Source organism: Phoxinus phoxinus (assembly GCF_949152265.1).
Source record: "Phoxinus phoxinus genome assembly, chromosome: 2".
NCBI lineage: Eukaryota > Metazoa > Chordata > Actinopteri > Cypriniformes > Leuciscidae > Phoxinus > Phoxinus phoxinus.
This window is the reverse complement of record NC_136877.1, coordinates 16,618,961-16,899,654: the sequence shown is the minus strand read 5'-3', so window position 1 is coordinate 16,899,654 and position 280,694 is coordinate 16,618,961. Positions and strand designations below refer to the sequence as shown.

At 40.8% G+C, this 280,694-nt stretch overlaps 2 protein-coding genes and 1 long non-coding RNA gene across 7 annotated transcripts; 2 read left to right on the top strand and 1 right to left on the bottom strand.

Moving 5' to 3' along the window:
- Positions 1 to 70,133: 70,133 nt before the first annotated feature.
- On the bottom strand, positions 70,134 to 227,580 carry trmt44 (tRNA methyltransferase 44 homolog). 2 transcript variants are annotated; one of them, XM_079603545.1, is made up of 11 exons: positions 226,902 to 227,580; positions 226,706 to 226,820; positions 170,140 to 170,359; positions 165,982 to 166,050; positions 163,514 to 163,621; positions 163,151 to 163,222; positions 128,588 to 128,694; positions 110,979 to 111,162; positions 110,479 to 110,839; positions 93,358 to 93,474; positions 70,134 to 70,536 (listed from the first exon to the last, which is right to left on the bottom strand). In XM_079603545.1, exons 1-11 carry the CDS (start codon positions 227,236 to 227,238, stop codon positions 70,310 to 70,312), a joined length of 1,917 nt encoding a protein of 638 aa, XP_079459671.1. In that variant the 5' UTR covers positions 227,239 to 227,580; the 3' UTR covers positions 70,134 to 70,309. The 2 variants fall into 2 exon arrangements, with proteins under 2 accessions (XP_079459671.1, XP_079459672.1); XM_079603546.1 differs by lacking the exon at positions 93,358 to 93,474.
- On the top strand, positions 97,101 to 99,903 carry LOC306993765 (uncharacterized protein). Of its 3 annotated transcripts, none has more exons than XM_079603772.1 (4): positions 97,101 to 97,355; positions 98,361 to 98,431; positions 98,804 to 98,962; positions 99,244 to 99,903. In XM_079603772.1, the coding sequence occupies exons 1-4, from the start codon at positions 97,156 to 97,158 to the stop codon at positions 99,273 to 99,275; spliced, it is 462 nt and encodes a 153-aa protein (XP_079459898.1). In that variant the 5' UTR covers positions 97,101 to 97,155; the 3' UTR covers positions 99,276 to 99,903. The 3 variants fall into 3 exon arrangements, with proteins under 3 accessions (XP_079459898.1, XP_079459900.1, XP_079459899.1); XM_079603774.1 differs by lacking the exon at positions 97,101 to 97,355 and adding an exon at positions 97,376 to 97,724; XM_079603773.1 differs by lacking the exon at positions 97,101 to 97,355 and adding an exon at positions 97,731 to 97,914.
- LOC306993777 lies at positions 222,182 to 225,516 on the top strand. 2 transcript variants are annotated; one of them, XR_013796529.1, is made up of 4 exons: positions 222,183 to 222,442; positions 223,298 to 223,665; positions 223,765 to 223,924; positions 225,233 to 225,516. It is a non-coding gene; the product is annotated as an uncharacterized lncRNA (long non-coding RNA). The 2 variants fall into 2 exon arrangements; XR_013796528.1 differs by having other exon boundaries at positions 222,182 to 222,442; positions 223,298 to 223,924.
- Positions 227,581 to 280,694: the final 53,114 nt, after the last annotated feature.

Sequence of the window (280,694 nt, the reverse complement as noted above, 5' to 3'; positions counted from 1 at the left end):
AAATACATGCATTCTGCAAGATATACCTCTCCCTTGTCCTGGTCCTTGCCCTTTCTTTCTTTCTTTCTTTCTTTCTTTCTTTCTTTCTTTCTTTCTTTCTTTCTTTCTTTCTTTCTTTCTTTCTTTCTTTCTTTCTTTCTCTCTTTGTGTTGCTCTATATTGTTCCTTTTCCACACAAGATCAGCCCAAAGAGTCCTCTTTTATAACATATGATCATGCGATTGAAAGAAACTCAACACCTGAGAGTGCTTCCTAGATGGGAATCATAACTCCAATAAGCTGTTTATCAGTAGCAATGGAATAAAATACAGGGAATATATTTGTGTTTCAATTCACAATATGAACAGCTGTTCACTTTGACTTTAGCCTATAAGTTATGTTTCGAACATGATGTTATCTGTTCTGACATACAGTGTGAAAGCATTTGTAAATTTGGCAGTAAAATTACATAGTTTTGGTATTGGTTGAGCTTGTGTGTAAAAGAAGTTCAAGCATTTTAAATTTGTGTTAACTGTATGCATTTTGTGTCAAAGCAACAATAAATGTGTTAATTGTATAGCCTACAAAGACTGATGTTGTGCTAACCGTGTTAAGAGTTTAGGAAACTTGTTAAATGTATTGAAAAAACTGTCATAGCAATTGTAAAAAACTGTAATTGTATAGCCTACAAAGACGCATGTTGTGCTAACCGTGTTAAGAGTTTAGGAAACTTGTTAAATGTATTGAAAAAACTGTCATAGCGATTGTAAAAAAACTGTAATAGACATGAAAATGCACATTCCGAACTTAAATGATTGTAATTCAAGAATGCCTTGGAATATAGATGTAAGATTGTTTTAAAGAAGACATTTGGCCGCTTTTTGTAGAAGTGAAATAAAATATATATATATAATTCAAGCTGCAAGCAGTGATTGCGGGCCCAAGCCGGTGGCACCGCCACCCTGGTGCCTTTAGTGGAACTAAAGGCACCGGGTGGCGGTGCCACCGGCTTGGGCCCTCCATCGCTGCTTGCAGCTTTAATTATATATATATATATATATATATATATATATATATATATAAATAAAAAAATAAATAAAAATATATATATATATATATATTATGTAAATTCTTTTTTTCCCCCTATTTTTAACATATATATTATTATATATATAATAATAATATATATATTATTAACATTTTTGGATGCTAAACTATTCTTTTTATAGGCTTTGTACTTTGTACACTTTGTACACTCACGTTCCAATATAGAAAAATTAAAAAAAAATTATTATGAACGGCACAAACTGTACAAATGACTATTTAAACAGAGCAGTGTAATTTTTATATGTAAGGTTGACTATTTTATTATTATATTTTATTAAGGCTATAATGAACATTCTGCGATGTCAGGATTGCAATGCTGGAATGCTGTGTGTGTGTGTGTGTGTGTGTGTGTGTGTGTGTGTGTGTGTGTGTGTGTGTGTGTGTGTGTGTGTGTGTGTGTGTGTGTGTGTGTGTGTGTGTGTGTGTGTGTGTGTGTGTGTGTGTGTGTGTGTGTGTGTGTGTGTGTGTGTGTGAGGCTCGATCGAACAATGGAGACATAAAAACATACTCCGTCATTTTGTTCATACAGACCATCATTCAAAATGCAAAGTGTTTGCATTTTTGTGTACACTGGCAATGAAACACAACATTGTGCTTTTGTTAAACTATAAACTCTTGTCAAACTGTAACCTACAACTGTCACCCAACCAAAATCACACACACACACACACACACACACACACACACACACACACACACACACACACACATCCCCCCTCCCCTCCCCTCCCCACACAGACAGACACACACACACACAGAATGGCAGAGAGACAGAGAGAGAGAAAATACACATTCAAACCACAATATCTGACTTCCTGTTGGTCGGAGCTAATGACTGTAAATTAGAAAGTTGTCCGGATCGACAACTTTAATCATAAATTTGTTTCCTCGCCACGGCCAAACCGTTCGAGATATCAAAAATCCCCTGGCAATTTATCATCTTCCATGTCTTGACTTCATGCTGACCGAGTTTCGTGGTCATCGGATGAATTCTCTAGGAGAAGTGTTTCAAATGCGAGAGCAAGCGTTCTCCAATCAACCCGTAATAGCCGACTTCCTGTTGGGCTGGCGTAAAACTTGACCCAGGGAAAGTTGTTCGGCCCGATTAAATCTATATGTGTACCGAGTTTCATATTAATTCATGCAAGCGTGTTTGATATACGGACAAGTGTTCGAATCCCATTCCAGGGGGCGCTGTTGAGCCCCCCTGCCACGCCCGGGTACCAGCTTCAGCCCGGCCCTAATGGCCGCGGGTTCTGACCTGTGTGCAAAATTTCAAGAGTTTTCGAGCACGTTAAGGCCCTCAAAAGTGCCAGAGATTTTGCACACAGCAGAGAAATGGTTAAACTAAACTAGCCCCCCTCCTCACACACACACACACACACACACAGAGGGGCAGAGGGAAAATGCTCCAAACAGTACACATTCAAACCAAAATATCTGACTTCCTGTTGGTCGGAGCTAATGACTGTAAATTAGAAAGTTGTCCGGATCGAAGAGAAGAATATACGTACCGAGTTTGGTTACTGTAGGTAAAACTAATACCCCATTTTTGACTAAAGGTGGCGCTACTGAGCCCCTTACCACGCCCGTTTCTGAAACTTCGCACATGTCTATTACACAATAAATGTCAAATGCATGTTGAGTTTCATGCAATTTGAAGCATGTTAAGAGCTTCAAATGCATCCAAAAAGAATATAAAAGTTTAAAGCGTTGCCATGGCGACAGTATTAAAGATATCAATAATCCTTTCACAGGTCTACATCTGTCGTGTGTTTACATTATACAGATGAAGTTTGAAGCAAATCGGGTAAAAATAAGAGGGTGATTTCAAAGCATTTCGAAAGTGACACACTTCCTGCTGCCAGTTGGTGGCGCTATAACTTTGACTCACAATAGTCACATCCATGTGATCGGCCTCTTACAGCGAACACACTGCTGAAGTTTCATCAAGATCAATTAATGTATGAGGATGTTATAACACACTTCCTGTTTCCAATATTCGCCATAAATTCGTTTCCTCACCACGGCCAAACCGTTCGAGATATCAAAAATCCCCTCGCAACTTTTCATCCTCAATGTCTTGAGTTCATGCACACCGAGTTTCGTGGTGATTGGTTGAATCGTCTAGGAGGAGTATTTTAAATTCCATTGCATGTGTTTTTTAAACTACGCCAAATAGCCGACTTCCTGTTGGGCTGGGGTAAAAAGTCAGAATGCATTTCATGCAAGCGTGTTTGATTTATGGACCAAGTTTTCGGACCCCGTTCCAGGGGGCGCTGTCGAGCCCCCCTGCCACGCCCGGGTACCAGCTTCAGTCCGGCTCTAATGGCCGCGGGTTCTGACCAGTGTGCAAAGTTTCAAGAGTTTTTGAGCACGTTAAGGCCCCCAAAAGTGGCAAAAACCTTGAAAAAAAATTTATTATAAAGAAGAAGAAGAAGAAAAACAAAAAACCCTTAGAAGAACAATAGGGCTCTGCGCCCTTTCAGGGCTTGGGCCCTAATTAAGAAAGTTAAACAGAAAAAAAGTTATAGAAGTTTGAGTTTATGAAAATGTACAATATTAAAAAAATTATTATTCATATTTTATATAAAATATATATATTCAAAACCTGGTGGACTCTAAAAATGCAAAAATATCAAAGCCAAAAATCTGAACAAGTTGTGTTTCAAATTTTTAGGTTGATATCTCAACAAATAAGCTTTCAGTAAGATTTTGTTTGGGCGCAGTACCAAACTTTTTCACAAGTTGACATTACTGCCCATATAAGGGCGCCTCCATTTCCATATGTTGTTTGAGTGATCTAAACCATTATTTTTACAATTTTCATACAATTTATGAAGTAGACATCCTATTCAGAAGTAGAATTGGAAGGTTGGCAGATTTTGAAATGAATTCAACCTCTAAGAAACACAAAAAGAACACATATGAGCATTATAGCTCGCTAACACATCACAAATGGTGAATCTATTATTTTTTTTCTTTATATTTAAAACATTTTCAGACCTTTTTTTCTAAAAGAATTTAATGGATGCTATCTTTTGAACTCTTGACATGAAAACAAACTGAGGTTTCTACCATTCTTTCATGATTTTTCATGTTCATCACTATTTCAAAATAAAGGTCTGAACACGCCTTAGGAGTATGAAAGTATTCTTGTTGCAAATTGATAAATTATGGCTCAGTCACCATATATGTAAACTAGAGATTGTAAGCTTTCAAATGATATATAGTTTGTCAAGATTAGTTTAGGTTTAGTATAGGATATTACTGTTTTAAATATGTAATGGCTGTGGTTATTACTTTATAAATAATCTTCCTGATTCCTTAGACTAGATGGCGCTCCTGAGAGGGCGACGTCGCTGAGCTCTCAGAGACTAATTATTTTTTTCTCTATTTCTTGTTATTCTGCCTTATACTATGGTAACAGCATGGTCAGCAAATGGCATCTACGACCGGGCGACCCTATTATGGCTGAGAGTGTGCAGTCATTTTGGGCATTTAGACACGAGCGCGCTTAGCCCCTTTCCTGAGCTAGCAAGCGACAAGACGCTAGGCCGATACCCGGACAACAACAGGCCCAGGCAGGCGCCGAGGAGCCGAACAACGACTCCGGCGCTTGGTTAGCAGTGGAAGGTTAGCCCTCCCGGTCATACTGTTTGCTAAGGGACTAACAGGACTTCTCCATGCTGTGCTTCTGTGAAACATGGCTGGGGGAAAGGACACCCGACGAGGCGATAACACCAGATGGCTACACGGCCTTCAGGGAGGACAGTGGATAGCAGCAAGACTCGTGGCGGAGGAACGCCCGTTTTTGTGTAGCAACTGTACGCTTATTTCTACATCTTTCTCTTGAGAATGTGGAGTTTCTAACTTTGAAGCTACAGACGTTTTACTTACCCAGAGAACTGCAATACATTATTGTGAGTGTTGTGTACATTCTCCCCTCCACCAAAGAAGAGGCTGCACTCAGGGAGCTACATGACATGATCAATGAGCATGAAAACAAATAAAAGAGAAAATAAGATACTGGACCACTGCAACAGCAATATCAGAAATGCCTTTATAGCTGAACCAAAACCCCATTTCGGCAAGTCTGACCATCTGGCAATCCGGCTCAAGCCCACCTAGATCAAGAGGCTTAAGGCACAGCCAGTTAAAATAAAAAATGTTAACACCTGGACTGACAGCGCACAGGCTAGCCTGCAGGGTTGTTTAGAGGCCACAGACTGGAACATCTTTAAAGAGGCCACGGATGACATCCATGAATACACAGAGGCTGTGAGTGACTACATCAGTTGGTGCACATCTACATGTGCACCTCCCAGAACTGTGTGTGTGTTTCCAAACCAGAAACCTTGGTTTAATGGAAATATAAAACAGAAGATCAGGAAAAGGCAGGAAGCTTTTAAGTCAGGAGACCAAAGGGAGTACAATAAAGCCCGGTATGAGCTACAGAAGTCCATCAGAGCTACAAAGAGGGCGTATTCCCAAAAACTTGAAAGATTTTACCTAAGTAACAACACGTGCAGTATGTGGCAGGGAATCCAAGCAGTCATAAACTACAAGAAAATAGTACCAGCCACAGACCCCCTGGATGTCACCCTCCCAGACAGCCTTAACACCTTCTACACCAGGTTTGACAGAAAGAACACAGACACCCCTTCAAAAGCCTCCTGCAACCCCATGGACACTGTCTTTCAGGTGACACCCACACAGGTCCTGAAAGCTCTGAGGCAGGTGAACCCCCACAAGGCTGTTGGACCAGATGGCGTCCCTCCCAGAGTCCTGAAGGCCTGTGCAGAACAACTCACTGGTGTGTATGTAGACATTTTCAACCTGTCTCTAAACCAAGCAGTGGTCCCCCGTATTTTTAAATCCTCCACCATTGTACCAGTTCCAAAAAAGCCAAATCCATCCACCCTGAATGACTTCAGGCCAGTGGCACTCACGCCAGTTGTCATGAAAGTGTTTAGAAAAACTGGTTCTCACACACATCAATCCCGGGCACGATTGACCCCCTCCAGTTCGCCTACCGCCCCAACTGCTCAGTGGACGACGCTGTGGCCATTGCTCTACACCTCATCCTGCAACACCTGGACAGCAGAGGAACATATGTCAGAACGCTGGGGACGAGTCGGGCTACAGGAGTGTGGTGAATGACATTATTGCCTATGGTGCCTTAACACAGACAAGACAAAAGAAGTAATCATGGACTTCAGAAAAAAAATCCACCCCCCCTGCAGCCCATCATCATCAAGGGGACTGAGGTGGAGAGGGCTGACAGTTACAGATTCCTGGGACTACAAGTAACATCAGATCTGAACTGGACTTTGAACACTGCTGCCACAGTGAAAAAAGCCCACCAGAGAGACTGTATTTCATTAGGTTGCTCAGAAAAGCTGGTCTGCACTGTCGCCCTCTCACCCAGGTCTACAAAGGACTGATAGAGAGCATCCTCACCACAGGCATCACTGTATGGTATGGAAACACCACACAGGCAGAGAGGAAGGCTATGCAAAGAGTCATAAAGACTGCAGAGAGGAGTATTAGAACAGAACTCCCCTCCATGGACACAATCTACACACAGTGCTGTCAGAAAAGAGCAGAGACAATTATCAGAGACACACTACATCCAGCTCACTCCCTGTTCACACACAAAAACTGTACATACAATCTCAGGCACAGACGAGCAGACAGCATTATCACAAATAGAAATGACAGCTTTAGCGTAGGTTCTGCCAGGAAGACTCAATCAGCGTGCCACGTATTACTTCTGTTCTAACCAATCATGTGCTAACACTCACAGTATAAAAGATTGGTACTTAGATTCGTCTGAGTCGTCAGTCCTGCCGAGCCAGAGCCAGAGCTTCACGTCAGTCCTGCCGAGCCAGAGCCAGAGCTTCACGTCAGTCCAGCTGAGCCAGAGCCAGAGCTTCACGACAGTCCTTCCCAGCCAGAGCAAGAGCTTCACGTCAGTCCTGCTGAGCCAGAGCCAGAGCTTCATGTCAGTCCTGCCGAGCCAGAGCCAGAGCCAGAGCTTCACGTCAGTCTTGCCGAGCCAGAGCTTCACGTCAGTCCTGCCGAGCCAGAGCTTCACGTCAGTCCTGCCGAGCCAGAGCTTCACGTCAGTCCTGCCGAGCCAGAGCCAGAGCTTCACGTCAGTCCTGCTGAGCCAGAGCTTCACGTCAGTCCTGCCGAGCCAGAGCTTCACGTCAGTCCTGCCGAGCCAGAGCCAGAGCTTCACGTCAGTCCTGCCGAGCCAGAGCCAGAGCTTCACGTCAGTCCTGCCGAGCCAGAGCCAGAGCTTCACGTCAGTCCTGCCGAGCCAGGGCCAGAGCTTCACGTCAGTCCTGCCGAGCCAGAGCCAGAGCTTCACGTCAGTCCTGCCGAGCCAGAGCCAGAGCTTCACGTCAGTCCTGCCAAGCCAGAGCCAGAGCTTCACGTCAGTCCTGCCGAGCGAGAGCCAGAGCTTCACGTCAGTCCTGCCGAGCGAGAGCCAGAGCTTCACGTCAGTCCTGCCGAGCGAGAGCCAGAGCTTCACGTCAGTCCTTCCCAGCCAGAACCAGAGCTTCACGTCAGTCCTGCGAGCCAGAGCCAGAGCTTCACGTCAGTCCTGCCGAGCCAGAGCTTCACGTCAGTCCTGCCGAGCCAGAGCTTCACGTCAGTCCTACCGAGCCAGAGCCAGAGCCAGAGCTTCACGTCAGTCCTTCCCAACCAGAGCCAGAACTTCACGTCAGTCCTGCCAAGCCAGAGCCAGAGCTTCACGTCAGTCCTGCCAAGCCAGAGCCAGAGCTTCACATCAGTCCTGCCCAGTCAGAGCCAGAGCTTCACGTCAGTCCTGCCCAGCCAGAGCCAGAGCCAGAGCTTCACATCAGTCCTGCCGAGCCAGAGCCAGAGCTTCACGTCAGTCCTGCCGAGCCAGAGCCAGAGCTTCACGTCAGTCGTGCCGAGCCAGAGCCAGAGCTTCACGTCAGTCCTGCCGAGTCAGAGCCAGAGCTTCACGTCAGTCCTGCCGAGCCAGAGCCAGAGCTTCACGTCAGTCCTGCCGAGCCAGAGCCAGAGCTTCACGTCAGTCCTGCCGAGTCAGAGCCAGAGCTTCACGTCAGTCCAGCTGAGCCAGAGCCAGAGCTTCACGACAGTCCTTCCCAGCCAGAGCAAGAGCTTCACGTCAGTCCTGCTGAGCCAGAGCCAGAGCTTCATGTCAGTCCTGCCGAGCCAGAGCCAGAGCTTCACGTCAGTCTTGCCGAGCCAGAGCTTCACGTCAGTCCTGCCGAGCCAGAGCTTCACGTCAGTCCTGCCGAGCCAGAGCTTCACGTCAGTCCTGACGAGCCAGAGCTTCACGTCAGTCCTGCCGAGCCAGAGCCAGAGCTTCACGTCAGTCCTGCCGAGCCAGAGCTTCACGTCAGTCCTGCCGAGCCAGAGCTTCACGTCAGTCCTGCCGAGCCAGAGCCAGAGCTTCACGTCAGTCCTGCCGAGCCAGAGCTTCACGTCAGTCCTGCCGAGCCAGAGCCAGAGCTTCACGTCAGTCCTGCCGAGCCAGAGCCAGAGCTTCACGTTAGTCCTGCCGAGCCAGAGCCAGAGCTTCACGTCAGTCCTGCCGAGCCAGAGCCAGAGCTTCACGTCAGTCCTGCCAAGCCAGAGCCAGAGCTTCACGTCAGTCCTGCCAAGCCAGAGCCAGAGCTTCACGTCAGTCCTGCCAAGCCAGAGCCAGAGCTTCACATCAGTCCTGCCGAGCGAGAGCCAGAGCTTCACGTCAGTCCTGCCGAGCGAGAGCCAGAGCTTCACGTCAGTCCTTCCCAGCCAGAACCAGAGCTTCACGTCAGTCCTGCGAGCCAGAGCCAGAGCTTCACGTCAGTCCTGCCGAGCCAGAGCTTCACGTCAGTCCTGTCGAGCCAGAGCCAGAGCTTCACGTCAGTCCTACCGAGCCAGAGCCAGAGCCAGAGCTTCACGTCAGTCCTGCCAAGCCAGAGCCAGAGCTTCACGTCAGTCCTGCCAAGCCAGAGCCAGAGCTTCACGTCAGTCCTGCCAAGCCAGAGCCAGAGCTTCACATCAGTCCTGCCCAGTCAGAGCCAGAGCTTCACGTCAGTCCTGCCCAGCCAGAGCCAGAGGTTCACGTCAGTCCTGCCCAGCCAGAGCCAGAGCTTCACGTCAGTCCTTCCCAGCCAGAGCCAGAGCTTCACGTCAGTCCTGCCGAGCGAGAGCCAGAGCTTCACGTCAGTCCTGCCGAGCCAGAGCTTCACGTCAGTCCTGCTGAGCCAGAGCTTCACGTCAGTCCTGCCCAGCCAGAGCCAGAGCTTCACGTCAGTCCTGCCGAGCCAGAGCCAGAGCTTCACGTCAGTCCTGCCGAGCCAGAGCCAGAGCTTCACGTCAGTCCTGCCGAGCCAGAGCCAGAGCTTCACGTCAGTCCTGCCCAGTCAGAGCCAGAGCTTCACGTCAGTCCTGCCCAGCCAGAGCCAGAGCTTCACATCAGTCCTGCCCAGCCAGAGCCAGAGCTTCACGTCAGTCCTGCCCAGCCAGAGCCAGAGCTTCACGTCAGTCCTGCCCAGCCAGAGCCAGAGCTTCACATGAGTCCTGCCCAGTCAGAGCCAGAGCTTCACGTCAGTCCTGCCCAGCCAGAGCCAGAGCTTCACATCAGTCCTGCCCAGCCAGAGCCAGAGCTTCACGTCAGTCCTGCCCAGCCAGAGCCAGAGCTTCACGTCAGTCCTGCCCAGCCAGAGCCAGAGCTTCACATTAATCCTGCCGAGCCAGCCCTTCACGTCAGTCCTGCCGAGCCAGATCCAGAGCTTCACGTCAGTCCTGCCGAGCCAGAGCCAGAGCTTCACGTCAGTCCTGCCGATCCAGAGCCAGAGCTTCACGTCAGTCCTTCCCAGCCAGAGCCAGAGCTTCACGTCAGTCCTTCCCAGCCAGAGCCAGAGCTTCACGTCAGTCCTGCCGAGCCAGAGCTTCACGTCAGTCCTGCCGAGCCAGAGCTTCACGTCAGTCCTGCCGAGCCAGAGCTTCACGTCAGTCCTGCCGAGCCAGAGCTTCACGTCAGTCCTGCCGAGCCAGAGCCAGAGCTTCACGTCAGTCCTGCCGAGCCAGAGCCAGAGCTTCACGTCAGTCCTGCCGAGCCAGAGCCAGAGCCAGAGATTCACGTCAGTCCTGCCGAGCCAGAGCCAGAGCTTCACGTCAGTCCTGCCCAGCCAGAGCTTCACGTCAGTCCTGCCCAGCCAGAGCCAGAGCTTCACGTCACGTCAGCCGATCCAGAGACTGAGCTTCACGTCACGTCACGACTGAATCTGTTCCGGTGTCTGTTCCTGAGCCGGTGTCTGTTCCTGAGCCGGTGTCTGTTCCTGAGCCGGTTCCTGTTCCTGAGCCGGTGTCTGTTCCTGAGCCGGCACCTGTACCTCATTCACTGATTGCATACGTTTTTACATGATTGCAGCTAAATCACAAGTAAATAGCCTAGTATAGGCCTACTGTATAATTTAATTTGTGTTTTTTTATTGTAATGTAAACATTACAAAATGCCAGATGGCATCAATAAAGTTAAATGTGCGTTGCATTATTTCATAACATTGGCTGTTATGATGTCATTAGACATGATTATTGCAATTTATCATAACAGTTTGTGCTCGTTTACACTATTTACAACCTCTAGGCTTATTTATGTCCTGATAATTCTGTGAGATATTGACTGTTGGATTATTCTCATGATAATCGCAGGAATCAACGTCAACAGTGTCGTCTGATATAATGGATGAATGAACAGCATCGTAAAAAAATTACATACATCAAGCAAGCGCAACAACATACAACATAGAACGCAAACAAGTTTACAAATAAGAGATTTATTTACTAGTCCATCAACAAGATCGCCAGGTCAGCATCGCTGTTGCAGCCAGTTCTGCTTTTAGCTCGCACCCACGAGTGAAAGCCTGACCGAGTGACTCTTGTCCAGTTCCTCACGCGGTCAGATTCTCTTTTCCTGACCGAGTGACTCTTCTCCGGCTCCTCACGCGGTCAGATTCTCTTTTCCTAGTCTCTTGCGACCGCGTTTTCTTTGCTTTTTCCATCGTCGAGTATCACGCATAGGTATCACGTCCGAAATGCGCGCAAGTGTCTTCGTGCTTCATATGTTGTTGATGTGTGTGACGTCGTTGCCGTAAAGCAAGTCGTGATTCTCGCGAGATTTGTCGGGGGCGCTCCTCTCAAACTTGCATTGCTGGTTTTTCCAGCGTACTCATTATATCTGCAAAATGTTAATAATTATAGTAATAAGAGGGATAACAAAAAATTGTGTTCTCTTTTTATTTAGTACTGCCCTGATGAAGCAGTTTATTCATTCCCCAATCAAATGGCAATACATATTCGTCATAGTTGTCGTCATTTAAAACTGGTTTTTATTTAGTTATTGTCTCGTTTAGGTCTGTGAAAAAATGTCGTTGATGAAAATATTGATGAAAATTAATCGTCAACGAAATTAACACTGCCTTGTAGCCGAGCTGCACCAATCACATCGGTGTAGCTGATATAGGCGGGCCAGAGGCCAGCTAAACCAATGACGACAGCGCTGTGACGTCGAAGTCATTAGTAAACATTGCAAGATGGCTGTGGATGAACACCAGTTGTTTGAAACGGCTTTGGCCGCTACAATGAACGAGTTAGACTTTTATCTAAAAGAGGAACAGAAGACGGCGCTTGAATCATTTCTTTGCAAGAAGGATGTTTTTACTGTTTTGCCGGCAAGAGTCTAATCTACCAGTTAGCTCCGCTGGTCGTGATATTATCCAATTTCGTGCAGTGAGATTTTCAAATACATGCTTGGTGCCGCCCCTAGAGTTGGGTTATTTATATTACTCGATGCCAGACCCTTAATCTTTCGGATTTGGGTCTGGATTTCCAGGCTAGCAGATCCTGGATGTTAAAGTTGAATTTACTGTCCAATTCGAACCACTGAATTTGCAAAGCGGAACAAAAAAAAACAATTGCCTGTTAAATATTACAGGTTGTATTTTTAAACCGTTTTAATATTTTTGAAGTGAAATATTAAAGGTGAATATGGATTATTGGATTTTTAATAATGAAAATGTGTTTGAAATGATTGAAATATTCACAGCTTAAATTTCAACCCAAAATGCAAGCCCTAAAATTACAAGCATAGTTAATGCAATGCAATGCATTTTTTTTTTTTAAGTAGTGCAATTCAACAGGCTTTTTTGTTTCAAAAACATATGGCATTATTTTACTTCCATATCCAAGACCCATGCAAATGCTTCCTCATCTTGGCTTGTAAGTTTCAGCTTACTGCGCAAATCTTCATGAAGGATGATCCTGTATTTACCACGGTTGACACAGCAATTCTGCGGCCCTTGTCCTTTGGTTTGATACCTGTAAAATATGATGATTATATAGGGGCATCTGTAAATGCACAGGTGGGAATTTATTACTTGCAAATGGAGAAGATTCAAAGTATTTAAAAGCTATAGGGATAGTAAGTGACTTGCTAGCAGTGTTTCAGCTTGATCAGGGTGTGCTGTCTGTGCATCAATTCATGACAAATCATGTAATATCACCTCATCAATATGGGCCTGTAATTCCACACTGCTTGCACTGTCTCTCCAATCACAAATATAAACTGATCCTGCAAAATGAACGTTTAACTCCAGATAAGCACAAAAATATTACATATTCCAAAACAAATAGTAACTGAACAACTCACTCTTCAAATGCAAAAATAAAAAAATAATGCTACATTACAAGCATTATTTCTAGAGTGATATATTAAATATTTATGGTGGTTATAACATTGATTATATGTCTGTAGCGCCTCTCTAGCTTGTTTCACTATAATGAGAGGTGGCTATCCTGAGTTCTTTAAATTTCTTTTCAGTCAACTATGTGAGTTTCACTAATAAATGTATCAGTATTCAACTTGTGTGTGTGTAATTATTAACTCATTGTATGAAATACTCTTTCCCTCTGAATCACTATGTAAGCGGTAATATCTATACTTTAACAGGAAATGAAATGTCTTTAAAGTACTTTTATCTTATAAACACTTTCACATATAACAAAAAAATACCCCTTTTCCTTAATAAACTTAAAATATCAGTCAGTAACTGTCAAATAAGTCTCACTTACAACGACTTTGTTGCTAAGAACTTATTTATTTATCAGATGCAGCACAGACCCAGTCTCACTCCCTAAGTATCTGGCATGGATTTTCAAGTCCCGCCCCCTCTCACTCTCAGCTATTCTATTCCCTGGATAGGTTGTCAATCAACATATAAATTACATAATCTCTATGACACCTCCCCCTTTAACTTTTCCTAAAGAAACACATTGTTGTAACCGTAATTCTTTGTTTCTAACTAGCTATTCATTTGAACTATAATGAACATTTTAAACATTTGACAGTTTCTCTTTTATCAAATAAACATTTAACATTGCATTAGTTTCAGATGAATAACTCACATCCACTACACATTCAACGTGCATATAGTCTCAATTGACTTTTAACTATAAATTCAGTTTGACAGTTGGTTTTATTACTCTGCCGGATCTGGTCACAGTCACTCCTTGTGTTTCACTCGGTATCTGCGACACTGGCTGATCCGCGTTGCTGATGTGCAGTTTTTCAAGCGTCTGCGGGCTCTTTGCTGTTGTTTCGCAGTTATTATCAGCACTTGGATATTCTGCAGGCACTTTCTGTAGATGTCTGCGGTTCCGCCTCATTTCTCCTTCCCCTTTCGGAGCCTGCACCACGAATGAGCGCGGTGCACTCTCTTGCGTTTTGACCTGCACTGGACCTTTCCACGACTTTCCCCGTCCAGTTTCATCAGCACCGCATCGTCTGGCTTCAACTCAGGTAATTCACGCACTCCGTGTCTCCGATTGAAGTAGAAGGCTTGTTTTGTTTTAGCCAACGCGTCTCTTTCTCTCCCCATCAGTCTATTTGGCCACTTTGGCTGCAGGTTTTTCTTCAACGTAGGCAGCGTGGTACGAATTTTCCTGCCCATCAACAATTCGGCAGGACTTACCCCTGTAGATGAATGGGGTGTTGCGCGGTAACACATCAAAGCGAGGAGCGGGTCGTCCTGTCTGAGGATGCGTTTGGCTACTTGGACCACGCGCTCGGCATGCCCGTTTGCTTGCGGGTTGTGCGGGCTCAATGTGAGTATGTGACATGTTCAAAGTCATATTTTACCTTAAATGAAGTCCATGCATCACTAGTAAATTGCGGACCGTTATCACTCATGATCTGTTCCGGTATTCCAAATCTCGCAAACGTAGCTTGCAGTTTGATTATCATCTGCGCCGTTGTTGTCTTTGGCAGATGAAGAATCTCTATGAAGCGTGAGTAATAATCCGAAACAATCAGATACATCTGGCCCTTGTTCTCGTAAATGTCTATAGCCACGCGCTGCCATGGTCTGTCAGGTAGCGGGGTTGACTTCAGTGGCTCTTTCCTTTGTGTCTTCCTGTTTTCGTGACAGAACATACACAAGTCAATTTTGTTATTTATATCCGATGATATACCAGGCCACCATGCGGATGAATTTGCCCTTTCTCTGCATTTTGTCAACCCTAGATGGCCTTCGTGGATTCGCTCAAGGATGTCCTGTCTCAGTTCACTTGGAATACAAATGCGTCTGCCCAGAATTATCAGTCCTTCACTTATTGACAGCGCATCTTAAACTGAAAAAAAGTCTCTAATACCTTCCGGTACGTTCCTTACGTGCTCTGGCCATCCCTGCTTTATGAACTTCTTTACTAGTTGTAATTGTTCATCTCTTTCAGTCGCTGCTACGATCAGGCTCAACTTTGACTGTGACACGGGCAAGCTGGCTATGACTGCGTCTACGTAACAGGCTATCTCATTCGCTGTAGGCCTACTGCTCGGTGCATCATCGCCTATTGGACTTCTCGACAGTGTATCAGCTACCACCAATGTCTTCCCAGCTGCGTATTCTGCGGTCACTGCGAATCGCATCAGTCTCATTAAAAGTCTTTGACAGCGTATCGGTACCGTGTCCAAGTCTTTTTTATTGATCAATGGTACGAGGGTTTTGTGGTCTGTAATAAGGCGAAATCTATCCAGGCCTATGAGATACTTCTCAAATCTCTCACATGCCCAGACATTCTTTTTCAATCTGCGCGTACCTGGTTTCCGCCTCATTTAACCTCCTCGAACAATATGCCACCGGCTTCCAGCTGTCTCCGTGCAGCTGTGGCAAGACTCCTCCCAGCCCGTAGCTACTCGCGTCTGCTGACACCGCCGTGGGTTTTCCTGAATCGTAGTACGCGAGAACAGGTGCAGTCATTAGAGTTTCTTTAAGCTTTTGAAATGCGCTTTCTTGCGACTGGTCCCATGTCCATGCTACAGTCCCTTTTAATAAATCAAACAGCGGCCCGCCCTCTGTCGCCAAATCTGGAATGTAGTGTCCCATTTAGTTTATCATCCCCAGGACCCGTTTCAGTTCACTCACATTTCTTGGGGCTTGCAGCTCTGAAATAGCCCTTACTTTGTGGGACCGGAAGGAGAGAGTGGAGTCCAGGATGACGCCCAGGTTGCGCACCTCAGGAGATGGAGAAATGGAGCAGCCATCCACAACCAGGGCCATTTCTCCAACTTTCCTAAGCAGTGGTGCAGGGGCCACCACCATGAGTTCTGTCTTGTTGCTGTTGAGTTTGAGTAGGTTTGTGGTCATCCATGATTTGAGATCCTCCAAGCAGTTGACAAGTTGTGAGGGTGGGAGCTGTGAGGAGGGGTTTGTGCTGATGTAAAGTTGAGTGTCATCAGCATAGAAGTGGAAATTAAGACCATGTTTACGGATAATATGACCTATGGGTATTATGTAAATGGTGAAAAGCAGAGGACCAAGCACAGAGCCCTGTGGCACGCCATGGTTGGCGGGTGCTGGATCCGAGTTGGAACCATTTAGGGTGATGAATTGTTTCCGGTCTGTGAGGTAGGACTGGAACCAGGACAGGGATTGCTCGGATCGATTGCTCCTCGATTGCTCCTGTCTGCCTCGCTGTGACTGCTGCTGCTGTGAGTTTGTTTGCTGCGTCTAAGCCTCGTATTAGCTTCGTATTTCTTTCTGTTTTGAACCATCATTTATTATAAATTCTAGTTGTTTATACTACTAAATACAGCTTACTCAACATCTCAGATTAACCTGACATTGCTAGCTTCCGTTATTGTCAGCACAACACGCTAACTCGCTAGCCTTTTAACGCACCACCCGTGCGCTCAGTTATTTATTTTTCTCTCGCGCGCCCATGCCTTTGAGTTCATAAAAGCCCAGGTGAGTAAGAATCGGTCAACAAACACGGTGAGTAATGTCTTCTCCTGTTATTGTCACCTGCACTTCATGTCACATGTTTACCATAGCCTTCTCTGTCGGCAATATAGGATTTATATGTGATAAATGCAAGGAGACAGTCAGGCTGACAGAGAAGATTTCAGAACTAGAGACACGCATCCAAACTTTAATCGAGAATAGTAAGAAGAGTGCTAGAGCTTTAGATACTATTTTGGATGCGCCTAGCCTAGTTAATTCTTTACATGAGTCGGTTCCGGCTGAAGTAGAGCCCGTGCAGCAGGGCAGATGGGTGACAGTGAGGGATCGCTCTAGTCGCGGATCAAAAAACCACTTTTCCGTTCCGATAACAAATCGATTTGCCCCGCTCAGTGAAACACCCACTGAGAATTATTCTGATTGTGCCCTAGTTATTGGCGATTCTATTACACGGAACGTGAAAATAGAGACACCAGCCACCATAGTCACATGTTTGCCGGGAGCCAGAGCGCCTGACATCAAAGCAAATTTGAAAGTGCTGGCTAATGCTAAACGTAAATTCTCTAAGATTATTATTCACGTCGGCACTAATGATGTTCGACTCCGCCAGTCGGAGATCACCAAAATTAATATTAAAGAGGTGTTTGAACTTGCAAGTACGATGTCAAGCACTGTAATTTGCTCTGGCCCCCTTCCTGTTCGCCGGAGTGATGAGATAGTTAGTAGATTGTGTTCACTCAATGGCTGGCTGTCTGGGTGGTGTCCACGAAATAATATAGAATTCATAGACAATTGGAAAAGTTTTTGGGGCAAACCTGACCTGTTGAAAAGAGATGGTATTCATCCCTCCTGGGATGGTGCTGCTCTTCTCTCTAGTAATTTGGCTCATAGTCTTAGAGATAAAACATGACAATCTGGGCCTCAGGTCAGGAAGCAGACAGACTGGCTTAACCGACCGTCTGCTAGCGGCCTCACGTCACCAAGGTCAGATAAATCCCATCACATAGAGCCTCTTTCACCTAGATATCTTCATATAGAGACTGTGTCTGTTCCCCGAACTTGGAAATCCAAAATACGTTCAAACCCATCTAAGGTTAAAAATTTTATTGATCTTCAACAAATAAAAAACAGATATAATACAAATGAGCAAATGATAAAGCTTGGGTTGCTGAATATTCGATCTCTTACTTCAAAAGCGCTAATAGTTAATGATATGATTACAGATTATAACCTAGATGTGCTGTGTTTAACAGAAACCTGGCTAAAACCAAACGATTACATTGCTTTAAATGAGTCAACCCCACAAGATTACGGTTATAAACATGAACCTCGTCTGAAACGCAAAGGAGGAGGTGTTGCTGTAATTTATAGTAATATTTTCAAAACCACTAAGAAATCTAGTTGTAAATATAATTCTTTTGAAGTGTTGGTGCTTAATGTAAAAATATATAGTGTAAACGATAAATCACCTTTGAAAATTCTGCTGGCTACTGTATACAGGCCACCAGGGCACCATACACACTTTATAAAAGAATTTGCGGACTTTCTATCAGAATTAGTATTGGCTGCAGATAAAGTACTAATTGTTGGTGACTTTAATATACACATAGATAATGAAAAATATGCATTGGGATTGGCATTTAAAGACATTATAAACTCAATTGGAGTTAGACAACACGTGTCAGGACCGACTCATTGTCGTAATCATACTCTAGATCTAATACTATCACATGGAATAGATGTTGATGCCGTTGAAATACTGCAACAGAGCGATGACATCTCAGATCACTATCTAGTCTCGTGTAAATTACATTTAGCCAAGGCTGCAAAGCCGACTCTGTGTTATAAATATGTTAGACCGATCACTTCTGCCACTAAAGATTGCTTTATCAATAATCTTCCTAATCAGTTTCATCATCTCAGCATCCCGGATAGCTTAGAAGAACTTGATATTGCAACAGAAACTTTTAACTCTCTCTTTTCCAGCACTTTAGACACAGTTGCTCCGCTGCGCTTAAAGAAGATTAAAGAACATAGTCCAACGCCGTGGCACAACGAGCACACTCAGGCCCTTAACCCTCTAAGCGCCAAAGTCGCAAAATTGCGACAAGACGTCATACTTAATAAAACAGGCTGTAGATCCTAATATGGTGTAATATCTCATTTGTATTCCCTACCACTAGATGGCAGACATGTAATACTTTGATTCAAGACCAAAATGACGTCATGTTCCTATTCAAAGTATTGGAGAAAACAGCAGAGCAAGTGAGAGCTCGTGTCATTGATGCGGAAGCAGTTCAGTTCAGAGCGTCTGAGTAAATTGTGAGATTTGTGAGAGAAAATCATCAAATGGCTAATAAAAACTTGTATCGTGAGGATGTGTTGCAAATGTTATTCGCCGATTCTGACTCTGAAGGGGAATATTTGCCTTTTGAAAATGACGATCGCGCTTCTCCCGGTAACTTACATCTTTGCCGCGAAATGGTGCAGCTCGCGCTTCTCCCGGTACATCTTTGCCTCGCAATGGTGCAGCTCGCGCTTCTCCCGGTACATCTTTGCCGCGCAATGGTGCAGCTCGCGCTTCTCCCGGTTTTTACCGCGCTAGCCATGTAGTTTGTCTTCTGACCGTGTGCCTCTCCGCAATCGCGGCGACATTATTGTGGTGGAGACTTTGTATAAAGCTACTGGGTGTGTTAGACGAGGTCAAAGTATTCATAGGACAGTTATGGGGCAACCTGGAGGCAGGGTGTGGAGTCGCAATGACAAAGACAGTAGTCCGAGCTGTGCGCACTCGGCGCGCGCGAGGCAGATCTGGCCGCGCCCGCGCGCTCGTAGCAGGAGCAGAGGCGGTGTGACACGGGGTCTAAACAGGTCTTGTCTACTTGTGTTTGTGTGTCATATGAATAATATATATATGTAATATATATGTATATATATATATATATATATATATAATCAGAGTGCCTACTGTATGTAGTAAATGAAAAATCTCTACAGCAAAAGGCCAACCACTACATGCATTCGGTTTGTTTCTACCATTTATTAGTAATGATTTACACAGTTTGTTTACTACTTACTATTTACCTGAGCATTCAGTATTGTGCAATATAGCATACAGAAGGTGAGGGACATTTTGGGGGGAAAGAAGTGCTGCATTTTATCATTAAACGTGACTTTTCATGAAATTTCTATAATCCAAGATGGCCGCAACCATATGACGTCATAATATGCAAATTAGATGGGAACATTTAATCCCTACATAAACTTTGGGTCATCCTTTATATTTCTCTAATTTACAGAAAGTCTCTATCTTTTATCACTTTTAAGATATAGCCTTTTGAAATTAAGATGTCAAAATCGAACGTTTTAGGAAAAAAACTCTGGCGCTTAAAGGGTTAAGAGAGCAGCCAGAAAAATGGAGTGCAACTGGAAGAAAACAAAACTAGAGGTGTTTCGGATTTCATGGAAGGAGAGCTCGATTGCTTACAGAGAGGCTTTAAAAGCTGCTAGATCTGCTTATTTTTCAACCCTATTAGAAGAAAATAAACATAATCCTAGGTATTTATTTGAAACAGTGGCTAAACTAACGAAAAAGAAAGCTTCAAGCCCAGAAGTTTCCAAGCAACACAGCAGTAATGACTTTATGAACTTCTTCACTTATAAGATCGATAATATCAGGGACAAAATTATAACTATGCAACCGTCTAATACAGTATCGCATCAGGAAGTGCAGTGTAGTCTCCCTGAGGGAAAATTTGATTCATTCATTGCTATAGGAGAGGAAGAATTTTGCAAACTCGTCAAATCATCTAAATCGACAACGTGCATGTTAGACCCTATACCGACTAAGCTGCTGAAAGAGATGCTTCCAGATGTCATAGATCCTCTTCTTAATATCATTAATTCATCTTTGTCTCTAGGATACGTACCAAAAACCTTTAAGCTAGCTATGATTAAACCGCTTGTTAAAAAACAGCAACTTGATCCTACAAAACTAGTCAATTACAGGCCGATCTCTAATCTGCCATTTCTGTCAAAGATATTAGAAAAAGCAGTATCCTCACAACTGTGTTCCTTTCTTGAAAGAAATGATATCTGCGAGGATTTTCAGTCCGGATTTAGACCGTACCATAGTACCGAGACAGCTCTCGTTAGAGTCACAAATGATTTGCTCTTATCATCCGATCGTGGTTGTATCTCTCTATTAGTATTACTTGATCTTAGTGCTGCATTTGACACCATTGACCACAACATCCTTTTAAATAGACTCGAACATTATGTTGGCATTAGTGGAATTGCACTAGCATGGTTTAAATCATACTTATCTGACCGTTATCAGTTTGTAGCAGTAAATGAAGAGATGTCTTATCAATCACAAGTTCAGTATGGCGTACCACAAGGCTCAGTACTAGGACCGCTGCTGTTCACTCTGTATATGCTACCATTAGGAGATATCATTAGGAAACATGGAATTAGCTTTCACTGTTATGCCGACGATACTCAGCTGTATATTTCTTCAAAACCTAACGAAACCTACCAATTCACAAAATTAACGGAATGCATAGCTGATATAAAAAATTGGATGACTAGTAATTTCCTACTAGTAAATTCAGAAAAAACAGAGATTCTAATTATTGGACAAAAAACTTCCACACGTAATAACCTAGAGTACTGTCTAACACTTGATGGCTGCTCTGTTAAGTCTTCGTCGTCGGTTAGGAACCTGGGTGTGCTCTTTGATACCAATCTTTCATTTGAAAGTCATGTGTCTAGTATCTGTAAAACCGCTTTCTTCCATCTTAAAAATATATCTAAATTACGTCATATGCTCTCAATGAATAATGCAGAACAATTAGTTCATGCGTTTATGACCTCAAGGCTAGATTATTGTAATGCTCTTCTGGGTGGTTGCCCTGCACGCTTAATAAACAAACTACAGCTAGTTCAAAACACAGCAGCTCGAGTTCTTACTAGAACCAGGAAGTATGACCATATTAGCCCTGTTCTGTCAACACTGCATTGGCTGCCTATTAAACATCGTATAAATTTTAAAATATTGCTGATCACTTACAAAGCACTAAATGGTTTAGCTCCGCAGTACTTGAGCGAGCTCTTAACGCATTATAGTCCTTCACGTCTACTGCGATCTCAAAATTCCGGCCAGTTAATAATACCTAGAATATCAAAATCGACTGCTGGCGGTAGATCCTTTTCCTACTTAGCACCAAAACTTTGGAACAGTCTTCCTACCATTGTCCGGGAAGCAGACACACTCTGTCAGTTCAAATCTAGACTAAAAACACATCTCTTCGGCCTAGCATACACATAACACATTATAGACTTATATAATTAGGCTGCATAGTTTAGAACAGCCGGGACCGGGAACACTTCCCGTAATCCTGATGTACTTGGTACATCATAAGAAGGATGGCGTCTACGCTAATATTAGTCTCTCTGTCTATCCCGAGGTTTACCGCTGTCCACCGGAATCAGGCCGTATCCAGATCTGATGAAGGACCAGCGCCAGGACACGACGACGACGCCGCTGACCTGAAGTGTCAACCAGTCTCTCCTCCTCTCCACTCCAACTTCAACCAACCGGAACTGGACAAATACTCTGATTCATTCTGAACTTCATACACTGTTCACTCATTGGCCAGAGGAGAACTGGCCCCCGACTGAGCCTGGGTTCTCCCAAGGTTTTTTTCTCCATTCTGTCACCTGATGGAGTTTTGGTTCCTTGCCGCTGTTGCCTTACCTTCTGGCTTGCTTAGTTGGGGACATTTAATATTCAACAATATTATAGATCTGCCTTAAAGGTGGATGATGATGAAATTATTTTTTGTATTATTTTCATGTTATCACTGTGAAGCTGCTTTGATACAATCTGTATTGTAAAAAGCGCTATATAAATAAAGATGACTTGACTTGACAGTGCTGTGCCACTGAGGCTGATGTGCTCAGAGAGACGGTGAAGAAGGATGGAGTGGGAAACTGTATCAAAAGCTGCGGAGAGGTCAAGGAGGATGAGGATAGTGATGAGGCCATTGTCTGCAGCAAGCAGGAGGTCATTAGTGATTTTGATGAGGGCGGTCTCAGTACTATGGTGGGTTCTGAAACCAGATTGGAGAGGTTCGAAAAGCTCATGGTGGGACATGTGATGTTGGAGCTGGGCTGCCACTGCTCTTTCCAGGATTTTACTGAGGAAAGGGAGGTTGGAAATTGGACGATAGTTGTTGGGGTCGTCTGGGTCTAAGCCAGGCTTTTTGAGAGTGGGGATGACTGCCGCCATTTTAAAGCTGGATGGTACTACACCAGAGGCAAGAGATGCATTTATGATGTTTGTCATAGGCAGGCAGAGGATGGGCAGACAGGCCTTGACCAGGGTGGTGGGCATTGGGTCAAGACTGCTGGTAGAAGTCTTGGCAGAGATGACCAATTTTGTTACTTGGTCGGCGTCCAGTGGCGAGAAGGCAGATAGGCAGTACTGAGGTGAGTGAGCAGCTAAGTAGTGGGAATCCTGTTGGGGTGGTGTAGGGTGGTGAGAGACCCCAGGAGACTGGAGCTGCTGGTGGATGGTGTCAACTTTCTGCTGGAAAAAATCCAAAACCTGGAGCAGAGGTCAGATGCATCTGAGGGTCCAGCAACATCAGGAGGTTGAAGAAGACGGTTTATCGTGGAGAAGAGCTGTTTGGGGTGTTTTTGTTGGTTACTGATCAGTGTGGAATAATACCTTGTTTTTGCCTGTGAAAGGGCTTCTTTGTAGTTCATTATGTATTCTTTAAATGCTTCATGATGGACAGTGAGGCTGGATCTTCTGTATCGTCTCTCGAGCCACGTCCTATGGTCTTCAACCTTCGGAGCTGAGGGGTGAACCAGGGGGCAGGACGAGTGAAAGACACGTAACGCGTGGTAAGAGGAGCTACAAAGTCCAGGCTGAGAGAGAGGGCACGGTTGTAGTGTTCCACCATGCCATCGACTATTTGGTAGGGGTGGTAAGTGGCGAAGTGAGTCGCTAGGGAGTCAGAAAGCGTGGAAGTACATATCTGTTTAATGTTCCTGAACGTGATGGGCCGTTTGGTGCACTGCTTTGGGAGGGGCACAGGGACCAAGAATAGGATGGCATAGTGGTCAGAGACAGCCAAATCAGTGCACTGCAGGTGGGAGGGAGTAATGCCAGCACAGCACACCAGGTCCAGGGTATGCCCTTTGTCATGTGTGGGGCCATGTATGTGTTGTGTAAAATTGAAACAGTCCAGCAGTAATAGAAAGTCAGTAGCAAGAGAGCAGGTACTGGAATCCACATGAATGTTAAAATCACCCAGCAGGATAGTGGATGGGGATTTCGGGCAAACATTGGCAAGCAGTTCAGTGAGCTCTGATAGGAAGCAGGCAGAAGCTTTGGGGGGGGCGGTAGATTAGGACAACCTGTAGCTGCATGGACCTAGTCAACATGAAGTGAACACACTCAAAGGATGTAGTATTCACTGCGATCTCTTTCACCGGGATGTCAGCACGATGGATAACAGCAAGTCCGCCACCACGGCCATGGGCGCGAGGCTTCTGGATATAGCCATAGCCTGAGGGAGTGGCATGGTTGAGGGTTATGAACTCTTGCTGGTTCTGCCATGTCTCAGTAAGACATACAAAATCCAGTGATTTTTCCATAATTAAGTCATGGATAAGGGGGGCTTTGTTATTTAATGAACGAATGTTAAGCAGCATGAATGATGTCATGGTTAGTGCATTGTCAGGGGTGACAATGTTGTCCACACAAACCAAGGATCGCAGATTTGCATGTGATGGGCGTGGTTTGCATCGATGACGTCGCCACCGTGAGGCAGCGCACCACACAGCGGGAACAGACAAAGTTTTGTGATAGTAAACAAACTTATGACAGGCAGCCCTATGAATATAGGGGGAACGACGCAGAAGATGGAGAGATTTCTTTCGTAGCCGAGGGGCAGCAAGCAGTTGCTAGCATCCTAGCTCTGTTTGCTAATTCCATAACGGTGACAGGAGACCAGGAAAACCACAACACAGCGGAAGAAAAGCGCTTTTTGAATAGCAGTTTCAGGAACCAGCAGAGATGGACTTGTTGGTAAATCCACGGTAGGTCACTGTACTTCAGTAAAGGGTGTCGTCTGATGGGTTTGTGGCGTAGAAAAGTTTGCAGCAGTAAGCAGCGTTAGACAGCCGTGGCGAACGCAGCAGAACCGAGCAAAACAGCAATTATAATCCCGACACTGATGTCCAGCGTTGTCCAACCAACGTGTTTAGGCTGGTAAGAACATGAAACATGAAATCCACAGAAACGTTGGTTAGTTCGGAGATGAGAAGCGGCGACAAACACGCCAGCGTCCTCCCACACACCGTGAATTTTTAAGTAGTAAGTAGTCCTGTACGAATAAACGAGCAATAACATTTTCATATTAATATTTGTGTACTGTATATACAGTAAGGGAGGTATTGTTAAAATTGCACCTGTAGAAAGTCAGTCTGGTCACTAGGGAATTACTAAAACCTTTGAAACATGAAAAAACACTATACGTGAATTACAATAACATTTTAATATTAATATTTGTGTACTGTACGTACAGTAAGGGAGGTATTGTTAAAATATCAACTGTAGTAAGTCAGTCTGGTCACTAGGGAATTACTACAACCTTTGGAATTTGAAAAAACACTATAGTTGAATTACAGTAATATTTTTAGTGTCAATATTTGTATACTGCACGTATAGTTAGGGAGGTATGGTAAAAATGTCGCCTGTAGTAAGTCAGTCTGGTCACTAAGGAATTACCACAATATTTGAGACATGAAAAAACACTATACGTGAATTACAATAACATTTTCATATTAATATGTGTACTGTACGTACAGTAAGGGAGGTATTGTTAAAATTGTACCTGTAGTAAGTCAATCTGGTCACTAGGGAATTACTACAACCTTTGAAACATGAAAAAACACTATACGTGAATTACATTAACATTTTCATTTTAATATTTGTGTAATGTTCATACAGTCTGGTCACTAGGGAATTACCCCCAGTGGTGAGGAAGAGAACTTAACCTGTAACAGGCTAGTGACTGTTATAGTAAGTCCGTCTGGTCACTAGGGAATTACTACAACCTTTGAAACATGAAAAACCACTATAGGTGAATTACAGTAATTTTTTCATATCAATATTTGTGTACTGTACGTACATTAAGGGAAGTATTGTTAAAATATCACCTGTAGTAAGTCAGCCTGGTCACTAGGGAATTATTAAAACCCTGAAATATGAAAAAACACTTTAGGTGAATTACAGTAATATTTTCATATTAATATTTGTATACTGTATATACAGTATTGGCATAGGTATTGGCAAAATGTCACTGGTAAGTCGGTGTTACTAATAGTAACCTACTGCAAGCTTTGGAATTTGAACATGTCTGTTTTTAAGTGTTAAAAGTAATTTTAACTAGTAAAAATTATACGTTTTAACGCAGTTGGTGTAATTGGCAGACGTTTCCTCAAGCATTATGAGCCGTGACAGCGCGTTAAAGAACTCTCAGGTATAAATATGCAGCTATAATGCACGTAAGGTTATTTTTAAAGAATTTTTCATGTCGACATAAATTGATTGACTACTGTTAAAATTAATATTGCATTTAATATTAGTGCATCAGCTATGCATTCCGTTAATTTTGTGAATTGGTAGGTTTTGTTAGGTTTTGAAAAAATATACAGCTGAGTATCGTCGGCATAACAGTGAAAGCTAATTCCATGTTTTCTAATGATATCTCCTAATGGTAGCATGCACAGAGTGAACAGCAGTGGTCCTAGTACTGTATGTAAGTATGATTTAAACCATGCTAGTGCAATTCCACTAATGCCAACATAATGTTCGAGTCTATTTAAAAGGATGTTGTGGTCAATGGTGTCAAATGCAGCACTAAGATCAAGTAACACTAATAGAGAGATACAACCACGATCGGATGATAAGAGCAAATCATTTGTGACTTTAACGAGATCTGTCTAAATCCGGACTGAAAATCCTCGCAGATATAATTTCTTTCTAGAAAGGAACACAGGTGTGAGGATACTGCTTTTTCTAATATCTTTGACAGAAATGGCAGATTCGAGATCAGCCTGTAATTGACTAATTTTGTAGGATTAAGTTGCGTTTTTTTAACAAACGGTTTAATCATAGCTAACTTAAAGGTTTTTGGTATGTATCCTAGAGACAAAGATGAATTAATGATATTAAGAAGAGGATCTATGACATCTGGAAGCATCTTTTTCAGTAGCTTAGTCGGTATAGGGTCTGACATACAAGTTGTCGATTTAGATGATTTGACGAGTTTGCAAAATTCTTCCTCTCCTATAGCAACAAATTAATAAAAATATTCCCTCAGGGAGACTACAATGCACTCCCTGATGCGATACTGTAGTAGATGGTTGCATAGTTATAATTTTGGCCCTGATATTATAGATCTTATAAGTGAAGAAGTTCATAAAGTCATTACTGCTGTGTTGCTTTGAAACTTCTGGGCTTGAAGCTTTCTTTTTCGTTAGTTTAGCCACTGTTTCAAATAAATACCTAGGATTATATTTATTTTCTTCTAATAGGGTTGAAAAATAAGGAGATCTAGCAGCTTTTAAAGCCTCTCTGTAAGCAATCGAGCTCTCCTTCCATGAAATCCGAAATACCTCTAGTTTTGTTTTCTTCCAGTTGCGCTCCATTTTTCTGGCTGCTCTCTTAAGGGCCTGAATGTGCTCGTTGTGCCACTGTGTTGGACTATGTTCTTTAATCTTCTAATGTTACATTATGTTGGGTTGGAGTTTGATTGGTTTATTTGTTTGTTTTCAGTAATGAGCTTGGATTAGAAAAGTTGTTTTGGGTTTCCTCCGTATGTTTATTGTTATTGGCATCATTTATTTTCAATATATACACTATGGTTTCACTCCCTTATTGAGACTCTTAGTTTTTGAACACAACTATTGATATAAATTAATTCCCCTTTTTTATGTAACTTATCGTCTATGAGACGAAAAGGCGAGATAGTTACATAGTGGTGGCTCGTACGGGGAATATTTGTAGGTTGTTGTTTAGTAAATATAAAAATACAAAGAGTTTCTACTGCCATGGCTGACCTCTGTTCTGGTACAGAAGGGGAGTTTGAGTTTAATCAAGATTTCACCGCCGGACCATTCGTTGCTAGAAGAGAGCCTGTGAGAGAACTTATTACTACATTTAGTGGCCTCTATATAGATTCTGATGGTGAGCCAGAGGCAGAGAGTGATAACTGTGAAGCAGAGGATGATGATATCAACCTACCTCTTCCACCACCACCACCAGAGATAATTGACCAAGACTTGGTGGAAGATCTTAGGAGAAGAGTTGTTTCTTTGGAAGAGCAGTTGACAAGGTGTATCCAGAAGGTGAGTGAGAGTGTTACCAGGGACCAATTAGAATGTGGATGCAGAGCAGTAGAGGATAAACTGTCCTATCGTGTTGAAAGAGCTTGTGAGAGGGTCAAGAAGGAGTTGGAGTTAGACATACAAGGCCTGGGGAAGACGATGGTTGATTGCCTTGCTAGACGTGATATCCAGATGGACAGGAAGATCAACGCTTGCATACCCTCAACATCTACTCCAGTAAATCTAAACCAAGGTTCACTTTCTGATCCTGCAGTCTCTCATATCTCCAATAAAACTTACAATGTGCAAAGAAGTCATTATCCATTCTCATCTACATCCATCTCACACCGTCCTCCTGTTGATATTGAGTTTCCACGGTTCGGTGAAGATGCGGCTGATGATCCCATGTCTTATGTTGAGAAATGTGAAGAATATTTAGCTCTACGACCTCTTTGTGAGGTAGAGTTGTTTGCTACTCTCTCTTCTGTGTTAAAAGGAACTGCAAAGGCCTGGTGGGCAGCTGAGAGGAGAAACGTGAGTTCCTGGAATCATTTCAAAGAAGTTTTCCTGAAGTCGTTCTTAACTGAGGCGTAAGGCGGAAGCTGCAAGAGTGCTGAGAGAAAGGAAACAAGGAGTACAAGAGAGTATCCGGGACTTTGCCTTCCAGTATCGTGCTTTGTGTCTCAGGTATAGGAGGGACATGCCTGAAAAAGAAGTAATCCAAGCTATCCTAAGGAACTGCAACCCAAGGCTAGCTAGTTTGCTTCGAGGAACAGTGAGGAGTGTGGGTGAGCTGGTGTAACAGGTACAGAAAGTGTACTGTTAAATATATGCATTAAGTATAATTCACACAAAATTGTTCATTTACATACACCTGATGACTGCCTAAGTGAATGAGTGCCTTTCCCCTTTAATTAATGTGACGTCATGAGTGTATTATTTGGAAAAATGACTAGTCTCAGATCAGTTTAACACATGCGGGTCTCCACTTTATTCTCCCATTCCTCTTACCTCCCAGCTTCCCTACCACATCCTTCACCCACTGCCCCCTAGAGCATATATTCAGGAACTCCCTAACATACATGGGAATTACAAATTGATATTCAAACTTGAATATTACAATGAGTCAATATAATTTCCTGTTCTGTCCCCTCCTCTTCCTCTTTGCATTGATTATGCTGTGGAGAGGTGAGGCTATTTTGTGCTCCTAATAATCTAAATTAATCCTAATTTTTATTATTGCTTTTATGTCTATATTTTCGCTCTAATTTATGTATATAATATTATTTTACCTATCTGTGTAGTTATTTTTTTCATTTCATCTTGTTTGAGTTATATTTTTGCATCTGGGCCTAAAAGTGAAATGAGAGCACATGTGATAAGAGTATATCACATTTGTTTTATAGGGTAACCGAGGGCAACTCTCAATAAGAGGCTGATTATATTGTTTGTGCATCAGGTATGTTTTCTGTTACGTGTGTTTTATTGTTCTACGTGATTAATTCCTCTTTGCATTGATTATGCTGTGGAGAGGATAACCGAGGGCAACTCTCAATAAGAGGCTGATTATATTGTTTGTGCATCAGGAAATAAAAGATCAGCGAAACTGCGAATGCTGTCCTGTTCTAAATACACAACGCAGACAACAGACCAGTTACACTGGTAAGGATTGGAACCCAGATTGAAAGGGACTTTGAGGAATCAAAAAAATACTGGAGCAGCATAAATTCAGAATCCCAAAGGAAGAAGAATCAGCACGTACAAAATCCATCAACCCGGTCGCCCATGGCAAGTACTAATGCCATACAGTCGGGACCATTTATTACCCAGCCTAGTAAACAAGAGGTGAGGATGCTTACCCTGCCTATTCTTCTACGGGGCCGATATTTCTATGCCATACTAGACACGGGAAGTACATTCTCTTTGATCCAAAAGTCCTGTTGGAGGCAGTTGGAGTCTAAGCAGAAGTGGAAATCTAGTGGAGGACAGACGTTTTTACTAGCCAATGGACAAGTTCAGACTGCATTAGGACGTTCAGACTGGGAAGGTGAGGTGTTTGGACAAAAGTTCATAGTCACCTTATATGTGATGAAAGATTCTGATTTGACATTTCCTCTCATTTTGGAAATGGATTTTTTTATGTTTTCTGGGATCATTCTGGATTTCTCTAGATCTCAGTATATCCTACCCAGTGCTTCAGATGAAAAAGATCAAGTCTATCCATTTGTTACCAAAGAATCATGCTGCCCACCTCACCTAAACTTTTACCTTGCTGTACCTCTTCCTCCAGACATCATAGAGACTAACCATTTAATCCATCAACTTGTGCAAGCAGCTGACACCACTGACAAGTATAAGGTTTAGTTGCAAGGGATCATGAGAGAATGGCCAACAGTGTACACCACTGCTATTGGGCATACTAAGATTGTGAGGCATTCCATCATCACCCACAATGAAGTTCCCATCAGGAAAAGGCCGTATCGGGTTTCAAGAGAAAGAAACAGATTATAAATCACGAAGTTCAAGAGATGTTGGCTAAAGGTATTATTCGTCCATCTGTTTCTCCTTGGGCCTCTTCGGTAGTGCTGGTACCAAAGAAAGATGGAAGTAAAAGATTCTGTATTGACTACAGGGGTCTAAATGCGAAGACTTACCTGGACTGCTATCCAATGCCTCAAATCCTAGAGATCCTAGAATCACTGCATGGAGCCACAGTGTTCAGTACCTTGGATCTGAAAGGTGGATACTGGCAGCTGGATATGGAGTCAGTCAGTATTCCCAAGACCGCATTCGTTACATCCTCAGGCCTTTACGAATTTCTCCGTCTTCCTTTTGGTCTAAAAAATTCTGCTGCCTCTTTCCAAAGGTTAATGGAGTTGGTGTTGAAGGACTTAAAAGGGGAGTGTTGTTTCGTATATATAGACGACATCGTTGTTTATTCTAAGGGTGAAGAAGAACATCTAGAACACCTCGCACAAGTTTTCAGCTGTCTTCAGAAAGCAGGTTTAACGCTTAACCTCAAGAAATGCAACCTGGTTCAGAGATCCCTTATATTTTTGGGACATGTGGTGTCAGCTGAAGGTGTGAAGACAGATCCAGAAAAGGTGAGAGCTGTAAGGGAGTTCCCAACCCCTCAGTCACTCAAAGAGGTACAGAGATTTCTTGGCCTAGATGGATGGTATCAGCGATTCATTCCTGGTTTTGCTGAGAAAGCCGCACCTTTGCATGCCTTGAAATGAAAAGGCGCTACATGGGTTTGGTCTGAAGAGTGCCAGAAATCTTTTGACGACATAAAGCAATCACTTACCAGAGCTCCAGTGTTGAGCCCTCCAGAATTCTACAAACCATTCAGAGTTCAGACCGATGCTAGCCAAGTGGGTCTGGGAGCCGTGTTGACCCAGGAGTATGAAGGCGATGTAATATCGTACCTGATACCTTGTCCAGAAGTGAAGATGTCTCCACCACTGAGGATGACCTAACTTCTCCAGCAATGCTTGTTGTATGCAGAGCCCCAAAAGTGTTGGATAATCATGCAAGTCTTCAGATCGATTGGAATGGGTTAGTTGAAGCACAACAGAAAAACCATGAAGTCAAAGAAATGATGGTCAAAGTTACACCTCAAATTGACCGTGACCTTTCAAAAATACATTACACCATTGAAAATGGATATTTATTCCGTAGTGTGCCAAGCCAGCAGCAGGGACATAAGTTTCAGTTAGTCATTCCGACATGTTTCCGGGAGGAAATTTTGAAGTTTGCTCATGATAGTCCTTTGAGTGGACATCTCGGAAGGTTGAAAACTCTCCTACGGCTGCTGGAAGTGGTGTACTGGCCAAGTATACGGAAAGATGTCTGGAAATACTGTAGAGACTGCCAAGTATGCCAACAATACAAACCCTCAATCACTAAATTGTCTGGACAGTTACAGTCAACCCCAGTGGTTGAGCCTGGGTACATGCTGGGTGTAGATTGTATGGGTCCATTTCCCAGAAGTACTAAACAACATGAATACCTCCTTGTGGTGGTAGACTACTGCTCCAAATGGGTGGAAATGTTCCCAATGCGGACAGCTAAAGCACCACAAGTGGCAAGAATAGTGGTTGAGGAGATATTTACTCGCTGGGGTACCCCTGCTTACCTTGTGTCCGATCGAGGGGCTCAATTTACATCTCGTCTCCTCACCTTAGTCTGTCAACAATGGGGAGCAGTTCAAAAGCTGACCACCCCCTACCACCCACAGACCAATCTGACAGAGCGGATCAACCGTACTTTGAAAACAATGATGGCATCTTATGTGAAAGATCACCATCGACACTGGGACAGATGGTTGCCAGAATTCAGATTTGCCATAAACTCCGCTTGGCAAGAAAGTACGGGATTTACTCCAGCAGAGATTGCTCTTGGGCGTCTTCTCAAGGGTCCTATTGAAAGAGCTATACCAACACCACCTCACCCTGACAGCCCTACCTATGAGCTATTGGAGAAACAACAAAAGCTGGTGGAAATCGTGAGAGAGAATGTTGTAAAAGCTCAGCATAAACAGAAGCGGAACTACGATCGAAGGAGGAAGGTGGAGGATTTTCAAGAAGGAGATCTGGCCTGGGTTAGGGCTCACCCTTTGTCCAGGGCAGAGGAAGGTCATATGGCAAAATTGGCAGCAAGATGGAAGGGTCCAGCAAAAGTTTGTAAACGGTTGGGTCCTGTAAATTATTCAATTTCATTTCTGGATGCCCCTCTGGTTCTTGACAAATTTCATGTACAAAATTTGAAACCCTTTTATGGTGTGGTAAACTCTTCCAGTGAGGGGGGAAGTATGTAACAGTTTACCCTGTTACAAGGGTGAAATTGTTCATCATGGCCTCAAGAGGGCAATAAAGAGAGGAGATGTATTTAATGTTGAGGTAGCATAGAGGTAGAGAGATGAAAGCATGGTGATGGGGGTTTAATGATGTTTTGCATGGAAGCTCAAGGATGACTCTATAATGGGGCTTTAGGAGAAAAACAAGAGGTGTAATGATATCTACTTCTACCTGTGTTGGATTATGCCAGTGGAATTATTTGAAGTTGGTGCACATCTTCACTGCTCGCTGGGACATTTCAAAGACTGGGACTTTCGACGATTCAGATAAGAAGATTTGCATTACAGACTGTATTTCTTTCCTCATATTGCAGTTACACCTTCCATACCTCATTTTGCTTGTTTTGGTTTATTTGTGTTGCAGTGTTTAGATAGTAGTGTTACATTATGTTGGGTTGGAGTTTGATTGGTTTATTTGTTTGTTTTCAGTAATGAGCTTGGATTAGCAAAGTTGTTTTGGGTTTCCTCCGTTTGTTTATTGTTATTGGCATCATTTATTTTCAATATATACACTATGTTTTCACTCCCTTATTGAGACTCTTAGTTTTTGAACACAACTACTGATATAAATGAATTCCCCTTTTTTATGTAACTTATCGTCTATGAGACGAAAAGGCGAGATAGTTACAATGCATTATAGCTGTATAATGACTGACTATAATAAATAACTATACTCTAGAATGCGTTGACCCGCTACCGCAGCGCATGATCCTAAGGGAACGTCTGCCAATTCCTCCAAGTTCTTAAAACGTATAATTTGTATTACAGTTTTTCTCAATTGCTAAAACACTAAAACCCATTGGCTGAACAAAGCTCTCAGTTGCCTGAACTCATTTAGCTAATTGTGCAGTCTGTTGTCAATACCTTAAACCATTTCACATGATAAAACACAATTTGCAGATCTCACTTAGACTTTTCAGCAAAACTCTAAACACATTTTCATTCTCAAAACACATTCTGCACTCTAATGCACATGTCATCCATACTGGTAAACACAAGTGGCAACAATCAAATACAAATAGAGAACAATTGTCATTGATTGAACACAACCACTCAACATTTATTTAACCTGTTTCAAATGATGTGACAACCAATATAAGCCAATTCAGAGAGCAAACAGGTTGTTGAAGGTGGGAAGGAGAAAGTCTGAGAATGGATATAGAAGAAACAATGTGAGTGGACGAGTGCGTATGTGAGGTGGGCGAAGAGGAAGAGGAGGAGGGCCTCAGGAGGGACAATATTGCTTGTGATGTCAACGAAGTGCTCTGTCCTGACCCAGCCCAAACACAAGAAGAAGCACATTGATCACATGTTTACTCCTTTGATTTTTGTTCCTTTTACAGTTTTTTACAATCGCTATGACAGTTTTTTCAATACATTTAACAAGTTTCCTAAACTCTTAACACAGTTAGCACAACATCCGTCTTTGTAGGCTATACAAGTAACACATTTCTTGTTGCTTTGACACAAAATGCATACAGTTAACACAAATTTAAAATGCTTGAACTTCTTTTACACACAAGCTCAACCAATACCAAAACAATGTAATTTTACTGCCAAACTTACAAATGCTTTCACACTGTATGTCAGAACAGATAACATCATGTTCTAAACATAACTTATAGGCTAAAGTCAAAGTGAACAGCTGTTCATATTGTGAATTGAAACACAACTATATTCCCTGTATTTTATTCCATTGCTAATGAGAAACAGCTTATGGAAGTTTTGCAAATATATAAATTACAGCTGATATCCAAGGAATAAATAAATACACTTATACATATTTATACAAAAAATATACATATTTTTTAGAAAATATACTAAAATACAACAATGTTAAAGTGTGTTAAATTTTACACTCAGGTGTTGAGTTTATTTCAATCGCATGACCATATGTTATAATGTAAAAGAGGACTCTTTGGGCTGATCTTGTGTGGAAGAGGAACAATATAGAGCGAAAGAAAGAAAGAAAGAAAGAAAGAAAGAAAGAAAGAAAGAAAGAAAGAAAGAAAGAAAGAAAGAGAAAGAAAGAAAAATGCCTGCACGGGGGAGAGGAAGACGAGTACCAGGACAAGGGAGAGGAGTGGGGCAAGGACCAGGACAAGGGAGAGGTATATCTTGCATAATGTTCTTTTGCAAATAAAGTCTTTACTGCAGAAATTCTGTCTGTCTTTTTTTTTCATAAACTGTACACAAAGCTACTCTGAGATGGTCATTACGGTATTTTTTTGTATTGAATTTCTGCAGCAAAAGAAAAGAAATGCATGCATTAACTAAACTCAACAAAACAAAAATGTAGAGAAAAATGTATATTCAATACAATATACTGTCTATTGTATAAGGGCAGACCTGACACATAACATAATGCAGTTTCTGTCATTTCAGCTGATGTTAGTGTTTTTTTGTCATTATGTTATGATTGACTAAATGTTCCTGTTGGAAGAGAACATGTGTTAGTGTTTTGAATAATTATTTGATTTTGAAACATGTTTGCAGTGTTTTGTTAGACATAGTGTATTGTGTTAGTGTATTATTGTATTTTGAAAATTAGTTTTGGAGTTTAGTTTACAATGTGTGATTTTGAGCATGAAATTAACCGTTTTGCCATTTTAGGTGTGTTGGTGCGTTAAGAGTTTAGGAAAATTGTTAAATGTATTGAAAAAACTGTCATAGCGATTGTAAAAAACTGTAGTATTGTATACTGTAGTACAGTGCATTGTAGCCTGTATTGTACAATGAACAAATTGTATGGCCCTGAACATGTTATTTTTTTTAGTTATTTCTCTTCCTTGTACCCCTATTTTTACAGTACTGTACCCTGAATCTCACAAACTTGTCCTTTGTCTCTGTGATACTGTAATTCTTGTTCTTTGTTGATATGAACCTGCAATAAAAAAAAACAGTCAAAAATCTATTGAGCAGTCAGTACTGTTAACAAATGGAAAGCACACCACGGAGAGCGCGCGCTATTCAAACGCAAATTATCTGAGGCAATACCTGGAAACATGCAAACCGGCCACATCAGCTCGATAAAACACATTAAGTTTAATCAGATGAATGTACTATGTCATCTTGCGCGGCTGTGAGGAATAATCCTGGAAAACTTACCTCAGAAGTGCAATAAAGATAAAACATAAAATAAACAAACCAACAAAAGAAATCCAAGGTCTCAGAACTTAATCCAACACAGACATGGCAGGGCAGGGCAGGGCAGGGCAGGACAGGACAGGACAGGACAGGACAGGACAGGACAGGACAGGACAGGACAGGACAGGACAGGCACAGAACTCCACGCGACTAACACACGTAACAATAACAACGAACGAGCACAGGACAGCAAACACAGGTAGACTAAATAGGGAGGCAAACAAAGGAGGGTAACGAGGAGGACAGGTGGGACAAATAAACCAATAATCAGATAACAAGGGGGAGGGACCAGACAATGACAAGAGCACATGGCCCAAAATAACAAAACACCCATGTGCATCACAAGACAGGACAGACATGTGACAACACCTGAATGAAAGGCTCATTATGCGGGGTCATTATTCGGGCCATTGTCTTCTCAGGTGTGAACCACTTACTATTCATGATGGTGTTGGATTGTCCACGCCCATTGCGCATATTGCCTTCCAAAACAAAAAGTGTTTTACAAAATATAAATCAATGTATTGTTTTATGTGAATGATTAGGCAGGATGATTTTCAGATCATTTTGAAGGAAAAACTCTAGGCGACAACATCCATTACTCAAAAGTATTGTGAACACATATTTACTATGTGTTTTGTGGCTTTATTTCAGACTGTTTCAGACAAATTTTTTGTTTTTTGAATAACCATGAATAAACATCATTCTCTCAAAAATACAAACATGTACATGCATGTTGCGAAAATAGAGTAGATAAATAGAGTGTAATTACACCTTTGCCATTAATATGTTTATAAGCAACTGAAAAAAGCACAAATGTCAGGGTGTGACGGTTCACAGATCCAATGTCTCTCTCTCGTCCTGTGCCTTGTTTGTTTACATGTGTGTGTGAGTGGGTGTGTCCGGCTTGTTATCACTGATCAGCGATCCAGCTGCAATCACTCATCATCAGCTGCAGCCCATCTCATCAACATATATAATCTCTCCACTTTCTCATCTCCCCTGTCAGATCGTTGTATGAAGTCCTTGTGTTGTGTCTGATCTTGCTCCTGTGTATCGTCTCCTATCTGTGTTCCTGGGTTCCGGTCACCGTCTTGTGGATATCGTTTCATGTCTGGATTTTGTCGGCACTTCAGAGCACTCAGCTCTTCTGTCTACACACCGTGTCTGGCCATCGAAGTCCCTGCGCCACAGCCTGCATCACCTCGGACTCATCACCTCATCATCACCATCACTTTATCCAAATAAAGAGTTTTACTTGCATACTGTTTCCTCAGTTCTGTTGTGACAGAACGATCTGACCCATCATGGAAGCAGCGAGTAATACAGCACCATCGCTCTGGCGCTACGAGTCGACGCACGGCTATCAAGAGTCGGAAGTCGTGCAGCGAGCAGTCGCCCTCTGGCAGGAGCCGAGGGGCCACGTTCTGGAGGCGGGGACGCGGTCAGCCCCGTCTACCATCACGAGCCCATGCAGATGGGTCGAGCTCGGCTTTCCCGGGAGGAGAGGGAAAGGCGGAGGTCCCAGGGTCTTTGTCTGTACTGTGGAGGAGCCGGGCACTACGCTTACAACTGCCCGGTAAAAGGCCAAGCCCGATAGTAAGTATGAGGCTACTATCGGGTGGGATCTCAGCCGAGAAGACCTCATCAACATCTACCCTCCTTCCGGTAAGACTGAGATGGTCAACTCGTATTCATGATTGTCGTGCACTCTTGGACTCCGGGGCGGAGGGTAATTCTATGGACCACTCATTTGCACGTCAGTTTCAGATTCCCCTCAAACCCCTCACCTGTCAGATCGCTGTACACGCACTTAATGGACAAGAACTTTCTACCATCACTTTCGCTACTGAAGACATCACCCTCATCACATCAGGCAATCACACCGAAACCATCTCATTCTACATCCTGGACACTCCCCTTGCAACCATTGTACTCGGTCACCCCTGGCTCACCCGTCACAACCCTAAAGTGGACTGGCACCTCAAGTCTGTGTCAGCGTGGAGCAATCAATGTCATGAGTCTTGTCTAGTGTCTGCTTGTCCGTCTGTTTCTGTTCTTGTGTTTCAGGAGGAGGCAATGGATCTGTCTAACGTACCCGCGGAGTACCTGGACCTGAAGGAGGTGTTCAGTAAGTCTCGGGCTTCTTCTCTTCCTCCACATCGTCCCTATGACTGTGTCATAGACTTATTACCTGGTACGGCTCCGCCTAAAGGCAAGTTATATTCACTCTCGACACCAGAGAGGGAGGCTATGGAGAAATATATTTCTGATTCTTTAGCAGCGGGGTTCATCCGTCCTTCCTCTTCACCAGCGGGAGTGGGGTTCTTTTTTGTGGGGAAGAAGGATGGATCCCTGCGACCTTGTATTGACTACCGGGTGTTGAACAACATCACGGTAAAGAATACCTATCCTTTGCCATTGATGTCTTCAGCCTTTGAGAGGTTGCAGGGAGCGTCCATCTTCACAAAATTGGATTTACGTAATGCTTATCATTTGGTCCGCATCAGGGAGGGGGATCAGTGGAAGACCGCTTTTAACACCCCCAGTTGGCTTTCCAACAGCCCAGCGGTCTTCCAGGCACTCGTCAATGACGTGCTGTGAGATATGATAGATCAGTTCATATATGTCTACCTGGACGACATATTGATTTTTTCTTCTTCTCTCCAGGAACACGTGCAGCCGTCCGTCAAGTGCTTCAAAGGTTGCTAGAGAATGGGCTTTTTGTCAAGGCGGAGAAATGCGATTTTCATGCACAGTCTGTTCCATTCCTAGGGTACATTGTGTCGGTTGAGGGAATGCGCATGGATCCTCAGAAGATCAAGGCTGTGGTGGATTGGCCAAGCCCGGAGTCTCGTAAGGCCCTACTGAGATTTCTGGGGTTCGCCAATTTCTACCGCCATTTTATTCGCAACTTCAGCCAACTAGCCGCGCCTCTGACCTCCCCCAGAACGACGTACAGGTGGTCAGACGCAGCCGAGGCTGCGTTTGCCAAACTAAAGGGTTGCTTCGTTTCAGCCCCCATTCTGACAACCCCTGATCCATCACGTCAGTTCGTGGTGGAGGTCGACACGTCAGAGGTGGGGGTAGGTGCAGTGTTATTCCAGCGTTCTCTCTCAGACGACAAGATGCATCCTCGCACGTTTTTGTCTCATCGTCTATCTCCTGCCGAACGCAATTATGACATTGGGAACAGAGAGTTGTTGGCAGTCAAGTTAGCATTGGAGGAATGGCGGCACTGGTTAGAAGGGTCGGGGGTACCTTTTATCGTCTGGACCGATCACAAGAACTTGGACAGGCTCGGTGGGCACTTTTTTTCGGTCGTTTTGATTTTACTCTCTCGTACCGCCCGGGTTCTAAAAACATCAAACCCGATTCTTTATCGTGCATTTTTTATCGTTCCGAACGCCCATCTACTCCCGAGTGCATTTTACCGGAGACTCTATTCATCTCCACACTTGTATGGGAGGTCGAATCGAAGGTTGTGAAAGCCTTAGAAGGGGTAACGCCCCCGGTCGGTTGCGCACCGACCGGGGGCGGTGGGCAACCGACCCCGGTCTGAGTGGGTGTGTCTGGCTTGTTATCACTGATCAGCGATCCAGCTACAATTACTCATCATTAGCTGCAGCCCATCTCATCAACATATATAAACTCTCCACTTTCTCATCTCCCCTGTCAGATCGTTGTATGAAGTCCTCGTGTTGTGTCTGATCCTGCTCCTGTGTATCGTCTCCTATCTGTGTTCCTGGGTGCCGGTCACCGTCTTGTGGATATCGTTTCATGTCTGGATTTTGTCAGCACTTCAGAGCACTCAGCACTTCTGTCTACATACCGTGTCTGGCCATAGAAGTCCCTGCGCCACAGCCTGCATCACCTCGGACTCATCACCTCATCATCACCATCACTTTATCCAAATAAAGAGTTTTACTTGTATACTGTTTCCTCAGTTCTGTTGTGACACAGGGCATGTCAGAACATCTCAAGGACCCCCAAAAACACCTTGGTCCCCAGAGGGTTAAACACCCAATGAAATGATATATTCAAATGCCCTACTAGAACACAAAGGGTCATAAAATCTCCCTCCAAGGGGACAACTTATCCAGAGGGTGTGACATCTTCACGCTTCAAAAATCACTGATCACAAGATCAGCCCCTCTTAGTCTCTTAGTCCCTCCTTAGAAGTCCTCATGTGAAGATGATGCTGAACTAGAAGTTTTCTAAGGACCCCCAAGCTTGCGCCAGGCTGTGGCCTTGTCTTTCTATTCACCAAAGCTCCTCTGACTCCCACTGGTTCTCTCTCATCAAGACCACATCAGCAAAGATCAACTGGACATGCAAGTATGAATCTTTCTAGTCTCATTATTTGATACATTAAGTATCCTTACCCCTTTTAAAGAAGGGCGTGTTAGAAGTAAAGGGTATGGTTTGCTCAAGGCTGTTAATCTGCTGAATTTCAAACAATGCTATAACTTCTTGCTTTCCTGTATTCTGCTTCAGATCTCTTTCCCTTGGTAAACTGTATGCATGTGTATGTTAGAGTAGTTTAACCCCCTGGGGTCGGCAAACGCGCGGGCGCGTTTTGCTCGTTTTTTTTTACATAGCAGCAAAATAGACCTAAAATACTCAGTCAGTTTTGGTCATACAGCCTTAAGAAATATGAGAAAATAAGCTGTTAAATGTCTACTTTTTTATGTGTCCACTTACAATCGAAATAAAACATTGTGCTTTTGTAAAATAAAGAAAGTAAACAGGGAGTGCTTTATGCCTCTCCGTCTCCGTGAACTTTTTTTCTGAAGCACGTTTCTAAATTTAAACAAATCTCAGCGAATACTATTCACTCAGACATGAGCTATATATCTCTATAATCATTTAAGTGTGTAGTTTTAAATTATCTAATTCAAAACTAAAACAAATATTCTCTGTTTATGTAATCTATATAAAAAGAGCGAGAGATCAGCTGTGCTCATTATCCTTCTGGCACCTCATTACTCCGCTAATGTGACACGCCCATCGAGAGCGCGCGCTATTCAAACGCAGATTATCTGAAGCAACACATGCAAACCAGTCAACGCCCACAACAGCTGGACAACACGCTCGCTGTGAGGAATAATAATATCGTGATAATTCTGGAAATTTTACCTCAAACGTGCTGGAGTAGCCGAACAACGGATCCAGCTGCAGATCATCAGTAAGTGCTTTGTTCTAATCGCGATATGAAATGGTGTCTGTAAACCGCAAAAGACTGTTTAAATTTGAATCGCGTTTCTGTGTTTGAATGAATGCACGGCACATATGCATGTTGTTTACTACAGCTCGCGCGAGTTTCGCTTTTAGCAAACTATCTATATTGCCTACTGAGATGAGTAAAAATCGACTGAATACGTTGAAATAAAATGTATTTGTATAAGCAACATATTAAACTGCAAATTAACATTTATGCCCTAATATATATTATAAAAGACCATATGTTACAGACGAAATATGAAAGACAAAATTTCGTTTTGGATAGATTATTTATAAAGCTTTTACTGCCACATCAAAACCTAATTTACAAGGTGCAAACAAAATCTTAAAAGGTCAATATAAGCCTTCTCTATAAATTATTTTTGTGTTTTATTAGTGACAAATTTGGGGAGAGGATAGCCTAGATAATCCAAAACTTTCTGAAAATACGAATGAGAATTAACTGCACAATTACTAGAAATGTTTACCTTGGATATTATACAATTTGCAAGCATACAGTTTGTGGAAAAATACACTTTTTTTCAAGATGTTTCCAACTCTGAACCAATTCTGTAGTAATATATATGTATATATATATATATATATATATATATATATATATATATATATATATATATATATATACCGGTATATATATGTATGTATGTATATATGTATGTATATATGTGTGTGTGTTGTCTTTGCATTTTTTCTTGTAGCCACAGTGACACCTAAGGCTCATTAGTATGCACTGCAGCATTAGCAGGTCTTTGTCTTCAGGTGTGAATGAGGACATTATTCATGACCTTGTTGGATCATTCACGCCCACCTGCATATTGCCTTTCCAAACAAAAAGTGTCTTACAAAATTTAAATCAATCTATTGTTTAATGTGAACGATTAGCCCGGATGATTTTCAGATCATTTTGAAGTAAATACTCTAGCCGACAAGATCCATTAGTCAAAAGTATTGTGGGAATATGTGAAGTTGGTCGTTTGTGGTCTTATATCAGACAATTTAAGTTTGAGTTTTTTGAATAACCACGCATAAATAATATTCTCTCAAAAATGCAAACATGTACATATATGTTGCTCACATATTATGATAGCCATGTTCGTGCTAAATAGAGTGTAATTACACCTTTGCCATTAATATGTTTATAAGCAACTGAAAAAAATACAAATATCAGGGCATTTCAAAACATCCCAAGGGCCCCAAAAACACCTTAGACTCCAGAGGGTTAAATGTTTAATCTAGATAATAAAGTCTTCTTCATGTCACAGATAAAGTTGTCCGTGTCTCAAGCTCATACCGGAGTCCCTAATCATAGATTTTTGACTTCAGGCTCTGAATAGTACTGTACAGTAAGAAAGACATTTCCCATGCCCCGGAAATGTACATTTCTATTAATCAATTAATAACCAATATTAAGGGTTCACAGGATGAACTGAGTAATTGGTTGTTATGTTAAAGTAGCTACATGAAGTTAATCTGATTAACTGATCCAAATATTCATATATGATTGATTATTAATATTTCTTAGAGCTAATTAGAGCTACAATATATTAAGCCTGCCAACTCTAATAATAATAATAATAATAATACATTTTATTTGTAAAAGCACTTTACATTTTTTTTTTTAAATCTCAAAGTGCTAAAGTGCACTCAAAGTGTCTGGGGCCGTATTCACAAATAATGTTATCTTACCACTAGGAGTACTCCTAAATCGCACTAAAAGATTTTAGCTAGGAGTGTTCTCTTAAAAGTTATTCACAACGCCTTTCAGACCTACTCTTAGTAAGGAAAAATGACAACTCCTAAACTAAGAGTGAGTCTTCATTGCTATGGATGACGTCAATTCTCATGCACGAGCTTCCTCGCAATGATCACAGTGATTGGTTGTAAGATGACAGGGCCATCAATGCGGAACATAACACAGACGCACCAAATCATGGAATTACGACATCTAAATATGTCTGTGTCCTACACAAAATAATAATAATATCATCGAAATGCATATATAATGACATGTTTGTGCAGGCCCCAGTAAAGTGTAATTCTAAAAAGGCAGAGAGAGAGAGAGAGAGAGAGAGAGAGAGAGAGAGAGAGAGAGAGAGAGAGAGAGAGAGAGAGAGAGAGAGAGAGAGAAAAGTTGTGAATTAAATTAAATTAAATCAAGGTAGCCTAATACCGTAATGAAAACCGCCACTTGCCTAATTATGAAAAATTACACTTGCATTAACACTTGCTTGGTTAATTGACATCCTATTAGCCTAAATAGACTACTTAAAGCAAGGAAATATTGCTCCTATTGAAGTAATGTAATAGTTGAATGACGGTGGATTATGAACTCGCCAAAACGGAAAAGAAAGCCCAACTGGACGCAGGATCAGTTACTGCTGCTGGCCCAGTTGGTGCTGAAAAAAAAAAAACATAATAAAAGGGAAATTCGGCACTGGGATAGGCTACAACATCGAGAATTGTGAAGTTTGCATCGAACACAATCTGGGTATTGAGTGAGTGGGTTTTCTTTCTATTCACAAACACGTCCTCATCCTGACGTGGTGCAATTATTTTAATATGTGTCCCGTCTATAGCACCGACCACTCCGGGCACACCGACAATATCCATAAAGCTGGCTTTGTTTCTTTGGAGTTGGCGAATGTCCAAAAGAAATCTTATGAACTGTCGAATAATATGGGGTCTACAGAGTGCATTGATGGTTTGGTGGATATGTACCGATGGCTGGGATATCGCTAGATCGTCGGCATTACACAATTGCATTTTCCCCGTTGCCAGGTAGCGAAGTGTTATCAAACATTTCAATTCGGCACTGATTGGGTTGTTGCGATTAGTTGGCGCTGTTATTGCATCCCTCACAAGATCCACAACAATCAGTATTCCCTCACGGTTAAGGCGGTATCTTTGTAATAGCTCCGTGTCATTGAGTGTCTCCAACACACTGTGTCGCACGGTGATTTTAAGATCCTTTGTGAATAGGTCTTAGTGAATTAGGAGTCCTCTCGACTTCTTTTAAGCTGTCCCAGACTTAGGTGCTACTTTTAGGGCTAAAATGCTTCGTGAATTACTCTTAGTGAAAAAAATTAAGAATCCTAAAGTTAGGAGTGACACGCCCATTATTTTTAGGAGTTGCTCCTAAATTCGTCTGTTAGGAGCTACTTTTAGCCTTAAAATTCTTTGTGAATACGGCCCCTGATCCTAAGAACAATATCTAGACATTTTTAAAATTCATAAGATCTGCTAAAAAGTAATGTCTTTAGTGCCTTTTTAAAAGTATCAATGGTCTGTGGTGACCTCAGATGGTCCGGGAGGGCATTCCAAATCTGGGGAGCGGCAGAGCAAAAAGCATGATCGCCCATTGTGCAGAGTTTAGTTTTGGGTATTAAGAGGCGGTTTGAGTTTTGTGATCGGAGGGATCGTGCTGTAGAAACAGGGGTAAGTAGTTATTTCAGGTAGGGGGTGCGTTTCCATAGATGCATAGGTAAGTGAGAAGTGAAACCTTATATTCGATCCTAGCAGACACGGGAAGCCAGTGAAGTGTGTGGAGGATGGGAGTGATGTGTTCATACTTTCGCACTCTCATCAGGATCCTAGCAGCGCTGTTCTGGACGTACTGCAGCTTTTGCAGACTCTTGTTGGGGATCCCGATGAGAAGAGCGTTGCAGTAATCCAGTCTAGAGGATACGAATGCGTGGACCAGTTTCTCAGCATCAGCTAAGGTAAGTGTAGAACGGAGTTTTGCGATATTTCTGAGATGATGAAAGGAGATCTTACAGAGATTTTTGATATGGATTTCAAAGGTGAGTTGTGGATCAAATCTCACACTGAGATTGGTAACTGTTGTGGAAAGAGGGATGTCTTGGCCAGAAATGGTTATACCGGAAAGTGAGGATGACTGAATTTGGTGCAAGGTGCCAATGAGAATTGCTTCAGTTTTGGAACTGTTTAGTTGGAGAAAATTCTGTTTCATCCACACCTTTATCTCCTCGAGACAGGCAGTGAGTGTTGGAGACGGAGATGATGTTGGCGGTGCTGCAGTTGGTTCTGGATCAGATTTCATGTACAGTTGTGTGTCGTCGGCGTAGCAGTGAAAAGACACTCCATGGCGGCTGATGACATGTCCGAGTGGCAGGATATAAGTGATAAAGAGAATGGGACCAAGAACCGACCCCTGAGGTACTCCGCAGGTAACTGTGTGTTCCCGGGACCTTGATTTTCCAAGCGAAATGTACTCTTTTCTGTCCGTCAGATACGAATTGAACCAGTCCAGGGCAATTTCAGTAAGTCCAGTGGTTTGATGCAGCCGGTCTAGTAGAATGCCATGGTCCACAGTATCGAAAGCAGAGGACAGGTCGAGCAGTATGAGAAGGGAAGGTGAGCCAGCATCAGCTGACATTCGTAGGTCATTTGTGACTCTGACGAGCTCTGTTTCTGTACTATGAGCTGTGCGGAAACCAGATTGGAACTTTTCGAATAGGTGGTTGTTTTTGAGGTGGTCCTGGAGATCAGTTGCAACAACTTTTTCCAAGACTTTTGAGATGAACGGAAGATTTGAAATTGGCCTATAGTTTGATAATATATCAAGAGCAAGAGTGGTTTTTTTCAGAAGTGGTCTGATTATGGCGGTTTTAAGTGCAGATGGAACAATGCCGGACAGGATGGACTGGTTTATTGCAGTGGTAATGAGAGGGCTTAGAATAACGGAGTTTGCTTTGACAAGAGCAGTAGGAAAAGGGTCGAGGGCACAGGTGGTGGGTTTCATCCTTTTGATGATCATCTCGACCTCCTGATTTGAGATTTCTGGAAAGCATTTCAGGGGCTGGGCGATTGCAAGCTGTGAGTGTACAGATACGGCAGATTGGATTGAGGATCCATGAATGGAAGAGCGGATTGAATCTATTTTAGTTTTGAAAAAGTCCAGTAAGTTATTGCAGTGTTCTTCTGTGTTTTCCGTGAATGAGTGGGTCTGTGATTTTAGAAGATGATTAATGGTGGAGAACACCTGCTTTGAGTTTCCGGAACTGTTTTTGATGATATTAGAGTAGAATGACGACTGTGCCTTTATTAGCGACTTAGAGTATTTCTTTTGGTGTTTCCGAAAAGCTTGTTGGTGGACAGTGAGACCAGTGGCTTTATATCTCCGCTCAATGGCCCGCCCAGATGCCTTCATTTTCCATAGCTCACTGGTCTGGTACACCAGGGGGCTGTTCGGGAGAAGGTCACTGTTCTAGTTTTTACTGGTGCATGGATATCTAGGAGGCTCTTGAGGGTGTTGTTGTAGTAGTCCACAGGGTCTATGACTGGTGAGCAGTTAACAGAGAGAAGATGCTGAAGGTCAGATGCCAATGAATCTGAGTTTATGTTTTTTAGATTTCTAAAGCAGATTTGGCGCTTAGGCTTGATGAGGGTGGACGGTGAAGACATCATCATAGAAATGACCTTGTGGTCAGAAATGCCCAGATCATAAACCCGGAGATTGCTGAGATGGTCAGAGTTTGTGATAACCAGATCAAGTGTGTGTCCCCTAGTGTGAGTGGGGACATCAACAAGTTGAGTTAGATTAAAACAGTCCAGTAATTGCAGAAAATCTGCTGCAAATTGACAGGTGGGGGAATTGACATGGATATTCATATCTCCAAGAACTAAGATATTGGCAAACATAGTACAGAGTATTGTCAGAAGGTTGGACATTTCTGGGATGAAAGACGGATTCGGTCTGGGTGGCCGATAAATGAGAAATATTGTTGTGGAGAAAGGAGGCTTGCACTTAAAAGCGAGGTATTCAAAAGAAGATGGCTCGGGCATGGTGATGGGGGACAGGCCCAGATCACTTCGGTGGATGACAGCCAGACCGCCGCCGCGCCCTGTATTACGGGCTTTCTGTAGGTAGCAGTAACCAGGAGGACAGGTCTCATTTAAAACAGAGAAAACATCTGGTTTGTGCCAAGTTTCTGTAAGGCACACTAAATCCAGACATTTATCCAGAATATGTTCCTGTATAAGGCAGGATTTATTTGTGATGGATTGTGCATTGAACAGTTCAATCGCGATGGTAGATGGAGCAGTGTGTCTCTGTATTGGCCGGAGTAGACTGAAATCCACTCCGCGTTTTCCCTCCCAATCCGTGTTCAGCGTTGCCGTGGAAACTCCAGCGTTACTTATTCTGGGAAGGGTAGCGCCCTGATGACGTGTTGGAAATGCGACAGGGCGTGCACCAGACCAGAGGGATGCGCGTTTTGCTCGTTTTTTTTTACATAGCAGCAAAATAGACCTAAAATACTCTGTCAGTTTTGGTCATACAGACTTAAGAAATATGAAAAAATAAGCTGTTAAATGTCTACTTTTTTATGTGTCCACTTACAATCGAAATAAAACATTGTGCTTTTGTAAAATAAAGAAAATATACAGGGAGTGATTTCTGCCTCTCCGTCTCCGTGAACTTTTTTTCTGAAGCACGTCTCTAAACTCAAACAAAACTCAGCGAATACTATTCACTCAGACATGAGCTATATATCTCTATAATCATTTAACCCTCTGGAGTCTAAGGTGTTTTTGGGGTCCTTGAGATGTTTTGAAATGCCCTGATATTTGTATTTTTTTCAGTTGCTTATAAACATATTAATGGCAAAGGTGTAATTACACTCTATTTAGCACGAACATGGCTATCATAATATGTGAGCAACATATATGTACATGTTTGCATTTTTGAGAGAATATTATTTATGCGTGGTTATTCAAAAAACTCAAACTTAAATGTTCTGATATAAGACCACAAACGACCAACTTCACATATTCCCACAATACTGTTGACTAATGGATCTTGTCGGCTAGAGTATTTACTTCAAAATGATCTGAAAATCATCCGGGCTAATCGTTCACATTAAACAATAGATTGATTTAAATTTTGTAAGACACTTTTTGTTTGGAAAGGCAATATGCAGGTGGGCGTGAATGATCCAAGAAGGTCATGAATAATGTCCTCATTCACACCTGAAGACAAAGACCTGCTAATGCTGCAGTGCATACTAATGAGCCTTAGGTGTCACTGTGGCTACAAGAAAAAATGCAAAGACAACACACACACATATATACATACATATATACATACATACATATATATACCGGTATATATATACACATATATATATATATATATATATATATATATATATATATATATATATATTACTACAGAATTGGTTCAGAGTTGGAAACATCTTGAAAAAAGTGTATTTTTCCACAAACTGTATGCTTGCAAATTGTATAATATCCAAGGTAAACATTTCTAGTAATTGTGCAGTTAATTCTCATTCGTATTTTCAGAAAGTTTTGGATTATGTAGGCTATCCTCTCCCCAAATTTGTCACTAATAAAACACAAAAATAATTTATAGAGAAGGCTTATATTGACCTTTTAAGATTTTGTTTGCACCTTGTAAATTAGGTTTTGATGTGGCAGTAAAAGCTTTATAAATAATCTATCCAAAACGAAATTTTGTCTTTCATATTTCGTCTGTAACATATGGTCTTTTATAATATATATTAGGGAATAAATGTTAATTTGCAGTTTAATATGTTGCGTATACAAATACATTTTATTTAAACGTATTCAGTCGATTTTTACTCATCTCAGTAAGCAATATAGATAGTTTGCTAAAAGCGAAACTCCGCGAGCTGTAGTAAACAACAGCATGCGCCGTTCATTCATTCAAACACAGAAACGCGATTCAAATTTAAACAGTCTTTTGCGGTTTACAGACACCATTTCATATCGCGATTAGAACAAAGCACTTACTGATGATCTGCAGCTGGATCCGTTGTTCGGCTACTCCAGCACGTTTGAGGTAAAATGTCCAGGATTATCACGATATTATTATTCCTCACAGCGAGTGTGTTGTCCAGCTGTTGTGGGCGTTGACTGGTTTGCATGTGTTGTTGCTTCAGATCTGCGTTTGAATAGCGCGCGCTCTCGATGGGCGTGTCACATTAGCGGAGTAATGAGGTGCCAGAAAGATAATGAGCACAGCTGATCTCTCGCTCTTTTTATATAGATTACATAAACAGAGAATATTTGTTTTAGTTTTGAATTAGATAATTTAAAACTACACACTTAAATGATTATAGAGATATATAGCTCATGTCTGAGTGAATAGTATTCGCTGAGATTTGTTTAAATTTAGAAACGTGCTTCAGAAAAAAAGTTCACGGAGATGGAGAGGCAGAAAGCACTCCCTGTTTACTTTCTTTATTTTACAAAAGCACAATGTTTTATTTCGATTGTAAGTGGACACATAAAAAAGTAGACATTTAACAGCTTATTTTCTCATATTTCTTAAGGCTGTATGACCAAAACTGACTGAGTATTTTAGGTCTATTTTGCTGCTATGTAAAAAAAAACGAGCAAAACGCGCCCGCGCGTTTGCCGACCCCAGGGGGTTAAGTGTGTAGTTTTACATGATCTAATTCAAAACTAAAATAAATATTCTCTGTTTATGTAATCTATATACAAAGAGAGAGAGATCAGCCGTTCTCATTATCGTTTTGCCAGCTCATTACTCCGCTAATGTGACACGCCCATTGAGAGCGCGCGCTATACAAACACAGATTATCTGTAGCAACACATGCAAACCAGTCAATGCCCACAACAGCTGGACAACACACTCGCTGTGAGGAATAATAATATCGTGATAATCCTGGAAATTTTACCTCAAACGTGCTGGAGTAGCCTAACAACGGATCCAGCTGCAGATGATCAGTAAGTGCTTTGTTCTAATCGCGATATGAAATGGTGTCTGTAAACCGCAAAAGACGGTTTAAATTTGAATCGCGTTTCTGTGTTTGAAGGAATGCACGGCACATATGCATGCGTTTGTTTACTACAGCTCGCGCGTGTCTGTGTGTGAATGAATATCGCTTTTAGCAAACTATCTATATTGCCGACTGAGATGAGTAAAAATCGACTGAATACGTTGAAATAAAATGTCTTTGTATACATCAATTGGGAAGATAAAACCGTCAGAAAGAATCTTAAACAGATAACCGATCCCTTTGAGCTGAAGCAAATGATTAATGGGCCTACAAGAATAACTAATTCAACAAGTTCTCAAATTGATTTAATTTTTAGTAACCGTACAGAGATAATTTTAAAAACTTTTAATATGTTAACAGGCCTTTCTGATCACAATTTGACTCTAGTGGCCAGAAAATTATCTAACAAGAGATTCAATTCATCCAGAAAGAAATATGACACCTATGGCATTCCAAAACGTAAACTAGATGATTTCAGAGATGCAGTTCATCAGACGGAATGGGAGGATATATTATTCGGTAAAGATCAGGATGAAGACAGTCAAATATTTTCTAAAAAATTAGAGAGTATTATTAATGAATTTAGTTGTAAACTTAATCCTAAAAATAAAAAATATACCGTCCCATGGATTAATTCAGATATTTTTAAATTAATGAAAAAACGGGATCTTGCTTTAAAAATAGCAAATAGATCAAAGTCTGGTCATGATAGACAATATTTTGCCATGTTACGGAACAAGGTAGTAAAGTCATTGAGAAAAGCAAAGGCTGATTTTTTCCTGAGGATAATTAATGAGGCTAGGGGTAATTCTAAAACAATCTGGAATAAGTTGAGCTATTTAACAGGTGACAAAAGAAAAGATAGGTCATCACTTGAATTGATGGTTAACGGGAAGCTGACTAACAATCCAGCTGATGTAGCCGAAGAACTAAATCATTATTTTGTTGACTCGGTAGTCACAATTGCGCAATATTTTTCTCCTAAGTACATAGACACTTTAACAGTAAATACAGATGAACAAGCCCTTATCTTAAGGGCAGTTTCTGAAGTAGACGTCATGAGAACAATTACATCTCTTAAATTATCCAGAGCTAAGGACACATTTGGCATGGATGTGGTAATGCTTAATGAGCTTAGTGATTCGCTAGTTAGTCCGATCACTAAAATTATTAATCTGTCAATTTCTCAGGGGATGTTTCCAAGTGTTTGGAAGTCATCTGTTATTGTGCCTATATTCAAAAGCGGTGATCCTCAATCAGCTAGTAATTACAGACCTATTAGTATTTTGCCTATAGTCTCAAAGATTGCAGAAAAATTAATGGCTGCACAAATTACAAATTATTTAAATAATTCTGTTGCTTTACATCCAATGCAATTTGGCTTCAGAGCAAATTATTCAACAGAGATGGCAAACTGCTATTTCACTGAAAAAGTTAAGTCTCTGTTGGATAAAGGAGGGGTTGTCGGGGCTGTGTTTCTTGATCTCAGGAAGGCCTTTGACACCGTAAATCACAGAATTCTGCTCTCAAAATTATTAAGTTTTAATTTCTCGCCACATACGTTGAAATGGATTGAATCATACTTGTCAGGTCGCACACAGTATGTAAGTATACAGAATTATAAATCAGCTCCTCTAAGTATTTCTACTGGTGTTCCACAAGGATCTATCCTGGGCCCTTTACTTTTTACTTTATACATAAACGATCTTCCTTCAGTCTGTCCTAATACTAATATTCAAATGTATGCAGATGACACTGTTATTTATATACACGGACGTAGTGTGTCACAAGTTGCAAACGAACTTACAGAATCCCTGGTTCATGTTGCAGCTTGGCTAGAACATTGCTGCTTACAGTTAAACATCTCTAAAACAGTGTGCATGTTTTTCACCAAAACTAAGAATTTAAGTATAGTGCCAGATGTATCTGTATCAGGTGAAAAATTACAAGTTGTATCTGAATATAAATACCTTGGTATTCTGATTGATTCTAAATTGTCATTTAAGGCACAGGTTAAAAAGGTCTGTAACCGGGTCAGATTTAGTTTATCAAATTTTAGATTTATTCGTGATTATATGTCGTCTAATGCCGCTTTAATGTATATGCAGTTAATGATTGTTTCTAATATTACCTACTGTTTAACTACTTGGTCACACGCTAACATCACTACTCTGAAACCACTAGAGTCTTTGTATAAACAATCATTAAAAACTCTTGATAAGAAATCAGTTAGGTTTCATCATTGTTCCATATTAAAAAAATACAACTTACTAAACTGGGATAACTTGATCAAATATGTACATATTTGTTTGATGTTTAAGACTATACATAGCCTGTCTTCACCACTAAAATGTTTGTGAATGTTAGAACAACTACTCAACGATTTACAAGGGGTGGGGAAAGAGAGGATTGTATTATCCCTTTCAAAAAATGTAAATTTAGCCAGGCTGTATTTTCGGTAAAAGCTGCAATGGAATGGAACTGCGTCCCCCCAAACATTAGACGATTCGCGGCGTTTGGTTCATTCCATTTTCAGCTTAAAAAATGGTTACTGACTACTCAACACTGTCAACATTAGTAATGTATTTTTGACAGTGGACTTTGTTGTGTTGTTTTCTGCTCTGCTTTTATCTTTCTCTCTATTTTTATTACCATTATTTTTAATTTTTATGCGTTTTGTGTATGTATGTGTATGTATATATATGTGTCTATGCGGATATATGTATGCGTATATATGTGTGTATTTATATGTATATATGGTCATATGATGTGTATATGTGTGATGTTTTGTCTCTGTTTTTAGGGTGACTTTTTCTTAACATTCTGTCAAGGGTCTACAGATGTAAAATAGCCTTTTAGGCTAATTCTGGCACATTTACATTTATGTTTATTAATGTGCATTGCCCCTGTAAACACAATAAACTAAACTAAACTAAACTAAGCAACATATTAAACTGCAAATTAACATTTATGCCCTAGGCTCAGGGGCGGAGTGGCAATCGGGAGAGTCGGGACTTTTCCCGGTGGGCCGGTATTGTTTTGAGGCCGCGAGGGCCGGTCTGATAATAATTATACATTGCAAGTTAGCAACACCATCCGGCAGCCTGATGTGCGGCCGCTGCCCGCTGGTCAAACTGTGCAGCCTCTCTCTTTTTTCATCTCGCTGCACCTGGAAAAAAAGGAGCGCGTCGCTTCAATTATGAGCGCACCCGCCGCGCGACATTTGAAATAACGAACTCGAGCGCGCAAAAGACGCAATATGTGAACGGCCCCTTGGTAGCGTAGCGTACTGGTAGCTCGCAAGCGACGTTTTGAAGACCCCTGGTCTAAATGATGGAAAGGCAAAAAAGAAAAGGGAAAGGTGGCGTTGAGAAGGGCAGACTCAAAAGGTAGCAATTCAATAAACAAATCAATCTAACCATATGTGACCAGTAGCGGTGGCTTTCTTAATCTAAATCTATTTTATAGATTCATAACTCCCCCTGTACCGGTAGGCCGGTGGTCTACGAAATTTCCCGGTAGATTTTTTGGTCCCACTCCGCCCCTGCCTAGGCTAATATATATTAGCCTATAAAAGACGATAGCCTATGTTACAGACGAAATATGAAAGACAACATTTAGTTTTGGATAGATTATAAAGTTTTTACTGCCACATCAAAACCTAATTTACAAGGTGCAAACAAAATCTTAAATGATCAATATAAGCCTTAAATAATTTTTGTGTTTTATTAGTGACAAATTTGGGGAGAGGGTAGCCTACATCCAAAACTTTCTGAAAATACGAATGAGAATTAACTGCACAATTACTAGAAATGTTTACCTTGGATATTATACAATTTGCAAGCATACACAGTTTGTGGAAAAATACACTTTTTTCAAGATGTTTCCAACTCTGAACCAATTCTGTAGTTATATATATATGTATGCATGTACTGTATGTATGTATGTATGTATGTATGTATGTGTGTGTGTGTGTGTGTGTGTGTATATATATATGTGTGTGTGTATTTATATATGTGTGTGTGTGTGTGTGTGTGTGTGTGTGTGTGTGTGTATATGTGTGTGTGTGTTGTCTTTGCATTCTATCTTGTGGCTCAGTGACACCTATGAAATGCTCATTAGTATGCAGCATTAGCAGGTCTTTGTCTCCTCAGGTGTGAATGAGGACATTATTCATGACCTTGTTGGATCATTCACGCCCACCTGCATATTGCCTTTCCAAACAAAAAGTGTCTTACAAAATTGAAATCAATCTATTGTTTAATGTGAACGATTAGCCCGGATGATTTTCAGATAATTTTGAAGTAAACACTTTAGCCGACAACATCCATTAGTCAAAAGTATTGTGGGAATATGTGAAGTTGGTCGTTTGTGTTCTTATATCAGAAAATTTAAGTTTGAGTTTTTTGAATAACCACGCATAAATAATATTCTCTCAAAAATGCAAACTGCTCACATATTATGATAGCCATGTTCGTGCTAAATAGAGTGTAATTACACCTTTGCCATTAATATGTTTATAAGCAACTGAAAAAAATACAAATATCAGGGCATGTCAAAACATCTCTAGGACCCCAAAAACACCTTAGACCCCAGAGGGTTAAATTGTATTGTGTTGTGCACTACTGGGCCTCCGTAGCGAACACTTTATTTTGATGGTCCCCCAACAGACATTCTGACTATATTACATTTACATTTATTCATTTAGCAGACGCTTTTATCCAAAGCGACTTACAAATGAGAACTAGCAGTAGACCAACAGTATGTAAGTGCTATGACCCTTCACAGTACAATCCAACGCAATTTTTTTTTTTATGTTAGAATAGAGAAGAAAGTGTTAGTATTACTGGATTAAGTGCTGGCGAAAAAAATACGTCTTCAGCAGTTTCTTAAAAATGGGTACGGACTCAGCAGCTCTGGCTGAGTTAGGCAGATCATTCCACCAGCAGGGAACAGTCATGGTAAAGGTCCGCGAGAGAGATTTCGTGCCTCTTTGAGATGGCACCACAAGACGGCGCTCGCTTGCAGAGCGCAAGTTTCTGGATGGCACATAAGTCTGAAGTAATGAGTTCAGGTACGAGGGAGCAGTGCCAGTGGTTGTTCTGTAGGCAAACGTCAGTGACTTGAATTTGATGCGAGCGGCAATCGGCAACCAGTGCAATTTTGTTAGGAGAGGAGTGACAGGTGCTCTCTTCGGCTCGTTGAAGACCACTCTAGCTGCAGCATTCTGGATCAGTTGCAGAGGTTTGACAGTGCAAGCTGGGAGACCAGCCAGGAGAGCATTACAATAGTCCAGTCTGGACAGAACAAGCGCCTGAACAAGCAGTTGTGTAGCATGCTCTGATAGGAAGGGCCTGATCCTTCTGATGTTGTACAAGGCAAATCTGCATGACCGGGCAGTGCTAGCAATGTGGTCTGTGAAATTCAATTGGTCATCAATTGCAACTCCAAGGTTCCTGGCTGATCTTTATGGAGTTATGGATGACAAGCCTAGCTGAATGGTGAAGTTGTGATTAAGTTCTGGGTTAGCCGGGATTACAAGTAGCTCTGTCTTCGCAAGGTTTAGTTGAAGGTGGTGGTCCTTCATCCAGCCAGAATTGTCAGTCAGGCAGGCTGAGATGCGAGCGGCTACCGTCGGATCATCAGGCTGGAATGAGAGGTAGAGTTGTGTGTCATCAGCGTAGCAGTGGTAGGAAAAGCCAAGCTTCTGAATCACAGATCCTAGTGATGTCATGTAGATTGAGAAGAGAAGTGGTCCAAGCACTGAGCCCTTAGGCACACCAGTAGCTAGATGTTGGGTCTTAGACACCTCACCCCTCCACGACACCCTAAATGACCTACCCGAGAGATAAGACTTGAACCACTGGAGTGCAGTTCCCGAGATCCCCTTCATCTTTAGGATTGACAGGAGGATCTGGTGGTTAACTGTGTCAAAGGCAGCAGACAGATCCAGCAGGATGAGAACTGAGGACTTGGAAGCTGCTTTTGCCAATCTCAAAGCTTCAATTACTGAGAGCAGAGCAGGCTCAGTTGAGTGTCCGCTTTTGAAGCCAGACTGATTGTTGTCCAAGAGGTTGTTCTGCATAAGAAAGGAGGAGACCTGGTTGAAAAAAACTCGTTCTAGTGTTTTTGCGACGAAAGGAAGGAGAGATACCGGTCTGTAATTCTCTAGATGTGCTGGATTTAGAGTGGGTTTCTTAAGCAGTGGGGTTACCCGAGCCTGCTTGAATGCTGTGGGAAATGTACCAGTGTGAAGAGATACGTTTATGATGTCTGTGAGTGTGGGTATAACAGAGGAAGAAATAGCTTGAAGTAGGTTAGTGGGAATGGGATCAAGCGGACAGGTAGTAGGGCGAGTTTGGAGACTTCTGTCTCTGAAAGCAAGGAGGGTAGAATGTGTGTGTTAGTTTGTGGATTGGTAAATTGGCCGCTGATGGTGGTAGTTTTGTTTATGAAGAATGTGGCAAAATCATCAGCTGTTTGGGTTGATGAAGGAGGAGGAGGGTTAAGAAGGGAGGAGAAGGTTTTGAAAAGCATGCGAGAGTCAGAAGAATTGTTAATTTTGTTGTGATAGTAAGTCATTTTAGCAGTAGATATGTTAGCAGAGAAGGAAGAGAGGAGGGATTGATAAAGATCAAGGTCAGAATGATCTTTGGATTTGCGCCACTTCCTCTCTGCACCCCTGAGTTTTGCACGATGTTCACAGAGAACATCAGATAACCAGGGGGCAGAGGGAGTGGCGCGGGCTGGCCGGGAGGAAAGAGGGCAGAAGTTGTCCAAGCAGGATGTTAAAGTGGAGATTGTTAGTATCTAGTGCTGAGAGCTGGTCTGGTGGAGGAAGTGTGGATGTGATCAAAGAGGATAGACGAGAGGGCGAGAGTGAGCGTAGGTTCCGCCGAAAGGTGACCTGTGGAGGAGTGCGTGTTGTGTTCTGGGGCAGGTTGAGGTTGAGAGTGAGGAGGAAGTGATCTGAGGTGTGCAGAGGAGTGACAAGAGCATGGCCAGTGGAGCAGTAGCGTGTGTAAATAAGGTCCAATTTGTTACCTGATTTGTGAGTAGCCGCAGTCGATACTCGTTTGAGGTCGAATGAGGCAAGCAGATTGTGGAAATCAGCAGCTTGAGGTTTTTCAAGGTGGATGTTGAAGTCTCCAAGAACTATGAGAGGCGTGCCATCCACGGGGAAGGAAGAGAGTAGCACATCTAGCTCCTCTAAGAAACTGCCAAGCTGACCTGGGGGACGATATATAACTACACAATGGATTTTAATAGGACTGGTGATGGTAATAGAATGTGATTCAAATGAGCTGCTGTTACACAGAGGTGGTAAATGATTAAATTTCCAATCATTTGAGATGAGCAGACCAGTACCTCCACCCCTTCCAGTCAGACGAGGGGTGTGTGAGAAAGTGAAATTAGAGGAGAGCGCAGTCGGTGTGGCTGTGTCCTCTGGTTTGATCCAGGTCTCAGTCAGGGCCAAAAGCCTGAGACCTGAATGACTAGATATAGATGTAATGAAATCAGCTTTGTTTACTGCAGACTGGCAATTCCAGAGACCAATAGGAAAGGAAAAAATAGTACTAGAAGACATCGGGAGGGTACGCAGGTTGTTAGGATTGTACCGCCTCCGAAGTGTGACATTGGATTTACGCATGTTAGTAATAGTAGGGATTATAAAACACATGGTGTAAGAGAGCTCACAAACAGAAAGATCAGTTGAAAGTTGAGTAGAAGAGAGAGGAAAACAACAAGAAGATAAAACAAATAACGAGAAAGTAATACTCAAGTGCCTTGCCGGTGTCTTTGCTTGGTGGAGTCGCACAGGTAGAGTCGTTGGTCTTTACACTCTTCGGTCTTCACACAATGAGGGCTTCACAGCTGCCGCGACCGCTGCCGCCGTGCACTAACCTATTTATACACGCCTATTATCTCTTAGTTGAATACTGCAGGCCACGCCCTCGCCTTTGCCAAGCGAAACTCAAGTCACGACACAAACAAACAAAGGCTGCGCGTGCCTTTTACCAGAGTAAAACACAGTAAACAAAACAAAGTATCCTAGCAACAAAGAACTGCGCTGAAATCGTACTCGGTTACTAACGTAACCTCGGTTCTCTCTAGGAGAGGGAACGAGTACTGCGTCGAAGACGCTACGGGAAAGATATTTCTTTGTCGAGATTGAAGCCTAAAATTAATCCTTAATTTTGTAAAATATGTAAAATGCTTTTCTGTAGCATACAACCTTAGGCGGAGCAAATCGCGCGCCCATTGGGCCTCATTCATGAAACACGAGCAGAACGAATTCTTGTGTAAATCGTGTGTAAAGTGGTTCTGGCGTAAATTTTCGGATTCATTAAAATGTTCGTATTTTCCAAATGTTAGTTGGTACGAAAGAAATCTACACCTGCTCCCAACCACGTGTAAATAGTGCGTTTAACTTCCGAACGTTTTGCTCATTAATAAGGCTGCATTTTAATTCACCTTAATCGGGGACATATTTACACAGCATTTTGAAAAAATAGCTATTATATTAATTACATATGTTTTTTCTTTTTACTTTTATTATAAGAGCCAGTAATAGCATCTGCAAACGGAACACTTTAATCACATAATTAATTGCTCAATAGGGCTGGGCTATATTTTTTCGAAGTGAACTAATTCGTTTTTTGCAGTCGAGCTTCATGTCGAACCATTTTCTCTTCACTTCTGGGACTGTTCGATTAACAGATGAAACTCCAGTAACTGCATCTGTAATATCTGCCAAGCTTGCTTTTTTTAGGACCTGATACGCCACTATGTACGCTTGAAATAACAGGCGCTGTAGGCTTTTAGTGCATGTGCGCGTCGGCGGGTGTAACGTTATTGCGCTCAGAAAAGCGCCCGTTAGAACAGCACATCAGCAGCGAATGACATGTTTAACCGGCAAGGCTTTAAAGCACATGCAAATAATTAATTTTTATAAACTACAGTGTCCCGTTCCTCTGCATTTCATGTGAATATACGTCGCGCTGTACAGTATGTTGAGACGGAGGCGCCAGAACTGCAAACTGATAGAATGCACGATCCTACGATATTTATTCAAAAGCAGATCGTGGAGACATTTTAATCATAATATTTGACATAATATTTGACGGTGCCCAGGGCCCCTTAGATGTCCTGGGCCCCTGGGCAATTGCCCAATGGTTAATCCGGCCCTGTTACGTGGCGTTTTGAATGAACTTCTGATAATAAAATATTATCTGATAATGAGAATTTTTTATTTTTCATTCGCTTTTAAGAAGACATGTTGAAATCCTTCGTTTGGTGTCATAATATGATGCCCATATATAGTTGTCAGTCGGATTTAATGGGCGGGATTTATGGTAATTGAGAATGAGCGTGAACGCGCGTCCCATTTACGACAGATTGGAATTCATAACACACACACACACGTTTCACTATCACATCTGACGTTTACGAAGTATTTGTGAATCAGGAGAAGAATTTTCGGGAAGGTCTCTTTACGCGCAAATCACTCACATATTTACTCGTATATTTACGAATGTTTCATGAATGAGACCCAATGGCTGCTCCGCCAGAAAAGCACAGCCTATGCGAGGCCAGTGACGCTGTCCAATGAGTCATGAGTCTTCTGCGTCATCTCCCGCCGAAACGGGCGTGGCCTAGGCCTATAAATACGAGCATAGCTGTCCTCCACTCTGATTTTCGTCACAAAAGCGACGCAGCGTGGGTACGCACGGCCTGAGATGCAGTACTCGTTCCCTCTCCTAGAGAGAACCGAGGTTACGTTAGTAACCGAGTACGTTCTCTTACGTAGAGTTCTCTCGAACTGCGTCGAAGACGCTACGGGAACCCCTGTAAACCGCCGTGCGTACTCTTGGATTGACACAGACACCCGAGGGCGCGCGCGCCCTGGCATACAAGCGCCTACACCAAGAATGTATAGGGAGAGCGGCTAAAATTAGCATCATCCCTTTATAGTAGTGCCTCTAAGGGCATAATAACATGTATATGAAATATATATGTATATGAGGGGTAATAGCATGCTCATGGGACACATTGTCAGTGAGTGATGCTTAAAACATTGGAGTGACCTGGGCCGCAGCGCGGGGCAGGAACACCATACATAGTCTTCTAGACCGAGAGCAGTTTAGCCTGCATCGCAGGAACCTCTAGGTTATAGAACCTTATAAATGTAGACGGGGAGGCCCAGCCTGCCGCCATACAAATATCTTGTAACGAGATTCCGCTATACCAAGCCCACGAAGAGGCCATGCCTCTCGTAGAATGTGCTCTGATGCCCAGAGGGCATTCCAAACCTCTAGATGCGTAGGCTAGCGCAATGGCGTCCACTACCTATCGAGACAGACTCTGTTTCGTCGCAGCTCGCCCTTTAGAGCGTCCACTGAACGAAACAAAGAGCTGCTCCGTCTGTCGAAAAACAGCGGAGCGGGACACGTAAGCTCTTAATGCCCTGACTGGGCAAAGGGGGCTATTTCCGTCCTCAGAGGCCGGCAGAGCCGACAAGGAGATGACCTGAGCCCTGAACGGTGTGTTGAGGGACTTAGGTACGTACCCATGCCTCGGTTTCAACACGACTATAGAGTCGTTGGGCCTGAGCTCCATACAAGAGGCTCTAACTGAGAGCGCTTGCAGATTCCCCACACGCTTCACTGAAGCGAGAGCCAAAAGAAACACGGTCTTGAAAGACAGGTGCTTCATGTCAACTGAGTGAATCGGCTCGAAAGGGGCCCCTTTCATAGTGTTTGACACCGTAGAAAGGTCCCAAACGGGGACTGAAGCAGGCCTTGGAGGATTTAACCTCCTGGCTCCCCTAAGGAAACGGACCACCAGGTCGTTTCTGCCCAGTGAACGGCCAAGCGTTGGATTAACAAACGCTGATATGGCTGCCACATAGACTTTGAGCATGGATGGGGTCCTACCCTTATCCAATAGCTCCTGCAGGAAGGAGAGAATCTCCGTTTCCCCGCACTGAAGGGGTGACAGACCTTGGTCTGAACACCAACCAGAGAACACCGACCATTTGGAAGCTTAGAGCCGTCTAGTAGACGGGGCCCTAGCCTGCTCGATCGTGTCTAACACTCCTCTTGGGAGGTTAGCGGGTACCCGTTTATGGCCCACACATGTAGGGACCAGTGAGGATGCAAAATCGAGCCCATGGCCTGCGAGAGGAGGTCCCTCCTGACTGGGATCGGCCACGGGGCAGTACTCTTCAGCCGCATCAAAACTGGGAACCAAGGTTGATTCGTCCAGTATGGTGCGACAAGAAGCACTGAGCATCCGCTTTTCCTGATTCGCTCCAGCACTTGAGGCAGGAGTGAGACAGGGGGAAAAGCATAGAACGGACGGCGGGGCCAGACACTGGCCAGCGCGTTCGTGCTCTTTGAAAAGAATTCCGGGCAGTGAGCGTTTTCCTGGTTTGCAAACAGGTCTATTTCCGCCCTGCCAAACGTTTTCCACAACAGACGCACTGTCTGTGTGTGTAGAGACCACTCTCCCGTCGGAACGGTGTTCCGTGAGAGTCTGTCTGGTCCTACATTCAGGTGACCAGGCACATGCATTGCTCTCAGTGAGCGCAGGTTGTGCTGGGCCCATACCAGTATGCGTTCCGTCAACCTGAAGAGGTTCCGGGATCTCACGCCACCCTGGCGGTTTATATAGGCTACTACCGACGTGTTGTCCGAACGGACCAGGACGTGGTGTCCCTTTATCCGAGGAAGAAAACGCCTCAGCGCTAAGTCCACTGCCATCATTTCTAGGCAGTTTATGTGCGGTAGTTCGACTCGTTCCGCCCACTGGCCAAAGAACGGTCTGCCTTCGAGCAGTGCTTCCCAGCCTGAGGTGGACGCGTCCATGGACACCACCTTCAGGCTCGAGGAAGTCCCCAGGCTTACACCTGACCGGTACCAGTCTGACGCTCTCCATGGTGTCAGGGCTGAAATGTATTCCTGATTGACCTTGAGGCGATAACGACCGTGAACCCATGCTCGGGGCGGTACGCGCGCTTTCAGCCAGAACTGCAGTGGGCGCATGCGCAGCAGGCCCAACTGTAGAGCTGCCGAGGCTGAGGCCATGAGGCCTAGCATTTTTTTTGAAATCTCCTGAGCGGCACTATATGACCGCTGCGGAAGGATTTCGCCATCTGCAGGGTGTTTCGCCTGCGCTGTGATGACAGCCGTGCTGTCATAGACAGCGAGTTCAGTTCCAGTCCCAAAAAGGAGATCCTTTGACTGGGAAACAGTGAACTTTTCTCCCAATTGACTCTCAGACCTAAGCGCTCGAGGTGATCGAGTATTAGGGTCTTGTGGTGAATGAGTTCTGAAGGCGATTGAGCTAGAATCAGCCAATCGTCCAAATAATTCAGAATTCGAATGCCTCGGAGTCTCAGGGGTGCCAGCGCCGCGTCCATGCACACTGTAAATGTACGAGGTGCTAGAGACAGGCCGAATGGCAGGACTGTGTACTGATATACCCGGCCCTCGAAGGCGAATCTCAAAAATCGCCTGTGACGTGACGCAATTTGTATGTGAAAATACGCGTATTTCAGATCTATTGTCATAAACCAGTCTCCTCGGCGAATCTGCGCGAGGATTTTTCTGGTCGTGAGCATTCTGAACTTTCGCTTTGTTAGCGCTTTGTTCAGATGCCTCAGGTCTAAAATGGGTCTGAGACCCCCGTCTTTCTTCGGTACCAGGAAATATCTGCTGTACAAACCCCCTTCGCTCTGAGCTTGAGATAAAGGCTCTATGGCCCCTTTGCTCAATAGCTTCGCTATTTCGGCTCGAAGTAGATGTGCTACTTCTGTTTTTACCGTGGTTTCGACTCTCTCCGTGTAACGGGGAGGGCGTCGATAAAACTGTAGCGAATAGCCTCTTTTTATAGTCTCTAGCACCCATTCTGAGACCCCAGGAAGTCTTTCCCATGCATCTGCACGCGTGACTAGGGGTTGAATGTAATCTGGGCCCTGGTCGCGAAATGGCGGCGACACGAGAGCAACCGTGTGCTGTAACATGGATGCCGTGGCGTCTGAGGCGGGGGGCATGCTTAACACAGTGTGCATCCCGCGCGCGCTCGACTCTCTGAGTTGAGAGAGAGCGCGCGGGGCGAGCCCCGTAGGGCTCGTTATATTTGTGAATAAATGTGGGCGCGTGGTAGCGGGCACATTTATAACACCGGGAATACTGTGTTTGTGAACTGACTGACCGTTCGTTGGTTTCGTTTTTTTTTTTGTTTTTTTTTTTTTCAGAAACCGCGGAACGTGCAGTGTGTAGTGGTTGTGGGCACTGGACAGTGGGCACGCTCACTACATGTAAAGCACAATCGACATGAGTCGATTTTATGTGTGCAGACCCTGTGTTGTATGGGGCTGTGCTTGCACGGGTTGAAAAACCGGGCTCTGGTCGCGAAATGGCGGCGACACGAGAGCAGTCGTGTGCTGTAACATGGGCGCCATTGCAGCGTATGATGCAGGGGCGCGCTTAATCGAGCAGGCAGCCCGCGCGCGCTCAGCTCTCACGCATGAGAGAGAGAATGCGCGGAGCGAGCCCCGTACGGCTCGGCATGTTTGAGAATAAATGTGGGTGCGTGAACGCGGGTACATTTATAGCACTGGGGAGTACTGTCTATTAGAACTGACTGACCGTGCATCGGTTTCGTTTCATAGAAAACGTGTGACATGTAGCTTGTAGTGATTGTGGGCACTTGAAAGCGGGCACGCTCACTACATATGATGCACAATCGACAGAGTCGATTTTATGTGTGCAAGCCCTGTATTGTGTGTACGAATGGGCACTGGGTCGTGGGCATACAGTTACACACATTACATCATCGGCTGTGGCTGGGACACCGTGTAGCACAGAGAGTACGGTCTATCAGAACCGACTGACCGTGCATTAGTTTCGTTTTTACAGAAACCACGGGACATGCAGTGTGTAGTGATTGTGGGCACTGAAAAGCGGGCACGTTCACTAACTTACATGTGATGCACAATCGACATGAGTCGATTTTATGTGTGCAAGCCCTGTATTGTGTAGGGCTGTGCTTGTGTGTACGAATGGGCACTGGGTCGTGGGCATTACGGATACACACATTACACCATCGGCCGTGGCCGGGACACCAGAAAATACATTTTCAGATTTACCTGGGGCGTCGTGAAAACGGCGTTTGTGTGCAGGCAAACGGGCATTGATGCCGATTTGGTGACTGCAAAATACACTGGCACGGTCGCGTATGTTGGGACTGTGCGAGCGAGACATTTTTGTGAAATCCGGCCGCGGCGGGATTTTAACACTGTAACGTTAGCTTTCCTCGAAGCAGAAGTGCGCATCCTGGCTGAAAACGGGGTTTTTCCGGGACTCCGCGATTTCTTCGTGAATTCAGGAAGAAAAAGGCGTGGGTCGTGAGGACGGTAACGTACGTTCCTCTGCAGAAAAGCAGCCATCCAGCCGGTAAGCGCATCGATGCTGGTCTTTCTCCGTCGACGCTCACGAGCGGCGGGTGAGAGGAGATCCTCGGAGCTCGCCCATCCCTCGCTACCCGAAGCGAGGAGAGAACAGCAGTCGTCCTCCACAGACGCGGTTTCACCTTCCTCGTCCATGACGGACGCGGCGGCACACAGCGGCCCTTGTCCGTCGGTCAGAGAGTCCATCGAAGCGGGCGGAGAAGCTGGCGGCAGCAGCGGCGAGCACCTCGTGGTGGAGGGAGGTTCCGGGCTCCGCTGAGCACGGCACTTTTCACGGCGCGGCACTGCAGCGGGCGGAAGATGCAGCTTCAGTAAATGAACGCCAGGCGAGTCCGCAGAGTCACCATAGGCATCAAATCACAGTGATGGCAGCCGCCATCGACGAGAGCTGAAGCTGCGTGATCCTCACAGGCAGGAAACACAAGCCACGTGGTCCCCGTCGCTGAGCGGGGCTCTACACGAGCCACAGGAGGTGCGAGGCATCTTGAAAAAGACGCTCGGCTCTTTTAGTGGTGGAAAAACTGTGTGACGCGATGGCGAACACACACACAAAACACACACACATAATGTAAAGGATATTCCACGCCGGAGAAGCGCAGCAGGGAACGGCGGCTGAAGGCGGCGATGACCAGCGGCTTCAGGTAAGAGGCGCGTCCTGCTGAGGTGCTTGTTCCAAACGGCTGTGGCGGCTCGAATCCGATCCAACGATGCGTGCAGCTTCGTGAATTTTAGAAAATCAGAGTGGAGGACAGCTATGCTCGTATTTATAGGCCTCGGCCACGCCTGTTTCGGCGGGAGATGACGCAGAAGGGCGCGAAGCGCCCTCATTGTACAGCGTCACTGGCCTCGCATAGGCTATGCTTTTCTGGCGGAGCAGCCAATGGGCGCGCGATTTGCTCCGCCTAAGGTTGTATGCTACAGAAAAGCGTTTTACATATTTTACAAAATTAAGGATTAATTTTAGGCTTCAATCTCGACAAAGAAATATCTTCGACGCAGTACGAGAGAACTCTACGTAAGAGAACTACTGACAAAAGTAAACACTCACAGGCTGACGCTCTCTCCTGCTGTCCAATATAGCTTCTTCTGATAAGTGCTCTAGGTTGTTAGCTTAAATACTTTACCTAGCTTTGGCCACGCCCTCGCCTTTGCCAAGCGAAACTCAAGTCACGACACAAACAAACAAAGGCCGCGCGTGCGTTTTACCAGAGTAAAACAGTAAACAAAACAAAGTATCCTAGCAACAAAGAACTGTGCTGAAATCTACTGACAAAAGTAAACACTCACAGACTGATGCTCTCTCCTGCTGTCCAATATAGCTTCTTCAGCTATATGTCAACTTATTCTACTAACCCTAACCTAACAGTCTACAAATACTCTAAGAGTTAGTTTACATGTAGTGTCAAATTACTGTGAGTTAGTTGGCGTGTAGTTGCAAAGTTACTTATTATAGTTATTAGTAGAATGTGTAAAGAACCCTATCAAAATAAAGTGCAACCTAGTGCTGTACTGAGTCAAGTCGTCACCATTTATATAGCGCTTTTAACAATATAGATAGTTTCAAATGAGCTTTACAGCAGCTCTAGAATAAAGTTTTTGTCCAGCTAAAGTTAGTTTTTGATTGATTCACTTCTATTGCAAAGATCATTAGTTATTAACTTAGGTGCCACTTACACGACACTGTTTTTAAATGAAAACAGAAAACTTTTAATGTGTTCTGGCCGTTCATTTGCACGACAACAGTGTTTGGTGACTCGAGAACTCAAACTTTAAAATAGGTTCCAAGGTGCAAGTTTTGAAAAATTTTGAAAAACTTTATCATCTCTGTGTAAACTTTCAAAACGTGAATCTGAGAAAACGGCGACAGCGTGCACATGCATATTATGCGTTTAGTCTATAGGTTATGTGCATTTGAAAATATACTGTATGTGCGCAGGCGCACGTATCACCAAATTACTTTTCTGGCCTGCATAATACAGAATTTGTAATCGCTTCCATGTATCCATGCGAACTGGAATAATTTTTATAGCATTCTATATATACAGAGGTAAAGGGGCGGGAGGCCTTCACAGGGGAGAGACTAGTTGACACTTCAGGCTGCGTTGTCGTCATGTCCAGGCGCAATCTTTATAAACCAACTGACATAGGTTTATAAAGATTCGCGAATTGGATGTGTCATTATCGGACATGTACACGTTGTGTGATTATCCCGGCAGTTAGGACATCCCACAAGATTTGTGTCAACACAGAATTTCATTACTGGATAGTTTTTTTCATTTATTTAAAGTGTGGTCAGCTGAATGTGCGGAACGCTTTTCAGAGAAGATATATCCGAATGCTCCACATGAAACTTTTACCATCGTGCCGATTTATTTTGATTTATATGTGCGAGGGAGAAGAGAGCAAGACAGCAGTTAGTTTGGAGACGGTGAAGCCTTGTTTATTCTTTCGCCTGGCTCCGAAGAGAAAGATTGCGCACGCGACCGAGGCTCTCCCTCTGCTCGTTCTTTCAGTTAAACATGCACCCTGTCACAAGTGCAGCAGTTCATCTACATTACTCACCGATCAAATAAGACAATAAGACAGTATGTGGCTGGGACTATGAGCAGGAGCATCGATAAGAGGACTTGTTAACGTCGAAGGCATACAAATATCGATGGTTCATAAAATTTAGAATCAGTTCTCGAGTGGAACCGGTTTTCAATTCCCATGAGATGCCATCTAAATATTTTCACTCCTTCTGATTGTCCAGTCCAGTGTCATCCACATTTGCCACAAGATTAATGGAAATGTCTGTAATGTCTTTTAAAAAATAGAAGTAAGAAAAGACTCAAAGCAGTACGTACCATACCTTGTTTTCTGTGAGGGAAGGACAAATACCTCTGGTCATCTTTGATTATAATTTGGTATCACCAAATTATTATTAGCTTAGCATACTAAAAATTTCCCTTTTGGGAGCATCTTCAAATAGGTAAGAGTAATTAGCAAAATGATTGATGACAAACTTTGATGTTGGCTGATGTTTTCTGAAAGTTTGAAATTACTGAAAGTCTTGAAGTTTGTAGGTTTTACTTGGAGAAGTAAATAAAATTATGTTAAAGTAAACTTGTTACATTATTTCCACGTTATTATAATCATTTATCATATACCGTAAAACTTCAAATAATAGCCCGGGCTTTTATTTTCCCAAATCGCCGAACTGCCCCGGCTTGTATTTGAGACAGGCGTCCATATGAGACAGGCCTTTAATTTAGTGTTGAGACTTCACCCTGTGCTGCAATATACATTTAGTTTTACATTCATTTACAGAAATCAGCTGGTTGAATGAAAATTGCTGATGCTATCGGATTTTCAGATTATATTCTCAAGTCAGTTAACGGACGCTCTGAGATAAAGTGAATTCAGACTCCAGTGCAGACTAAGCAACGATTGTATTTAATTGTACAGACCAATCATAACATAGACATGATCTTAATTCCATAATGTCCTTAAACACAACAATATTGCTGTGTGCGTCCGGTGTGCGATACCTCGAGTTGTCATAGACGTGACGCGACGCTAACTCTCTCTACCTGTCTTGCTTGCGCTAACAGCTCCCGCCCAAATGCGCAGGGCTCTCTTTTGCGTGCCCAATCTACACCATAGAACTGGCTTAAACAGACGATCTGACGGGTTTTAGAAGATTAAATACAACCCGAAACTAAAAAACAGACCCGGCCTCTATTTGAGTCTCTGTCAAGGGAAAGACAGGCTTCCGATTAGGAGCTATACCTGTTCGGGCAAGTCCGGGGGTCTTCTCGGTGAGAACACCATTTAAAAGAACAGGCTCCACTTCAAGGCGTAAGTGTGTCTAGTGGTGCAAGGCGTACTGCTAGCAACTCGAGGCAGTTGATATGCCCATTGGCGTATCAGTTGGGGACCCTTCCAAATCCCTGAGACTAAATGTCCGTTGTACGTGGCTCCACAGCCGGTGGTAGAGGCATCCGTGGAGACAACAGCATGCCTGGACACCTGTTCTAGGGGCACTCCTCGTAGAAATGAAGGGTCTGACCACGGCAAATGCCGCACGTTTTGCAAATGCCGCATTCTTTCAGGGGAACAAGGGCAGCCTCTTCACAAAAGTCACAAAAGGAGACAGGGACAGCCCGAAGGGAAGGACTTTGTACTGCTATGCCCGACCCTCGAAGGCAAAGCATAGTAACAGCCTTTGTCGAGGGAGAATCAAGACATGAAAGCACGCGTCCTGAGCATCTGCCATGTTAGGCCGCATAAGTCGGGAGCTCCGCAAACCAGCTAAAAATGCGGGTTTCCAGCCCGAGGGTGCCGCGATTATGGCACTAACAGTCTTGTAAGTGGAATTCACACCAAATTTTACCCGCATGCCACTGCAATTCGAGGCAAAATTTCCCTGGTACGAGAAGAAATGCATAACACATTTTCATCTTTGAAAGAAGACCTCAAACACTAGAGTGAACGCTTAACAAGCCAGGAGACCGCTACCTCAGAATGGACGAGCAGTCTTCACTCTCTCAAGCCAACGGTCGTTTCTCTCAAGAAAGAGATCGCCATCACTGCAAGCTACAGTAAGTGCATCGATTTAGAGTGTCGTTCCCGCAGATTCAATCTTCGCTTGGTGGGAATTCCAGAAGGTTTGGAACCTCCACTCCTTGCTCGCACACATCGTACACTTGCATTGAAACCTGCGGAGGAAAGCCGTCCGCGAGCCTTTTTTCTTTAAATGATGGGTGGTAGGGCTAATGAAGATGGTTTGGTGAGATGGAACTGTTAAGGTTTGAATAATCCAGTCAAATGCTATATCTTAGGAAACTGAAAGACAGTTTTGTGTTTCTTTAAGAAACTCACCTCTGTTCTTCTGACCATTTTAGATTGAAAAAAGACTGGGTAGGTCAAGTCTATCATTCACAAATCCAGGAGCTGTGGCATTCTGGTACATAAATCCACTCTGTTTGCTGTATCGCTAGTAATTGCAGATCATAAGGGCAGATATATCATTGTAACAGGAACTTTGTTTTCAATCCCCCTAATTCTTGCTAATGTCTATGCCCCTAATTATGATGTTTCCTTTATCACCTCTTTTTGTAATCATGTATACCTGACCTTCACTCTCATTCATTAATCCTGGGTGGAGATTTTAACTGTGTAATGTGTCCATGACTTGATAGGTCCTCAAAAAAAGTTATATCTCTTTCAAAATGTGCAGCGATTATTCAATCTGTTCTGCATAACTATGGTATCCGTGATTGCATTTAGCTTTTTAAACCCTTCCGCAATTACTTTTTTTTTTTTGCAAGTACATCAGTCCGATTCACGCATTGATTATTTTTTTCCTATATAACAAACTTCTTCCATTTAAAAGTCCATAGATATAGATACCGGCAGTTTGTACTGTACTTTCTCTGACAAGTGGATACAATGAGACCATTTTCCTGTTTGTAAATGGTAAGTTCGACAGAAAGCATTTTGAGTACAGAAAATAGATGTGCGATTAATCTAAAGTTTGTTCTGTTTGAATCAAACATATTAATCTGCATCTATGATGTACACTTAGAGACCCTGACCTCGATTTACCCCCACAGGTCTGAGAGGAACATCCTGTCCGCTGACATTTGAGCAGAGGGGCAGTGACCCACAGAGGTTCCAACCCCCCACATGGGCCTCCAAATTATTTATGCTCCTAACATTTACACAGCACATTGCCTCTCTCAACACAAGCCTTTATGCTCCAGTGGGGGGATTTCATGCAATGAAAGTAGATGGATCTCATTACACAGGTTTGGATTTATTAGACAAAGTCTGGACAGTATTGCCAATGTTTATTTGACATGTTTTTTTATACAACAGAAATAAATTGTTATTTAAAAAAAAATGTCAAAGAAAAAGGATGCCACTAGGATAGGTTAAAAAAAACAACAAAAAAAATCTAAATGTCAGGTCAAATGCTATTAATAAAGCCAAAACAAGGTTCCATTCAGTTTCAAATGATCTTTGTAGGTTTTGTGGAAGGTCTCAAGTCAGTAGCTCCATGAGCAAAAGCACAGTCCTCACTGGGCAGAGGGCATCCATGGGGATGGTGGGTGTGGAACCAGCAGAGTCGGGTCTTCAAGGCACCTGAGGGAGGGGGTTTATGCTTGGAGGTTACTCTAGGGCTTTGAGCTGATGTATGAGTCCTCCAATCCCGAATAAAGACTCTTCCACCCTGCACTATGGAAAAAGAGACAGACGCAGAGAGAAATGTCAGATATTATTGTCCTTATAATTTACCTGTAAGACTTGAAATGAGAATCATATCAGATTGGCAAACCAAGAGCATCCTTTTGAAGGGGTAATATTTTGTGGATAATGTTCACTAGAGTGGTATTTTCTTTGAAGCTGAGGAGGTCTAATTCTATTTTATCCTCTTCAAGACACATTCACACTTCAATATGGATTCCTGTTCATCTTTCCAAATATAATTTTTTAAACCACTAGCATATTTACATTGTCAACGATGTATGTCTACAGCACTATAACAGCAGTTATAGGAATCTGAATGAAGTAGTGTAATTTGAATAAAGAGTTAGCTATACCTGATAGAATAGTCAAATGTGTGGTTAAACTGAAAATAACTATTATAACAATGATCAATAGTCAATTAGTGTTATAACCTAAATCAACCTCACCTAAAGTCAGATAAAAGTTTAGTCAAGTCATCTTCATTTATATAGCGCTTTTAACAATGTGTATTGTTTCAAAGCAGCTTTACAGAGATAAACGTATAATTTAAGGTAACAGATTGTTTTGGCTTTAAAGCGGTTCTTAAATAAAGATATTTTCCAGCTAAAGTTAGTTTTGATTGATTCACTTCCGTTCGAAGTGATCATTTGTTATTAATTTTGGGGCCGCTAAGACGACACATTTAAACATGTTTTTTCTCTAAACAGACTTTAAACGCGAACCTGTGATAAACGCTGATGGCGCTCACGTGCGCATCAAGAATTAATTCTATAGTTATATGCGTTAGAATATATATACGCTGGTTTGTAATTCAAAATGAATGACTAAAGAAACGATGGTAGCAAGACGGTATAAGGGTGTAATGTACAGTTGTACATTTCTTTATTACCACCCACTGCTACTTATACCAACAACGGAAATAAGCGCAGTTATAATTATAACAATTTGTTTAGGCAATATAATTATAATATAATTTGTGTAGGTGCTATACCAAAAATAGCCACCGGGTGACACCCAAATTCCATTGAATTTTTTTTATGAGTTCTCCTTTGACAAATAAATTTCTCACAATATCACTTCTATCCCAAAACAGTTGTCAAATATGGAACCTTGAGTCTCAGACCTCTCCGACAATGTGTTTTGAAAAGATTACAAAAGAAATGATAAAATAGTTTAATATATATATATATATATTTTTTTTTTAAAATACAAACAACTAAACAATGGACAAACAACAAAAATTTCTGAACAAACAACTAAACATAATGGGCCTGGTTTCACAGACAGGGCTTAGATTAATCCAGGATCAGGCCTTAGTTAAATTAGGACATTTAAGTCGCTTTTATAAACGTGCCTTAGAAAAAAACATTACTGGTGTGCATCTTGAGACAAAACAATGGCACTGACATACTTTAAGATATGTCAGTGCAAATTGTGTTCAGTTAAAACATGCATTTTAGTCAAGTCAAGTCAAGAATATTTGTATAGCGCTTTTCACAATACAGATTGTATCAAAGCAGCTTCACAGTATTAAATTAAAATAATAATAAAACGTCCATGTTTGGTAATGCTAATCAATAGTATTATTCATTGATTAATTAAATTGAATATCCCCAACTAAGCAAGCCAAAGGCAACAGTGGCAAGGAAACGAAAAACTCCATCAGGTGACCTAATGGTGACCTAAAACTCCATCAGGTGACCTAATGGAGAAAAAAAGGGGAGAACCCATGCTCAGTCGGGGGCCAGTTCTCCTCTGGCGGTTATGAACTAGAGGCCGGATTTAACTGTAAGATTAAAAAATGTATATGAATGCCTGGCTGACGAGATGCGTCTTTAGTCTAGTTTTAAACTGGGAGAGCGAATCTGACTCTGAGCAACGAACAGTATCAGGAAGGCTATTCCAGAGTTTTGGAGCTAAATGTGAAAATGCTCTCCCTCCTTTGGTGGACCTAGATATCCTAGGTATAACCAAAAGCCTCGAATTTAGTGATCTTAAAGAGCGCAATGGATTGGGCAATAGAATAGGGCAATAGCCTTGAATTTAGTGATCTTAAAGCCCGCAATGGATAGGGCAATAGAAGATCCGTTAAATAGACTGGAGCTAAGCCGTTTAGGGCTTTATAAGTCAGTAACAATGACCTTATAATTAATACGGAACTTTATAGCAAACCAATGTAGTGATGATAAGATCGGTGTTATATGATCATATTTTCTTGATCTAGTAAGAACTCTAGCGGCTGTATTTTGGACTAACTGTAGCTTGTTTATTGAGGATGCAGGACAACCAGCTAATAGAGCATTACAGTAATCTAGTCTTGAGGTCATGAATGCATGAACTAACTTTTCTGCATCAGAAACTGATAGCATATTACGTAGCTTAGCAATGTTTCTAAGGTGGAAAAAGGCAGTTTTTGTAACATATGAAATATGATTTTTAAAAGATAGGTTGCAGTCTAGTATGACACCCAGGTCTTTTACTGTAGAGGATAAAGTAGCAGGACATCCTACTATGTTAAAGTTGTATTGTGAGAGGTTTTGTGGGCATTTTTTTGAACCGATAAGTAGTACCTCTGTCTTGTCTGGATTTAATAAAAGAAAATTACGCGTCATCCAATCTTTTATATCTTTAACACACTCTGTCAATTTTGATAATTTAGCGTTTTCATCCGGCCGTGATGAAATATATATTTGAGTGTCATCAGCATAACAATGGAAACTAATTCCATGTTTCCTTATAATATTTCCAAGTGGCAGCATATACATTGAGAATAATAGAGGGCATAGCACAGATCCCTGCGGCACTCCATAGTTTACTGAAGTTATGATAGATTTTTCTCCATTTAAATAGACAAAATGGTAGTGGTCAGATAAGTATGATCTGAACCAGCTTAATGCTTGTCCTTGAACGGCAGTATAATTTTGTAGTCGATCTAAGAGTATTGTGTGATCTATAGTATCAAACGCAGCACTAAGATCAAGTAAAACTAGTATTGAGATACAGCCTTGGTCCGAAGCTAAAAGTAAATCATTAGTGATTTTAACGAGAGCAGTTTCAGTGCTATGGTGCTGCCGCTTTTAGGGCCTTTTTATAACATGACATACTGTCTTTCCACGCAATTCTAAAGACCTCTAAATTAGTTTGTTTCCATCTAATTCCGTCTAATTTACGGGTTTCTCTCTTTAGAACATGCGTAGTATTGTTGTACCATGGTGCTTTACTTTTCTCTCTGACCTTTTTTAATCTAATGGGTGCAACAATATCCAATGTTCTAGAGAGATGTTCTATTTTAGTTTGAGAATATATTTAAGCATTGTCTGTAAAACCAGGGGAACAACAAAACATTTAAAATTTCTGCTATCTATTGTGGACGAAATGTACATTTTACCTTCATTTTTAAAAAATTATTACAGGCGTAATTTTATTAATTTAATTAAACATGTTTATCGGTTTGAATAAATTATTCAGTTGCTCGCTCATAAATACTTGTTTGATTAATGGATGAATCGGCGTTTTTGAACGAATTTTTTTAATGAATGATTCAATGAGAAATTAATTTTTTAACGGACTCTTGTCGCCACCCAGTGGAGTAACGGTGTAACTTTGTACAATCGTAATTTAAAGCGCCAAGTTACTTTTTTTAAAGGTGATTTGCTCTATTTATCGCAACAGTAGACTGTTTAAATGCAACCTAACTTTTATCCCAGTACTTCAGTGATAAATTTTAATATTTGACAGATTTAGTATTTGAATAAAGACAGAAAAAAATTATACTGAGTGGTTGAAATCGTTGTCATTTAGGAATGAGATCGTGTGGGTGTTTGAATCGAGATTGTGATCTTTTAATGATCAGCTCTATAAAATAGTTAAAGGAACCGTATGTAAGATTGTGGCCAAAACTGGTACTGTAATCACTTTCAAATTACTGTAGAGCGGTGTGTATTCCCTCCCCCTCCCCCCAACCCTCGAGGTTGCCAGATAGGCTGCAGGATCCAGCAGGAACGTAGGCTGCTACAAGGAGCTTCCAATGGCAAGACTAGAGTAGAGCTGGCAACCCGGATGCCGAAACTCTACTGACTTTGTGATTGGTAGATAGGTGGAGGGTGGCGCATCAGGCCAAAACACAACATGACAACATCAACATCAGTTGAGGGCTGCAACTTCACTTTTAAATGACAATATCCTGACCGGACTACTGTTGTCAGTGATATAAGTATTTGAAATGAATTCTTAATGTCTACTGACATATCAGGGCCATTTTATGATTAATTGAAATACATTTCTTACATACGGTTCCTTTAAAATTTATTTTGTAATATGAAACATGACACTCGCCCACTAGGGGGAGGAGTCCACTAGAAAGCTTTTAAAGTACTGTTTCCATGGTAATGCAATGTCCGATTTCAAAGCGGTTTTCACAGGAGGAATTTTGAGGTTTTTAAACTTTCGAATGATAGATAATTTAAGATGATTTCTAAAAAATGTGATAGAAAAAAAAGCAATACAACAAAAAGAGTGTCAAGCATCCCACTAGAACGGTGACCGTTCTTCTACTTAGAGCTTAGAGCAAACGATAATAATCACAATATAAATTTCCCAGATAAAACGATAACAAGTGTTCGATAAATGTTCATGAGCCAAAAAACCAAACAGCACTACTCATCTGAACCGCACACGGACCATTTAACCATTTAACCTAGCTAGCCTCCATTAATTTCTGGTAATACATCCCCAGAAAATGTATTTTAGGCACATGCCAATGTTGTCTGAGGATTACATTGGCCAGGTATTCTTTGCGCCATATGCTCCAAAATGGTTGACACATACTGCACTCTCCACCACCTTTTCCTGGCATACAAATCTTGACAGACAAGTTTGCCAAGAAGAGGAAGAAGCCTTCATTGTGAGTAAATGATTAGGCGTCAAAGGCTCAACACAATTTGGGTCATTTATTGTGTTGGTGGTAAACAGACTACCTCTATATTTCTTCACACCCTGATGAAACATACCAATTCACACCAATTGGTAACACAACGTAAACACAACGTAATGCAAATTATATTTAAATAAATGGATGACTAGTAATTTCTTACTACTTAATTCTAAAAAAACAACAGAGGATTTAATTATTGAACCAAAAACTTCTGCACATAATAACTTAATACTGTCTTACACTTGATGGCTAATCTGTTAAGTCTTCGTCGTCAGTTAGGAACCTGGGTGTGCTCTTTGATACCAATCTTTCATTAGAAAGCCACATTTCTAGAATCTGTAAAACATAATTTTTCTCCTATGTAAATTACGACATATGCTCTCAATGACAAATGCAGAAAAGTTAGTTTATGCGTTCATGACCTCAAGGCATTATTATTTTAATGCTCTACTGTCTTTACATCGTGTTTGCATTGTTATTTGGTGAAAGCATTCGTTGCAATGATAAGATCTTTTTATACGCGATCAACGTGCCTTCTGTCATCTGCTCAATGCTCATCACTGCAACCTTTCATGTGATGGGAATAGATCATTATGATCGATACTTTTCTCGATAGCTGTAATGGTAAAAACGTAGTAAAAGTTTTAGAGAGAGTTCCACATGTAATACTAGCTATTTGATATGCAAACACGTAAGCCAATCACAGGAGTGGGCGTTAACACTGAAGTCTCACACAGACACGCCCCTTCAAACAGAGCATTCAAATCAGAGGCTAAAATCAGGCTTGGAAAAATGCCTTTTATTTCTAAATTATGAAAAATAAACGATGTTAAAATCATTCTAATATTATAAGGGCACCCCAGGAAACATAAAATAATAAAATAATCTAGTCTATGACACCTTTAAAGGATTGTTAGGCTGCATAAATTAGGTCAACCGGAACCAGAAACACCTACCATAACACCCAATGTACTTGTTACTAGGGTTGGGTATCGTTTGATTTTTTTTTTTTTTTTTTTTTAATTCAAAAAAGCATTAACAGAAAGTTACATACAATTAAAGTTATAGTTTTTTTCTCCCCCCATTATAACCCTTTCCACCAAAATAATTAACCATACATTACATACAAGTTAAAACAACAATAGTAATAATGTTAAGAAATATATATATACATATATAGATATATATATACAAGGAATATATACATACATAGCCAATAATACAATTCTCTGAAATATTTGTGGTCCGTACATAATTATGAAACAAAACCCCAATTGGTGATCATATTTAACATTGATCAGTAAGTGGGAGAGTCTTCATCTTCTCAAAATATGTAATCATGGGTTGCCAAGTCTTGTAAAAATTTTGGACAGATCCCTTCATTAAATATTTAATTTTCTCTAATTTTAAAGTATGATACTAGATCACATAACCACACTGAAGCTTTAGGTGGGTTTGTTGACTTCCACTCCAATAAAATTCTTCTTCTCGCTAATAAGGTGGCAAAACCAATAACATTTTTTACTCTCTTTGTCAAAGATACTCCGTGTTCTGGTACTCCAAAAATAGCAACCTCAACACTCGGTTTTATATCCAAGCTAAAGGCCTCATTTAATGTTTTAAATATGAATGTCCAATAGTCACTCAGCTTTTGACAAGCCAAAAACATATGAAAAAAGTCAACCTTGTCACTTTTGCATCGATCGCACAAATCATCAACATTTGGATACATTTTTGAAAGTCTACATTTAGTGTAGTAGGAACGGTGGAGGACTTTAAGTTGTAGGGTATCGTTTGAATTTTAACGATTCCGATTATGCTATCGATTCCGCTTATTATCGATTCCTAATGTTGATTCCAATAAGGTAAAACAACAACAACAACAACCACCTTAGATATCATTCACATTTAGTCTTATTGCAAAACATTCATGAACAAAAATCAACAGGCTAAATAACACTTATATTTGAATGTTAGCCTGTGGTTTAAAAATACCATTAAAAAAAACAACTAGCCTAACTAATATAAATTTATTATAAATATGCGATTATAAAGCATTATTAAAGACAAGTAAACACTCAGTAATTAAAAAAGAACAAATAAAAAATTATCAAATCGAAAGGCATAGATACAACTTAAAGATACGATGAAATAAACAGTGTTTTAAGATTTTCAGGTATTCAGGTACAGAAACTAATCAAATGTAAAATAACACTGCACTTTATAAATAAAATTAATTTTTAGTAATTCAGTCAAGAACGAGTAAATTTTCTCTTTGTCTTTTGTTGTTTGATTAGTGTTATTACAGAGACGGCAGCTGCTATCACTTTAATGCTGCGTTCACACCGAACGCAAATTGAGTGTCAAATTTGCTTCTATTGCGTCTAGTTAGACGCATTTTGAATCCACTCGCACATATAAAGCGAGTGTTTGAAGCAAAATAGACGCGCATTCGACGTGAAATTCACTTCTTGTGGGAGCGGCAAGTGCTAGGCGGTTGTCTGTTTGCAAGATGGCTGATGTTGATCGTGCATTCAGAGAGTCTTGGCTCTGTATTTGCTCTGGAGATATACAGTCCCCTCCAAAAGTATTGGAACAGTGAGGGCAATTAATTTATTTGTTCTGCAGACTGAAACCATTTGGGTTAGGTATCAAAACATTTATATGAGACAAGAGATCAACATTTCAGCTTTTATTTCCAGGTATTTACATTTAGATCTGATACACAACTTAGAAGATATAACCTTTTGTTTAAACCCACCCATTGCTCATGCGACCAAAAGTATTGGAACATGTGACTGACAGGTGTGTTTTGTTGCCCTGGTGTGTCCTGTTACATTGATTATTCAAACAATAAATAGCACTGAATGTCTGCGCTCAGTTTCAGATTTGGGTTTTGCCTGTGCAGACTACATTTATAATTAGACGTGTAACCAACATGAAAACCAGAGAGCTGTCTATGGGCGAAAAACAAGCAATTGTGAAGCTGAGAGAAAATGGAAAATCAATCAGAGCCATTGCACAAACATTGGCCATAGCCAGTACAACCATTTGGAATGTCCTGAGGAAGAAAGAAACCACTGGTGTACTAAGTACCAGACCTCGAATGGGTAGACCAAGGAAAACATCAGCAGTTGATGACAGAATGATTGTGAGAGCTGTAAAGAAATACCCTAAAACAACTGTTAGTGACATCAGCAACAACCTCCAGAGGGCAGGAGTGAAGGTATCTCAATCTACTGTTCACAGAAGACTTCATGAACAAAAGTACAGATGCTTCGAGCTCATCTGTGAAACATGGTGGAGGTAATGTCATGGCTTGGGCTTGCATGGCTTCTTCTGGGACGGGCTCATTAATCTTTATTGATGATGGAACACATGATGGCAGCAGCAAAATGATATCAGAAGTGTACAGAAACATTTTGTCTGCCAATTTACAGAAAGATTCAACCAAACTGATTGGGAGATCCTTCATCGTGCAACAAGATAATGACCCCAAAACAACAAAGGAGTTCATCAAGGGCAAGAAGTGGAAGGTTTTAGACTAGCCCAGTCAATCTTCAGACTTAAACCCTATAGAGCATGCATTTTACCAGCTAAAAAAGAGACTAAAGGTAGTAACCCCCCAAAACAAACAACAACTGAAAGAAGCTTGGAAAAGCATTACAAAAGAAGATTGCTAAAGTTTGGTGATGTCAATGGGTCTCAGGCTTTATGCAGTTATTGCAAGCAAAAGATTTGCAACTAAATATTAAGTCTTATTCACTTTAATCTATTTTAAGTTAATCTGTTCCAATACTTTTGGTCGCACGAGCAATGGGTGGGTTGTATATGCAATGGGTGACTGTATATAGCTCCATATGACTGCTCACTGACAATATCAGTCGTTCCTCCATGTTGAATGAGTGACACTTTTTTTATTCAAATGCCACACGAACAAGAGGTATTACATATTCACAAAATCACATTAACATTACATGTTTTCATTGCTTTTTGTTTTTAGTTTGTTCCAAAACATGTACATATAATGTAAAGTCATTATAAAATGTGAAAAATTTGGTTTACCTTGAGCCCATTTCTTTTTATGTATATGGTGTTTTCCCAATAAAACAAATAACTGTATAATATGTTGTTCTTTACATTCCGTATTGTCATTCTGAGTTGTTTAATGAGTGACTCCAGGCGGGCCAGCACCCGTTTATCACGTCACTTCACCACGTGACAGCAGCAAGCAGGCTCCTGATTGGTTAACACGGCACGAACAGACGGCAAAGTTCAGATTTTTCAACTCGGCGCCAGACGTGAATTCGCTTCAAACGCGTGAATGCACAAAAAGCACCAAATAAAATCACTCGCGCGTAACACCGCACCAGACGGTCAATACGACTCTTTCGCGTGAACTGGACGTGCAAAATCGTATCCATCAAGCTGCGCTAAACGCGTCAATCGCGCCGCAGGACCTCCAGACATTCTTTACATTGACTTATGGAAATCACTCGCTCCAGATGCTCAATTCACATTCAGTGTAAACGTAGCATAAGAGTTGCCCATAGTTACATCCATAGTTAGTTACACATGCCTGCAGCATTGATAACAGCAAGTCATCTCACACTTGAATGTTTTAAAATGACTTTTTCTGTGCAGACATTTTGGATGTGTGCAGCACAGAAAACTGAGTCTTCTTGCGCTTGAATTGTTTAAAGTCATATTGAAATTCTCACAAAGGAATTGACATTTTTATTTTATAATAAGTATCCGATTCCTGACCTCAAGTATTCCCAACTCAACTTTTACATCGTAAAAAGAATGGCATCTACGCTAATATTAGTCTCTCTGTATATTCCGAGGTTACTGTAGTAAGCCGTATCCAGTCTGTGTCCAGATCAGATGAAGGACCTGCACCTAGACACGACCACAACGCAGCCCTGAAGCTCAGCAGAGATCCTGTCAACTAGACAATCCCCTTCTTTGGGGATTGCCCACAGGGCTCTAGAGTGCGCACATGGGACCAAAATTTGTAAGGGTGCGACTAAAATTTTTCCTAGATCGCACCACCGGTGTACCTAATGTCCTCGCATCCGCTGCCCCTCCACGAACTAAGCATTTGTTCTCCTTTGACAGAACTCACTCATCTCTCACGCGGTGCCACAGCTCGCACAACACGACAGCCCTGCTTAATGAGTGACGACGGAGGACAAAATTAAACTTTCAAACGTAGCCTGGTTACACTTAAGGTCTGTGATATTGGTCTCATTTTATTTTAGATTTCGTCTTCCAAAGATTATAAAAATAATATATTGAGGTAAAACCATTAAAAACTATAGCCACATTCTGTCTAGCACAACTTCCTTCCCTTCGCAGCAGCACGCTGTCGTTTCTCCTTAAAACTCAAACTTAACGACGGAATCAGCACGATCGGTGATTTTTGTAAAATGCAGACTAGCTACTGTTGCGGGACGCATTTAATAATAAAAAGAGCTATTAAAAGCATAACAATCTGCGCAATAGATGCTGTTCGCAAGGCGGTGCACGCTCCGAAACAGACTGAGACAAGCCAATTGTCTATTAGATCTGCACTCAGTCTTAAAGGGGCCGCAGTCTAATAAACATGCTGACGATTGCGCCATTACTGTGAATCAAACAACAAAAGGCAAAGAGAAAATCATTCACAGCTCTGGAATGAATACGTTCAGCTTTAATAAGCATTCATCTATCTATGATAAACTATGCAGTGTTATTAAGTTGGCTTGAGAGAGCCAACTTACTGATATTGTATTTTAACTTATTATTATTCTGACCGCAAATTTTCTGACTTTAACTCCACAAACTCCAAACTCGGGTCAGACTATCTATCTATCTTTCTTCAAACCTTTTTTATCTATCTACCTACCTAACTAATATATCTTTCTTTCCAACTAATATTTATTTCTTTCTTTCTTTTTTCAAACTAATACATATTTCTTTCTAACTAATCTCTGTCTTTCTAACTAATCCATCTTTTTTCTTTCTAACTAAACCAACTTTCTTTCTAACTAATCCTTCTTTATTTCTTTCTTTCTAACTAATCCATCTTTCTTTCTTTCTTTCTTTCTAACTAATCCATCTTTCTTTCTTTCTTTCTTTCTAACTAAACCAACTTTCTTTCTAACTAATCCTTTATTTATTTATTTCTTACTAATCTATCTTTCTTTCTAACTAATCTATCTTTCTTTTATTTCTAACTAATCCATCTTTCTTTCTAACTAATCCATCTTTCTTTCTTTCTTTTCAAACAAATACATATTTCTTTCTAACTAATCTATCAGTCTTTCTTTCTTTCTAACTTTATCTATCTTTCTTTCTTTTTAGCTAATCCATCTTTATTTCTAACTAATCCATTTTTTTCTTTCTAACTAATCCATCTTTCTTTCTTTCTAGCTAATCCAACTTTCTTCTCTCGAACTAATCCATCTTTCTTCTAACTAATCCATCTTTCTTTTTTTCTTACTAATCCTTTCTTTCTTTCTTTCTTTCTTTCTTTCTCTTTCTTTCTAACTAATCCAACTTTCTTCTTTCTAACTAATCCATCTTTCTTTCTAACTAATCCATCTTTCTTTCTTTCTTCCTTACTAATCCTTTCTTTCTTTATTTCTTTCTTTCTTTTTCAAACTAATACATATTTCTTTCTAACTAATCTGTCTTTCTTACTAATCTTTCTTTCTTTCTTTCTTTCTTTCTTTCTTTCTTTCTTTCTTTCTTTCTTTCTTTCTTTCTACCTATTGCCTTCAAACTTTCTGGCTAGGCTTTTTCAAGCCAACTAAAAGTTTGCCAACAAACTTTATCTAGTTTTACATTTGATTACTTTATTAGATTTCTTTTTAGATCATACCTGAACAGTAATGTTAGTAGACCTTCCTGAAATTAACTGTGTTGGCCTATATATAATGTGTATCTTTTTTAATTGTTTATCTTTTGTTTATCTATTGTTTAATATATATATATAATATATATATATATATATATATATATATATATATATATATATATATATATATATATATATATATATATATAAAACAAAAAGAACCGATAAGAATACAGTTAAAGTACCGGATCGATACCAGTCTCCCCAGTCCCTAGTAAGATGCCAAGCCCTGGTCCTTCGTCGGAGATGGCATCCGACTCAGAGACGGAGGTAGAGCCTACCGAGCCTGAGCTAGAGACTCAAAATAGTTAGTTTGGCAGCTCAGTGAAGTCCTTTAAACATTTTTTATTTTCTTTAAAAAGATTTTTATATACAGTATAATTGTGCTTCAAATAAAATAAAAAAGTATTTACCTACACCTTATTCTTGTTTAAAATAATTTACATACTATACAGGTGCTGGTCATATACTTAGAATATCATCAAAAAGTTGATTTATTTCAAGAATTCAACTTAACAGGTGAAACTAATATTATATAGACTCATTACATGCAAAGTGAGATATTTCAAGTTATTGTTATATTTGTAAGATATATTTGTTATAATTTGATGATTATGGCTTACAGCTTATGAAATCCACTAAATCAAAATCCCAGAAAATTAGAATATTACATGAAATCACACAGTTATTACACAGTAATACCATGGTCATTGAACCAGGTTTTGGTTCTTTTGGCAGTGAGGGCAGGTGAAAATCCTGCTGGAAAATGAAGGAAGCATGAAGTGCTCTGAAAATGTCCTGGTAGACAGCTGCGTTGACTCTGGATTTAATAAAGCACAGTGGACTAAAGTCCTTTTATCTGATGAGAGCAAATGTTGTATCTCATTTGGAAATCAAGGTCCCACAGTCTGGAGGGAGAGAGGAGAGGCACAGAATCCACGTTGCTTGAAGTCCAGTGTAAAGTTTCCACAGTCAGTGATGGTTTGGGGTGCCATGTCATCTGCTGATGTTAGTCCACTGTGTTTTTTGAGGTCCAAGGTCAACGCAGCCATCTACCAGGAAGTTTTAGAGCACTTCATGCTTCCTGCTGCTGACCAACTTTATGGAGATGCAGATTTCATTTTCCAACAGGACTTGGCACCTGCACACAGTGCCAAAGCTACCAGTACCTGGTTTAAGGACCATGGTATCCCTGTTCTTATTTGGCCGGCAAACTCGTCTGACCTTAACCCTATAGAAAATCTATGGGGTATTGTGACGAGGAAGATGTGATACGCCAGACCCAACAATGCAGAAGAGCTGAAGGCCACTATCAGAGCAACCTGGGCTCTCATAACACCCGAGCAGTGCCACAGACTGATCGACTCCATGCCACGTGCATTGCTGCAGTAATTCAGGCAAAAGGAGCCCCAACTAAGTATTGAGTGCTGTACATGCTTATACTTTTCATGTTCAGACTTTTCAGTTGGCCAGCATTTCTAAAAATCCTTTTTTTGAATTTTTTTGTATTGGTCTCAAGTAATATTCAAATTTTCTGAGATACTGAATTTGGGATTTTCGTTAGTTGTCAGTTATAATCATCAAAATTAAAAGAAATAAACATTTGAAATATATCAGTCTGTGTGTAATGAATGAATATAATATACAAGTTTCACTTTTTGAATGGAATTACTGAATTAAATCAACGTTTTCATGATATTCTAAATATATGACCAGCACCTGTATATATGAATGTATATAGAGCGTGATAAAAAGGTGACCTTGAAATTGTGGCGTTAAAGGTGACGTGAGCAGAGGAAAAATTTGGGTGCACCCAAATTTTGTGCTGGTGCACCAAAATAAAAAAAGTTAGGCGCACCAGTGCAACCAAGGCAAAAAGTTAGCCTGGAGCCCTGAGCCATCAACACACATCACAGCAAAGACCACAAGAACTGAACCCTATAGAAAATCTATGGGGTATTGTGACGAGGAAGATGTGATACGACAGGTTTCTCCAAAGGGTTTCCCCTCCATTCTGTCACCCGATGGAATTTGGGTTCCTTGTTACTGTCGCCTCTCGCTTGCTTAGTTGGGGACACTTAGGGTGCTTCTCAATTCTTATTTGTGCATCCTCGTTTCCTTTCCTCGCTTCCTTTCCTCGCGTCTCAGCTCCACCCCCTGGAGGACGAGGGGGAAGGCTGCAAGGAAAGGAATTGAGGACGGAGTAATCGAATGAAAGCTTTTTTATACATTGGAATACTTGATCACTCGAGCGTCACTTTACAGCGTCATCAGCTGCGCTCAAAAGATATGCCCTTAATTGTTGAAGTTTGGTTATTTAAGAAATTCATAATAAATAATAATAAAGCAATACCCTGTTGAAATATGTGACGTGTGGTTTATATAAACTGCAATCAAATTATATAGCTATAAAATTATTGTGACCGATGTGAAGAGGGAGGAGAATTTACACGTGCGTCACGTTTAGTCAATAAAACACTTCCGCATAGGATACACCTGTGTATCCTCGCTCATAGCTCCTCTGGAAGCCTCCTCACTCCTCGATCCTCGCCTCCTCACGGTGCAATTAGAGAATTGAGATGTCCTTCAAGATGGCTGAGCTCGATCGGTTTCCGGGTCATAGGATGGAGGACGGAGGAGCGAGGAGACGAGGAGGGATATTGAGAAGCACCCTTAGTATTCAACAATATTATTGATTTGACAACTGAACTGAGCTGGTTGATGACATCACTTTTTCTGAAGAACTGCTTTATAGATGAAATTAACTAATTTAATATAATAATTAAATATTAAATAATTAATTAAATTAATTAAATAATAACTAATTTATTAACCACGTTTCAGATAATTTCCTCATTACTTTCAATCTAAAACTCTCTACCCATGTTCCACCAACCCCCTTACCAGTTACTTTCAGATGAAACCTGCGCTCACTTTCTCCCTCCCATTTTTCCTCTGCTGTGTCATCTTCTCTTCCCTCACCCTCACAATTCTCATCTCTGGATGTGAATACAGCAACGGATACTTTATGCTAGAGATGCACTGATTACAATTTTCTAGGCCGATTCCGATTTCCTATTTTTCATTGAGTTTGACCTGCCGATACCGATTTTAGACGATTCCAATTTATTTATTTTTAACCACTTTAGAGCACAAATATTTTTTTTCTATATATATTTTTTTTCTTCATAAAACACCATATTTTACCCAAACTGAATAATAAAAAATTGTTTAAATGGGTAAATTTTCTATAAATATTTTTGAATCTTCATTTTCTTTTCTGACATAGCCTACTTCAGTTCTTGTTAAAACACACTAGACATGCAAGACTCTGCGCTAATTTTTCCTCACTCTGACCAACCAGCTAGATGTAAACCAATCTGGCTTCAAGATAGGACATTCAACCAAGTCTGCATTACTGTTGGTCACAGAAGCCCTACGGATCGCAAAAGCTGCTTCCAAATCATCAGTTCTCATTCTCCTGGATCTGTCTGCTGCCTTTGACACTGTGAATCATCAGATCCTTCTGTCCACCCTCTCATCACTGGGCATCACAGGTACTCCTCTCCACTGGTTTAAGTCCTATCTCACAGGTAGGTCCTTCAGGGTCGCATGGAGAGGCGAGGTATCCGAAGCACATCAACTGACCACAGGGGTTCCTCAAGGTTCAGTTCTTGGACCCCTCCTCTTCTCCATTTACACCACATCACCTGGACCCATCATACAGGCGCATGGTTTCTCTTACCATTGCTATGCTGATGACACCCAGCTCTACCTCTCATTTCAACCAGATGATCCCACAGTAGCTGCACGTACAGATGGTACTCAACCAGAATGAGACTTTTACCGCCGCCGTTTCCGCGGCGGTAAAATTGCGGGGGTGTATTTGCTGCCTTTGACCGCTAAGAGGCGCTACAATCGCAGACTTTGAAAAGTGTCAGTTTATTCTCTCTATTGCGTAATCTGCCGCCGCGCCGCGGCTCATTGAGAGTGTTTGAAATGTGGTAAAACAGATCAATTCAAGTTAAACATTTAGTTAAATGAATTCATAATCACAAGACTGAAATTAAATGTAGGCCTAATACATATAATAAATAATGAAAACATTTCAACACAAAACATTGCAATAGAAAAATATTAGGCTACATCAATGAGGCTTTGCAAGAGCAACGTCTTATCAGCGAACCGACGGTAGCGCAGTGGACAACGCAACAGCACGAGCTTCACGGAGCTTCAAGCGATGCGAGATCGAATCTCACTAGCTTTGGCTGACAGCGTTAAATGTTTTACCATTCTTGATGCTTAGATAGGTAACTGTTTATTGAAGTCAAGCGTTTTGTTTAATTATCAATGGCACATTACAACATACATTTGCTAGATTCCAGTAGAGCCGCTGCACAGACGACAAAACTGATGAAGGAAGATTATCAGCCGATCGCGTCAGAAAATGAAAATGACGAAGCTATCTTTAATCTGCTAAATTATTGTTTTGTGAATCATCCACGAAATTGAGATGACTGACAATTGATACCCGCCATAGCAAAGGAAGAAATTTTTAAAAACAGATCCTGGACATTTCAAGGTTTAAATAAAGTGTCGGGGCAGTTTATTTATTTAAAACAGGGTTGCATCGAGTTAGAGTTTATTATGTAAGAAACAGAATCTTATTCTTGCGACATTTTAAATCTGTATTGCCAAATAAATTGCAGCTAAATAAACAATTAAAACAGTAAGCTAGTCTACAAAACGAAAATAGTTCAAAGCAACATAAATTAAGATTTTCTTTGCTTCTCTCTCGCGCTGGAACTCTTTTATTTTAGTTGATTTAGTCTCCCTGCACTGCGCGCGCCGGGTCTCTCTCTACATTAAACAAGATTTCAGGGTAAACCCCCATTATACAGCTGATAATAGGCTACTGATGTCGCTGTGTGTCATCCATACAAATCACGAAAAAAAAAAACTGTAACAAATGATTGAGTCTTGCTTCAAACAGAATGCCTGGTTGAATTCACCGTACAATAAAACGAGGTGGATCGCAAATAAAAAGCTCTGTATCTGCTGCTTATCGCATTCGTTTAGTTGGCAAGAACGCGTTCCGTGGATAGTTCATGTTTAGATAATGCCAGATTGTTGACAAACACAATACTCAAACGTGTTAAAATTCTACAAAACCAGTTGAAACAAATGGATTGAACACTTCAACTGAAAGTGTGTGTGAAACCTCTTTAAATACAATACATAAAACTACAATATTTATAATTTAAGGGCCTACATTTGGACACATCGAGAGATTTATCTTTAAAAGTATTTTGCCTTTGCCTGGTCATCAGACTCACTCTGCATATGAAAGACAGAACATTTAACACCTCCTGAACCCCCAACCCCCCACAGGCGATCTGAGTCTGAGACCAGTGGCGTCATGCCCATTCAAAGTGAGGGGGCACGTGCCCCCTCAGATTTTTCCTCGCTGATAATTTTTTTGTCACAACTTTATTCCTATTATGCTCCATAATACACCAGAGCTATTATTTCATCCGCAACAGCATCACAAAACTCATCATCCATCCGCACCAACATTTTTGACCAATTTTCAAAACCGCACCCGCCCGCCATCCGCTGATTGGGCGATGGACGGCGCTGCTGATGACAGCCGCGAGTTAACGTTACCTCAGAATGTCAGCAGTGAACTCCGTCTCCGATCGGCGCACAGGGACAAAAATAAATAAATTGCCTAAATTAAACGCACTTCGGCAAACCTGAGCTTATCTGATAGGCTACTGTACAATATTTTCATTGTAAGTTAGCCTGATAGAAAACGCATTTTGGCACATCATTTCAACATGGTGCTTTTAGCCTACTATGAATGCCTATTTCACTTTATTTTTTAGCAATTAGATAGAAAGCTCGAATAAAATAACAAGTCATTTACATTATAGGCAAACTCTACGCACTGTCATGTCAGGGTGACGACTATAAGACAGCGCCCCCGCTCCCACCACGCGCTGTGCGTAGGGCGAGCTGAGGGGGCACCAAAAAAATAGCCTAATGAAAAATCAATAATTATAATTCCGATATTATTTCAGTATAGAAATGTAGACATCCCAAGTCTCCCGGAAGTTCCGCAAATTAGTTAAAATCTCCCGGAATCTAGAGCGAGCGCGCCCGCGAGACAGAGACTGTGCTCCAAACCGCGTAGCGCGTGCACGGCAGAGAGGGAGAGAGCAAGAGACCGCGCGCCTCATGATTTATGAAGCGCATGTAATATCATTCCTTATTTTATTTTTTGGGATTTAGGTATAGTCGGATAACAATATTTAACAAATGTATATTTTTCATTTGATTGGTTCAACCGGCCGCCACCCGCCCGAATTTAATTAAAATATTATTTTTCGTCACGTCATCCGCCCGATCCGCGGTTTATCCGCGGCTGTAACCGCCAACCGCGCAACTGTGTATGTTCAAGCAACTCACTCTCGCACGTTGAGCTGGCAATGAAGTGGTAAGTGGGCAAAGCAACAAATCGGCATTGAATTAGTTATCGGATGATATTAAAAGGTAGCGGGATTATTTGTGGTTGACCTGGAAATTTTTACTTGATCAAAAAGTTATGGATTTGATATTAGCTGCGAATTCAGAGCATTAACTTAAGTTGTGTCAGTGTAACGTTGCTGCAACGGAGGGTTGCTGCTAGCTCCGTTAAAGGTATTTCTGTCCCTCCCAAACTGCATTGAAATGGTATGTTTAGCAGCCAGAATTTAAAAATTTTCAGGGGGAGAAACCCCCTGACCCCTCCTAACATGATCCATATCACCCATTAGAAAACAATTGCGTCTCAGATTGTGCCCCCCCAGAATTTTGGCTTGCATGACGCCCCTGTCTGAGACCGACTTAAAACAAAGAGAAGTCGCAATTCACACTAGCATTAGGCTAGTAAAGTGTTGATAATGAAATAATTAAATTATTTAGGCTATGTAGGCTAATGTTTCTGTCATAAAAGTTTATTAATAAACATTTAATTATTTCAATAATTGAAGAAATAAAACACTACCTCGGTTTGGGCCAGCTTTTTCCAAGCAAACCTAAATACAAACGCATGTTCATTTGTTGTCATGAATACAATGTTCAACTCAATGTTAAATTCCACGGGGATCTTTGGATCCTTACAACCAGGGTGCGCGATTTGTGAATTGGCTATTTTTTTATTTTTTATATATAAATCTCGAACCACAGTGCTTGCTGCTGCTAAACTAAATAACATTTATATAATAATTATGAATTTAAATGAAACAATATCGCAACATTTCGACAAATAAATTATCTGATCTATTTTTACAATTTAATTCAGGGTGATTTAGCCTAGAGACTACATTTAATTAGCAAAATTTTCACCCTTGTCCGTTCATCATTGGGAAGCGCTCACAGCTAGTTTGAGTAGATCATCTGCACCTCTCGGTTTCATACGGATTACCTAATCAGATAACATTTATTAAATATTTAGACATTTAAAGGCTTAGACATAGCCGATTTCTTATCGTGACTGAGCGGAGGAAAGTGGCTTTCGGTTCATTTTTGTGACGCGCAGTTCCTGGAGACAGAGACGACAGATAAACTTTTGAATAAAAGTTTGAATATGAATAAAAGTTTACAGTTTTGAACGATGTAGGCTACTCTACTCTGATCTGTATGACTAAAAAACTACGGAGTAGCCTAAAGGGCTTAAGTTATTATAGCTGTCTGTTATGAGAAAAATAAATCCAAATGAACGCGCAGCCGCGTCTGTCGAACTTCAACATGCCAGAATACCCGACTTTAGAACAATGGATAGCGCCACTCGGCGTGGTGTGCCAAAATACTTAATTATAAACTTCAATATTTCATTCAAAATAATCTCAAAAAGCTTTGTGACATTTTGAAAGCCGTGCATGCATTAAGGGAACCATGAACGTAACTGAAACTGGTTCTGATTTTATTGTTTGTCGTTTAAACGTGCCTGTTGCATATCTTTACATTATATATTTTAAATGGTCTATTGGTGAAGTAATTTATAGCATTGGTTACTGTGGAGGGAGGGGGGATTAAAATAATTCAGCAGAAGCAGGGATGTTTAGACCAGAAGGAAATCCCCGTCCCCCCTGGCAAATCCCACCTTGCTTAAAACCATGTTTTACAAACTCTTTATTAGAACCAAAAAAAAAAAAAGGCAATCCTGTATAAAAAAAGGTTTTATTTGTTTGATTGTCTGCATTAATAACAGGCTATGACATGCATTAATAGTCTAATATAAAATCTACAATAGTCTATGTTTGTTCGGGATTCGAACCCGTGTTATCCAAATGATCGATACGTCAGTTCTACCACTCGGCCATGAATGTACTCATTTAGAAATGCCCTGTTTATCCACTCTTCTCCAGAGAAGCGCTCATCATTCGTCTTATTCCTCAATAGAGTAGTAAACAAATAATCAGCTTTTTTGCACCTAATTTATTTTTGTTCGTTATTTTTGTTATTATTATTATTTTATCACGCTGCTCCCAACGGGCAATAGGCTTATGTCGCCCACCGACGTCTAGGCTACAATATGAAATAAAGGCTATATTGTTCTCGTCTCTATTTTTAAATTATGATTCTATTTTTCTGTCCTAAACAATGTTCTATAGTAGCCTATTTCATCTGTTAATTGACATTAACCCCGCTTACATTTCAAAATACGGCAATAGCTGCTGTTTTGCACAATGTCCCTCTGCGCCACCTGGCGGTCATTTCGCGAATGACTTTGAAATGCGACTGGATTATTTTTACCGCGGTAGTTTTGCCGCGGTGCCTGTCGCGGCGGTAATAGGCATTCTGGTTGAGTACCATCTGTATCTCAAGCGTTCTGGCAGACATCTCGGAATGGATGAAGGAACATCACCTGCAGCTCAACCTGGCAAAGACTGAGCTTCTCATCCTCCCTGCCAATCTGTCTCTACAGCACGACTTCACTATGCAGCTAGATTCAACCTCAATAATCCCATTAAAGGGTTAGTTCACCCAAAAATAAAAATAATGTCATTAATGACTCACCCTCATGTCGTTCTAAGCCCGTAAGACCTCCGTTCATCTTCGGAACACAGTTTACGATATTTTAGATTTAGTCCGAGAGCTTTCTGTCCCTCCATTGAAAATGTATATACGGTATACTGTCCATGTCCATAAAGGTAATAAAAACATCATCACAGTAGTCCATGTGACATCAGTGGGTTAGTTAGAAGTTTTTGAAGCATCGAAAATACTTTTTGGTCCAAAAATAACACAAAATAAGACTTTATTCAGCATTGTATTCTCTCCCGGGTCTGTTGTCAATCCTTCACAGTTACGCTGATGGCGTAAGACGCTGATGACGTGTTATCTGGTGCGCCCGAGCTTCATTTATAGACTGAGGGAAACGCACGCTGTAAAAGTGTCTCATCCGCGACATGCACATTTACGCACCATTAAAAAAATGATATCCACGCAAACAATGTAGAATAGCTTGGAAATAGCGTGCATCTCCCTCAGACTGTAAACGAAGCTCGGGCGCACCAGATAACACGTCATCAGCGTCTTACGTCAGCAGCGTCACTGCGGAGTCCTGAACGCAGATTCACAACAGACCCGGGAGAGAATACAATGCTGAATAAAGTCTTATTTTGTGTTATTTTTGGACCAAAAAGTATTTTCGATGCTTCAAAAACTTCTAACTAACCCACTGATGTCACATGGACTACTTTGATGATGTTTTTATTACCTTTATGGACATGGACAGTATACTGTATATACATTTTCAATGGAGGGACAGAAAGCTCTCGGAATAAATCTAAAATATCTTAAACTGTGTTCCGAAGATGAACGGATGTCTTACGGGCTTAGAACGACATGAGGGTGAGTCATCAATGACATTATTTTCATTTTTGGGTGAACTAACCCTTTAAGGTCGGTCAGAAATCTTGGAGTAACATTTGATGACCAGCTGACCTTCACAGACCACATTACAAAGACAGCTTGATCATACAGGTTTGCACTGCACAACATCAGGAAGATCAGGCCTTTCCTAACTGAGCATGCAACATAACTTCTCGTCCAGGCCCTGGTTATCTGTAAGCTTAATTACTGCAATGCTCTTCTGGCTGGTCTTCCACCATGTGCAACTAAACCTCTACAAATGATCCAGAATGCTGCAGCTCGTCTTGTCTTCAACAAGCCCAAAAGGGCCCACCTCTGTTCATCTCTCTGCACTGGCTACCACTCGCTGCTTGTATCAAGTTCAAGGCATTGACACCTGCTTACAGATCGACCACAGACTCCCTCCTACTTTCACTCGCTCCTACGAGTCTACATCCCTACCAGAAGCCTACGATCGGTCAATGAGCGACGGCTCGTGGTACCATCACAGAGAGCCACAAAATCACTCTCAGAACATTCTCATTCACAGTTCCATGCTGGTGGAATGATCTCACCACCCTCATCCGGAATGCAGAATCCCTGAAAACATTCAAAAGACAACTGAAAACTCATCTCTTCCGTAAGCTCTTAACATAAATAAAATTTAAATTTAAAAATAAAATTTCCTTTTCCTTTAATCCTCCCTTGTCTGGCTTATGCTACTCTGAGCAATGCCGGAACTTTGTACTTTGAGCATTTCTTGCGTTGTTTTTGACTCTTCACGATGACTCGCTTGCTTTAGTCCTCAGTTGTAAGTCGCTTTGGATAAAAGCGTCTACTAAATGACTAAATGAAAATGTAATAATTGATGATCTTTACAACAGAACTGAATCATTGCTGAACTGACTTCAGCTGAACAATGACACTATTTTATTTTAGGGCTACTGTATAGCCGAAATTCATTGAATAATTTTCCTGTTATTACTGTAAAGCTGCTTTAAAACAATCTATATTGTATAAAACGCTACATAAAAAAAAAGTGGCTTGACTTGAATGGAACAGGGCTAAATACCTCTGAACACCTGGTGATTGTTTTTCAGTAGAGTCTGGAGACCACCACATTCTTTCTTTAGTGCTTGGAGAGTAGACCGGTCAAGGAGGTTGACTACTTCACTAATCAACAAACTTCCTGAGAAAAAAAAGCAAAGAGATAGGATGAGGGGTATTAGAAAAGAGGCTAAAGAAGAATAAAAGGTGGAGTAAGAAGAACAACAACAACAAGGAAGGAGGAAGAATGATGATAGTATACAGAAATAGCCAGACTGTTCTCACGTAAATGTGTCTCTATAGCACGCATTGTGTTTATCGTGCAATTTATAAGTGGAAATCAGTTTTTACATGCATATGATAATAAGTTTTAGCGTGCATTTGATACGCACTTCATTGCGTGTAATACACACGCACCCCACACCACTAATTCTACCCAAACGTATAATACACACGCACCACACACCACTACTAAACCTACCCTAACCAACCCATGCGTATCCTATGCATGTAAAAACTAATTTCAGCGTATAAATTACACTATAAACACACTGCGTGCTATATTATTTTCTTAAACCTACTTTTTTTAACTCCTCGTAGGTAGTTGCTCCGATTGTTTAACAAAAACTGAATCAGATCATCCTCAGACCATGCCGACAAGAAAACATGTTATGCAAGTTGATAATATCGTAATTGTTGCTCATCGTAATTTTAGTGTCTTTGTTTATCCCAAGGTTTTCCCGCACCCTGCTGGATCCAGGCCGTATCCAGATCTGACGAGGGACCTTCGCCTGGACCCGAAGTCAACGCAGTGCTGAAGTGCCAACTAGCCTCTCCCTATGGAGGATCCCTCTACAGATATAAAGCATTAAGGAAAATTCACGTATCTACCCCGTAGTGATCAAATAAAATACAATTCTGTATCAAATTCATAGGCCGGACAAGTAGTTTGTTTAGCCTTGGTTTGTAGAGAATTACAAACATGCGCACATATATTCAAACGCACATGACTATAGAATTAATTCTCGATGCGCACGTGAGCGCCATCAGTGTTTATCACAGGTTCGCGCTTAAAGAGAACGGTGTCGTCTTAGCGGCCCCTAATTTAATAACAAATTATCCTTTCAACGGAAGTGAATCAATCAAAACTAAGTTTAGCTGGAAAATAACATTATTCAATAAACGCTATAAAGCCAAAACAATCTGTTACCTTAAATTATACGTTTATCTCTGGAAAGCAGCTTTGAAACTATCTACATTGTTAAAAGCGCTATATAAATGAAGATGACATGACATGTAAATTAGGGCGGGCGGGCGGGCACAATTGGTCCACTAGTTCTAGATTGACAGCTCCTCCTCTAGCAAATCAATCGAAGAGGGGAGTTGACGTCACTCCAATGCGACTCATGCTACTCATGCTCACTCATACAGGTGAAGATAACCATCAGCTCAGCTGGCCAAAATCTTTTCGTGGCAGGACACCGTTAAACTGTATGTGTGCCTGCAACTCGACCTGTTACCGGTATATACATCTACCTGGCGATCCGTTATCGTTAAATATGTCATCCTAACGACGACCTGTCACAGTTGTGCCTGTCTGACGATCCATCATATTCACCTTTAATGCCCTTATTTTAATGACCTGGCACTGCGAGCGTCGATCTCCTCTGAGCCTCACAACAGTGTTTCATTAAAGAACTCCCGATTTGAACAAGAAGTTTGAATGAATGACTACTTTCATATTTAATCTATAACATGGAAGGGCAATGTCGGTCCTGGGTGGTGAGTTTAGCTCCACCAACCCTTATCAAACACACCTGAACCAACTAATCATTGTTGGACTACAAATTGATAAAAAAATGTAAAATCTAGGTTCCAAAACAATCGTAAATAAACTGAGAAAGTAGAGTACATTGAATTTAGCATTTAAGGTTATGATGATGATATCAGCTGTTAAAGGGCACCTATTATGACATTTAAAATGTTCCTAATGTTGTTTTGGGAGTCCCCAACAACAGTTTTACGTGCATGCAATGTCAAAAAACACTTTTGTTTTCGTATAATATGCATTTATTTTTACCTGATTTGCTCACCGACTCCCAAATGATTCGTTCAACGACTCGTTTTTCCAAACCCCTCCTTTGCGCGACGCTAATCTGCGTTGATTGGTCAGATGACCCAGCAGTGTTTACAGAGATAATACTTATTGTTTAATACGGAGTACAATGATGCTTTTATCAATTAAATCGTGTTATAATAATGATTATGGTCCACTGCTTTGTAGTTTGTAGTAAAAAAATTAAAATAAGATAAAGAATTTAATGTTATGTTAGCGAGCATAGCCCAGAGTTCATATTGTAAAAGCACAATCAGTCTTTGTTTGCGTTAGCCCGATGCATAAACATAACGTTTTTACAAAAAAAAATGCAGTTACGTTACTACGAGGTATTATTCTATTCTTTAAGACATTGGTTCTCAAAGTGCGGCCCGCGGGCCAATGGCGGCCCGCGGAAACATTTCTGGCGGCCCGCGATAACATCTGATAACATTTGTAAAACTGTTAAAACTGTACATTGCTTTGAAAAAATATTTTTTCGTTTAGTGGTGTTTAGCGGCATCTATAGGCATAAGCGGTAATTACGACCGATCGCACTTGACCTCTCACTCCCAGAAGGCATCAACGGAACGGTTGTCTGTAACGTTAGATGGATATGATGGAGCGAGAGCCAGGGCGGGAGCCTGGCCCTTCGAGAAAAAAACGTCATGTTAGCGAGGAGAAAAGGCAGTTTCAAGATAAATGGACAAACGATTAGGCTACTTTGTCGAACCTCACGGGTCGGATAAAGTCGTTTGCCTGATCTGCAAGAAGGTAATTGCAACAGAGGAACATCAGAGGAATCGTGGCCAACCGAAAAGAGCACCACAAATCCCATTGCAATTCAAATCCCATTGCAATTTAAAAGGGTATGTTGACCAAGTAATCAATATTCAGTGTGATTTAATGACAAGCTTATTAATAGCCTCGTTTCCATTACCTTAAATTTTTTTATCTAATTTCTGATCATACATAAAATAATAATACATTATTCGCAACTACTTTTATTTATGTGAACTCATAATAACAATAAAACGTTGTGCTTTTGTCAAATAAAATACAACAATGCTTAAAAAAGTGTCAAAAAGTCATAAACAAAAATCTGAAAATTCGTCGATATTTACTTTTTTTGCGCAGCAGTTGGTGTTTCAAATTAAAATTTTGGTGTTCAAAAAGACGTTTTGAGAAGTGTTTCGTTTCAAAAAGACAACAACCGTTCATTTTTCAATTACGGATTAAAATATATAGATAGGCTAATAATAGGGCAAAACATTTGCGCAAATCTGTAATGGTGCTTTCACACCGGACGCGAATAGCGCGTCAGGCGCGAGTCATTTCAATGTTAAGTCAATGCAAAGAGGCGTTATGCGCGTAAAACGCGTGTAACGCGTCTTTGCATTGACTTAACATGGAAATCACTCGCGCCTGACGCGCTATTCGCGTCCGGTGTGTGGGTGCAGTAATAATGGAAACGCGACTGACTGCACCCACACACCGGACGCGAATAGCGCGTCAGGCGCGAGTGATTTCAATGTTAAGTCAATGCAAAGACGTTTACGCGCGTAACGCGTCTTTGCATTGACTTAACATTGAAATGACTCGCGCCTGACGCGCTATTCGCGTCCGGTGTGAACGCACCATGACAGGCAATGATATGATGATACACTCTAAAAAATGCTGGGTTATTTAATCTACCCAACCGCTGGGTTATGAAATGTTTTACCCATTATGGGTTATTTATATGGAATTTGGGTAATTTTGTTCAACTCATGCGTTGGGTCAAAATCCATCAACCCAACATATATATCGTTTGACCCAGCAAGTGGGTTGATTGTGCTTCGAACATCATCAGCAGAGTCCACACACCGAGCGCTCGTCACAGCAGAGAACCTGACTGGTCATCCAGCGAGGCAAATAAATAATAAAAGGTATGTGTACACTACTTTTCTTATTCACATTGTCTGTGTTGCGTTACCTAATAAATTAGTATATTTATATTTGTCGAAACTGGAGAGTCGCTGTGTTTTCCCCCACGCCGACCACGCCGCCAACTATGACTAGATGCTGAAAGTATCTATAAAGAAATAGTCATTCAGTTTCACCCTTCATACCAGTTGGTGGCAGTAATGCACCATATCATTGTGTGCCAACCGCCAAAAAACTCTAAAAGAAGAAGACGACGACTCTCAATTAGGAACTTGTGTGTGTGTGCACCTGCGCGCCGTTACATCTGCTGAGCGTTTGGTGCGACGTGACACGGATTTTTCCTCCTCAATTTTTTCCTGTTATTTTTGCAGGTATTATTGTTACAACTTGATTATATGCACACGAGATCTGTGATGCAAATGTATTTGTTTATAGCGCAGATAATTCGGGTAATGACGTTCGGGGTTGTGAATATGTTGATATGCACATAACGTTAATGCAGTCGACTGTCCTCCATTTTGTGAGCTCTGTAACACGAGGTGATAGTGAAATGCGTTTACGGTAACGTTAATTCGATTCAAATTGATTCCAGTAAAGGTTATAGTGTTCATTATGAGTTTATTTCAAATTTGTGTTTGGTTTATTAAGTGATCTATTACATATAAAGATCGGATGCACTTATTTTGCAGAACTGTCAGTCTTATCTGTCTATTTCGCCTTCTGCGCGGGGGGGCCTGTGACATTAAGAAATATATAATATATTTATGTGCTTTGAAAGCTATGCTGTGAGTTTATTACAAATATTATTGTGCAGTAAGAGAACATAGACAATTTACATGTATACAATTTGTCATATGAATTGTAAAGAGAGAAGGATTTTGTGATGCTAAATAAAATAGGCCTAGCTGGTATCTTCAAATTGGAGTATATTCTGCTGTTATAGTCAGCATTGCGTTTGCATGGTAGAAATTGTATTTTTGCTTAAGCTCTTTTTTTGTTTGTTTCAGATCAATGGACACCTTTGTCATAAACACTTTAACAGACTGGCAACTGACAGACCTTGTCGAAAGATTTAAAGGTAAGAATTAAGAAATATTTGGCTAGTTTTTTCCATCCACAGCATATCAAGTCTTTGCTACTCAAGCCCTTTTCAGACGCGATTTCTTATGAAATAAAATGTCCTCTTTTTTTCAATATAGCTTCAATATAATGTCAAAGTGACTCCAATAAATTAATAGGGCACATGTATTTTGTAGGCTTTCAGTGCTTCATACTATTTTGTAATAACAAATAGGGGTGTAACGGTTCACAAAATTCACGGTTCGGTATGTTTTCGATACAGCAAAACGAAAGAAATGCCAGAGAAATTTCCTTGATTTTTCTTTTTTTATATATAATTTTTTTTTAATTAAAACTAACAAAGTATGAAATTTTTTTCCTTTGTGCACAGGAAATATGGTACCCCAGTACGAAGCCACTGGATTCCTAGAGGAAAGGCTGCGGAACATCAGGAAGCGGCTGAGATCAACCAGCAGGTCGCGGAGCACGGCACAGACGACATCACCACAAACGCCAGATGATGCTGCTCTTGCAAGGGCTCGCATACCAGGTAATTATTAAATTAAAAAAAATTATTTGATGAAGCAAAACATCCATATTTCAGTGACTGACAACTTTGTTGTTCTTTACAGAATGTAAATGAATGTTATTTTCTGTAATGTGAGCTATATGCTCTAACACTTGATCAAAAAAGGTTTGGAATATTTCGTTATGTAATGAAATGTAGACTATTACAGTTTACTATATATTTTTTTTACTATAGTAGTCGGTAGACATTTGGTCCTTACTCGCACTCTTGTATATCTCACTCTCTTGTATTTTCTTTTTTAGCCTGGAATAAACATGGTCGAGTATCTCCATGAGGCCAAGGCGTCCAAGCCATACCCCCACGTCCTGACGCTGGGTAATGACCGGAGTGCATCTCAGGCATTCGTAATAATATCTGGACAGGCCCTGGCGCAAAAAACACTGCTTCAGGCCATTGATGTCTGTTTTAAGGCATTTTTTGTCTTTGACGTCGAATACCCAAAACAGTGTGAGCATGTGTGGAAATTCGTGCAAAATGTGATCTATGAAATTCCAGGAGGTGAGTCAAAAATAAAGTTTTTCAAGACTAGAATACTTGCTTGCAAGTAGCTTAATAGCAGCTTTTAGGAATTTTAATTTGTTCAATATAGAGCTGCTGAGTGTTGGCCTGTCGAGTGTTCATCCAGTTTAATCAAAATTGTTGTTTTGCTCTGGATGTGTTCCAACCTGAGTGAACTGCATCAGTTCCAGTATATTGTTAGGAACTGCACCAGTTCCAGTATATTGTTAGGAACTGCACCAGTTCCAGTATATTGTTAGAAACTGCAGCAATACCAGTATATTGTTAAGATCTGCTCCAGTTCCAGTACTGTTAGAAACTGCACCAATACCAGTATATTGTTAGGAACTGCACCAGTTCCAGTATATTGTCGATATTAATGTAATAATTTTTTTCAAAGATTCCATTGGTGTTTTGTTTTTGTATTGTTTAAGTGTTTATTGTATAATATATGCCTAAATGTATTGTATGTATTCTGTTCTAGGTTTGTAGTTTAACAGTTTTAAATGGGTAGTCAATTGCAATTTATTTTCTAAATTGTACTGTAATGTGTTAGACTTAATCTGGCATATGGGTAAATTTTACCCTCCATAATATGTAGTTTAATCAACCTAGAATTGTAATTAATTTGACCCAGCATTTGGGTACACTATATAACTAATATGTAGTTAAATCAACCCATAATTGTAATTAATTTGACCCAGCATTTGGGTACACTATATAACTAATATATAGTTAAATCAACCCATAATTGTAATTAATTTGACCCAGCAATTGGGTACACTATATAACTAATATGTAGTTAAATCAACCCATAATTATAATTAGTTTTACCCAGCATTTGGGTAGAATATTTAACTCAACTGTTGGGTTAAATATGACCGACCCAACTTTCTGGGTCAAATTAACTACTGCTGGTCTGGTGCAATATTGCTCCAGCGGTTGGGTTATAAAACAACCCAAGTTGGGTTATTTTTAACCCATCATTTTTAAGAGTGTATGCATGATGATGATGACTTGTTTGGTAAGCTTCTATTTTAAAAGTTTCTCTCTCTCTCTCTCTGTCTGTCTCTCTGTTCTCTCTCTCTCTCTCTCTCTCTCTCTCTCTCTCTCTCTGTCTGTCTGTCTGTCTGTCTGTCTCTCTGTTCTCTCTCTGCGCTCTCTCTCTCTCTCTCTCTCTCTCGTACTTGAAATGGACTGCACACAGGACTGTTATATCCAAAATTTGTCTGTTGAGGGTAGAGAACACTAGGGATTTTGTTTGAATTGCAATTTTTCTCAAGATTTTCACAAGTTTTGCCAGGTTTAGCCTCAGTCATAAATTAAAATGTGTTTATTGCAGTAAATTTAAACTGTAGAGATGCAACCTGGTCATTAAAATTATTTCAAATGGGATTTTCTCTTCAGTTTTTTTTTTCTTTTTCTCCCCCGCCCCTTTGGCGGCCCTCAGTTCAATGTTGGGTTCCTAAATTGGCCCTCACCTATCAAAACTTTGAGAACCCCTGCTTTAAGACAACTCCGAAAACAACGACAAACACTTCACATATCTCAATACAATTGCCATTGAAGACCTAGAAGCTAAACGGTGCTTACTCAACAAACAAAATAATTATTAAGCATGCTACATAAAACATAAAAGCAATAATTATTAATAACACTTACAGGTTGTGATACGGATGAGGAAGCTGATGCAAATACACTTAGAAATGAACCTTCCTTCAATATCAGCCGGCTCGCGAATCCAAGTTAGATTGCATTTAAAAAGCAATCGTCTTCAAAATGGCGTGAACAAAGCACAAGGCTCGGACTACACTTCTGTGGTATAGTTATATGAATTGTAGCCACTTAGTCTTCAAATGCTCCTCCTTGGGCAGATGAAAAAGGTTTGCTTTTGAGTCGCACTTCAGAACACAGCGTCTCGTCGCCATGATATTTTCCCTGGCCTTGGAGCGCAATAAGTGGGCGTATCATATTCAAATAACTTGACAAGTTGACGTCATATAGTCAGAGAAAAAGCTTCGGTCTTCTAACGATTCATAAAAATGACTCAGAGTCGACTCTTACTTTTGAAAGACAATAACTTTATATACGGTGCACTTTCATATTTCAAACTTTGCAGGATGTTTTTGTTCACTTAGATCTATGTTACACACTACATGAAAGGTAAATTTCAAAATTCCATAATAGGTGCCCTCTAAGTAGCGTTTCCAGCAAGAGATTCCTGCCAGTCCTGTTCTCTCTATTGTAAGTTAAATGAGTCAGATTACTGAGACTCTCACCATTTGTCTTTAATGGCTCTTGGAGCCCCTGGCCCAGTCGTTGACTGATTGGATTAGCATCTATGCATTTGAATGACACTCTTATGCTGATGAGAACAGGGAAATTCCGTTAACGGGCTTACTCCTGTACTTCATTTGCATGCTTTTGTTTAAGGTCGTCACCCAGGTGCTTTGTCTCCATTTCTAAGCACTGCCCTCTAAATGTATATAAACTACAATGTACACTGCCTTAGTAAGACTTGATGACTGCAGCTACCGACAGCTCGTGTTCTCAATAAAGAATCCTGCTGAAGATACAACCAAGTGTCTAATACTACAGACAGTAGTTGACGCTAAACTCTGCACTAAACTCTGAGTTGACGCTAAACTCGGACAGCGGCACTCCAGAAACGACGTTGCCCATCCCTGATCTTTTAAATAATTTTCAAATTGCTTTATTCAAAATTTAAGGTATATTTAAAACATGAATCCTAAAGTAATATGCTGTTATGTAGCTATGTAAATAAACACAATAAAGTATGTAATAAATCACTGCATCAAATACACCTGGTTTCTGTAACTGAACACTATAATTTTCATTAATCTTTTGTCAAATCTGGCGTAGTCAATGCACTATGGTACATTTAGTCTTAGAATTACCAGGTTAGCTATATGATCGTTTAACACCAACAATTAAGAAAATATTTGAGGATGGCGCATTAAACGGTAACGGATCGGCCGATAGGCTGTGCGATATATTTATTTATTTTTTACAAAGGCTACATGTTTTAAATTTGAGTAGTTGTTCTTTGTTTTACATACTTTGAACTGTACCATAAATGCCTTGTATTTGTCTTACAGCGTGTCCTAACTACATGCGACGCGACTTGCGATAAAATTAATATTTTCCATGTTAATCAGAGTTTTTGTCTAACCAGCCGCGAAAGCGACACGCAACGATTCTATTCTAGAAACTGTTTCTATTTTTCTGCGACGTCTCGCTGGAACAACAAACACAAAGTGTGGGAATGATAATCATAGGTACTGTTTATGAGCTTTATTTAATGTTAAAAGCATGTAAGGTGACTTTGAATATCATTTAGTGCTCCCAGCTTTGTAGCTGTAAAAGCAACAATGGATAATTCACCTCAGATCTTGAAATTAAACAAATGGAAACAAGAACGTTCAAACTGTGAAGAAACAAGTGTATTATTTGGCAAAGATTGTTTTAGTAACTCAGTAGCTTATGTATTTTAGTGTATTATGTATTTTAGTATTCAACAATATAATAGATCTGCCTTAAAGGTGGACGATGATGAAATAGTTTTTTGTATTATTTTCATGTTATCACTGTGAAGCTGCTTTGATACAATCTGTATTGTAAAAAGCGCTATATAAATAAAGGTGACTTGACTTGACTTTGATTAATGTTTAAATGGTGTAATATTTGTGAACTTGATTATGTAGCCTACTTATCCATTTTCTTGCAATTGCCATCAAGATTACTCTCTGGTGCTGCGCACTTGATGCAAAAGCCCACCCACACGCTGTTCTGATTGGCTGTGGGTTTCGATTGAATTTTACACATCTCGCAGTCATGTCATGTCTAGTGTGGACAGACAAATTATTTGTCGCTGGATCTTATCGTATCCGGTTAAGACACGGTGTTATACTTTTTGCACTGTAGGCCTTGTCTGTAATGGAACTAATTTAAAAATTAAAAAGGTAGGCTGTGCGTAGTAGTGAAAGGTCAAAGTCCTAAAGTCTTCAGACGAGTACAATGGCTTTTTTAAATGTATTTTTTGCAAAGAAATGTAGCGTTTCAAAACTGCAGGATGTTTCACTTACAGCAGCCTTCAGGGTTCCTACACATTTTCCATTTCAAAATTCCATAATTTTCCAGACTCAAATTTCAAATCTTCTCTATAGATTTTCACACCATATTAAAAGTGCCCCTATTATGCTTTTTCAAATATTCCCTTTCATACAATGTGTAATGCAGCTATCTGCAAAGGTATGAAAATGAAAGAGCACGCAATAAATTAAGTTATTGTTTCTAAAAAGAAAGAATCGACTTTGAACCACTTAAAACGAGTCATCAGGAATTTGAATCCCACTTCCGTGACGGCTACTGGGTAGGTCACTGGGTAACCAACCCGGTCACACTAAATGCGTCCCTAGCACCTATTGTGTTTTTACCGTGCAATTTATACGCGAGAATTCGTTTTTACGTGCATAGGATACGCATGGGTAGGTTAGGGTAGGTTTAGTAGTGGTGTGGGCTTCCGATAAGCACTGTAAGTGGTAGACCAATCACAGCAGAGTAGGCTCGTGAGTCGTGACAAGGAGGGATTTAAAGAGACTGATTCATCGAACCTGTGTGAGAATCATGAAAAATGTGGTGATGTGCAATGTATATTATGAGAAAATGAAAGCGTTTTTTGTAGGAGACCTCCAAAGCAAAATTAGGATTTTCACCCCGCAAAAAATATTTTAAGCCAGTTATTGATATATTCAGCTGTAGTGTCAGTAGACAAAGGTTATATATAAAACTATAAATTGTAATGTGCAAGCATGCAAAACAATTCACGTGCACATGTGAATAGTTTCTCGAGGGCACAAAAAAGTTTATCATATACTACTGTGCAAAAGTCTTAGGCATGTCAGTATTTTCACCCCAAAAAGTGGATTTAAGCCGGTATCACCCGTGTCCTCCACCACCCCATCACCTCACTCTTGGCTGGTTTTCTATCCCAGTCAAAGGGGGGATAAATGACTATATCTGATTTCATGTATGTGTGAACTCGTGAATGCACAGCATTTTTTTATTATTGTTATTTTAAATTCATTAGATTTTCTATAATAGAAAACTAAACAGGGGCAATAGTCTGGAAATGCAAATATTTTTCCATACTCTGCTTTCTTTTTTCCATACTTTTCCAGACCTGGAAATTACTCAAATCAAATTCCATACTTTTCCAAACCCCGTAGGAACCCTGAGCCTTAGCATATTAACATCATGAGCCAAGTAATGTTGTTTAAGACCAATTACCAGTGTGCACATTCAAATTCTCATGTATCTCAAAAAAAGAGGAATTTAGTTATTTGTATATGTCCAGAGTTCAGATAACTTTACTGCTTGAAAGTCCTTGTAAAGTTTAAAATAAACTGTTGTCTTTCCCTGTATGAGTGAGCATCAGTAGCCATGAGTCGCATTTGGAGTGACGTCAACTCGCCTCTTCAATTGATTGGCTAGAGGAGAAGCTGTCAATCTAGAACTAGAACAATCTAGAACAATGGTGAAGCTTAAGCCCGTCCTAATTTACATCAAACTCGAACTGCAACATTTGGAAGAGCAAGCGCAGATCATGGAAAGAAGAGCGAGGAGAAAAACAGCACAAGCGTAAAAAAAATATATATATGAGCAGAAAATGCAAGAGAGCACAAAGTAATACAACCAAGTAAAACGTTATTTTAAAGAAAACATGAACATAAGTTTAAGTTTCGTGCAAAATCATTTTTAATGTGTTTTAAGGTTTTATTCATGCTTGTTATTTTTTTATTCAAGCTTATTATATTTTGATCTGTGACCACGTTGTTTGCTATTCTGATCATTTTGCATTATTTTTTTCAGTTTGTGCAATATATCTTTAAATTTTTGAATCATGCTTCTTATTTTTTTATCCCTGGCCGCAATACATTTGGCGGGATATTGATCCCATAGAGCAGAGGTGATAATGGTCTTTGAAGAGAACTGGTTTGGGGCCCGATGACAACAGGGGAGAGGGGGAAGGTTTTATGATGTCTAGAGCATTTTGATTAAGTCCATTCGTTACACTCTCGAGGAGAAATCTAAACAAATGAGCACAGCCAGTCTATGAGTGCAGCACACACAAAGAAACTCAGTTAACATACTGCGGTAAAAATAATGACACTGAAAATGTGACACTGATTTCATAAGACATGTAATTAATATTAAGTCACTTACATTTTAGACGAAATATTGACTGTTTTTGTTCTATTTTAGCATCGCTTATTAGCACCTTTTTTATTTAAGACCGCTTATTACCTGCATTTCTGCGCTCACTATCGACATACCAATGAAACAATTATTATTCTTTTTAAATCAGACCAAACACATTTTTATTTTTATTCAGGAGTTATATATATACAAAAAGATAACTTTTGATAACAGTAGCCTATTGATTAAGAAAATGGTGGAGGCTGGTGGATGCTTTACATTGGTGGCGGTTGAGGAGATTCACCGTTCTATGTAAAGCGCTTTGAGTGTCGAGAAAAGCGCTATATAAATGTAATGAATTATTAGGGGCCAAGCACTGAAGGTGCGGGCACCTATTGTATTTGTTCTGGTTCTTATTCTGCTTCTTTTTCTTTTTCCGACTGGGCATCTATGGCAGCCTATAGAACCGTTTGCGGGAAACTTATGAAAATTGGCACAGTGATAGAGGACAGCCTGATCTATCACCATACCAAATTTGGAGTCTCCAACTCATTCCCTCTAGCGCCACCAGCTGTCCAAAGTTTCACTCATGTTTATGCTAATAACTTTTGAACCACAAGGGCTAGAAACAAAATTCCTTTTTCCTCTGATTCCTGAGCTCATGACGATTCGACTGCACCCTATGACGTCATTTTCCGTCATAATAGTTTTCCCGCCATTTTTAATTTTCCGAAAAACCTACTTTTTCGAACTCCTCCTAGGCCGTTGCTCCGAATTTCACGAAAAATGAACCAGATCACCTCCAGACCTTGACGACCAAAAGTTATGGAATTCAAGTTGATTCGGATTACCGTTCTTGAATACCGCGCAAAAAAAATTTACGTAGCGCTTGCGAAAACAGACGTAAGGCCGTATCTCCACAACGCTTTATCGGATTCAGACCAAATTTGGTACATGTCATCACAAGCATGACCTGAGGCTACAAGCTGCGTTTCGGCGCAGCGCCACCTACTGGTCCGGAGATATGAAGAATTTATGTTTTTGCTTATAACTTCTGAACGGTTTGTCCAAAAATCACAAAAGTGGTCTCGTTAGATTCAGGGCGTCGTGCTGAGTCGACTGATATCCAATCTTCCCATATCGGCCATTTTGGCTGTCGGCCATTTTGAATTATGTGCTAAAATGCTGTATTTTATGAACGCATAAACGTTTCGTTGCGAAACTCAGTATGGGTCATCAGTACAATGCCCTAAAGGTACTCAAAAATGTATGAGACAGCGCCACCTTTTGGTCAAAAGTTATAATGAAATTTCCAAAAATGCTAATAACTTTTGAATAAATTTGCCTATAGTAATGACACTGATCTCAATAGATTCCTTGGGTTATGCTGAAAACATAGATACCAATTTTGCCATAGTCAGCCAAACTTCCTGTCCGCCATCTTTATTTTCTTTTAAAACCTACTTTTTCGAACTCCTCCTAGACCGAACGTCCGATTTTCACCAAAATCGGATCGTGTCATCTCCAGACCGTGCCGAGTAAAAGTTATGGATTTCGTGTCGATAGACGAAACCGTTTTCGTATACCGCAGTGGCAAAGTTGAGGCATGATGCCAAAATGACTATTCAGGCTTTATATCTGCAATGCCTTGACATATTGACACCAAACTTTGTAAGTGTCATTGTCACTTCACTCTGACCACATCACATCAGTTTCGTAATTGCGCCACCTATTGGTCGAAAGTGATAATCATATTTTTAGTTAATGTATGTGATTTTTCAACCATTTTGCCAAAATTCATCTTCAAATGTCTTTAATTGCTCCTTGCTGCAGTTTGTCTCACACTTTCAGCCATGTAGGCATATCTCGTCGTCTGCTTTTGCGCTTGGCCCCGTAATGGCTGCTTGCAGCTATATTTATTATTATTATTATTATTATCGGGACGTAACTTGGAGTTGGTGAAGGGAGACAGGCTCGTCCAGGGCGGGCACAAGTGACTCACAGGGGAGGCTACTGTAGGCCTCCCAATGCCCGCCCATGGCACCGGGATTTTCGATGTATTTTAAGTCTGCATGAATAGTAAGTTGCATTAGTCTTTTCTTCCCATTGTGATGTATATCTGAGTGAAACGGCATCTTGAACAAAAATAAACGTAGGGTGGGACTAGATTTTGTCCATGAGGAATTGATTAGATCGTTGGATCTTTGTGGTTTGACTGGATTGCTGCGAATGCAATCTCATGTGAGTCACAGGTTGTCCTACCCTCGTGCCTGTAAACACGTCATCAGAGAAGAGATAAAGACAACGATGCAAGACATCGTTGTTATTTTGATTAAATATTATAAGGGCACATTAATTTTCTTTTAAATTATCATATTTTAATGATGTGCATGGATAGATTATTTATAATAAAATACTGCAATATTCCATAAAAAAAAAAAAGAATTGTCAATTTTGATTTCATGGTGACTGTGATCAACATGGTGACCTCTATTCTTTTTTATATTACATATATTAAAGTCACAATGAAATGGAAATAGCGGCAGATATTTTCTTCCATATTGTGATGTACATCTGAGTGTAATGGATTATTTAAAGAATAAAAAATTGAGGGCAAGGACTTGCATCAGTGGCTGATTGGATTTTAAGATGTGGCTGCTGCGCTCAAAAGGGGTGGCAGATGAACGTGAGCTTGCAGGAGCAGGATTTAAGTGGACTAAATAACTGGAGAAGTCCTGCATACATCAACAAAGATAATTCTGTTGTTTTCACCAGAAGATCCAGTTATGATATTTTGATGAAACATTACATTAAGGACAAAACTTTTTTTCTTTAAATGAAACCTATGTACAGGCATTTAGAAAACACATATGGTGGATGTTTATTTTCTAGCCAACTTTAACTGTAACACAGTTAAAGGGGGGGTACAATGGTGTTTCATGTATTCAGAGTTGTTTACAGTGTTAAAGAGATGGATTCTCATGCTAATAATGGCCAAAGTTTGAAAAGTTATTTTGAACGAATAACAGAGAATTTCTGTGCTGAAAATCATACTTCCGGGATGCAACACGTTTCGGCTGTTTTTTTTCTATCGTAGATCTAATGACGTAGACCAGAGTGGAACTCCTTATATGAGCATTGCTCTCGGAAAAGCACGTTCACGCACACGTCGACCAGAGAGAAAGACCGCGCTCATCGACGCGCTACTACCGGAAATCATCATCAGCAGCGCTAAATAGGAATGGTTGATGTCAAGAATGTCTCCAAAAAAGTGTGTTTTGGGATGTGAGGGAAAGTTTACCTTGTTCAGCTTCCCAAAGAACCCAGTGTTACTGGAACAGTGGATGCAGTTTGTATTTCCGAGACAGCAAAGGAGTGTGGCAAGTGCGGTTTTGTGTTCTGGTCATTTCAGTGACGAATGTTTTATTAACAAGGCCCAGGTCGTCGCTGGATTTGCAAACCGGTTGCAATTAAAATATAATATTAAAGGGTTAGTTCACCCAAAAATGAAAATAATGTCATTAATGACTCACCCTCATGTCGTTCTAAGCCCGTAAGACCTCCGTTCATCTTCGGAACACAGTTTAAGATATTTTAGATTTAGTCCGAGAGCTTTCTGTCCGTCCATTGAAACTGTATATACAGTATACTGTCCATGTCCATAAAGGTTATAAAAACATCATCAAAGTAGTCCATGTGACATCAGTGGGTTAGTTAGAAGTTTTTGAAGCATCGAAAATACTTTTTGGTCCAAAAATAACACAAAATAAGACTTTATTCAGCATTGTATTCTCTCCCGGGTCTGTTGTCAATCTGCGTTCAGGACTCTGCAGTGACGCTGCTGACGTAAGACGCTGATGACGTGTTATCTGGTGCGCCCGAGCTTCGTTTACAGTCTGAGGGAGACGCACGCTATATTCAAGCTATTCTACATTGTTTGCGTGGATATCATTTTTTTAATGGTGCGTAAATGTGCATGTCGCGGATGAGACACTTTTACAGCGTGCGTTTCCCTCAGTCTATAAATGAAGCTCGGGCGCACCAGATAACACGTCATCAGCGTCTTACGCCATCAGCGTAACTGTGAAGGATTGACAACAGACCCGGGAGAGAATACAATGCTGAATAAAGTCTTATTTTGTGTTATTTTTGGACCAAAAAGTATTTTCGATGATTCAAAAACTTCTAACTAACCCACTGATGTCACATGGAATACTTTGATGATGTTTTTATTACCTTTATGGACATGGACAGTATACTGTATATACAGTTTCAATGGACGGACAGAAAGCTCTCGGACTAAATCTAAAATATCTTAAACTGATTTCCGAAGATGAACGGAGGTCTTACGGGCTTAGAACGACATGAGGGTGAGTCATTAATGACATTATTTTCATTTTTGGGTGAACTAACCCTTTAAGCAAACCTTCCCGCGCGCTCCCGCTTGAGTCTATAGCTCCGCCTACGCCCAGAATCAAGGACCTCGGCTTTTTCCAGATAGAATCGGAAAGCTGTATTTTTATTTTATAAATATGATGAAACTAAAGACTTTTTGGAGATATGAAGGACGCACTATTACTCTATAGGTACTCAAGATTAACATGAGATTGACTGAAACTAAGTATTTTACCCCCCCTTTAAGAAAAATATGGCATGACACATTAGCAAATTACACATACACCAGAAAGTACATGATTTTTATTGTATGTATTCCTGAAGTTTCTCTCCAGTCTTTTAAGCCAAACATTAGACATTCTTACCTCCTGTATTCCAGGCATCACCGCAATCGCTGCTCTCTATGTCTCTCTCAGTCAGACTCAGCAATGCCTTTGCCACCCTCAGAACCACTGCATCCACAAAATCTCTTGGCAGAGCTGAACAGTTCCTAACAGCCTCTGTCTTTTCTCTTGGTTGAAAGCCATTCACCCAGTCATTCACAGGGGTTGAGATATTATGTCCATTATCATTGTGAGGTCTACGATTGCCACATTGATTGACATTCATACTGACCCCAGAGCTTGTAAATAAGGCCTCACGGCCCCTGATATAATCACTTCGCCGCTCCTCTACCATAGGCTCTTCGGCCTCGCTGTACCTTCTACCTTTGCCTATTATGCATACCTGAAAAAGAGAATGACACACCAGAATGAGGCTCATTTTTTTTTGCCTTTGTTATGTCAATGTAAGAAGCTGCTTTTGCAAGTGAATCTCAAATAATCCATTCTAGAGCCACAGCTCTACAGACATTGGACCAACCTACCCGTTTGGTGGAGGGTATCCTCAGACAATCCTCCTCTGTGTCGAAGCCGCACACTGTGCTGACATCTGTGATGAAGTCAATGTACTCCTTATACTGAGACTTCTTACATTGTCTGCGCTGGTACTTCCCACAGAAGTCAAAGAAGCAGCAGGGAAGCACAAAGTAGCGACATGAGTAAGATGATCTAGGCAAGATAAACACATAGGAGAGGACATAGCAACAATCAATGCAAAAAAAAAACCCATCTACAAAAATATCTTCTGTTTATATTTGACATAGTTTCAAAGACTACATAGTTCTCAGGTGAAGTCAGTCCTGTTCATGAACTAATCACAGTCAGCAAACATGTTTAATGAAAAGTTTGTCTCAGTTATATTATAGGTCACTATAATACATTACAGTATATCATTGCTTCAGCCTACATGTTATTCTACATTGAGTTGTGTCTGATATTTTTTACCTTGAACGTACCAATAATACATGTGTACATTGCACAAATATATTGTCATCTGGGACAAATTCAGTTCACCAAGACACCAAGTTTGAACATTACAGAGACAGTATATGACTACTGATTAAGCTAATCACCTTCACCTAGTGTCTGGTGAATTTTGTACAATTAAAATAAGCTTTACAACACTTGTTGAAGCCATTTCTATGGAAGTAATAATATTTTGAATTTATTTTGTAAGACCTGAGAAAACCTGTGTTGCAAATGGAAGGCTAACAGTTGACCAGTGATCTAGTATAATGTAATTTGATTGGCTGTTAGATTTACTATGAAAGAAATAGAACCCTGTGAAACAGCCAGAAGCCACTGGACTTTGGAGCAACACAGTTTTTATATTTTATGTTTTTGAAATTCATAATTAAACAGTCAAACGAAGAACTTTGGATTCAAGACTTTTATTTACTGACGTTTTGTGTTGAGTACAAAATAACTTTGAAGTCCTAAGCTATAGTGAGTCAGCTTGCTGCACTCACAGCACTTTATTGGAAAGGGTTTAGACAATCTTTTTCACTCTTGTTGAATAAACTATAAACAATTATCAAACATGCACCTGTGGAACAGTCTGTATGAATTTATTTCTTCTGCTGAACACAAAGGAAGATATTTTGAAGAATGTCAGTAACCAGACAGTTGATGTACCCCATTGACTTCCATAGTAGGAAAAAAAATACTATGGAAGTCAATGGGGTACATCAACTGTTTGGTTACCGACATTCAACAGAAGAAAGAAATTCATACAGGTTTGAAACAACTTAAGGGAGAGTAAATGACAGAATTTAAATTTTAAAGTGAATTAATACTTTAAGACACTAAGTTAATAGGTGGTAGATACTTAGCTCACCCAAAAAAATTTATTCTGTCATCATATACCGTATTTTCCGGACTATAAGTCGCTCCGTAGTATAAGTTGCATCAGTCAAAAAATTTGTCATGAAGAGGAAAAAAACATATATAAATCGCACTGGACTATAAATCGCAATTACTTATTTCACAAAGAAAATTTTTTTCACAAAATCCAATACCAAGAACAGACATTTAATCTGGAAAGGCAAGTTACTCTGTCCTGTTTAGAGCTTAGATTCTCTGCCCGAGCCCGATATTTCCCTCCGCTATACTCGGGCCGGACCCGTGATCTAGAGACGTGCGGCGCGGGACTAGATTTGTTGGCCGAGTGCGAGCGGTAGCCTAATGCACTCACTATGTGTGTGCGGGCCAGAGCATGTGAGCGGAGCGGAGCGGAGCGGTAATACTTCCGCCTGAGCGGAGAGCGCCTTTCTGAAGATTCCGTCCGCTCAGCGCCGCTCGCTCAACCCAGAATGCCCTATTGTGTCAAGTCAAGTCATCATTTATATAGCGCTTTTAACAATGTAGATTGTTTCAAAGCTGCTTTACAGAGATAAACGTATAATTTAAGGTAACAGATTGTTTTGGCTTTATTGCGGTTCTTCAATAATGTTATTTTCCAGCTAAAGTTAGTTTTGATTGATTCACTTCCGTCGAAAGGATAATTTGTTATTAAATTAGGGCCCGCTAAGACGACACCTTTCTCTCTACACAGACTTTAAACGTGAACCTGTGATAAACACTGATGGCGCTCATGTGCGCATCAAGAATTAATTCTATAGTTATATGCATTTGAATATATGTCCGCATGTTTGTAATTCTCTACAAACCAAGCCTTAAACTACTTGTCCTGCCTATAAATTTGATACAGAATTTTATTTTATCACTACGGGGTAGATACGTGAATTTCCAGAATGCTTTATCTGTAGAGTGGTAAAGGGATCCTCCATAGGGAGAGGCTAGTTGGCACTTCAGCACTGCGTTGTCATCAGGTCCAGGCGAAGGTCCTTCGTCAGATCTGGATATGGCCTGGATCCGGCAGGCTGCGGGAAAACCTTGGGATAAACAAAGACACTAAAATTGGAGTAGATGCCATTCTTCTTATGATGTAGTGAGTACATCAGGATTTAAGGGAAGTGTTCCCAGTTCCGGCTGACCTAATCTATGCAGCCTAACATTGAGTTATAGAAGTCTATAATGCATTATGTGAATGCTAGGTCAAAGAGATATGTCTTTAATCTAGCTTTGAACTGACAGAGTGTGTCTGCTTCCCGGACAATGGTAGGAAGACTGTTCCAAAGTTTTGGTGCTAAATAGAAAAGGATCTACCGCCAGCAGTCGATTTTGATATTCTAGGTATTATTAACTGGCCGGAATTTGGCTCGCTCAAGTACTGCGGAGCTAAACCATTTAGTGCTTTGTAAGTAATCAACAATATTTTAAAATGTATACGATGTTTAACCCTCTGAGGTCGGCAAACGCACGGGCGCGTTTTGCTCGTTTTTTTTTACATAGCAGCAAAATAGACCTAAAATACTCCGTCAGTTTTGGTCATACAGCCTTAAGAAATATGAAAAAATAAGCTGTTAAATGTCTACTTTTTTTATGTGTCCACTTACAATCGAAATAAAACATTGTGCTTTTGTAAAATAAAGAAAGTAAACAGGGAGTGCTTTCTGCCTCTCAGTCTCCGTGAACTTTTTTTCTGAAGCACGTCTGTAAACATATACAAAACTCAGCGAATACTATTCACTCAGACATGAGCTATATATCTCTATAATCATTTAAGTGTGTAGTTTTAAATTATCTAATTCAAAACTAAAACAAATATTCTCTGTTTATGTAATCTATATATAAAGAGCGAGAGATCATCCGTTCTCATTATCGTTCTGGCAAGCTCATTATCTGCTAATGTGACACGCCCATCGAGAGCGCGCGCGCTATTCAGACGCAGATTATCTGAAGCAACACATGCAAACCAGTCAACGCCCACAACAGCTGGACAACACACTCGCTGTGAGGAATAATAATATCGTGATAATCCTGGAAATTTTACCTCAAACGTGCTGGAGTAGCCTAACAACGGATTCAGCTGCAGATCATCAGTAAGTGCTTTGTTCTAATCGCGATATGAAATGGTGTCTGTAAACCGCAAAAGACTGTTTAAATTTGAATCGCGTTTCTGTGTTTGAATGAATGAACGGCACATGCTGTTGTTTACTCCAGTTCACGCGTTTCTGTGTTTGAATGAATGAACGGCACATGCTGTTGTTTACTCCAGCTCGCGCGTTTCTGTGTTTTAAATGAATGAACGGCACATGCTGTTGTTTACTCCAGCTCACGCGTTTCTGTGTTTGAATGAATGAACGGCACATGCTGTTGTTTACTCCAGCTCGCGCGTTTCTGTGTTTGAATGAATGAACGGCACATGCTGTTGTTTACTCCAGCTCGCGCGTTTCTGTGTTTGAATGAATGAACGGCACATGCTGTTGTTTACTCCAGCTCGCGCGTTTCTGTGTTTGATGAATGAACGGCACATGTTGTTTACTCCAGCTCACGCGTTTCTGTGTTTGAATGAATGAATGAACGGCACAGACGCATGTTGTTGTTGTTTCGCTACTACAGCTCGCGCGTGTCTGTGTGTGAATGAAACTATCTTGCCTACTGAGATGAGTAAAAATCGACTGAATACGTTGAAATAAAATGTCTTTGTATAAGCAACATATTAAACTTCAAATTAACATTTATGCCCTAATATATATTAGCCTATAAAAGACAATATGTTACAGACGAAATATGAAAGACAACATTTCGTTTTGGATAGATTATAAAGTTTTTACTGCCACATCAAAACCTAATTTACAAGGTGCAAACAAAATCTTAAAAGATCAATATAAGCCTTCTCTTTAAATTATTTTTGTTTTTTATTAGTGACAAATTTGGGGAGAGGATAGCCTACATCCAAAACTTTCTGAAAATACGAATGAGAATTAACTGCACAATTACTAGAAATGTTTACCTTGGATATTATACAATTTGCAAGCATACAGTTTGTGGAAAAATACACTTTTTTTCAAGATGTTTCCAACTCTGAACCAATTCTGTAGTTATTTATATATATATATATATATATATGTATGTATGTGTGTGTGTATATATATATGTGTGTGTGTATGTATATATATGTGTGTGTGTGTGTATATGTGTGTGTGTTGTCTTTGCATTCTATCTTGTGGCTCAGTGACACCTGAATGAAATGCTCATTAGTATGCAGCATTAGTGGGTCTGTCTTCTCTCAGGTGTGAATAAGGACATTATTCATGACCTTGTTGGATCATTCACGCCCACCTGCATATTGCCCTTCCAAACAAAAAGTGTCTTCCAAAATTTAAATCAATCTATTGTTTAATGTGAACGATTAGCCCGGATGATTTTCAGATCATTTTAAAGTAAACACTTTAGCCGACAACATCCATTAGTCAAAAGTATTGTGGGAATATGTGAAGTTGGTCGTTTGTGGTCTTATATCAGACAATTTAAGATTGAGTTTTTTGAATAACCACGCATAAATAATATTCTCTCAAAAATGCAAACATGTACATACATGTTGCTCACATATTATGATAGCCATGTTCGTGCTAAATAGAGTGTAATTATACCTTTGCCATTAATATGTTTATAAGCAACTGAAAAAAATACAAATATCAGGTCATGTCAAAACATCTCAAGGACCCCAAAAACACCTTAGACTCCAGAGGGTTAATAGGCAGCCAATGCAGTGTTGACAGAACGGGGCTAATATGGTCATACTTCCTGGTTCTGGTAAGAACTCGAGCTGCTGCGTTTTGAACTAGCTGTAGTTTGTTTGTTAAAGGATTAGTTCACTTTTAAAATGAAAATTCTGTCATCATATACTCACCCTTAAGTTGTTTCAAACCTGTATGAATTTCTTTCCTCTGCTGAACACAAAGGAAGATATTTAGAAGAATGTCAGTAACCAGACAGTTTTTGGTTCCCATTGACTTCCATAGTATATTTTTTTCCTACTATGGAAGTCAATGGGAACCAAAAACTGTTTGGTTACTGACATTCTTCTAAATATCTTCCTTTGTGTTCAGCAGAGGAAAGAAATTCATACAGGTTTGAAACAACTTAAGGGTGAGTTTATGATTACAGAATTTTCACTTTAAAAGTGAACTAATCCTTTAAGCATGCAGGGCAACCACCCAGTAGAGCATTACAATAATCTAGCCTTGAGGTCATGAACACATGAACTAATTGTTCCGGATTTGTCAATGAGAGCATATGACGTAATTTACATATATTTTTAAGATGGACAAATGCGGTTTTACAGATACTAGACACAGGACTTTCAAATGAAATATTGGTATCAAAGAGCACACCCAGGTTCCTAACCGACGACGAAGACTTAACAGAGCAGCCATCAAGTGTTAGACAGTATTCTAGGTTATTACGTGTGGAAGTTTTTTGTCCAATAATTAGAATCTCTGTTTGTTTTTTTTGTTTTTTTTGTAGTAGGCAATTACTAGTCATCCAATTTTTTATATCAGCTATGCATTCCGTTAATTTTGTGAATTGGTAGGTTTCGTTAGGTTTTGAAGAAATATATAGCCGAGTATCGTCGGCATAACAGTGAAAGCTAATTCCATGTTTCCTAATGATATCTCCTAATGGTAGCATGTACAGAGTGAACAGCAGCGGTCCTAGTACTGAGCCTTGTGGTACACCATACTGAACTTGTGATCGATAAGACATCTCTTCATTTACTGCTACAAACTGATAACGGTCAGATAAGTATGATTTAAACCATGCTAGTGCAATTCCACTAATTCCAACATAATGTTCGAGTCTATTTAAAAGGATGTTGTGGTCAATGGTGTCAAATGCAGCACTAAGATCAAGTAATACTAATAGAGAGATACAACCATGATAAGAGCAAATCATTTGTGACTTTAACGAGAGCTGTCTCGGTACTATGGTACGGTCTAAATCCGGACTGAAAATCCTCGCAGATATCATTTCTTTCAAGAAAGGAACATAGTTGTGATGATACTGCTTTTTCTAATATCTTTGACAGAAAAGGCAGATTGGAGATCGGCCTGTAATTGGCAAATTTTTTTTAAGGATCAAGTTGCGTTTTTTTAACGAGCGGTTTAATCATAGCTAGCTTAAAGGTTTTTGGTACGTATCCTAGAGACAAAGATTAATTAATGATATTAAGAAGAGGATCTATGACATCTGGAAGCATCTCTTTCAGTAGCTTAGTCGGTATAGGGTCTAACATACAAGTTGTCGATTTAAATGATTTGACGAGTTTGCAAAATTCTTCCTCTCCTATAGCAATGAATGAATCAAATTTTCCCTCAGGGAGACTACAATGCACTTCCTGATGCGATACTGTATTAGACGGTTGTATAGTTATAGTCCAACATAGTCCAACGCCGTGGCACAACGAGCACACTCAGGCCTTAAGACAGCAGCCAGAAAAATGGAGCGCAACTGGAAGAAAACAAAACTAGAGGTGTTTCGGATTTCATGGAAGGAGAGCTCGATTGCTTACAGAGAGGCTTTAAAAGCTGCTAGATCTGCTTATTTTTCAACCCTATTAGAAGAAAATAAACATAATCCTAGGTATTTATTTGAAACAGTGGCTAAACTAACGAAAAAGAAAGCTTCAAGCCCAGAAGTTTCCAAGCCAAACAGCAGTAATGACTTTATGAACTTCTTCACTTATAAGATCGATAATATCAGAGACAAAATTATAACTATGCAACCGTCTAATACAGTATCGCATCAGGAAGTGCATTGTAGTCTCCCTGAGGGAAAATTTGATTCATTCATTGCTATAGGAGAGGAAGAATTTTGCAAACTCGTCAAATCATCTAAATCGACAACGTGTATGTTAGACCCTATACCGACTAAGCTACTGAAAGAGATGCTTCCAGATGTCATAGATCCTCTTCTTAATATCATTAACTCATCTTTGTCTCTAGGATACGTACCAAAAACCTTTAAGCTAGCTATGATTAAACCGCTTGTTAAAAAAACGCAACTTGATCCTATAAAATTAGTCAATTACAGGCCGATCTCAAATCTGCCTTTTCTGTCAAAGATATTAGAAAAAGCAGTATCTTCACAAATATGTTCCTTTCTTGAAAGAAATTATATCTGCAAGGATTTTCAGTCAGGATTTAGACCGTACCATAGTACCGAGACAGCTCTCGTTAAAGTCACAAATGATTTGCTCTTATTATCCGATCGTGGTTGTATCTCTCTATTAGTATTACTCGATCTTAGTGCTGCATTTGACACCATTGACCACAACATCCTTTTAAAAAGACTCAAACATTATGTTGGCATTAGTGGAATTGCACTAGCATGGTTTAAATCATACTTATCTGACCGTTATCAGTTTGTAGCAGTAAATGAAGAGATGTCTTATCGATCACAAGTTCAGTATGGTGTACCACAAGGCTCAGTACTAGGACCGCTGCTGTTCAATCTGTATATGCCACCATTAGGAGATATCATTAGGAAACATGGAATTAGCTTTCACTGTTATGCCGACGATACTCAGCTGTATATTTCTTCAAACGAAACTTACCAATTCACAAAATTAACGGAATGCATAGCTGATATAAAAAATAGATGACTAGTAATTTCCTACTACTAAATTCAGAAAAAACAGAGATTCTAATTATTGGACAAAAAACTTCCACACGTAATAACCTAGAATACTGTCTAACACTTGATGACTGCTCTGTTAAGTCTTCGTCGTCGATTAGGAACCTGGGTGTGCTCTTTGATAATAATCTTTCATTTGAAAGTCATGTATCTAGTATCTGTAAAACCGCTTTCTTCCATCTTAAAAATATATCTAAATTACGTCATATGCTCTCAATGAATAATGCAGAACAATTAGTTCATGCGTTCATGACCTCAAGGCTAGATTATTGTAATGCTCTACTGGGTGGTTGCCCTGCACGCTTAATAAACAAACTACAGCTGGTCCAAAACGCAGCAACTCGAGTTCTTACCAGAACCAGGAAGTATGACCATATTAGCCCCGTTCTGTCAACACTGCATTGGCTGCCTATTAAACATCGTATACATTTTAAAATATTGCTGCTCACTTACAAAGCACTAAATGGTTTAGCTCCGCAGTACTTGAGCGAGCTCTTAACGCATTATAGTCCTTCACGTCTACTGCGATCTCAAAATTCCGGCCAGTTAATAATACCTAGAATATCAAAATCGACTGCTGGCGGTAGATCCTTTTCCTATTTAGCACCAAAACTTTGGAACAGTCTTCCTAACATTGTCCGGGAAGCAGACACACTCTGTCAGTTCAAATCTAGACTAAAAACACATCTCTTCGGCCTAGCATACACATAACACATTATAGACTTCTATAATTCAATGTTAGGCTGCATAGTTTAGAACAGCCGGGACCGGGAACACTTCCCGTAAATCCTGATGTACTTGGTACATCATAAGAAGGATGGCGTCTACGCTAATATTAGTCTCTCTGTCTATCCCGAGGTTTACCGCTGTCCACCGGAACCAGGCCGTATCCAGATCTGATGAAGGACCAGCGCCAGGACACGACGACGCCGCTGACCTGAAGTGTCAACCAGTCTCTCCTCCTCTCCACTCCGACTTCAACCAACCGGAACTGGACAAATACTTTGATTCATTCTGAACTTCTGACCTGTAATGCTCCTGAATCATAATCATACACTGTTCACTAATTGGCCAAAGGAGAACTGGCCCCCGACTGAGCCTGGGTTCTCCCAAGGTTTTTTTTCTCCATTCTGTCACCTGATGGAGTTTTGGTTCCTTGAAGCTGTTGCCTTACCTTCTGGCTTGCTTAGTTGGGGACATTTTATATTTAACAATATTATAGATCTGCCTTAATGGTGGACGATGATGAAATTGTTTTTTTGTATTATTTTCATGTTATCACTGTGAAGCTGCTTTGATACAATCTGTATTGTAAAAAGCGCTATATAAATAAAGGTGACTTGACTTATAATTTTGTCCCTGATATTATCGATCTTATAAGTGAAGAAGTTCATAAAGTCATTACTGCTGTGTTGCTTGGAAACTTCTGGGTCTGAAGCTTTCTTTTCCGTTAGTTTAGCCACTGTTTCAAATAAATACCTAGGATTATGTTTATTTTCTTCTAATAGTGTTGAAAAATAAGCAGATCTAGCAGCTTTTAAAGCCTCTCTTTAAGCTATCGAGCTCTCTTTTCATGAAATCCCAAATACCTCTAGTTTTGTTTTCTTCCAGTTGCGCTCCATTTTTCTGGCTGCTCTCTTAAGGCCTGAGTATGCTCGTTGTGCCACGGCATTGGACTATGTTCTTTAATTTTCTTTAAGCGCAGCGGAGCAACTGTGTTTAAAGTGCTGGAAAAGAGAGTTAAAAGTTTCTGTTGCAATATCAAGTTCTTCTAAGCTATCCGGGATGCTGAGATGATGAAACTGATTAGGAAGATTATTGATAAAGCAATCTTTCGTGGCAGAAGGGATGGATCTAACATATTTATAACACGGAGTCGGCTTTGCAGCCTTGGCTAAATGTAATTTACATGAGACTAGATAATGATCTGAGATGTCATTGCTCTGCAGCAGTATTTCAACGGCATCAACATCTATTCCATGTGATAGTATAGAGTATGATTACGGCAATGAGTAGGTCCTGACACGTGTTGTCTAACTCCAATTGAGTTTACAATGTCTTTAAAGGTGCCATGTGTAAAAATTGAGGTAAAAATATCCAAAAAATGATCTACACGCATCAAAAGAATGAGAAGAAATAAGGGCGATGATGTCATTAAAAAAATGTCAAGTTATAGTGCTGCAGAGATATCAACCTTAATTAGCATTAGCATTACTAGCCACGGCCCGACAGGTGTCGTAATACCAGTTTCGGCCATGGGAGGCGGTATGCGGGCAACATAACCACCAGCCAACCTGCAATACACAAATAACTCGCACGGCTTGTGGGCGTACTTGAACCTGATGTCAATCGTGTGGAAAGTACAGCCCACTACTTCATTTCAATTTAGGGAAGAGAGCGGAAGGATGGCTGAAGCCCTTGGCAAGAGACCCCTACCACCACCACCCGCAGCAGGGAAAAAAACGCGCTCTGAAGCACAAATCAAATCAGATAAGAAAAGGACCGCTCATCACGGTCCGGGGTCGAAAGCGCGGGGGACGGCGAGCGAACTGCAGCGCATAGCCCTGTTTTACAACGTTCAGCACCCATTCCGACACGCCCGGGATCGCTTCCCATGCTTTCGCACACATAGCTAGGGGCAGAATGGTCTCCGTGTTCTGACCGCCGCACTGCTCGGGTTCGAGAAACTGAAACGGAGGTATCAACGCGGCGCGCGCGCCCTCGTTGTCTGAATATTGCTGCTCGCTGACGACAGCAGCCGGCTGTTTCACATTCAATGACTCGGTCGCTAAGGACGGAGAACAATTTGTGGCGCGAACAGGTCATTTGTAGCCTACTGTATCTTTCAACAGTGTTCGTGTTTTTTTTAACTATAGTAGAGATGATCGGTTCATGTGCGCTGTCTGATGTTGACCAATGATGTTGACAGAATGCTGTCTGTCAAATTAATTTAATTCAAACAATGTGTATATACAACTCAAAATGTAATATGAACAAAATATGGAGACAGATCAGACTCATTAATAATTCACGCAGAAAACCTGATTCACACATGCTTAGACAATTTCACATGCATGAAACCTAATTCACGTACACACAAAAAAAATTCACGTGCGTGGAATTTTTTTTTTTTCACAAAAAACAATTCACAAGCGCAAAATACAATGATATATTCATAAAATACATTTCACAAATGCAAAACACAATTCGTAGATATACAACTGTGTGCAAAAACCTTTGAGTGTTTAAAATGTACGAGTTTATCCCTGAATGTGGATGTACAATCGTCATTCACGTGTGAATCGCCTCGGATGTGTGTGTGAGTGTTTTTGAGACTTTCCTGGCAGAGCTCTTGACCCACGCGGGTCAGTCGTACTCTTTAGCCAATCAGATGCGAGCTTACCATTCAACCAATCATATATGGAATCCCCTGAGAGTGCATTCGAGGAGCACGGTTCTGCGCACCATTTGCGCAATACGGATTAATTAGAACGGAAATGAAGCCTCAATGAAGCTTTCAATCCAGCATGGCGGTACGAGTTTAGTTTATTTAATAAAAGTCTGAGTATACACGGTTTATCGTTTACAGGGCCCCTGGTCCACGGATCGATCTTTAGAAATTAATATGAAAATCGATTCAGAATTGGTGAATCGATTTTTTTCAACACAGCCCTATTGCTTTTAGTCTTTCTTTTTACTATCTTTATTGCAGTTTAATTTATAATTAGCGTTACTGTAACTGTCTTGTTGCAACCGTCTATTTTTTTTTTTACTTTTAACTTAGGTTTTCTGACTAGAAAACTGTAACATTCTTGATTGAATGTGTAAACCAGGGGTGCCCAATCCTGCTCCTGGCGATCGACTGTCCTGTAGGGATGTCCTGTCCTGACAGCTAGATTAATAGATAGATACATATATAGATAGATTATAGATAGCCTATATATAAATACATAGATAGATTATAGAAACATATCTAGGTATATGGATAGATTATAGATACATATCTAGATACATAGATAGATTCATATAGATAGATATATTTGGATAGATAGATGCCCAGAACTCATGATCCACTAACTTACTGGAAAGAGAGAGCAGTAATCTTTCCTCTTTTGTATGTCCTAGCTAAAAAATGTCTTTGCATGCCAGCAACAAGTGTCCCTTGTGAGAGGATTTTTTCAAAGGCTGGAGAAATTATCTGTAAAAAAAGAAGTAAGCTAAGTCTTATAATTTCTTAATATTAAGAAATTAATATTTTTTAATAAAAATCTCTAAAAAAGTGAGACATTGTGGCTTGATTTCTTTTATTAATATTCATTTTGCAGGACCAAAATAACATTATGCACAGTGATGAGCCTATAGGTTACAAGCGTCACATATTAGAAAAATACAATAAAAAAAATAAAAACTTTTTTTTTTAATGGCTCGTCAAGGTTGTTTCAGGATCAACACCTGCAAGTGACCACTAGATGTCACCGTTGAGACGGGTGTCGGATTGATTCGAAGCCTCGACACAATATGGACCATTTGGTTCAACTGTTTCCACGAAGCCTCGATCTGCCCACCACTACTGTCCTGCACAGCAAGGGCGTAGGTTTGGTCTCAGCTTTGGTGGGGACATCCCACCCCCACACCACCCCCTTTTTTTTTCAACCAATCAAATGACGGCGTTCCTTGTACTGTCGTACTGGCCATGGGAATAGATGCAAATAGCTGCAACAGGGTTTTTTTCCTGGCTCAAAACTAGGCGGAGTTGGTAAAATTCTGATGATGTACTTTATTAAAAAGATAATTTAACTTGTATTTTTCATATACCAACGTTTGTTTTCCACAGTACTTTTGTGGATGGACCTCGGTACCTCTAGGGGGGTCAGGGTGCATGCCCACCCATAAGAATTTTTTTTTACATTTTAAAGATAAATTCATTAATCTGGTGCACTTTGAGTCACCAGAACCCACTGTTAAAAATAAATAATCCACCCACCCAAACCTATGATATTCTCTGATTTAGATATCTGATCATCACATTACAATTCAAATTATCAGTGTTAAGCATGATAATATGGTGAAATGTCACACTGTAGTAGGGTGATTTAAAAATAACATTTATTTAAAATAAAAGTTCTTCTTTTGGCAAAATTAAATTTCTTTAATAGCCTAAACCGAGGCTTTACTCCCTTCAAACTTAAATTGTCAATGTTTCATTACGTCACTGTTGGAAAACAATCTTATCAGAATATTATTTTTTACCTTTATAAAGGGCATTTCCCCCCTAATTTTATTAAATGTATGCTCAGCGCCAACGCTCCCAACACGCACTGTGCGTAGGGCACCAAGAGCTGAGGGGGCACCAAAAACATTACCTAATGAAAATCAATAATAATGCCGATATTATTTCAGTCTAGAAATACAGACATCCCGGGAGTCTCCCGCATATTGATAGCGGCTCACTGATGCCCGCGAATTAGTTAAAACCTCCCGGAATCTAGAGCGAGCGCGCCCGCGAGACAGAGACTGTGCTCCAAACCGCGTAGCGCACGCACAGAGAGGAAGAGAGAGCAAGAGATCGCGCGCGCGTGTGCCTCAAGAAGCGCATGTAATATGATTGATGGACACAGGACAGAATGGCCACAGGAACCCAACAGAACCGTCACAGTGGAAAAAGTGTATCTGAGCATGTGACTGTCTATCCGAGTTTTGTCGAGAGCAGAAGGCGGCACCTAATTTGACGGAGGCGGCCGCCTCGTAATTCTCTCACAAATATTGGTGGGGACAATTTTGTCATTTTAAAATATTGATTGGGACTAGTACCTAGCGTCCCCCCCTAAACCTACGCCCATGCTGCACAGTTCATCTCCAACCCTAATCAAACACACCTGCCTTTAATTTACAAGTGATCCTGACGTGCTCTGAAGACCTTAATTGGTTGCTTCAGGTGTGTTTGATTAGGGTTGGAGATGAACTGTGCAGGACAGTCGATCGCCAGGAGCAGGATTGGGCACCCCTGGTGTAAACGATAAACCGTGTATACTCAGACTTTTATTAAATAAACTAAACTCCTACCCGTTCTTCGTTCGCCATGCTGGATTGAAAGCTTCATTGAGGCTTCATTTCCGTTCTAATTAATCCGTATTGCGCAAATGGTGCGCAGAACCGTGCTCCTCGAATGCACTCTCAGGGGATTCCATATATGATTGGTTGAATGGTAAGCTCGCATCTGATTGGCTAAAGAGTACGACTGACCCGCGTGGGTCAAGAGCTCTGCCAGGAAAGTCTCAAAAACACACACACATCCGAGGCGATTCACACGTGAATGACGATTGCACATCCACATTCAGGGATAAACTCGTACATTTTAAACACTCAAAGGTTTTTGCACACAGTTGTATATCTACGAATTGTGTTTTACATTTGTGAAATATATTTTATGAATATATAATTTTATTTTGCGCATGTGAATTGTTTTTTGTGGGAAAAAAAATTTTCCACGCACGTGAATTTTTTTGGTGTGTATGTGAATTAGGTTTCATGCATGTGAAATTGTCTAAGCATGTGTGAATCAGGTTTTCTGCGTGAATTATTAATGAGTCTGATCTGTCTCCATACAAAACGAATATGAACATATTCACTGGTAAAGGTGAAGGGGAGTAGCTTGAAGATGTCATGTTTCCAAATCACTTGACATCACCCAACGTTCCTCTGGAGGCTTCGGCTATGGCTCTAGGGTTGTTGTGAAGGTAGGGGCGGAGCATAGAGACTATGCCGTTTCTCGTCTGTTACTCTAGAGTAGACCAATTCACTTTATGGAGGTATACTGCCCCCATCTGGTATGGAATGTGGAGTATGACTTGATTTTTTTTGCCAGACAATACACATGGCACCTTTAAATACAAATCCCAATGCATCTTTTTTATTATCTATATGTATATTAAAATCACCAACAATTAGCACTTTATCTGCAGCCAATACTAATTCTGATAGAAAGTCTGCAAATTCTTTGATAAAGTCTATATGGTACCCTGGTGGCCTGTATATAGTAGCCAGCAGAATTTTCAACGTGCCAACGTGATTTATCGTTTACACTATATATTTTTACATTAAGCACCAACGATTCAAAATAATTATATTTAAAACTAGATTTCTTAGTGGTTTTGAAAATATTACTATAAATTACAGCAACACCTCCTCCTTTGCGTTTCAGACGAGGTTCATGTTTATAACCGTAATCTTGTGGGGTTGACTCATTTAAAGCAATGTAATCGTTTGGTTTTAGCCAGGTTTCTGTCAAACACAGCACATCTAGGTTATAATCTGTAATCATATCATTAACTATTAGCGCTTTTGAAGTAAGAGATCGAATATTCAGCAACCCGAGCTTTATCATTTGCTCATCCGTATTATATCTGTTTTTTATTTGTTGAACATCAATTAAATTTTTAACCTTAGATGGGTTTGAAAGTTTTTGGGATTTCCAAATTCGGGGAACAGACACAGTCTCTATACGATGATATCTAGGTGAAAGAGTCTCTATGTGATGGGATTTATCTGACCTTGGTGACGTGAGGCCGCTAGCAGACGGTCGGTTAAGCCAGTCTGTCTGCTTCCTGACCTGAGGCCCAGATTGTCATGTTTTATCTCTAAGACTATGAGCCAAATTACTAGAGAGAAGAGCAGCACCATCCCAGGAGGGATGAATACCATCTCTTTTCAACAGGTCAGGTTTGCCCCAAAAACTTTTTCAATTGTCTATGAATTCTATATTATTTCGCAGACACCACCCAGACAGCCAGCCATTGAGTGCCAGCCAAATTACAGTGCTTGACATCGTACTTGCAAGTTCACACACCTCTTTAATATTAATTTTGGTGATCTCCGACTGGCGGAGTCGAACATCATTAGTGCCGACGTGAATAATAATCTTATTAGAATTTACGTTTAGCATTAGCCAGCACTTTTAAATTTGCTTTGATGTCAGGCGCTCTGGCTCCCGGCAAACATGTGACTATGGTGGCTGGTGTCTCTATTTTCCGCGACTAGAGCGATCTCTCACTGTCACCCATCTGCCCTGCTGCACGGGCTCTACTTCAGCCGGAACCGACTCATGTAAAGAGTTCACTAGGCTAGGTGCATCCAAAATAGTATCTAAAGCTCTAGCACTGTTCTTACTATTCTCAATTAAAGTTTGGATGCGTTGCTCTAGTTCTGAAATCTTCTCCGTCAGCCTGACTGTCTCCTTGCATTTATCACATATAAATCCTATATTGCTGACAGAGAAGGCTATGGTAAACATGTGACATGAAGTGCAGGTGACAATAACAGGACCAGACATTACTCACCGTGTTTGTTGACTGATTCTTACTCACCTGGGCTTTTATGAACTCAAAAGCGCGGGCACGCGAGAAAAAAATAAATAACTGAGCGCACGGGTTAACAGGCTAGCGAGTTAGCGTGTTGTGCTAACAATAACGGAAGCTAGCAATGTCGGGATGTCAGCTTTATAGGAATTATTAAGGGAGCACGCATTCAGTCATGGCAAACCATGCACGCAGCCTGCTTGCTTTTATGTTAAATTAACAGTGGATTGTGAATGTTAATGCTTTAATAAAAAATAATTTATCAGGAGCATTTATGCTGAAAGGCTATGGCGACACGTAGGCTAACACAAAGTTAAGTTACACAAAGTTACGTTACACCTTAACTAACACATTTTCTGCGGGAAAGCCTACACAATAGCATAAAGAACATATACCTGGGAGGCTGAATAGGCTAAATTAACAAGTCCAACAAGTTACCGGTAAGCAAGTTCACAAAGCTCCCGCGATCTCATTCCACAACACTGAATCCATTGAACAACTCCGCTAACTAGAGTACCCTCTCGCGGCCGTAGACGGTAATGTTTTATCTTGGTTCATCTCAGTCAGTATGAATTAATTTTGATATATAAGTCGCACCTGACTATAAGTCGCAGGACCAGCAAAACTATGAAAAAAAGTGTGTGTTATAGTCCGGAAAATACGGTACTCACCCTCTAGTCGTTCAATGTTTACATGTAAATAAAAGCCTCAATTCAATCTGTTCATTATATGGAGTCCATGCTCACCTGCGTGAACATGCCATAGGCTTGCTGCAGGGAGACAATGAGGACTGCTAATTTTTAAATGCGTTTGATAATACAAATATTTACATGTTAAGACGTTTGCTGGAAGTAAAAGCAGCTGAAAGAGAGATGATATTTCATATTCTGCTGAGTTTATTTGACTGAATCCAAACTTTTGAAAAGTAGTGCATAAAAAATATCAAGAACTGAAATTATTAGTTTTACTCTTTTGTGCAATTTGAATAGAACTCTAATAGAATATATTTTTGAACATCAAATTATATTAATCTACAATACATAATGGGTCATTGTAAACCACAAAGAATTTTAAATGCTCATTTATTTACTGGCACTGATACCACAAACTGGGAAAATATGAATTATCTAATCACTTCAGATTCATTTACTGGAGAGCAGGTGTCTTTTTAACAAGTGCTAATTTGTATGACTTGCCTGGCTGCTATTACAGGGATCCATGGGGTAAGCTCATCTGAGTGGTTTCCAATCAGCCAGTCTGTGGTGGGAAAGAGGAAGCCATTGCTGGGTGTGATGGCATTTTCCTGAAATAGATGAGAACATTCACCACATTGCATAATTGGCGGAAATGTAGCAAGAGGATTAAAGGATTAGTTCACTTTCAAAAATAATTTTGCTGATAATTTATCAACCCTGATGTCCACGTCTTTCTTTCTTCAGTCGAAAAGAAATTTAGGTTTTTGAGGAAAACATTCCAGGATTTTTCTACACAGAATGGACTTCAATGGCAACCATCCATTGGTTCCATGGGAACCAATGTTCAAAAGAAGGTTAAAATTTCCATCTCAATGCAGCTTCAAAGTCTCAAACCCAGTTGAGAAATAAGGGTCTTATCTAGCGAAACGATCTGTCATTTTCTAAAATATATATATATATATATATATATTAGGGCTGGGGGAATTAACGCGTTAATTTTTGCGATTAATTTGAAATGTTTAACGCGTTAAAAAAAAATAACGCAGCACATTTTTTTTTTGCCTCGTTTTAATGATTTCCTGCTGCGTCTGCTATTAAACAGGCTGAAATTTGCCGCCCCTCCGTGTTCGGCGATCAGGTTTCATTCTCGGGCAGGTTTCATGAGCGGGTCTTTTCCGCTCAGTATGTGCGTCGCGTTCTGTGCTCCGCGCGCGCGCGTGTGTGTGTTGGCGCGCTCTGTCGTTAACGGCCCAGCAGCGGCGCTCTCTCCGTTCCGTGTGTGTGTGTGTGTGTGTCGGCGGCTCTGTCGTTAATGGCCCAAAGGCTTCAATCATGTACCAAGCACTTGAAAAGTAAAGTCCACTCAAATGACGTGAAATTTCTCTGTAGACTTCTGTTTGCTGAGCTCAGCTGGTATAGTCACAACAATGGTAAAATGACCTGCTCTGATCACATGCTCTGGTAATAATAGCTTTGTAGGACTATATTTTGTTTTGATAATTATTAAAATAATAATAATAATAATAACCTGTTAAATTGATTATGTTGATTATTGAAAAATAATAATATATTGATATATTGATGTTTAATATTTTAATATAGGGCTATTTTCTGTTCCTTTTTTTTTCTGTGTTGTTTAATTAGGTGATTCTAAGTTTAAATATTGATGATTACAAGCTTGGGGGAAACGCAATTAATTGCAATTAATTACAGAAAATGTGCAATTAATTAGTTAAAGGGCACCTATTATGGAATTTTGAAATTTACCTTTCATGTAGTGTGTAACATAGATCTAAGTGAACAAAAACATCCTGCAAAGTTTGAAATATGAAAGTGCACCGTATATAAAGTTATTGTCTTTCAAAAGTGAGAGTCGACTCTGAGTCATTTTTATGAATCGTTAGAAGACCGAAGCTTTTTCTCTGACTAGATGACGTCAACTTGTCAAGTTATTTGAATACGATACGCCCACTTATTGCGCTCCAAGGCCAGCAGGGAAACATCATGGCGACGAGACGCTGTGTTCTGAAGTGCGGCTCAAAAGCAAACTTTTTTCATCTGCCCAAGGAGGAGCATTTGAAGACTAATGGCTACAATTCACTATACCACAGAAGTATAGTCCGAGACTTGTGCTTTGTTCGCGTCATTTTGAAGACGATTGCTTTTTAAATGCAATCAAACTTGGATTCGCGAGCCGCTGATATTGAAGGAAGGTTCAGTTCCAAGTGTATTTGCATCAGCTTCCTCCTCCGTATCACAACCTGTAAGTGTTATTAATAATTTTTGCTTTTATATTTTATGTAGCATGCTTAATAATTATTTTGTTTGTTGTGTAAGCACCGTTTAGCTTCTAGGTCTTCAATGACAATTGTATTGAGATATGTGAAGTGTTTGTCGTTGTTTTCGGAGTTGTCTAAAGAATAGAGTAATAACTGTAACGTAACTGCATTTTTTTTTTTTGTAAAAACGTTATGTTTATGCATCGGGCTAATGCAAACAAAGACTGATTGTGCTTTTACAATATGAACTCTGGGCTATGCTCGCTAACATAACATTAAATTATTTATCTTATTTTTCGTTTTTTACTACAAACTATAAAGCAGTGGACTATAATCATTATTATAATACAATTTAATTGATAAAAGCATCATTGTACTCCGTGTTAAAAATAAGTATTATCTCTGTAAACACTGCTGGGTCATCTGACCAATCAACGCAGATTAGCGTCGCGCAAAGGAGGGGTTTGAAAAACGAGTCGTTAAACGAATCATTTGGGAGTCGGTGAGCAAATCAGGTAAAAATAAATGCATATTATACGAAAACAAAAGTGTTTTTTGTCATTGCATGCATGTAAAACTGTTGTTGGGGACTCCCTAAACAACATTAGGAACATTTTAAATGTCATAATAGGTGCCCTTTAATTTTTTTTTATCGATTCCCAGCCCTAATATATATATATATATATATATATATATATATATATACTTTTTAACCACAATTGTTCATCTTGTGCTGGTCTGCGACACGCTACGTGTTACACCATCACGTTAGAAAGGTCACGAATTTTTTTTTTTTATATTAAAATAAATAAAAACAACGTTTTTTGCCCTTCCCTACTTTCTTGAACTGGAGTACACAGACAAACAACTTTGATAGATGACATGAACGTGACCTTTTCCAACGTGATTACGTAATGCGTGGCGCATCGCAGACCAGCACAAGATGAATAATTGTGGTTAAAAAGTATATACATCTTCATTTTTTTTTAGAAAATGATAGATCGTTTGCGCTAGATAAGACCCTTATTTCTCGACTGGGATCGTGTAGAGACTTTGAAGCTGCATTGAGACGTACATTTGAATCTTCTTTTGAACATTGGTTCCCATGGAACCAATTGATGGTTGCCGTTGAAGTCCATTCTGTGTAGAAAAAGCCTGGAATGTTTTCCTCAAAAACCTTAATTTCTTTTCGACTGAAGAAAGAAAGACATGGTATCTTGGATGACATCGGGGTGAGTAAATTATAAGCAAAACATTTTTTGAAAGTGAACTAATCCTTTAAGTTATTTTTGATGACCATAATGCACAAGTATAATTTAAAGTTGTAAGACTGGAAAAACTGGAAGAGAGGGCAACGCTCTAAGAAAACAAAGGAATATATATATATATATATATATAGAAATAAATAAATATAGCTGCAAAGCAGCGATTACGGGCCCAAGCCGGTGGCACCACCACCCCGGTGCCTTTAGTGTAACTAAAGGCACCGAGGTGGCGGTGCCACCGGCTTGGGCCCTCCATTGCTGCTTGCAGCTATATTTATTTATTTATATATATATATATATATATATATATATATATATATATATATATATATATATATATATATATTAGGGGTGTGCCAAAAAAATCGATTCACAGAAGAATCTAGATTCTCATTTGCAACGATTCAGAATCGATCTGAAATGTCCAAGAATCGATTTAATAAATAAATAAAATCAGCTGGCTGTTCGCCTCCATTTTTGTAACTAGCCTATACGGGACGTGAGCGGCAAATCACTAAAACAAAAAGGAAGCAAATGGATGAGAGGGAGATCTTTCGTTCCTACCATTTGCATGTGTTTTAAGTCCTGTCAGTTTAACAGGGCGCGCTTGACAGGGCATAAGAACGAGCAGAGAGAGAGAGCCGGCCGCGCGCGCGCACTCACCCGAGCGCTGTCTGCTCTCTCTCTCCCTCCGGCCGCGCATATTAATCAAAATCAATTAATACGATGGTGTCGGGAAAAAAACTCTCCAGTGATGAAACGTTTTCTGTGTTGACAAATCTTGTGCGATATCCTAAACTGCCGAATGCATTGCTTGTTTTTTCTGTTTACATTTCATTGTGAATGCTGCTACGTCAGAGCGGCCAAAGCGTCAACAAGATTCCCCGTACTTTTTGACAAGCGTCCTTGACAGGGCGGCTATGGCTTTTTTGCAGATCAAGTCGGCGGCGGTGTGAACGTACAGTCAGCCGCCAGCTGCAGACCAACGCACACTGCAGTGCTTCACGAAACTCCCTGCCAACTCCGCGAGGGCAAAAAAAAAAAAAAAAAAAAAACTCGGTCTATCGCTGCTTCATCGCCAGGTAGCTTAGGGGTAGGACTATTATTCCTTTTGAACTTGTTATTCTTTAAGTTACTGTGTCTGACTGAGAAATATAGATGTTTTTTTGTCTTCACCGGTTGTGTTCTTCATGATAATCGAATCGAATCGCTTTGAATCGAAAATCTTTTTGAATCGAAAATCGATTTTGAATCGAATCGTGGCCTCAAGAATCGGAATCGAATTGAATCGTGAGATGGTAAAAGATTCCCACCCCTAATATATATATATATATATATATATATATATATATATATATAAAAAAAAAACCCGCCACCCCGGTGCCTTTAGGGTTCCTGTGCACAACGGGCAATAACGTAACTCCGCTTTGACTGTCGAGAAGAAGTCTGCTTTAGAGCTTGCATCAGTGTGGGTTCTGCAAAAGTGCGCATCGAGGGCACATATAAGAAAAAAAATTGTATATATATATATATATATCGGTATGTGTGTATATTCCCCCCCCCCCCACCCCCCATATATATATATATATATATATATTATTAAAATGTTTGGGTGCTAAACTATTCTTTATTATAGGCTTTGTATTTCACTCACGTTCCAATATTGAAAAATGATCCTCTTCAAATACGCAAAAATGTGCTTGGAAACATCACAGTGGAGCGGTGCTTACTGTGAACGGTACGAACTGTACAACTGACTATTTAAACAGAGCAGTGTAATTTTTATATGTTAGGTTGACTATTTTATTAAGGCTATAATGAACATACTGCGATGTCAAGATTGCAATGCACGTGTGTGTGTGTGTGTGTGTGTGTGTGTGTGTGTGTGTGTGTGTGTGTTGTTTTGTTCATACAGGACATCATTCAAACTGCAAGTGTTTCCTTATATTTGTGTACACTCGCAATAAAACACATTGTGCTTTTGTTAAACTATAAACTCTTGTCAAACTGTAACCTACAACTGTCACCCAACCAAAATCTCTCTCTCTCTCACACACACACACACACACACACACACACACACACACACACACACACACACACACACAGTTTAAAAGCAAAAAAAAATTATCCAACCTCATTTAAAAACAGTCTGTCGGTGCCATCTTATTGCATCATATTGCATTGGTTTTAATTTCTTGTCCTCAAACAGAGCAGTAATCTGTTTATTTTAAGCAGCAAAGATCAGCAGCAGGAGTCCGATTTCATTTACTGTAAGAACAATAGGCTATTGAACTCACAATTCAAGCAATCCACCCCGAACTATAGAGCCAAATCATGAAACTAAAAATTGAATGACTCAGTCGTGAATCAATGAATCAATGACTCGCTCATTAAGACGGTCGCCTGGCGACACTAAAGGAGGTTTAGTGTTGTTCAAAAGTATAGCCTATCATTCTTTCCAACGATCGTTAATTAACTTATATTTAAAACAATCTCATAACATTATTTAATGCATTGTCATTTTTCAGTTTAAAATATTAAATATTTGCAATTCAAGCAATAACGTGTTCACGGCGAGGAACGAGCAGAACAGAGTGAATGCGTTTTAGTTCATTCCTACTGGACGTCCAGTACTTACTTTCGCTTTTAAGTTAGCGATTTAAAAGCTCCCGCCGGTGTCACACGTCGATTAACCGGTGGGAAAATATCCTCACACAGTCACCCTAATAAATATATATTTATGTCTGAACTATTTTGATCTCATTTAGACCTTTCATGCTGGCATTGACTGTCATACATCACTAGAGGGGAGTATAGCCCTATGTATGACTTGATTTTTATTAAATAGCCCTATTCTGGCCTATTCTGTTGGTCTGAGCTAATGACTGTAAATTAGAAAGTTATCCGGCTCAAGGAGAAGAATATATATATAGATTTTTGTGACTGTAGGTAAAACTCTTGAAAGTGACACACTTCCTGCTGCCAGTTGGTGGCGCTATAACTTTGACTCACAATAGTCACATCCATGTGATCGGCCTCTTACAGCGAACACACTGCTGAAGTTTCATCAAGATCAATTAATGTATGAGGATGTTATAACACACTTCCTGTTTCCAATATTCGCCATAAATTTGTTTCCTCGCCACGGCCAAACCGTTCGAGATATCAAAAATCCCCTGGCAATTTTTCATTCTCCATTTCTTGACTTCATGCTGACCGAGTTTCGTGGTCATCGGATGAATTCTCTGGGAGAAGTGTTTCAAATGCCAGAACATGCGTTTCCATACAACCCATAATAGCCGACTTCCTGTTGGACTGGCGTAAAACTTAGAGCACGAAAGTTGTTCGGCCCGATGAGATCTATGTGTACCGAGTTTCATATTAGTCAGTCAGTCAGTCAGTTTAGTTTATTGTCCCCTAAGGGAAACTTGTCTTGCAGCCAGGTAAACATACAGGTAGCACAACAAGTAAACACCAAATATACAGACAAATAAACAACACAAAACTACTAATTAAAACACTGTTACACCACTACTCATTTAGGTCAACGAATTGTGCAAATTTAGCAACCGAATTGCACTTGGTATAAAAGAGTTCTTTGTCCTATTGGACTTAAAACCAGGGACTCTGAATCTCCTGCCTGAGGGGAGGACCTCAAAAGAACAATGAAGGGGGTGCTTTACACAGTCCAATATGGCATCTGCTTTCCTCATAACCTGCCTCTCATAAATATGTGTCAAGGAAACCTGTGGACACCCTATTAACTTACCAGCCACTTTCACAATATGGCTGAGGTTATTTTTCTCCCTCAGGCTGATGCCCCCATACCAAGCAATAAAAGCAAAAGTGAGGACAGATTCAATAAAAGATTTATAAAATAAAGACAGGATAACCTTATCAACATTAAAAGAGTTAAGCTTCCTTAGGAAGTACAGTCGTTGTTGTCCCTTTTTACATATCATCTCTGTATTTATGTCAAATTTGAGTTTACTATCTACCACAGTACCCAGATATTTATACTGCTCCACCACCTCTATGCTGATTCCTTTTATATAGGTGGGTGTAGGAGAACCAGGTTGTTTTCTCCTAAAATCTATGAGCATATCCTTAGTTTTAGAGGTGTTAAGCTGGAGAAAAGACCTGTCGCACCAACTAACAAACTCGTCTACCACTGGCCCATGCTGAGATTCATGTTTCTGCAGTAAACTAACAATAACTGTATCATCAGCATATTTCAGGATGTGTCTATTTCTATACTGGCTCCTACAATCGTTAGTGTAGAGGATGTATAGTAGAGGTGAAAGTACACAACCCTGCGGGGAGCCAGTGGAAGAGACACGCCTTTCAGAGAGACAACCGTTTACCTTAACTCGCTGTGTTCTGTTTGTTAAAAAATCCATAATCCAGCTCACAAGATTGCTCTCAATATTAAATTCTGATAATAATTTACTAACTAAAACATGTGGCTGGATAGTATTAAAAGCAGAAGAAAAATCCAAAAACAAGAGCCTGGCATGTGTACCAGGACCCTCTAAATGTCTGTACAGAAGATCTAAAAGTGTAATCTGGGCATCCTCTACCCCCCTGCTGGCCCTGTACGCAAATTGCCTGGGGTCCAGGGCCCCACCCACCCTGAACAACAGAAGCCGCTTTACAATCCTTTCAAATGACTTCATGACCAGTGAGGTCAATGCCACTGGTCTGAAGTCATTTAATGTGCTTGCAGAGTTGCACTTTGCCACCGGAACTATGATAGACTCCTTTCAAGCCGTTGGGACCCTTCCCTGTTCCCAGGACATCACAAAAATGTCAGCAAACACCCCACAGAGCTGCTCTGAACAGCACTTCAACAATCTCCCAGTAATTCCATCTGGTCCTGGACTCTTATTTACCTTAGTTCTCTTAAATACAGACCTAACCTCCTCCTTTGTAATTGAGAAGGGTATAGATTCTACCTGAACCTGTTTCTCAGTTAATTTCTTTAGTTTGTCTGAAAAATCATGAATATCAAAACGTGAAAAAAAGGTGTTCAACGCTTCAGATAACTCGCTATCATTTTTATACATTGGCAATTGGACTGATTTATTTTGTGTTTTTTGCAGACCTATCATTCTTTTTACACCATCCCATGCTACCTTCAAGTTGTTACTGCCCAGTCGTTCCTCTATCTTATTTTTATATTGCAATTTAGCCTTCTTGGTTTCTACTCTGACCTCCTTAGTTGCCTCCCTAATTTCACGCTCATCCCCCTTATGAAAAGCCCTATGTTTTTTCATTAACACTTGTTTCAGTGAGCTAGTGACCCATGGCTTATTATTTGCATACACTTTAACATACTTTTTTGGAATAATTGAGTCCACACAAAAAGAAATATAACAACCTACAGTGTCAACAAGCTCATCAATGTCTGAAGCAGAGTCAATGAAGACAGACCAATCGGTGCAATCAAAACAACCTTGTAGTTTCAGAACAGACTCATCCTCCCAGGTCTCAATCTCTCTAGCTTTAACTTCTCCCCTTTTAAGCACAGGTCTGTACACTGGGATGAGATTGATAGTACAGTGATCTGAGGATCCTATGGGAGCCAAAGGGGAAGCCTTATAAGCCTCCTTAATTGAACCATAGCACTTGTCCAAAGTCTTATTTTTCCTAGTTGGACATGTGACGTATTGATAAAGGTTGAAGGTTTTACTCAATTTGCAGTTATTAAAATCCCCCATAAGCAGACACGGGGCATCCGGAGAAAGAGATTGTAGTCTTTGAGTCACTTTGCGAATAATATCGGCAGCATTCTGTGTGTTTGCTTTGGGGTGTATATATATTACGGTCACAAATATCTGGGGAAATTCTCTCGGGAGATAAAACGGGCGAACGGAGATGGAGAGCAGTTCGATGTCAGGAGTGCATATCTTTTCCCTGACGGTGATGTTGCTACACCACCGCTGGTTTATGTATACACACACACCGCCACCCTGAGATTTCCCCGTGGCTTCTGCGTCTCTATCCAACCTGACAGGTGCCCCAAAGCCGCTGATCGATAGATCCGTGTCGGTGTCTTTAGACGACAGCCACGTCTCACTGAAGGCTAAAATACAGGCGTTCCTATATTCCTGTAAATGGTTAGAATTTGCTTGAAGCTCATCAATCTTATTTCTGAGCGACTGAGCATTTGCGAGTATTATTCCATGCAAGCGTGTTTTATATATGGACATGTTTTTGAATCCCATTCCAGGGGGCGCTGCCGAGCAGCGCCCCCTGGAATAGTTACACTAAAGGCACCGGGCTGGCGCTGCCACCGGCTTGGGCCCTCCATCGCTGCTTGCAGCTATATTTATTTATATATATATATATATATATATATATATATATATATATATATATATATATATATATAAAAAGCCGCCACCCCGTTGCCTTTCGGGTTCCTGTGCACGACGGGCAATAACGTAACCCCGCTTTGACTGTCGAGAAGAAGTCTGCTTAAGAGCTTGTATCAGTGTGAGTCTTTCTGCTCCCCTCCAAACACACACAGAAAAGGGGGGGCTGTCTGTGTGTGTGCCCTCCCTCCCTCCCTCCCCACACACACACACACAGAGAGAATGGCAGGGGGAACTCTGTCAGAGAGAGACAAAACCACATTCAAACCAAAATATCTGACTTCCTGTTGGTAGGAGCTAATGACTGTAAATGAGAAAGTTGTCCGGATCGATAAGCACAATATACAGACCGAGTTTTGTGACTGTAGGTAAAAATAACCCCCCCACTTTAGTCAAAAGTATCTTGAAAGTAACACACTTCCTGCTGCCAGTTGGTGGCGCTATAACTTTGACTCACAATAGTCACATCCATGTGATTGGCCTCTTACAACGAACACACTGCTGAAGTTTCATCAAGATCAATAAATGTATGAAGACGTTATAACACATTGTGTTTTTCTTTTCTCGCCATAACTTCGTTTCCTCGCCACGGCCAAACCATTCGAGATATCAAAAATCCGTCCGCAATTTAGCGTCCTCAATGTCTTTACTTCATGCTGACCGAGTTTGGTGGCGATAGGATAATTTTTCTTGGAGGAGTATATCAAATTCCAGGGGCATGCGTTTTCATACAACCCATAATAGCCGACTTCCTGTTGGACTGGCGTAAAACTTAGAGCACGAAAGTTGTTCGGCCCGATGAGATCTAAATGTGTACCGAGTTTCATACTTATTCATGCAAGCGTGTTTGATATATGGACAAGTGTTCGAATCCCATTCCAGGGGGCGCTGTCGAGCCCCCATGCCACGCCCAGGTACCAGCTTCAACCCGGCCCTGATGGCCGTGGGTTCTGACCTGTGTGCCAAGTTTCAAGAGTTTTTGAGCACGTCAAGGGCACCAAAAGTGCCCGAGAAGTCGCACACAGCAGAGAAAGGGTTAACATAAAGCCCCCCTCCTCTCTCACACACACAGACACTGAGAGAGACTGGCAAAATTCTCAGATCTTCTCCCATTCAAACCAAAATATCTGACTTCCTGTTGGTCGGGGCTAATGAGTGTAAATTAGAAAGTTGTCCGGCTCGAGGAGAACAATATCCATACTGATTTTTGTTACTGTAGGTAAAACTAATACCCCATTTTTGACTAAAGATGGCGCTACTGAGCCCCTCACCACGCCCGTTTCTGAAACGTTGCACGTATCTACTAGCTTAAAAATGTAATGTGTCTGTCGAGTTTCATCCAATTTCAAGCATGCTAAGAGTCTCAAAAACATCAGAAAAAAATATTAAAGTTTGATGCGTTGCCATGGCAACAGTATTTAAGATATCAATAATCCTTTCACAGGTCCACATCTGCTGTGTGTTTACATAATACAGATGAAGTTTGAAGCAAATCGGGTAAAAATAAGAGGGTGATTTTAAAGCATTTTGAAAGTGACACACTTCCTGCTGCCAGTTGGTGGCGCTATAACGTTGACTCACAATAGTCACATCCATGTGATGGGCCTCTTACAATGAACACAATGCTGAAGTTTCATCAAGATCAGTTAATGTATGAGGATGTTATAACACACTTCCTGTTTCCAATATTCGCCATAAATTCGTTTCCTCGCCACGGCCAAACCGTTCGAGATATCAAAAATCCCCTGGCAATTTATCATCCTCAATGTCTTGACTTCATGCTGACCGAGTTTCGTGGTGTTTGGATTAATTCTCTAGGAGGAGTATTTCAAATGCCAGAACATCCGTTTTTTAAATTACCCTAAATAGCCGACTTCCTGTTGGGCTGGCGTAAAAAGTAAAAGCACGAAGGATATGTGAACCGATGAGATCTATAAGTATATCGATTTTCATATTATTACATGCAAGCGTGTTTGATTTATGGACCAAGTTTTCGGACCCCGTTCCAGGGGGCGCTGTCGAGCCCCCCTGCCACGCCCGGGTCCCAACTTCAGCCCGGCCCCAATGGCCGCGGGTTCTGACCATGTGCAAAGTTTCAAGAGTTTTTGAGCACGTTAAGAGACCCAAAAGTGCCCGAATAGTCGTAAGAAAAATAATAATAAATATATATACATATATATATACATATATATATATATAAATATAGCTGCAAGCAGCGATTACGGGCCCAAGCCGGTGGCACCGCCACCCTGGTGCCTTTAGTTACACTAAAGGCACCGGGCTGGCGCTGCCACCGGCTTGGGCCCTCCATCGCTGCTTGCAGCTATATTTATATACACATATATATATACCCCTCCTTGAACTGCCACCTTAACGTGGTGGAGGGGTTTGAGTACCCGAATGACCCTAGGAGCTATGTTGTCCGGGGCTATATGCCCCTGGTAGGGTCTCCCAAGGCAAACAGGTCCTAGGCGACGGGTCAGACTAAGAGTGGTTCAAAAAATACCCTTTATGAAGACAAATAAATCAAGGACCGTGACGTCGCCCGGTATGGCGCAGCCGGGGCCCCACCCTGGAGCCAGGCCCGGGGTTGGGGCTCGTATGCGAGCGCCTGGTGGCCGGGCCTCCCCCCACGGGGTCCGGCCGGGCTCAGCCCGAAGGAGCGACGTGGGGCCGCCTTCCCGTGGGCTCACCACCTGCAGGAGGGGCCATAAGGGGCCGGTGCTGAGAGGATTGGGCGGCAGTCGAAGGCGGGGGCCTCGACAACCCGATCCCTGGACACGGAAACTAGCTCTAGGGACGTGGAATGTCACCTCGCTGGCGGGGAAGGAGCCTGAGATTGTGCGTGAGGTTGAGAGGTTCCAACTAGAGATAGTTGGTATCACCTCTACGCACGGCTTAGGCTCTGGAACCACACTCCTTGAGAGAGGATGGACTCTTCACCACTCTGGAGTTGCCCATGGTGAGAGGCGGCGGGCTGGTGTGGGTTTGCTTATAGCCCCCCAGCTCAGCCCCCATGTGTTGGAGTTTACCCCGGTGAACGAGAGGGTCGTTTCCCTGCGCCTACGGGTCGGGGATAGGTCTCTCACTGTTGTGTGTGCCTACGGGCCAAACGGCAGTGCAGAGTACCCGGCCTTCTTGGAGTCTCTGGGAGGGGTGCTAGAAAGTGCTCCGACTGGAGACTCCGTCGTTCTACTGGGGGACTTCAATGCCCACGTGGGCAACGACAGTGTAACCTGGAGGGGCGTGATTGGGAGGAACGGCCCCCCTGATCTGAACCCGAGCGGTGTTCAGTTATTGGACTTCTGTGCTAGTTACAGTTTGTCCATAACGAACACCATGTTCAAGCATAAGGGTGTCCATCAGTACACGTGGCACCAGGACACCCTAGGCCGTAGGTCGATGATCGACTTTGTGGTCGTTTCATCTGACCTGCGGCCGTATGTCTTGGACACTCGGGTAAAGAGAGGGGCGGAGCTGTCAACCGATCACCACCTGGTGGTGAGTTGGATCCGATGGCGGAAGAGGAAGCTGGACAGACTCGGCAGACCCAAGCGTACTGTAAGGGTCTGCTGGGAACGTTTGGCCGAGTCTCCTGTCAGAGAGATCTTCAACTCCCACCTCCGGCGGAGCTTCGACCGGATCCCGAGGGAGGCTGGAGATATTGAGTTCGAGTGGACCATGTTCTCCACCTCCATTGTCGAAGCGGCCGCTCGGAGCTGTGGCCGTAAGGTCTCCGGTGCCTTTCGAGGCGGCAATCCCCGAACCCGGTGGTGGACACCGGAAGTAAGGGATGCCGTCAAGCTGAAGAAGGAGTCCTATCGGGCCTGGTTGGCTTGTGGGACTCCTGAGGCAGCTGACGGGTACCGGCAGGCCAAGCGAACTGCAGCCCGGGTGGTTGTGGAGGCAAAAACTCGGGCCTGGGAGGAGTTCGGAGAGGCCATGGAAAAGGACTATCGGCTGGCCTCGAAGAGATTCTGGCAAACCGTTCGGCGACTCAGGAGAGGGAAGCAGTGCCCTACCACCGCTGTCTACAGTGGAGGTGGGCAGCTGTTGACCTCAACTGGGGATGTCGTCGGACGGTGGAAGGAATACTTCGAGGATCTCCTCAATCCCGCCGTCACGTCTTCCATTGAGGAAGCAGAGGCTGAGGGCTCGGAGGTTGACTCGTCCATCTCCCAAGCTGAAGTCACCGAGGTAGTCAAGAAACTCCTCGGTGGCAAGGCACCGGGGGTGGATGAGATCCGCCCTGAGTACCTCAAGTCTCTGGATGTTGTGGGGCTGTCTTGGCTGACACGTCTCTGCAGCATCGCGTGGCGGTCGGGGACAGTACCTCTGGGATGGCAGACTGGGGTGGTGGTCCCTCTTTTTAAGAAGGGGGACCGGAGAGTGTGTTCCAACTACAGGGGGATCACACTTCTCAGCCTCCCCGGGAAAGTCTATGCCAGGGTACTGGAGAGGAGATTACGGCCGATAGTAGAACCTCGGATTCAGGAGGAACAGTGCGGTTTTCGTCCCGGCCGTGGAACACTGGACCAGCTCTATACCCTCTACAGGGTTCTGGAGGGTTCATGGGAGTTTGCCCAACCAATCCACATGTGCTTTGTGGATTTGGAGAAGGCATTCGACTGTGTCCCTCGAGGCGGCCTGTGGAGGGTGCTCCGGGAGTATGGGGTCCGGGGTCCTTTGCTAAGGGCTGTCCGGTCCCTATACGACCGGAGCAGGAGCTTGGTTCGCATTGCCGGCAGTAAGTCAGACTTGTTCCCGGTGCATGTTGGACTTCGGCAGGGCTGCCCTTTGTCGCCGGTTCTGTTCATAATATTTATGGACAGAATTTCTAGGCGCAGCCAGGGGCCGGAGGGTGTCAGGTTCGGGGACCACACGATTTCGTCTCTGCTCTTTGCGGATGATGTTGTCGTGTTGGCCCCTTCAGACCAGGACCTTCAGCATGCACTGGGACGGTTTGCAGCCGAGTGTGAAGCGGCTGGGATGAGAATCAGCACCTCCAAATCCGAGGCCATGGTCCTCAGTCGGAAAAGGGTGGCTTGCTCACTTCAGGTTGGTGGAGAGTTCCTGCCTCAAGTGGAGGAGTTCAAGTATCTTGGGGTCTTGTTCACGAGTGAGGGAAGGATGGAACGGGAGATTGACAGACGGATCGGTGCAGCTGCTGCAGTAATGCGGTCGTTGTACCGGTCTGTCGTGGTGAAGAAAGAGCTGAGCCGCAAGGCGAAGCTCTCGATTTACCGGTCAATCTACGGTCCTACTCTCACCTATGGTCATGAGCTTTGGGTCATGACCGAAAGAACAAGATCCCGGATACAGGCGGCCGAAATGAGCTTTCTCCGCAGAGTGGCTGGGCGATCCCTTAGAGATAGGGTGAGGAGCTCGGTCACTCGGGAGGAGCTCAGAGTAGAGTCGCTGCTCCTCCACATCGAGAGGGGTCAGCTGAGGTGGCTCGGGCATCTGTTCCAGATGCCTCCTGAACGCCTTCCTGGGAAGGTGTTCAGGGCACGTCCCACCGGGAGGAGACCCCGAGGAAGACCTAGGACACGCTGGAGAGACTATGTCTCCCGGCTGGCCTGGGAACGCCTCGGTGTCCCCCCGGAAGAGCTGGAGGAAGTGTCTAGGGAGAGGGAAGTCTGGGTGTCTCTGCTTAGACTGCTGCCCCCGCGACCCGGCCCCGGATAAGCGGAAGAAGATGGATGGATGGATGGATGGATGGATATATATATATATATATATATATATATATATATATATATATATATATATATATATATATATTAGGGCTGTCAAACGATTAAAATATTTAATCGTGATTAATCGTATTAATGTCATAGTTAACTCGCAATTAATCACACATTTTTATCTATTCTAAATGTCTCTTGATTTCTTTTTGTTCCATTATTTTTTCTCATTTTAATGCTCTTATCAACATGGAAAAGTGGATCGGCTTGCTTTGTGCAAATGTTTTTTATTGAAAACTGCATTGGCATATACTGTGTTCAATTTCACACTAACATTCTCACTTGGAGCAAATAATCTCTCACACAATGTAACTCTGTCCATCAATAAAAGGGTGAAAGAAATACTGACGAGGTAACGTTACTGATGTTGACGAGTGGGCGTAGAAACGCATCAGCGGTGTGTGTGTGTGTGCGCGCTTGACCATCAAGTGGTATTCAGACTGGACGTGCTGCGATGATTGCTCAGTTCACAACGTTGGCATCCATTTCGGCGTCTCGCGTTAATCATTCATCCACTCAAAACGTAACGTTAAAGCAGGTCGCACACCGGACGAGAAGCGCAGCGCCGCGTATTTAAAATTCAAACACATTATTCTCTATGAGTGTACACACACTGGCCATTCGGCGTTTTTATTGCTGGCCATAAACTGAGAAAGTGCGCGTGCGATGTGCGAAACGAGTTGTCCTAGACGCGGCGCTGCGCTTCTCGTCCACTCTTTGGCCGGTTCGCACATCTATGGGTTCGCAAGCCCAAGCAAGTGTGTGCGGCGCCTGTTGTTTTGTTTCTGGTCTAGCTAGATCCGGTGTGGTGTTGTAGTTTTATTAACGTTATTAGTTGTTGCAAAAGCATGTGAAAAAAATTACAAAGTTTGCTAGGCGTTAATCTCGCGATTAAAAAATTGACGCCGTTAACATGGGTTTGCGTTAACGCCGTTAATAACGCGTTTAACAGACAGCCCTAATATATATATATATATATATATATATATATATATATATATATATATATATATATATATATATATATAAAGCCGCCACCCCGTTGCCTTTCGGGTTCCTGTGCACGACGGGCAATAACGTAACCCCGCTTTGACTGTCGAGAAGAAGTCTGCTTTAGAGCTTGTATCAGTGTGAGTCTTTCTGCTCCCCTCCAAACACACAGAAAAGGGGGGGCTGTCTGTGTGTGTGCCCTCCCTCCCTCCCTCCCCACACACAGAGAGAGACAAAACCACATTCAAACCAAAATATCTGACTTCCTGTTGGTCGGAGCTAATGACTGTAAATGAGAAAGTTGTCCGGATCGATAAGCACAATATACAGACCGAGTTTTGTGACTGTAGGTAAAAATAACCCCACCACTTTAGTCAAAAGTATCTTGAAAGTAACACACTTCCTGCTGCCAGTTGGTGGCGCTATAACTTTGACTCACAATAGTCACATCCATGTGATCGCCCTCTTACAACAAACACACTGCTGAAGTTTCATCAAGATCAATAAATGTATGAAGACTCTATTACACATTGTGTTTTTCTTTTCTCGCCATAACTTCGTTTCCTCGCCACGGCCAAACCATTCGAGATATCAAAAATCTGTCCGCAATTTAGCGTCCTCAATGTCTTTACTTCATGCTGACCGAGTTTGGTGGCGATAGGATAATTTTTCATGGAGGAGTATATCAAATTCCAGGGACATGCGTTTTCATACAACCCATAATAGCCGACTTCCTGTTGGACTGGCGTAAAACTTAGAGCACGAAAGTTGTTCGGCCCGATGATATCTAAATGTGTACCGAGTTTCATACTTATTCATGCAAGCGTGTTTGATATATGGACAAGTGTTCGAATCCCATTCCAGGGGGCGCTGTCGAGCCCCCATGCCACGCCCAGGTACCAGCTTCAACCCGGCCCTGATGGCCGTGGGTTCTGACCTGTGTGCAAAGTTTCAAGAGTTTTTGAGCACGTCAAGGGCCCCATAAGTGCCCGAGAAGTCGCACACAGCAGAGAAAGGGTTAACAAAGCCCCCCTCCTCTCTCACACACACAGACACTGAGAGAGACTGGCAAAATTCTCAGATTTTCTCCCATTCAAACCAAAATATCTGACTTCCTGTTGGTCGGGGCTAATGAGTGTAAATTAGAAAGTTGTCCGGCTCGAGGAGAACAATATCCATACTGATTTTTGTTACTGTAGGTAAAACTAATACCCCATTTTTGACTAAAGGTGGCGCTACTGAGCCCCTCACCACGCCCGTTTCTGAAACGTTGCACGTATCTACTAGCTTATAAATGTAATTTGTCTGTCGAGTTTCATCCAATTTTAAGCATGCTAAGAGTCTCAAAAACACCAGAAAAAAATATTAGTTTGATGCGTTGCCATGGCAACAGTATTTAAGATATCAATAATCCTTTCACAGGTCTACATCTGCCGTGTGTTTACATTATACAGATGAAGTTTGAAGCAAATCGGGTAAAAATAAGAGGGTGATTTTAAAGCATTTTGAAAGTGACACTTCCTGCTGCCAGTTGGTGGCGCTATAATGTTGACTCACAATAGTCACATCCATGTGATGGGCCTCTTACAATGAACACAATGCTGAAGTTTCATCAAGATCAGTTAATGTATGCAGAAGTTATAACACACTTCCTGTTTCCAATATTCGCCATAAATTTGTTTCCTCGCCACGGCCAAACCGTTCGAGATATAAAAAATCCCCTGGCAATTTATCATCCTCAATGTCTTGACTTCATGCTGACCGAGTTTCGTGGTGTTTGGATGAATTCTCTAGGAGGAGTATTTCAAATGCTAGAACATGCGTTTTTAAACTACCCTAAATAGCCGACTTCCTGTTGGGCTGGCGTAAAAAGTAAAAGCACGAAGGATATATGAACCGATGAGATCTATAAGTATATCGATTTTCATATTATTACATGCAAGCGTGTTTGATTTATGGACCAAGTTTTCGGACCCCGTTCCAGGGGGCGCTGTCGAGCCCCCCTGCCACGCCCGGGTCCCAACTTCAGCCCGGCCCTAATGGCCGCGGGTTCTGACCCATGTGCAAAGTTTCAAGAGTTTTTGAGCATGTTAAGAGACCCAAAAGTGCCCGAATAGTCGTAAGAAAAATAATAATAATAATAATAATCCGAAGGAAAACAATAGGGCCTTCGCCCTTTCAGGGCTTGGGCCCTAATAATAATAATAATCCGAAGGAAAACAATAGGGCCTTCGCCTTTTCAAGGCTTGGGCCCTAATAAATAATCCTAAGAAAAACAATAGGGCCTTCGCCTTTTCAAGGCTTGGGCCCTAATTAACATTTTAACTTTCTTTACTTTTGATAAACTACAATCCCCATCCAAGACGGAACCACACTTGAGTCAATCACCTCAGTATTGTATTAATTTACATCTCTTTCCCTTGACCCCCTCTTCCCCCATCCCTTCTCTCTCTCATTCAGAGATCACCTAGAATTCACCCAAACATCTATATGGTTTAACCCTCTGGGGTCTAAGGTGTTTTGGGGGTCCTTGAGATGTTTTGACATGCCCAAACATTTGTGCTTTTTTCAGTTGCTTATAAACATAAATGGCAAAGGTGTAATTACACTATTCAGCACAAACAGGGCTACCATAATATGTGAGCAACATGTATGTACAAGTTTGTATTTTTGAGAGAATAATGTTTATGCATGTTTATTGAAAAAACTGAAAATTAAAGTTTCTAAAATAAGGCCACCAAACACATACTAAATATGTGTACACAAGACTTTTGACTAATGGAAGTTGTCGCCTAGAGTTTTTGCTTCAAAATTATCTGAAAATCATCCTGCCTAATCATTCACATAAAACAATACATTGATTTAAATTTTGCAAGACATTTTTTGTTTGTAAAGGCAATATGCGCGAATGGTCATGAATATGTGGTTCACACCTGAGAAGACCATGACCCGCATAATGAGCCTTTCATTCTGGTGTTACTGAGCCACAAGAAACAATGCAAGGACAAAAGAAATGAGCTGAGAAATAACCTAAATAACGTACAAAAATAACAATTCACAGTTGGAAACATTTCAAATTTTTTTATTTTTCCACAAATTGTGTATGCTTGCAAATTGTATAATATCCAACGTAAACATTTCTAGTAATTGTGCAGTTAATTTTCATACAGTATTTTCAAGTTTTGGAATATGTATCTTCTCCCCACATTTGTCAATAATAAAACACAAAAAATATTTAAAGAAAAGGCTTACCTTTTAAGATTTTGTTTACATCTACCTTGTAAATATATGTTTTGCTATTTTATTAAAAAGGTTACAATTACAACAGCAATTAAAATGTTAACAATATTTCAAGAGTAATCTTTCTTTGTAAAAACTGAAGTATACATTTTATTATACGTATTTATTTCAAAGTTAAGGATTCATTCGTTTGAATTTTTTGACAAAACATACTATATTTAACATATGAGCAGAAATTGGCGAACAAAAGTTCAAATTTAATGTGGCAATCTATTTTACAGTTAAAATCGCATAATCTATTCAAAACTAGTCAACGAAATGTTGTAACATAGGTCTATGGTTTTTATGATATATTAGGGCATATAAATGTTAATTTGCAGTTTAATACATTGCTTATACAAATACATTTTATTTCAACATATTTCAGTCGATTTTTACTCATCTCAGTTTAGCAATATAGTTTGGTAAAAGCTGTTCATTCATTCACACACAGAAACGAGATTCATATTTAAACAGTCTTTTTGCCAGCAGTAGTAAACAACAGCGTGCATCTGTGCCATTCATTCATCACACAGAAACGCGATTCAAATTTAAACAGTCTTTTTGCGGTTTACAGACACTATTATTCCTTATCGCTATTAGAACAAAGCACTTGAGAATAAAGAACTTACTATTCCTCAGCTGGATCCGTTGCTCCTCAAAATACCAGCACTTCTGAGGTAAATTGTCCTGGATTATTATTAAGATAGTATTATTCCTCACAGGGTCGAGAGATGGTGTAAACAAGTACAATAATCTGATTAAACTTGATGTGTTTTATCAAGCTGATGTGGGCGTTCACAGTTCGCATGTATTGCCTCAGGTCATTTGCGTTTGAATAGCGTGCGCTCTCCATGGGCGTGTTCACATTAAAAGTTAAAGGTGAACTATGCAGGTTTTTTACCTTAACTGAACAGCTTCGGAGTCATTGGAATGGTTATATTACATTTTTCAGGGTTGAATGGTGGTCGTCTCACACCCCCCTATCGCCTGTGAGCAGAAAAACCACCCTTGCACCCGCCGGCCTCCGCATCAGGAAGTATTGTGTGATATCAGGTCTCGCGATGTAACTAATTGCTTTAAGGCAAAACAAATCTGCTAAAATTATGTCATTATTGCGCTCCCTCGCGCTGTTCGAACCTGAATGAAGACGTTTTAACCCTCTGGGGTCGTCGTGATCTGCTCGCTTTTTTTCTTATCAGTGCAAAAGAGATTCAAAATACTCTGTTGGTTTTGATCTTACATTTAAGTGTTTTACATAATTCGATCCAGTTAAGTTTCTATTTTTTTGTGTATACTCACAATATCTATGGGTATTGTCTATGGGCCATAAATAGATATTTATCCGTCCTATGGCCCATCAACAGATATATACATGCATTGTGCGTCCATACCCATTAATTGCCCATCTTTGGATAATGTATGCTAACAGGAATGTGTCTGCATCACGCTCTCCTTCTCCAGCACCGCAGAGGGGCACGCAGGTGTCGTTCAGTAAGTGCACAGTCGTAATATTTTACTGATGAAATGAAATTCGCCTTTGGCTAAGCCACACCCTAGAATTTAGATTGCCCAATCACAGCGCAGCCAAGAACGAGCTCTCACAGAGGTCCGACACTTTTTCACAGCGCTCCATTGACTTTAACACAGGCGTCTCATATTTTTGGTCTCGGCAGGCTATTACCGTCATAGTTTTATCAAAAATATGGTTAAACGTTGTGCCTGGGGCATTTGTAACACAGATATGCGTTTCCCAGAGAGGTTGGAGGGTAGTGTCCGTTTTTTTCCCTTCCCAAAACCGAAGTCAAATCCTGACAAGTGTCGTTTTTGGATTAAACTGTGTGGACGTCCTCACAGTCAGCGAAACCCCTCAAGGATCAACAAGCACACTTTTGTGTGCTCTAAGATACATTTTGCTTTTAACTAGGGCTGCACGATATGAGGAAAAGCTGCGATGTGCGATAACATTGTTTAATATTGCGATGACAATATGACTTGCGATAAAAGTGATTGTTAACTATACTGTTCCCATGTCTTAGTGCTTTAATAGGTTCTTTGCGTGATAGGTCAAACGTTTATTACCTGCCTTGTTCAGAATACACGATTTTAACGCGATTTTGGCACGATCCGTTTGACGTATGGGTGTCGTGGAGATTCGTAATAACGACAACGGGCGTCGGGACGCAAGATTCGATCGTTTCATCTCGTATAGTGTCATAGTGGGCGACAACCTACGTCGCGTCTGCGATGCTTCACGACAGAAAGACTATAGCATGTTTAATTCTTTAACGGTCCTCCACGACGGGTTGAATATGTGAGCGAGGCGAGACGTGAGTGAGTGTGTGTGTGCGCCAGTGAGCGTATGTGTGTGTGTGTGTGTGCGTGCGTGAGTGAGTGAGCGAGGGACAGTAAATGTGTGTGTTTGTGTGTCTGTGCGTGCGAGTGAATGTTTGCGAGTAATGTGTGTGTGTGACGGCACGCGATGACTGGTCGGAAAGCAACGTGTAGTCTGACATGTTTCTTGTCCACGAAAAGATTTTAGGAGTCAAAACATGTAAGTTAGTGCTAATCTGAACCAGGCATTATTCATCGTGTCAGGCTGTCTGTTGCGATGTGTTCATCGCGGGAGTTCATATCGCGATGACGATGAAAATTCGATGTATCGTTCAGCCCTACTTTTAACCTTACTGTTAAGTTATAGTTAGGCAGTTTTAAGCTGTTTTAGGTTATGATTTCGGTTCTCTACCCTAATTGTTGATACGCTAGCACACACTGCTAATAAATACAACTTTATACTCGCGTAGTCCATTTGCTTTGTAATAACGATTATAGAAGTGAATAGAGGCCTAGCCAGCTTTGCATGAACAGTGTTGCTCCTTGATATTGTTAGTCCCAGCCTCCGTCTCGATTAGTAGGATATGCGGTGGTTAATTTTTTGACTGTGACCATTATGCTTTTGCCTCTATTTGGATGCCTTGTTGTTGCTTGCGTTTCACCTGTATGTCTTGAATATAGCCTTCGAATGCATATTGCAGCCCCTTTTGCCTACTTCTATCGGACACTTTATTTGCTGCTTTATACAAGTTTGATACAATTTCAGCAGGAAGAGCTGTCACAGCATAAGCCATGTTGATACCAAACCAGAGCCCAGATGAAGTTGACGGACATAGCAACAGTAACTAAGGGGGGCGGGGCTTTGCCAAAGGTGAATGGTGTTTACATCGTCATAATATACAAGTAGGGCCAACCTATTCTTGTGTGAAATTACAAAAACTGTTGTCTTTTTTATTATTCGAGGCCATTAGTGATTGATAATAATAATAATACAGTTTCTTTGATTGTGTTATCAACAGATGTGACAATGAACATGTCCAAGCACCTGTCCCGAAGAGAGCCAAGGCAAACAAGTCCACCCTGTCATGGAAAACAGAGACTGATGTTGACATGGTTCCACAGACTGCGCGATTCCTGTCCGCACGGTAAACTGGGTAAACATGCAACTGAGCTCTGTTGACTCACATTCGCCTATGAGTCTTTTCAAACTATTTTTTTCAGAAAGTGCTGTGTCAGGTTATATAGCAGCTTATACAGTTATATATATATAGGTTATATCTATATAGGTTATATAGGTATATGTAGAATTTTATATAGGTATCCGTCAAAAGTTTGCAAACATTTTTTTATGTTTTTAGAAGAAGTCTCTTATGCTCATCAACTCTGTGTTTATTTGATAAGAAAAAAACAGTAATATTGTGAAATAGTATTACAATTTAAAATAGCCTAACTGTATATTTTAAAATGTTTTTAATTTCTGTGATTCATCATTACTTCAGTCTTCAGTGTCACATGATCCTTCAGAAATCATTCTGATATGATTTTTTTTTTTTTATCAGTGTTGAAAGGATGTGTTAAGTGATAGTGATGACTTGTATTGTTACGAAATATTTCTATTTTGAATAAATGCTTTTCTTTTTAATCAGTGAATCCTGAAAAAAGTATCACAGGTTATAAAAAAAATATTAAGTAGCACAACGGTTTCCAACATTGATACCTGATTATCAAATCAGGATATTAGAATGATTTCTGAAGGATCATGTGACACTGAAGACTGGAGTAAGGATGCTGAAAATTCAGCTTTGATCAAATAAATAAATTATATTTTAAAGTATATTAAAATAGAAAATCATTATTTTAAATTGTAATAATATTTCACAATATTATTGTTGTTTCTGTATTTATCAAATAAATGCAGCCTTCTTCCAAAAATATTTAAAATGGTAATGTGTCCAAACGTTTGACCTGTACTATGTTTATACATGTACAGTAGCACTGTGGTCTTGTGAGGCACAACATTTAGTTCCTCCATATAGAGGAATTACAATTACAATTACTACAATTACAGCACCTTGATGGGGCATTAGCCATTGGGGGAGTGTCTATTGTCTCCCCTCATTCATATTCATGGCCATCAACACGCCTACGCATACAGCAGTGCTGGCACAAAAACTGACTTACAAAGTTTAAATCGTTATATTGTTGTTTTGTGAAAGAGTGATCAGAATGATTTTCACATCATTTTGTAGTAAAAATTCTACCATACAAGAATGGTAAGTCAAATGTCTTCTGCCAAACTATTCAGTATGAGTTAAATGGTATGTGTGTATGTATATATGTATATGTATATGTATATGTATATGTATATATATATATATATATATATATATATATTATTATTTTATTTTTTATTTTAGTCAAATGTTTATTGTTTGTGTTTTGTCTGAATGTATGGAGAACACTCTGACACTGCAAACCAAATCTACCTACGGGTACAAATAAAGGAACCTGAACCTGAAATGAGATCATTGCAGTGACAATTTTTTCCCCAAAACTTACTAACCACGCATAATATTTGTTTTCTATAAAATGCAAACATGTAACTTCCATTTTGCTCACATATTATTGTAGCAGAGTTTGTGCTGAATTCAGCAGAATTATGAGTTGGCCAAAGGTATGTTGTAAGTAGCTGAAATAAGCACAAATGTCAGGGCATTTCAAAACATCTCAAGGGCCCAAAAAAAACCTCAGACCCCAGAGGGTTAAAGAATTATAAGGTAAATGCCTCAGACTCTGGGTCCGTATGAATTATCTCAAATGATCTATAGGGAATTTTAATAACTAATCATGAATATGATTAATATATTGTATATTACAGTTACATTAAATTATCGAAATTGAAGATAGACTATATGAATATAAGAATAATCAATCACAACGAATTATAATTCCTCATTCATACATCAATAGTCTTATTTCAGATCAATTATGAGATAATCTTTAAGGGAAATTATGTAATCATCAAATCGGTGTTGTCCAGCAACGACCGTAAGATTAAACTATCAATTTCTCAATAAAGTTATCCCTTACAAAACTCCAAGAAATATTAACTTTCTGGCCGTGAACATTAATTTTCTTGTGTTTATAAAATTAAAACTACTTAATGTAGTAAATAATGAGCGCGGTAGCTCTTGTAGCAATACTGACTTTGAGTATAAATTGGGGAAATTAGCACTCAAATGGGAAATTAAATAATCATGGTTTTGATGAATATTATTTGCATACGCTCTAAAATGGTTCCCAAATATGGGCTTATACCGTTTTGACCATATGAATATGTATCCGGATCACTCCGGACAATATTCATACAGAGAAAATGAATGATCTTAATCAGTCGTACTTGGAAATACAACTCTTAAGCACTAAGGCGTATACATATAATATTTACCTCAACACTTCGATCCGTCTAGCTCTTGTCAAGCAAAAAAGATGGCCGCGTTAACGTGAGCGGCTGCTGTCTGATTCGACTGCTCTATAATTTGGACTTGGTTATAACTGTTACCTTCAACCATCTTATATCCACTTTAAATACTTAAGTCTCTGCAATTTTTGTTCTTCTATCGTGACTCTTTTCACAATGGATCAAGCCGAGATTTCCCTACAAACAATTTGGGACGCAATACAGCTGACTAAAGTTGAAATGACTGCTCATCTTGATTCAAAAATTGATATCATACAAACTAGCCTTACCAGCATTAACGGATCCTTATCTTCACTGTGCGAACAAATTTCGGAGCTTGAACACAGGGTGAGCTCTAATGAGGATAACTTTGAAGACCTGTCGAAACGCGTGCAAACACTTGAAAAAGATAATGCCTACCTGAAGGACAGAGTTGAAGACGCTGAGAACAGAAGTCGGTCATGCAATCTTCGTTTTATCGGTGTGCCCGAAAAGAGTGAAGGTAGCGATGTGATCGTCTTTGTGAATCAGCTGATTCCGCTTCTCCTCGGCAGAGATCAATTCTCTGTTGCACCGGCTATCGAGATGGCCCATCGCTCTCCTACATTTTGTTCTGGCTCCAGGCCTGCGGCCAGACCTATTTTGGTCAAGTTTTTGCACTTTCAGGACAAAGCAAAGATCCTACGTCTGGCCAGGGAGAAGAAAGATCTCCTCTACAAAGGTACTCGAGTTCATATTTATCCGGATTTTAGTGCTGGTTTGATTAAGAAGCGTCGGCAGTTTGATGCTGTGAAAAAGAAACTTCGTGCTGTGGATATTAAATATTCTTTGCTGTACCCCTGTACGTTGAGGGTGATGGTGCATGGAAAACCTAAACTATTCCGTTGTTTTGAAGAAGCAGAGTCTTTCTTTCGAGATCTTTCTGTTTACTCTCCATGATTATGGTAGTCTATTCTCCGCTTTGTAGGTAATTTTCTGTGTATGTTTATTTTATTTTGTCAAATTATACCATTTATATGGTCTATACATTTGTTACAAAGTGGTGAATCTATCTATGGAATTAAATTTTTTGGTGAATCTTTGGAATTAAATTTTTGGTGCGATGATGCACTACGTACTTTTTGTTTATCTGAACCTAAAACCGTTTAGTCCTCTCTTTATAATGTATTTGCTGCAGTCTGAATCTGGGGCATATTTGTGTTATTTTTTCGATCTTCAATGTACTTTTTTTCCCTTTGTGTGTGGTCTGTGTGTATGTGTGTGTGTTTATGTGTAATGTTTGCTCAAGTTGCCGCATTTTTCTCTCCACCCCTTCCTTTTTCCTTTAGCACATTATTTGGCTGGTTGAATTATTGTTTTTATTGGTACAATAGATTCTGTTAAAGGTTTAAAAGTTATTCACCTTAATATTAGGAGTCTTGTCTCTAAAATAGATCTCCTCAGAGCCTGGGTTTTTCTTTATAAACCTAATATCATCACTATATCAGAAACTTGGTTACATAGTAACATCTCTGATGATATGATTAAAATTGATGATTATGTTTTGTATAGATCTGATAGAGCCTCCAGAGGAGGTGGGGTGGCAACTTATGTTTCTGCCCTCTTAGTTTCAGAATGTGTTATTCCTAGCATAGATCCTGTTAATTTTGAGTGTCTTTTTGTTAAAGTTACTTTTCATGTTAATAAAAATTTAACTATAGGTAATATTTATAGACCACCCTCTGCTCCGTCTGACTCTACGATGTGTATTCTGTCAACGATTAACTCACTAGAGAAGCATAATGAATTGATTATTTTGGGTGACTTTAACAAGAATTGGTTGGACCGTTCCTCTGTTAATGATAGAAATTTATTTCGCAGTATAAATCTCAGTCAGTTAATTGATGTGCCTACCAGAGTTGACTATCGTTCTTCATCTTTGCTGGACTGGATACTCGTTACTAACCCTGAAAGGATAATTAAATCTGGTATATTGTCAGACTGTTTAAGTGATCACTCGATTATATATTGTGTCTGGAAAATCAAAATTCCAAGCTCTCCACCTAAATACACAACTCTGAGACAGTGTAAAAAGATGAACGTTAACAATTTTATTCAAGATATAGTTGATATAAACTGGGATAGGTTTCAGTTAATTCCATTCGTTGAGGATGCAATGAACTTTTTTCATTCTGAAGTTATGAATATAATAAATAAACATGCTCCTATGAAAACTGTTAGAATTAAAGGCAGACATTTACCTTGGATCAGTTCTAATCTTGTTAAACTTTTCAAGCAAAGGGATAAAGTATGGGCTAAACACCGGCTATCCAGGGATCCTATTGATTGGGAAAACTACAGACTTTTGAGGAATTTATGTAAATTGGAAACAAGGAATGCAAAAGCTAATTATTACAAAGATTGCCTTTCGCAAAACTTTCATAACCCTAAACAGTTTTGGAATCAGCTGAGTAATCTTTTAAATAAATCTAAAAAAAGCTTGATTAAAAATATTAAATTTAATAATGAAATTATTTCCGATCCGTCACTTATTTCTCAAGCTTTTAATCAGCATTTTTCCTCCATTTGTGGTTCTCAGTGTTCTGACTCCTATACTGCTGCGCCATTAAATTTAAATACTGCAAATGGTTCATTTTCTTTTACGAAGATTATGCCTGTCGATGTCTACTATGTTATATGCGATCTAAAAATAAATAGTAGTGCGGGCCCTGATGATTTAGAAGCTAAATTTGTTAAATCTGCCGCGCATGTATTAATGTATCCTCTTGCAGATTTATTTAATTTGTCACTGACTACTAGCTCTATTCCATCTATATGGAAATGTGCAAAAGTTACTCCTTTGTTCAAAGGTGGAGATTCATCAGATGTTAATAATTATAGGCCAATTTCTATTATCTGCTCTATTGCAAAAATCTTTGAGAAATTAATATTTAATCAACTATCATCATTTATTAACTCACTACACATTTTATCTCCGCTACAGTCAGGCTTCAGACCTAATTTTTCTACTACGACTGCTCTTTTAAAATTTACGAATGATGTGTTCTCATCCTTTGACAAAGGTCAAGCAACAGGTGCCATTTTCATTGATTTTTCTAAGGCCTTTGACAAGGTTAACCATTATCTTCTCCTTGATAAATTGTATTCTATTGGTTTAACTAGAGATGCACTTCTCTGGTTTAATGCTTATCTTCATAACAGACGTCAATGTGTCATTTTTCAGGGTTTTCAGTCAGACTATGTACTTGTTGAAAAAGGTGTTCCACAAGGTTCCTCTCTTGGACCATTACTTTTCTCTATTTTTATTAACGACTTACCTCAGATGTGTTCAAACTGTTCAGTGCATCTTTATGCTGATGACACTGTAATTTATACTTCTAACTCTGATTTGTCACAAATTCAGAACTCTTTACAACTTGACTTTAATTTGGTTCAAAAATGGTGTCATAACAATATGCTTACTTTAAATAAGAGGAAATCTTGCTGTATGATGTTCGGGTCACGTCGTTGTCATTCCAGCACATTTGATTTTAATATTACTGTTGATGACGGCTCATCTCTTGAGAATGTCGATTCATTTAAATATCTTGGGCTTTGGATCGACTCGGGACTCTCTTTTAAGCCCCATATAGATTATATTATTAAAAGAACATATTATTGCCTGCGCTTACTTTATTGCTCAATTAATTGCTTTACATTTCAAGACAGGAAAAGAATTGTTTCTCAGTTAATATTTCCTCTTATCGACTATGCTGATATTGTTTATCAAAATACCTACGACATTTATCTTAAGCCTCTTAATGTTGTTTATAATTCTTTGTGCAGATTTGTTCTAAGGTGTCCTTATCGTACTCATCATTGTCATATGTATGAATTGCTTAATTGGTTGCATCCTAATTCTAGAAGACAATTCCATTGGTTTTTGTTTATTTTTAAATGTGTTTATTTTGTCTGTCCTCCTTACTTGAATGAATTTTTGATTCCATACAGATCTCCCTACTCTCTTAGACATGTGCAATACCCTTTTTTCTGTGTTCCAAAAATTGTCAGTGTAGCTGGACGTAGGTCATTCCTGTATAAAGCCCCTTTTGACTGGAATAACCTTCCTGTTTCGTTGAGATCTATCACTTCTCTGAATCGTTTTAGGTTATCCTTATTATCTTATCTTAAAATAACTTGTGTATGTTTTTGAGTTTGTTTTGATCTTGTTTCTTTCTGTATTTTAGATTAATTTGAAGATCTTTTGCTAGTATGTGGCTCTATGTTGATATTACATGATGCTGAGATTCTGTACTGAAACTGGTGTGGGTGTGGGAAGCCCATAAGAATGTGGGAAGCAGGTTGAGCATTTGTTTTGTTTTTGTAGTTTTGTCTTGTACTGTTGTTTTGTTTGATGTTGTCTTATCTGTGTTGTATATTGCTTGTGTTTCTAGGACCCCCTTGAAAATGAGATGTTACATCTCAAGGGGCTATCCTTTCAATAAATTCAAAATTCAAAACACGTCCATATGGCCATTAATGGAGGTAATTTACCCTTCAAGATTATCAGATCGGGAATATTTAAACTATGCAATGTTTAAAAGTGTGGTAGAGCGTTTTTAAAAGGTAGCATAGAAGATCTGATTTTCAGGGATTTCAGATTATGGATTCATACAACACAAATTCAGACGAAGATTAAAATGAAGTTTAATAAAGACACTTTAAACGTACGTAGGTTACACGATCAAGAGTATAACAATATGCATAAACAAAACAAATGATTATAAAACGATTACGTAGCGTATATATATATAATAACACGATATTCCCCAAGAGATGGAGAGGGAGAGAGAGAGAGAGAGAGAGAGAGAGAGAGAGAGAGTGAGGTATGAGAGAGAGAGAGAGAGAGAGAGAACACAGTTTAAGGAATACTTTCAATAATCAAGAGACCAGAGGAGGCTCAGACAACCTTAAACTAGCTTTGTTTCAAAGATCAGATCAGAATAGCCTACTGTATTTGTCGCTGAAAAGTCGTCTGATGCGAGCGCTGTTTCTTTTTGGAACCTCGCGGGCTTCCGGGTGGCGTCACGTGGTCGTTTTGACGCAGGGTGGAGACGCTAAGCTTTCGTTCGTTAAAACGCTGGATCAAGGAAGTAGCTTTAAACTTGTATAAAAATAAAGACTTAGTCTTAGAAACGGAAAGTAAACGGAGAGCAAGGCTCTCTTGAAGTTGAGTTAAAGCTAAGAGTTAGAGAGACTAGCCGTTTTAGACTAGAATCAGAGACTAGAGTGAAGAGCGGAAGACGAAGAAGCTGGAACGATGAGGAACAAACTTCTTGGCTTGCGTCTCGAAATATGAATGAAACCGGAGCACGCCCATTCTGAGTCTGGGAGCCAATCACGAGTGGGGATTCTGCGGCGCCAAGAATCCCTTTGTCTGTATGGCACGCCTTAGTGTTTATTCTGACCTTCTCCTACACATCGGTAAATGTTTAATAATGCATAATAGGTTGTTTCTCAAAACAGATTCGAATTCGTCTAATTTTATGGTTTGCAACCATACCAAATTCGCTATCTGTAGATAATGTTAAAGCGAACTATAATGATTTATGAGTATTACGCGCATCTATTGGCCGTTTTCATCCGGTGAACGCGCATTCTACGTCAGATTCTGCATGCTTGTTAATCGCCGTTTCAAACAGAATGTTGCATTCTCACAAAACAACGTTATTCTCACTTTTAGAATTCTGTGCGTGTATGTGTCTGTGATTCGCCCCCAGCGTGTGTGTGTGTGGGACGTGCGAGATACGTGTGTGACCTGTTTTGACCTCCTGGGTGTAAAACATGTTTGTGTGTGCGGCTTATAACAATACATGAAAGGAACTTTCACTGCGGGGCGTCCCTGTGAAAAAAAACAGACGCGGGGTGTACGTCCTCACCCCACGATAAATTAAATTAAAACCCCGGGATACCTCACCTTATCTAAGCACAGAATCAGCTAAAAGCTTTCAGCACGCATTTAACGTCTCTGGCAAAAGGTGAGAAGACAATTTGGAATGCATTAAATCACACAGTCTGTGTTTGTCTGAGTTTAGCAAAATGTCAAGAAACCTTTTAGTCCTGCAATAAGTCAACAAAATAGAACATGTATGCTTTATCTATCAACATCTGGCGATGGTGCTACACTCTTGGATCTATCTCATTGACTTGTAATTATGCACATTTACACAGAAGCAGTCATATAATATATGGTTTTAATAAATGCAAAACTACAGAATATAGACTAAGTACTACACAAGATACACGGTTTATATGTTTTATGTTAGGAAGAGAGAGCGAACTGAGAGGGGTTTGGCCCTTTAAAGAATGTATAGATCCACCTTCTTTTGCGCGAGTGGCCAATCATCTGCCGAGGTTTGCAAGCGGGAAGATTCCCTTTGTCCTGTCGGAACCTCCTTCTGGCTTGAATTACCAAAGTTTTTGACTTGAACCTTTCGGCTCCAGAAATATGAAATGTGTAAAACAATGTACATTACTGCATTCTGCTATCGGAATTCGACTCCGTTAGATTTAGAGAATTACAGAGATATAAAACACTTCCGATTAAGATTATAGGGATACAGAGTTACATAAGATATACACATTAGAAGCATTTAGAGTTTGATTAATACACATTAAAACTTAAATTAAATCCCAAACCTGTCATGACATATAAATGGCAACACAGAATACATTTGGTAATGTTTTAAATATGATTCGTTTAAGGAAACGTTTGTGTGTGTGTGCGTGGTGATAGAGAAACAGAGTTTCTTCTGTTTTATGGCATGTGAGTGTCCGGTTACGTGCTCATGCATGCGTTTGGACAGGAAGTTTGGGGGCTGGGTTCTTTTGGGGAGCCACCAAAACCTCTTGTCTGTTCAGACAGTGAATGAAGTGTTTGGAGAATCATGATTCACTAATTTGACAAGCAGCTGGCATAGTCAATGTTGCTACAGAATGTCCCATCTGCTTTGATGTCATTGATCTACTAGTGTATCTGGTATCCGAGAGTCACCAACAAGTTTTTTCGACAGTGTTGTCAAATATCTATTCCAAAGCTGTAGGGGGAGCTCTATAGAGAAACCTGCGAGCAAAAAGCGAGAATACAGCAAAGAAATTCCTGAAACTGCATAGCCCTGTTTTAATAAGCTGAAATGAGAACGACTGACATCTCTCTCTTTTCATACAGATTACAAAAACAGAGAATATTTCATTTAGTTTTGAATTAGATCATTTAAAAGTACACACTTAAATGATTATAAAGATATATTGCTCATGCATGGGTGAATAGTATTCGCTGAGTTTTGTTTAAATTTAGAGACGTGCTAAAGTTCACGGAGACAGAGAGGCACAAAGCACACTAGGGGTGCACGATATTGACAAAATGTGATATTGCGATATCGATAATGAATATTGCGATATCGATATTAATTTCGATATTTCAATTCCGATCGCTCAAACCACTTCTGGAGGTCTGGGCCGCATTCCAAACGAAACTGGACAAGTGTAAATGCATCTGGTTGTTGAAACCACATGTAAAATTTACTCCAAACAAAAATGCTAAAAATTTAACTTGTGAGAGCGTGTTACAGGCTGTATGTCATGTTATAGCCAGATATGACGACGCTACTGCAGCACGCATCACCGAAGCTGAGCGTCGATTCATCAAGCCAATGTGCAAACTATCGCAAATCAAAGTGAAAGTAAGTCGCAGACGCTTAACACACAATCATCTTCATTAAAAGTAAAGAAATGAAATGAAATGATCTTACCAGGGCTGTTGATTTTGCTTTTAGCTGACGATCAATAAAATGTAGCTCATAACTGTTGCTTTCGGTGACGTGGACTCACGTTAAATTTGCATATAGCGCGGGAATTGAAGATCGGATTTATATACGCAAAAACACATTTATGTGACCAGGTGTAAATGGAATCGTTTTGATAAATCAGAGAACTATCCGATCTGAGAAAACGCATGAAGCGGCCTGATGTTTATACTTGTGCGCTGGTGTGTGCGTCGAGCCGGCAAGCGTGTGTGTGTGGGGACTGTGTGGTAGAGCGAGGGAGAAGAGAGAGAGTGACGGCGATTAGCTTTGGAGCGAGTAGCGACTAGTCATATTGAGAGAAACAAAGTATCTTCTTTCTGACCACTGTGGGAAATCTGTAGCATGAAAAGTTATCCCTCTCCTTGATTGCATGTTGTTTATGGAGAAGGAGAACCGAGAACCGACGTGTACTTTTCGAAAGACGCATAATAAACAAAATATCGCAAAATGATCGCGAGACTTTTGATATAATATCGGGCAACGTGATATTGCGATAACAATATTGATTCGATATATCGTGCACCCCTAAAGCACACCCTGTTTATTTTCTTTATTTTACAAAAGCACAATAATTTTATTCGCTTGTAAGTGGACACATAAAAAAGTAGACATTTAACAGTTTATTTTTTTATATTTTTTAAGTCTGTATGACCATAAATGACAGAGTATTTTAAGTCTATTTTGCTGCTGTGTGGGAAAAAAATTTAAAAACGCCAGTGCGTTTGCCGACCCCAGAAGATTAAAGTGAACAATTATCATACAACACTATACATGTTTGGTATCATTAGAAATGTCTTAGTGCGACTGGTACAATGGTCGCATCCCCACAGAAGTAAACCAAAAGGTAATAAAGTTTTTAAGAGTTTAGAGGAGGGTGGGTCTTTCATGCAAATGGCACCCTGTCCTCAAAAGGTGTAAAACCCTAGAGACCATGATTAATGCAAATTCCCATTGTACTTAAAGGAATACACCAAGAGGCTCTGGGCGATTTGTGGTTCAGATCAGCCCGTAATGCTGGATGTCTTCAGGCATTCTGCATTATGTATTTTTCAAATGTCAGGTTTGCATCTTTTCTCTTTATTCCAGAGCAGTTGATGTTTTTATTATCTTTGAACTGATTATGTAATTGGCATGATACTATGCCGGAAAATCAATGCCTAAAAGAACCGAGCGCACAACTGATGCTGGTGCACGCGGTAAATTACTTCAGTGAGAGGATAACAGATCTACACGCGAGGAAAAGGGGACTCGCAAGCTCATTCAAAAATTATACGGCAAACATATTAGAGCACATTCAAATTAGACATTTATAATATATACAACTATATGGATTTTTCATACTGACCAATGATTAAAGCACAATAAAACGTGAGTTTGTAAATCAGGCAAAACTGCTCTAAATGGTTACAAAAACTAGCCTAAAGCATTTAAAAAAATGGAAATGTGACTATCAATGACACTGTACAATGTTTCAATCCTATCTTACCTCTAGATGAGTACCAGGCCCATACATGTCCCAGATCTTCCTTTTGCGAATGTCAGTGCCCTTTCCAGGATACTGAAACCCAGGAGTGCAAGACCTCGGTCAGTTTAATCAAAACAGAACAGAGTACATCACAGTAACTGTGAATAATTCCCATAAAGCCCTGAGAGGGAAGGAGTCAAATTTAAAATCCCTAGTATTAAAAGCCAAAGAACATAGATCGGTGTATGATTGATTTTTATACTGGGTGAATATTAACAAATTAAAAGTGTTTCACTAGGGGAGTTGGGTGGGTGATTTACAGAAATGAAACATGGTCCATGGTGTAGTAATTCAACACTGCAGTAGATGTATTAGTTAACCTACCCCTTCGTTGTTTAAAATGTGAACCAGGAGGCCATTTCCACAGCCGAGATCCACAAAGGACTGTTTGGTTGTTGTTCCGTTTTCAGCACGCTCTTCACCCCACAAGACCTGCAACGGTGACAGAGGGACACTGTTTTTCTCTCATATGCTCAGTCAATAAAATTTCATTAGATGTTCACGACTCCATTTTAGGGCTGTCACGATTCCTAAATTAGGAAGATTTTTTTTTTTTAAATCAAATAACCGACAAAATACCAAAAGTGGCACATTCCAAAGATGAGAATCCATGAACCACATTATTAGACGATTTTCTAAAGCTGCACAATTTATTAAAACCATTTAAAAATCATACTATAGCATAGTGCCTTTGTGAATTCACAAAGATTCAATTAAATACAGGTGAAACTTGAAAAATTTGAATATCGTGCAAAAGTTAATTTATTTCAGTAATTCAACTTAAAAGCTGAAACTAATATATTATATAGACTCATTACATGCAAAGTGAGATATTTCAGCCTTTATTTGTTATACTTTTGACGATTATGGCTAACAGCTAATGAAAACCCCAAATTCAAAATCTAAGAATATTAGAATATTACATGAAATCAATTTTTAAAAAAGGATTTAAAATACAGAAATGTCAGCCCTCTGAAAAGTATAATCATGCATAATGTACTCAGTTCTTGGTTTGGGCACCTTTTGCAGGAATTACTGCTATCAGCCTGTGGCACTGCGGAGGTGTTATGGAAGACCAGGATGCTTCAATAGCGGCCTTCAGCTCTTATGCATTGTTCTGTCTCATGTCTCTCATCTTTCTCTTAGATTATCTATGGTGTTCAGGTCAGGCGAGTTTGCTGGTCAACCAAGCACAGTAATCCCATGGTCATTGAACCAGGTTTTTGGCTTCAGGTGCCAAGTCCTGCTGGAAAATGAAGTCAGCATCTCCATAAAGCTTGTCTGCTGAAGGAAGCATGAAGTGCTCTAAAATGTCCTGGTAGGCGACTGCGTTGACTCTGGACTTAATAAAGCACAGTGGACTAAAGTCCTCTTTTCTGATAAGAGCAAATTTTCCATCTCATTTGGAAACCAAGGCCGCTATTGAAGCATCCTGGTCTTCCATAACACCTCCGCAGTGCCACAGGCTGATAGCATCTATGGAGATAGCAAAAGGAGCCCAAACCAAGTACTGAGTACATATGCATGATTATATATGTATACATGAGTACATATGCATATCTTTTCAGAGGGCCTACATTTCTGTATTTTAAATCCTTTTTTTTTTTTTTTTTTTCATATAATATTCAAAATTTCTGGGATTTAGAATTTGGGGTTTTCATAAGCTGTAAGCCATAATCATCAAAATTATAACACATAAAGGCTTGAAATATCTCACTTTGTATGTAATGAGTAATAATATATTAGTTTCACCTTTTAAGTTGAATTACTGAAATAAATGAACTTTTGCACGATATTCAAAATTTTTGAGTTTCACCTGTATATGCCCTGTGTGTTTAATATATGCGCTTTAATAATTTACATGCGTGTAGGTTACGTGCGTCTCATAGCGGCTCCGTTTTCAATAAATGCTGCTCCACACAAACGGTTATCATTTATATCCGTGGAGCGCATCTCAAACTCCACATCTGCATATGCTGTGAGTTTGGGTTTCTTATAACGTTAATTTGGGAACACAATGTGTGCCATTTCATCAGATTTGTAACGTAAATAATTTATAAACCTACGGCAACAATACATCAATATGTTTTTAAACATGTGAACCGTTAATTGCTATTTCAAAATAAAAGTTGAAACCCTCGCTTTGCATGTTCTGATGTCCACATATTCTTGTTCAAGAAATTAAAGTGACTGTAGCATTTCTAGCATAAAAAAGTGGTAAAATATTAAAGATTAAGTTAACATTTGAATCAAATGTCGTTTGGCCAATATTAAACAAGGATTTGATCTCCTGTAACGTGGGACAACAACACCACCAGGCTGTTGGAGACCTCTGCAGGCATTTATAATACATAAGTTGATTGTTTATATTATGTATTTTAAAAGTGTTGTTCTATAAAACCATACGATTACTTGTTTTTGATACTTATTTGAACCAAAAATTATTGCCTCATTGCTATTATACAGTATATGTATGTTAAGTAATTTTGAAAGCTATTGTTTGCTTAGGTCTATTTTTATTACAACAAAAAAAAAATCAGATAACTCAAAATAATCCACCAATTACTCGATTACCAAAATAATCGATAGTGACAGCCCTACTTCATTCGTTTAACATGCACAATATACATTTTCAAAGCTTTCTATATAAAGTCTCTTATGCATAAACTGTCAGTTATTAAATCTTAATGATATAGAATTCACTTTGTATTCACTTAATATTGAGGTGAAATGCAATCACTCAATAATAAATTAGATAATTTTCCTAATAAACAATGAATAGTCCAACCTACCAACAGATACGTAGCAATGGCAACATCTTCAAACACAAACTTCTCTGGATCAGTAACTTCAGGCCAGACCTGAAAAATGAAAGGCTTTCTCTTATGCGTCTACATTGCAGAAATGTAATCCTTGAAATCTAAGCAAACACCCAACACATATTAAAGAACAATTCCAGCGCAAAATGAACCTAGGAGTCAATAACACATGGGTACAGAGTCGACCGTTCTCTGGGATGTGTTTTCATGCTAATTGAATGTACCCATTTTTAGCCATGGTTTTAGCTCGAACCACTGATTAGCTTATTACGCTAGTATATAGGGCATAGAGTAAGTAAAAATAAATCGTTAGTTAATACCACTAACAAGGCTCAAAATAGCCCCATACTAACACGATAGCATAATGAGGGTCACTACGTGCAAACCGAAGCATTGAGAACTTAAGTGTACAGATGGTTTAATAAGACGATACTTTATAAAGACAGTACACTTCGCCTATACAGGCAGGAGCCATCTTTGGAAAACAGTCTCGACCAGTCGAACCACGAACATAATAATAATAATAATAATAATAATACGATCCTTCAATATCCACCAGGTCTGGATTTGTTGCGGAACGGCTGCGGCCATGACTGACAGCTGAAGTCACGAGGACCCACGAGATCTCGCAAATTCACGTATGATCATGTGATAACAGGATATAGTTTCTATAAACAGAACCACAAAACCAGCAACAATTTATTTCCATCCAGAGGAGTAGAGGGGGAAACAACTCTGTGCCGACCTGCTGATCTCCCTTTTTTGTGGAGATTATTGTGATTCTACCATGGGTACAGTAAGTACAATATTTATAATTATATAATCAACTTATAAAATGCTAAATGTTTATTTTGGGTTCTTTTTTACATTTTACTTATGAGTGACAATAATGTTTTGGTTTTGTTTCTTATTTAACCAAGTAATACTATAGTGATTCACTAAATTATTCTGTGCATTTTGTATCCGAACCGTATTGGTTTTGTTTTCAAAGAAAAGAAACAGAAACACACTTGCGTCTGTCTGCCACAAAAGTTATACTACCACATTATACGTCATCAATAGCGGTTCACTTCCGCGATTTGGTACGATTGCGTTAATATCAGCAGCGAACCGTACTGGAGTTCACATAAACCGTACCCCAGACTACCCTTTTTAAGCGGACTCGAGTGCGGTTCGTGGGTGCGCACCCGAGTTTGGAAGACAGCGTTCACATCATCCAAACTCTGACGTCATTGGACCCTGGGTGCGCACCAAAAGTGCTAGTGTGAAAGCGCCCTGAGGCTTTCCTCTGAGAGACTGTCATCTTCCGGTCCCAGCACTTATTGGTTTTATTGTGTTTGTGGTGTCAGTATAGTGGTTAAGTGAACGTTAAAAGAAGGTATGCTGTGTGCTAACTTCTATGTGACTTTGTGGTAACCTTGTGTTTATAGTTATCATCTTACTGGAGTGTTTTTCTTTTAAGTTAATATATTGTTTGGTTGTTTCTTTATTGGGATAATTTGTAGGGAGGTGGAGGCCATTTTATTTGAGAATTGGTTTTCTCCTGTGTTACATAGAGAGGAAGTAAGGGAAGTGTTTGTCTTTTGATTTATTTTACCTTTGAAGCAAGGGAAGTTATTTTTAAAAAACCTTTAGTAAGAATTGCTTTTGTTTGTTATTTTGGCCGTTTCCCCTTCTGAAGTTCTATCATTATATCCCACTGTTTATGTAAAAATTAGGGCTGGGCAAGTTAACACATTATTGCGTTAGCGCATCAATTAATTAACGCCGACAATTATTTTATGCCGAATTTATTATTTTTGGCTTTACAGCAGCTCTAGATTAAGGTTATTGTCCAGCTAAAGTTAGATTTGATTGATTCACTTCCGTCGCAACGATCATTAGTTATTAAGTTAGGGGCTAACACGACACCATTCTAACAGAAAACCCTTAATGCGATCCGGCCGCTCATTTGCACAAAACAGTGCCTGGTTTCTCGAGAACGCAAACCATGAAATAATTTTATGTAAACTAAATGTATATTGGAGCACAGGTTGAAGTAAGTAGGCTACATTAATGACGATTTGAGACAAATCTAATGTAAATTTAATATAAAACTATGTAAATGGCGCAGCAGAATTTTGAATAGGGTCCTGAGCCGTAGCTGGGCGCCGCAGACAGTCGCCGAATGGCGCTGTACACTGTATGAAAACAATGTGCTCTAATTTTAAAGACGCGGCGCTGCGCTTGTCCGGTGTGCGACCCCCTTAAGGCGAGGTCAATTTTCACTGGTCAATTTTGAGATTTTGGGCAGGTCAATAACAGGTCTTCTTTCAGACTTGTGGTGAAAAAAAGGCCAAAATACACATTTAGGTCTTTATTTTTATTTTTTCAACATTGTATTTTTTGATTTTAAAAACATTCAAATTCATAACAGTGGGTGAATACAATCATTCACACAAGCTGTCACCCTACTGTGAGTTTGCTTGATCATTTACAATAGAGATCGATCGCTAGCTGCTAGAAACCTATATTTATATTCACTATTAGCGCTGACTGCATAGATCTAGCTAATTATATCCTTGTGTTGGTTAGGCGAACACGAACGTCCATTTAGAAAAACAAAAAAATGGATTTACCCACCTGTCCAGCAAAAACAGAGCTACCTGGATGTCGGATTGAAAGCCCCTCTGCTGGCGGCGTTCTCGCCACCTTTCGAAGGCTTTTCCAATGTAAATTCGTGACTTCGCGTTCCTTATCCCTCTTTGCAATTTGTTCATCGGAACGTCGTCTCTTTGGTCGTGTGTCGGCCATATCAAACTTAAAGAGAATATAATTCTAACTTCGCTCTTCATGCTTCTCTCTGCTCCACACCCGCATTCATATGCACGCGCACTAACCCCCAAACTCTGCTTGTCTGTGATTGGCTGGAACACTGTTATGTTTCGTGGTGTGGGTTGGCCCAGTTTGTTTTTGTTGCCGTTTGTGGAGCTGTCTTGGGCTGTCTACAGAGACCGCATTTTTTTACAGTGTGTTCAGGGGACAGGCAGCTAGCGGATAGTGAGGAGATGTTTGCTGTATCTGACAAAAACAAATTTCGTCTAAAAAAACGTGTGACATCGCTTAAACAAACAATATATCGTTTCTTGTATATAAACAATACCGGATGCGCGCGCATCCAAGAGGCAAGACCGCTATATGTTATGCCGAGTTCTGTAAAAGAACATTGTAATTAACGTAGATTTCGCATTGTTTGTAAATTCTTGTTGACTCAATAATAAACTGCAATTTCAGAGTTGGATCTGTTTGCTTGTGTTTCATTTGCATATTAAAGCTGACAAATTAAAGTCATTCATTTTGTTCCGCTGTTTTAAATGTTCTAAATGTTTAGATTTAACACAATTATTGTGCACTCAATAAGATTTTTCCAGATTAACTTTTGGTGCTTATTTATCCACTAATCTAGTTTAATATAACATTTTTGTCATCGATTATGATCATATATTTTTTTCATTTGTTGTTTTTCTTTAAAATAAAGTTGTCTGTATTTAGTAGATTATGTTTAACACAAAAGAGTGATTATCACTTCAACACACAGAGGTATAGAAATTCTAAATTGATTAAAAAAAAACTGTGCTGGTATCGGATCAAAACGGATCTGAAAAAATGGTATCGGTTCATTCTGTTCGTTATCGGTTCTACAGCAAACTTGCAACAATGTACTTGGAATTAATAATTTAGTAGATGCATGCCGCTCTGTTATTGTATAAACATCGACTTTATATTTTCACGCCCCTAAACATGATCCGGAACAAAATGAACTGTCATTGGTTGCGTTACATGTCGGTCAGACATCCTCTTGAGCTGTCCTAGGCCAATGAAAGCTGCGATGGAGTCAAGACCTTCTGCAGTCAGTCTGAAGGTCTGGCTACGCCGGGACTAGGTAATGTATTATAGGGAGTTTGAGCTTTGTCTTTGTATGGAGTGGTGACAGAGAACATTGCCTAGATCACCAATTTATAGCAGGTCTATAAATTGACCGTCTCACTGGAGAAATCCAGGTTCTCTCTACGCCCAATTCATCACTGATGCATGTGGAAAGACACAGTCAAGATTTCATTTAAAATAAAATAAACAAAATCATGCCCTTACCTTTACTAATGCTTTATACTTTTCTTTCAGCTGCTGGTAGAGAATACCGTATTTCTCTACAGGTATGAGGGACAGGGTGCTCTTAAACTCACTGGCCTTGCTCTCCAGAGCCCACCGTGATAGTTTAGGTAGAAGTTCTGAATGGAGCCAGGAGAGTTTAGGGTAAGCTACTCCATCATTGTACCACTGTTCAGGCCTCAAAGCATGAATAGACAACTTCCTGGAAAAGAGTTTTACCACCCCCACAAAAAAAAACACATGAAACCATATTGTTTTCAATGTATTTGTAAACATTTTAAGGAACACTTAAAGCAATTAATGTCCAATGAAGTTTGGTTTAAAGCAATTAGACAATTTCTGTGACCTTATCTAAAGTGAAAACAATTTACTTCAAATAACCATTAACAACTCCTTTACTAGTTTAAAATCACTTATATGATTAATAAGTTAAAGCATGAAAAAAAGATGATCTAAGTAACTTTTTATGAGCTAATTAAATATTTTTTTAATACAGCACTTTATTACTTTATACTTATAAAGTGTTACGCAAACAACAAATAGTTCAAATTAATCAAATAAATTTATAGTTGTTAAAATAATAACAACATCATGCCTACTGTTGTTTTTTAAATTATTAAGCCGTAACACTGGTGCCAATCACCCAGTCAGTCATTTACATGACTTAGTCGAACACTGCCAACTCGGTGGCTGCAATACCTTAAGACTAGGGCTGTGAATCTTTGGGTAGACAGCGAATCGATTCGATTCACAGGTTGTAGATTCGATCCAGGAACAATTTTTCCAATTTCAGAATGATTTGATTCAAGATGATTCACATTAAAATTCCATGTGATTCGATTATGCATTTTTTTTATATGCATTCATAGGATTATAAATGCTTCCCCCAATGTGTCTTAGTCAGGGTGTGAATTACACAGAGGCATTAAGGGGGAGGGAGAGAGAGCAGGGACAAAAGAGAGAGAGCAGGGAGAGCAAAAGAGAGAGAGCAGGGACAAAAAAACATTTTGTCCATTGTTAATGTTAGTTCATGTTAGTTTTTAATGATGCTATTATTAACTTTATTTTAATAGCCTATAAATTGGCATTTGTAGAAATTTACATAAGCCGAGATTTAAAAAGGCTTTAAAAGTATTTTTAGTACATGCTAACTATTGTGTAGGCTAGTGTTAAAGGATAATTCCGGTATTTAACACCTTGAGTCTATATTGTAGTTTGTTTTGGATGAACAAGAGTGGTGGACAACATTTTTTTGACAATGGTTCCTCTCTCGAGTTTTTGACTATAATAGAATTGGCCATGGACCCATTTAACATTGGAGTCAATGGGCATGTCCGAAAATGTCATTAAAACAGCCAATAATGTTCGTTTACAAAACTGTTAAACTCACCGAGTGGTTAGTGGTGTTCGTTGATGATTATAAACAATATATCGTCGCAATATATGATTCCAATCCGTTTATTTCGCTATAGTGGAACTATTTTTTCAGACACTTCACAACCGTGTAACTTCCGCTCAATATTTGAATCTGAAGCGTTAGCACACTCCCGACCACTTGATGGCGATAACCGATGTCAAATCGAGCGGGTCCTCCATAATCCACTTTTCATAATCCATGTTACAAGTAACAATTAATGAAGGTTTTGTTTGTTTATTTCGCTTACTCTCCCGGAGCACAGTTGCTCTGCTCGCTAGCCTTATGAGAAACAGAAGCGAGCAAAAGGACTACATCGACCATGTAAACAGCCCCCTTTCCGTTTCCGGTAGCGCATTTATATTAACGAGCACTCAGTCCTTCAACAGAATTCAATGGGATTTTACAAAATGACGAATAAAACACGACAGAAACTGTATTTCGCAACACTTTTTGTTTCTGGAACATCAACTAACATCACTAATCACTCGGTGAGTTGCACAGTTTTGAAAACTAATGTTAAAGGTTGTTTTAATGACATTTTCGGACATGCCCATTGACTCCAATGTTAAATGGGTCCATGGCCAATTCTTTTATAGTCAAAAACTCGAGAGAGGAACCATTGTCAAAAAAATGTTGTCCACCACTCTTGTTCATCCAAAACAAACTACAATATAGACTCAAGGTGTTAAATACCGGAATTATTCTTTAATGGATACACAACCTTATTAAAGTTTTCCTGGTACATTAAACATGCTTCCATGGAGAGACTACCTAAAAATATCATGCACTTTCCCAACTAAACCTAAACTACCTTTTCCTCATGGAATAGTAAGAAAAGCCCTCTTTGTTCTCTTTATATGGAAAATTTTCCTTATGATTCTGAAAGAAAACGCACCGGGGGTGTCTACTTTTGCTATAGTAACGAACACAACTTTAATGCGCATCTGATTGATAGATAAACCATGCGCTCTTATTTTAGGGTTAATAATGTTGTAGTTATTTCAGCAGTTTCCTTCGTACATTCAGTTTAACGACATTAAGTTAAATTTAATTTATCATTCATGATTCATCGGAACTGTGCGTACATGCATTAGGGATGCACCGATACCAGAATTGGTAACGGCCCGATACTGAGCTCATGTACTCGTAAAAATGCCCCGATACCAACAACCGATACCAGGCAGCGTGTGTACAGTGTTTGTGTCGAGACAAAGAAACACTGATAACAGAAATTATAATGGGGATAAAAAGGAAGGCTGTTTATGAAGTAAATATATTTTATTATTGAAATATTAAACAGAAAATAGTAACGCCTATATAGCTGCCTATAAACCAGCGTCTCAGCACGCGAATACTGAATTGAAGTCTTTCACGTCTTGCGCTTGTACGGATGAATTCACACAAAACTATGTAAAAACGCCCATCTTGGCGAGAATCCTAATAAACAAAGTCTGTTATATCTCAAGTGAACGTAGACGGTATATTCAAATGGGTCCGTGCGTTCGGTCTTAAAGGTGCAGCAGTTTAATGAATCTGCTGCTGTGTTTTAATGTTAATCAAACAAAGGACAAATAAATTACTCACTGCTCTTGACTAAATAGGCTACCTTTTTTAACTTTACAAAAAGATCCATCTATATTTAATTTATACAGTAATGAATATGAAGTGCATTAAATATATATTTGATGAACAAATTAAGTTTAAATTTAATAAACAACTAATATGATTGATATTCTTTTGGTTTCTCTACCAATACATTTAAAAATTACAAATGCATAAATTAAAAATGTATTGAAAATAAAAAATACAGATATCGGTTACGGCATCGGTATCGGCGAATAACAAAAATGAAAGTAACGGTATCGGATTCGGTCTGGAAAAAGTGGTATCGGGACATCCCTAGTATCCATTTTAGACGCCTATTATGTGTTTGCTCTTACCATGCAATAAATAAGTGGGGTTTTACTTCAACTGCTCAGGACGGGTAATGTCAATGGTATGACCTATTTTCGTAAAACTTAAAGGGATAGTTCACTTTGAAATAAACATTTTGGTATGTTTTAGCTTACCTCAAGGGCATCCAAGATGTAGGTGTCTTTTTTTCCGCAGTAGTTTCAATTTTGATAAACAATTCCCCATCGTCCAAATTAAACAATTCCCCATCGTAAGTACACATTGATGGCCTAAGACACGAAACGAGCGGTTTGTGTGAGAAAACAAACGGTATTTATATCGTTTTTACCTCTTGTAACACAGCCAGGTCCAAGTTATCTGAGGGCGCGGGCGCTTCCTTCTGTGTGACGTGTGCGCAGACTGGTGCATAGATGTATACACTAGATGTCGCCTTGGCTACGGCAGTTCATTGGAACGAATGTCTTTAATGCGACATCTAGTGTATATATATCTATGCACCAGTCTGCGCACACGTCACACAGAAGGAAGCTCCCGCGCCCTCAGATCACTTGGACCTGGGCTGTGTTACAAGAGGTAAAAACGATATAAATACTGTTCGTTTTCTCACACGAACCGCTCGTTTCGTGTCTTAGGCCATCAATGTGTACTTACGATGGGGAATTGTTTAATTTGGACGATGGGGAATTGTTTTAATTTGGACTCTGTGCATGCTCTTTGAGACAATGACCATAGACCTGCATGATATGACTGTCAGACAAAAACGATTTGACCTAAAAATATCAAAATTGAAACTACTGCGGAAAAAAAGACACCTACATCTTGGATGCCCTTGAGGTAAGCTAAAACATACCAACATTTTATTTCAAAGTGAACTATCCCTTTAAGTGTTTTATCTTTAAAAAAACGGTGATGTTTCCACGCAATGAAAGAGTTTTATTTCATAGTGCCCACGCAATGACTAGGCAGCTTTATCAATTGCTTCAGCAGTTTGACTCAGGACTATTGCTGTCGGGATAGAGAGCTGTCATCTGGTCATGTGAACAGCAGTGGCTGTCCTGAGGAGAGCTCAAACATGGACTGCTCAAAAATGTGTAGATAAGAGCTATAGGGACAGAGCGTGAGTAAAATCCAGTGAAAGACGGTAAAGAGTGCAGCGAGTATCTGGGAAGGAGAGCTATGAGGGCGCGAATGATGCCGCACAACGTCTCCATTAATTTGCGCATGTAGTAATTTAATGTTTATATATTTTAAAGCACTGAATCGCTATCGAATCGCTATTAATTTGATTCTTAGCATTTAAATCGATTATTGACCGAAATAAATGATTCACGTTTCAAAAATACAAGATGGAGGATCTGTAATTGATGCATCGAGAAAACGAGTGATTCGTTACACCCCTACTTAAGATGTATGCTGAACATAGATTAGTTAGCTTGATTCCTGCATGGACATACATACATGCATTGCATGGAACATCCTGGTTATAACATGTATAGGTCATCGCAACATACATAGGTGCCTCATAGCCCACCTGGCATGGATTTTCCGCAAAGGTTATTACTGTGTTTGGGAGAAACCACAAACGATGACTGATTCCTTGTCTGTGCTTTTTACACCGAGATTGTGTAAAACAGCAATGTGCTTGCGAATAGCTAAACGACCAAGTTGAACACCACTTAGCATGGACGTCAACAATTGTCATAATAGTCACATGATCTATTTGACACCACACACAATGTCAGTTCACGTTGTATATAATCCTCTCGCAAAGGCCACATCGCAATCCGAGAGAGGAAACAAAGAGATCACAGAACTGACCAGAGTGCCCAGCACGAGATGATCATGTAGAAGGGCAAGACGTGATCAGCCTTCTTGTGCTACTCGAAATTCTCATTGACAGTACATTCTGCCTGATGACTATAAATGTACGGCATCATGCCGTTATAGCGGTATACTTGAAACAGAGAGGGCCACTGATAGGGGCTATCTGAATATAAGTAAAATATAATTCAGGCCCACTGATATAATCCAGTCCCCTAGCTAAACCTGTGAGAGGATCTGTCTCAATGTGCTCACTTGAATGCACGTTTCAATAGACATTTGGTTTTAATAGACATTTTTGACTGTCTATTAAATAGACCGATCACGGACGTCCGTAACGCCCACATAAGAGAGTTGACAGCCTCGCTGTCGTCATCGTGTAGATAGAGCATAGCAAAGCACTCTGCCAAAGCCGCAGACACCAGCCTGAGTGCTTCCTGAGAACTCTTTAAGGCAGAAACTTTTTAGCACACAATGAATGGAGGTATAAGTTACAAACTGAGCGCCCCTGTGAAATGTGAGCTTGCATGAAAAGCAGAAGATGAGATGGTATAATACATTCTCTGAATGGACTATGATCAGTCGATCATCCAGATTCCTTCAGCATGCGCGCTCCACTCATGTGGATGGGAGATAGACGTGTTCAACATTCCATGAATGTTTACACAGTTTGTTCATGTGAAGGGCCTATAGTGCCCGCCTCACTTCGGCTTCTTGAACACCATCCTAATACACACAGTCGAGCACCGCTAGACTAATGAAATGCTGTGTGGAATAATAAGCAACAAGCGTATTGGTAAATACCCATTAAACCAGCTCTTACGATAGCCCTATATTCATAACGTCCAGAATAAATCTTTGCGGGAAAAAACTAAATCATAACCCCTCAAGGGCAGATAGCTACAGCTGTACAGCTTAGAAATAATAGAACACAGAAGGGTGTGTCGTGAATGCATCAGTTAGCATATGAGCAGCTATTAGTGCGAGCACATGCACTGCACATCTGTCTATACGACTTTGAGACACGCGCCTTTCACCTTTCTGATATCCAATGGCTGCTCAGCCATCTTCCCCTGCACAGACAGAACATGCAGTGCAATAAGGGAATTTCCAGGTTGTAAAACCTAGCAAAAGCATTTTGCTCTGAAAATAGAGGCAAGCCTTCTCGAGAAACAATGAAATAAACAGCCCTCCTCTGCAGGAGGATCTGTTTCAGTGCAAGCAGCAGTCCAGGTGAGAATTCGTCTTCTGACCACGACAGACCGCTCCACTGAGACAGGGGGCTGTTTCTATCTCGTGAGTCCCGGGAATTCGTCTTTTGACCACGACAGACCGCTGCACTGAGATAGGGGGCTGTTTCTGTCTCGTGAGTGCCAAGAATTCGTCTTCTGACCACAACAGACCGCTGCACTGAGACAAGGGCATGTTTCTATCTCGTGAGTGCCGGGAATTCGTCTTCTGACCACGACAGACCGCTGCACTGAGACAGGAGGCTGTTCCTGTCTCGTGAATGCTGGGAATTCGTCTTCTGACCGCAACAGGCCGCAGCACTGAGACAGAGCTCAGCTGCTTATCGTGTGAATGAAGAATTGAAGTGATTTCTACATGCTTAGTACATGGCAGATCGCCGCTCTAGGCGGGGAGCTTTGCACGTATACAGATCAAGGGTCCATGCTTAGAACCTTAGCTGCAGTCTCAGCGCTCGGTTCACAACTCTAACACAGGTGGAGAGCAGTGGTGTAGTCTACGTCAGGGGTTTTCAAACTTCTTGTGTGTGGACCACTATTTGTAATCAAGAATTTTTGCGGACCACCTCATATTATAATAAAATATGTTTACACACAGTCCTACCTGAATTAATCCGCACCTGGTCATCACATCAGTACAACAGGCTTGTTAAAATAAAGTTTACTGCACACAACGGCTGCTACATATTTAATTTATTTAAGCTTCCCGAGGGCATAATCAGATTCATTTGAACAACAGGCTTGTGGCTTGAGTTTGTCCATTTAACAGCACATCCGCAAAACATTTCAGAAACGCGAAACTAAATGGAAATTAAAATAATAACAGGCCTTATTCATTCCATTTATAAACATTTCGTTTCATATAAACTGCCTATAAAGGCTATGCGTGATGTGATAATGAGAACATTTGCCTCTGCCTTATACACATTTAATGAAAACACAGTATGCCTACTCCAGGTTAAAAATGTTAAAAAGTTGTCAAAAGGAAAAGCCATTGGAGTCTATTTGCCAGCCCGATATGAACGTAATATCCCCCTTTGTCCACCTCCACATCTTTCCCTTCCTCTTTTTATCGTCTGTCTATATTTTGTTTTAGTTGTTCTTGTTGCTTTTCTGCAACAGATGAATAACAATTTATTCGTTTTTATGTTTTATTCATAGATATTTCGTTTTATTCTCCCACATCCCGCACACACAGAGTGAGTGCATTACCGCCCGCGCTCGCACTCTGTCATCAAATCTAGTCCCGCGCCGCACGTCTCTAGATCGAGAGCCGAGTATAGCGGCGGGAAATATCGGACTCGGGCAGAGAATCTAAGCTCTAAACAGGACAGAGTAACACGGCGGATATGGCTCATTGTTTTGACGATGTAGTTAGGGGGCAGGCATGTGTTGCTTAGGCGGCCGCCTTTAGCACAGCACAGAGAAGGCAAATAAGCAAAGTGGCGAAATCAGAATTAAATATAAACGATATATACGACATGTCAAAATCCATATCGTGTTTTAAAAAAATCTATATATTTTAAATATCGAGATATCGCCCACCCCTAATGCCTACATATTCTTTTTATTTAAAAAATTTTTTATGGGAATTTCCTCATAAAATGAAGGTAAAAAAATATTATTTTATATTTTATTTTGCCTTTCCACGGACCACCTGCAGTACCCTCACGGACCACAAGTGGCCCACGGACCACAGTTTGGGAATGGCTGGTCTACGTGATACGCAGGTATACGCCGTATACCCACTAGGAAATGCCAAGTATTTCCGTATACCCACTAAAAAAAGCGTGAGGATACGTAACAACTTCGTTTTGTGACAGAACTTTCACACTTTCATTCATAAATTCACCGCGTCTGTGTTTGCAATGGACACAGATCAAATCGCGTGAATATTAAAAACTCAAAGAGAGTGCAGTTGTTCAACGCGTCTCTGGGAATGAGCGCTCAATGTGTGCTCTACTACACACACACACTGAAGCAAGCGCGTGCTTGTGTCAGCGCTTCACTGTAGCTATGAGGACATGATGTAGGCTACACATGACACATGAACTTCATCACAGAGCTGCTATGAGAGTCACTTCATGAGAATTTCACCATTTCATTTGATAAAACTATCGTCATTCATTCGTATCATACTACACACACAGAAACTGTAATGTCTTTACGACAACCTGTCAAAATAAAAGTTCGGTATAAACTCAAATAAATTATGAAAGAAATTGCACAGTAAAATGTACTGTAAAATAATAATAATGATGAAATCTATTAAAACTTATTTTAAAAAGGAATATCACACAAGTTTTCATACATGTTTAAATTTAAACAGTAAACTTGCCAAAACAATAACACAATTTTCTTTCAAAAGCACCATTTCTAAAAGTAAATTTGTATTTGTGCCTATAATGTTTTATTTTTATTTTTTTTATTGTCAGATGATAAAACCTGTGCTTCAGGGACCATATTCATAAAACATCTAAGGCTAAATGTAGCTCTTAACTGGCTGAGTTAAATGGTGATTAACACTAAACAGTAGAAAATCAGTCCAGTCTCCTCAGGGGGGTTGGGGGTTGGGGGTTGGGCGTCACAGTATACTCACTACAAAAAACTAGACTACACCACTGGTGGAGAATCGCAATGCTTAGTCGGCATGAGGAGTTCATAAGCTGTTATAGAGGGCAGATGGACTGAGGGATGCCCAGACAGAAACACCGCGATATGAGGCATCTGAAAGAATTTGTCATACTCATTGGAACGCTGCGGGGGAAGCGGCAATGCAGCCACCGTCCCCCAGATGACAGTACCTCAACAGCGAACTGTAGATGGCTTCTTGAAGATGCCTTCTTTTTCCTTCTTGAAAGGAAAAGATTCTGAGCCAATGCCGTTCAGCGCCGCCTAATAGTGCGGGGGAGATCTTCACCACTTCCTATGGAGATTTTTTTTCGTCCTGAGACTAACAGACTAATACAATTTTGGTCGACCAAGCCTCTTCTAGTCAGTTAGTTGACTATTAGGGGGCAGACCTAAGCAAATTAGCTTTTAATAATAATATTTCCTTCATTTACAGGCAAATTCTAAAATTAGCATTATTTCTTGTCTTGAACTATTGGCATAACTGCTTAAAGTACTTAAATGTTTAATTTAAAGACCTATGAAATTACTTTACAGGCAATTTTTAAGAGTCAAGTCAAGTCACCTTCATTTATATAGTGCTTTTAACAATCTGGATTGTTTCAAAGCAGCTTTACAGTGATAATAGGAAATTTAAGTAACAGAGATTGTTTTGCCTTTACAGCAGCTCTAGAATAAAGTTATTGTCCAGCTAAAGTTTGTTTTTGATTGAGTAGGAAAAATCACGTGCTTATCTCTTTAAAAAGAATCAAATAAATACAATTCATTCATCAGATCTTTCTTTTGTTTTGTTCTTTCAATGTAACTGAGTACCCAAAAACTAGGGATGGGCATTTCAAGCAAAAACAATATTCGATGATCGCTGGGATTTATTAGATTATTATTTGAAAAACCCCACCCCTCCCCACATGCTCACCGGTGTCTGTCAAATCCCACTCCGACATTAAATTTCTCTGTACTGTACTATACATGTTGTAGCCATTAAAGAAAGAGTCTTTAGTTTCATATTTATGTTTAAATAAAAAAATATTTAATCTATGTTGATTATATGAAAAGTGAACAGTATGAGTAAGATAGGACCATAAGATGCGCAATATATCGGGAGACATATGGAGTGGGTCAGACATGATTTTGACCACTTTATTAAGTTTTGTTTTGTAGAAAGCCTTCCTTTAAAGTGAATTTCGTTTTGTATAAATTTCATCAACCAATAGCCTGGATTTAATAAATAAGAAGCAAATATAGCAGACAATATAATCAGGACATGGACTCGCCAGCGCAATCACTTGCATTGCAAGTGAACTGGAGCTTGTCTCATAAATAGGGTTGGGAATAGAGATATTTGAAAAAAAGTTTCGGTTCCCAAAACGGTTCTGGTGCGATGTGTGGGCGAAGTGCTTGGAGCTTATCCTTTAATGGCGATGTCTCACCTCATGAATATTAAAATAGTAATGAATGCACTGAAAAGCCCTCACGCTACTCATATACGTTTTGCATCAGATATCAACACAGAGAGAGTATAAAGACAGTAGAGCTGCACGATTAATCTTTAAAAGATCTCTATCTCGATAAAAGTTTATAGTTCGAGTATAAACACTAATGTCTATGGTAGCAACCAAATTAAAGTAAATCACCTTTTGAAAGTCGCTTCAAATAACAAGTGTATAGATTACATCTGATGCATCAAAATGTTCACAAGACGACTGTTAAAGCTGCAGTCCGTAACTTTTTTGTGTTCAGAATTTACAAAATGTATATAATGAGCGAGTACATCATGAATGCCTTTTTTCAAACCGTGTTTTTGTCTTATCCTGAATCACTACGGTAAGCCTGTAATAAGCGTTCATACTCGGACTACTTCACCCCGTCGGGTCGGCACCGCACCGCTGCGGAGAAGCCCAGTACCTGTGTGAATCGTCATAGACATAAATAGAGAGAAATAGCTCCGGCTACAATGTTCTTCCACAAGACTCATGCAGTTCAATGTATTAACTGCAAAACAAGTGAAGTCTTTATGAATCAATCATTCAAACCGATTAAAAAAAAAAATCTGTTTCACCTGTCTGGATCTTATATGTGTGTTCAAGCATATTCTACCCCTTTTGAGAGGGTATTCTCCACTGCTGGAGATACAATAAGCTAGCCTGGGAAAACCCAGACCACTTCCGGCAAATTTAGATTTGCTCTGCAAGTGGGTCTGGCAAAGAGCCCATTGAAACCCATTTCCAATCCGTCGAACGTTGGGGCGGGCTTTACACGATGACGACAGAGCAGAGATGGTGACGCAGATTTTGTACATTACAGAGATGGATGCCGCCGTGGAACATCACAACATCACTCGTTCGAATCAGCTATCGCGTCTGTTTCAAGCGATTTAAAATTGTAATTTTCGTTAACACAAACAGAGAATTGCTGAGAGTCTCGAGATGTTTCTCCATCGCTCTGCATATGTCATGTCATTCATCGCTCTGATTGGTTTTAGATCTATCCGACGTCCGTTGGTGACGCCCCTGTGGAAATGAATTGTCCATGGAGCTTTGCCAGACCCTAACTCAGTTACAACTGAGAGTCGTCTGGGTTTTCCCAGGCTAACAATAAGCTAGGAGAGGTCCCAAATTCTCCTAGAGAATGCAGAAATGTTTATATTCCTTCAGAAAAATTTGTTATTTTTGCGAAAATTGCTAAATAATATGTTGAATTTGTTGACATTACCAGTCTGTTAAACTCATTTAAAGAAATAAACAAAGGATTGTGCTCTTACGATTCCCAACCCTACTCATAAATGAACCGAAACTCAGCGTATAGGCTACTTGCCTCACAGACATGAGACATATATCCATAGAATGCTTGAAATGTCTACTTTTAAACAAAACCATTCAAAATGAAAAGAAACAGACTACTCTCTACTTATGTAATCCGTAAATGTGCATTTCTCTCTATAGGCACGCGCCTGCACTACTGCGAAGATGGTGAGTCAGCATCATCAACTTAATCTTTGCAAGCTAGTTTATTAATTAGTTTATTAATAAACTATTAAAATGTCTCCTTTTCTATATTTGACATTCATAATCATTAGCCTACTTTTGCTGGTTCTTTGTGGCAAGCTTTAAAGGGTCATGAAACCCCTCTCTTTCAGCTAAAGTCTAGCTCACAATATTTTTGAAAAATGCAAATTAAAGGACAAGTTTGGTATTTTACACTTAAAGCCCAGTTTTAAATTCATTTCTGATGAAATAGAACGGTTAAGATTTAAATTTGGTAGCAGAATACCGTACCTCACAGCACATCCAATACAAGTCAATGGAGTTGGACAAAAACTACGAAAATTCTCGGGCCAGCAGCATGTGTCCAAATTGCAATCTTAATCGTTCTATTTCATCAGAAACGATCTGAAAACAGGGCTTTAAGTGTAAAATACCGAACTTGTCCTTTAAATGGGCGTGGATGGCTGTGAGAAGGGAGTGGAGTGGGTGTGGTATGGCACGGCATGGATAACTGTCATTGGCCAGTGGCCCATGCATATGGACTGTCATTGGCCAGTGGCCCATGCACATCGACTGTCATAAAAAATATGTGGTAAAACGTGAGTAAAAAATGCTTGATTTTTTTTTTATAGCTTCTAATGAAATACACTGATACCTTATTTCTGTCCTTTCTGTCCTTTCAAAAGTAACTGAACTCCCTGTTATCGAATTCTATAGAATAAAACATTAAATGTACATGTATAATTTAGGGCTGTCAAACGATTAAAATATTTAATCGCGATTAATCGCATTAATGTCATAGTTAACTCGCGATTAATCGCACATTTTTATCTATTGTAAATGTCTCTTGTTTTCTTTTTGTCCCATTATTTTTTTCGCATTTTAATGCTCTTATCAACATGGAGAAGTGGATCGCTTGCTTTGTGCAAATGTTTTTTTTTTTTTTTTTGAAAACAACATTGGCATATGTGTTCAATTTCACACTAACATTCTCACTTGGAGCAAATAATCTCTCACACAATGTAACACTGTCCATCAATAAAAGGGTGAAAGAAATACTGACGAGGTAACGTTACTGATGTTGACGAGTGGGCGTAAACGCATCAGCTGTGTGTGTGCTTGACTATCAAGTGGTATTTCAGACTGGACGTGCTGCGATGATAGGTCAGTTCACAACGACAAAACACACAGATTACTTTGGTCTTGTCAATTGAACCATTTGGCAACTTTTTAAAAGTAAACTTTCCATTCAGAATCTTTATTGGCCTCCATTTCGGCGTCTTGCGCTCATCATTCATCCACTCAAAACGTAACGTTCAGACGAGAAGCGCCGCGTCGCGCAGCGGCTCGTATTTAAAATTTTAACACATTATTATCTATGAGTGTACACACACCGGCGGCGCCATTCTGCGTGTTTATTGCTGGCCATAAACTGAGAAAGTGCGCAACCGATGTGCTAGACGCGCTCAGTTGTCCTAGACGCGGCTCGGCTCTGCGCTTCTCGTCCACTCTTTGGCGGCTCGCAAACCCAAACAAGTGTGTGCGGCGCCTGTTGTTTTGTTTCTGGTCTCGCTAGATCCGCTGTGGTGTTGTAGTTTTAATAACGTTACTAGTTGTTGCAAAAGCATGTGAAAAAAACTACAAAGTTTGCTAGCCGTTAATCTCGCGATAAAAAAATTGACGCCGTTAAAATGGGTTTGCGTTAACGCCATTAATAACGCGTTTAACGGACAGCCCTAGTATAATTATAATGTCATTATAAAATATATAGTTGTTTATATACACACTATAAATGCATATATTTGAAAAGAATACATTTTCCGGTAAAAAAAAAAAAAAAGTTCTGTGCATAAAGCCTCGATCTACGCGCCCCCTGAACCCCAATAATAAAGATGGACAGTAACATAAAAATTTACAGTGGCAGCAGTACGCAGGGCTCTGTGGAGGTGGAGGACTTCTCTCCTCCTGAATAGACATAATAGATGGCGGTGCAGGTCCTCTGCCCTATCTATTTGAACCATTAGCCACTGCCGTGACTGTGGAGGAAAACATGGACGAACCGGAGGCCGCGCGGATGGGAGAAGTGTCAGAATGGTAGGTAACTAATCAGAAAAGAACAAAAACCCTTCTGCAGGCAAAAGTCCGACCTGAAATTAGCATAACGTTTTTATTCATAAACGTCTAATTTTGCAACAGATGTATCCGTGGTGGATGGCCAACCAACCGCCCGGAGCCAGAGTCTAGCCCTGGCAGCATCGCGGGGAAAGATATGCAACGCACTTGAACTATTGCACGACGAATAAAAACACTTTCGTCCCATGATTGCCTCGCTCATCTACTACGCAATATAGAGACCGAGCGTAACGCGTCATAATCTGAAGACCACGCCCACCGGGGGGGGGAAACAATCCAACCGTCTCCCTTGACTTTGCATTGCGAGAGGCTGTCTCCTTGTCATTTCTTGCTTCTAACTAAAGACAGAAAAATGCCTAAAAGCTGCTGTGTCAAGGTGTACAGCAAACAAGCTAAGAAACCCAGAAATACGTTTTTATAAGCTGTCGACCCCAAAAAACGAGCGTTTAAGGACTTAAAAGTGGATACAGGCTGGGACGAATGGGTAAATTGTGGGATCCTGACACTCAGTATGACGTGTGCAGTAAGTTAAACATTTGGTCACTGGTGAGTCAAATATCTAAATGTCAGTTTTATATTATATTTCTGTAAGATTATCTATCCTGTGTTGCCGATTACGTTCTCCTCCAGCGGGCGTACGTTAGTTCTCAGAGTAATGAGACACGTTATGGTCTGTCTCAACTGCCTGTGTCCACTTTTATGTCTTTAAACAATCGTTTTTGGGGGTCGACATCTAATAAAACTTATTTCTGGGTTTCTTAGCTTGTTTGCTGTACACCTTGTCAAACAGCAGCTTTAGGCATTATTAGGGACCAAGCCCTGAAAGGGCGCAGAGCCCTATTGTTCTTTTAAGGGTTTTTTGTTATTATTCTTCTTCTTCTTCTTCTTCTTTATAATAAATTTTTTTTCAAGGTTTTTGACACTTTTGGGGGCCTTAACGTGCTCAAAAACTCTTGAAACTTTGCACAAATGTCAGAACCTGCGGCCATCAGGGCCCGACTGAAGCTGGTACCCGGGCGTGGCAGGGGGACAGCGCCCCCTGGAACGGGGTCCGAAAACTTGGTCCATAAATCAAACACGCTTGCATGAAATAATATGAAACTCGGTACACTTATAGATCTCATCGGTTCATATATCCTTCATGCTCTGACTTTTTACCCCAGCCCAACAGGAAGTCGGCTATTTGGGGTAGTTAGAAAAACGCATTCAATGGAATTTAAAATACTCCTCCTAGACGATTCCACCACTCGCCACGAAACTCGGTGTGCATGAAGTAAAGACATTGAGGATGATAAATTGCGAGGGGATTTTTGATATCTCGAAAGGTTTGGCCGTGGCGAGGAAACAAATTTATGGCGAATATTGGAAACAGGAAGTGTGTTATAACATCCTCATACATTAATTGATCTTGATGAAACTTCAGCAGTGTGTTCGCTGTAAGAGGCCGATCACATGGGTGTGACTATTGTGAGTCAAAGTTATAGCGCCACCAACTGGCAGGAGGAAGTGTGTCACTTTCAAAATGCTTTGAATTCACCCTCTTATTTTTACCCGATTTGCTTCAAACTTCATCTGTATAATGTAAACACACGACAGATGTAGACCTGTGAAAGGATTATTGATATCTTTAATACTGTCGCCATGGCAACGCTTTAAACTTTTATATTCTTTTTGGATGCATTTGAGGCTCTTAACATGCTTCAAATGGCATGAAACTCAACATGCATATCACATTTATTGCCTAGTACACTTGTGCGAAGTTTCAGAAACGGGCGTGGTAAGGGGCTCAGTAGCGTCACCTTTAGTCAAAAATGGGGTATTAGTTTTACCTACAGTAACCAAACTCGGTACGTATATTCTTCTCTTCGATCCGGACAACTTTCTAATTTACAGTCATTAGCTCCGACCAACAGGAAGTCAGATATTTTGGTTTGAATGTGTACTTTTCGGAGCATTTTCCCTCTGCCCCTCTGCGTCTCTGTGTGTGTGTGTGTGTGAGAGGAGGGGGGCTAGTTTAGTTTAACCCTTTCTCTGCTGTGTGCAAAATCTCTGGCACTTTTGAGGGCCCTAACATGCTCGAAAACTCTTGAAATTTTGCACACAGGTCAGAACCCGCGCCCATTAGGGCCGGGCTGAAGCTGGTACCCGGGCGTGGCAGGGGGGCTCGACAGCGCCCCCTGGAATGGGATTCGAACACTTGTCCGTATATCAAAAACGCTTGCATGTAATAATATGAAACTCGGTACACATATAGATCTCATCGGGCCGAACAACTTTCGTGCTCTAAGTTTTACGCCAGTCCAACAGGAAGTCGGCTATTATGGGTTGTATGAAAACGCATGTCCCTGGAATTTGATATACTCCTCCAAGAAAAATTATCCTATCGCCACCAAACTCGGTCAGCATGAAGTCAAGACATTGAGGATACTAAATTGCGGACGGATTTTTGATATCTCGAACGGTTTGGCCGTGGCGAGGAAACGAAATTATGGTGAGAAAAGAGAAACACGATGTGTTATAACGTCTTCATACATTAATTGATCTTGATGAAACTTCAGTAGCGTGTTTGTTGTAAGAGGCCGATCACATGGATATAACTAATGTGAGTCAAAGTTATAGCGCCACCAACTGGCAGCAGGAAGTGTGTTACTTTTGACAAAAGTGGGGGGGTTAGTTTTACCTACAGTCACAAAACTTGGTATGTATATTGTGCACATCGAGCCGGACAACTTTCTAATTTACAGTCATTAGCTCCGACCAACAGGAAGTCAGATATTTTGGTTTGAATGTGGTTTTGTCTCTCTCTGCCAGAGTTCCTCCTGCCATTCTGTGTGTGTGTGTGTGTCCCAGCTCCCCCTGTCTGTGTGTGTGGGGAGGGGGGCATAAAGACTCTATTAAAAATAGGTATATTGTGCCATCTAGTGTTTTATACTATGTATACATGTGTTTTTTTCTTTTAAACAAGTGTTTTAAAGTACAGTAATTTCAATTAATATATATACCACACTTCATAGGAATTTTCGGTGTTGTGTACTTAAAATGGCTGCTGATTTCATGTGTCCGTTAAGTCCATGAGACTGTAGGGTGTCTAATTTTTCATTTTAGGTTTCAGAAGGGTGCTCACGCATACTTTGTGGTTGATATGTGCCCTCGATGCGCACTTTTGCAGAACCCACACTGATACAAGCTCTAAAGCAGACTTCTTCTCGACAGTCAAAGCGGAGTTACGTTATTGCCCGTCGTGCACAGGAACCCTAAAGGCACCGGGGAGGCGGTTTATATATATATATATATATATATATATATATATATATTTCTTCTTTATTATTATTAGGGCCCAAGCCTTGAAAAGGCGAAGGCCCTATTGTTTTCCTCCAGATTATTAGGGCCCAAGCCTTGAAAAGGCGAAGGCCCTATTGTTTTCCTTCGGATTATTATTAGGGCCCAAGCCTTGAAAAGGCGAAGGCCCTATTGTTTTCCTTCGGATTATTCTTCTTTATTATTATTTATTATTATTATTATTATTATATTACTACCTTTTGGGCACTTTTGGGGGCCTTAACGTGCTCAAAAACTCTTGAAACTTTGCACAAATGTCAGAACCCGCGGCCATTAGAGCTGGACTGAAGCTGGTACCCGGGCGTGGCAGGAGGGCTCGACAGCGCCCCCTGGAACGCGGTCCGAAAACTTGGTCCATAAATCAAACACGCTTGCGTGGAATAATATGAAACTCGGTACACTTATAGATCTCATCGGTTCATATATCCTTCGTGCTCTGACTTTTTACCCCAGCCCAACAGGAAGTCGGCTATTTGGCGTAGTTTAAAAAACACATGCAATGGAATTTAAAATACTCCTCCTAGACGATTTAACCAATCACCACGAAACTCGGTGTGCATGAAGTCAAGACATGGAGGATGAAAAATTGCCAGGGGATTTTTGATATCTCGAACGGTTTGGCCGTGGCGAGGAAACGAATTTATGGCGAATATTGGAAACAGGAAGTGTGTTATAACATCCTCATACATTAACTGATCTTGATGAAACTTCAGCAGTGTGTTCGCTGTAAGAGGCCGATCATATGGATGTGACTATTGTGAGTCAAAGTTATAGCGCCACCAACTGGCAGCAGGAAGTGTGTCACTTTCAAAATGCTTTGAATTCACCCTCTTATTTTTACCCGATTTGCTTCAAACTTTATGTGTATAATGTAAACACACGGCAGATGTAGACCTGTGAAAGAATTATTGATATCTTAAATACTGTTGCCATGGCAACGCTTTAAACTTTTATATTCTTTTTGGGTGCATTTGAGGCTCTTAACATGCTTCAAATTGCATGAAACTCAACATGCATATCAGATTTATTAGGTACTAGGCATGTGTGAAGTTTCAGAAACGGGCGCGGTGGAGGGGCTCAGTAGCGCCACCTTTAGTCAAAAATGGGGTATTAGTTTTACCTACAGTAACAAAAATTGGTATTTATATTTATCTCCCCGGGCCGGACAACTTTCTAATTTACAGTCATTAGCTCCGACCAACAGGAAGTCAGATATTTTGGTTTGAATGTGATTTGATGGGAATTTTGCCAGTCTCTCTCAGTGTCTGTGTGTGTGAGAGAGGAGGGGGGCTTTATTTTAACCCTTTCTCTGCTGTGTGGGACTTCTCGGGCACTTTTGGGGCCCTTAACGTGCTCGAAAACTCTTGAAACTTTGCACACAGGTCAGAACCTGCGGCCATCAGGGCTGGGCTGAAGCTGGTACCCGGGCGTGGCAGGGGAGCTCAACAGCGCCCCCTTGAACGTGGTCCGAAAAACTTGGTCCATATATCAAACACGTTTGCATGTAATAATATGAAACTCGGTACACATATAGATTTAATCGGGCCGAACAACTTTCGTGCTCTAAGTTTTACACCAGTCCAACAGGAAGTCGGCTATTATGGGCTGTATGAAAATGCATGCCCCTGGAATTTGATATACTCCTCCAAGAAAAATTATCCTATCGCCACCAAACTCGGTCAGCATGAAGTCAAGACATTGAGGACGCTAAATTGCGGACGGATTTTTGATATCTCGAACGGTTTGGCCGTGGCGAGGAAACGAAGTTATGGCGAGAAAAGAAAAACACAATGTGTTATAACGTCTTCATACATTAATTGATCTGGATGAAACTTCAGCAGTGTGTTTGTTGTAAGAGGGCGATCACATGGATGTGACTATTGTGAGTCAAAGTTATAGCGCCACCAACTGGCAGCAGGAAGTGTGTTACTTTCAAGATACTTTTGACTAAAGTGGGTGGGTTATTTTTACCTACAGTCACAAAACTCGGTCTGTATATTGTGCTTATCGATCCGGACAACTTTCTCATTTACAGTCATTAGCTCCTACCAACAGGAAGTCAGATATTTTGGTTTGAATGTGGTTTTGTCTCTCTCTGACAGAGTTCCCCCTGCCATTCTCTCTCTGTGTGTGTGTGTGTGTGTGTGTGGAGTGGGGGGGAGGGGAGGGAGAGAGGGCACACACACAGACAGCCCCCCCCCCCTTTTCTGTGTGTGTTTGGAGGGAAGCAGAAAGACTCGCACTGATACAAGCTCTAAAGCAGACTTCTTCTCGACAGTCAAAGCGGGGTTACGTTATTGCCCGTCGTGCACAGGAACCCGAAAGGCAACGGGGTGGCGGCTTTTTTTATATATATATATATATATATATATATATATATATATATATATATATATATATATATATATATATAAATATAGCTGCAAGCAGCGATGGAGGGCCCAAGCCGGTGGCACCGCCGCCTCGGTGCCTTTAGTGTAACTAAAGGCACCAGGGTGGCGGTGCCACCGGCTTGGGCCCGTAATCGCTGCTTGCAGCTATATTTATTATTATTTATTTTTTTCTTACGACTATTTGGGCACTTTTGGGTCTCTTAACGTGCTCAAAAACTCTTGAAACTTTGCACACGGGTCAGAACCCGCGGCCATTAGGGCAAGACTGAAGTTGGGACCCGGGCGTGGCAGGGGGGCTCGACAGCGCCCCCTGGAACGGGGTCCGAAAACTTGGTCCATAAATCAAACACGCTTGCATGTAATAATATGAAAATCGATATACTTATAGATCTCATCGGTTCATATATCCTTCGTGCTTTTACTTTTTACGCCAGCCCAACAGGAAGTCGGCTATTTAGGGTAGTTTAAAAACGCATGTTCTGGCATTTGAAATACTCCTCCTAGAGAATTAATCCAAACACCACGAAACTCGGTCAGCATGAAGTCAAGACATGGAGGATGATAAATTGCCAGGGGATTTTTGATATCTCGAACGGTTTGGCCGTGGCGAAGAAACGAATTTATGGCGAATATTGGAAACAGGAAGTGTGTTATAACTTCTGCATACATTAACTGATCTTGATGAAACTTCAGCATTGTGTTCATTGTAAGAGGCCGATCACATGGATGTGACTATTGTGAGTCAACGTTATAGCGCCACCAACTGGCAGCAGGAAGTGTGTCACTTTCAAAATGCTTTAAAATCACCCTCTTATTTTTACCCGATTTGCTTCAAACTTCATCTGTATAATGTAAACACACGGCAGATGTGGACCTGTGAAACGATTATTGATATCTTAAATACTGTTGCCATGGCAACGCATCAAACTTTAATATTTTTTTCTGATGTTTTTGAGACTCTTAGCATGCTTGAAATTGGATGAAACTCGACAGACACATTACATTTTTAAGCTAGTAGATACGTGCAACGTTTCAGAAACGGGCGTGGTGAGGGGCTCAGTAGCGCCACCTTTAGTCAAAAATGGGGTATTAGTTTTACCTACAGTTACAAAAATCAGTATGGATATTGTTCTCCTCGAGCCGGACAACTTTCTAATTTACACTCATTAGCCCCGACCAACAGGAAGTCAGATATTTTGGTTTGAATGGGAGAAGATCTGAGAATTTTGCCAGTCTCTCTTAGTGTGTGTGTGTGTGAGAGAGGAGGGGGGCTTTATTTTAACCCTTTCTCTGCTGTGTGCGACTTCTCGGGCACTTATGGGGCCCTTGACGTGCTCAAAAACTCTTGAAACTTTGCACACAGGTCAGAACCTGCGGCCATCAGGGCCGGGTTGAAGCTGGTACCTGGGCGTGGCATGGGGGCTCGACAGCGCCCCCTGGAATGGGATTCGAACACTTGTCCATATATCAAACACGCTTGCATGAATAAGTATGAAACTCGGTACACATTTAGATATCATCGGGCCGAACAACTTTCGTGCTCTAAGTTTTACGCCAGTCCAACAGGAAGTTGGTTATTATGGGTTGTATGAAAACGCATGCCCCTGGAATTTGATATACTCCTCCAAGAAAAATTATCCTATCGCCACCAAACTCGGTAAGCATGAAGTAAAGACATTGAGGACGCTAAATTGCGGACGGATTTTTGATATCTCGAATGGTTTGGCCGTGGCGAGGAAACGAAGTTATGGCGAGAAAAGAAAAACACAATGTGTTATAACGTCTTCATACATTTATTGATCTTGATGAAACTTCAGCAGTGTGTTTGTTGTAAGAGGGCGATCACATGGATGTGACTATTGTGAGTCAAAGTTATAGCGCCACCAACTGGCAGCAGGAAGTGTGTCACTTTCAAAATGCTTTGAATTCACCCTCTTATTTTTACCCGATTTGCTTCAAACTTCATCTGTATAATGTAAACACACGGCAGATGTAGACCTGTGAAAGGATTATTGATATCTTTAATACTGTCGCCATGGCAACGCTTTAAACTTTTATATTCTTTTTGGATGCATTTGAGGCTCTTAACATACTTCAAATTGCATGAAACTCAACATGCATATCACATTTATTGTCTAATAGACATGTGCGAAGTTTCAGAAACAGGCATGGTAAGGGGCTCAGTAGCGCCACCTTTAGTCAAAAATGGGGTATTAGTTTTACCTACAGTAACCAAAATCGGTATCTATATTTATCTCCCAGAGCCGGACAACTTTCTAATTTACAGTCATTAGCTCCGACCAACAGGAAGTCAGATATTTTGGTTTGAATGTGTACTTTTAGGAGCATTTTCCCTCTGCCCCTCTGCGTCTGTGTGTGTGTGTGTGTGTGTGTGTGTGTGTGAGGAGGGGGGCTAGTTTAGTTTAACCCTTTCTCTGCTGTGTGCAAAATCTCGGGCACTTTTGGGGCCCTTAACGTGCTCGAAAACTCTTGAAATTTTGCACACAGGTCAGAACCCGCGGCCATCAGGGCCGGGCTGAAGCTGGTACCCGGGCGTGGCAGGGGGGCTCTACAGCGCCCCCTGGAATGGGATTCGAACACTTGTCCATATATCAAACACGCTTGCATGTAATAATATGAAACTCGGTACACATTTAGATCTCATCGGGCCGAACAACTTTCGTGCTCTAAGTTTTACGCCAGTCCAACAGGAAGTTGGCTATTGTGGGTGGTATGAAAACGCATGCCCCTGGAATTTGAAACACTCTTTCTAGAAAATTCATCCAATCGCAACCAAACTCGGTCAGCATGAAGTCAAGACATGGAGGATTCTAAATTGCGCACGGATTTTTGATATCTCGAACGGTTTGGCCGTGGCGAGGAAACGAAATTATGGCGAGAAAAGAGAAACACGATGTGTTATAACGTCTTCATACATTAATTGATCTTGATGAAACTTCAGCAGTGTGTTCGCTGTAAGAGGCCAATCACATGGATGTAACTAATGTGAGTCAAAGTTATAGCGCCACCAACTGGCAGCAGGAAGTGTGTTACTTTTGACAAAAGTGGGGGGGTTAGTTTTACCTACAGTCACAAAACTTGGTATGTATATTGTGCACATCGAGCCGGACAACTTTCTAATTTACAGTCATTAGCTCCGACCAACAGGAAGTCAGATATTTTGGTTTGAATGTGGTTTTGTCTCTCTCTGCCTCTCTCTGACAGAGTTCCCCCTGCCATTATGTGTGTGTGTGTCTGTGTGGGGAGGGGAGGGAGGGCACACACACAGACAGCCCCCCTGTCTGTGTGTGTGGGGAGGGGAGCAGAAAGACTATGAACAATTGTGCCATCTAGTGTTTTATACTATGTATAAATGTATAAATGTTTTTTTATTTTAAAGAAGTGTTTTAAAGTACACTAATTTCAATTAATTATATGTTGCATTTTTATGTATATTTAAACATTATCAAAGTTAGGATGTCATTTTTTTAGTTTCAAAAGTTATCTGTCTCTGTCTCCCTTTGGCTGTCATTACCCTCCCCTCACTCGCACAGTCTCACTTATTTATTTCTGTATCAAATAATATTACCATTAACAAAAAGTTTGAGTTTCTTTTTCAATCAATGTATTATGTGTAACTTAAAAATAAGCAGATTAAACAGATATGTTTGAGGGCAAGACATCAAAACGATGAAATATAATATAGTATTAGTAAAAGAGTGCAGTATAGGGTTGGATGAATCAGATAAATAACATATTTTGTTAAAAAAACATTTGGTTAAATAAAATCGAGTGATACATAGGGCTATATTGCCCTCTCGACAGTCAAAGCGGGTTACGTTATTGCCCGTCGTGCACAGGAACCCGAAAGGCAACGGGGTGGCGGCTTTTATATATATATATATAAATATAGCTGCAAGCAGCGATGGAGGGCCCAAGCCGGGGGCACCGCCACCCCGGTGCCTTTAGTGTAACTAAAGGCACCAGGGTGGCGGTGCCACCAGCTTGGGCCCGTAATCGCTGCTTGCAGCTATATTTATATATATATATATATATATATTTATTATTATATTACTACCTTTTGGGCACTTTTGGGGGCCTTAACGTGCTCAAAAACTCTTGAAACTTTGCACAAATGTCAGAACCCGCGGCCATTAGAGCCGGACTGAAGCTGGTACCCGGGCGTGGCAGGGGGGCTCGACAGCGCCCCCTGGAACGCGGTCCGAAAACTTGGTCCATAAATCAAACACGCTTGCGTGTAATAATATGAAACTCGGTTCATATATCCTTCGTGCTCTGACTTTTTACCCCAGCCCAACAGGAAGTCGGCTATTTGGCGTAGTTTAAAAAACACATGCAATGGAATTTAAAATACTCCTCCTAGAAAATTCAACCAATCACCACGAAACTCGGTGTGCATGAAGTCAAGACATGGAGGATGAAAAATTGCCAGGGGATTTTTGATATCTCGAACGGTTTGGCCGTGGCGAGGAAACGAATTTATGGCGAATATTGGAAACAGGAAGTGTGTTATAACATCCTCATACATTAATTGATCTTGATGAAACTTCAGCAGTGTGTTCGCTGTAAGAGGCCGATCACATGGATGTGACTATTGTGAGTCAAAGTTATAGCGCCACCAACTGGCAGCAGGAAGTGTGTCACTTTCAAAATGCTTTAAAATCACCCTCTTATTTTTACCCGATTTGCTTCAAACTTCATCTGTATAATGTAAACACACGGCAGATGTAGACCTGTGAAAGGATTATTGATATCTTTAATACTGTCGCCATGGCAACGCTTTAAACTTTTATATTCTTTTTGGATGCATTTGAGGCTCTTAACATGCTTCAAATTGCATGAAACTCAACATGCATATCACATTTATTGCCTAGTACACTTGTGCGAAGTTTCAGAAACGGGCGTGGTAAGGGGCTCAGTAGCGCCACCTTTAGTCAAAAATGGGGTATTAGTTTTACCTACAGTAACCAAACTCGGTACATATATTCTTCTCTTCGATCCGGACAACTTTCTAATTTACAGTCATTAGCTCAGACCAACAGGAAGTCAGATATTTTGGTTTGAATGTGTACTGTTTGGAGCATTTTCCCTCTGCCCCTCTGCGTCTCTGAGTGTGTGTGAGGAGGGGGGCTAGTTTAGTTTAACCCTTTCTCTGCTGTGTGCGACTTCTCGGGTCGGCGCTGGTACCCGGGCGTGGCAGGGGGGCTCGACAGCGCCCCCTGGAATGGGATTTGAACACTTGTCCATATATCAAACACGCTTGCATGAATTAATATGAAACTCGGTACACATATAGATTTAATCGGGCCGAACAACTTTCGTGCTCTAAGTTTTACGCCAGCCCAACAGGAAGTCGGCTATTATGGGTTGTATGGAAACGCATGTTCTGGCATTTGAAACACTTCTCCTAGAGAATTAATCCGATGACCACGAAACTCGGTCAGCATGAAGTCAAGACATTGAGGACGCTAAATTGCGGACGGATTTTTGATATCTCGAATGGTTTGGCCGTGGCGAGGAAACAAAGTTATGGCGAGAAAAGAAAAACACAATGTGTTATAACGTCTTCATACATTTATTGATCTTGATGAAACTTCAGCAGTGTGTTTGTTGTAATAGGACGATCACATGGATGTGACTATTTTGAGTCAAAGTTATAGCGCACCAACTGGCAGCAGGAAGTGTGTTACTTTCAAGATACTTTTGACTAAAGTGGGGGGGTTATTTTTACCTACAGTCACAAAACTCGGTCTGTATATTGTGCTTATCGATCCGGACAACTTTCTCATTTACAGTCATTAGCTCCGACCAACAGGAAGTCAGATAATTTGGTTTGAATTTGGTTTTGTCTCTCTCTGACAGAGTTCCCCCTGCCATTCTCTCTGTGTGTGTGTGTGTGGGGAGGGAGGGAGGGAGGGAGGGCACACACACAGACAGCCCCCCCTTTTCTGTGTGTGTTGGGAGGGGAGCAGAAAGACTCACACTGATACAAGCTCTAGAGCAGACTTCTTCTCGACAGTCTTGTTGTAAGTCAGTTTGTTGTAAGAGGCCGATCACATGGATGTAACTAAGTTATAGCGCCACCAACTGGCAGCAGGAAGTGTGTTACTTTTGACAAAAGTGGGGGGGTTAGTTTTACCTACAGTCACAAAACTTGGTATGTATATTGTGCACATCGAGCCGGACAACTTTCTAATTTACAGTCATTAGCTCCAACCAACAGGAAGTCAGATATTTTGGTTTGAATGTGGTTTTGTCTCTCTCTGCCTCTCTCTGACAGAGTTCCCCCTGCCATTCTGTGTGTGTGTGTGTGTGTGTGTGTGTGCTTTGACTGTCGAGAAGAAGTCTGCTTTAGAGCTTGCATCAGTGTGGGTTCTGCAAAAGTGCGCATCGAGGGCACATATCAACCACAAAGTATGCGTGAGCACCCTTCTGCAAGCAGCGATGGAGGGCCCAAGCCGGTGGCACCGCCACCTTGGTGCCTTTAAAGGCACCGAGGTGGCGGTGCCACCGGCTTGGGCCCGTAATCGCTGCTTGCAGCTATATTTATTTATATATATTTATATATATATACATATATATATATATATATATATATATATATATATATATATATATATATATATATATATATATATTTATTATTAGGGCCCAAGCCTTGAAAAGGCGAAGGCCCTATTGTTTTCCAAAGGATTATTCTTCTTAACTATTATTATTATATTACTACCTTTTGGGCACTTTTGGGGGCCTTAACGTGCTCAAAAACTCTTGAAACTTTGCACAAATGTCAGAACCCGCGGCCATTAGAGCCGGACTGAAGCTGGTACCCGGGCGTGGAAGGGGGGCTCGACAGCGCCCCCTGGAACGCGGTCCGAAAACTTGGTCCATAAATCAAACACGCTTGCGTGGAATAATATGAAACTCGGTACACTTATAGATCTCATCGGTTCATATATCCTTCGTGCTCTGACTTTTTACCCCAGCCCAACAGGAAGTCGGCTATTTGGCGTAGTTTAAAAAACACATGCAATGGAATTTAAAATACTCCTCCTAGAAAATTCAACCAATCACCACGAAACTCGGTGTGCATGAAGTCAAGACATGGAGGATGAAAAATTGCCAGGGGATTTTTGATATCTCGAACAGTTTGGCCGTGGCGAGGAAACGAATTTATGGCGAATATTGGAAACAGGAAGTGTGTTATAACATCCTCATACATTAATTGATCTGGATGAAACTTCAGCAGTGTGTTCGCTGTAAGAGGCCGATCACATGGATGTGACTATTGTGAGTCAAAGTTATAGCGCCACCAACTGGCAGCAGGAAGTGTGTCACTTTCAAAATGCTTTAAAATCACCCTCTTACTTTTACCCGATTTGCTTCAAACTTTATGTGTATAATGTAAACACACGGCAGATGTAGACCTGTGAAAGGATTATTGATATCTTAAATACTGTTGCCATGGCAACGCATCAAACTTTAATATTCTTTTTTAAAGTTTTTGAGACTCTTAACATGCTTGAAATTGCATGAAACTCGACAGACACTTTACATTTATTGCCTAGTACACTTGTGCAAAGTTTCAGAAACGGGCGTGGTAAGGGGCTCAGTAGCGCCACCTTTAGTCAAAAATGGGGTATTAGTTTTACCTACAGTAACAAAAATCGGTATTTATATTTATCTCCCCGAGCCGGACAACTTTCTAATTTACAGTCATTAGCTCCGACCAACAGGAAGTCAGATATTTTGGTTTGAATGTGATTTGATGGGAATTTTGCCAGTCTCTCTCAGTGTCTGTGTGTGTGAGAGAGGAGGGGGGGCTTTATTTTAACTCTTGCTCTGCTGTGTGGGACTTCTCGGGCACTTTTGGGGCCCTTAACGTGCTCGAAAACTCTTGAAACTTTGCACACAGGTCAGAACCTGCGGCCATCAGGGTCGGGCTGAAGCTGGTACCCGGGCGTGGCAGGGGGGCTCAACAGCGCCCCCTTTAACGGGGTCCGAAAACTTGATCCATATATCAAACTGAATATTGCATGAATTAGTATGAAACTCGGTACACATATAGATCTCATCGGGCCGAACAACTTTGGTGCTCTAAGTTTTACGCCAGCCCAACAGGAAGTCGGCTATTATGGGTTGTATGAAAACGCACGCCCCTGGAATTTTATATACTCCTCCAAGAAATTTAATTTGATCTTCACCAAACTCGGTTAGCATGAAGTCAAGACATTGAGGATGCTAAATTGCTAGGGATGGGAATTGATAAGGATTTAACGATTCCGATTCCATTATCGATATTGCTTATCGATCCGATTCCTTATCGATTCTCTTATCGATTCTCATTGGGTGAGGGAATAAGTACAAATTTGTTTGTTTGTATTAACTCGCTTTAATATCTGATCAGAAGACACAGCACAGAGCACATATACACAAATTATGTGTAGCAACCTCAGAACAAATCTAAAAGTATAGGTGAGCTACTTCTCAAAGTGAGTGTGTGTGTGAGTGAGCATGTGTGTGTTTGTGTGTGAGTAAGTGAGCGTGAGAGAGTGTGTGTGTGAGCGCGAGAGAGTGTGTGTGTGCGCTAGTGAGCGAGAGTGTGTGCGTGAGCGTGAGATAGTGTGTGAGCGCTAGTGAGTGAGTGTGTGCGTGAGCGCGAGATAGTGTGTGAGCGCTAGTGAGTGAGTGTGTGCGTGAGCGCGAGATAGTCTGTGAGCGCTAGTGAGTGAGTGTGTATGTGCGCGCGCGTGTGTGTGAGTGAGCATGTGTGCGTTTGTGTGAGTGAGTGAGTGAGCGTGAGAGAGTGTGTGTGCGCAAGTGTGTGTGTGTGCGCGCGCGCATGAGAGTGAGTGAGTGCGTATGTATGTGTGCGAGTAAATGTGTGTGAGACAGCACGCTGGTCGGAAAGCAACGTGGCGTCCCGTTAAAGGCCTCATTACTTCTGCGTCGAACTTCTGCCTCTGCCATGTTTGCCGCGTTCTGAATCAAAACAACGCAGCGCGTGTGTGACGTCATGACACATTTGCAACGAGCGGAACCGATAAGCGGAATCGATACGCAGGCATGCTAACGGTTCCAAGGAATTGATTCACTGGGCACTGGTTCTGAAGAAGAATCGGTTCTCGATTCCCATCCCTATAAATTTCGGATGGCTTTTTGATATCTCGAACGGTTTGGCCGTGGCGAGGAAACAAATTTATGGCGAGAAAAGAGAAACACGATGTGTTATAACGTCTTCATACATTAATTGATCTTGATGAAACTTCAGCATTGTGCTCGCTGTAAGAGGCCCATCACATGGATGTAACTAATGTGAGTCAAAGTTATAGCGCCACCAACTGGCAGCAAGAAGTGTGTTACTTTCAAGATGCTTTTGACAAAAGTGGGGGGTTAGTTTTACCTACAGTAACAAAACTTGGTATGTATATTGTGCACATCGAGCCGGACAACTTTCTAATTTACAGTCATTAGCTCTGACCAACAGGAAGTCAGATATTTTGGTTTGAATGTGGTTTTGTCTCTCTCTGCCTCTCTCTGCCAGAGTTCCCCCTGCCATTCTGTGTGTGTAAGTGAGTGTGTGTGTGTGTGTGTGGAGAGGGGAGGGCACACACACAGACAGCCCCCCCCCCCATTGTGTGTGTCTGTGTGGGGAAGGGAGGGAGGGCACACACACAGACAGCCCCCCCTGTCTGTGTGTGTGGGGAGGGGGGCAGAAAGACTCAAGAAAGGTATATTGTGCCATCTAGTGTTTTATACTATGTATATGTGTTTTTTTCTTTTAAACAAGTGTTTTAAAGTACAGTAATTTCAATGAATATATATACCACACTTCATAGGAATTTTCGGTGTTGTGTACTTACAATGGCTGCTGATTTCATGTGTCCGTTAAGTCCATGAGACTGTAGGGTGTCTAATTTTTCATTTTAGGTTTCAATAGGGTGATATGTGCCCTCGATGCGCACTTTTGCAGAACCCACACTGATGCAAGCTCTAAAGCAGACTTCTTCTCGACAGTCAAAGCGGAGTTACGTTATTGCCCGTTGTGCACAGGAACCCTAAAGGCACCGGGGTGGCGGTTTATATATATATATATATATATATATATATATATATATATATATATATATATCATAAATATAGCTGCAAGCAGCGATGGAGGGCCCAAGCCGGTGGCACCGCCACCTCGGTGCCTTTAGTGTAACTAAAGGCACCGGGTTGGCGGTGCCACCGGCTTGGGCCCTCCATCGCTGCTTGCAGCTATATTTAGCTATAATTTGCAGGAAACAAATTTATGGCGAATATTGGAAACAGGAAGTGTGTTATAACATCCTCATACATTAATTGATCTGGATGAAACTTCAGCAGTGTGTTCGTTGTAAGAGGCCGATCACATGGATGTGACTATTGTGAGTCAAAGTTATAGCGCCACCAACTGGCAGCAGGAAGTGTGTCACTTTCAAAATGCTTTAAAATCACCCTCTTATTTTTACCCGATTTGCTTCAAACTTTATGTGTATAATGTAAACACACGGCAGATGTAGACCTGTGAAAGGATTATTGATATCTTTAGTACTGTCGCCATGGCAACGCTTTAAACTTTTATATTCTTTTTGGATGCATTTAAGGCTCTTAACATGCTTCAAATTGCATGAAACTCAACATGCATATCACATTTATTAGGTACTAGACATGTGCGAAGTTTCAGAAACGGGCGCGGTGGAGGGGCTCAGTAGCGCCACCTTTAGTCAAAAAGGGGGTATTAGTTTTACCTACAGTAACCAAACTCGGTACGTATATTCTTCTCTTCTATCCGGGCAACTTTCTAATTTACAGTCGTTAGCTCCGACTAACAGAAAGTCAGATATTGTGGTTTGAATGTGGATTGTGTCTCTCTCTGTCTCTCTGCCATTCTGTGTGTGTGTGTGTGTGTGTGTGTGTGTGTGTGTGTGTGTGTGTGTGTCTGTCTGTGTGGGGAGGGGAGGGGAGGGGGGGGATCTGTGTATGTGTGTGTGGGGAGGGGATGGGAGGGGGGGATCTGTGTATGTGTGTGTGTGTGTGGGACTGGGGAGGGGGGCAGAACTGTATGAACAAAATGACGGAGTAGCCTTTGTTTTTATGTTTCCACTGTTCGATCACGCCCGCGCCTCACACACACACACAAACGCGCGCGCAGTTTGAATGATGTCCTGTATGAACAAAATGACGGATTATGTTTTTATGTCTCCATTGTTCGATCGAGCCTCGTACACACACACACACACACACACACACACACACACACACGTGTACATTGCAATCTTGACATCGCAGTATGTTCATTATAGCCTTAATAAAGTAGTCAACCTAACATATAAAAAATACACTGCTCTGTTTAAATTGGACTTCTGGGAGTCAGGTTAATATTCCGGAGACGGTTCCCTCAGGTTGTGAAAAGGAGGCGGCGTGGGAGCCCCAATAGTAACCAACTGCAGAACCCCAGAACCATACGTCATAGCAGTGTGATCACCACAGCGCCAGCCTAGTCTGATGCCGGAAGTGGGCGTGGCCTGGCATTGCACTACTTCTGTGTTTCAAAGTTTAAAACAATGCTAATATAAAATTTTTTGAACGATTTCATTACAAATGTTTATTTAATATATATATATAAAATATTATAAAATATAATAACTATGTTTTGTCCTATTAACAAAAGACAGGTAGGCTAATGTACTATTAAAAAATGGTAATAGTTTTTTAAAAGTTAAAATGATACTTTATGCATTTGTTTTCTGTCAAATGATTAACAAAAATTGAACAAAGTTTAAAACAAACCAAATAATAAAACGAAAACAAAGCTTGAACATTTGATTTAATTGAAAAGCATTTTTTCAATAAAATGTGTTTTTTTCCTCTGAAATAGCAAAAGCATCGCACACTAGCTGTACCTGCTCTAAATAAATAATAGTATTTTTTTTTAATAAAAATAAATAAATCGAAATAAATAAATTATATACAACAAAATCAAACCAAAGAAAATAAATCTTATTAAAGTTATGCAGGCACACATTTAACAAGAATTTTCAAGTGACAAATAAAATAAATCAAAATTCCATACACATGGAGTTAATCCTGACGATTCCTGAGGCGCCTTTCATCATGACACTCGCTTTTTTTCGAAGATTTATTTTCTTTGGTTTGATTTTGTTTTTCAAATCATTTGTTTTATTTACTTCGATTTTGTATTTTTATTGAATTACTATTATTTATTTAGAGCAGGTACAGCTAGTGTCTGGTGTTTTTGCTATTTCAGAGGAAAACTATCATTTTATTTAATATTTTTTGTTTCAGTCCACCATATAATTATGTTGTGTTTGATCTATGAAAAAATGTTAGTTGTGAAATGGTTGAGTATTAACAAAAGTTAATAGTCAAAATAGTACTTTATCCATGTGTTGTGTCAAATGATTAACAATATAAATTGAACAAAGCTTTAATCTTTTTTGATGTTTTTGAGACTCTTAGCATGCTTGAAATTGCATGAAACTCGACAGACACTTTACATTTATTGTCTAATAGACATGTGCAACGTTTCAGAAACGGGCGTGGTGAGGGGCTCAGTAGTGCCACCTTTAGTCAAAAATGGGGTATTAGTTTTATCTACAGTAACCAAACTCGGTACGTATATTCTTCTCTTCGATCCGGACAACTTTCTAATTTACAGTCATTAGCTCCGACCAACAAGAAGTCAGATATTTTGGTTTGAATGTGATTTGTGGTATATTTTAGACTCCGAGTTTTTAGCGGTGGTTTATTTTATTCACACCAAACTTTTTCAACATGATGAAAATACATTAAAGATGCTAAATTGTGAACGGATATTAAATATCTCAAACGGTTTTGCTATGGCGAGGGATTAAAGTAATGTCCAAAAAAGAAAACACTAAAAGCCTCATATCTTCTAAAACTTTTATTATACAACATTTATTTCTATATAAAAGTATACAAATATCAGAACTAAACCCATTTTGTTCTTTTTTTTCAATTTAAGAATTATGTACAAGTTAAAAAAACAGCCAGAATGCGCTTTTTAGTAAAAAAATAAGTCATACATATGGCAATACTGCCCTCTTGTGGTCAAAATCAGGTAGGCCCATTGTATATTGTATCTATATAAATAGTGACTGTTAGAATATTTTCCTTCCGGTTAATCGATGTGCGATTAAAGCGGGGGCTTTTAAATCGCTAACTTAAAAGCCAAAGTAAGTACTGGACGTCCAGTATGAATGAACTAAAACACATTCACTCTGTTCTGCTCGTTCCTCGCCGTGAACGCGTTATTGCCCGTGCAGCCGTCAGCATTTAGTTTAATTTTAAACATAGCGCCATTTCGGGGGTGGGATTGCTTGAATTGCGTGTTCAATAGCCTATTATTTCAGTCAGCTTTTCACCCAGAATTAATGAAATTGGACTCCTTGTGCTGATGTTTGCTGCGACTCATTCAGCTCACGATTTATTAAGCGGACAAGTTCAGGTTTTAATAGGCTAGTGCCCACTATATTTGAATATCTGTATATTGTAATATCTATACCTAGTCACACCCTACTCTTATTAAATGTATGCTTCATAGTTCATTTTTAATTTCTAAATTTGATCTATAAATTAAATTATTTAGAATAATAAGAATAATAAGACACTGTAGGACTGTTAGCCTACCCTCGATGCGCCTTTTTCTTTTTTTTTTTCCACTGTTCTAATCAGGTCAGGCAAGTCAAATTCTCTGTCTTGTCCCTTAAAAAAGGTAATATATATATATATACCACACAAGACCATTTTTGGTCTTGTGTACTTACAATGGCTGCTGATTTCATGTGTCTAATTTTTCATTTTAGGTTTCAGAAGGGTGCTCACGCATACTTTGTGGTTGATATGTGCCCTCGATGCGCACTTTTGCAGAACGCACACTGATGCAAGCTCTAAAGCGGGTTACGTTATTGCCCGTCGTGCACAGGAACCCGAAAGGCAACGGGGGTGGCGGCTTTTTATATATATATATATATATATATATATATATATATATATATATATATATATATATATATATATATATATATATATAAATATAGCTGCAAGCAGCGATGGAGGGCCCAAGCCGGGGGTTTAGTGTAACTAAAGGCACCAGGGTGGCGGTGCCACCGGCTTGGGCCCGTAATCGCTGCTTGCAGCTATATTTATTTATATATATATTAGGGGTGGAGCCGAACCCGAATACGGTATTCGGAAAGACACAAATAACGTGTTTTTTACAAATACTTATTTCGAACAAATACTTTAAAAAATATTTGTATTCGGGAACAAGGAAAACTTTATATCAAAAAGCTGTGTTTCCTCATGAGACCGCAGTGCGTGCGCGGATGAGTGAGTGAGTGACGGACACAGGCTGCTCCTCCACACAGCAACAGAGAGCGCTCGGCTGAGCAAAAAAACACTTAACTCCATCACTATTTTTGTTGAATAGATGTTTGTACCTTAACTGGGTTCCTGGGGCAGTTTATAACTTTCGGTAAGCGGAGTTTGATCGGGAGATTATTCCATTACGCTGCATTATTGACGTCTGCAGTCGGGTGCTCTCATGCTCGCTCTGTTTAGGCTACGTAACGTCAGCTGTTTAGCGCGGTAATTTAGACAATAGGCTGTTGACAGAGTAACGTTAATGTTCGGTTAAAAAGTTTAAAAATGCTTGTGTAGTTGTGTCGAATCGTATGCACGTGTGGGAGTTATATGGTACGTTTAAGTTACTCTGTCTTTTGCAGACAGCAAGATGTAGGCTGTAGGCTTCATAATGTTCACAATTTATTAGTTGTTGGTTTAACCATGGATGAGGTAATGGCTGTTATGTTATTTTCTTTTCAATGACATTCCTTGTTTCATTGCTGGATTTATGGAAAAAACATCAACCAATATTGCATATCCATAATTATTATAATGGATATAATTACACATAACGTAAATTAGAAGTGTAACGAAAAAAAATTTTTACGATTACGATTTTTACGCCCATTTTGAATTTTACTCGAATACAAATACAAATACTTTTCCCCCCTCAACAAATACAAATACAGATACAAATAGCGGCTGCTTTGCACACCCCTAATATATATATATATATATATATATATATAATATATATATATATATATATATATATATATATATATATATATATATATATATATATATATATATATATATATATTTAGGGCCCAAGCCTTGAAAAGACGAAGGCCCTATTGTTTTTCTTAGGATTATTATTTATTCTTCTTCTTCTTTATTATTATTATTTTACTACCTTTTGGGCACTTTTGGGGGCCTTAACGTGCTCAAAAACTCTTGAAACTTTGCACAAATGTCAGAACCCGCGCGGGCGTGGCAGGGGGGCTCGGCAGCGCCCCCTGGAATGGGATTCAAAAACATGTCCATATATCAAACACGCTTGCATGTAATAATATGAAACTCGGTACACATATAGATTTAATCGGGCCAAACAACTTTCGTGCTCTAAGTTTTACGCCAGTCCAACAGGAAGTCGGCTATTATGGGTTGTATGGAAACGCATGTTCTGGCATTTGAAACACTTCTCCCAGAGAATTCATCCGATGACCACGAAACTTGGTGTGCATGAAGCCAAGACATGGAGGATGAAAAATTGCCAGGGGATTTTTGATATCTCGAACGGTTTGGCCGTGGCGAGGAAACAAATTTATGGCGAATATTGGAAACAGGAAGTGTGTTATAACATCCTCATACATTAATTGATCTTGATGAAACTTCAGCAGTATGTTCGCTGTAAGAGGCCGATCACATGGATGTGACTATTGTGAGTCAAAGTTATAGCGCCACCAACTGGCAGCAGGAAGTGTGTCACTTTCAAGATACTTTTGACACAAGAGGGGGGGTTAGTTTTACCTACAGTCACAAAAATCTATATATATATTCTTCTCCTTGAGGCGGACAACTTTCTAATTTACAGTCATTAGCTCAGACCAACAGAATAGGGCTATTTAATAAAAATCAAGTCATACATAGGGCTATACTCCCCTCTAGTGATGTATGACAGTCAATGCCAGCATGAAAGGTCTAAATGAGATCAAAATAGTACAGACATAAATATATATTTATTAGGGTGACTGTGTGAGGATATTTTCCCCCCAGTTAATCGATGTGTGACACCGGCGGGAGCTTTTAAATCGCTAACTTAAAAGCGAAAGTAAGTACTGGACGTCCAGTAGGAATGAACTAAAACACATTCACTCTGTTCTGCTCGTTCCTCGCCGTGAACGCGTTATTGCTTGAATTGCGAGTTCAATAGCCTATTATTCTTAATGGAAAACAACAAAACAGTACAATGACAGATTCACTTAAATAGTAGTTTTTACACAAAATATTCCGTCATCATCTTTTCAGTCAGCTCTTCACCCATGATGATTAATGAAATTGGACTGATCTTTGCTGCGACTCTCGTTCAACTCACGATTTATTAAGCGGACACGTTCAGGTTTTAATAGGTTAGTGCCCGTTCTCTAACTAAACTAAATTATTTTAACACACACACACACACACACACACACGTGCATTGCAATCTCAAATCGACGGTGGAGCGCGATGATATATTTAAATCTGTATATTGTAGCCTAATATCTGTACCTAGTCACACCCCTACTCTTATTAAATGTATGCTTCATATTTCATTTTTAATTTCTAAATTTGATCAATAAATTAAATTATTTAGAATAATAAGACACTATAGGGACACCCTGTGGCTGATCAAATTAAATATTTTAAACTGAAAAATAACAATGCATTAAATAATGTTATGAGATTGTTTTAAATATAAGTTAATTAACGATCGTTGGAAAGAATGATAGGCTATACTTTTGAACATAACACTAAACCTCCTTTAGGTGTCGCCAGGCGACCGTCTTAATGAGCGAGTCATTGATTCATTCGTTCAAACGAGTTGTTCGAACGACTGAGTCATTCATGAATGAGACAGATGTCTATTGATTGATCATTGAATCTTTGAGTCAAGCGATTCTTTCAAAATGCGGAATTATTCACTAATGAAAAAACACTGTGAGATGCGCGATGGTTCTGCTGTGATCTTTGTTTAACTATTTTCGCTGCTGAAACAGAACAAAAACAGGAACATTGCATCTAAAGTGTAAGTGACTCATTTTATGCATTTATTGAACTGTTGTATGAAATCAATGTCACATTTTCAATTGTGATGGTGGTATTCATGAAAAGAGGACTCGTCGTGTGAGGTTGCTTAACTGTATCATATGTTAGAAAATATGAAAACGCCCCATTTTTAAATTGTTCACTGTGATGATTTTGTGAGTGCTTCGCAACATTGTTACCGTGAGTAATGTATTTATAATGCACTATCGATAGCAGCTAACAATAAATGTTATAATCAGGATTTTGTTTCTTTTTTCCCCATGTTCTAATCAGGTTGGGCAAGTAAAATTATCTTTGTCTCAACCGTGCGCTTTTTAGTTTTATGATTTGGCTCTATAGTTCGGGGTGGATTGCTTGAATTGTGAGTTCAATAGCCTATTGTTCTTACAGTAAATGAAATCGGACTCCTGCTGCTGATCTTTGCTGCTTAAAATAAACAGATTACTGCTCTGTTTGAGGACAAGAAATTAAAACCAATGCAATATGATGAATGTCCAAAAGATGGCACCGACAGATTGTTTTTAAATGAGGTTGGATACATTTTTTTTGCTTTTAAACTGTGTGTGTGTGTGTGTGTGTGTGTGTGTGTGTGTGTGTGTGTGTGTGTGTGTGTGTGTGTGTGTGTGTGTGTGTGTGTGTGTGTGTGTGTGTGTGTGTGTGTGTGTGTGTGTGTGTGTGTGAGATTTTGGTTGGGTGACAGTTGTAGGTTACAGTTTGACAAGAGTTTATAGTTTAACAAAAGCACAATGTGTTTTATTGCGAGTGTACACAAATATAAGGAAACACTTGCAGTTTGAATGATGTCCTGTATGAACAAAACAACACACACACACACACACACACACACACGTGCATTGCAATCTTGACGTGCAATGTTCATTATAGCCTTAATAAAATAGTCAACCTAACATATAACAATTGCACTGCTCTGTTTAAATAGTCAGTTGTACAGTTCGTACCGTTCACAGTAAGCACCGCTCCACTGTGATGTTTCCAAGCACATTTTTGCGTATTTGAAGAGGATCATTTTTCAATATTGGAACGTGAGTGAAATACAAAGCCTATAATAAAGAATAGTTTAGCACCCAAACATTTTAATAATATATATATATTATTAAATATACACACATACCGGTATAATATATATATATATATATATATATATATATATATATATATATATATATATACAATTTTTTTTCTTATATGTGCCCTCGATGCGCACTTTTGCAGAACACACACTGATGCAAGCTCTAAAGCAGACTTCTTCTCGACAGTCAAAGCGGAGTTACGTTATTGCCCGTCGTGCACAGGAACCCTAAAGGCACCCTAAAGGCACCCTAAAGGGTGGCGTTTTTTTTATATATATATATATATATATGTAACGATAAAATCTGTAACGATTTACGATATTAAACCGAAATCGCGACACTCAGATCCATGAACCTGTGTCGCGGTGTGAGAAGACAGATCGCGATCGACAAACCCCTTCCCAGACTTATCTTTCTCGTCCAGAATAGATCCTAGGGCTGTGACGGGGTCTTTTACATATTAGGTATGGGAATTTCAAGCAAAAATAATATTCGAAGATCGCTGGGTATCATTTGATTATTATTCAAAAATCGCACCTCTCCCCCACACGCACACACGCACACACGCGCGCGCGAGCACACACACACACACACACACACACACAAGCAAACACCAGAGCAAGTGAGCAAAGCGCGGTGTGTGTGTGTGGCACCGGCGCGCGCGTGAACTGGAGCTCACCTCATAAACGAATCGAAACTTATAGAAAGCTTGAAATACTTTTACTTGATTTAACGTTAATTCAAAACATAAAGAAATGGCTGCTTAGGCTAATTCGTAGGAAGTGTGCATTTCTCTATGCGCGTTCACTTGTGGCAAGCGTTATTGCGCTTGAGATGCGGGTCATGCGGAATAGGCAATATATTATTTGTGGTTTACAGCACAGACAGTAAGCCTCGGTTACCTCAGAAGAATTTTTAACATGCTCGAATCATCTCCACAATGGAGTATAGTTCTGTTTGTTTTTCAAAAGTATTTTGTTACAAGAAAACAGAGTTATAGCTTTAGCTATTTATTTATTTATTTGGCTTTCAAAATCCTCCCTCCTCGCAAGAATCGCGGTTTGTATCGAATCGTGGGTCAGAAATCGGGATACGAACCGAATCGTGGGTTTGCTGTATCGTTACAGCCCTAATATATATATATATATATATATATATATATATATATATATATATATATATATATATATATATATATATACAGTGCTATGCATAAGTTTAGACACCCATGCTAAAGTTGACTAAAAAGAGGAATAAAAAATCATCTTTTGGAAATTGAACTTAATGCCTTAATTTAAAAAAATAGGAAAAATCCAACCTTTAAGGACACCAATTTTCTTTGTGAATGAATAATGTATCGTAAATAAATAAATGTTCTTCCTTAAAATACAGGGTGCATAAGTTTGGACACCCCTATGTTAAACTCCCATAGAGGCAGGCAGATTTTTATTTTTAAAGGCCAGTTACTATATGGATCCAGGATACTCAGCATCCTGATAAAGTTCCCTTGGCCTCTGGAATTAAAATAGCCCCACATCATCACACACTCTTCACTATACCTGGAGATTGGCATGGAGTACTTTCCATAAGATCATCTCTCAATGCAAATCAAACCAGCTGTTAGGCTAACTGAAATAAAACCATGCCAATCTCTAGGTATGGTGAAGGGTATGTGATGATGTGGGGCTATTTTAATCCCAAAGGCCAAGGGAACTTTATCAGGATGCAGAGTATCCTGGATCCATATAGTAACTGGCCTTTAAAAATAAAAATCTGCCTGCCTCTATGGGAGTTTAACATAGGGGTGTCCAAACTTATGCACCCTGTATTTTAAGGAAGAACATTTATTTATTTACGATACATTATTCATTCACAACGAAAATTGGTGTCCTTAAAGGTTGGATTTTTCCTATTTTTTTAAATTAAGGCATTAAGTTCAATTTCCAAAAGATGATTTTTTATTCCTCTTTTTAGTCAACTTTAGCATGGGTGTCTAAACTTATGCATAGCACTGTATATATATATATATATATATATATATATATATATATATATATATATATATATAGCTGCAAGCAGCGATGGAGGGCCCAAGCCGGTGACAGAGAGTGCAACTAAAGGCACCGGGGTGGTGGTGCCACCGGCTTGGGCCCGTAATCGCTGCTTGCAGCTATATTTTTATTTATTTTCTTTTTTTTTTATCCAACATTTTGTCAAGTTCTTAATTATTATACTTTTTACTTATGTTTCATACAATACTTGAACAACCATAATTAATCTCTGCTAGTTGTATGTAGACCTGATACCAATTATTATATGGATTTTGGATATGGATTTTCATTTGTAATGTAACCAGAATTTTAATATTGCTGTTCCTGTTTTTATTAGGACTGTGATTGACACACACACACACGATTTCTTTTATCAGGATTCTGACCGAGACAAGGGAAGATTCTCCCTCCACAAGCACTATTTGGAGTCTTCTTGCACAGCATTATTCTAGACGGAGCCATAGTCATGGATGATCTTGAAAACTTTCCAGGTGCCATGTGCCTAATTTTTATGCTGATTTCTCTGCTAAATTCTGAGTTTTTCTTTCCCTTGGACACAAATCTCTAAAACCAAAACTACATTGCCTTAAAAACCTTAGTAACTCTGTCTGACGCACCCACCGCTAGCCTAGCTTAGCACAAAGACTGGAGGTAAACCGCTCCAGCTAGCATACTGCTCCCAATAAGTGACAAAATAACGCCAACATTTTCCTATTTACATGTTGTGATTTGTATAGTCATAGCGTGTACAAATAACAAGGTCACATGAGACTAGGGTTGGGTACCGAAACTCGGTGCCAATAGGGAACCGGTTCCGACGTAAACGGTAGTAACCAGACCGAATAAGAACGAAAATTTCGGTGCCTGATTTCGATGCCTGACTTTTTTTTTACCGCCCCCTGTAAAACATCTCGCGGCACGAATGCTCCAATACATATAAAACATGGCCAGTTAACCAGCAGAGCATTCATTTCATTTGTTTGTTAAATAAGAGACGATCTAGCGCTGAAATGTGTTTTTTAAATCAAGTGATCAAAGTGCTTGTTGCCGGCTGCTGCGATCAGTGTTCACCCGCACACCGCACTGTCTTCACTCGGACGCGCGCCGATTGTGGAGACTCTCTATTTGTTCCGGTGAAATCACAAAATATAATGCACACAAACGTGTCCCTGCTTGATATACAACCACTGATGATCATAATCGGTTTTGATGAGGAAAAAAAAAAACTGTACGAATGCGGATTAGAACCCAGAACCTGCAAGTTCAGCAGCTGCCAGTGTCTCTATAGCACGCAGTGCGTTTATCGTGCAATTTTTGCTTGTATATGATACGCAGTTTTCGCGTGCATTTGATACGCACTTCATTTTGTGTAACACACACGCATCCCACACCACTAATTCTACCCAAATGTATAATACACACGCACCCCACACCCTTACTAAACCCACCCTAACCAACCCATGCGTATCTTATGCACGTAAAAACTTTTCGCGTATAAATTACACGACAAACACACTGCATGTTATAGAGACGCATTTAGTGTGATCGAGTTGCGACATCACAAATGATTCTGTCATCTGACATCACAGAATAAGCTGTTTCTCTTCGGGTAAGTCTAGTAGGCCTATTTTAATGCCAACTGCAAATCTTGCATATCAAGTAGGATAGCAAACATCGTTGCCATTCAACAGTGTGACAACGTGTGCAAAATGTTTTAACAAAGTTCCAACACTTTATACGAGGCTATACTGTGTGTTAAATATTTCTGCTCAGTGTCAGATATGTCTCTGCTTAAAGTAAAAGTCATAATATGTGAAGACAAAATGTTGATCTTAACTTAAGTGTTTTACATCAATAGCCTAGTTTTTCATTTAATCAGAAAATATTTAAATATTTAAGTTAATATTGTGTCCAGTTTGGCCCTGTAAATAAGAGGGTATTATTTGTTGAAAAAGTGTGTGCGGTTTCGCAGTACCGGTTCAAGAACCTTTTAAGCACCGGAACCGTTTAAAAAATACAGAGTAGGTACTGGTATCGGATAAAACCCAACCGATACCCAACCCTACATGAGACACAGCCATCTTCTAACTGTATACATACTGGGAACTATATTCTCAGAAGGTGAAGCACTGCTACTTCTGCTGAGTGATTAGCGCAACACTCTTGAGCGAACTCTCTGCACATCACCACGGGGCTTCTCGGTTGCTGCGAGCAAATCACTCAGCAGAAGTAACAGTGCTTCGCCTTCTGAGAATATAGTTCCCAGTATGTATACGGTTAGAAGATGGCTGTGTCTCATGTGACCTTGTTATTTGTACACGCTGTGACTATACAAATCACAACATGTAAATAGGAAAATGTTGGCGTTATTTTGTCACTTATTGGGAGCAGTATGCTAGCTAAAGCCGTTTACCTCCAGTCTTTGTGCTAAGCTAGGCTAGTGGTGGGTAGAGTTCTCAACGGGTCGGGTCGGCCCGACAAACCCGACGGGACCCGCGGGGTCGGGCCGGGTTCGGGTCGAAAATATAAGCAAATGACTCGGGTCGGGTCGGACCTCGGGCTTAATCTTTTCCGCTCAGTGAAAAAAAAAAAACCATTTATTAATCATCGCTGCTGTTCACCGTAAAAAGTCTGGCTGCTGCGTGTGCGTGTAACGTGGCGTGCATCATGGAGAGGGGTGCGGGCAGACCTGACGCCTGCGTGCGCGCTGCGCACTGCGTCTCCTTTAGCCGGGAGAAGAAGATGGAGTTGGTGAAAAGTAAACTTGCCGCAGGTGAATTCACCATCGCTACTACAGGAATGGGAAATCAGAGGTCTGGAAAGTGTTTGGACTGGTGCTGGATTCTGATGGAAATTCTACAGGTTATGTACAGGCCGCCCACTGGCTGGGTATACATGTTTGAGTTCTTTTTATTTATTATTGTGTGAAGATTTTTATTTAGACTAAGGCATATTTATATAGCCCATCTATATAGTTAAAGTTTATTGTTTCAGTTGTTTGTATTGTTAAAAGGCGTGGAAATTAAAGGTTGATTTGAATTCCCGTCTGCTGGTCAATACGTGTATGAGAAAAAAAAATACACGGCCGTCGGGCCGCGGGCCGGGTTCGGGCAGATAATTCATGTTGATGTGTCGGGTTAGTTCGGGTCCGGGCTTTAAAAGCCACGGGCCGGGTCGGGTCGGGTTGTAATTTTCAGGCCCGTTGAGAACTCTAGTGGTGGGTGCGTCAGACAGAGTTACGGCACGCACGGAGATGAGAAGGGTATGTATGGACTTATCTAACTCTGGGGGATACGGCGAATAAGCTAAAGTCCCAAATAGTCGGCGTGTTCCTTTCAAGGTATACTTCACCTATGTTCATAGTTCACCAATGTAAATTCTGTCATCAGTTTGTCACTCTCATTTTATTCCAAACACATAAGACTTTGGTTAGTCTTTGAAACACATATTTAGATATTTTAAAAGAAAACCAGGGAGGTTTCTGATCCAAAAGTCCAGGTAACCAAAACTTAAAAGATCCAAGAAGGCCATAAATATGCTAAAATCAAATGGATTAATTTTACAATGCCTTGTATAACCTTTTTGGATCTTTTAAGTTTTGTTTACCTGGACTTTCAATGGAGGGACAGAAATCTCCTAGATTTCATTAAAAAATATCTTAATTTGTGTTTCAAAGTCTAACCAAAGTCTTACGGGTTTGGAACGTCATGAGGGAGAGTAAATAGAATTTATAATAGAGGAAAGAATTAAAATTTTTGGGTGAACTATCCCTTAAAGCTTGTTGTTGCACTAAAGTCAACATTAATTTTAATTTAAATGTTAAATTGTCACCCGGTGACAAATTTTTATATATATTTTTTAAAGAACACCGTTTTACTTATTTCTGTTAAATATGTTTTTTTTAAAGTGTCAAAATTAAGCAAACATTGATTTTTACAGGGTCAGCTATTCAGTGTCTTGTAGGGCTGCACGATTAATCGAAAAAAAATCACTATCTCGATTCAAACATAAATGCGATCTCATTTCTTAATGATGGCGATTCACTTCCGTGCAGTGCTTAATTTGTAAAGTGGGAGGTCCCGGAGCGCAAAGGGGGATCCGGCGTCTCAAAACGGGGGTTGGAGGTAACGGAACAAAAAAAAACAAAAAAAAATTACACTGCCTACGTAGCTTCTCTACAGCATGTGCTGAGTGGGTGCTGCTAGATCATTGACGGGGAGCTGCGCAAAACTTGGTCACTAAATATTTAATATTCAGTTATGTTAATGATCACAATTAAAGTTTTAATTTTATTAAATTGAACAAGCGCAACATTCAGCATTCAATCAAATAGGCCTATTCTAAAAGATGTAGGCTATTAATAATAATAATGTTATTTCAACACAATATCTCGTTATTTCGAAATAATATGTGTGCATGCATCTGTAAATCCGGTGACACGTGTATTGAATTTTATTAATAAACAAGTGTTTTCTCTAAAAGTGTTGACTCGGCTGCAAAGATGAAGTTGATGATCGCCATCTCCGTGTGAACGCGCTTATAGAGAGAAATGCACATAAATAAGCCTAATAATGGATTACATAATCAGAGAGTAGCCTTTTTCTTTTTTCGTTTTGAATTATTTCGTTTAACCCTCTGGGGTCGGCAATCACGCCGGCGTGATCTGCTCGCTTTTTTTCTTATCAGTGCAAAAGATATTCAAAATACTCTGTTGGTTTTGGTTGTTGGATCCTACATTTAAGTGTTTTACATCATTCAATCCAGTTAAGTTTATATTTTTTTTATGTATACTCTAGGGGTGTGACGAGATCTCGTGCCACGAGATCTCGCGAGACTAAAATGTGACGAGATGTCTCGTCGACTGAAAAGCTGTCTCGCGATATCCCAATGATTAGCATAGAATATGCCACCGCTACATTCACATTACATTACGGTATACACCGCGGCACCGCCTCCACTGTGGTTTTGCTGTTGTAAACGCCTCCTCTGCTCATCCAGCACGAGCTGCAGTCGCACACAGACGGAGACAGTGCAGCAGGACTCAGTTCACTGTTTGCGTTACGATGGCGGAGGATTTGTTGCCCAACAGAGAGTCGATCTGAGATGTCTTAGGGCGGTTTACACAGAACGTGTTTTTCCATTCCAGTGCGGTACTTTTCCATTGTTTTTCTATGTAAACGCGCTAGACGGATGTGTAACCTTGCGCTCGCGGCTTGCATCGTTTGCAGCGTCTCTCGCGCATGACACAGGATTCTAAAAACGCGGCGCTCAAGTTAAAATCAGTTCCCTATTCCACTGCCAGCGTATCGCATTTTACACAGCAAACACGCATTCTGTGTGAATGGCCCTTATCTTGTAGAACACGCGCTCAGCACCGCCACTACGGAGTGAAAGTGAAAGTAAAACACGATGCGCGCAAATTAGACTGCATACAATACCCCGTCTCCCAATATCAAACCTATCTCTGGACGGTGTAGTTGTGGCTCTGGTCTCTGTTTGCATTTTGAATACAGAGAGAGTTGGCCTACTTTGATTATGGTTGCACTTGCACTTAATTATAGTTTGCACTAATAAGAAAAACTGTTCTTTTATACTGTTTTTATTTCTATTTTCAATTTGTGGAAAGTAGTTTCATTTGGAGGTCACACACAGCCTCAATCAGAAGTTCTGGAAGCGCATAATGTACAGTAAGGTCTGAAGAGACCTGTGTGAAATCATACTTGAGAGAAGCCAGTCAGTTGAGTTTGTGGTAAAACCTTTACAATGCTTGTATATTGTTGTATTTTAATGTATTTGATAATTCATACTCAAAGTAGAACTGAAATGACATTCATTACAAGCTGATTTAGTTAAAACATTTCAAAATGCACCTGCAGACTATTTTTCCAGTCATGAATTTTGTCATTGATGATTTCTATCAAATATTGTGCAAAAATCTCGTCTCGTCTCGTTCTTGTGAACCCAATCTCGTGTCTCGTCTTGTCTCGTGAGAAAAGGGTCTCGTCACACCCCTAGTATACTCACAATAAAAACAAAGTGTTGTGTCTTTCGCCAAATAAAGAAAAATAAACATGATGCGAGTTCTGCCTTCTCTCTGTCAGGGAAGTCCATTCTGAAACGCGTCCGAAAATGAACTGTAACTCAGCGAATACTTGTCACTCAGGAACAAGAGATATGTCTTTATGAAGCTAGAATTCTCTTCTTTTAAATGAAGTAATTTATATTAAAAAACACATATTCTTAGTTTATGTAATCCGTTTGAAACCAAGGAGAGGCACAGTATTTCGTTCTCCCTTCATTATTTTTAATGAGCGGAGGCCGCCACGCCCCCCGGCGCTATTCACATGCTAATAGTTGAGGTGATCTATATTCCTCGCACACGCCCTCCGATCAATGCCATGAAAACACAGAGTTTCTCGTCAGATTCATGGATAGTTCATCGCGTTTTGAGGATGGCACGCTTCTCCGGTAAAGTCGTCCTCCAGATGATTATGGACAGCGACGAAGAATTTACCTTTTCCTCAGAGAAAGATCGCATCAGACGGAGAACGGCTGCATTTTCAAAAGCGAATTGATCCCGCCGAGGACACAAGTTCGAGTAAGTTGTTTAGTGTTATATAATTATTTTTCTGATTATATAGAACTCATGTGAATTTTCAGACTATATTTTGCTTAGTTTTGGTTAGCTTTTGACATCTTACAGGAAAGATTGCCTTACAATATCCCTAACATTCGTGTAACTAGGCTATATGGTCGTGTTCACTCCGTTTTGAATAGCTTATGACACTGATTATCATGCTAAAAATACTGACTTTTGCGTTATGTAGGCTAGCTTATTTGCGAATATCTGCTTAAGTGTATATTAAATATGATTTCGTGCAAATATATTTCAGTTTGGTTAGCCTATGACACTTATCTTGCTAAAATATTGCCACAGATGATTGTGAATACAGGTGTAAATGTTTGAAATGCTCTAAATGCGTGCGTCTATATGATGGTCTATATGGCCATCAACAGCTCGCGGTGACGCGATCTATGGCCCATAAATAGATATTTCTCCGTCCTATGGCCCATTAACAGATATATAGACTACATGCATTGTGCGTCCATCCATACCCATTAATCGCCCATCTTTGGATAATGTATACTAACAGTTGTTTTTATTTTTTCAGGAATGTGTTTGCATCACGCTCTCCTTGTCCAGCACCGCAGAGGGACACGCAGGTGTCGTTCAGTTCTCAATCGAGAATGATAGTAAGTGCACAGACGTAATATTTTACTGATGAAATGTAATTGTGTTTACATCGTCATAATATAAGTAGAGCCTACCTATTCTTGTGTGAAATTACAAAAACTGTTGTCTTTTTTTTAAATCCATGGCCATTAGTGATTGAAATTGATAATAATACAGTTTCTTTGATTGTGTTATCAACAGATGTGACAATGAACATGTCCAAGCACCGGTCCCGAAGAGAGCCACGGCAAACAAGCAACAGGTCCAAGTCCACCCTGTCATGGAAAACCGAGACCGATGTAGACATGGTTGCACAGACTGCGCGATTCCTGCCCGCACAGGAAACTGGACCGCAACTGAGCTCTGTTGACTCACATTCCCCCATGAGTCTGTTTGTAACAGTATACACTAGGGCTGCACGATTAACCTTTATCACATCGATATTGAGGTTTTAACTCCCGCGATAACCTAACCTCAGGAGTCTGAGGTTTTTCCCCCCGCCTCTGCCATTTGAGTGACAAACCTATTAGCCAATCAAAATGGTCGAATCTCGTGTTCCTGGCTTGCTGGCCAATTAGAAATGGCAATGGAAACAAGGTTGTATGCAGTGCTCCGGCTTTCTGTCAGCAGCAAAGCAGCTAACACTAGCAAAGAACGTATATTGACAAGAAGTGAAAGCCAATAGAACGTTCCTTTGCAACACCAGCGCCCAGCAGCAGCCCTACGTTTCCGCCATTTTGGGGTGAAAGCGACTCGGCAGTCCACTACTAGTGATGTGTCGTTCGCGAAGGAGCCGGCTCTAAGAGCCGATTCTTTGAAAAGAGCCGGACTTCCCATCACTATCCACTAGCTTCTTGCTGTCGCTATGGCAATATCAGCAGCTTTATATATATAAAAAGTACATTAAAGATCAAATCCTAACTGAATGATGACAACATATAATAACGTACAATCACTAGACTAGTGATCATCAAATCCCGTTTAACAGTTTATTTCACAGACTTAGACAAGTCTTCTTTTCCCCACAAAACCTTCAGTTTGGTTTGACATTCTTTGAAGTTCAAGTATTAGCATTTCAAACACTGAATTAATACCAATATATAAGTTGCATGCCATAAAGGCCAAATTTACCTGTCAGGGTCTTTGGGAAACCGATGAAAGGCAAGATTTGTACTGCACTGATAGTTTTTGCAGTTTATTGCCGAGCACTGCTTTCTTTTATTCCACTTGGACTTCGTTGTCATTCTGTTTGTTTATGTGTAACTGTTACGGTAACTGTTATCTGTGCTGTTGTCCAGTAACTCCAGTTGGAATCTTCACCCCAAAATGGCGGCCGCGCCACCTAGTGGCTGTTACCCAGAAAGCAACAGAGTTTCGCCTCTTGTTCTTCTATACTCTTTGACACTAGTGTTGTCAAAAATATTGATATTTCGATAAATAACGATACTGAAATATCTGAACGGTACCAATACTAATTTCCCGAAGTATCGATACTAGCCGAGCGGTCACTTTCACTTCTCTCCAAAGGCGCGTTGACAAAGACCACACGTGACGCACTCGTCTCATTCGCTCTGGTTAAATAGCAAAAGTGAAGTGAATGGAAAGATGGCGAGGGCGGCGCCCCCGCGACCGGCTTTGGTTGATTGATAAAGAACACCGCGAGCGGGCATGTTGGAGAATAGCGTGGACACGCGCTACACACCGCGAGCGGGCATGACGGAGAATAGCGCGGACACGCGCTTCACACTGCGAGCGGGTATGTCAGAGAATATCGCAGACACGCGCTTCACACTGCGAGCGGGCTCCCAACAGATTGTTTGACAATCAATAATCCCTCACATCACTCATTTTTTAAAATTATTTTATAGGTGAAAACAGACTTAAGGAACAGGCTCCAGGGGTACCATTTAGCAAGCATAGGCTACGCTCAGCATCAGGGGTGTTTGTTGTTTGGACAGACCTTTCCCCACTGCTAAAAAAATCCTAAAGGAAACACTGTAACTTTTCTCATTTTAATTTTTCTGAAACATTAACCAAGATGGCCTAGTAGCCTATTGTTGTTGATATGAGTCTGTGTTGTCTCGTTTTTTCACCGTAATTCTTAAAGTTAACATAATCTGACTGAGGAATCTTAGACAAGTAAATATTTTAACTGTGGTCAAATGTAAATTAACTTGTGCCTATTTAACTTTATTCAGAAAATTATTATTTAATTCTGCAATTTGCCTTCATTAGCGATTATCATCAATTTGATTACACAGGTATGAATTAAACTAAACAGCTAGACATTGGCATCTCTGAATTCAATAATGAAATGCCTTTAACTGAAAATTGAATGTTTTGTCTCATGCCAGAAATGGTAAATATGTTGGTGTTTTATAGTAAAAAAAAACCTTTAATGTAGCACTCTGACACAGTTTCTGGTTTTGCACTTTCTTATCTTGCAGAAGGCTGGATAAGGTGTTGTTTTTAATTGTTATTGTTATTTATTTTAAAATGTGTGCAATATAACAGTTGCATGTTCAGTAAATGGCAGTGGACTACAGACTTATTTTGTTTTTTTAATTGTAAATCTAAATCTAATAAGAATTAATTTTCTATTTTTCAGTGTTTTGTTTAAAAACAAATGACCAAGTGTTTAAGTTAAATTTCCATTATGTCTTCTTATTCTTTGGTATTTAGGTTCAGGTATTTAATAATCACGAAGCATCAAACAATCTCATTACCTCAATCACTGTATGTAGTTTATTTAACCCTCTGTGTCGAAGTAACAAGTCAAAATCATGTCTGACCCGCTCCATTTCTCATATTGCGCATCCTATCTTACTCGGTCGTGCTGTTCACTTTTCATAAATCAACATAAATGGAAAAAATGTTTTTAACAAAAATATGAAACGCGCTTTTTTTAATGGCTACAATAGTAGGCCTACATAGCCTACTCTCTATTTGTAAAAATTTCTGCACATTAATTTAATTCTGAATTTTGCACACACAAGTTGAAAGGCATTTGTTCAAAAAATAAGTTCACGGATAATTGTGCACGCATTTATTAGCCTAATCATTCTGATACTAAAATCCTAACAAATAGGCTATGTACAAAAAATCAGATGAGCCCATAATATGAACGAATTATTTTCTTTAAGGGTTCTAAAATAAAGAAAAGAGAGTAGAGACGATTTTTTGTTACTCCTGCAGACCTGCACTTTATTATACTGAATGTCCTGTGTTTTTTTGTTTTTTTGTACTTGAGTGCAATAAATTTTGGGTTGAAAAAAATGAGAATCGTGTAAGAGAATCGTGATCTCAATTCCCATGGAGAAAAATCGTGATTCACATTTTAGCAAGAATCGTGCAGCCCTAGTGTCTTGTCAAAAGATTGTCAGTATTCTTTGTTTATTCATCAGTCATGAATTAATGAAAAATGTTTTGAATGTAAGGGGTGCCAGAATGGCATTATTTGGTACTTTGTAATGCCTAAAGAAAATTGATGAGTAATAAATAATGTTTTGCCTAAGATCTGTTGTTGCTTTTTGTCTTAAAGGAGAACTCCGGTGCAAAATGAACCTTTGGTCTAATTACACATTGTTACCTAGTCAACCGTTATCTGAGATTTGTTTTCATGATTATTGAATGTAAATAGTTTTATCTCTAAAAACAGTTTAGCCTATAACGCTAGTATAACGCTAGTATACGGGGCATGGAGTAATGACAAATAAAAATCGTTTGTTAATACCACTAACAAGGCTCAAAATAGCCCCACACTAACACGGTAGCATAATGAGGGTCCCTACATGCAAACCGAAGCATTGAGAACTGTGTAAGTGTCCAGACAGTTTAATAAGAAGATATTGTATACATACAGTCAACTTCACGTATATAAGCAGAATCCATCTTTGAAAAACAGACTCTATCAGTCGAACTACGAACCGCCGATCCAAATGCGCTGAACTGTGTAGAATCTCATATGGTCCAGCGCATTTGGATCGGTGGTTCGTAGTTCGACTGATAGAGTCTGTTTTTCAAAGATGGATTCTGCTTATATACGTGAAGTTGACTGTATGTATACAATATCTTCTTATTAAACTGTCTGGACACTTACACAGTTCTCAATGCTTCGGTTTGCATGTAGGGACCCTCATTATGCTACCGTGTTAGTGTGGGGCTATTTTGAGCCTTGTTAGTGGTATTAACAAACGATTTTTATTTGTCATTACTCCATGCCCCGTATACTAGCGTTATACTAGCGTTATAGGCTAAACTGTTTTTAGAGATAAAACTATTTACATTCGATAATCATGAAAACAAATCTCAGATAACGGTTGACTAGGTAACAATGTGTAATTAGACCAAAGGTTCATTTTGCGCTGGAGTTCTCCTTTAACATATTTTTGTTAGTTCAGCTTACTTGAAAATATTAAGGCAATCGGTTTCCTAAGATTTTCCTAGTAATGTGAACACTAATAATAAGTTAGCACAACTAATGATTTTGAGTTCTTTACCAAAATAATTAAGTTTTGCCAACTAAAAATGAATACACTACTTTACTTGAGAAGCACCTGGCTGCAGCCTGCAGATTTGGGCGGGGGTGCACCTGGGGCGGGGCTGCACGTGCAGCTCCGCCCATAATGCTTCTCATTGGTTAGGAGCAAGGTGATGACGTCGATCGAGGCGGGGCCGCACCTGGGGCGGGGCTGCACGTCTCTTCCCGCTAACATCTCTTCTCATTGGTTAGTGGCGTGAAGTCATGACGTCGATCTAGCATGTTTTCATTTCCGTTGTTCATCGCTGCATGGTGAGTACAGGCAAGCTACTCTTTTTTTGTTTTGTTCTAATTTTATTTACAATGTTTATTTCTGAAGTGGCATTTAGTGTGATGTTAAAATTAAGTGGTGTAAAAATAAAATCGTGCAACTTTACTCACCATATCACACAAATAACTAGGGCAGCGTTTCCCAAAAGCATCGTGTTTGTGTGTGTGTGTGTGTGTGTGTGTGTGTGTGTGTGTGTGTGTGTGTGTGTGTGTGTGTGTGCGTGCGTGCGTGCGTGCGTGCGTGCGTGCGTGTGTGTGGTTTGGGTGGGATTAGATATAGTGTTAAAACAAGGCCCTTAAAAATAAATACAGTGGCAAAAATGAACCAGGAGAAGAAATATAGGATTTAAGAGTTAATAGTAACAATATACAAAGTTATATTGTAGGACATTTTTTTGATTAAATGTAATAAATGAATAAATTGATTAAATGTAAACTATTTTTATATTATTGTTATTAATAAGTATGCATTTATTGAATTGAACACGAAACTACATTCAATAGTAATACAAATTCATCAAAACTCCTTGAAAGTAGGGCTTGTTTTATATATTGCATACTGTTATTTACTGTATAGCAGTATATGCACTGTCCAATCCTGCTGCTGGAGGGCAACTGCCCTGTAGAGTTTAGCTCCAACCCCAGTTAAACACACTTAAACCAGCCTATCAAGGTCTTACTAGACATAGAAACTTCCAGGCAGGTGTGTGCAGTCAAGTTGGATATAAACTCTGCAGGACAGTGGCCCTCCAGTGACTTTGGACACCCCTGCACTAGACTAGAGTAATAAAAAAATGTATGCTAATTCTGATGCTCTATACTTCCTTCTCTTTGCAGATCCTTGGCATTGTCATCCCCATTTATATTCCATGTGTACCACTTTTGCTATTTTACTTTATATTATTTTTGTTTTGCTGTGTTAATTATTCTCTAACTTTTACTCTAGTCCTCTCTATCTCTCTCTCTCTCACCTATTTCTTGTTGTTGTTTACTTTATAACTCAAATGCTCTTTTAAGAGCCATTCCACCCTACAAAAATGCACACAACTGTGTTAAGCAAGGGGGAGTGTGAGCAGTATTTAAAAGACTGCAGTAGAAGTGCCCATTCTGCAGGTACACCAGCATTCCACAGCTGATGTATTACCACATCAAAAATTTCTTTAGAGGTGATGGAAACCCCCCTGCCAGTTGATTCTTTGACCAAGGTAAGAGCAGTATAAACTCCTGTCAATCTATCAGTTACCCTTTTTAATAAGTCGTATGTAAAGTTAAATTTTGGACTGACTGTTGTCTACTTTGGACAGATGCCATTGCCACCTGACATCCTCTGACGCATCCTGATGGGAGCCGTCACAGACGACGGCGATGTGGCTTTCTGGAGACTTTCACTGACGTGCAAGGTTTTCAGGGACGTTGTCAGCCAGCCCAAATTCAGAGAAGAGGCCCACTTTGTATGGCTGGACAGTAAGTGCTTTAAATCTAAGTTGTGAGTAATGTAAAAGGTACTTGAGAAACCTATCTACCTATCTATCTATCCATCTACCTACCTATCTACCTACCTATCTACCTATCTATCTACCTACCTATCTACCTATCTACCTACCTATCTACCTACCTATCTACCTATCTACCTACCTATCTACCTATCTACCTACCTACCTACCTACCTATATCTATCTACCTATCTACCTATCTATCTATCTATCTATCTACCTACCTATCTATCTACCTACCTATCTATCTACCTACCTATCTATCTACCTATCTATCTATCTATCTATCTATCTATCTATCTATCTATCTATCTATCTACCTACCTACCTATCTATCTACCTACCTATCTATCTACCTACCTACCTATCTATCTATCTATCTATCTATCTATCTATCTATCTATCTACCTACCTACCTACCTATCTATCTACCTACCTATCTATCTACCTACCTACCTATCTATCTATCTATCTATCTATCTATCTATCTATCTATCTACCTACCTATCTATCTACCTACCTATCTATCTCTATATCTATCTATCTATCTATCTATCTATCTATCTATCTACCTATCTATCTATCTCTATCTCTCTATCTATCTACCTATCTATCTATCTATCTACCTACCTACCTATCTATCTATCTATCTATCTATCTATCTATCTATCTATCTATCTATCTATCTATCTACCTACCTATCTATCTACCTACCTATCTATCTACCTACCTATCTATCTATCTATCTATCTATCTCTCTATCTATCTATCTCTATCTCTCTATCTATCTATCTATCTATCTACCTATCTATCTATCTATCTCTATCTCTCTATCTCTATCTATCTATCTATCTATCTATCTACCTATCTCTCTCTATCTATCTATCTATCTATCTATCTATCTATCTATCTATCTATCTATCTCTACCTGTCTGTCTGTGTCTGATAGACTGTACTGCCTTCAAAACTTTCAGCTTGAAATATATTTTGATCTTCAAACTGAAAACCTTCAAACTTCAAGCTTTTAAAACTATTTCAAACTTTTAGGATAGGCTTTCTCAAGCCAAATTAAAGTTTGTGTTGACAAACTTTTTTTAACTAGTTTATGTAGGTACTTTACAGACAAAGCCAATAACACTCAAGCTTATCTTGTCTAACATTTTACTATAATATGTTTAAAATATATAAAAAAATAAATTCCTTGTATGACTCTGTACTATGTTAATGCCTTTCTTCAAAATGATTCAATATTGTTTGTTTTGTATTTTATCTAAATTAGGTGTTGTGATTGGAGTGCATTTTCCTGACAGTAAGCAAGTGTTCCGGGTGCCCTACTCGTCGACTCTGTGCTTGCACTGCACTACACTACACAAGACTGCCCAGCTGGGTCTGTGGTGATGGCAGGAGGAGTCCTGCAGGGATTTTATTGCTCAGTTGATTGTTTTTTTCAATGATAGAGGGGAATTTCAGGGTGTGTGTGTGTGTGTGTGTCTGTGTGTACGTGATTATCTGTATGTGTGCATATCTCTTTTACACAATTATTTTTTTTGAAATAAAAGTTATCACTGGTATGAGTTTGGTTTTTTGAGTTGACATGCATAATATGGGATACAGAGATTGGCAATGTACTGTATTTAGTTGGTTTAACTTCAAACTACTTTATTGGCATGTTTTATACTAGCCTATATAATGCACAAAAATAAACAAGAACTATTACAGAGGAATGATTAAAATAAGAAATATATAAGGTGCCATTAATATTTACAGTATTTCTTTTATTTACACAGTGAAATGCAACAGAATGTGAAAAACTTTTTAAATACTACACAGATATTACACAATGCTCTGTAATTCCTTATAAGTTTACCTTAGATCAGGCATAGTTAAAACTATAGATATGCGCTCTGCTCCCTTCTGCTGCTTTCATTATTACATTAGAGTTTTTTTAATACTTCATCATTTTACTAAAGTATTATTTCAAATTTGCGCATGCATTTTGAAGACGCATCACGTCAAAACACGTGATGTCACCACCTAACGCAAATACGACGCATGCGCTGTCAGCGCGATATGGCACATGCGTTTTCAACCGCATTTCCTGTTTACCTTTGGCGTCGAAGTCATATATATGCCACTAACCAATGAGAAGCGTTACGGGCGTGCAGCCCCGCCCCAGGTGCGGCCCCGCCTCGATTGACGTCATTACTTTACCACTAACCAATGACAAGCGTTGTGGGCGGGGCTGCACGTGCAGCCCCGCCCCAGGTGCAGCCCCGCCCCAGGTGCAGCCCCACCCCGATCTGCAGGCTGCAGCCAGGTGTACTTGCTTTACTTAGAAATTTTAAGGCAATCGGTTTCCTCACTTTTTCTAAGTAAAGTCAACTTATTACATTTTACAGTGGGAAATAATCACTCCGCTCACATGCTCTGGTGTGAAACAATGCGTTCTTCGGTTTTCTGAGAGTTTATTGACAGTGCGTAATCGAATATTCGAAAATCGTGACTCATTGACATCCCTACCAAAAATAAGTCAAAACTTCAATGTACTCATTGAACCGTGCTCAATGTACTCAATGTTGTGTCTTTTCCACTCAAAGACACAACATTGAATCAGTGTGGTGATACCAGTCAATGTAAAAAAAAAAAAAAAAAAAAAAAAATATATATATATATATATAGGCCTATATATATATATATATATATATATATATATATATATATATATATTTAATTTCCATCCAAGTATACTCACCATTCATCTGGCTTTAACTGCAGTTGGATTTGATAAATATTACTGCTCTTGAGAGTAACCTGTCCCACACCATTCACTTCAAAAGGGATAAATGTCACTGCATTTCCAACCGTATCTAAAAAAAAAAGAGAGATATTTTTAGAAATCAAGAAGAAAGACAAAATATAAAAAAGGTTAATTCCGTGCAGTGTCTCACCTTTAATGACAACCTCTTTGTACCGACAGCATCCGGTCTTATTCACTTTGGGAATAATAGTTCTTACTCCAACACACCAGCGTCCTGCAGTTTCATGCTCCTCAACCACAACATCACCGTGAAGAAACACCATATCAGTCATCTCAATATTGGTCCCCAGAAGACAAGATAAAACCTGATTTAAATCCGCAGTGTCCACGTCCCTGTACTCTGTCTCTGTCACGCCACACAGTCTCTTGTTTACTACATGTGGTTTCTTAATCCAGACGTCAGCAGCGGACCACATGCTCTCTACGCTGGGCTTATCTGTCATGTTTATTTCAGAAGGCTTCGACATGCTTCCGACCTTAATAACATATATAAAAAACAGCCCAATTACTAGAGTACTGTCCACTCTAACGGGTAGAAAATCGCTTAAACCAGTTGGCTGACTCTGACTCTGACGTTGACGTTGACGTCGTCGTCGTCTTCTTCTTCGGTGTTTATTGGCGGTTGGCAACCTAACTTATTGGTTCATTACCACCACCGAATGGACTGGAGTGTGGATCAGGGTATTTGCGGGATGAAAATAAAACATAAAAAAAACAAGCTAAACAAATAAAAAACCTAGAGAAATAAAATAAAACAAAACGATCAAAAAGACTATATTCCTTTACTGAATTTAGACTAGGCCTACTGTAACAGATTAAAGTCTGAATATAAGTTAAGGCTATTAGGAATGTGTGTGTGTGTGTGTGTGTGTGTGTGTGTGTGTGTGTGTGTGTGTGTGTGTGTGTGTGTGTGTGTGTGTGTGTGTGTGTGTGTGTGTGTGTGTGTGTGTGTGTGTGTGTGTGTGTGTGTGTGTGTGTGTGTGTGTGTGTGTGTGTGTGTGTGTGTCACATTCTGTCCTTTGTGACGTGTGTGTGTGTCACATTCTGTCCTTTGTGACTTGCCGTAAGCAAGAGAGAGATGGGCATGCGCATAAGATGACCAAGGGCCCGGCCTGTGGGGGGGATGTGAAAAAAGATTAAAAAGTGTGCACCGTTCAGGGAACTGCTGTGTCTCGTTTTCATTATTTTACTATCCAAAAGTGTTTAGGCGAACCCAATACAAAAGCTCGGTTACACTACTTTATTTTATAAACTTAATAGGCTTGCTTGAGGTGAGCAAAATCAGCGCAGAACCGATCCGATCACAGGTGATCAGCGCGAGATGCATGCCGGTTAGAAATGTGTCCGAGTGCGGTCCGCCTGGCTCTGTCTGATGTCATGCTGACGTATGTCAAAAAACTCTCGCGAGCACAAGGCGGTCAGATTCTGCTGTCGAGCGCAGTTGCTCTCCACCGACTGCGCTGATCAAAAGCATGATGGGAAACGACTTGCTGACGACACAGCTTAATGCTCATTGGTTTAAACAACCGTGATGTATTGTTCTCTTTTAAAATGTTTGATTTTTGATATCATGTTTTTATTAGGGCTGTTCCGTTAAACGCGTTATTAACGGCGTTAACGCAAAACCATTTTAACGGCATAAAAAAAATTATCGCGAAATTAACGCCTAGCAAACTTTGTCGTTTTTTTCACATGCTTTTGCAACAACACCGGATCTAGCTAGACCAGAAACAAAACAATATGCACGCCGCACACACTTGTTTGGGCCTGCAAACCGGCCAAAGAGTGCATGAGAAGCGCAGCGCAGAGCCGCGTCTAGGGCGACTCGTATCGCACATCGGACGCGCACTTTCTCAGTTTATGGCCAGCAATAAAAACGCAGAATGGCGCCGCCGTTGTGTGTACACTCATAGAGAATAATGTGTTAGAATTTTAAATACGAGGCGCTGCGCTTCTCGTCAATGCAGCTATCAATGCAGCACATCCAGTCTGAAATACCACTTGATGGCCAAGCACACACACAGCTGATGCGTTTCTACGGCCACTCGTCAATATCAATAACGTTACCTCATCAGTATTTTTTTCACCCTTTTATTGATGGACAGTGTTACATTGTGTGAGAGATTATTTGCTCCAAGTGAGAATGTTAGTGTGAAATTGAGCACAGTATATGCCAATGTTGTTTTCAAGTCAAGTCAAGTCACCTTTATTTAAATAGCGCTTTTTACAATACAGATTGTATCAAAGCAGCTTCACAGTGATAACATGAAAATAATACACAAAAAAATATATATATTTCATCATCGTCCACCTTAAGGCAGATCTATAATATTGTTGAATATTAAATGTCCCCAACTAAGCAAGCCAGAAGGCAAGGCAACAGCGGCAAGGAACTAAAACTCTATCAGGTGACAGAATGGAGAAAAAAACCTTGGGAGAACCCAAGCTCAGTCGGGGGCCAGTTCTCCTCTGGCCAACGAGCGAACAGTGGATGATTATAATTTAGGAGCATTACAGGTCAGAAGTCAGAATGAATCAAAGTATTTGTCCAGTTCCGGTTGGTTGAAGTCAGAGTGGAGAGGAGGAGAGACTGGTTGACACTTCAGGTCAGCGGCGGCGTCGTGTCCTGGCGCTGGTCCTTCATCAGATCTGGATACGGCCTGGTTCCGGTTGACAGCGGTAAACCTCGGGATAGACAGAGAGACTAATATTAGCATAGACGCCATTCTTCTTATGATGTACTAAGTACATCAGGAATTACGGGAAGTGTTCCCGGTCTCGGCTGTTCTAATCTATGCAGCCTAACATTGAATTATAGAAGTCTATAATGTGTTATGTGTATGCTAGGCCGAAGAGATGTGTTTTTAGTCTAGATTTGAACTGACAGAGTGTGTCTGCTTCCCGGACAATGGTAAGAAGACTGTTCCAAAGTTTTGGTGCTAAATAGGAAAAGGATCTACCGCCAGCAGTCGATTTTGATATTCTAGGTATTATTAACTGGCCGGAATTTTGAGATCGCAGTAGACGTGAAGGACTATAATGCGTTAAGAGCTCGCTCAAGTACTGCGGAGCTAAACCATTTAGTGCTTTGTAAGTGATCAGCAATATTTTAAAATTTATACGATGTTTAATAGACAGCCAATGCAGTGTTAACAGAACTGGGCTAATATGGTCATACTTCCTGGTTCTGGTAAGAACTCGAGCTGCTGCGTTTTGAACTAGCTGTAGTTTGTTTATTAAGCGTCCAGGGCAACCACCCAGTAGAGCATTACAATAATCTAGCCTTGAGGTAATAAACGCATTAACTAATTGTTCTGCATTATTCATTGAGAGCATATGACGTAATTTACATATATTTTTAAGATGGAAGAAAGCGGTTTTACAGATACTAGACACATGACTTTCAAATGAAAGATTGGTATCAAAGAGCACACCCAGGTTCCTAACCGATGACGAAGACTTAACAGAGCAGCCATCAAGTGTTAGACAGTACTCTAGGTTATTACGCGTGGACGTTTTTTGTCCAATAATTAGAATCTCTGTTTTTTCTGAATTTAGTAGTAGGAAATTACTAGTCATCCAATTTTTTATATCAGCTATGCATTCCGTTAATTTTGTGAATTGGTAGGTTTCGTTAGGTTTTGAAGAAATATACAGCTGAGTATCGTCGGCATAACAGTGAAAGCTAATTCCATGTTTCCGAATGACATCCTAATGCTAATGGTAGCATATACAGAGTGAACAGCAGCGGTTTTAATACTGAGCCTTGTGGTACGCCATACTGAACTTGTGATCGATAAGACATCTCTTCATTTACTGCTACAAACTGATAACGGTCAGATAAGTATGATTTAAACCATGCTAGTGCAATTCCACTAATGCCAACATAATGTTCGAGTCTATTTAAAAGGATGTTGTGGTCAATGGTGTCAAATGCAGCACTAAGATCAAGTAATACTAATAGAGAGATACAACCATGATAAGAGCAAATCATTTGTGACTTTAACGAGAGCTGTCTCGGTACTATGGTACGGTCTAAATCCGGACTGAAAATCCTCGCAGATATCATTTCTTTCTAGAAAGGAACATAGTTGTGAAGATACTGCTTTTTCTAATATCTTTGACAGAAAAGGCAGATTGGAGATCGGCCTGTAATTGGCAAATTTTTTTTAAGGATCAAGTTGCGTTTTTTTAACAAGCGGTTTAATCATAGCTAGCTTAAAGGTTTTTGATATGTATCCTAGAGACAAAGATGAATTAGTGATATTAAGAAGAGGATCTATGACATCTGGAAGCATCTCTTTCAGTAGCTTAGTCGGTATAGGGTCTAACATACACGTTGTCGATTTAGATGATTTGACGAGTTTGCAAAATTCTTCCTCTCCTATAGCAATGAATGAATCAAATTTTCCCTCAGGGAGACTACAATGCACTTCCTGATGCGATACTGTAGTAGACGGTTGCCAGAGGTGGAAAGTAACGGATTACATTTACTCGCGTTACTGTAATTGAGTAGTTTTTTTGTGTACTTCTACTTTTTTAAGTAGTTTTTTAAATCTGTAATTTTACTTTTACTTAAGTACGTTTTGTTTGAAGTATTGTAATTCGCTCCATTTTAAAATCATATCCGTTACTGAGTAAAAAATGAATAAAATAATAATTTTCAAGAAAAAAAATTAATAATAATCGCGCTCCGGAAACTACTGCATTGATTGAAGGGCGGGAGAACCGTCTATCTATGGGAAGAACAAACGCGCATAAAAGGTGATGCAGACCCAGCTGAAAGTGAAACGCCGTCGAATTCTTATGAAGCGAACCATATGGCCAGTATGTGAATAGGCTACTTTAGATGTAGGAAAAACGCGTGGTTGTCCTCGAGGATAGATAGCCTATCCAATGTGCAAAAAGTGTGGATGCAATGTGGCTGCAAAAGGATGAAACATAGAACACCATCCATCCGTGCAGATATGTCCCGTTTGCAGAGTGAATCCCGGAATCCAGTCATGAAAATTCAATTTACATAACGCAGGTGACACGTAAAACACGCAATGATGTAGTAGGCTATATTAATAAATTGAAAGTAGAGCTGTGCAATAAATCCAATCGCGACATGGTCTCTGAATATTAAAGCGCAAAAAGACTGCTATGTAAATAAGCTTGTTCTGCGTGCCTCTGTGTGAATGAGCTGCGTCGCGCCTACTACATACTCAAGTATGCCTGATGCTCATTGTGTTTTCAGCCTCTCACAAACAATATGAGGACATGAATACATGAACATTTAGAGAGCTGCTCTGAGAGAACGCCTAATGAGCATTTTCATCATTTTGTTTGAGAAAAACCATTGTCAACACTACAAGTCTTCACTAGAACCCGTCAAAATAAAAGTTTAGTGTAACTAGGAGAAATTATGATAGAAATAGCATACATTACTATTGTATGCCTATAGAACATACTTCTTAAAATAATAACAACAATAATTTGAATGTAAAAAGATTTAACATTATTTAAGGAATATCTTTTTTTGGGTCCATGGTTTAATTTAATAAATCTGTTCTGCTGAACTTTCCCAAAAAATAAAAGGATACAGTTTACATTTATTTGTAATAAATCATAAAAAGAAACATCCATTTTCTGAATAAAATACATTTCATAGGAGTATTCTTAAACATTTTAATAAATTATTAATGTTAAAAATAGTTAATCTAATGGTCATTGGTCAGTTATTGAATTTAGTTGATTAGACATGTTTTATTGAAAATTTAATAAACAAAACAAACACATAATTTTAAGTTTGTTATAATAAAAGCATTGTTAAACCAAAAAAACTGTTTTCATTCATTTAACTGTCATTTTTTAACTGATAATAATAATAATAATAACAATAATTTATTATAACCGTTTATTTATTTATTAATTGATTAAAGGGGGGTTAATAAAGGCCTTCTGAAGCGAAGCGATGAGTTTGTGTCAGAAAAATATCCATATTTAAAACTTTACAAAGTAAAATAACTAGCTTCCGGCCACACGAACATACAAATTCCACTTAAAGGGCTCCTATTATGCAAAATTCACTTTAACATGATGTTTGAACATAAATGTGTGTTGGATTTATTTTACATCTTGTGAAAAGGGGCATAATAGGTGCCCTTTAAGTCTAAAGCTACGCCATTACGCACTACGCTACTTCGACGTCATAAGTTGTGCTTTAGACGCAAGTAGACTGCGTTTGGCCGGAAGCTAGAATTTTACTTTGTAACATGTTAAATATGGATTTTTTTTCTTAAACTCATTGCTTTGCTTTAGAAGGCCTTTATTAACCCCCCAGAGCCGTATGGAGCACTTTTATGATGAATAGAGGCACTTTAATGGACTTTTTAAATATAACTCTGAAAGAAGAATGTCATATACACCTATGACTTGAGGGTGAGTAAATCATGGGCTTATTTTCATTTTTGGGTGAACTATCCCTTAAATAGTAATATTTTCTGAGACATTGCCATACTGTGCAAATCTCATACCGTTACGACCCTACACGGGAGAGCCCCCCACCCCACCCCACCCCGCTGTTAAAAAAGTAACTAAGTAACTTTTACTCTGAGTAAATTTTAAATTAGCTACTTTTTACTTTTACTTGAGTAGATTTTTAGACCGGTACTTTTACTTGTACTTAAGTAAAATTTCATTGAAGTAGTAGTACTTTTACTTGAGTACAATATTTTATTACTCTTTCCACCTCTGACGGTTGCATAGTTATAATTTTGTCCCTGATATTATCGATCTTATAAGTGAAAAAAGTCAGGTATTTCGCGTTTCATGGAAAGAGAGCTCGATTGCATACAGAGAGGCTTTAAAAGCTGCTAGATCTGCTTATTTTTTCAACCCTATTTAAGAAAACAAACATAATCCTAGGTATTTATTTGAAACTGGCTAAACTAACGAAAAAGAAAGCTTCAAACCCAGAAGTTTCCAAGCAACACAGCAGTAATGACTTTATGAACTTCTTCACTTATAAGATTGATGATATCAGGGACAAAATTATAACTATGCAACCGTCTACTACAGTATCGCATCAGGGAGTGCATTGTAGTCTCAATGCACTCCCTGATGGAAAAAATTCGATTAATTTACATTTACATTTATTCATTTAGCAGACACTTTTATCCAAAGCGACTTACAAATGAGAACAATAGAAGCAATTAAACTAGCAGTAGGACAACAGTATGTAAGTGCTATGACCCTTCGGAGTTCAATCTAACGTCGTTTTTTTTTTTTTTTTTTTTAAGATAGAATAGAGGAGAAAGTGTTAGTATTACTGGATCAAGTGCTGCCGAAAAAGATACATCTTCAGCAGTTTCTTAAAAATGGCTACGGACTCAGCAGCTCTGGCTGAGTTAGGCAGATCATCCCACCAGCAGGGAACAGTCATGGTAAAAGTCAGAGTAAGAGATTTTGTGCCTCTTTGAGATGGCACCACAAGACGCCGCTCGCTTGCAGAGCACAAGTTTCTGGAAGGCACATAAGTCTGAAGTAATGAGTTAATGTATAAGGGAGTGCCAGTGGTTGTTCTGTAGGCAAACGTCAGTGATTGAATTTGATGCGAGCAGCAACCGGCAACCAGTGCAATTTTTTTAGGAGAGGAGTGACGTGTGCTCTCTTCGGCTCGTTGAAGACAACTCTAGCTGCAGCATTCTGGATCAGTTGCAGAGGTTTGACAGTGCAAGCTGGGAGACCAGCCAGGAGAGCATTACAGTAGTCCGGATAGAACAAGCGCCTGAACAAGGAGTTGTGTAGCATGCTCTGATAGGAAAGGCCTGATCCTTCTGATGTTGTACAAGGCAAATCTGCATGACCGATCAGTGCTAGCAATGTGGTCTGTGAAGATCAATTGGTCATCAATTACAACTCCAAAATTCCTGGCTGATCTTGACGGAGTTATGGATGACGAGCCTAGCTGAACGGTGAAGTTGTGATGAAGTGCTGGGTTAGCCGGGATTACAAGTAGCTCTGTCTTCGCAAGGTTTAGTTGAAGGTGGTGATCCTTCATCCAGCCAGAAATGTCTGTCAGGCAGGTTGAGATGCGAGCGGCTACTGTCGGATCATCAGGCTGGAATGAGAGGTAGAGTTGTGTGTCATCAGCGTAGCAGTGATAGGAAAAGCCATGTTTCTGAATCACAGATCCTAGTGATGTCATGTAGATGGAGAAGAGAAGTGGTCCAAGCACTGAGCCCTGAGGCACACCAGTAGCTAGATGTTGGGTCTTAGACACCTCACCCCTCCACGACACCCTAAAGGACCTATCCGAGAGATAAGACTTGAGCCACAGGAGTGCAGTTCCCGAGATGCCCTTTATCTTTAGGATTGACAGGAGGATCTGGTGGTTAACTGTGTCAAAGGCAGCAGACAGATCTAGCAGGATGAGAACTGAGGACTTGGAAGCTGCTCTTGCCAGTCTCAGAGCTTCAATTACTGAGAGCAGAGCAGTCTCAGTTGAGTGTCCGCTTTTGAAGGCAGACTGATTGATGTCCAAGAGGTTGTTCTGCGTAAGAAAGGAGGAGATCTGGTTGAAAACAATTCATTCAAGTGTTTTTGTGACGAATGGAAGAAGGGATACCGGTCTGTAATTTTCTAGATGTGCTGGATTCAGAGTGGGTTTCTTAAGCAGTGGGGTTACCCAACCCTGCTTGAATGCTGTGGGAAATGTACCAGTGTGAAGAGAGGTGTTCATGATGTGTGTGAGTGCGGGTATAACAGAGGAAGAAATAGCTTGAAGTAGGTTAGTGGGAATTGCATCAAGCGCACAGGTAGTAGGGCGATTGGAAAGGAGGAGTTTTGACACTTCCGTCTCTGAAAGCAAGGAGAAGGAGGGTAGAATGCGTGTTTTAGCTGGTAAAAAGTATGTGTCAGTTTGTGGATTGGTAAATTGTCCGCTGATGGTGGTTGTTTTTTTTTTGTGAAGAATGTGGCAAAATCATCAGCTGTTAGGGTTGATGAAGGAGGAGGAGGGTTAAGAAGAGAGGAGAAGGTTTTGAAAAGCATGCGAGAGTCAGAAGAATTGTTAATTTTGTTGTGATAATAAGTCATTTTAGCAGTAGATATGTTAGCAGAGAAGGAAGAGAGGAGGGATTGATAAAGACCAAGGACAGTATGATCTTTGGATTTGCGCCACTTCCTCTCTGCACCTCTGAGTTTAGCACGATGTTCACGGAGAACATCAGATAACCAGGGGGCAGAGGGTGTGGCGCGGGCTGGCCTGGAGGAAAGGGGGCAGAAGTTGTTCAAGCAGGATGTTAAAGTGGAGAAAAGAGTATCAGTGGCATTGTTAGTATCTAGTGCTGAGAGCTGGTCTAGTGGAAGAAGTGTGGATGAGATCAAAGAGGATAGACGAGAGGGTGAGAGTAGGTTCCGCCGAAAGATGACCTGTGGAGGAGTGCGTGTTGTGTTCAGAGGGAGGTTGAGGTTGAGAGTGAGGAGGAAGTGATCTGAGGTGTGCAGTGGAGTGATTAGAGTATGGTCAGTGGAGCAGTAGCGTGTGTAAATAAAGTCCAATTTGTTACCTGATTTGTGAGTAGCCGCAGTCGATACTCGTTTGAGGTCGAATGAGGCAAGCAGAGTGTGGAAATCAGCAGCTTGAGGTTTTTCAAGATGGATGTTGAAGTCTCCAAGAACTATGAGAGGAGTGCCATCTTTCCTCTTTTTTAAAAAAGGAAAAAAATATTTTTTTCCAAAGTATTTGGTGGCAGCCATATCAGCGTTCGTTAATCCGACGCTTGGCCGTTCACTGGGCAGAAACGACCTGGTGGTCCGTTTCCTTAAAGGAGCTAGGAGGCTGAATCCTCCCAGACCTCCTTTCATCCCCATCTGGGACCTTTCTACGGTACTGAATGCCATGAAAGGGGCCCCATTCGAGCTTATTCACTCAGTTGACATGAAGCACTTGTCTTTCAAGACCGTGTTTCTTTTGGCTCTTGCTTCAGTGAAGTGCGTAGGGGATTTGCAGGCACTCTTAGTGAGAGCATCTTGCATGGAGTTCGGGCCTAACGACTCTATAGTCGTGTTGAAACCGAAACATGGGTACGTGCCTAAGTCCCTCAACACACCGTTCAGGGTGAGTCTCATCTCCCTGTCGTCCTCCAGGTCATCTCCCTGTCGGCTCTGCCGGCCTCTGGGGACGGAAATAGCTCCCTTTGTCCGGTCAGGGCATTAAGAGCTTATGTGTCCCGCTCCACTGTTTTTCGACAGACGGAGCAGCTCTTCGTTTCGTTCAGTGGGCGTTCTAAAGGACGAGCCGCGATGAAACAAAGCCTGTCTCGATGGGTGGTGGACGCTATAGCGCTGGCCTACGCATCTGAAGGCTTGACATGCCCTCTGGGCATCAGAGCACATTCTACGAGAGGCATGGCCTCTTCGTGGGCTTGGTATAGCGGAATCTCGTTGCAAGATATCTGTATGGCGGCAGGCTGGGCCTCCCCGTCTACATTTATAAGGTTCTATAACCTAGAGGTTCCTGCGTTGCAGGCAAAACTGCTCTCGGTCTAGAAGACTGTATATGGTGTTCCTGCCCCGCGCTGCGGCCCAGGTCATCTAACGTTTTAAGCATCACTCACTGACAACTGTGTCCCATGAGCATGCTATGACCCCTCATATATGTCTATTTATTTACATAAATATGTTATTATGCCCTCAGGGGCACTATTATGAAGGGATGATGCTAATTTCTAGCCGCTCTCCCTATAAACCCTTGGTGTAGGCACTTGTATGCCAGGGCGCGCGCGCCCTTGAGTGTCTGTGTCGGTCCAAGAGCACGCACAGCGTTTTACAGGGGTTCCCGTAGCGTCTTTCGACGCAGTACGAGAGAACTCTCGTAAGAGAACGTACTCGGTTACTAACGTAACCTCGGTTCTCTCTAGAAGAGGGAACGAGTACTGCGTCTCAGGCCGTGCATGCCCACTCTGCGTCGCTTCAGTGGCGAAAATCAGTTTGGGGACAGCTATGCTGCATATTTATAGGCCTAGACCACGCCCGTTTCGGCGGGAGGTGACGCAGAGGGCGCGAAGCGCCCTCATTGGGTCAAGCGTCACTGAGGCCTCGCATAGGCTGTGCTTTTCTGGCAGAGCAGCCAATAGGCGCGCGAGCTGGTCCGCCTAAGGCTGTATGCTGCAGGAATGCGTTTTACAATATTACAAAATTAAGGATTAATTTTTAGGCTTCATATCTCGTGAAAGAAATCTTTCCCGTAGCGTCTTTCGACGCAGTACTCGTTCCCTCTTCTAGAGTACGTTTTTACCTCTTGTAACACAGCCAGGTCCAAGTCATACCTGTCAACACTCCCGTTCTCTTACGTAGAGTTCTCTCGTACTGCGTCGAAGAACGCTACGGGAAAGATATTTCTTTGTCGAGATTGAAGCCTAAAATTAATCCTTAATTTTGTAATAATGTAAAACGCTTTTCTGAAGCATACAACCTAGGCGGAGCAATACAGCTCACCCATTGGCTGCTCTGCCAGAAAAGCACAGCCTATGCGAGGCCAGGACGCTGACCAATGAGGGCGCTTCGCGCCCTTCTGCGTCACCTCCCGCCCAAACAGGCGTGGCCTAGGCCTATAAATACGAGCATAGCTGTCTAACACGCCGATTTTCTTAAATTCACGAAGCTGCACGCATCGCTGGATTGGATTCGAGCCGCCACAGCCGTTTGGAACAAGCACCTCAGCAGGACGAGCCCTTACCTGAAGCCGCTGGTCATCGCCGCCTTCAGCCGCCGTTCCCTGCTGCGCTTCTCCGGCGTGGAATATCCTTTACATTATGTGTGTGTGTTTTGTGTGTGTGTTCGCCGTCGCGTCACACAGTTTTTCCACACTAAAAGAGCCGAGCGTCTTTTTCAAGATGTCTCGCACCTCCTGTGGCTCGTGTAGAGCCCCGCTCAGCGACGGGGACCACGTGCTTGTGTTTCCTGCCTGGGTGATGATCACGCAGCTTCAGCTCTCGTCGATGGCGGCTGCCATCACTGTAATTTGATGCCTACGGTGACTCTGCGGACTCGCCTGGCGTTCATTTACTGAAGCTGCATCTTTTCCGCCCGCTGTAGTGCCGCGCCGTGAAAAGCGCCGTGCTCAGCGGAGCCCGGAACCTCCCTCCACCACGAGGTGCTCGCCGCTGCTGCCGCTAGCTTCTCCGCCCGCTTCGCTGGACTCTCTGACCGACGGACAAGGGCCGCTGTGTGCCGCCGCGTCCGTCATGGACGAGGAAGATGAAGCCGTGTCTGTGGAGGACGACTGCTGTTCTCTCCTCGCTTCGGGTAGCGAGGGATGGGCGAGCTCCGAGGATCTCCCCTCCCCCGCCGCTCGTGAGCGTCGACGGAGAAAGACCAGCATCGATGCGCTTACCGGCTGGATGGCTGCTTTTCTGCAGAGGAACGTACATTACCGTCCTCACGACCCGCGCCTCTTTCTTCCTGAATTCACGAAGAAATCGCGGAGTCCCGGAAAGCCCCGTTTTCAGCCAGGATGCGCACTTCTGCTTCGAGGAAAGCTACAGTGTTAAAATCCCGCCGCGGCCGGATTTCACTAAAATGTCTCGCTCGCACAGTCCCAACATTCGCGACCGTGCCAGTGTATTTTGCAGTCACCAAATCGGCATCAATGCCCGTTTGCCTGCACACAGACGCCGTTTTCACGACGCCCCAGGTAAATCTGAAAATGTATTTACTGGTGTCCCGGCCACGGCCGATGGTGTAATGTGTGTATCCGTAATGCCCACGACCTAGTGCCCATTCATACACACAAGCACAGCCCTACACAATACAGGGCTTGCACACATAAAATCGACTCCTGTCGGTTGTGCTTCACATGTAAGTTAGTGAACGTGCCCGCTTTTCAGTGCCCACAATCACTACACACTGCATGTCCCGTGGTTTCTGTAAAAACGAAACGAATGTACGGTCAGTCGGTTCTGATAGACAGTACTCTCTGTGCTACACGGTGTCCCGGCCATGGCCGATGATGTAATGTGTGTAACTGTATGCCCACGACCCAGTGCCCATTTGTACACACAAGCACAGCCCCGCACAATACAGGGCTTGCACACATAAATCGACTCATTTCGATTGTGCATTATATGTAGTGAGCGTGCCCGTTTTCAAGCGCCCACAATCACTACAAGCTACATGTCACACGGTTTCTTTGAAACGAAACCAATGCACGGTCAGTCAGTTCTAATAGACAGTACTTCCCAGTGCTATAAATGTACCCGCGTTCACGCACCCACATTTATTCTCAAACATGCCGAGCCGTACGGGGCTCGCACCGCACGCTCTCTCGTTCAGCTGAGAGAGCTGAGAGCGCGCGCGGGCTGCCCGCTCGATTAAGCGCGCCCCCGCATCACGCTGCAATGGCGCCCATGTTACAGCACACGACTGCTCTCGTGTCGCCGCCATTTCGCGACCAGAGCCCGGTTTTTCAACCCGTGCAAGCACAGCCCTGAACAACACAGGGTCTGCACACATAAAAATCGGCTCATGCCGATTGTGTTTTACATGTAGTGAGCGTGACCCACTGCCAAGTGCCCACAACCACTACACACTGCACGTTCCGCGGTTTTCTGTAAAAACGAAACTAACGAACGGTCAGTCAGTACACAAACACAGTGTCCCCGGTGTTATAAATGTGCCCGCCACCAAGCGCCCACGTTTATTCACAAGCATAACGAGCCCTACGGGACTCGTCCCGCGCGCTCTCTCTCGACACAGAGAGCCGAGCGCGCGCGGGATGCATACTGTGTTAAACATGCCCCCCGCCTCACACGCCACGGCGTCCATGTCACAGCACACGGTTGCTCTCGTGTCGCCGCCATTTCGCGACCAGGGCCCAGATTACATTCAACCCCTAGTCACACGTGCAGATGCATGGGAAAGACTTCCCGGGGTCTCAGAATGGGTGCTAGAGACTATAAAAAGAGGCTATTCGCTACAGTTTCATCGACGCCCTCCCCGTTTCACGGAGAAAGTCGAAACCACGGTGAAAACAGAAGTAGCACATCTACTTCGAGCCGAAATAGCGAAGCTATTGAGCAAAGGGGCCATAGAGCCTTTATCTCAGAGCGAAGGGGGTCTGTACAGCAGATATTTCCTGGTACCGAAAAAAGACGGGGGTCTCAGACCCATTTTAGATCTAAGGCGTCTGAACAAAACGCTAACAAAGCGGAAGTTCAGAATGCTCACGACCAGAAGTTTCCTCGCGCAAATCCGCCGAGGAGACTGGTTTATGGCGATAGATCTGAAAGACGCGTATTTTCACATACAAATTGCGTCACGTCACAGGCGATTTTTGAGATTCGCCTTCGAGGGCCGGGCATATCAGTACACAGTCCTGCCATTCGGCCTGTCTCTAGCACCTCGTACATTTACAGTGTGCATGGACGCGGCGCTGGCACCCCTGAGACTCCGAGGCGTTCGAATTCTGAACTATTTGGACGATTGGCTGATTCTAGCTCAGTCGCCGTCAGAACTCGCTCACCACAAGACACTAATACTCGATCACCTCGAGTGCTTAGGTCTGAGAGTCAATTGGGAGAAAAGTTCACGGTTTCCCAGTCAAAGGATCTCCTTTTTAGGACTGGATCTGAACTCACTGTCTATGACAGCACGCCTGTCATCACAGCGCAGGCGAAATACCCTGCAAATGGCGAAATCCTTCCGCAGCGGCCACATAGTGCCGCTCAGGAGATTTCAGAAAATGCTGGGCCTCATGGCCTCAGCCTCTACAGTGCTGCAGTTGGGCCTGCTGCGCATGCGCCCACTACAGTTCTGGTTGAGAACGCGCGTACCGCGCCGAGCATGGTTACACGGTCGTTATCGCCTCAAGGTCACTCAGGAATGCATTTCAGCCCTGACACCATGGAGAGCGTCAGACTGGTACCGGTCAGGTGTAAGCCTGGGGACTTCCTCGAGCCTGAAGGTGGTGTCCACGGACGCGTCCACCTCAGGTTGGGGAGCACTGCTCGACGGCAGACCGCTCTTTAGCCAATGGGCAGAGCGAGCCAAACTACCGCACATGAACTGCCTGGAAATGATGGCGGTGGACTTTGCGCTGAGGCGCTTCTGTCCCCGGATAAAAGGACACCACGTCCTGGTCCGCTCGGACAACGTGTCGGTAGTAGCCTACATAAACCACCAGGGTGGCCTGAGGTCCCGAAACCTATTCAGGTTAGCGGAACGCATACTGGTGTGGGCCCAGCACAACCTGCGCTCGTTAAGAGCAATACACGTGCCAGGCCACTTGAACGTAGGCCCGGACAGACTCTCACGGAACAATGTTCCTACGGGAGAGTGGTCCCTACACACACAGACAGTGCGTCTGCTGTGGAAAACGTTCGGCAGAGCGGAAATAGACCTGTTTGCAAACCAGGAAAACGCTCACTGCCCAGAATTCTTTTCGAAGAGCACGAACGCGCTGGCCAGAGTCTGGCCCCGCCGTCCGCTCTATGCTTTTCCTCCTGTCTCACTCCTGCCTCAAGTGCTGGAGCGTATCAAGGAGAGCGGATGCTCAGTACTACTGGTTGCTCCATACTGGACGAATCAGACCTGGTTCCCAGCTTTGATGCGACTGAAAAGTACTGCCCCGTGGCCGATTCCAGTGAGGAGAGACCTCCTCTCACAGGCCAAGGGCGCGATTCTAAATCCTCACCCCGAGCTTTGGTCCCTACACGTATGGGCCATAAACGGGTACCCGCTAACCTCCCAAGAGGAGTGTTAGACACGATCGAGCAAGCTAGGGCTCCGTCTACTAGACGGCTCTACGCTTCCAAATGGTCGGTGTTCTCTGGATGGTGTTCAGATCAAGGTCTGTCACCACTTCAGTGTGGAGAACCGGAGATTCTCTCCTTCTTGCAAGAGCTATTGGATAAGGGAAGAACCCCATCCACGCTCAAAGTCTATGTGGCTGCCATATCAGCGTTCGTTAATCCAACGCTTGGCCGTTCACTAGGCAGGAACGGCCTGGTGGTCCGCTTCCTTAGAGGCGCCAGGAGGTTAAACCCTCCAAGGCCCCCCTCAGTCCCCGTTTGGGACCTTTCTACAGTGTTGAACGCTATGAAAGGGGCCCCTTTCGAGCCTATTCACTCAGTTGACATGAAACACCTGTCTTTCAAGACCGTGTTTCTTTTGGCTCTCGCTTCAGTGAAGCGTGTGGGAGACTTGCAAGCGCTCTCAGTGAGAGCTTCTTGTATGGAGTTCGGGCCAAACGACTCTGTAGTCGTATTGAAACCGAAGCATGGGTACGTGCCTAAGTCCCTCAACACACCGTTCAGGGCTCAGGTCATCTCCCTGTCGGCCCTGCCGGCCTCAGAGGACGGAAATAGCTCCCTTTGCCCGGTCAGGGCATTAAGAGCTTACGTGTCCCGCTCCGCTGTTTTTCGACAGACGGAGCAGCTCTTTGTTTCGTTCAGCGGACGCTCCAAGGGGCGAGCCGCGACGAAACAGAGTCTGTCTCGATGGGTAGTGGACGCCATTGCGCTAGCCTACGCATCTAGAGGTTTGGAATGCCCTTTGGGCATCAGAGCACATTCCACGAGAGGCATGGCCTCTTCATGGGCTTGGTATAGCGGAATCTCGTTACAAGATATCTGTATGGCGGCAGGCTGGGCCTCCCCGTCTACATTTATTAGGTTCTATAACCTAGAGGTTCCTGCGTTGCAGGCTAAACTGCTCTCGGTCTAGAAGACTATGTATTAGTGTCCTGCCCCGCGCTGCGGCCCAGGTCACTTCAATGTTAATATGTATAAGTGTTCCTGCCCCGCGATGCGGCCCAGGTCACTTCAATGTTTAATGTGTATAAGTGTTCCTGCCCCGCGCTGCGGCCCAGGTCACTTCAATGTTTAAGCATCACTCACTGACAATGTGTCCCTTGAGCATGCTATTACCCCTCATATATATCTATATTTACATATATATGCTGTTATGCCTTAAGAGGCACTACTATAAAGGGATGATGCTAATTTAGCCGCTCTCCCTATACTTCTTGGGGTAGGCACTTGTATACCAGGGCGCGCGCGCCCTTAGGTGTCTGTGTCGGTCCAAGAGCACGCACGGCGTTTTACATGGGGTTCCCGTAGCGTTCTTCGACGCAGTACGAGAGAACTCTACGTAAGAGAACGTACTCGGTTACTAACGTAACCTCGGTTCTCTCTAGAAGAGGGAACGAGTACTGCGTCTCATGGCCGTGCGTGTCCGCGCTGCGTCGCTTCATTGACGAAAATCGGCGTGTTAGACAGCTATGCTCGTATTTATAGGCCTAGGCCACGCCTGTTTGGGCGGGAGGTGACGCAGAAGGGCGCGAAGCGCCCTCATTGGTCAGCGTCCTGGCCTCGCATAGGCTGTGCTTTTCTGGCAGAGCAGCCAATGGGTGAGCTGTATTGCTCCGCCTAGGTTGTATGCTTCAGAAAAGCGTTTTACATTATTACAAAATTAAGGATTAATTTTAGGCTTCAATCTCGACAAAGAAATATCTTTCCCGTAGCGTTCTTCGACGCAGTACTCGTTCCCTCTTCTAGAGAGAACCGAGGTTACGTTAGTAACCGAGTACGTTTTCACCGGGACTCTTCCGTATTTCACACCCATCTCCCGCCCCCCTCCCGTTTTGTCCTTTCTCCCGTGAAACTCCCGTAATTTGTGTTCCCAAACGTTGTTATATGAATAATCACATCAATATATTATTCCAAGGTTGCCCAGTTGTCAGATCTTGTATGAAACCCATCCTACTCGCGCAATCAACACATCATACACATTTCAACCCATTTGTGAGCTCAACCTGGCAACCTACAACTCAGTTGCGCTGTTGACGTGCGCAGATCGACGCGGGAAGTTGAATAAAGCGATCACTGGTAGAAATGGGAGGAGAAGACTCCGTGGTAAATAGGCTTGTTTGAGATGCGCCTTGCCTCGCCTGAATTGTATGCGAGAGTAGGCGGCTGAAGTGAGGGGAGGAGTGAAAAAAGCGCAGGCAAGCCGGACAGTTCTCTCTTCTCACAGTGGATCTGACAGCTGTGAGATCAAATATGGATATCGCGGGATTCACGGGATTCACGCTCGTGCAGTGTTGGTAATAAACTGGATGTAATTTAAGTTCTGTTGCTTTTATATGAAAATAAATATAATGAACAAGACACCCAAAGCACTTATTCAATCCCACTCCAAATAGGCTACGTGTTTATCAATCATTTGTTTCTTTACTACAGACGTGTTTTTATGGCCTATATATATATATATATATATAAAAATGACATAATCACATAATCCATAGAGATCGCACTGTCAGAGAGTTTGGGAATACTCACACACAATTTATACACATAAAAACACGAAATCAGAGTTTTAAATTCAAACATTTAAAAAAAGAACAATACATCACGTTGTTTAAACCAATGAGCATTAAGCTGTGTCGTCAGCAAGTCGTTTCCCATCATGCTTTTGATCCGCGCAGTCGGTGGAGAGCAACTGCGCGCAACTGCAGAATCCGACAGGTGTGCCTTGCGCTCGCGAGAGATTTTTGACATACGTCAGCATGACATCAGAGCTAGGCGGAACGCAGTCGGACACATTTCTAACCGGCATGCATCTCGCGGTGATCACCGGTGATCGGTTCTGCGCAGATTTTGCTCATCTCAAACAAGCCTAATATTTCACGTAATTAACGCAGCATCCGTTTTTTCTGTCATCCTTTGGCTGGCGTTACATTATATGATGCGCTTGTATTCTTGCAAATGCTTTTAAACCATTCACGCAAAGACAAATTGAGCGCCAGAATCGAGTTCTCTTTCGGCTTGAAGTTGACCGAACTAACACGCAATTCTGCAAAAATGTCCGTTTTGTCGAGTAGCCTATCCTCATAAGAGCAGACTGAGCACTCTTAAATTAGTTAAATAGTTTTAAATGAACATAAAGAAGAGTTGTGAGAGAATGATGTGCGTGTGAGATCCGCGTGCGTCTCTCTCTGTCAGCAGCGGCTGCTCTTAAAGACACAGTAGCCAAAAAATCTTTCTGTCAGTAAAGTTAATCAAAGAACACAGGGAACAGAGAAAAACACTCACTGCTCTTGACAAAAGAACATTTGTAACTTTAATAATGATTCATCTATGTATAATTTAACATTTATGCAGTGCAAACTGTTTGATAACTTTATAAAATTTCTGTGTATTTCCTACCTTTTAGACAAATATTTAAAATATACTGTCTTTGTTGTTTCTACATTAATTTGGAGATTAAATGTGAAATTATGACATTATAAAATATATTAAAAAAAAATTTTTATCGTGAGTAATCACATAATTTTTTTTGTTTCTAACCAAGCACCCATCCCCCCCCACCCCCCCTCAACCAGTGTGACGTGTGCGCAGACTGGTACATAGATGTATACACTAGATGTCGCATTGGCTACGGCAGTTCATTGGAACGAATGTCTTCGACATCTAGTGTATATATATCTATGCACCAGTCTGCGCACACGTCACACAGAAGGAAGCGCCAGCGCCCTCAAATCATTTGGACCTGGCTGTGTTAGGTAAAAACGATATACCGTTCGTTTTCTCACACAAACCGCTCGTTTCGTGTCTTAGGCCATCAATGTGTACTTAGGATGGCGAATTGTTTAATTTGGACGATGGGGAATTGTTTTAATTTGGACTCTGTGCATGCTCTTTGAGACAATGACCATAGACCTGCATGATATGACTGTCAGACAAAAACGGTTTGACCTAAAAATATCAAAATTGAAACTACTGCGGAAAAAAAGACACCTACATCTTGGATGCCCTTGAGGTAAGCTAAAACATACCAAAATGTAATTTCAAAGTGAACTATCCCTTTAAGGAGTTTACTAGAAAGGTAAAATAAAAAACAAACAAAAACAAATGTACCCTTGGCTCAATACTGAAATATTTAATCTGATGAAAGAAAGAAACTATGCTCTAAAAAGATAATTAAAAACCAAGTTAAATAGTGATAGGCATAGGTTCACTTCATTACGTAATCAAGTAATCAAAGTGATCAGAAAGGCTAAAGCCAATTTTTTTATGACAATTATTAATAAGGGAAAGGGTAACACAAAGCTGATTTGGGAACAGATTAAGAATGTGATGGGAATTAGTCACAGGCCTAGAAATCAGTTAGAGCTGAACCTGAATGGTAAATTAATACAAGATCCAGCACAAATAGCTGTAGCTTTTAATTACAGTTTTTCTCGATTGCTTAAACACATTTCTTGAAACTATGCCTCATATTCTCAAAACAGTAAACACAAATCCATAACGTCTCACCCAATTCCCCAAACATCCTATTTTCAGGTCAAAATGAAGCTCTAAACTCAAAACCATTCACTCTTGCTGAAAAAACAAACTTTGCCCTCAGACTGGACACACAAGCCATCCAAATCACACACACTACAACACAGTCTTACACACTGGTGTAATAAATTCAAAACAACATTTCCAAAACTGGTAAGTTATGTTGCCCCCCCCCCCCCCCCCCCCTGTTATTCAGTGATAGAATTTTGTTTGCCAGCACACCTCGCTGAAGCTTCTGATGATGGAGGTGACGGTGAAGTGTCTCAAATTCTGCCTTATCATAGCCCAGCCTACCTCATAGTCATACCATGGACAAGGACATGGTCAACTAAAGTGGCTTGAATTTCATCCGAGACCATTTGTCTTCTTGCCCTTCCCCTTACCTTTCCTCCTCCTCCTATCCCTCCTCGACTTCTTTCTTCATGTCTTTCTGGATCTATTGTTCCAAAACTCAATAAACTGATTCGGGCCCTTTTATCTATCTATTGAAGGATCTGATTGATGTGTGTTAAATTTTGACTCTTAGTGTTTTCACCAATTGGCAATTGTGTGCTAACTGAGCTAAAGCTGTGCTGACTTGAGTGAACAATACTGAATACTAGTGCTTTCTAAATGACCACATGGTGTAGGCAATGAGAAATGAAGGGAGTTGTGTTTATAGTTTAGTGAAATGGGTGTGCTTTTTGATAAATGGCATTATGGTTTTGAATTTTTTTTTTTTTTTTGTGAAATTTTTGAAAGCATGGTTATAGTGTTTAAGCAATCGAGAAAAACTGTAATATTTTATCAATTCTGTGGATGAAATCGCACAGAATGTTCCCCTAACAACTGGAGATATTTTCAAAATAGATGAAAGCAAGCCTTCTTTTAGCATTCAACCTATCTCTGAAATTAAAACCCTGGCAATTATTAATTCTCTTAATCTCATTAGCTAAATATATTAATGGAATGGATTCTAAAATGCTTAAATTCCTGAAAGAACATCTAGCCTACCCTATCACACAAATTGTTAACCTGTCAGTACTAGAGGGAATATTTCCAACTATCTGAAGACTGCAACTGTAATTCCCATATTTAAGTCAAATGACCCTTTGAACATATCCAACTACCGCCCAATCAGTATCCTACCTGTGGTCTCCAAGGTTGCTGAAAAATGTGTATCAGAGCAGCTTGTCTCTTTATTTAATAATAGTCCATTCACTCTTCATCCGATGCAGTTGGCTTCAGGGCCCATCATTCTGCAGAAACAGCTAACTGTTTCTTTTTAGAGACTGTTCGAGCAATGGTGGACAAGGGAGGTGTGGTTGGCGCTGTGTTTTTAGACCTTCGTAAAGCTTTTGACACAGTCAACCATCAGGTCCTTATTGCCAAACTCTCTACTTTTAATTTCTCCCCTTCTGCAATCAAATGGATTGAGTCATATTTAAATGGTAGAACTCAATATGTTTCTGTGAACAATCATTGTTTGTTAGCTCTTAATTTATGCACAGGGGTGCCTCAGGGATCGATACTTGGCCCGCTTTTGTTTAGTTTCTATATCAATGACCTGCCATCAGTTTGCCCTCATATTAATACTCCAATGTATGCGGACCATGGGCTTAGGTTTAGGGGGGGACGCTAGGTACTAGTCCCAATCAATATTTTAAAATGACAAAATTGTCCCCACCAATATTTGTGAGAGAATTACGAGGCGGCCGCCTCCGTCAAATTAGGTGCCGCCTAATCCATCAAACATATTACATGCGCTTCTTGAGGCACACGCGCGCGGTCTCTTACTCTCTCTGCCGTGCACGCGCTACGCGGTTTGGAGCACAGTCTCTGTCTCGTGGGCGCGCTCGCGATTCCAGGAGATTTTAACTAATTCGCGGGCATCAGTGAGCCGCTATCAATATGCGGGAGACTCCCGTGATGTCGGTGTTTCTATACTAAAATAATATCGGCATTATTATTGCAATTTTTCAGCGCGTGGTGGGAGCGTTGGCGCTGAGCATACATTTAATAAAATTAGGGGGAAATGCCCTTTATAAAGGTAAAAAAAATATATTCTGATAAGATTGTTTTCCAACAGTGACGTAATGAAACCTTGACAATTTAAGTTTGAAGGGAGTAAAGCCTCGGTTTAGGCTATTAAAGAAATGTAATTTTGCCAAAAGAAGACCTTTTATTTTAAATAAATGTTATTTTTAAATCACCCTACTACAGTGTGACATTTTACCATATTATCATGCTTAACACTGATAATTTGAATAATTGTGATGTGATGATCAGATATCTAAATCAGAGAATATCATATAGGTTTGGGCGAGTGGATTATTTATTTTTAACAGCGGATTCTGGTGACTCAAAGTGCACCAGATTAATGAATTTATCTTTAAAATGTACAAAATTTTCTTACGGGTGGGCATGCCCCTGGACCCCTCTAGAGATACCGAGGTCCATCCACAAAAGTACTTTGGAAAACACAGTAGGCTATATGTTGGTATATGAAAAATACAAGTTAAATGATCTTTTTAATAAAATACATCATCAGAATTTTACCAACTCCGCCTAGTTTTGAGCCAGGAAAAAAAACCCTGCTGCAGCTATTTGCATCGATTCCCATGGCCAGTACGACACAAGGAACGCCGTCATTTGATTGGCTGAAAAAAATAAGGGGGTGGTGTGGGGGTGGGATGTCCCCACCAAAGCTGAGACCAAACCTACGCCCTTGATGCGGACGACACTGCGATTTATGTCCATGCCAAGACAAAACAACTGGTTGCTGCCAAACTGACCACAGCTATGGATCAGATCACCAATTGGCTAAATCGTTCGTGCCTTCAACTAAATGTAGTCAAAACTCTGGGAATATTTTCCACAAAAAGACAATGTAACAGTGTATCTGTGATGAAGACTCAGAGGCGTTCTGATCCATGAGCAATATCTTTGATGATGAACACAAAACAGACAGAAACAAAGGCAGCACAGGGCTGTGGAATATACAGGGGCAGTCCAAACTCAGAGTGGTTACCAGGCAAGGGTCGTGGGCAGGCAGCAAACGTTCACAGAGTCGAAGGGGATACAGGCTTGAATCGAGGAACCAGGAATACACAGGGATACGGAGAATAGCTCAGAGTAGCACGTTGTGGCGGTATCAAGACCTCGCAGGGAACAAAGGGAAGCGAGGTCCAGATAAAGGGGAGCTGGGAACAGGTGGCAGTGATGATGGGAATGAGACAGGGATAGAAGAAGGTGATGAGTGACGGGGGAGATGGGAAGTGAAGTCCTAGAACTCAGGAGAGAGTGATCTGGTGAAGCCAGGAGGCGGCGTCGTGGAGTGCATCGTGACAGTATCAAACATAACGATTTCAGGTCAAAACATTAGTATTGTGCCACAATTTAAATATTTGGCCGTTATTATCGATTCGAATCTCTCTTTAAAACACATATTAAGAAAGTGTGCAATAGGGTCAAGTTTAGCTTAGCTAATTTCAGATATATTAGAAATGCACTTACTTTTAATGCTGCCAAATTATTTATGGACGCCATGATTATGTCACATCTAACATATTGTCTGACAAGCTGGGGACAAACTAACAGCTCATCACTAAAGCCATTAGCAACTCTTTATAAAAAAAACTCTTAAAGTTTTGGACCAGAAGCCTAACAGTTCACATCATTGTATTATTCTTAAAAACCATAAACTGTTAAGCTGGGAAGATGTAATCAAATACAAAAACATCTATCTGGTCTACAAAATTTTGCATAATACTGCTCCTGCTCCTTTGAATTCATTCATAATTCAACGTAATAATAGCAGTCAAAATACTAGAAGCACCACACGAGGTGACCTTCTAATCCCATTTAGGAAAAGCACATTTGGTCAATTTATCATTTTCTGTTACAGCAATACAAAACTGGAATTCATTGCCCACCACAATCAAAGACATACATACGTATTCTACCTTTACTATACACCTTAAAAACTGTCTGTCCGACAATTATAAATGCACACATGAATCTGATAGATGTGATGTGTATTCGATGTGACATGGTCATTGCTGCTGCTACTTGATCTCTGCTCTAACAAATTTGTCTTTCTTCTTTCTTTCTAACTAACCTTTCTTTCTCTATCTCTACCTAATCTTACTTACTTTCTTTCTTTCTTACAAATTTTTCCTTCTTTATTTCTTTCTAACAATCTTTCTTTCTTTCTTTCTTTCTTTCTTTCTTTCTTTCTTTCTTTCTAACTAATATTTCTTTCTACTTTGTTTCTAACTAATCTTTCTTTCTCTCTAACTAATCTTTCTTTCTTCTTTCTTTCTTTCTTACAAATTTTTCCTTCTTTATTTCTTTCTAACAATCTTTCTTTCTTTCTTTCTTTCTAACTAATATTTCTTTCTACTTTCTTTCTAACTAATCTTTCTTTCTCTCTAACTAATCTTTCTTCTTTCTTTCTAACTAATCTTTCTTTCTCTCTAACTAATCTTTCTTCTTTCTTTCTAACTAATCTTTCTTTCTTTCTTATTTCTTTCTAACTAATCTACTAACTAATAAACTAATCTTTCTTCTTTCTTTCTTTCTTTTTAACTAATCTACTAACTAATAAACTAATCTTTCTTCTTTCTTTCTAACTAATCTACTAAACTAATAAACTAATCGTTCTTCTTTCTTTCTAACTAATCTTTCTTTCTTTCTTTCTTTCTTTCTTACTTTCTTTCTAACTAATCTTTCTTTCTTCTTTCTTTCTAACCAATCTTTCTTTCTTTCTTTCTTACTAAACTTTCTTTTCTTAACTAATCTTTCTTTCTTTCTAACCTTTCTTTCTAACCTAATTAATCTTTCTTTCTTTCTAACTAATCTTTCTAACCTATCTTTCTTTCTTTCTTTCTTTCTAACTAATCTTTCTAACCTATCTTTCTTTCTTTCTTTTTCTTTCTTTCTTTCTTTCTTTCTTTCTTTCTTTCTTTCTTTCTTTCTTTCTAACTAATCTTTTTTTCTTTCTAACTAATCTTTCTTTCTAACTAATCTTTTTTTCTTTCTAACTAATCTTTCTTTCTCTATCTCTACCTACTCTTACTTTCTTTCTTTCTTACAAATTTTTCCTTCTTTATTTCTTTCTAACAATCTTTCTTTCTTTCTTTCTTTCTTTCTAACTAATATTTCTTTCTACTTTCTTTCTAACTAATCTTTCTTTCTCTCTAACTAATCTTTCTTTCTTCTTTCTTTCTAACTAATCTTTCTATCTTTCTTCTTTCTTTCTTATTTCTTTCTAACTAATAAACTAATCTTTCTTCTTTCTTTCTAACTAATCTTCTAAACTAATAAACTAATCTTTCTTCTTTCTTTCTAACTAATCTTTCTTTCTTACTTTCTTTCTAACTAATCTTTCTTTCTTTCTTCTTTCTTTCTAACCAATCTTTCTTTCTTTCTTTCTTACTAAACTTTCTTTTCTTAACTAATCTTTCTTTCTTTCTAACCTTTCTTTCTAACCTAATTAATCTTTCTTTCTTTCTAACTAATCTTTCTAACCAATCTTTCTTTCTTTCTTTTTTTCTTTCTTTCTTTCTTTCTTTCTTTCTTTCTTTCTTTCTTTCTTTCTTTCTTTCTTTCTTTCTAACTAATCTTTTTTTCTTTCTAACTAATCTTTCTTTCTTTCTAACTAATCTTTTTTTCTTTCTAACTAATCTTTCTTTCTTTTTAACTAATCTGTCTTCTTTCTTTCTTTTTTTCTTTCTAATTAAACTTTCTTTCTAATTAATCTTTCTTCTTTCTTTCTAACACATTTTTATTTTTTATTATTTCTTTCTTTCTAAATATTCTTTCTTTCTTTCTAACTTTCTTTTTGTCTTTCTATCTTTTCGTTCTTTCGTTCTAATTAATCTTTCTTCTTTCTTTCTAACACATTTTTATTTTTTGTTATTTCTTTCTTTTTAAATATTCTTTCTTTCTTTCTAACTTTATTGTCTTTCTATCTTTTCGTTCTTTCTTTCTTTCTTTCTAATCTTTCTTTCTATTTTTTCACATCTTCATGGTCCATGAAGATGTGAAAAAATAGAAAGTCATGGACACAACAATGAATCATCGACACAACAATGATTTCCCTCGTGTGTTAATATAGATCAGAGAATCAAAGTGTATGCGCGTTGTTCACACGCTACATAATGGCCAAGTATGCGCTCTTAAAATAGCATATGACTATCGCGCAACGCGCCACTGTCTTTAGACTAGGTTTTTCCTGGTCAGTGGCGGAATTGTTTTTTTAAATTCCAAAATAGCACCAGGGAGCGTTTGCGCCGGAACACGCCTCCTCTTTGCGCTGAACCGCCCCAGGGAGCGCAAGTGTATTTCTTAGTTAACGACGTGTGTCTGTGGAGGGAAAAGTCCGCTTTGCACGGGTGCAAAATAGGAATGATACATGATACGGTGTACAAAGTCAATTGCGCTGGGTGCAAGATAGGGCCCTATATCTGCGAGGATTTTCAGTCCGGATTTAGACCGTACCATAGTACCGAGACAGCTCTCGTTAGAGTCACAAATTATTTGCTCTTATCATCCGATCGTGGTTGTATTTCTCTATTAGTGTTACTTGATCTTAGTGCTGCATTTGACACCATTGACCACAACATCCTTTTAAATAGACTCAAACATTATGTGGGCATTAGTGGAATTGCACTAGCATGGTTTAAATCATACTTATCTGACTGTTATCAGTTTGTAGCAGTAAATGGAGAGATGTCTTATCAATCACAAGTTCAGTATGGCGTACCACAAGGCTCAGTACCAGGACCGCTGCTGTTCACTCTGTACATGCTACCATTAGGAGATTTCATTAGGAAACATGGAATTAGCTTTCACTTTTAATGCCGACTATACTCAGCTGTATATTTCTTCAAAACCTAACGAAACTTTACCAATTCACAAAATTAACGGAATGCATAGCTGATATAAAAAATTGGATGACTAGTAATTTCCTACTACTAAATTCAGAAAAAACAGAGATTCTAATTATTGGACAAAAAAACTTCCACATGTAATAACCTAGAATACTGTCTAATACTTGATGGCTGCTCTGTTAAGTCTTCGTCGTCGGTTAGGAACCTGGGTGTCCTCTTTGATACCAATCTTTCATTTGAAAGTAATGACTTTATGAACTTCTTCACTTATAAGATCGATAATATCAGGGACAAAATTATAACTATGCAACCGTCTAATACAGTATCGCATCAGGAAGTGCATTGTAGTCTCCCTGAGGGAAAATTTGATTCATTCATTGCTATAGGAGAGGAAGAATTTTGCAAACTCGTCAAATCATCTAAATCCACAACGTGCATGTTAGACCCTATACCGACTAAGCTGCTGAAAGAGATGCTTCCAGATGTCATAGATCCTCTTCTTAATATCATTAATTCATCTTTGTCTCTAGGATACGTACCAAAAACCTTTAAGCTAGCTATGATTAAACCGCTTGTTAAAAAACAGCAACTTGATCCTACAAAACTAGTCAATTACAGGCCGATCTCTAATCTGCCATTTCTGTCAAAGATATTAGAAAAAGCAGTATCCTCACAACTGTGTTCCTTTCTTGAAAGAAATGATATCTGCGAGGATTTTCAGTCCGGATTTAGACCGTACCATAGTACCGAGACAGCTCTCGTTAGAGTCACAAATGATTTGCTCTTATCATCCGATCGTGGTTGTATCTCTCTATTAGTATTACTGGATCTTAGTGCTGCATTTGACACCATTGACCACAACATCCTTTTAAATAGACTCGAACATTATGTTGGCATTAGTGGAATTGCACTAGCATGGTTTAAATCATACTTATCTGACCGTTATCAGTTTGTAGCAGTACATGAAGAGATGTCTTATCAATCACAAGTTCAGTATGGCGTACCACAAGGCTCAGTACTAGGACCGCTGCTGTTCACTCTGTATATGCTACCATTAGGAGATATCATTAGGAAACATGGAATTAGCTTTCACTGTTATGCCGACGATACTCAGCTGTATATTTCTTCAAAACCTAACGAAACCTACCAATTCACAAAATTAACGGAATGCATAGCTGATATAAAAAATTGGATGACTAGTAATTTCCTACTACTAAATTCAGAAAAAACAGAGATTCTAATTATTGGACAAAAAACTTTCACACGTAATAACCTAGAGTACTGTCTAACACTTGATGGCTGCTCTGTTAAGTCTTCGTCGTCGGTTAGGAACCTGGGTGTGCTCTTTGATACCAATCTTTCATTTGAAAGTCATGTGTCTAGTATCTGTAAAACCGCTTTCTTCCATCTTAAAAATATATCTAAATTACGTCATATGCTCTCAATGAATAATGCAGAACAATTAGTTCATGCGTTTATGACCTCAAGGCTAGATTATTGTAATGCTCTACTGGGTGGCTGCCCTGCACGCTTAATAAACAAACTACAGCTAGTTCAAAACGCAGCAGCTCGAGTTCTTACTAGAACCAGGAAGTATGACCATATTAGCCCCGTTCTGTCAACACTGCATTGGCTGCCTATTAAACATCGTAAAATTTTTAAAATATTGCTGATCACTTACAAAGCACTAAATGGTTTAGCTCCGCAGTACTTGAGCGAGCTCTTAACGCATTATAGTCCTTCACGTCTACTGCGATCTCAAAATTCCGGCCAGTTAATAATACCTAGAATATCAAAATCGACTGCTGGCGGTAGATCCTTTTCCTACTTAGCACCAAAACTTTGGAACAGTCTTCCTACCATTGTCCGGGAAGCAGACACACTCTGTCAGTTCAAATCTAGACTAAAAACACATCTCTTCGGCCTAGCATACACATAACACATTATAGACTTATATAATTAGGCTGCATAGTTTAGAACAGCCGGGACCGGGAACACTTCCCGTAAATCCTGATGTACTTGGTACATCATAATAAGGATGGCGTCTACGCTAATATTAGTCTCTCTGTCTATCCCGAGGTTTACTGCTGTCCACCGGAACCAGGCCGTATCCAGATCTGATGAAGGACCAGCGCCAGGACACGACGACGCCGCTGACCTGAAGTGTCAACCAGTCTCTCCTCTTCTCCACTCCGACTTCAACCAACCGGAACTGGACAAATACTCTGATTCATTCTGAACTTCATACACTGTTCACTCATTGGCCAGAGGAGAACTGGCCCCCGACTGAGCCTGGGTTCTCCCAAGGTTTTTTTCTCCATTCTGTCACCTGATGGAGTTTTGGTTCCTTGCCGCTGTTGCCTTACCTTCTGGCTTGCTTAGTTGGGGACATTTAATATTCAACAATATTATAGATCTGCCTTAAAGGTGGATGATGATGAAATTGTTTTTTTTTTGTATTATTTTCATGTTATCACTGTGAAGCTGCTTTGATACAATCTGTATTGTAAAAAGCGCTATATAAATAAAGATGACTTGACTTGACTTGACTTGAAAGTCACATATCTAGTATCTGTAAAAACGCATTTTTCCATCTTAAAAATATATCTAAATTACGTCATATGCTCTCATTGACAAATGCGGAACAATTAGTTCATGCGTTCATGACCTCAAGGCTAGATTATTGTAATGCTCTACTGGGTGGTTTCCCTGCACGCTCAATAAACAAACTACAGCTAGTTCAAAATGCAGCATCTCGAGTTCTTACCAGAACCAGGAAGTATGACCATATTAGCCCCGTTCTGTCAACACAGCATTGGCTCCCTATTAAACATTGTATACATTTTAAAATATTGCTGATTACTTACAAAGCACTAAATGGTTTAGTTTAGCTCAGTGATGCGCGGGTCAATGTATAAACAACCCGCACCCGACCGACGTTTTCAATAACCCGCCCGCAACTCGGACCGCAAAAAAAAGAAAGAAAATATTGTACCCGACCCGCTTCCTGACCCGCGTTTTTTAAAAGTAGCTAGTAAATGCTCATCGTAGTCATTGGGCCATAGACGGAGGAACTAGGGTGCGCATTTTTCTGAATGCTGTATGATATCGCCTAGTGTTTTGTAATAAAGGCTTGATTTATTCATTTAATTCGTTTCATTTTCTTAACAATTAAGATGCTGCATGTGTTTATCCAGTCTAATCGAAGTGCGCGTCTCTCCCCCGACTTTCCCAACAAAAACCCCGCCCCCTCTCAGCAAATACATAAAACTGACATTACTGAGCTATATGCGTTTAAAAGTAGCCTATTAAAATTGCACAATGGCATTGCTCAGTTCAACGTGTTGGGAAATCGGGCATTTTGTCCCGCGTCAGCTTTTAGTCAAAAGTTAATAACGCGCTCAACATTCAAAAGGTAAATAAGGATTTCCCACTGTCATCTCTGATGAGCTCGTGCGTCATCCTCGCGCAGTTATTCAGCCAATAAAGTGTACACATATGTATTTCATAGAACATTGTGTCTAGTACTATATAAATTACAAAGGTTTAATTGGCATCTTTATTTCAAACTAACCGACCGACCGCGACCCGAATATCATTAAAAATATTTTTGGATGACTCGTAACCGCGGGTAACCGCGGGTGACCGCAGGCACCCGCTCATTTTGGATCAACCCGCGCATCACTGGTTTAGCTCCGCAGTACTTGAGCGAGCTCTTAACGCATTACAGTCCTTCACGTCTATTGCGATCTCAATATTACGGCCAAGTGATAATACCTAGAATATCAAAATTGACTGCTGGCGGTAGATCCTTTTCCTATTTAGCACCAAAACTTTGGAACAGTCTTCCTACCATTGTCCGGGAAGCAGACACACTCTGTCAGTTCAAAGCTAGATTAAAGACACATCTCTTTGACCTAGCATTCACATAATGCATTATAGACTTCTATAACTCAATGTTAGGCTGCATAGATTAGGTCAGCCGGAACTGGGAACACTTCCCTTAAATCCTGATGTACTCGTTACATCATAAGAAGAATGGCATCTACGCTAATTTTAGTGTCTTTGTTTATCCCAAGGTTTTCCCGCAGCCTGCCGGATCCAGGCCGTATCCAGATCTGACAAAGGACCTTCGCCTGGACCCGATGTCAACGCAGTGCTGAAGTGCCAACTAGCCTCTCCCTATGGAGGATCCCTTTACCACTCTACAGATAAAGCATTGTGGAAAATTTGCGTATCTACCCCATAGTGATAAAATAAAATAAAATTCTGTATCAAATTTATAGGCAGGACAAGTAGTTTGTTTAAGCTTGGTTTGTAGGGAATTACAAACATGCGCACATATATTCAAACGCAGATAACGTACTCGGTTACTTACGTAACCTCGGTTCTCTCTAGAAGAGGGAACGAGTACTGCGTACTGAAAGTACGCACCGGGTAAAGTCTCTTTGCTCGAGATATTGAAGCCAAAATTTATCCTTAAATTTCCATATCTTGTAAACGCAGTGCAGCAGCAGTCAGACCTAGAGCGGGCAATCTAGCGCGCTCATTGGCTGCTCCGCGGCAACTGCTGCAGCCTACCACTGAGCCCCTGGCGTGACGTAACGCCCAATGAGGGCGCTCCGCGCCCTCACGCAGCCAAGCCCGCCAAAATGGGAGTGGCTTAGCGTATATAAGGGGCAGTTCAGGCTGCTAACACTCGATTTTGATCGCTGAAGCGAAATGAGCTCGAAGCGCGACACGGCAGGGAACGCAGTACTCGTTCCCTCTTCTAGAGAGAACCGAGGTTACGTAAGTAACCGAGTACGTTCTCTTACGAGAGGTTCTCTCGTACTGCGTACTGAAAGTACGCACCGGGAACCCCTTGTAAACGCCGTGTGCGCTTAAGCAGTCACTATATGAATCCCAGGGGGGAACGCCCCGGGGGACATGGATAAGTGAAATTTAGGTGGCCAACAGAGTGGGCTCGCACCTGTACATAAGCACTATATGAGGGGATATACATACAGAGCGGCACTGCCGGTCTTATATTTGAACACATCTACCCTTGTAGCGCAGTTCACAAGTGAGTCGCTAGGACTTTTTTTTTTTTTTTTTCAGACTGAAAGGAGTCTAGCCTGCAAGGCGGGGACTTCTAGGTTGTAGAACCTAACAAATGTAGACGGGGAGGCCCAGCCTGCCGCCGTACAAATGTCATGAATAGAAATCCCGCTGGACCAAGCCCACGACGAGGCCATGCCTCTGGTGGAATGAGCCCTAACGCCCAAGGGGCATTGCAGGTCTTTTGACGCGTAAGCCGCAGCAATAGCGTCCACTATCCATCTGGATAGGCTGTGTTTCGAGGCGGCGAGACCTTTGGTGCGCCCACCGAACGAAACAAAAAGCTGCTCCGAGCGCCTGAAGGCGGCGGAGCGCGTGACGTAAATTCTCAGTGCTCTGACAGGACAAAGGAGGTTCGTATCGACCTCGTTGTCTGATGCCGGCAAAGCTGAGAGCGAAATGATCTGTGCTCTGAACGGGGTACCGATCGCTTTGGGGACATAACCATGTCTCGGTTTAAGGATGACTTTAGAGTCATTAGGTCCAAACTCGAGGCACGTAGCACTCACAGAGAGCGCGTGCAAGTCACCCACACGTTTAACTGATGCAAGAGCGATCAGAAACACGGTTTTGAGCGCGAGGTACTTCAAATCCACAGAGTGAAGTGGTTCGAAGGGATGTGCTTTCAGGGCCTCTAGGACCAGGGAAAGATCCCAGAAAGGAACCGAGGGGGGCCGTGGGGGATTCATCCTCCTAGCTCCTCTAAGGAAGCGGATGATGAGCTCATTCCTTCCTATCGCCTGGCCGAGCGTCGACTCGGCGAACGCTGCGATGGCCGCGACATATACTTTGAGCGTGGAGGGGGACCTGCCCCTTTCCAACATCTCTTGAAGGAAGCAAAGCACCCACGAGACTCCGCACGTTTGAGGCTGTAAGCCCTGGTCCGTGCACCATTTAGTAAACACCGACCATTTAGACGCATAAAGCCGCCTGGTAGAGGGGGCTCTAGATTGCGTGATCGTGTTCACGACCCCTTCTGGCAAAACAACGGGTACCCATTGATTATCCATGCATGCAGAGACCATAGCTCTGGATGAGGATGCCAAATCGATCCGCCGGCTTGGGAAAGGAGGTCTTTCCTCACCGGGATCGGCCATGGGGCTGAGTCTGACAGCCGCACCAACTCCGAGAACCATGTCTGGTTCTCCCATCGGGGGGCTATGAGGAGCACCGAGTGACGCATTTCCCTGATTCTCTTGATTACTTGTGGTAACAATGAGACCGGAGGGAACGCGTATAACGGGCATCTGGGCCATGTCTGGGCCAGAGCGTCCTCGTTCTTTGAAAAGAACCTTAGGCAATGGGCGTTGTCTGTCGACGCGAATAGGTCGACTTCCGCCTTGCCGAAACGGTGCCACAGTAACTGGACTGACTGAGGGTGCAGGGACCATTCCCCGAGGGGAACGTTGTTCCTGGACAGTCTGTCCGGTCCGTCGTTCAGGCGTCCTGGCACATGCGTGGCTCTGAGCGAGCGCACGTGGTGCTGAGCCCAGACGAGGAGGCGTTCCGCCAGATCGCAGAGTGCCCTGGATCTGACACCGCCCTGGCGGTTCACGTACGATACCACAGACATGTTGTCCGTTCGAACCAGTACGTGGTGGCCCCGCAGAAAAGGGAGGAAGTGTTTCACAGTGTACTCGACCGCTATCATCTCCAGACAGTTTATATGGAGGAGCTTCTCCGTGTCTGACCATAGGCCAAAGACCGGTCTGCCCTCGAATATCCCGCCCCAACCGAGGTTGGAAGCGTCCGTCGAGATAACTTTTCGGTACGAGACAGTTCCCATCATAACTCCCCGCTGATACCAGTCGGTCACAAGCCAGGGCTGCAGAGCTGAAACACAGCTCTGAGTCACTCTGATTCGGTAACCGCCGGAAGCCCAAGCTCGGTGGTGTACACGAGCGTTGAGCCATCGTTGCAGGGGGCGCATACGCAATAGACCTAGCCGGAGCACTGCTGCGGCTGAGGCCATAAAGCCCAGCAATCTCTGAAACGTTTTCAGGGGAAACACTTTGTCTTTCTGGAAAGATGCGGCCAAACGCTGAACACGGCGCGCGCGCTGTGTTGACAAGCGAGCCGTCATTGCCACTGAGTCGAGCTGTATTCCCAGAAAGGAAGCTGACTGACGGGGCAGCAGTGAGCTCTTGGTCCAATTGACCGTGAGACCCAGGTTTTCCAGATGACTGAGTAGCACAGCTCTGTGAGACACAAGTTCCGCCTCTGATTGTGCTAAAATCAGCCAATCGTCCAGATAGTTCAATATTCGCATCCCCTGACGCCTCAGGGGAGCGAGCGCCGCGTCCATGCACTTCGTAAATGTACGGGGTGCTAAAGACAGGCCGAACGGCAGGACGGTGTACTGATATACCTGACCGTCGAAGGCGAATCTCAAGAATGGCCTGTGACGGGGTATGATCTGAATCTGAAAGTACGCGTCTTTCAGATCGAGAGAAATGAACCAGTCCCTCGGGCGAATTTGCGCGAGGATTTGTCTGGTCGTGATCATTTTGAACGGTCTTTTCATAAGAGCTTTGTTCAAATGTCTCAGATCTAATATAGGTCTGAGCGCTCCGTCCTTCTTGGGCACGAGAAAATAACGGCTGTAAAAGCCTGACTCGCTCATAGAAGGACGTACCGGCTCTATCGCCCCCTTGCATAACAGTTTTGCTATTTCTGCGCGAAGTAGGTGTGCTACTTCTGGGTTCACGCTCGTCACTGTACGGGCTCGGAAGCGCGGGGGACGGCGAGCGAACTGCAGTGTATAGCCTTGTCTTACAACCTTCAGCACCCATTCTGACACGCCCGGGATAGCTTCCCATGCTTTCGCACGCATAGCTAGGGGCAGAATGGTCTCCGCGTCCTGAGCGCCGCACTGCGCGGGCTCGAGGAACTGAAACGGAGGTATCAGCGCGGCGCGCGCGCCCTCGTTTGCTGAGTAATGCTGCTCGCTGGTTACAGCAGCCTGCCGTTTCGCATTCAGTAACTCGGTCGCTAGGGACGGAGAATAGTCTGTGGCGCGAACAGCGGTGCTTGTGAGCGATATGGGGGGAACAGTGTTCGTCAGTGAGCGCGCGTGCTCGTGAGCACGTGCGGCGCTTATATCTGAAACACGGCCTATTGGCTTTATTAGTTTCGCCCCCCGTGATAACTGTACAGCAGAGCGGACATTTTGTAGGTGTGGGCACTGGGACGTGGGCACAAATCCTACATTTAACACTCGAGCGGCGCGTGCCCGCTTTATATGAGTGGGCTCTGTGACAAACCTGGGGGGCGTGCTTGTGTGTAGGGGTGAACACATTGGAGTGGGCACATTTTCTACACATAGAACACAATCGGCGTGAGCCGTATATACAGACATTACACTCTTTTTGTGATTTATCTGGGTCGCCGTGAAAACGGCGTTTGTGTGCAGGCGAGCGTGTACTGTGAGTGGCTCGTTGGCTGCTGAATACACAACTGCAGTAGCCTTGTTTAAGGGGACTGACAGAGCGGCTAACTTTGATGGCGGTCCGGCGGCGGCGGCGGGACTCGCGCATCTTTTCCTCTTCGCGGTGGCTAGGAGGATTTCGCGGCTTCAGGCTTCAGCACGATCTTCTGTCGCGGTCCCTGGGGGGGAGGCGGTCTGTGACGGCTGTTTGAGCGCGATCGAGGGCGGCCGCCCTGTCGCTGCTGCGAAGCTGATGGAGGCTGCGATGGGCGTTGTTGCGATGAGCTTCGTGCAGGAGGCTGCTGGGAGCGGCCTGCAGCGGAGCTAACGCGTCGTGGGAGGAACAGCTTCATGGCTTGAGAAGTTTTCTGTACCTCAGAAAACCTTTCCACGATCCCGGTCACCGCAGGGCCGAAGAGGCCGGCGGGGGAGAGCGGGGCGTTGAGGAACACGGCGCGCTCAGACTCACTCATCTCGGCGAGCGTCAGCCAAAGGTGCCTCTCCGTTACCGTGAGTGAAGCCATGCATCGTCCCATCGCCTGTGCTGCGGATTTCGTGGCGCGGAGGGAAAGATCCGTCGCGCTGCGCAGATCCGTCACGATGTCCTGAACCGGGCGTTTCTCGTCCAAACGGCGGAGGAGTTCGGCCTGGAGGATCTGGAGGACAGCCATAGAATGCAGGGCGGAAGCGGCTTGTCCGGCGGCGGCGAAAGCGCGGCCGACAAGGGCTGAAGTGGTCCTGCAGGCTTTCGACGGGAGGGCAGACTTTGAGCGCCATTTTGGTGATGGCGGGCAAAGATGCACTGCGACCGCCTCTTCCACTGGGGGAATCCGGCTGTAGCCTTTTTCGACGGCTCCGTCCACGTGGGAGAGAGTCGAGGAAGCAGGGGAGCGGAGTCTCGCGGAGAATGGAGCATTCCACGATTTAGAGAGCTCGCTGTGGAGCTCCGGCAGGAAGGGTGCTGACCTAGAGGCAGGCGCTAGGCGGCGGCTAGGTAAAAAGCACCCATCGAGCCTGTTGGGCGCGGGCGCCTCCGGTGGAGACCAGTCCAGGCCCAGTTGGTCAACGGCCATGGTGAGGAGGCGGATAAGTTCGGCGTCCACATTAGACCGGGCCTTGCCAGGTTCCTGCGTCGAAGAGGAGGTGGAGTGTGTAGATCCAGACCACTCTTCACTGTCCGACGCCAGGAGAGAACAGCTGTCGATGGCGTCGTCCCCCGCCTCGTCCCCTGTGTCGACGGCAGTGAGGGCCGAAGCCGTCATCTGCGCGTCGGGAAGGGGGGGCGGTGAAGGGGAACGCGAAGCTCGAGGGGAAGGTTCCGGCGAGCGTTCGCGAGCGACGGGCTCCGGGAGTCTCTGGGCACGGCGCTTCTTCTTTCGCGGGCCACTGGAGAGAGGCGGAGCGACAGCCTCGACGTCGAAGAGGGCGAGTCGAGCCCGCAGGGTCGAAATCGCCATCTCGTCGCACTCGATGCAGCCACCCGTCGAGAGAGCGATGGCTGCGTGGTCTCGGCCCAGGCAGAGAGCGCATATCACGTGGCGGTCTCCGTCGCTGAGCGCGGTTCGGCACGAACCGCAGGAAAGACGAGGCATTTTTGTACAAACGCCTTTGCTCTTTTAGGACGTGAGTCGCGGCGGCGAGCTCACGGAGAGGTATTGGAAAAGGATACTTTGTCGCCGGATAGCGTAGCTGGCACGGACGGCTGAAGGTGGCGAAGACGGCCGGCTTCCTCAGGCGCTGTCCTAAGCTGGCTGGTCGCTGGATTCGACGGCGGCGGCTTCTCTCGGAGGTCAGCGTAGCGTAGAGCGTCGCTGAAGAGATTAAAATCGAGTGTTAGCAGCCTGAACTGCCCCTTATATACGCTAAGCCACTCCCATTTTGGCGGGCTTGGCCGCGTGAGGGCGCGACGTCACGCCAGGGGCTCAGTGGTAGGCTGCAGCAGTTGCCGCGGAGCAGCCAATGAGCGCGCTAGATTGCCCGCTCTAGGTCTGACTGCTGCTGCACTGCGTTTACAAGATATGGAAATTTAAGGATAAATTTTGGCTTCAATATCTCGAGCAAAGAGACTTTACCCGGTGCGTACTTTCAGTACGCAGTACGAGAGAACCTCTCGTAAGAGAACTATAGAATTAATTATTGATGCGCAAGTGAGCGCCATCAGCGTTTCTCACAGGTTCACGTTTAAAGTCTGTTTAGAGAGAACAGTGTCGTCTTAGCGGTCTCTAATTTAATAACAAATTATCCTTTCAACGGAAGTGAATGAATCAAAACTAACTTTAGCTGGAAAATAACATTATTCAAGAACTGCTATAAAGCCAAAACAATCTGTTACCTTAAATTATAAGTTTATCTCTGTAAAGCAGCTTTGAAACAATCTACATTGTTAACCCTGTAGATTCTAAAAATCATGCTTCCCCCATAATTGTTGAATCACGGAAGCTACACCTGATATTTTGCCAAGAGATTTATTATTTGAACATGTGTCATGTGTCAGACAGAGAGAAACACAGGCAAATAAGAATAAGGCTATATGAGAGGAGGTCTTCCTTCTAAATTGATCTATTCCCCATTATTCTATCTTCTCACTCCATCATGCTAGATGTAAATGGTTTCTGGGTTTCTCCTTCCTTACCCCATAATCTCTATGTTTCCTCCTTCCTCTCACCCCCTCATCATGCCTTAATGCTTCTCTGAGGTGGTACAGTACGATTCAGCTTATATACATCACAGAGAGACTTACAACTTCCTTGTAAGGTAGAAAAACATATTGCTTATGTTTAAAGATGGAATGTCTACCTAATGCACATGGTCAATCCACTATCCACATTAAGAAACTATTTCTTCATTTCTACATTAGTCAAGTCACCTTTATTTATATAGCGCTTTTTACAATACAGATTGTATCAAAGCAGCTTCACAGTGATAACATGAAAATAATACAAAAAAACTATTTCATCATTGTCCACCTTAAGGCAGATCTATAATATTGTTGAATATTACTGTAAATACATCAATGTAAGGGCTTTTTGCCAGAGACAAATTTTACAGTTTTTGCCCGTTGCTTAAACACTTAGACTAAAGTAACACAACTTGAAGCTTTTTTTTACCATACCTCAAACACATGTGCCCATACCTTAAACAAAAGCGCTGCTTTGCACTCTAGTTGCAATTCTGCAACACACTTACTCCTTTATGCAACACACTTGGTCCTGCATACTACACTCTATTTCATACATAAGACACTTCGTTCAAAAATGAAATCTCAGGGTGCCATTTGGAAAACACATGTATCCAAAATACAAAACACATCGGTTAATTGCAACCACTCAAAAACACACTTGAAGGCACTTCCTTGCAAAACTGAACACCAATCAGCTACAAAAAGCCCACAGTTTAGCCATTTCAAGAACTTTGCAAGCATGGATGGAGGGAGAGGAAGAGGAGGAGGAGAATGAGGAGGAGGAAGAGGAGGAGGAGGACAAGGTCAAGGTCGAAGAGGCCATGTACGGACCCCTATTTCTGATGATATAAGAGCAACTTTGGTGGACCATGTCATCAACCATGGCCTGACTATGAGGGAAGCTGGGCAGAGAGTCCACCCACATCTAAGCCGCTTCACAGTGAAAACAGGTGTCTTCACCTCTCTACCTTCTACTCTACTCAGATGGTATTTAGAGCACTGTACTACAGTATATCACATTACTGTACCACATCACGCGTACAGGGCATTGTGCAGGGTGCTAATTCTCCTTTTGCAGCCAACATGGTAGTTTTTGTGAAACATACCATGATTCAGGGGCGTCGGACTGGGGGTAAAACCAGTACTGATTATCAGGGCCCCAAGGAGAGAGAGGGCCCTTGAAAAGTCTGGAATATATTTTATTTGGAACATGGGGGCCAATCAGGACCGCCTATACATAGGGCCCGGGATCTTGTGCTACACCCCTGCCATGATTACTTACAGTACATGCCCGCATGCCTCTTGTGCAGGCAATGGAACAGGCCCACGTATCCATGAGCCCACGTATGCACAAGTGTTTTATATAGTGTTTTTTCTATTATTATTATTTATTTATTTTTATTTTTATTATTTGCTTTATCTGAATTAATGTTACTGTAATGTACAGTGCTGCAATGTACAATATTGAGTAGGCCTATTGGCTTTTTTGGTTGTTTGAAAATGTGCCTTCTGAATAAACAGTGAAAATAAAAGACTGCAGTGTGTTATATAAAGTAGACTAGTGTGTTCCCCCTGATCTGAAAGTGTATGCATATGATGCAAGTATGTGTCATTTTGTCATCAGAGTTTTGGACAAAGGAATGTTAGGTTTTGATAGCAGAGTTTAGGTTTTTATAGTAGAGTTTCAATATGACACAGATGTGAATGGTATATTTCCCAGTGTTGTGTCATGTTTACTTGTGGGTAGAGTTTTGGCACAATGAGCGAAATTTTGCAAAATGTGTTCAAGCAACGGGCAAAAACTGTAATCTGACCATATTAATCCTTTGACTAATGACAAATGCCATGTGTCTACTTTTGCTGTTTGTTGTGTTGGATGCTCTTTTAAATCACAGGATCACTGCTACCGAAGTTCATATCCTGTGTCCTGGTTCAAAAAGAGACAGCTGCCAGATTGCTGTCCCACTCGTTTGCTCCCAGATTCCGTGCCTGTTCTTGTGGAGGTGTGAAGTGTGTGATGGATGAATTGCACATCTATGAACGGTGAAAGACCATTTGATGGAGCCTCCTCTGGATGGTGAACAAAGACTGAACACTGGCAAACTGCTATTACTACAAAGCCTGGACGAAAAGTCTGAAGATGCAACTGCACACAAGGTGGATTGTGCCGCCTTTGGATTCCATGCGTGTGGCCAATGGTGCCAAACGGCGGACTGTAAGGTTGGAAATAATCCAAGATTATTTCATAGCAACAAAGACATTTGCTTTTCTCTCAGACATTTTCAGCACAGCAGTGCTAAGAGTGATGTAGGCCAGAGGTTTGGGACCATAGGGAAGTTGTGATCATCCGATTGGTCAGTTTGAATATCTCACACCTGGGTGTTAGTCACATGGTCGGAGGAAATGACAAAACAAGATTGTAACTGTTCTTCTGTCTCTTTGTCTTGGGATGCTGAGCTGGTCTTGAGACAGAGGCTCTCTGTCTTTGCTCTTGCTCTCTCTCAGGTAACATTTTACATTTATGCTGGGTGCAGTTAATGGTTTGAATTATCATTTCATTACATCCATGTTGTAACTATTTTAAGTGTAAACATAACCTTATTTCACATTGAAAATTTTAATTCATGGAGTCAGATTAAAACGAGATAATTGCATATGAGAACATGTGTCTTATTTAACCAAATTACTTTGAGATGCTGGAAATGTCATGATCCTGGTTCTCACTCACTCATTACTGATATATTCTCATTGATGCACACTCCTCCTCAATTAATCCTCATTCAACTCAGCTGTTTCTCTTTTACTTTTAACCATCCCTTCCTCACCTGATTCCTCTTTTCCTCTCATTAACGTTCCTATTTCTTTTCCCCCTTTTCTACCCGTCTTTGCCTGAGTATTGCATTTTCTCATGTGTACTGAACGCCGTCTAATCCCTATGTCTCTGTCGTGTCTTAGTCCTGTCATGTTGGGAGCCGAATATTATTAAGTTTTCTACTCGGAGCCGGAGAATCTTCACTTGCCTCGACTCTCCCTGGGAAGAGCCAGCCTGCTACCTTCCCCGTCACACGGAGCTATCACCTGCTCTTCTGGTTCCCTCCGGGCTGACTGCTCTTTTGCTATCAACAAGCCGAGACCTTATTTGGACCTTATTGCTCTTTGTTTTTCTTTACGGACAATTTCTGTTGTGTATTGAACTCTCTGGCAAGCCTGTGATCTATTAAAGTGACTTTGTTTCTCCGCGTTTGCTGTCTGATCCTCTTACCTTCATGACAGGAAAGACGGAACACGCAAGAAACCTTCCCCGTATTATTGGAAACCCTCATTGGACCAATATAGCGCGGCTTACAATTACGCAGTACGAGAGAACCTCTCGAAAGAGAACAACCAATGCTTTCAGATCATACACACAGCCCAATATTATAAACACTACAGAGAAGTCATTACACACTACATCAAAAAATGGACAACACAGAATCCAAAGTATGCAGTTACAAAAAACAAGTATTGCAACAAAGTAAATAAATGTTGCAGTTTTATGTAAAAAAAAGTAGGCTATAGTAATTGCAACTTACAGGTGAATAAATTGAACACTGTAGGCTATGCACTGCAAGTATAGTATTGTACTGAATATTGTAGTAATGTCTGTATATTCAGCACTTGCATATAGTAGTGTAAAAATACATTAGTCCAACTCCAAAAAGGTTACAGTAAAAAAACTCTAATTTAAAAGCATGTTATAGTACACTCAGAATCAAAATCAAAACATCAATCATGTTGGGCCCGGCCTGATGACTTTGTCTACATCACAGGCATTTTACAGTTTTTCACAATTGCTAAGACACATTTCTTAAAACCTTCACCTATTTTCTCACAACATTCAACACAAATTTTTTTTTTTTAACTAAACTCACAAAACCATTGACTGTACTCAAAATCAAACAATGCTTTCAGATCAGACAAGGGTCAATAAAAAAAAACACATTTTGATTTGAAGTGTACACGTTTTTGCATTATCAGTTCTACAGTCAAACCTGAATACAGAGAAAGCATTTTGTTACATGTAACATTTAAATTCAATAACACATTTTCAAAAAATAAAACATTTACAGGAATACAGCTTAATCCATCTGGATCGGATCTCATTTCAACCTCTTATTTCAGTCTTCTGACTCAGTTATGCTGTATGGTAGTCAAGACAAGTCAAGTCATCTTTATTTATATAGTGCTTTTAACCATTGTTTCAAAGCGGCTTTACAGTGATAAACTGATAATTTAAGATAACAGAGATTGTTTTGGCTTTATAGCAGTTCTTGAATAAAGATATTTTCCAGCTAAAGTTAGTTTTGATTGATTCACTTCCGTCGCAACGATCATTAGATTAGAGGCCGCTAAGACAACACCGTTCTATCTACACCGATTTTAAAGGGGTGGTTTACTGCTTTTTTTCTTTGCATGGTTGTGTTTATTGGGTGCAATATAACATGTCTTCGTCTTTTTTTTTTTTTTAAGCCTTATTTTTCATACATTTTCCCTTTATTGTAAGATGCTTTCTCCTCTGTCATTTGAACGACCGGTTGACTTCCTGATTCTATGAAACCACTCCCTCAGAAACAGGCAATGGGCTCAGATTGGTTAGTTGGGCCAGTGTGTTGTAATTGGCTAAACTGCGTAGTGCACATTGTCCGGAAACTTCACGCCCATCACCTTTACGGGCGAAAGTCGCATGTGCTCCGGTCAAATGTAAATAATGGTGTCAATACTGCCGTACAGTTTGAGCCAGAATCAGACCCAGAAAGCGGCAATGAAGAGTCAAGCAGAACCTCCCCAAACACGGCTCTTACAAAACGTTTCTGAATGGTAATTTTTTTATTATTAGCCTATTATTATTCTATTCTATTCTATTCTACTAATATTATATAATAATTTCGATACGCTGTTACTTGAAAATGCCACTGCTGCCACTTGTTAGCTTTTGAGATACGGTTTTCTTCTGATTAAACATTTAATATTACTGAATAAATGACTGAGTAATACCGCAGCTGAAGTTTGCTGTTGCGATTATAATTTTTTTTTAAACTTTATACACGTTTGTCTTATAGCCTACACACAAAATAGCAGTGAACTAACTGGCTACTATAAACAAACCGGGTTGGCATTGGTTTACGTTCTTGATCAAATCGAAAAAATTACTTCATAAAGTATACATGGAAAATACATTTACAAAATTAGTACATAATTACAAATTGCAGGTTCAAAATGTTTGTACGCGTTTGTCATAGACACACGAAATAGCATAACTAAGTGGCTATAACGCCAGCGCTGGCATTTGTTTACGTCCTTGATCAAACTAAAACATTAAGTCTGAAATTATACATGCGAACATTTAAAATTTCCTCTTCTTTCTTTCCTCTTTCTTCCGTACCGCTTTTCCACTGCATGGTACGGTACGGTTCGGTACGGCACGGCACGCTTTGGCGCGTTTCCACTGCATGGTACGGTACGGCTCGGTTCGGTACGGCTCACTTATGGCGCATTTCCACTGCATGGTACGGTACGGCACGGCTCGCTTTAAATGGTACCACCTCTGTTTAGGTTCCAAGCGTACCGTACCGATACTAAATGTGACGTGAAAACACTGCAGATCACTGATTGGTCAGACAGAATCGTCACTTCAGCGTCATTGTATTTGCGATATACGAGACACGACTAAATCCGCTAGATTTAAATAGCCAGATAACAGCCAACGCGGTAGCACCTGTTTTTAGAGTATTTACTTGACAAAAGAAGTTTTAAAAAAAATCAAACAAGAAATGGCTGAATCGTGGTCAGTGGACGAGGTGCAGACGTTCTTCTCGTTGGTTGCCGAGGAGCGGATCCAGCGAGAGCTGGATGGGGCAATACGGAATGAAAAAGTGTTCCAAGAAGTAGCACAGCTCTTACCCGCACATGGCTACCACCGGACCCAGGGATGTAGAGGCTAAACGCACGCCGTTTGGGCACCTCCCAAAATTCTGAAATAGCGTTTATCCACCTCCAAAGTGCGTTTATCCAACTCCAAATTGCGTTTATCCACCTCTATAGCATATAGTTCCTAAGCCATTTTAAATTAAGCTTAGGCTATTAGTTTCATATTGTTCATTATTAGTTTCAGAGGTTAAACCTAAGACGAAGTCTTTTATATTGCGCTGCATTACTGTCAGTAGCCGCACGGGTTAGACCATTATAATACAGGGCTAGCCTAAGATTATCATAAATAAACACAAGATTTTGACGCATATCCAAGCGTTTGTGGAGCGGAGTGTGAGCGCGCACTGCATGGCACGGACGCGCGGGCGCGAACACTTGCATTTCCCTATAGTGAAACAATTAAAAATACTCTATCATTTCTGGTCATACAGAAACTAATAATACATTATTTGCAACTACTTTTATTTGTGTAAACTCGCAATAACAAGAAAACGTTGTGCTTTTGTCAAATCAAATAAAACAATCAGCCGCGCTTTCATGATCTCCGTGAACTGGAGCGCGAGAACTGAAACTAAATAGGCTAAAGCTGGAAATGTCCACTTTAAAACGAACAAATTCGAATCGAAAGCTAATACCTTCTGATTATGTAATGCGTATGAAAGGTGCATTTCTCTCTAAAGGCGCATCCGCTTAACAGCGGAGATGGAGATATGTTTTTAGCCGACACTGATTTAGAAAACAATAGTTTATTAGGCTAATAAACAATTGAAATGCCTCGTTATTTTTTTCAGACACATTTATTATCATTAGCCTATAAATCACCTTTCTGTAGGCTGTGGTTCCAGAGATATATGGCTCTTCTCATTCAGCACTGCGGGAATAATATAATTTCCAGGTTCTAATTTTGTCTTAGAAAATAAATCAACAACAACAAAATCCATATTAATTTGTGAATATTTTAAATGTTTAATTAAGGTGCAAAAAGTAATAAACAAAAATTCGTCAATATTTATTTTTTGGTGCAGCATTTGGTGTAGCCTAGGCTACAGTTCAAATTAAAATTTTGGTGTTCAACTTTGCCTTTTAAAAATACAACAACCGTTTTCGTTTTGTAATTACGGGTTAAAAATATTTTTGTTCTCTCTGTTTTGTCATTTTGTAAACTTTATAGATTTCAACCATATTATTCCTTCTTGAGTCTTTTTAACAAGAACTTAGATTAATGTATGAATTGAATAGTGATTGTGTGACCTATGATGAGGGAACAACCAGTGATAACCCAAATGATAGCCTATAGCGATGTCATCAGGATATAAATACACCGTAGGCAGTGGCCCACCTTACCACCAGAATTTATAGTTTACCCACCTCTTTTTTTACCACTACACCTCTGACCGGACCTACGGTGTAGAGAAAAAAAAAAAAAAAAAAAAAGTGACTACCGAGCCAGTGGAGGCGGCAACTATTAACGATCAGTCCCACCCACTTTGAAGCGGTACTAACTGCAGTGGAAAAGCAACCGAGCTAAAGCGAACCGAACCGTGCCGTACCGAGTCGAGTCGTACCACGCAGTGGAAAAGCGAAGCAAGCCGAACCGTTCCGCGCCGAGTCGAACCGTACCGAGCCGTACCATGCAGTGGAAAAGCGCCAATAGATAGATATATAGTTAGAAAGAGATAGATAGACAGACAGACAGATAGAGAGATAGATAGTTAGAAAGATAGATAGATAGATGAATGTGAATGGTGCTTGCAGTGGCAAAACTCGCCACTCGGTTGCTAGGGTGCGGTTAGCTAGATTTTAGCAAGATGATGACAAAATTAGCATGTTGTTAGCATGATTACCATGTTAATATACATGATGTTAACATGCTTTTAACAATATGTTAACATGATTAGCATGTTGTATTATGCTAGCATGATTATGCTAGCAAGTTTTTTGTGTTGTTAAATTTGCTAAAGTTTGCTAAAGTTTTTTGTTTAAGCTAAATGCTTGAATGATTAACATGTTTTTAGCAAGATGCTAGCATGATTAACATGTATTTAGAAAGATGCTAGCATGATTAGCATGTTGCTAGCATAATGCTAGCATGATTAGCATGTCGCTAGCATAATGTTAGCATTATTAGCATCTTGATAACATGGTTAACATCTTGCTAGCATTATGCTAGCATGATTATGCTAGCAAGTTTTTTGTGTTGCTAGGCGGTTGCAAAGTTATTCTGGGTGGTTGCTAGGGTGTTGCTATGGTGTTCTGATTGGTTGCTAGGGCGTTGATAGGCAATTGATAGGGTGTTCTGGGTTGTTGCTAGGCGGTTGCTAGGGTATTATGGATGGTTGCTAGGGGCGTTGCTAGGGTATTCTGGGTGGTTGCTGGCTTGTTGCTATGGTGTTCTGAATGGTTACTAGGGTGTTGCTAGGCAGTTGCTTATGGGATTAATATCCTGCCATGATTCAAAACTGAAAATAAAGTTCAGAAAGGTTGAAACTAAGTGTTTGAAAACTCAAAATCTTAAAAAAAAAAGTTTTGCAAGATCGAAAAATAAGATTTGCAAGCTTGCAAAATGTAAAAAAATAAAAATATCTCTGCAAACATTATGTTGTTTTTGAGATTTCCTTCTTCAGAACTGCAAAAAAAATGTATGATGTTGCGCAATTTTTTTTTCAGAGTTTCACATTTGTCAGTGTTCTCCCTGTATAGTTTGTTTTCCAGATTTGAAACCTTGAAACCCGTGATCTGAAAACTGGTGTGCGAATAGGTGAAAAAAAGTTTTGAAACTCTGAAAACTGAGGTTCGAAAGGGCGAAACTTATTACATTACATTAAATTTGCACTCCTATTGCAGACTATTTTTTCAGAGCTGAGTTTACAACACCCACTTTGCGGAGATACGCGCACACAGTTGCGAGCTTGCGACTCGCGTGACTGTTGGCAGCGTTGTCACGCAGCTCTGCTCTGAAACTCAGACTGAGCGAAAATGAAGCTTCGCAACCTCGCAACTTAAAATAAAAAGCCTGGAGGGAGGGCCTTTCTGCTCTTGGCCAATGCTTTGCTGTCTGCTGACGTACAGTCCAATCACAAGTCGTATTTACTGGAAAGGTGGCTTCTGCACTGGTTCTTTGCATGCGTCTGGCAGATTGACCGTGACGATTGCTTCTGTAAAGAGTGCAAATCCTTCCTCTCATTACCATGATTTACCTTTTTCTAGTATGATTTATCATGATTTACCATGACTTGCATGTTCCAGTATGATTTACCATGATTCTAGTATGATTTACCATGTACTAGGATGGTTTACCATGATTTACCACGTTCTAGTACAATTTACCACAGTTGACCATACATTTAGCATGATTTACCATAGTTTACCATTATTTATCAAAGTTTACCATGATTTACCCTGTTCTAGGATGATGTATAATTATTTACTATGTTCTAGTATATGATTTACCATGACTTACCATGTTCCAGTATGATTTACCATGAATCTAGCATGATTTACCATAGTTTACCATGATATGGCAGGATATTAATCCCATAGTTGCTAGGGTGTTTTGGGTGGTTGCTAAGCGGATGCTATGGTATTATGCGTGGTTGCTATGGAGTTTCTGGGCGGTTGCTAGGATGTTCAGGGTGGTTGCTAAGGTATTCTGGGTGGTTGCTATGGTGTTACTAGGTTGGTAGTTGTCAAAGATGGTTACTATTGGAGTTATTAGCGTTTTCTTGGCATGATTTAGGACTTAGCTAATCGCTATTAGCATGTAGCTATTCACTGCATGTGTAGCATGTAGGAAGTTCTTGTCACTACTCAATCCGTACCGGAAACATGATCTGTACTGCGCATGTGCAAAAACGCAAAATTTGCTGCCACTTCCTGTCATCGTTAACGTTTTACGACAACGACGTCACTGTAACTACTCGAACTGTAGCCTACTTGTCGTCACGATTTGTACTGTACTGTATCTGCGGATATATGGATTCTTTTGCATTTTATGTGCAAGTTCACGAATTTCTATTAAAAGGAGAAATTCCTGACAATCATGCAGAGCGTCGGAAAGTGAAACGGGCATCTGCGAATTTTATCATCAAAGGTAACGTAACTATTGCCCAGTTTTCACAGACAATTAAACCAAAATTAGGTTTTAGTTCAATTATGGCATATAAGTAGCTCTTATAACAGGGTGGCCGCGGGTTCTTATCATTGTCTTATATTTGTGTCTAAAATTCAGATTCAGAATGTCCGTCAAATAACCAGTGAAGCATCAAATCGCTTTGATATTTTGATATTGTTACATAAACAGCGATTGATAATGTATTTCTGGTAATGCTGTTGAGGCTCGTGCTGCCTGTCTCTGTGAGAGATTTTATAGTGAGAAAAATCAAAACAAATGAGCAAAACAAAAAAAACAAAACACAGAAGAAACATACTGAGGTCAAAATTCTAAAAAAAAATTTTTAATTTATAACATATGATATAGTTAAGTAACATAACATGACGGGAGGTATTTTGCTGAATATTCTCACGATTGCAAATGTTACATTGATTTTAGTTCAATAAACAAGTAGTTAATATTAAATTACTTCAATTACCGGTACCTAGGTTAACTTAATCCCTTAAACCCCTACCCCACTTTTTTTAATAGACATGAAAATGCACATTCTAAACTTAAATGGTTGTAATTCAAGAATGCTTTGCAATATAGATGTAAGATTCTACATTTGGCAGATTTTAGTAGAATTGTTTGAGTTTATGAAAATGTACAATGTTAAAATTTTAATTATTCAGATTTTATATAAAATATATATTTTCAAAACCTGGTGGAAAAAAAATCAAAGCCAAAAATCTGAACAAGTTGTGTTTCAAATTTTAGGTTGCTTTCTCAAAAAATAAGCTTTCAGTGAGATTTAGTTTGGGCGCAGTACCAAACTTTTCCACTAGTTGACATTACTGAGTGCCCATATAAGGGCCTCCATTTCCATATGTGGTTTGAGTGATCTGAACCATTATTTTTACAATTTCCATACATTTTATGAAGTAGACATCCTATTCAGAAGTAGTATTGGAAGTTTGGCAGATTTTGAAATGAATTAAACCTCTAAGAAACACAAAAAGAACACGAATGTGCATTATAGCTCGCTAACACATCACAAATAGTGAATCTATTATTTTTTCTTTATATTTAAAACATTTTCAGACCTTTTTTTCAAAAAGAATTTAATGGATGCTATCTTTGAACTCTTGGCATGAAAACAAACTGAGGTTTCTACCATTCTTTCATGATTTTTCATGTTCATCACTATTTCAAAATAAAGGTCTGAACACGCCTTAGGAGTATGAAAATATTCTTGTTGCACATTGATAAATTACGGCTCCTCTGCAATTTATTTTGAAGATCCGTCACCAAATATCTAAACTAGAGATTGTAAGCTTTCAAATGATATATAGTTTGTCAAGATTAGTTTAGGTTTAGTATAGGATATTACAGTTTTAAATATGTAATGGCTATGCCAATTTAAGGGGTTAAACATTAAATATTACATATACATTTGTAATATAATCTGTAATTTGTATTTCTATCACATATTTGGTCTTAAATTTCATTCAAAGTGGCATTAAAAAGGTCTTAAAAGTATTCAATTTAACTTGTTTATATCTGTAGACACCCTTAAAAAACGTACCTTAGAAAAATAAACATTACTGGTGTGTATCTTAAGTCAAAAACAATGGCACTGACATATTTTAAGATATAATATCAGTAACTGTTGCTTTAATTTAAAACAGCTCAAATATGCATTTTACTCTCTGGGCCTAGCTTATCCCTTGTCTGTGAAACCGGGGGTATAAGAACTAGGAGATTTTATAATAATGGGGGGGTGGGGGGGGGGGTGCTAAATTCACAAATCTGTTTAAAATATCAAGTTGTGTTAACTGTACTTGTTCAGCTCCCGTATCGAGGTATTAATATACAAGTGATTTTAATGTAGTTTAATCTGTCAGATATCAGATAGTAATATGATCTTTTTCTATTTACTTTGAACTTCAACTCTTTCAGACGTTTTCTTTTTTCCTTTCAAAACAGACAATAGATTCTTCTACACCGGCCCCAGTAGGCAGTACATGCGGCTAGTTGTCCTGTCAGAGGAAAATAAGAGGTCTGTTCTTACGGAGTGCCACAATAACCCTGGGACTGGCAATCATAGTGTCAGAGGCACTCAAAACAGGGTTATTGCTGGCTACTATTGGTCTACAATTGTCCAGGACGTGAAATAATGGATAATTTTATTATATACTTAATGGGTATCTTATAGTTATTCTTAAGAATGTGTCTATTTTTCTAGACATTCTGTTAAAAATGTTTTTTACTTTTTAGGTCAGATCTTGTCACCGCTGCCAGTTGAATGATCCAATCAAGACTGTTGTGCCAATCTTGCATTCCATTAAGGTACTGCTTACAATGTTTTAGCATACTGATGAGACTATCAAGCTAGTCTCAAGCTTGTGTACAGTTTTACCAGCATTTGACTAATGCTAATTTTGTGCCGTGCAGGTAAAAGAAGCTTGGGAGGTGCTTGGTTTGGATTTGATTGGACCACTGCCAGAAACGGCACGCAACAACACAAGTATGTCCTTACCATGACAGACCTGTACACTAAGTGGGTGATTGCAGAACCCCTGCAATCTAAGACAGCAGCTGAGGTGTCTGCAATACTAACCACAAAGTTGTACTTGTTCGGCATGGTCAGGAAAATCATTACAGACCAAGGGAAGGAGTTTGTCAACAAGGTGAAGTTTTGTAAAGGTTTAATTGTTTTTCCCCCTTCTCCAGTCACTCTCAACATATATGTTGTTGTCTACAATTAATCCAGACTTGCAAATTTAACTGATGATCCCTCTGCAGCTCAACAGCAGCATTTTCAGTACGCTGAACATCAAACATGCTGTCTCCAGTGCTTACCATCCCCAGACCAAGGGATTGCAGGTTATGTTGGTAGCTAAAGCCGCGTTTCCACCGAAATTACCCGGAACAATTTGTCCCAGGCTTTTCCAAGTCAACTTAATAATAAGTTTAAATTGGATTTCAGTAAGTTGGCTTTTTCAAGCCAACTTAATAAATAGGTTAGTCAAATACTAAATTATTTTAGTGAAATAAATTAAATATAACTGTAAATTTTAGATAAATGAACTGTTGGATTTTTTGTCAATTATTTTGGTATGTTTAACTCAAACAATCAACAATCAAGTAAACGATATTCGAGAGATTTTATTAAGTTTATAAAGTTAAATATTACTGTAATATTTACTAAGCCACATAATTATTTTTTAGTGTAGGCTATTGCATTATTTCCAGGATGAGATCTTGTCTAACTAGATTGGCTAGCTGCCAATGAATCTTTCTTTGTACGTTGTTCCTCTACACACTGGAGGGCCAAAACAATAGCTACCAACTCTGCAGTAAATACAAATACAGTTCATTTTTTAAATAATTATTTCACGTTGTGGAATAACTACTGCTATTCCTGTTATGTTAGATTCTGGATCCTTTTAACCATCTGTAAATAACTGTACTATCGTATCACCATAAAACGGATAAATATATTGATTAACTCGTAGCCTATATATTTATTTGATCACAACTCTGTTTCTTTACTTCTAGGTCTATTATTGCCATTTCTCATCCTCAGGTTTTTAGTGCGTTTCTTGTAACAAAATAAAGCGAGCTTTTTCGCCCTTACAAAAAGAAAATAGGCTATGCCTAGATTTTCTCTTAATGTTGTCCTTTAATCCCCTAGCGTTAAGTGAAATACATGAAAAACAAATATTCATAATAAACAAATAAACAAGTGTTTTTCACCTATGAAAGCAGAGACCGGGGCCTGTTTCAATAAAGAGGTTCAACCAACTCTGAGTTAAAACTTGAACTCTGAGTTGACTTACCCTGAGATGGGAAACTCTGAGTTTTCGGTTTCAGATCAGCTGAAATTAGTTAGTTCAATCAACTCTAAGTTGACTGACTCTGAGTTAAGCGCGTGCACCACAACTATAAAAAGCCATTATCAATGGAGCCCAGATATTATGAGTCACCATGGCAACAGCGCCAGACACAAAGAGGAATTACTGTTATACAGTGTTGGGTGTAATTAATTACAAAGTAATCTAAATATTGTAATTTAATTAAAGGGATTACTCTTAATTATTCTGTAATTTAAAATAAAATATGATGTAATTACATTAAATAGGCTACTGCATAGACTATAGAACAATTCTGTATAAAACAATAGTGGATTTAACATACATTTTTAAAAGGTATATTTTGAATGTAACCCTCTCCCTCTACACACTTTGGTCAATTCAAGAATAATTCATGCAATTGTATATTGTTCATTTTGAAAGCATTAAAAGTGCAGTTTCTTGTCTCTCCTCATTGTATTGTTCAAGTGGTTGAGGTTGATATGTTAGTAATTAATAATAAGTAGACCAATACTTTCTAAAGATAGTAATTATTACATTAATCTAATTACACTGTTGAAGATGTCATTTGTAGGTAGTAATTAATAACTATTTTAGAGTAACTGTTATAATATCAGGTGAAACTGGAAGAACAGTTATTTAACCTAATTTTAATTTGCATTAAGGCTATAGGTGCAATCCTGCAGGCATTAAAAGAATGTGGCAGCAGCTGAAAATAAAAAAAATATAAAACCATAATTCAATCAGGTAAGGCTTGAGCATATCATGGGTGTAGGCTGTCTGACTTTACAAACATTTGACATATTACATAACTAAATAGCATTAGCATCCAGTGTCTAGCAGTGCAGCAGCATTTTTGGCTAAAGGAACTCCTTCATCAGAGCCAGTCACTCCCGGAGATCCAAGGGCCTTCAGGAAATGTAAGAGTTCTATGTGTTATTTTTTATATAGGGTATTTTTGATATTTCCATTTATTTTACTTTGGGTTGGGTTTTTCGTTGGTCCCAATAGATTGTGATATCTATTGGGACTAATATCTATCTAGAGACTAATATCTGTCTTTTGGAGCCTCCTGTCCCAACAGAACCCCAGACAGTTGTAAGTTGCCTACTCAATACACCAGCAATGATGACAAATAGTGTTATAAAGTGTACAAATGCTCATCCTCACAGGATGATGGGTATGAAGAAACAGTTTCTGCGCTACAGAGAGGCCTACAGGGTAATGTTAATATTATGTGTCTACACATCAGACAATCTACACATTCACATTTGTATGTGGCGTAGTCTATAGAATCGAAGTTTATATTTAAGTATAAACCAACCTGATCTCACAGAATTCCGTGAAATGAACACGGCCCCTTAACTCAAAATCTGTGGCAGTTTCACGGAATCGCCGAAAATTCCGTGATGTGCCCACGGATGTGATGCCTATTGTCATGACAGGCAGCATCCGTGGTCCACACACGGACTGTTACAACACATGCGTTCCCCACTAGACGTCGTTTTATAATTTGGAAAGGTATCGCTTTAAATATTCTTAGTTCACTTAAAGTACTTTACTTTAAATATTTAGT

Excerpts from the sequence above, each read along its gene's own strand:
- trmt44 (XM_079603545.1), bottom strand. The coding sequence starts at position 227,238 with ATGTCGAAGCCTTCTGAAATAAACATGACAGATAAGCCCAGCGTAGAG. Across the intron at positions 226,821-226,901 it reads CAAAGAGGTTGTCATTAAAG|ATACGGTTGGAAATGCAGTG; the intron begins GTGAGACACTGC and ends TTTTTTTTTTAG. Across the intron at positions 111,163-128,587 it reads ATCCCTGTAATAGCAGCCAG|ATCATCTTACTCATGTCGCT; the intron begins GCAAGTCATACA and ends TATCTTGCCTAG.
- LOC306993765 (XM_079603772.1), top strand. The coding sequence starts at position 97,156 with ATGGGTTATTTATATGGAATTTGGGTAATTTTGTTCAACTCATGCGTT. Across the intron at positions 97,356-98,360 it reads AGGCAAATAAATAATAAAAG|ATCAATGGACACCTTTGTCA; the intron begins GTATGTGTACAC and ends TGTTTGTTTCAG. Across the intron at positions 98,432-98,803 it reads CCTTGTCGAAAGATTTAAAG|GAAATATGGTACCCCAGTAC; the intron begins GTAAGAATTAAG and ends CTTTGTGCACAG.